General features: G+C 48.4%; 2 protein-coding genes, 1 long non-coding RNA gene and 1 pseudogene across 5 annotated transcripts; 2 read left to right on the forward strand and 2 right to left on the reverse strand.

Annotated features, from left to right (window-relative positions):
* Positions 1 to 11,471: 11,471 nt before the first annotated feature.
* On the reverse strand, positions 11,472 to 13,490 carry LOC139049281 (pre-mRNA splicing regulator USH1G-like; annotated as a pseudogene).
* Positions 12,235 to 225,277, reverse strand: LOC135911352 (uncharacterized). Its single transcript, XM_070523690.1, has 4 exons — positions 225,107 to 225,277; positions 137,466 to 137,666; positions 14,599 to 14,820; positions 12,235 to 12,374 (listed from the first exon to the last, which is right to left on the reverse strand). Exons 1-3 carry the CDS (start codon positions 225,155 to 225,157, stop codon positions 14,689 to 14,691), a joined length of 384 nt encoding a protein of 127 aa, XP_070379791.1. The 5' UTR covers positions 225,158 to 225,277; the 3' UTR covers positions 12,235 to 12,374; positions 14,599 to 14,688.
* LOC135911339 (allatostatin-A receptor-like) lies at positions 77,025 to 224,082 on the forward strand. Of its 3 annotated transcripts, none has more exons than XM_070523689.1 (2): positions 77,025 to 77,080; positions 221,592 to 224,082. In XM_070523689.1, the coding sequence occupies exon 2, from the start codon at positions 221,683 to 221,685 to the stop codon at positions 223,003 to 223,005; it is 1,323 nt and encodes a 440-aa protein (XP_070379790.1). In that variant the 5' UTR covers positions 77,025 to 77,080; positions 221,592 to 221,682; the 3' UTR covers positions 223,006 to 224,082. The 3 variants fall into 3 exon arrangements, with proteins under 3 accessions (XP_070379790.1, XP_070379788.1, XP_070379789.1); XM_070523687.1 differs by lacking the exon at positions 77,025 to 77,080 and adding an exon at positions 134,774 to 135,218; XM_070523688.1 differs by lacking the exon at positions 77,025 to 77,080 and adding an exon at positions 212,161 to 212,282.
* On the forward strand, positions 144,467 to 145,837 carry LOC139048484 (uncharacterized). The gene is made up of 2 exons (XR_011507734.1): positions 144,467 to 144,781; positions 145,565 to 145,837. It is a non-coding gene; the product is annotated as an uncharacterized lncRNA (long non-coding RNA).
* Positions 225,278 to 288,358: the final 63,081 nt, after the last annotated feature.

A 288,358-nucleotide genomic window follows, 5' to 3' on the forward strand; every position in this document is an offset into this window, starting at 1 on the left:
AAAACGATTATTTCCATGGGCTATAGGCTTTCTGTTTTTTCACTTTTCCGAGAAAAATATTATCCGCTTATTCGCTTATTTATCGCGTAAATAGGCATTAGCACGTGCGTGCGCAGTGATCCATGCAAAAAGAATGAGCACCTTAAAGGGAGTTTATTCGACCTTCTCAAAACAATTATTTCCATGGGCTAAAGGCTTACCGTTTTTTTCACTTTTCCGAGAAAAATATTATCCGCTTATTCGCTGATTTATCGCGTAAATGGGAACTAGCACGGGCGTGCGCAGTGATCCGCGCAAAGAATGAGCACCTTAAAAGGAGTTTATTCGACTTCCCCAAAACAATTATTTCCATGGGCTTACCGTTTTTTCACTTTTCCGAGAAAAATATTATCCGCTTATTCGCTGATTTATCGCGTAAATGGGCATTAGCACGCGCGTGCGAAGTGATCCACGCAAAGAAGGAACGCTTTAAAGGGAGTTTATTCGACCTCCCCAAAACAATTATTTCCATGGGCTATAGGCTTTCCGTTTTTTCACTTTTCCGAGAAAAATATTAACCGCTTGTTCGCTGATTTATCGCGTAAATGGGCACCAGTACGTGCGTGCGAAGTGATCCGCGCAAAGAACGAGCACCTTAAAGGGAGTTTATTCGACCTCCCCAAAACGATTATTTCCATGGGCTATAGGCTTTCTGTTTTTTCACTTTTCCGAGAAAAATATTATCCGCTTATTCGCTTATTTATCGCGTAAATAGGCATTAGCACGTGCGTGCGCAGTGATCCATCCAAAGAACGAGCACCTTAAAGGGAGTTAATTCGACCTCCCCAAAACGATTATTTCCATGGGCTATAGGCTTTCCGCTTTTTCACTTTTCCGAGAAAAATATTATCCGCTTATTCGCTGATTTATCGCGTAAATGGGCACTAGCACGTGCGTGCGCAGTGGTCCATGCAAAGAACGAGCACCTTAAAGGGAGTTTATTCGACCTCCCCAAAACGAATATTTCCATGGGCTATAGGCTTTCCGTTTTTTCACTTTTCCGAGAAAAATATTATCCGCTTATTCGCTCATTTATCGCGTAAATGGGCACTAGCACGTGCGTGCGCAGTGATCCGCGCAAAGAATGAGCACCTTAAAGGGAGTTTATTCGACCTCCCCAAAACGATTATTTTCATGGGCTATAGGCTTACCGTTTTTTCACTTTTCCGAGAAAAATATTATCCGCTTATTCGCTGATTTATCGCGTAAATGGGCACTAGCACGTGCGTGCGCAGTGATCCGCGCAAAGAATGAGCACCTTAAAGGGAGTTTATTCGACCTCCCCAAAACAATTATTTTCATGGGCTATAGGCTACCGTTTTTTCACTTTTCCGAGAAAACTATTATCCGCTTATTTGCTTATTTATCGCGTAAATAGGCATTAGCACGTGCGTGCGCAGTGATCCATGCAAACAACGAGCAGCCTAAAGGGAGTTTATTCGACCTCCCCAAAACAATTATTTCCATGGGCTATAGGCTTACCATTTTTTCACTTTTCCGAGAAAAATATTATCCGCTTATTCGCTTATTTATCGCGTAAATAGGCATTAGCACGTGCGTGCGAAGTGATCCGCGCAAAGAATGAGCACCTTAAAGGGAGTTTATTCGACCTCCCCAAAACAATTATTTTCATGGGCTAGGCTTACCGTTTTTTCACTTTTCCGAGAAAAATATTATCCGCTTATTCGCTTATTTATCGCGTAAATAGGCACTAGCACGTGCGTGCGCAGTGATCCGCGCAAAGAACGAGCACCTTAAAGGGAGTTTATTCGACCTTCCAAAAACAATTATTTCCATGGGCTTACCGTTTTTTCACTTTTCCGAGAAAAATATTATTCGCTTATTCGCTGATTTATCGCGTAAATAGGCATTAGCACGTGCGTGCGCAGTGATCCGCGCAAAGAATGAGCACCTTAAAGGGAGTTTATTCGACCTTCCAAAAACAATTATTTCCATGGGCTTACCGTTTTTTCACTTTTCCGAGAAAAATATTATCCGCTTATTCGCTTATTTATCGCGTAAATAGGCACTAGCACGTGCGTGCGAAGTGATCCGCGCAAAGAATGAGCACCTTAAAGGGAGTTTATTCGACCTTCCAAAAACAATTATTTCCATGGGCTATAGGCTTACCGTTTTTTCACTTTTCCGAGAAAAATATTATCTGCTTATTCGCTGATTTATCGCGTAAATAGGCACTAGCACGTGCGTGCGCAGTGATCCGCGCAAAGAATGAGCACCTTAAAGGGAGTTCATTCAACCTCCCCAAAACAATTATTTCCATGGGCTATAGGCTTACCGTTTTTTCACTTTTCCGAGAAAAATATTATCCGCTTATTCGCTGATTTATCGCGTAAATAGGCACTAGCACGTGCGTGCGCAGTGATCCGCGCAAAGAATGAGCACCTTAAAGGGCGTTTATTCCACCTCCCCAAAACAATTATTTCCATGGGCTAGGCTTACCGTTTTTTCACTTTTCCGAGAAAAATATTATCCGCTTATTCGCTGATTTATCGCGTAAATAGGCATTAGCACGTGCGTGCGAAGTGATCCGCGCAAAGAACGAGCACTTTAAAGGGAGTTTATTCCACCTCCCCAAAACAATTATTTCCATGGGCTTGGCTTACCGTTTTTTCACTTTTCCGAGAAAAATATTGTCCGCTTATTCGCTGATTTATCGCGTAAATGGGCATTAGCACGTGGGTGCGCAGTGATCCGCGCAAAGAATGAGCACCTTAAAGGGAGTTTATTCGACCTTCCAAAAACAATTATTTCCATGGGCTATAGGCTTACCGTTTTTTCACTTTTCCGAGAAAAATATTATCCGCTTATTCGCTGATTTATCGCGTAAATGGGCATTAGCACGTGTGTGCGCAGTGATCCGCGCAAAGAATGAGCACCTTAAAGGGAGTTTATTCGACCTTCCAAAAACAATTATTTCCATGGGCTATAGGCTTACCGTTTTTTCACTATTCCGAGAAAAATATTATCCGCTTATTCGCTGATTTATCGCGTAAATGGGCATTAGCACGTGTGTGCGCAGTGATCCGTGCAAAGAATGAGCACCTTAAAGGGAGTTTTTTCGACCTTCCCAAAACAATTATTTCCATGGGTTATAGGCTTACCGTTTTTTCATTATTCCGAGAAAAATATTATCCGCTTATTCGCTGATTTATCGCGTATATGGGCACTAGCACGTGTGTGCGCAGTGATCCGCGCAAAGAATGAGCACCTTAAAGGGAGTTTATTCGACCTTCCCAAAACAATTATTTCCATGGGCTATAGGCTTACCGTTTTTTCACTTTTCCGAGAAAAATATTATCCGCTTATTCGCTGATTTATCGCGTAAATGGGCATTAGCACGTGCGTGCGAAGTGATCCGCGCAAAGAATGAGCACCCTAAAGGGAGTTTATTCGACCTTCCCAAAACAATTATTTCCATGGGCTACAGGCGTACCGTTTTTTCACTTTTCCGAGAAAAATATCATCCGCTTATTCGCTGATTTATCGCGTAAATAGGCACTAGCACGTGCGCGCGCAGTGATCCGCGCAAAGAATGAGCACCTTAAAGGGCGTTTATTCGACCTCCCCAAAACAATTTTTTTCATGGGCTAGGCTTAACGTTTTTTCACTTTTCCGAGAAAAATATTATCCGCTTATTCGCTTATTTATCGCGTAAATGGGCATTAGCACGTGTGTGCGCAGTGATCCGCGCAAAGAATGAGCACCTTAAAGGGAGTTTATTCGACCTTCCAAAAACAATTATTTCCATGGGCTATAGGCTTACCGTTTTTTCACTATTCCGAGAAAAATATTGTCCGCTTATTCGCTGATTTATCGCGTAAATGGGCATTAGCACGTGTGTGCGCAGTGATCCGCGCAAAGAATGAGCACCTTAAAGGGAGTTTATTCGACCTTCCAAAAACAATTATTTCCATGGGCTATAGGCTTACCGTTTTTTCACTTTTCCGAGAAAAATATTATCCGCTTATTCGCTGATTTATCGCGTAAATGGGCATTAGCACGTGTGTGCGCAGTGATCCGCGCAAAGAATGAGCACCTTAAAGGGAGTTTATTCGACCTTCCAAAAACAATTATTTCCATGGGCTATAGGCTTACCGTTTTTTCACTATTCCGAGAAAAATATTATCCGCTTATTCGCTGATTTATCGCTTAAATGGGCATTAGCACGTGTGTGCGCAGTGATCCGCGCAAAGAATGAGCACCTTAAAGGGAGTTTTTTCGACCTTCCCAAAACAATTATTTCCATGGGCTATAGGCTTACCGTTTTTTCACTATTCCGAGAAAAATATTATCCGCTTATTCGCTGATTTATCGCGTAAATGGGCACTAGCACGTGTGTGCGCAGTGATCCGCGCAAAGAATGAGCACCTTAAAGGGAGTTTATTCGACCTCCCCAAAACAATTCCCCAAAACAATTCCCCAAAACGTGTGTGCCTATAGGCTATATATATATATATATATATATATATATATGTAATGAACGAGAAGAAAGGGGGTTTAACCGAAGGGCCTGATTTTTATTAGTCATATCATAAGCAGCCAACAAACACTGACACCAAGGACAACATAGGGGAAATTACTTGTGCTTAATAAATGAAGAAAGGATAAATTCATGGAAATAAGGTGGATGGAAAAAGAACTTGCCGCAGGTGGGAACCGAACCCACAACCTTCGCATTTCGCGTGCGATACTCAACCAATTGAGCTACTGCGGCGCTGGTTCCCCATCCACTTTCTTGGGTATTTTATATGTACCAGTAGAACCCTGTGAGTGTTAGCCAGTGCCACCATTCACAGACCTTGGCGGCGGACGTGGAACGTCCTTTTTGCCGCAGGCGTCACGAGAGCGTGATCTTTTTTTTGGTGAAGGTAACTGGCCAATAAACCCACATATGCTACCTGAAGGCATCAATGTTGCTGGATTTGACACCCTCGTTATGTAATGAACGAGAAGAAAGGGGGTTAAGTGAGGGGCCCGATTTTTATTAGTCATATCATGAAAAGCCAACAAACACTGACACCAAGGACAACATAGGGGAAATTACTTGTGCTTAATAAGTGGAATGACGAAACGATACATTGTTGGAAATAAAAGTGGATGAAAAAACAATTTTTCGCAGGTGGGAACCGAACCCACAACCTTCGCATTGCGCCTGCGGCAAAAAGGATGTTCCACGTCCGCCGCCAAGGTCTGTGAGTGGCGGCACTGGCTAACACTCCCCGGGTTCTACTAGTACACATAAAATACCCAAGAAAGTGGATGGGGAAACAGCACCGCGGTAGCTGAATTGGTAGAGCATCTCACGCGAAATGCGAAGGTTGTGGGTTCGGTTCCCACCTGCGGCAAGTTGTTTTTCATCCACTTTAATTTCCATTAATTTATCGTTTCTTCATTTCATTTATTAGGCACAACTAATTTCCCCTATGTTGTCCTTGGTGTCAGTGTTTGTTGGCTTTTCATGATATGCAAATAACCAACAATTTAAAGGGAGTTCATTGGACCTTCCCAAAACAATTATTTTCAAGGGCTTACCGTTTTTTCATTTTTCAAAGGAAATTATTCTCAGCTTATTCGCTCATTTATCACCTAAATCAGCATTCGCACATGCGCGGGGTGTGATATATCGGCTTACCTGGCTGTAACAACATTGTAATGGTGTACAGGCTTACCTGTTTTCCTGGGAAGTCGAGTTCGAGCATATCAATTTATTCATAGAGTAAATCGGTGGATACACGTTTAATACAATGGCGATCTTGCGTGCGCCGAACCTGTATTCTTTCCCAGAAAAGTGAGTCGACGTTTCTGCAACATCTTCGTAATGGGCTATAGGCTTACCTTGTTTTAGAAAAATCCAATTCGAGCATATCTATTTATCCATCGCGTAAATTGTAACTACGTGCGTTGTTGCCATGGTGATTGAAGTACGTGCCGAACCAGCATTGCTTCCCACAGAAGGGAATGGACCTGGCTGTGACATCTTTGTAACGGGCTGTACAGGCTTACCTTTTTATTCCCAGGAAGATCCGATGTGTGCATATCCATTTATTCATCGCGTGATTCGGCGTACACACACTTGCGCACTTGCACAGTACACTTACGCAGTGTACGGTGACACTGCGTAAGACTAGGAATGCCTTTGCGGGCTGCGTGACAGTGCCCACAGAAGTAGTTCGTGTGTACATGCGTGTGTGTGCTTAGGTTTTTTTTTCTTTTTTATCCTTCTTTCTCACCTATTGCATCCCCTTTCCCCTCCCCCAGTGCAGGGTAGCCAACCGGAGATATTCTCTGGTTAACCTCCCTGTCTTTCCTTTGCCTTTCTCTTTCTGTCTTTCTCTCGGCGTAAGCACGCGTATGAGCATCTATGAAAGCGCCAGGGCACACGGACGGTTCGTCGTACATGGTGTAGAATTCCCGTGATAGAGTGGTAGATTCGCAACAAGACACAGCACCAGGCCAATGACGACGAAAACATGTGACGGAGCCTTTATTTTTTAAACAGGTTTTTTTTTGTCATTTCCCCGTATAGAAAAAGACAAGCCCGCCGTCCGACTCCAGTGCATGGTTATAGAGTAACGGCGATGGCTGCGGTAAGTTATCGAACCTTTACGCACAATGCAAATATGAATATGGTCCTGATTTTCGTGATCCGTGTACAGTGGCGTAGCGACAGGGCCGGGGTTCCACAGCGGGAACGTGGCTGTGCGGGTCAGACCGGGATGGCTTGGTCAAAGTCCTCGAGGCTTGCCGCGATCGCTTCTCAAAGGCGTTTCTGTAGCGCCCACCCGATGACAGTATTAACGCACAGAGAGCTACAAACTCAAAGTTCGACGACTACACAGCACACAGACCGCGAAGTTCACACCGTATCCGTTCAGAAGCAATGTAGCGAGGCACCGCGTATCGCCACCTCTGAAAGGCGTCATGTGTGAATCGCGTACTTCAGCCGGACTCCTCCTCGCCCGTCCCTCTGGATGCGCTGCGCCACCGCAAATTTCGCGCCTGGCGCATGTCTGAACACTTTGTCTGAATATACACTCAACGCGGATTCGTTTTCAGCCAGCACGGATAAATTTTGACTTTCGTTTTTTTTTCTTGTCACTGAAGACACGCCCAGGGATCCAAGATGGCGTCCAAGGAGGTCCGTTGAAATGTGGCACGTACCAAGTAGCACACGTCCAGTCGGCCAATTTGGTGCAGAGGGTTTCATTAGATTGGTTTGGATTGTAAAACTTTATTTGTCCAACAGATGTAGGGAAGGCTTTAAGCCTTCCCACCTAGACGGCGGCCAGGAGTCCTTGGACCCTAGCGGCGGTTTCGGCCAGTCGGACGGTCTTCAGTTGAACTCCGGATCGGAGCTCTGAGGGAAGAATAAAGTCTTTAGAACAATGGGAGGCCTTATTACTCAGGTTTCATTAGAGAAAGGCAAACACCCAGTGTTACATACCTCAGCATGGCAGCCCGATACCCTACCTATTCGACCATTGACTACCTAGTGTCTCAAGGTGACGGGAAAAACGGTTAGCCATGGACAAACATACTCCAAACTGGGTGAACTTCCCAAAGTGCCAATCACACTTACAAAGTGACGGCGCGTTTCTTCCCCCGCTTTCCCCGCTTGTGCGCGTGAGATTGAACATACACTTGCAAAGGCGCTGCCGGCAATTGACCCGCCAGAACTACGCTTATCAAGTGCGGCAGTCGCCAAACAAGTGGTCTCCGAATTCTCGCCCTGCGAGCGACATCTCAGAGTCCATGCATCACTCGTGGCGAGGTCTATAGCCGCGAGAATGGAGTTCAACCGCCATTGTCCCAGCGACGTTTGAACACTGGTATTTCAATCTGCAAGCAATATGGGTCACAAGTTCGGTTCATCCGTTTATTTGGCGATTCAAGCAGACACATATAGCTATTTCCACACTTCTTTAGCTCAATGTCGTGCTCTGTGAAAAGACAAGATCGTTTGATACCTCGGAGTACTACGATATAAGCCAGTGAAATTCGTCAGGAGAGTTCATCTTGGGAGTCGTAAGGCTTCTTGGGGGGTTTCGGCTCACCGCGATTCAAAACTTACCGATGTCTGAGGGCTGCCGAGACTCCTGAAATTAGCAACCAACACTGAAATGTGTGACATTACCCGGGGAAGTTGCTGAACAATCGCCGTTTCGACGGACCAAATTAAAGGCCAACTGCTACAAGACTTCGAACTACGTAAGAGAGCCGTTTCAGATGCTAAAGATATGAAACTGCCTTCAGTGGGAAAACTCTACGGCTGAAATACGAATAGATTTGTCACGAAACGCTCGCGAAGTAGACGTTCCTAATGAAACTGAAAAATACTAATAAAGCGCTGACCAGTTACTACACGCAGGAAATGAAGCAAAACCTGGAAGCTTGCGAACAAGCGCAGCATCTGGGAACGGCCTCAAAGACCGGGAGGCACCCGCGGCGCACTGAAAATCTCGGAGGCCATGCTCTGGAATCTGTGAGCCGGTGAGTACCAGGCGCCGGCGTTGTCTGCCAAGGTGCTGTTTACTGGCTACTAAATGGTAGATTGATTTGGTTTACTACAAGAATGATGGCAGTGTATTCATTGATGGCCACTGCTAGACCTGTAGATTTTACGAGATTGCTTCCAAAGTGCAAGGTGCCACTCGTATATAACCAATTAAGTTTCGTTTCCTAGCAGTTTGCCCTATTTAAAGGGACCGACAACCAACTTTTGTGGTGCCGTATCTTGCGATGCAATAAAAGCTTACCGGTAGGTGTGTCCATTCCTGCCGTGGTAACGCGGGAAACGCCGTAAGACATTTTTTAAAAAGATGTTTTTTTTTCGATCTGCAGTCGCGATCGTGCTCACGAAGTCGCACGCCAGAAAACGTGCTGGAAACAGCGATAGGCGAGTGCGATAGCGATTGTACGTCGGCATTGGTGGGAATCGGCAGGATGTGCCAGTATACAGTGCTAGTCGTGGAGTGCTGGCAACCCTTTGCGGCACAATTAGTGGATGGAATTTCCGTATCTCACAGGAGGGAGACCGCAGAACACTTGGCTACTCACTCGCAAACTCAAGCGCGTAGAGGAACGCTCACGTGTGCTGCCATACAATGAGGGACGCGCGGATAGCCGCTCCACTCGTTGCCTCTAAGGCAGCGCCGCTTTTTTAGCGTCAACTTTCCTTAGCTCGTAATAAGCGTAGAGTAAATCGCGAACATGAGGCAATTAGAGACTGCGATTTCAAACAATAACTGCGGCGCACTAAATAACAGCCGACTTACGTGCAGTAATCCGATTGCATCCATATCGAAGTACCAAGTTTCACCGCCAGTTCGCGCCACATGCACAGCTTATGGCGACTATTCCGCGCCAGTTTAAACGCTTGAATTACTACAACCGCCGACAGCATGCATGCTTGCTCGATTCTATCATAGTGCATTGATGTCTCTTCGCTTCCAGAAACATCCCACGACACGTTCTGGGTGGTTCGTTGCCGGATTCCCCCTTAATATGAATGTGCAGCACCGTAAAACACATAAAACGACTGATACTTTTTTCTCTTTGTCCACAGCCGACGAATTCGATGGTTGACCTGACACAGCTTTCTCGGATAGATACAAACGCAGGACTGAAACTTCAGCGCACGTAAAAGTTAGCTCACGTGAAGCCCGCTGTGACCAACGACCCTGACATACAAGATACTATACAGTCACGAACACTCCTGCTCCCATTGACATTTCAAGCTCGTGCTAATTGCTCGGATTGGCGGAGCAAATTAGTGCCAACTCTTGCTGACGTCGCTGCGTTCTCTTGAGCACTAAATTCGTCAAAATGTATGAAAGGACATTAAAGGGAAATACTGAATGAATCCAAATAGCATCTGAATAGCATATGTAAATAAGTGTCCTTAATTACGCGGCCCTATTTACGCGGCACCTGTGCCGTCACGGATTTTGCAATATTTTATCGTAGAATTTATCTTTATTTACGATGTTTTATCTTTGTATGGAGGAAGCGCCCACAAAAGTTGTCAGACTGAGCTTGGTTTTTTTTATTTTAGAGCATAATGATTTTTTGTTAGTGGAATCTCGTTGATACGATTCTGCATAATACGCTTTTGGGATAATGCGTTTATATATTGCGGGCCAATGTCCCACTGGAGCAATGTATTTCCATACGGATAATACGATTTCCGGATGATACATTTTACTTCCCGGTTCCCTTGGAGGTTGCATCAACGAGACTCCATTGCACTGTATTATTTGTCCATATAACCTCGGAAGAATGCCGCCAGAATCTATGACGTCACGGAAAGCTTGAGCTGGATGACAAGCTGTCTGCTGCAGTTCGACAATCCTCTTTAGTGTCCCTTCGATTGTGCTTAAGCACGCCGTCATGTGACGTGATTTAAACAACACATGTCGAACAAATAGGTCCGTGCCTACATTAACACAGCTCTTACGCGTGCCTTCTTTGCTGACCGGAATCGTGTGAAGGACAGGTTATTAGTTTCCTAAAAGGGGGTGGGGGGGGAGGGCAGTCTCTCCGCCGATAGTTGGTGCAATAACGTCTGTGAATGGTGAAAGCTACGCGGACCCCTTCTAAAACAGCACTTTGCGGAAGAATAAGGATGCTGAAAAGCTTTCGAGTTCAACATGCTCGCAACAAATACTCTCGATTAGGTGTGCCGCTGTACCACATAAGGTTTGCAGGGAAGCACATCATCCCTGCAGTAAATTACGGCGCACCTTATATGCCTGTACATCAATTTTTTTTTCTTGAATCTACAAAACTTACGCGCGCGCATGCTTTGCGGCTCCAGGCGGTATTCTGGAATCACCTTGACTAAGATCTTTCCTCAAGTAGAAGAAAAAAGTTCCCTGAACTTAAAAACCGTCTTTTGAGGAGCACACACCTCAAACGTCTGGAATTACAAGCGTTACTGAATCCGCGCAAGAGGAAACACATTGGCCCTACGCCTTTCTCTAGGACGCGTGGCATAGCTAACACGACAAATCGAAGAGCTGACTGAGATAAAAGAGTTTTCAGTGATAACACTTAATCCTTGAGCGAAATGAGATTTCGCCCCCGTGTCGCATCTCTCACTCAAAAAACAAAAAAAAATGTCCAGCAAGGCTCGCGCACCTTGAGCGCACCTATATGCGCACCTCGCGCATATGAGCCCTGATGCACATCAGGGCTCATATTTTCAGCTTTCATTACATAAAGTCTCTCTCTCTCTCTCTCTACAACGCGGATTCCTCAAACGCCTGTCACCACCGAGACGCAGCGATGCCGAACTAGGTTCCGCAAACGGAGCAGTTCATGCCAAGCAAACACCTTCGGCAAACCTCGAAACGTTCCGCAGAAGTGGGGAACAAGTTCATTTCCGATGCACTCGATTACGAGAGAGAGAGAGAGGAAGAAAAAATTCACTCTGTTCGTTTGATACAGACCATCGATCGGTGTGGTCGCTCTCGGACTGGCACCACACGACGCCCGCAAGCACGCCCGCAAGCACGCCCACAAGCACGCCCACAAGAAACGAAAACACTCGTATGCCAAAGACGTGTGTCTCTCAACGCATCTGTCCTCCAGACTACAGCCTGGAATCGGCCACCTCTCCGGGGTCTTCGAAGGCCACCCGTCTCTGCTCCACCGCCCTGAGCAGCTTCTTCCGCGGTCCCAGGGGCACGCCCATGGCCTTGACGTCTTCCTCGCCGAGCAGCGTCAGCGCGTCCAGGTCCACCTTCTCCCCCGAGAACAGGTCCACGTACTCGGCCAGTCCGTGGGCGGAGAGGAACACCACGATCGCCGGGGTCGCGCCGCCATCCTCCTCTTCGTCTTCTTCGTCCTCCTCGTAGTAGACGTCCTCGACGTCCTCCCAGGGCAGGACGCTCTGCCGCTGCGCCAGGCTGCCCGCCGAGCCGATGGCGTCGACCACGCTGCCGCAGGGCACGTCGATGCTGCCGGCTTCCTCGTCGTCCATGCGACACGACGGCAGGGACAGCAGGGTGCCCGAGATGGAGTTGCGAAACGCCACGCTGCCGAAGCCCGGCCGCTCGAACATGCTCGAGCCCGTCATGGGCTCGTCCTCGCCCAGGCCGGAGCCCGGGCGCGTGCCCAGGTCGGGCTCGCTGATGGCCCGCGAGAGGTCGCCCGCGGGCGAGCCGGAGTCCAGGAAGTCGGGCAGGCCGGGCCGCGAGGAAGGGGGCGAGCTCCTCGGCGGAGCCCTTGGGCACGAAGACGACCTCGGCGTCGCGCTGGAGGCCCGTCAGCGAGCGGATCGACTTCTTGCCGTCGCTGTCCAGGGTCCGCACCTGCGACGGGGTTTTGAATGAGCAGCCGTCTCGAGCCACGCGATTGGTGGAATCGAGAACTGGTGCGCACAAGGAGGCGGGAACGAACGGAGTGTGGCACACAGACAGGTCCCTGACTCGGAACTAAGAAATTTCTTTGGCAGCACCCGTAACATATACATATAAGGGCATTCGTATTCTTTAAGTGCGCAGACAACAGATGCGCTAGTTGCGAGTCGGACGAAAACCGCTCGATGCTCAGCTCCTGGCACGACTATGTTATAAGCAGGGGATACGTAGTACGCGGTCCACCAAGTTCTTGCCTGTACAGAGCTTGAAAGAAAAGGCTGCGGGGCGAAGAAAGAAATCGATATCCTTGCGCATAGCTGCTTGGTTTAAAGGACTACGCCTGTGAGCAACTGTAGGGACCTAGACGCATAAGTCACAAATTGTCCAACGAGATCTCACGAACTTAAGTGTATTCCTGTGGGCAAGAGCAGTCACCTGGACACGTAAGTCACAAAGTGTCCAGTGCGATTTCACGAACCTAAGTAGCTGCTTTGGTATATATAGTACTCTCTTATTTGCGTTGCTGCAAATACTCGGAGTCCAGCGCGACGTGCGACTCGTCTGAAACATGCCTGTTACGAACTGCTGGAACCTCGTGCAACCTGTAGGAAGCGTATTGGGTCCGTATTGTTGGTACGACTTGTCTCGCATCGGATCGGACGCGGAATTGTACCGGGTGTCTCCTGCTTACCCTAGCGAGAACAATGACGTCGATGCTATGGATATCCTATGGACATCCGCTACGGGACACGGATATCCTGGGGATGTGTCGATGTGTCGGACGTCCCTCACAAGATAACTCACATGGCCGCACTCTGCGAAACTGAAAGTGGACTTTCAGCGGATGTCCCAGCTATTTGTCTCCGAAACCATGCATGGACGTTGGGACATGGTTCGGATGTCTTATGTACAAAGTGTTTTCACTGGGACCATAGCAGATGGTACGTTCGCGCGTTCGCGCTTTAGTGCTCGTCGAATGTACGTCACACGCGTTGCATATATAGACGTGCCCATCGAAGCATGCGCATTTACTGCTTACCGTCGTGTTCTACAAAACTTACGGTCCATCTTACGACTGGTAAACAAACAAGATAACCAATAAGCTTCTAACAAGGTTCCAGCAATTTACGTCGCACGTATTACGCATCGTACTTCCACCTTACGAAGTTTATTCTGTTCATGTCGTGCTTGGAAACCATGCCGCATGTCGTACGACCGGTCGCACCAACGAAAAGATTCCAGCAATGTACGTCACATGTATTACGTATCGGACGTCCACCTTACCACCTTTATTGCGGTAATGTCGCTCTTAGAAATCATGCGGTCAGTCGTACCGAAAAGACGTCAGACAAGCTTTTCAAAATGTTTCCAAACTGTGTGCGTCGCATGTAATACGTGTCGCACGCCCCCCTCCCCCCCTCCTTTCTGCGTGTATCATGCCTAAGACGTGTGCATACAAACTGTTCAATCCATCGTACGACCGGTCGTACCTGCGAAACAAGGTTTCATCGATATACGACATACGAATTACGTATCGAACGCCAACGTACACTCCTGCTTACGCATAGCATACGTAGAAACCATTCGATCTGTCGCACGAGTCGTGCCAACAACACGTCCAACACATAAACAGTTCCAAGAATCCCAACAACCGTCTTTTTCCGAAGCGTCATCCTAGTGAACGGACAGTGTTGGCGCACAAGTGCTAAAGGATAGAAAGTTGGGCGAGTTGGTACGGTAACACATTCTTGCATTGTAGCGCGAAGTGACACAGACAGAGAGAGACTAGAAGCAGGCAGGACGAGCACTGAAATAGCGCTCGTCCTGTGTCTGCTTATAGTCTCTGTCCGTGTCACTTCGCGCTACAATCCAAGCACAGGTGCTGTTTGCCACTTATTGGGTGCTCCGCTTCTTGGAATCTGATGGGACCTCTCGGATACCCGCGCCTCGTACGTCGTCGTCTTTCGATACGACTGCAGTCATGCGTGCGCCAGATCGGATGCGAAATTGTACAGTGCCGTGACCTGCTCCGCACGTGCATGTTTCCAACTTCGGAACGGCACAACGTATACGACTGTCGCTATATGATCGCCCTTCGCGGCCGTCCCGGCTCTCTCTCTCTCTCTCACTTGTGTACCACGCCGTGAACAGCGAGCTGCACAGTTTGCACACGTGCCTTGTTGAAGTCCCCGGGGTCGGTGTTCTGCTTGCACAGGTGCACCTTCTTAGAGACGGCGCCGAGTCCCTTGCGGCTCGACACCGTGGTCTAGGTTCCCGTGCTGACCATGTCCGAGAACTTGGGCGCCCGCGTGTTTTGCAGGGTGCCCCGGCCGTCGCCCACGTGAAGCGGGATCAGAGCGCTGTGCACGCCGTTGTTGGCCTCGACCAGCAGCTCCACCTGCAGAGAGGAGATCGATTGATTGGATCACTGATGATTGATTGATTGGCTGAATGGCTCATTGATTGATTGGCTGACTGACTGAGTTGAGTTGAGTTGAGTGGTTGTAGGCTGCTGGTGGGATTAATCTTGCAGTAGCTGCCGGCAATTTCTCCACCATAGCGACACTTAAAATATATAAATCATATAAATCAGACACGGACCTCACAACTACACATAGTCACTCCTAAGGTCACCATGTGGAGGCCAAATCCGTGTCCTGCAGGTAAATTAAAAGAAGGCGAGAAACCTAGCTCCTTCCTATCTAACTGGTTCCTGCGCGGGAAAACAATGTCCTGAAGAGAACTATGGGGAATTCCTGTCAGACGCCAACCCTAAGACAGCGCAGGCGTTCGCCTGCCACCACATGAGGACCCCCTCTTCAGTGAAGGTAAACTTTAACCTTTGTCTATAATCACATTCACTCTTAATCTCGAAATGAACCCTATAATACCCGTATATACTGCTGTTATACAAAACGATATTTTGACCTGTTCTACAATATGCATCCGTCGTTTCATTCCGCGGCAAACAATGCGAAATAAGCTCGCACAGTAACGCTCAACAAAAATCTATCCGTTTCCTTTGCCAAAATTACAGCCGCAGTTTCTCACCAACACAGGCTCAACATCGTTGAAAATTGAGCCATTACTTTCACGTTATCACATTCGAGGCTTAAAACTTTTATATGCAACTAACAACTCCAACTTGGGTCTTTCTGATTGTAACTATGTCACATTTACTAACGCAAGTAGTACCCGTAGCTCCATCGCCTTCAACATGACACCTATTTGCGCCGTCACTAACACATTCAATTAGAGTTTTTTTTCCACGTACAATAGGGCTTTGGAATTTGCTACTTTATAACATTCGTGCACTATCACTAAATGATTTCATAGTAGCCACTGGTAAGCACTTCGCTAACATGTAAAGCCCTTCTTTTCGATCATTCATCTTTTTGTGCTTATGTGTGTTTATAATGTGTAATGTATAGTAATGGATAATATTCCCACTCCCACTATAGCCTTATATTGGGGTGCAGTATAAATGAGTAAATTAATAAATATATCAAAAAATAAATAAATAGTGCTACATGCCTAGTGGTACATTCCCAGTGACCTATGTTGGCGTGAAAAAGGTTTGTTAAAGAGTGGTACATATCCATTCACCCACACTCTGTGAACCAAGTTGAGCTAATGGTAGCTTTCGAACGGACTTATGAATAAGTATATAAATAAATAAATTAATTAATAAATAATAAATAATAAATAGTGGCACTTGCCTTGTGGTTCTTTCCCAGAACCCGAGTTGGGCCAATGGTTAGATTCGAACTGGGTTCCCCCAGCACACCAGCCCGGTGCTCTCCCCTTTTGAGCACGGTCTGCCCACTGACTCATAGCGGGAAAACCGTCACAGACAGAGATTCTGGACAACATTCTGGAAACAACGCGAAGCATATTAAGAATCCTGATCTCATTAAAAACCCCGAGACCTGATGATGGGACGAACACTGGAGCCCCGCACAAACCCCGAATAAAGTGTGAGCCGCGAATGGCTTTCCAATTTCACCCAATCCCGTGCCAGCAATGAAAGGAAAGGAAGATCGCGTAACGCCATGAAAACACTGGCGCCGCCGCCTGTCGCCGTTCAGATAAGTTATCGGAAAGATGGGTAAGTATAATAAAGAAAATATTTAACGGGGCGCCCTATGTCATGAACTCCAGGCAAGATGTTTTGAGTTCAGACTGGTGCATGGGGCATTCAGCGCACCAAGCTTGTATTTGTAAGTTCTGACTATAGCTTGTACTTGTAAGTTCACGTTGGCGCGTAGTTAACTGGCCCTACCGCTTGCGACATTATTTTCACTGTATTTTGCTGTAGCCTGTTCGAAAAAGGAAGCGCAGATATTGTACCTTACGGGAAGGCAGACTGATACATGCATATTGTTCCGGCTTCATTGAGAGCGCCTTCATCAATGCGTTATTCAAATCGCTATACCCGGTATACCAGTTACCTATGCCATTAACCCCTGATTAACTGAGGGAATTCCGCACACGAATATCAGGGCACGATAGAGGAAAGTATGATATTTTTACAAAGGCTTGAAAACATCTCGAAAATTGACCATAATTTTTTTTTGTAAGTGCTCTTCGATATTTACAGGCCTGCTTCCATAATGATACGTACAGCATCAGGTTTGGCTGACATTTTTTTCTTGGGAACAACTTTCGCGTAAGATTTCTTTATGAATATATACCCAAATTTTGCACGGAATTGACCTAGGTACTTTATGCGCTTACATCTACATCTACGTCTGAGACCATGGCCAGCTCTCCATTCGTGTTACATGCGCTATTCCTCTTGACAGCGTTGCCAGCCGAATCCGTTCGGCCGGCCGGGACGCCGATCAGAGAGAGAGAGAGAGAGAAACTTTATTTTGATACCTTCACGGACTTAGCCTCTCGTGGTCTCGGTCGTCTTGGGCGCAGGCGACTTGGAGCCTCTTCCAGCAAGGGTGGGCCCCTATTCCAGGGCTCCACTGAGTCTAGCTACCTCACTAGCGTGCTGCACTAAGGCCCTTTCGGCCGTGAGCTCGCAGCTGGTAAGCCGACTCTCCCATTGCTCCGCACTCGGGTTATTGTGTTGGTGGAATGAGTTATTGTGTTTACATTCCCATGTGACATGGTATAGTGTGGGTCTGGCCCCGCACCATGGGCAGGTGTCTCTGTATTGTGTTGGGTACATTTTGTTTAGGATGTATAAATTTGGGAAGGAGTTTGTCTCCAATCTGCGCCAACTCGTTGCTTCCTCCTGCGTTAGGACTTTGTGCGGTGGGGGATATTTGGCTCTCGTCCCTCTGTATAAGTTTAGGATTTCTGTGTATCCTCCCTCACAAGCGTGTGGGTGATACTACGGGGCGCGCGACTGCTCTGCTCGGAACGTGGTCTCTCGAGCTAGGCTCTCTGCCCTTTCGGTGCCCTCTATGCCTGCGTGGGCTGGAATCCAAATTAACTTGTGCGTAACGTTCCTCTCGGCGAAGTTGGCTCCGCCTAGAATTCTGAGGGCGGCTTTGCTAATCCTGCCCCTCGTGTAATTTCTGCACGCTTCCTTCGAGTCTGTTAAGATGTTTAGAGGCCTGCCTGTCCTATATCCTTCTACTGCCGCCAGCGCCACGGCAATTTCTTCGGCCTCCGCTGTGTAGGCTGCCTTTGCCGTCACACATGTGATCAGATTCCCGTCGCCATCCACCACCACCGCCGTGGCCGTGCGCTTCCCTTCTCGCGGGTACGTGGCAGCATCTGTGTACACCGTGTTCTCTAGTAGCGCGAGTGTCTTTTCCACGTATTCGGCTCGCGCCTGCCTTCTGCTCTCGTGGAGGTTGGGGTCCATGTTCTTAGGTACTGGCCTAAAGCTTATTGTTTTTCTTAAGCAGTCGGGCACGTCTGCGTATCTATCTACGTGTCCACTCGTGTCCCGTCCCAGCCTAGTCAGGAGCGCTCTCCCTGCAGGGGTGCTTTTGAGTCTGGCTTTTTGCGTTTCATGCAGGGCTTCCGCCAGTTCGCTGAAAGTGTTGCTGATGCCCAGTTGGAGCAGTTTTTCGTTTGAAGTGTTTTTTGGCAGATGGAGAGGCGTCTTGTATGCTTTCCTGATTATCGTGTCCGCCTGTTCCCTCTCTCCTTTGGTCATCGCGTGGTACGGTAGCGAGTAGATGACTCGGCTGACGACCAGGCTGCCGACGAGTTTGAGTGTGTCTTCCTCTTTTATGCCGTATCTTTTTTGGGAGACCCTGTTGATCATCCGGCCCACCTGCTCCATCACTTTGCTCAGCTGGCTGATGGTGTGGCTGCATTTTCTGCTGCCCTGTAGCCACATGCCCAGGATTTTGATCATATTCTTTTCCGGGATGTTTTGACCATCAAGCGTTACTTCAAGCGTGCTTGGGTGGGGTGTCTACCTACTCTCAGTAATTCAGATTTTTCTGTGAAGCATACCAGTCCCCTTTCTCTGGTGTACTTTTCGACACAGCGCGCAGCCTCTTGTAGCTTCTCTTGTTTTTCTCCCAGTGAACCTTGCGTGACCCAAACCGTGACGTCGTCCGCGTACATCGCGTGTTGGATGCCCTGAATCTCGCCGAGTCGTTTTGCCAGGCCGATCATGGCCACATTAAATAGGACGGGCGATATCACGGAGCCTTGGGGTGTGCCTTTATATGGTGTGGAGAAGGTGTCGCTCCTCAACTCCCCCAGTCCTACCGTTGCCGTTCTGTCGGTTAGGAAGTCCTTGACGTAGTCGTGTACTTTCCTTCCGCAGTTGGTGTTGTTGAGGCCCTCCATTATGGCCGCGTGGCTGACGTTGTCAAAGGCGCCTTTGATGTCGAGCGCCATCGCAACGTTTTCACCCGCCTTGGGCATTGTGTCGAGTACCTCCTCTTTGAGTTGCAGGAGGATGTCCTGCGTCGATAGGTTGGCCCTGAAGCCATACATGCTGTCAGGGTACCACCTCCCGTTCTCCAGGTGCTGCTGGATCCTTCTGGTGACTATTCTCTCATACAGTTTTCCCAGGCACGACGTAAGCGAGATCGGCCTGAGGTTCTCGATCTGTAGTTTCTTGCCCGGCTTGGGTATCATGACCACAATGGCGTGTTTTCATTCCGCCGGTACCTTCCCCTCTTGTCAGAGCGTGTTGAGGTACGACGTCAGCTGATCGAATGCCTCGTGGATTAGGTTTTTTATGAGCGAGTTTCGAATCTTGTCCGCTCCCGCCGCTGTATTCTTGGTGGCCGCTCTCACGGCCTCGGTGACCTCCTCTCTTGGGATGGGTCGGTCCATTTTCGGGTTTTCCTCAGCGAGATAATCTCCTTTGTAACCTTCGATTTGGTCTTTCCCGTAGCATTTATCTCGGACTTCTTTCAGGAGCTGCTCTTCGGAACCTCCGTACTGGTGGGCCAGTCTTTGGATCGATTTGCCGCTTTCGGACTTGTTCTTGCTAGGGTCCATTAGGGCCTTGAGGATGCGCCACGTTTTGGCCGTACTTAGGGTCCCGTTCAGCGAGTTACTAAACTGTTGCCACCCCTGTCTGGCCAGCTGCGTCGCGTACTCCTCCGTCTGCTTAGTGATGTCCGCTATCTTCTTCTTTAGCTTCTTATTTAGCTTTTCTCTTTTCCATCTCTTGGTGAGCCCACGTCTAGCCTCCCAGAGCCTGAGGAGCCGCTTGTCTACCTCCGGTGTTTGTTCGGTTCTATGCACTTCTTGCGTGTACATTTCCTGAATTTGCTTGAGTTGCTGGCCACACTTTTCAACCGAGGTAATATTACCCTTTAGCTGTCAGAAGATGCTTGAAGCCTTCCTTGATTTCATCCAGCTTCCTCTGCGTGTTACAGAATAATAATTTTGTCTATGTTCTTAGGTTTGACCGATTAGAGAATAACAATAAAGTCGCGCGATTACGATACTCCCTAGTGCGAAATTTAAGCGCAGTTGTATGCGCGTTTTCATCTTTCGATATATCGAGGCAAGGAATTGGGGACCAATATCACTCCAGCGACTGGCACTAGGCTTTGCCGTTAGCGCTATCGACGGAGGAGGGGCAGCTTGAGAACGCTGGCATGATGATCGGCATCGGAGCAAGCTGCAGTAGAAAACGACGACGAACGCACGAGCAATCCAGGAAAAGGCGCCCAAGAGCTGCGTTTTAAAAACCATACGAATACATGGAAACGTTTGTATAGGCAGTAATTGAACGAGATCCTTTGAGCAAAGTTTATTTTGGATTGTTGGCCAGACGAGCAAATCGTAATTTCGTCATCTGTGCAAGCACTGTGTCTACTAATTTCCCGACCTTCATCAGGCTGACAAACGAAAGTGTGCAATCATTCAACCTCCGTATGTTGAGTCTGCAGTTCCACTTTAAAAACGTTTTCGTGAGGAGAGGAGTGCCGGAGGAGATTTCTCGGCACCTAAAAATCGTGGTTGTGGATCACAACTTCATCAATCAATCAATCAATCAATCAATCAATCAATCAATCAATCAATCAATCAATCAATCAATCAATCAATCAATCAATCAATCAATCAATCAATCAATCAATCAATCAATCAATCAATCAATCATTTATTTACAGTTTCGTTAAATTTAAAATTGGCAACAGTAATGAAATCATTTCTGTAGCAACAAATGTTTGTCGCCGTCTTCGATATTTCCTGCCTATCTACACTGGTCAACGACGAACGACCACCACGGACATGGCGGTGCCTTATTGTGCCTCCCTTGACGCTCGCGTTCTCTGCAGACGAGCAGCTGAAGGAGCGATGGCGTCGGCTCTTGCGTCCGCTCTTTCTCCCGCGGGTGCTCTCCGAGTCGGCGGTGGACGTCGCTCGGCGACTGCCTTTGTGCATGCGGCCACCTCGGCCGCTGCGGGACGAGTGTCGGGATCTGCCACGGCTCCTTCCCCCCGCGGCATGGTGGCTGCTGCTGCCGGAGTGGTGACTACGGGAGCAGTGGCGACGCCTGGTACCCTTGGCAGAGGCCGAGCAGCCATGGCTCTGGAGTCTTGCGGCTCAGTCGGGGGGCCTTTTGTCGGCGTCCCTTGCTGGTGGATGGGACGTTCTCATCGGCATCTGGCACCGGTTCATCGGGGCCTTTCTTGTCTTACCAGAAGCCCTGGTGGTGATGGCTTTCTGCAAGGCCGGCTTCACTGACCTGGACCTCATTGTTGGTGTAGGCGAATTCTTGGTCGCGTTCCCGCGCGGCCGCTTGACGGCGGGCGCCTCTTGAGACGGACTGCTCCCATCGTCGGCAGCGGCCGGCTTTCGCTTCGCCCAGGTCGTCTTGCGGCTGGCCGCCTCATTGTTGGCTGTGCCCTCCTCCCGCGTCATGGCGGCAGCAGCTGGGCGCACTCCTTCGGCCTCGGTCTTCCGTCGGTGCTCGCTCCCGCAGTCTCGTCACCGTCGTCGTCAGCCGGAATGCACTCGAAGGTTGGGCTTCAGGGGGAGCAGTGCTGGCAGTGGGAGGACGGCCTCCTTCAGCGCTCCAAGCGAAATCTGTTCTGGCCAGTCGAGCAGCGTTCGCGAGCCCCGTGGATTAGCGCGTGGAGTGGCGGGCTTCTTTCTCCTTCGTCTCGCCAATTTTCTCGCTGGTGTAGAGGTCGCCAGATGTGTTTGTCTGGGTATCTCTTGACCACACCGGCGTTGCTTCCTTTATTCTCGCACACGATTAAACTTCACTTGTCGTTACGACGCCAGAGCGCCTCCCTGCGTCCCCTCTCGGCATGCGGCACCGCTACCGCCTCGACATTGGGAACAAAACACTCTACGTCCAGTCAGAAGTGGCCGGTTGAAGACCTTTGTTTGCTCTCGTCTATCGAGCGCTAAGCGAGATGGCCAACGAGAAACTTGCGTCCGATTTGAAGTGGCTCGCAATCTCCGTACGGCAACTCGACGCGTTCGACTTCAACCACGTTGCGTTCTGGCCAGTGTGGAGAACACTTTATCAGGATTACGCCGCGCCCTCTGCGGTTGGCCACACCTTGCAGAAGTACAAGTGCACTAACTTCTATATGGTATAAGCACTGAAAGTCGTCCCCGTTTTGAAACCTTCTCGCTTTCCGTGGACCAGGTGCGGTGCCTGGAGATTTTCGTCAAACGTTTCGCCGAGATGTTTGTATACCAAACAAAACGAACTTTACGAATCTTCTCGGTTTCGCAAGTGCGCTAGGGAACGGGGCGCAGGCGTCGATGCTTATTTCGGCCAATTGTGGTGGCTCGTCAAGGGTGGCAACTGCCAGTCTCCTCGTGTTGAAGAGCGTCTCGGACGCGAAAGATTCGAGGATGACCTGAGATTTTATCGCAATGATTTTATCGCCATTAATCCATTGATCGGGCATTCAGCAACAGGGAAGCGGCTATTGTCGGACTGCTGCACCCACCCATCATATATATATATATATATATATATATATATATATATATATATATATATATATATATATATATATATATATATATGATGAGTTATCGGAAAGATAAGTAAGTAATAATCGCATTTTATCGCTAATAATCCACTGATCGGGCATTCAGCAAGAAACCGGGGAAGAAGGTATTGTCAGCCTGCAGCACCCACCTATATATATACATATATATATATATATATATATATATATATTACGCCTAACCTTCATATTTCGACCTTGTGTCAAAAAGCCATAGGCAAACTGTCCTTTTTAAAGAGGAGACTGCGCGCAGCACCACCACACCTCAAACTAAATGCTTACGCAACACTAATAAGATCATGCTTAGACTACGCTGATCTAATCCGGAGCCCTCATCAAAAATGCCTTATAAATAAAATACAAGGCATACAAAAATTATCAATTAGTTTTGTATATTCGGACTATAAAAGGCAGTCCAGAATCTCAGGTCTGCTGGCAAGGGCAAACATAAAATCCCTCTCGCAGGGAAGAGTAATTTCGTGACTAAAATTCTTCTACCAATTGTACCATGGTCATTTCCAGAGAGCACGTTCCCATTACCTGGAAGATCTTCCAAAACACTCAACCAGACTAAATCATTCCAAAACAATCTGTCTTCCCCCAAGTCGTGTTAATGTTCACAAGCATTCCCTTTTTCCATGAGCCATTTCCCAGTGGAACAAGTTAACTAACGATATCGTGTGTTGCAATACCATCGACTCCTTTATGAAGCGCATTCAGTGCATTGACTTGTCAGTCAGTCAGTCAAGAACTTTATTGAGGTCCTGAGGGGTCTAAGCCATTGACTTGTCATCATGATTTTTTTTATGCGAAGCATATTACTAGAGCTCAACCCAGCTCCTCAGGCGCGGCGGTGTCGCCTTCAATACCACGTGACACCGTGACGTCAGGACAGAGGAGAAACTGGGCTCCAACTCACGATGTCGCTCGCGGCGTCGCCTTCAAGGCTGACCACGTGACACCGTGACGTCACGACAGAGGAGAAACGGGGCTCCAACTCGCGCCGTCGCTTGCGGCGTCGCAGCGGTATATAAGCAGCTGCGCTTGCCTCTGCTAGACACTCACGAGGTGAGATGCCTACTGGAGACAGAGCTGCTCGTTCGAATGAGAAGCGAAGGTTGCGGTGTGCTACAGAGACTGTTTCTAGGTGGCTTTGCTACGGCGCAGAGACTACGCGCCCCGCATCGGACGCGGTGAGCGTCGAGCAATGCAGCGTTCGGCGCGACAACGAAATGTGCGCCTGAGGAAGCGCCGCATGCCTGAGCTGACGCCGACGACACCGGCTTTTCTGCGACACGGGCTCCTTAACGCTGTCGCGTTAAAATAAAGGCTAGTGTGCTTCGCATGCTGGGCTTAACCTTAGCTAAGCCACAGCCATTTTTTAGTCATTGCATGTCTGTACGACTCCAGCACGGGCGGTGAAGGGCCTGCGGTATATTCAAATAATATATATATATATATATATATATATATATATATATATATATATATATATATATATATATATATATATATATATATATATATATATATATATATATATATATATATATATATATAACGTGCACGTGTGTGAGCGTGGGTGACTGCGCAGGCGTTCGCGTTCCACCCTATGAGGGCCCCCTTTCCATTAAAGCGACACACGGTAAGCTCCGTCTATAGTCACACTCTTAAACCGGGAAAGAGTGATACGGTTTGAGATATACCCGTATTTACTGCTGTTATACAAAACGATAATTCGACCTGGTTTAGAATATGCATCCGTCGTTTCATTCCGCATCGAACAATACGAAATAAGCTCGCATAATAACGTTCAATAAAAATCTATCCGTTTCATTTGCCAAAATTACAGCCGCAGTTTCTCACCAACACAGGCTCAACATTGTTGAAAATTGAGCCATTACTTTCACGTTATCACAGTGAAGGCTTAAAACATTTATATAAAACAAATAACTCCACCTTTGGTCTTTCTGATTGTAACTATATCACATTTACTAACGCAAGTTGTACCCGTAGCTCCATCGCCTTGAACATAACACCTATTTATGCGCTAACTAACACATTTAATTAGAGTTTTTTTTTCCACGTGCCATAGGGCTTTGGAATTCGCTACTTTGTAACATTCGTCCACTATCACTAAATGATTTCATAGCTGCCACCGGTAAGCACTTCGCTAACATGTAAAGCCCTTCCTTTTGATCATTCATCGTGTTGTGCTTATGTGTGTTTTTAATGTGTACTGTACAGTAATGGATAATTTTCCCATTCCTGCTATAGCCCTATATTGTGCTTCAGTATATGTCAATAAATAAATAAATAAATAAATAAATAAATAAATAAATAAATAAATAAATAAATAAATAAAACATATAAAAAATATATAGCGGTACATGCGTAGTAGTACTTTCCCAGAACCCGAGTTGGGCCAATGGTTGGATTCCAACTAGCTTCCCCCAGCACACCAGCCCGGTGCTCTCCCCTTTAGAGCACGGTCTACCCGGTGACTCATGTTGGTGAGAAAATCGTCACAGACATAGATTGTTGGACAACATTCTGGAAACGAGGCGAAGCATGTAAGGAATGCTGATCTCATTAAAACCCCCCGAGACCTGATGTTGGGACGAACACTGGAGCCCCGGCCAAACCCTGAATAAAGTGGGAGCCGCGAATGGCTTTCCAATTTCAACCAATCCCGTGCCAGCAATGAAAGGAAAGGAGGATCACGTAACACCACGAAAACACTGGCGTCGCCATCTGTCGCCGTTCAGATAAGTTATCGGAAAGATGGCTAAGTATAATAGAGAAAATACTTAACGAGGCGCTCCATGTCATGAACTCCACGCAAGATGTTTTGAGTTCAGCAACTGGTGCATGGGGCATTCAGCGCACCAAGCATGTATTTGTAAATTCTGACTATGCGGCCTTCAGGTTGGCGGGTAGTTAACTGGATCTACCGCTTGCGGCATTATTTCCACTGTATTTTGCTGTGGCCTCTTCGAAAAAGGAAGCGCAGATATTATACCTTACGGGAAGCCAGACTGATACATGCATATTGTACCGGCTTCATTGAGTGCGCCTTCATCATTGCGTTAATCAAATCGCTCTAACCGGTATACCACCTAACTATGCCATTAGCCCCTGATTAACTGAGGGAATTCCACAGACGAATATCAGGGCACGATAGAGGAAGGTATGATTTTTTTTTACATTGGCTTGAAAACATTTCGGAAATTCACCATTTTTTTTTTGTAAGTGCTCTTCGATATATATAGGCCTGCTTCCATAATGATACGCACAGCATCAGGTTTGGCTGATATTTTTTTTCTTGGGAGCAATTTTGGCGCAAGATTTCTTTATGAATACGGGCCCAAATATTGCATAAAATTGACCCGCGTACTTTACGCGCTTACATCTACCTCTGAGGCCATGGTCAGCTCTTCACTGTTTTTACATCCACTGTCCATATTGACAGCGTTGCCAACGGTCAGCTTCTCGGTTGGCCGAGACGCCAATCAGAAGCTGCGTGAAGCCTTTCTCGATTTCCTGCCGCTTCCTGCGCATGTTTCACAATGCTAATTTCGTCTATGTCCTTAGGTTTGACCGATTACTGAATAAAAATAAAAAAGGTGCGACGATTACGATACCCCCTCACGCGAAATTTAGGCGCAGTTGTATACGCCTTTTCATTTTTCGATATATCGAGGCAAGGAATTTGGGACCAACATCACTCCAGCGACTGGCAGTAGGCTTTGCCGTTCGCGCCATCGCAGGAGGAGGGGCAGCTTGAGAACGCTGGCGTGATGATCGGCATCGGAGCAAGCTGGAGAAGAAAATGACGGCGAACGCACGAGCAAGCCAGGAAAGTGCGCCCAAGAGCTGCGTTCTAAACACCATACGAATACCTGGAAAACTATTGTGCACGCAGTAGTTGAACGAAAGTAAAGATCATTTGAGCAAAATGTATTTTGAATTGTTGCTAAGACGGGCGAACCATAATTTCTTCATTTGTCCAAGCACTGTGCCTACTAATTTCCCGATCTTCATCAAGCAGACAATATAAAATGTGCAATCATTCAACCTCCGTATGTTCAGTCTCCAGTTCCATTTTTAAAAACGTTTTCGTGAGGAGAGAAGTGCTGGAGGAAATTTCTGGGCACATTTCCTGCCCTAAAGATCGTGGTTGTGGACCACAACATCTTAGATTAATCAATCAATCAATCAATCAATCAATCAATCAATCAATCGATCAATCAATCAATCATTTATTTATTTACAGTTTCGTTAAATATAAAATTGGGAACAGTAAGGCAGTCATTTCTGCAGCAAGAAATGTTTGTCGCCGTCTTCGATATTTCCTGCCCATCTCCACTGGTCGACGACGAACGGCCACCACGGGCGTCGTGGGGGCGCCTGCTTCGGCCGCCCTCGAAGGTCGTGTTCGCTGCAAACGAACTGCTCACGGAGCGGTGGTGTCGGCTCTTGCGTCCCCTCTTCCAGCCGCAGGTGCTGTCCGAGTCGGTGGTAGACTCCCTCGGCGACTGCCTTTGTGCATGCGGCCACCTCAGCCGCTGTGGGACGAGTGTCGGTATCTGCCGCGGCTCCTTCCCCCTCGTGGCATGGTGGCTGCTGCTGCCGGAGTGGTGACTACGGGAGCAGTGGCGACGCTCGGTACCCTTGGCAGTTCCCGAGGAGGCACGGCTCTGGGACGAGCTCCGTGCTCGAGTCTTGCGGCTCACTCTGGGAGCCTTTTGTGGGCGTCCCTTGCTGGTGGACGGGACATTCTCGTCGGCGTCTGGTACCGGTTCAACGGAGGCCTTTCTTGTCTTAGCAGAAGCCCTGGTGGTGATGGCTTGCTGCGCGGCCGGCTTCACTGACCTGGACCTCATCGTTGGTGTAGGCGAATTCTGGGTCGCGTTCCCGCGCGGCCGCTTCACGACGGGCACCTTTTGAGATGGACTGCGCCCATCGTCAGCAGCAGCCGGCTTCCGCTTCGCCGAGGTCGTCGAAGCCCTGGTGGTGATGGCTTTCTTCGCTGCCGGCTTCACTGGCCTGGACCTCATCGTTGGTATAGGCGAATTCTTGGTCGCGTTCCCGCGCGGCCGCTTCACGACGGGCACCTTTTGAGATGGACTGCGCCCATCGTCAGCAGCAGCCGGCTTCCGCTTCGCCGAAGTCGTCGAAGCCCTGGTGGTGATGGCTTTCTGTGCTGCCGGCTTCACTGACCTGGATCTCATCGTTGGTGTAGACGAATTCTTGGTCGCGTTCCCGCGCGGCCTCTTAACGACGGGCGCCTCTTGAGATGGACTGCTCCCATCGTCGGCAGCAGGCGGCTTCCGCTTCGCCCGGGTCGTCTTGCGCCTGGCCGCCTCGTTCTTGGCTGTGCCCTCCTCCCGCATCATGGCGGCAGCAGCTCGGCGCACTCCTTCGGCCTCGGTCTTCCGTCGGTGCTCGCTCCCGCAGTCTCCTCACCGTCGTCGTCAGCCGGAATGTCGTCGAAGGTTGGGCTTCAGGGGGAGCAGTACCGGCAGTGGGAGGACGGCCTCCTTGATCGCTCCAAGCGAAATCTGATCTGGCCAGTCGAGCAGCGTACTCGAGCCCCGTGGAACGGCGCGTGGAGCGGCGGGCTTCTTTCTTCTTCGTCTCGCCAATTTTCTCCCTGGTGTAGAGCTCGCCACCTATGTTTGTCTGGCTATCTGGTGGCGACACCGGCGTTCCTTCCTGTATTCCCACACACAATTAAACTTAACTCGTCGTTACGACGCCAGGGCGCCTCTCTGCGTCCCCTCTCGGCATGCTGTACCGCTACCGCCTCGACATTGGGCACCCGTCACTCCACGTGGTGTAAGAAGTGGCCTGTTGAAGACCTTTGTTTGCTTTCTGCTGCCGAACGCTAAGGAAGATGGCCAACGATAAACGTGCGTCCGATTTGAAGTTCCTCGCAATATCCGTACGGCAACTCAACGCGTTCGACTTCAACCACGTTGCGTCCTCGCCCATATGTAAAACACTTTATCAAAATTACGCCGCGCTCTCTGCGGCCACACGTCTGCAGAAGTACAAGTGCACTAACTTCTATTTGATATGAGCACTGAAAACTTTCCCCATTTTGAAACCTTCTCGCTTTTCGTGGACCAGGTGCGGTGCTACGAGATTTTCATAAAACGTTTCGCCGAGATGTTTGCACACCAAACAAAACGAAGTTTACGAATCATCTCGGATTGGCAAGTGCGCTAAGGAACAGTGCGAAGGCGTCGATGCATATTTCGCCCAATTGTGGTGGCTCGACAAGGGCGGCAACTTCCAGGTTCCTCGAGTGGAAGAGCGTCTCGGACTCGACAGATTCGTGGATGGCCCAAGATTTAATCGCATTTTATCGCTATTAACCTATTGATCGGGCATTCAGCAAAAAAACAGGGAAGCAGGTATTGTCGGACCACTGCACCCACCTATAATATATATTATCACGATATCATTGAGCGATGCTCAAGAGACGAGCCGCTGCGACAACGACGAAGAAGTTGGTCGGTGCCCTTGGCACGAGCGAGTGTCAGCCTGACTCTTGGCCAATCCCAGCGAGTTGGTAAGCGCCAAACTCATCAAGGACATCATAATCATCATCATCATCGTCGTCAGCCTGGCTGCCTGGCTGCAGTGTAAATAACCTGTAAATAGCATCTTTCGTCTGTGTCTTTCCACACGTAACATTTCTGGTGGAGGTACGGGGTATTGTCGTCATACCACAATATTTTGGACTTCGACGATGGCCCTTTAGGCCAGACGTTCACGGTCAAGTTTCGCATTCTTACTGGCGATGCTGCGCCTATTCACCGACGACCGTATTGAGTTTCTGTGTCGGAACTCCGAGTAATTCAAGATGAAGTGTTCAAAATGCTCGATAAAAACATCATTGAGCCTTCATCGAGTCACATGTGGTGTTGGTCAAGAAGAAGGACGGCACGTTGCGTTTCTGTGTAGACTGCCGTCACCTGAACAGAATCACAAAAAAAAGACGTCTACCCGCTCCCACGTATAGACGACGCCCTTGACTGCCTGCATGGTTCCAGCTATTTTTCGTCTATTGATCTTCATTCGGGATATAGGCAGATTGCTGTTGACGATATGGACAGAGAAAAAACCGCCTTCATCACACCTGATGGCCTATATCAATTTAAAGTAATGCCGCTTGGAATATGCAACGCCCTGGCCACCATTGAACGTATGATGCTCTCCTTGCTCCAAGGTTTCGAATGGTCCACATGCCTCTGCTACCTCGACGACGTCATCGTCTTCTCGCCAACGTTCGACACTCACCTTGAGCGTCTCATAACTATACTTGATGTATTTCGAAAGGCGAAGCTGCAACTTAACTCGTCAAAATGTCCTTTTGGCCCCGGACAAATCACTTTTCTCGGCCATCTCGTTGACGCTTCCGGAGTTCAGCCGGATCCCGACAAAACTCGCGCTGTCTGAGAGTTTCCGGTTCCGGAGACAGCCGCAGACGTTCGAAGTTTTGTAGGGCTGTCCTTGTACTTTCGTTGTTTTGTTCCAGATTTTGGGACAATTGCTAGGCCCCTAACTAATCTTTTGAAAAAAGGCGTAAAATTTCCGTGGGGTACTGCAGAATCCACCGCCTTCTCTCGTCTCGTCACTCTTCTAACCTCACCACCCATTCTCGCCCGCTTCGACTCTGATTCTGATGCCCCTACAGAATTACGTACAGATGCCAGTGGTCATGGTGTAGGTGCCGTCTTAGCCCAGCTTCAGCGTGGCAAGAATCGCATTATTCCTTATGCGAGCCGCCTCCTAGCACCATCGGAGCGCAACTATTCCATCACCGAACGCGAATGCATTGCTGTTGTCTGGGTGGTTGCGAAGTCCAGCTTACCTTTACGGTCGCACTTTTTCCGTAGTCACTGGCCATCATGCTCTCTGCTGGTTATTATCGCTAAAAGATCCTACAGGCTGGCTTGGTCGATGGGCTTTGAGGCTAAAGGAATTTTCATATTCCGTGGTGTAAAAGTCTGGCCGCCTGCACCAAGACGCTGACAGTTTGTCGCGTTACCCTGTTGACGATTCTGACTCCTCCAATATTGCCAGTGCTTCTTGCGTATTCTCTGTATCCCAGTTGCTTCATTTCGCCGACGAGCAACGCCGCCACCCCTACATCAGAACACTCATCGACCATTTTGAACACTCTCAGGCCGATGCTGCTCCACGCCTCTTCGTCCTCCGCGACGGTACTCTGTACCGTCGTAACCTTCATCCGGACGGTTCTGAGTTCCTGCTTGTAGTACTTAAACGCCTCCGCTCTACCGTTCTATAAGAGCTTCATGACGTACCAACGGCAGGACACCTCGGCGTATCTCGATCCTATGACCATGTACGTCACAGTTTCTCTGGCCGGCCCTTGCCCGTTCCGTACGACATTCCGTCGGCGCTTGTGAACTTCGCCAACGACGCAAAAAGCCTTCCCAGCTCGCCACTGGTTACCTGCAGCCGCTCGACATCCCTGCCGAGCCGTTCCATCATGTCGGCTTGGACCTTCTCGGCCCATTTCCGGAACCTACATCAGGAAACAAGTGGGTTGCAGTCGCGGCAGACTACGCGACCCGCTACACCGTAACCCATGCTCTTCCGATCAGTTGTGCAACTGATGTTGCGGACTTCCTCCTACATAACATCATTTTGATGCATGGTGCTCCGCGTCAATTGCTTACAGACCGCGGCCGCACCTTCTTGGCCAAATCATTGACGACATCATGCGAGCCTGCTCAATACAGCATAAATTTACCACCTCCTACCACTCCCAAACGAACGGCCTCACTGAGCGTTTCAACCGCACCCTTACAGACATGCTATCCAAATACGTTTCAGATGACCACCCTGACTGGGACCTGGTTCTACCTTACATTGCCTTTGCATACAACTCTTCCCGTCTCGAAACTGCTGGCTTTTCCCCGTTTTACCTCTTGTATGGCCGCGAGCCGACGCTACCACTGGACACTGTGCTTCCGTCCGCCACAGCTTCAACTAGCGATTATGCCCGTGATGCAATCGCCCATGCTGACCATGGACGCCAACTTGCGCGCGCTCGTCTACAAGTGTCTCAAGACAAGCAGAAACAACGCTACCCCCTCCGTCACCGTGATGTCCATCTTGGGCCCGGCACCCTCGCGTTGATTTGGTCACCATCGCGTAAAGTCGGCCATTGTGAAAAACTGCTTTCCTGTTGCACAGGCCCATATCGCGTCATACGCAAAGTGACCGATGTCACCTATGAAATCGTTCTAGCCACGCCCACTACGTCCTCCGCTGTGACAACTAGTGACATTGTCCACGTTGCCTGACTCAAGCCCTACAACTCTCCATGCACCTTGGATATTTACCAGCACCGTGAAGGTGCTTTTGCCACCGGGGGGCAATATTACGATATCATTGAGCGATGCTCAAGAGACGAGCCGCCGCGAGAACGACGAAGAAGTTGGTCGGTGCCCTTGGCACGAGCGAGTTTCAGCCTGGCTGCCTGGCTCCAGCGTAAATAGCCTGTTTCTTTTGTGTCTTGCCACACGTAACAATATATATATATATATATATATATATATATATATATATATATATATATATATATATATATATATATATATATATATATATTGTTACGTGTATGGGCGTGGGTGACTGCGCAGGCGTTCGCCTTCTACTCCGTGAAGGCCCCCTCTCCAGTGAAGGGACACTTTAACTCTGTCTGTAATTACTCTTAATGCCGAAAGCAGTGTGAGGGTGTGAGTTATACCCGTATTTACTGCTGTTATACAAACCGTTAGTTCGTCCTCTTCTAGAATATGCATCCGTCGTTTCATTCCGCTGCGGACAATACGAAATAAGCTCGCACAATAACGTTCAACGAAAATCTATCCGTTTCATTTGCCAAAATTACAGCCGCAGTTTCTCAGCAGCACAATTTCAACATCGTTGAAAATTGAGCCATTACTTTCACGTTATCACATTGAAGGATTAAAACTTTTATATGCAACTAATAACTCCACCTTTGGTCTTTCTGATTGCAACTATATCAAATTTACTAACGCAAGTTGTAAGGCCCAAACAATGAAACGTTCCTTTCCTTCGAGCGCTTCCTAACCTTACGTGAGGCCTCCTTACAGCGAAGGACCGATGGAGGAAGCAAGCACAGTCTGAAAGCTCCCTTCACCCGTCCTCACGTAAGGAGCGGATGCCGCCACGCCTGGGTTCGAGATTATCTCTTAAAAGCTTTAGGCGAACACCCGAACACCACTACTCAATAAAAAAGGTTGTATCGTCGCACAATCTTTAAGTTCATGAGCTAATATAGAGAAGCGTGGACGCTTTTTTCTAATTTTGTTTACTAAACCTAAAGAAGTAGCGCATTACAGTGCAAAACTTGATGTGCTCCAGCAACGCTGGCACGCCGGCGTCGTGCAACGCCTAGCAACGCCTAGCAACGCTTCCATGCCGCTCGCGTGACTGAAACGAACGTGCCTGGCAAGACGTTCCATGCTCGCGCTTCTCCGCAGATGGGCGACAGTGCGCATGCGCGAGCGAATGCCACGTGGTTAAGCAGTCAGGTGAAGCGCTCGTTTAGGGCCAGGAGCGGCGTAAGGACGCATGAAGGTAGCTTTGGAGCTACCTTACGCTGAGGAAGCACCAAGGAAGCCTTCACCGAGGGCCCCTCAGTAAGGAAGCTTTCAGAGTGACATAAGGTAGCCTCACCGCAATGAAGGCTTCCTTAGTGAGGTAAAGGAAGATTTCATTGTTTGGCTGCTTATTCTGAGGAAGTACTAAGGAAGCCTTCCCCGAGGGCGCCTCAGTTAGGTAGCTTTCAAAGTGACATAAGGTGGCCTCACCACAATGACGGCTTCCTTACTGAGGAAAGGAGGGTTTCTTTGTTTGGCCCTAATTGTAGCTCCAACGCCTTGAACATAACACATATTTATGCCCTTACTAACACATTAAATTAGAGCTTTTTTCCACGCACAATAGGGCTTTGGAATTCGCTACTTTGTAGCATTCGTCCACTATCACTAAATGATTTCATAGTTGCCTCTGGTAAGCATTTCACTAACATGTAAAGCCCTTCTGTTTGACCATTCATCTTTTTGTGCTTAAGTGTATTTTTAATGTGTAATGTATAGTAATGGATAATATTCCCACTCCCGCTATAGACTTATATTGGGGTGCAGTATAAATGAGTAAATTAATGAATACATTAAAAAAATAAATAAATAGTGCTACATGCCTAGTGGTACTTTCCCAGTGACCTATGTTGGCGTGAAAAAGGTTTGTTAAAGAGTGGTACCTATCCATTCACCCACACTCTGCGAACCAAGTTGGGCTAATGGTAGCTTTCGAACTGAGTTATAAATAAATAAATAAATAAATAAATAATAAACAGCGGCAGATGCCTTGGGGTTCTTTCCCAGAACCCGAGCTGGGCCAACGGTGAGATTCGAACTAGGTTCCCCCAGCACACCAGCCCGGCGCTCTCCCCTTTAGAGCACGGTCTGCCCAGTGACTCATGTTAGCGGTAAAACCGCCACAGACACAGATTCTGGATAACATTCTGGAAACGACGCGAAGCATATTAAGAATGCTGATCTCTTTAAACCCCCCCCGAGACCTGATGTTGGGACGAACGCTGGAGCCCCGGCCAAACCCTGAATAAAGTGTGAACCGCGAACGGCTTTCCAATTTCAACCAATCCCGTGCCAGCAATGAAAGGAAAGGAGGATCGCGTAATGCCACGAAAACACTGGCGTCGCCGTCATTCGCCGTTGAGATAAGTTATCGGAAAGATGGGTAAGTATAATAAAGAAAATATTTAACGAGGCGCTCCATGTCATGAACTCCACGCAAGATGTTTTGTGTTCAGCAACTGGTGCATGGGGCATTCAGCGCACCAAGCATGTATTTGTAATTTCTGACTATGCGGCCTCCAGGTTGGCGGGTAGTGAACTGGCCCTACCATTTGCGTCATTATTTTCACTGCATTTTGCTGTGGCCTGTTCGAAAAAGGAAGCGCAGATATTATACCTTACGGGAAGCCAGAATGATACATGCATATTGTACCAGCTTCATTGAGGCGCCTTCATCATTGGGTTGATCAAATCGCTCTAACCAGCATACCAGTTAACTATGCCATAAACCCCTGATTAACTGAGGGAATTCCGCACAGGAATATCAGGGCACGATCGAGGAAAGTATCATTTTTTTACAAAGGCTTGAAATCATTTCGAAAACTCACCATTCTGTCTTTTTTTTTTGTAAGTGCTCTTCGATATATATAGGCCTGCTTCCATAATGATACGTACAGCATCACGTTTGGCGGACATTTTTGTTTCTTGGGGACAAATTTGGCGAGAGATTTCTTTATGAATACGGACCCAAATTTTGCATGGAATTGACCCACGTACTTTACGCGCTTAGATCTACCTCTGAGGCCATGGTCAGCTCTCCACTCTTTTTACATCCGCTGTCCATATTGACAGCGTTGCCAACGGTCAGCTACTGGGTTGGCCAAGACGCCAATCAGAAGCTGCGTGAAGCCTTTCTCGATTTCCTGCCGCTTCCTGTGCGTGTCTCACAATGCTAATTTCGTCTATGTTCTTAGGCTTGACCGATTACTGAATAAAAATAAAAAAGGTGCGATGATTACGACACTCCCTAATGGTAAATCTAAGCGCAGTTGTCTACGCGTTTTCATTTCTCGATATATCGAGGCAAGGAATTTGGGACCAATATCACTCCAGCGACTGGCAGTAGGCTTTGCCGTTAGCGCCATCGCAGGAGGAGGGGCAGCTTGAGAACGCTGGCGTGATGATCGGCATCGGAGCAAGCTGCAGAAGAAAACGAAGACGAAAGCGCGAGCAACCCAGGAAAGTGCGCCCAAGAGTTGCGTTTACTAAACTTAGCCTTTCGCTATCCTCGCCAACCATCCTTTCTTTTGGGGCGACTTCACTGGGATCCAGCCACAGGGATGCTTTTCTAGCAGTTTACAATTTCATCAGAGACACAAAAAGAGTACCTTGCTGAATTTCTAAAATTATCCATAATTTATCATATTTACTTTCTTCACGTTTACTTATTTTATTGGAATTCCTAAGAATAATCAATTAAACTTCTAATTTACAGTACTATCGTCCCACGCTCCACTATACAAATCTAGATTGTCTCTACTTCTAACCGTACGGAAAACCGCCTGCTTCTTGGCCAATCCCCCATAGTGGGTACGCGCCACTCTCGGGGCCACAAGACAAGACAAGACAAGTTGCGTTCTAACAACCATACGAATGCTTGGAAACCTTTTGTTCAGGCAGTCATTGAACGATAGTAAAGATCATTTGAGCAATATTTTTTTTAATTGTTGCTAAGGCGGGCAAACCATAATTTCTTCATTTGTCCAAGCACTGTGCCTACTGATTTCCAGATCTTCATCAGGCAGACAATATTAAATGTGCAATCATTCAACCTCCGCATATTCAGTCTGCAGTTCCATTTTTAAAAACGTTTTCGTGAAGAGAGGAGTGCTGGAGGAAATTTCTGGGCACATTTTGTAGCCTAAATATCGGGGTTGTTGATCACAACATTGTAAATCAATCAATCAATCAATCAATCAAGCAATCAATCAATCAATCAATCAATCAATCAATTAAGTATGCAAGCAAGTAATCAATGAATCAATCATTTATTTACATTTTCGTTAAATTTAAAATTGAGAACAGAAACGAAGAAATTTCTGGTAGCAACAAGCGCTTGCCACGTTCTTCAATTTCTCCTGCCGATATCCAGTGCCCGACGACGAACGACTACTACCCACGTGGGGGCACGTTCTTGTGCCGTCCTTGACGCTCGCGTTCGCTGCAGAGGGGCTGGTCACGGAGCGGTGGCATCGACTCTTGCCGATGCCACCGCTCCAGCCGCGGCTGCTCGGCGAGTCGGTGGTGGACGTCCCTCGGCCACTGCACTTGTGCTTGCGGCCACCTCAGCCGCTGCGGGACGAGTGTCGGGATCGGCCGCGGCTCCTTCCCCGCGTGGCATGGTGGCCGCTGCTGCCGGAGTGGGGACTACGCGAGCGGTGGCGACGCTTGGTACCCTTGGCCGAGGCCGAGGAGGCACGGCTCTGGGACGAGCTCCGTGCTCGAGTCTTGCGGCTCACTCTCAGGGCCTTTTGTGGGCGTCCCTTGCTGGTGGACGGGACGTACTCATCGGCGTCTGGCGCAGGTTCATCGGAGGCCTTTCTTGTCTTAGCAGAAGCCCTGGTGGTGATGGCTTTCTGCGCGGCCGGCTTCACTGACCTGGACCTCATCGTTGGTGTAGGCGAATTCTTGGTCGCGTTCCCGCGCGGCCGCTTGACGGCGGGCGCCTCTTGAGACGGACTGCTCCCATCGTCGGCAGCAGCCGGCTTCCGCTTCGCCCAGGTCGTCTTGCGCCTGGCCGCGTCGTTGTTGGCTGTACCCTCCTCCCACGTCATGGGGGCAGCAGCTCGGTGCAATCCTTCGGCCTCGGTCTTCCGTCGGCACTCGCTCCCGCAGTTTCCCACCGTCGTCGTCAGCCAGAATGTACTCGAAGGCTGGGCTTCAGGGGGAGCCGTGCCCGCAGTGGGAGGACGGCCTCCTTCAGCGCTCCAAGCGAAATCTGATCTGGCCAGTCGAGCAGCGTACGCGAGGCCCGTGGAACGGCGCGTGGAGCGGCGGGCTTCTTTCTCCTCCGTCTCGCGAATCTTCTCGCGAGTGTAGAGGTCGCCAGCTATGTTTGTCTGGCTATCTGGTGGCGACACCGGCTTTCCTTCCTGTATTCCCGCACACAAGTAAACTTCACGTGTCGTTACGACGCTAGAGCGCCTCGCTGCGTCCCCTCTCGGCATGCTCTGGCTCTACCACCTCGATATGGGGAACCCAGCACTCTACGACGTGTATGAAGTGGCTGGTTGAAGGCATTGTTTGCTTTCGTCTGCTGAACGCTAAGCAAGATGGGCAACGAAAAACGTGCGTCCGATTCGAAGCGCCTCGCAATCTCCGTGTGGCAACCCAATGCGTTCGACTTCAACCATGTTGCGTCTTGGACGGCGTGTAGAACCCTTTATCAAGATAACGCCGCGCTCTCTGCGGTTCCCCACGCGTATGCAGAAGTACTACATTAACTTCTATATGGTAAGAGCACATACCACATGGAAGAACACGAGAAGTTTGTACACAAAACAAACGAAGTTTACGAGTCTTCTCACTTTGAAAAGTGCACTTATTGTGCAATTATTGTGGAAGGTTAAAGGTGGCAAAACCCGGGCTCCTCAAGTCGAAGACCCTCTCGGATCCGACAGATGCATGGATGGCCTGACTCAATCGTAAAGGTTGTATCGCTATTAATTGACTGATCTGGAAGTCAGCAAAAGACAGGCACCCGGTATATTTGTATTGCTGTACACCTTTGTGTGAAGCGCCGCATATATATATATATATATATATATATATATATATATATATATATATATATATATATATATATATATATATATATATATATATATATATATATATATATATAACCCACGCTCACAAACGCGCATAGATATATATATTATATACATGTATATATTAGTCATATCATGAGAAGCCAACAAACACTGACACCAAGGACAACATAGGGGAAATTACTTGTGCCTAATAAATGAAATAAAGAAATTCTAAAGACTGGAAATTAAAGTGGGTGAAAAAACAACTTGCCGCAGGTGGGAACCGAACCCACCACCTTCGTATTTCGCATACGATGCTCTACCAATTGAGTTACAGCGGCGCCGTTTCCCCATCCACTTTCTTGGGTATTTATGTGCCCTAGTAGAACCCTGGGAGTGTTAGCCAGCGCCACCACTAACAAACCTTGGCAGGCGTCACGAGAACGTGATCTTTTTGGGTAAGGTAACTGGTCAATAAACCCACACATGCTACCTGAACGCATCAATGTTGCCGAATTCGAGACCCTCGTTATGTATTAAATGAGAAGAAAGGGGGTCAAGGGTGCGGGCCACTTCTATCTCTCCAATTGCAATTATTACCTTGAACTGGTATTCAACAAAAAAGAAACAAACATGAAACCAGGGTATTGTCGTACTGTTTGCTGCATGTACTTCTCCGAAGCACTGAATATATATATATATATATATATATATATATATATATATATATATATATATATATATATATATATATTCGCCTAATTCAGGTTATAAACGACTTTTCTCTATATACAGGCCGATATTTACCATGCCCCAGTCACGCAAGTTGTTAGAGCACATCATGCGCAACAACATTCGAATCGAATCGCTCATCTCTAATGATGTTCTAACAATTGCCCAGTATGGTTTCCGTCGTGGTTATGCACTGTAGCGTAATTAGTCGATGTTGTTCTTGATATCACTTCTAACGTGGGCATAGGTAATCAATTCGCAACAACTGATAAAATTAAACGCCATATTCAATAATCCCTGTCTTGTTTCTTGGATAGCCAGTTTTCTACATTATCGCTGTCAATTTGTTTCTTTTAACTCAGTGGACTCGACTCGTGTCAACGTTACGTCAGGCGTTCCTTAGGGATCCGTTTGAGGCCTTATATTATTTCTAAATTATATAAATAGTTTAACTCGTAGCACCTGAATTAAATCTGTTTTAATGCAGGTGACTGTGCATTATACGAATCTAATAACTCCACTGATGACTACCACTGTCTTGCCCGATCCCTCGTGCCTTTCTACGCTTGGTGCAAAACGTGGCAAATGAACGTCAAACGTAGTAAAACAGTCGTGAATTCATGTTCCAATATACAGGGCCCCTTCTTGTTCGATTATTCTCTTGATGGCATCCAAGTTAAAAGGGTGTCTCAGTATAAATACTGAGGTGTCATTCTAATAGAGCATCTTTTTGGTCTAAACACATCGACTATGTAAACGGGAAAATCCTAAAAAATTTAGGTTACGTGCCGCACTTTAGTCAGGACACCCCGGATTACTAAACTGCTGTTATATAAAACACTAATTCGAGCTGTTCTAAAATATGCATCTATCGTTTGGTTCCATTACAAACAATGCGAAATAAGCTCGCACAACAACGTTTAACGAATACCTATCCGTTTCATTTGCCCAAATTACAGCCGCACTTTCTCACCCACACAGGTTCAGCAATCATTGAACATTGAGCCATTAATTTCACGTTATCACATTGAAGACCTAAAATTTTATATGCAGTTAATAACTCCACCTATGGTCTTTTTGATTGTAACTATATCACATTTGTTAACGCAAGTTGTACCCTTAGCTCCCACGTCTTAAACATAACACCTATTTATGCCTTTACTAACACATTCAATTAGAGTTGTTTTCCAAGTACGGTAGAGCTTTGGAATTCTATACGTGGTAACATTGGCCCACTATCACTAATATATTTCATAGCTGCCATTGAAAAGCACTCCGCTAACATGTAATGCGCTTCTTTTTATTGATCTAAATACACGGATGTTTTCGGATTTCATCGTCATCGAAATGCGGCCGCCGTGGCCGGGATTAGATCCCGCGGCACCGTGCTCAGCAGCCCAACACCATAGCCACTGAGCAACCACGGCGGGTCCACACCTACTATAGCCCTCTATTGGGCTGCAGTATATGTAAATAAATAAATAAATAAATAAATAAATAAATAAATAAATAAATAAATAAATAAATAAATAAATGGCACCACATGCCATCTGGTACTTTCATAGTGACTTATGTTGGTGTGAAAAAGGTTTGTTGAAAAGTGGTACAAATCCATTTTCCCATACTCATTGACCCAAATTGGGCTTATGGTAGGACTTCAACTGGGTACCCTCAGCACACCAGCCCGGCGCTCCCTCCCCTTTAGAGCACGGTCTACCCAGTGACTCATGCCGGTGGGAAAAGCGTCACAGACATAGATAGGAACATACGCGAAACGGCGCGAAACATATAAAGAATGCTGATCTCATTAAAACCCCCTGAGACCAGACGTTGGGACGAACACTAGAACTCCCCTCCCCCAAAACCACAACAAAGTGTGCCGCGAACAACTTTTAAACAATTCCGTGTGAAGAATGAAAGGAAAGAAAAATCGCGGGACGGCATGAAACCACTGGCGTGGCATCCGGCCAGCATTCAGATAAGTTATCGGAAAGATATCGGTAAGTAATAAATACAATATTTAACTAGGCGCAGCATGTCATGAACACCACGCGGGATGTTTGTGTCCAGAAGCAGCTGATTGTGGCCTCTAGCGCCCCAGGTTCTGACTGACTGTGCTTGATTTGTAGGTTCTGACTTTGCCGACTACAGGGTAGTGGCTAGTTAATTGGCTCTACCGTTTGCGGCATTACTTTCACCGTATTCAGTTGCGGCCTGTTCGAACGAGAACGCGCAGGCGTTATACCTTACGGGAAGCCAGATCGATACATGCGCATTGCAACTGATTCATTGGATGCGCCTTCATCATTGCGTTAATGAAATTACTCTAACTGATATACCAGTTAACTATGTCATTAACCTCTGATTACCTGAACGAATTGCCCACGCGAATATTAGGGACGATAGAGCAAGGCTTCATTTTTCTTACAAAGACTTGAAAACATTTCAAAAATGTCATTTCATAAACATTTCAATAATGGTACGTACAGCATCAGGTTTGGCTGACATTTTTTTCTTGGCAACAACTTTGGCGTTACATTTCTTTATGAATATATACCGAAATTTTGCATGGAATTGACCGAGGTACTTTACGCTCTCACATCTACGTCTGAGCCCATGGCCTGCTCTCCATCCGTCTTTCATCCGCTGCTCCTCTTGACAGCGCTGCCAGCCGAATCCGTTCGGCCGGTCGAGACATTGATCAGAAGCTGCTTGAAGCCTGCCTTGATTTCATCCGGCTTCCTGTGCGTGTCTCACAATGCTAATTTCGTCTATGTTCTTAGGTTTGACCGATTAGAGAATAACAAAAAAAGTCGGAAGGTTACGATACACCCTAATGCGAAATTTAAGCGCAGTTTCATACGCGTTTTCATTTTTCGATATATCGAGGCAAGGAATTCGAGACTAATATCACTCCAGCGACTGGCAGTAGGCTTTGCCGTTAGCGCCATCGCAGGAGGAGGGGCAGCTTGAGAACGCTGGCATGATGATCGGCATCGGAGCAAGCTGCAGAAGAAAACGACGACGAACGCACGAGCAAGCCAGGAAAGGGCGCCCAAGAGCTGCGTTCTAAAAACCACACGAATACTTGGAAACCTTTTGTGCAGGCATTAATTGAACGATAGTAAAGCTTATTTGAGGAAAATTTATTTTGAATCGTTGCTAAGACGGGCAAACAATAATTTCTTCATTTGTCCAAGCACTGTGCCTACTAATTTCCCGATATTCCCCAGGCAGACAATATAAAGTGTGCAATCATTCAACCTCCGCATGTTCAGTCTGCAGTTCCATTTTAAAAACGTTTTCGTGAGGAGAGGAGTGCCGGAGGAAATTTCTCTACACCTAAAAATCGTGGTTGTGGATCACAATTTCTTAAATCAATCAACCAACCAATCAATCAACCATTTATTTACAGTTTCGTTAAATTTAAAATTGGGAACAGTAAGGAAATCATTTCTGTAGCAACAAATGTTTTCGCCGTCTTCGATATTTCCTGCCTATCTCGACTGGTCAACGTCGAACGACTACCACGGGCGTGGCGGTGCCTTCTTGTGCCGCCCTTGACGCTCGCGTTCTCTGCAGACGAGCAGCTCACGGATCGGTGGCGTCGGTTCTTGGTCCCCTCTTCCAGCCGCGGGTGCTGTCCGAGTGGGTGGTGGGCGTCCCTCGGCGGCTGCCTTTGTGCTTTCGGCCACCTCAGCCGCTGTGGGACGAGTATCAGGATCTGCCACGGCTCCTTCCCCCCGTGGCATGGTGGCTGCTGCTGCCGAAGTGGTGACTACGGGAGCGGTGGCGACGTTTGGTACCCTTGGCAGAGGCCGAGCAGGCATGGCTCCGGAGTCTTGCGGCTCAGTCTGGGGGCCTTTTGTGGGCGTCCCTTGCTGGTGGACGGGACGTTCTGATCGGCGTCTGGTGCCGGTTCATCGGAGGCCTTTCTTGTCTTAGCAGAAGCCCTGGTGGTGATGGCTTTCCGCGCTGCCGGCTTCACTGACCTGGACCTCATCGTTAGTGTAGGCGAATTCTTGGTCGCGTTCCCGCGCGGCCGCTTGACGACGGGTGCCTTTTGAGATGGAGTGCGCCCATCGTCCGCAGCAGCCGGCTTCCGCTTCGCCCGGGTCGTCTTGCGCCTGGCCGCCTCGTTGTTGGCTGCACCCTCCTCCCGCGTCATGGCGGCAGCAGCTCGGCGCAATCCTTCGGCCTCGGTCTTCCGTCGGCACTCGCTCCCGCAGTTTCCCCACCGTCGTCGTCAGCCGGAATGTACTCGAAGATTGGGCTTCAGGAGGAGCAGTGCCCGCAGTGGGAGGACGGCCTGCTTCAGTGGTCCAAGCGAAATCTGTTCTGGCCAGTCGAGCAGCGTTCGCGAGCTCCGTGAAACGGCGCGTGGAGCGGCGGGCTTCTTTCTCCTTCGTCTCGCCAATACTCACGCGAGTGCAGAGGTCGCCACCTAGGTTTCTCTGGCTATCTGGTGGCGACACCTGCGTTGTCTCCTGTATTCCGCCACAAGACTAAACCCCACTTGCTACTGCGATGCCAGAGTGCCTCCCTGCGCTTCCTCTCGATACGCTGTGGCGCTGCCGGCTCGATATTTGAAGCCAAACACTTCACATGGTGTCCGAAGTGGCCGGTTGAAGGCCGTTGTTTGCTTTCGTCTACCGAACGCTGAGCAAAATGGCCCACGAGAAACGTGCGCCTGATTTCAAGTGTTTCCGCATCTTCCTACGGCAACGCGACGCGTTCGACTTCAACAACGTTGCGTCCTCGCCGACAGCAAAAACCATTTACTAAGATTACGCGGTCGTCTCTGGAGTTTGCCACACCACTGAAAAAGCATAAGTACTCGAACTTCTATATTGTACGATCCTTGAAATTCGACCCCCTTTTGAAACCTTTTCGTTTTCCGTGGACGAACCGCTGTGTTGCGAGACTGTCGTATCATAAGAGGCCAACACACACTGACACCAAGGACAACATAGGGAAAATTACTAGTGCTCAATAAATGAAATAACGAAACGATGAATTAGTGGAAATGAAAGTTTATGAAAAAACAACTTGACGCGGGTGGGAAGCGTTCTCGCAACCTTCGCATTTCTCGTGCAATGTTCTAGCAATTGAGGTACCGCTGCGCCGTTTAACCATCAACATCCTTGGCTATTTATGTTCACTTTACGTGGATGTGGCCCATCCTTTCTGCCGTAGGCTTCACGAGAACAAGATCTTTTTGGTTGAAGGCAACTGGTCAATAAACCCACACATGCTACCTGAAGGCATCAATGTTGCCAATTTTGAGAACCTCGTTAGCTAATAAACGAGAACAATGGCGGTTAACCGAGGGTCCCGATTTCTATTAGTCATATCAGAAGAGGCCAGCAAACACTGACTCCAAGGACAACATTGGCGAAATTAGTTGTGCTTAATAAGTGAAATAAAGACATGATAAATAAAGGAAATCAAAGTGGATGAAAAGAACTTGCCGACTGCCGTAATATGTCTCTACTAGCAATTTGTACAATAAAGAAAGGAAGTTTACTAGTCTTCTTGATTTCACAAGAGTAATCATGAGTCAGGCTAAGACGTGGCTGCTTATTATGCCGAATTAGGCAGGCTGCTCAAGGTTTGCCACTACCAGGCTCCGCAAGTAGAAGAGCGTCTCGTGCGGGACAAATTCCTGGATGGTCTAAGAAAGGCACCGCAGAAAGCGTGAACAACGAAGGACACCGAAGACACCCTCGTTTCAGTACTCGCTGAACTCCGCAACTTCATTGCATTTGCAGCCTTTCCCAATATATGCACTCGGTCGTCGCTATGAGCTCCACGAAATAGTCTTCTATGCCCTATTGTTTGAGATTATCACACAGCAATTCCCTGTCTACGTTGTCGTAGGCTCCCTTAATTTCTAGAGGTGGTGCCCATAAAGGTCCATTCCAAGCTATTCAAATCTACACGTACTGCTAGTACAAATATATTATCCTCTATATTATATTAGCCTCTGCTTCGTTACAACCCATTCTGTAGGCCCCCGACGATATGGATATCGAGCTCGAGGGTACACTTATTACCGATCATCCAACGTAGGTGACCTCTAGGGGACCGAACCCATACTCCAAGACTGTTCGGCGACACTAAATTACTACAAGGGATGCAGAAAGCGGTATCCACCACCGCAAAACTCCCTTAGCAGAGAGGACTCTGTCGCGGGAAGGCAGCTACAAACGGGCTCGTACCCGAACCTAAACGTACTTAGCAAAATGTATCCCATACAATACAATGACAAATGCCCCTGGTGCCACGAAACACCCACGCTGTATCACATAACGTGGGCATGCCAGAAGATAGACGTGGTACCCGTTATATCAAACCCGAGTGCGGAGAAATGAGAGGGAGTGCTCTCCAGCGATCGCCGGGTTGACCAAGAAGGTCTGATTCGGCGAGCACAACTGGCAGCAGCATCCCTGGACTAAGGGCAACCAACCATTGTTCAAGAAGATGGACGAAGCCATCTGAAGACCGCAGAAGACCAGTTATTCTGGAGCTCGATAAAGTTTTTCACTCACTCACTCACTCACTCACTTACTCACTCACTCACTCTCCTCCCATTTCGACCACCCTAATTCTCTTGCTTGCATTGCCAATCTATGTATCACCGGTGTTACTATAAGTGGCTTGCATGAGTACGTCTTACCCTTATCACCTTTGCCCTTATTCATACAGATCATCCTGCTTTCACGCCACCCAAACGGAATTTTATTCGTTTGGATCACTTGTTCCGCTGCATTAGACAGCAGTACCTGGCTCTTTGGACCTAGTTGCTTGTCTAATTGTTCTGACATGTCGTCGGGTCCATGACCGCGTTATTAGGAGACATTTTCTTCTGCTTTTTTCCAGTAAAAGCTTCCTACGCTAAATTCTGACCTTTCCGGCTTCTGTGTCGCTGGATCTGTCTGAGCCTCGATTACGCTCTCTTTCTTGCCGAAGTTGTCCTTAATAAGGTCTCTGGTATATCACAGTGCGACGTCTCCTTCGAACACGTTCCCGCCCTAATCCCTCTAAAGCCGTAGGCGAATTCACTACTTTCCTTGTTGCTGCATTTCTATTCCCCCCTTTTTAAGATTATTTTGGTGTGTGCTAGATGAAGTCTTTCCTCTGTGGATGAATCAGCCGGGGCATCTGTATTGCATGACTCGCTGTTTAATTGACACCCCACATAATTACTCGTCTCTTCGTTAAAGATAATTACCGAAATGGACACGCTGCGTTATGCAGGGGCGCTGCTGTGCAGTGCAAGCCTTGTGTGCGTGGACAACACAAAAGCAACATTGAGACAACATTGTATTAATTTAACGACGTGCAGTGGCATCACTAGAGGAGGGCGGGAGAGGCAGTGCTTAAAGACAGGAGTGGCCCGGGAAGGGGACGCGAGGCCCCCACACCATCTTTTAAGGAGGGGCTCAGCCACCCCTCCCCCCCCCCTGCCCCCATCGGCAGCTCACCTTTAGCATTGCGGAACCCACTCGACAAGCATAGGAGGAGATTTCATTTCCAGTAGAGCGTTTCGCGAGGCAAATATATCTCTCCAATTTTCCAATAGTGATGCAATCCCAAATAATCCATTGATCTGGCATTCAGAAAAGCAAAAGCACACGAAAGCAGCGTATTGACGGACTGGTGGTACTGCTGCATGCACGTACTGCTCCGAAGCACTGCAAAGGACAGTCAAGACCCTGTGATTCAATGTCACACTGATATATACATATATATATATATATATATATATATATATATATATATATATATATATATATATATATATATATATATATATATGTATATCGGCCCACCCAGTGATTCATGCTAAGGGGGATATGGTCATCACAGACATATATTGAAACAGTCTGGACACGAATCGATCCGTTTTAAGAATGCGGCTCTCATTGAAACCCCCCGAGAGCTGACGTTGCGACGAACACTGGAACGCCCTCTCCCTCCAATACAAAAACAAAGTATGCCGCGAACGACTTTTAAACAATTCCTTGTCAAGAATGAAAGGAAAGGAAAATCGCGTAAAGACATGCAACCACTGGCGTGGCATCCGGCCAGCGTTGAGATAAGTTACCGGAAAAATATTGGTAAGTAATAAAGAAATTATTTAAATAGGCGCACCATGTTATGAACTCCACGCGGGTTGTTTGTGTGCTGAACCAGCTGCAAGTAGTCTCCAGCGCCCCAGGTTCTGACTCACTGTGCTTGGTTTGTAGCCCCTGACTTTGCCGACTACAGGGCTGTGGCTAGTTAATTGGCTCTACAATTTGCGGCATTATTTTCACCACATTCAGTTGCGGCCTGTTCGAAAGACAACGCGCAGGCGTTATACCTTACGGGAAGCGAGATCGATACATGAACATTGCAACTGATTCCTTGGTTGCGCCTTCATCATTGTGTTAATGAAATTACTCCAACTGATATACCAGTTGACTATGTCATTAACCTCTGATTACCGGAACGAATTGCCCACACGAATATTAGGGACGATAGAGCAAGGCTTCATTTTTCTTACAAAGGCTCGAAAACATTTCAAAAATGTCATTTCGTAAACATTTCAATAAGTGTAGGTACAGCATCAGGTTTGGCTGACATTTTTTGGGGGAACAACTTTGGCGTAACATTTCTTTATGAATATATACCCAAATTTTGCTTGGAATTGACCGAGGTACTTTACGCGCTTACATCTTCGTCTGAGGCCATGGCCAGCTCTCCATTCGTTCTACATACGCTATTCCTCTTGACAGTGTTGCCAGCCGAATCCGCTCAGCCGGCCGAGACGCCGATCAGAAGATGCTTCAAGCCTTCCTCTCTTTCATCCAGCTTCCTGTGCGTGTTACAGAATACTGATTTCGTCTATGTTGTTCTTAGGTTTGTCCGACTAGAGAATAACAAAAAAGTCGGGCAATTACAACACTCCCTAATGCGAAATTTAGGCGCAGTTGTATACACGTTTTCATTTTTCAGTATATCCTGGCAAGGAATTTGGTACAAATATCACTCCAGCGACTGGCAGTATGCCTTTGCTGTTAGCGCCATCGCAGGAGGAAGGGCAGCTTGAGAACGTTGGCATGATGATCGGCATCGGAGAAAGCTGCAGAAGAAAACGACGACGAACGCACGAGCAATCCAGGAAAGGGCGCCCAAGAGCTGCTTTCTAAAAACCATATGAATACTTCGAAACCTTTCGTGCAGACAGCAATTGAACGTTAGTAAAGATCCTTTGAGCAAAATTTATTTTGAATTGTTGCCAAGACGGGCAAACCATGATTTCTTCATTTGTCCAAGCACCGTGCCTACTAATTTCCCGATCTTCATCAGGAACATAATATAAACTTTGCAATCATTCAACCTCCGTATGTAGTCTGCAGTTCCATTTTTAAAAACGTTTTCCTGAGGAGAGAGTGCTGGAGAAAATTTCTGGGCACATTTTCTAACCTAAAAATCGCGGTTGTGGATCACAACATTTTGAATCAATCAATCAATCAATCAATCAATCAATCAATCAATCAATCAATCAATCAATCGATCGATCGATCGATGGCTCTATCAATCAAATATTTATTTACAGTTTCGTTAAATATAAAATTGGGAACTGTAAGGACGTCATTTCTGTAGCAACAAATTTTTGTCGCCATCTTCGATTTGTCCTGCCAATCTTCACTGGTCAACGACAAACGACTACCACCGCCGTGGCGGAGCCTCCTTTTGCCGCCCTTGAGGCTCGCGTTCTCCGCAGACGAGCTGCTCACGGAGTGGTGCCATCGGGTCTTGCGTCCCCTCTTCCAGCCGCGGCTGCTCGGCGAGTCGGTGGTGGACGTCCCTCGGCCACTGCACTTGTGCTTGCGGCCACCTCAGCCGCTGCGGGACGAGTGTCGGGATCGGCCACGGCTCCTTCCCCGCGTGGCATGGTGGCTTCTGCTGCCGGAGTGGGGACTACGTGAGCGGTGGGGACGCTTGGTAGCCTTGGCAGAAGCCGAGGAGGCACGGCTCTGGGACGAGCTCCGTGCTCGAGCCTTGCGGCACACTCTGGGGGCCTTTTGTGGGCGTCCCTTGCTGGTGGACGGGACGTTCTCATCGGCGTCTGGCGCCGGTTCATCGGAGGCCTTTCTTGTCTTAGCAGAAGCCCTGGTGGTGATGGCTTTCTGCGCTGCTGGCTTCACTGACCTGGAGCACATCGTTGGTGTAGACGAATTCTTGGTCGCGTTCCCGCGCGGCCGTTTGACGACGGGCGCCTCTTGAGATGGATTGGTACCATCGTCGGCAGCAGCAGGCTTCCGCTTCGCCCGGGTCGTCTTGCGCCTGGCCGCCTCGTTGTTGGCTGTGCCCTTCTCCCGCGTCATGGCGGCAGCAGCTGGGCGCAATCCTTCGGCCTCGGTCTTCCGTCGGTGCTCGCTCCCGCAGTCTCCTCACCGTCGTCGTCAGCCGGAATGTACTCGAAGGTTGGGCTTCAGGGGGAGCAGTTCCCGCAGTGGGAGGACGGCCTCCTTCAGCGCTCCAAGCGAAATCTGATCTGGTCAGTCGAGCAGCGTACGCGAGCCCCGTGGAATGGCGCGTGGAGCGGCGGGCTTCTTTCTCCTTCGTCTCGCCAATATCCTCGCTGGTGTAGAGGTCGCCAGCTATGCTTGTCTGGCTATCTGGTGGCGACACCGGCGTTTCTTCCTGTATTCCCACACACGATTAAACTTCCCTTGTGGTTACGACGCCAGAGCGCCTCCCAGAGTCCCCTCTCGGTGCACTGTACCGCTACCGCCTCGACATTGGGAACCCAACAATCTACGTGTTTTGAGAAGTGGCCGGTTGAAGACTTTTGTTTGCTTTCGTCTACCGAACGCTAAGCAAGATGGCCGACAAGAAACCGATTTGAAGTGGCTCGCAATCTCCGTGTGGTAACTCAACGCGTTCGACTTCAACAACGCTGCGTCCTGGTCGGCGTGTAGAACCCTTTATAAAGATAACGCCGCGCTCTCCGCGGTTGGTCACACGTCTGCAGAAGTAGAAGTACAGTAACTTCTACATTGTATGAGCACTGAAAGTCGTCCCCGTTTTGAAAGCTTCTCGCTTTCTGTGGACCAGGTGCGGTGCTAGGAGATTTTCATAAAACGTTTCGCCGAGATGTTTGCACACCAAACAAAACGAAGTTTACGAATCTTCTCGGTTTGGCAAGTGAGCTAGGGAACCGGGCGAAGGCGTCGATGCTTATTTCGCCCAATTGTGGTAGCTCGTCAAGGGCGGCAACTTACAGGTTCGTCGAGTCGAAGAGTTTCTCGGACGCGACAGATTCGTGGATGGCCCAAGATTTAATCGCATTTTATCGCTATTAATCTGTTGATCGGGCATTCAGCAAAAAACAGGAAAGCAGGTATTGTCGGAATACTGCACCCACCTAGAATATATATTATTACGATATCTTTGAGCGATGCTCAAGAGACGAGCCGCCGCGAGAAAGACGAAAAATTTGGTCGGTGCCCTTGGCACCGACCAAATTGGAATTGGAATTGCGCTAGCTACGCGAAACGCAAATCCTCACTGCAACAGTACCTCAAAATTCAACCCCAAAGGCCGCACGTAATACTATTACAGGAAACCCTATGCGAAACCCTCACGCTCTCAGGGTACTGCACCGTCTCAAAAAGAGAAGGGGACACCAGGAGAGGCATCGCCACGCTCGTTAGTAGAAAGCTCGCGCACATCGTTCATGACGTCCTACAAAAAAACAGTCGCATCGAGGCGATCCTAGTCGAGCTCGTCCCTAACCGATTCTTAAAACAAAGTGTTTTTGTATTAAACGTCTATAGTTCCCCCGCGCACTACAACCAATCCTTCCACGCGATCCTCACTAAAGCCACGTCATTGGCACGAAACTCACCGCTCATTATAGCAGGTGACTTCAACGCCCCCCACACGTCGTGGGGTTACCCCATAATCGAGCCTAGCGGCAACAACCTCTCGCGCGCAATAGACGACCTGTCCCTCACCCTGGTGACGGACCACAGGTTCCCCACCAGATTGGGTACGTCGACGCAGCGCGATACCACGCCCGACCTCACGTTACTCCGAAATGTTGCAAACTACACATGGACGAACACGCAAGAGAACCTGGGCAGCGATCACTTCGTCATACGCACAGAAATACCGAACACGACGGCCCCACCCCGATCTTTCACCCTCACCGACTGGGATACCTTCCGTAAGTTACGGAAGGAAGATACGAATACGTATGACTCCTTCGCGGAACTCCTCTCTGCGATAAAGGGCGACGCAACCAGAGCCACTAAAACCATACAGACGGAACTGGAAGTCCCAAGGGTTGACCCTCACCTCGCACACTTACTCGAGGCCAAGGCTTTGATACTTGCGCGATGGAGAAAGCAGCGTCTCAACAGACGCCTGCGCAAACGCATCGCGATCCTCAACCGAGACATAGACGAATACTGTACGGAGCTCACAAGACTCCAATGGCACGAACTCTGTTCGGCAGTAGACGGCCGCATGCGGACAGGAGGTAAGTGGAACCTCCTGAAACGCATGTTAGACGACAGCCAAATGAAGGATAATCAAAGTCACGCGCTAGACCGACTTCTACACTCGCATAAAGGGAAAGGGGGAACGGAAGAATCCTTCTTGGAAGAAATTGCCAAACGGTATCTTCCGCTAGGCGTCGCTCACCCCAATGATTACCCGATCATAAAGTGCGAAACCACTCCAGAACTAGACACTGCCTTCACGGAAGCAGAGGTCCGAGAGGCGCTACACAATCTAAACAGCAGGTCTGCTTCAGGACCCGATGGTGTAACCAACCGACTGCTGCGTAACTTAGACGACCAAGCCGTTACATTACTGACGAAAGACATCAACCACGTGTAGGAAACAGGAGAGGTACCAACGCAATGGCGCACTGCCACGGTGGTCCTCATACCAAAACCCGGCAAACCACTTAACCTTGACAACTTACGACCCATTTCTCTTACGTCATGCGTGGGTAAAGTAGCCGAGCACGTAATTCAAAACCGAGTGTCACGCTACATTGAGGAACACGAACTCCTCCCACACAACATGGTAGGGTTTCGACCCCACCTATCCACCCAAGACGTGATGTTACTCCTAAAGAGACAAATCTTCGACGTTAAAACAAGAGACGTTCGAGGCATCCTCGCCCTCGATCTCACGAAAGCATTCGATACCGTCTCGCACCGCTTCGTACTGGAGTCTGTGGCAGGCCTCGGCCTCGGCCAGAGATTTCAGGAGTACGTACGCTCCTTCCTAAAAGACAGAGAAGCCCAACTGCGAGTGTCGCACCTTAAGTCGGACCCCTACACGCTGGGCTCCGTCGGAACACCACAAGGCTCAGTCATCTCTCCATTATTATTTAATATAGTGATGAAGGGACTTGCAGACAAACTACGATACATCCCAAACGTAAACTGCGCACTATATGCAGATGACATTACCATCTGGAGCCCGGGAGGCTCCCTGGGAGACATGGAGCAGGCATTACAGTCTGCCCTTGATGCCACGGAAGAGTACCTTCTAAACACAGGCATGAAACTATCCTCAAAGAAATCGGAACTATTACTATATCGCAAGTCTTGCCAAGGAGTCCGCCACCTAACACCTCTAGATGAACTTCCGCTCGCACTACACACAAGAGACGGACAACAGATTCCGCGAGTCAAGCATATACGCATTCTTGGGCTCCTAATCGAATCCACCGGATGCCACGGACACACGATCAAGCACTTAACCGCCAAAACCGAAAACATGATCAGACTCATCCACAGAGTCTCGGGGCGCAGGAAAGGTCTCCGCGAAGACAACCTTCTGCGCGTATACCACGCGTTCCTTATGAGTCACATTAATTACGTCGCCTCTGCCCACAACTGGACGAAACTAGAAAGGACGAAGCTAAACACACTCATGCGCAAGAGCATCAAACAGGTCTTGGGAATTCCACAAAGAGCAAGTACAGCAAAGGTTGACCAGCTAGGTATGCACAACAACATCGACGAAGTGATCGAGGCTCAGACTATGGCGCAAATACTCCGCCTATCCTCGTCCAAAGCCGGTAGGCTAATCTTAAATGACGCCAGTGTCTCCCCGTCTCCCTATCTCGAGCACGCGGTTACCCTACCGAGCGAAATTAGAGACAAATACAAAGTCTCACCGTTTCCCAGAAACGTCCACCCACAACACAACGTGGGTAGGCGCCGGGCCCGCGCCCGCGCGCTTCTCGACCGCATCGACGAGTATCGTGAAGCCAGCGCATTTGTGGACGCGGCCCAGTACGGCAGCACATCCACTTTCGCAATAGCGGTCGTGGACGGCAACGGAACGCTACGATCATCCGCATCGGTTAAAACGAGCACCAGCGCTAAAGCGGAACAAATAGCCGTAGCCATCGCCATGGCAGACCCCACATTTACTAATGTCTTCACGGACTCGCGTGCCGCAATTCGGGCCTACGAATGCGGCAACGTATCTAAAGAAGCAGCGCGTATACTACTAGCGAGCTCAAAAGAGAGCAAACGGTGCCTCTCCTGGTTCCCCGCTCACATGGGGAAAGACATTCACCCGCGAAAAGCTAACCTCAATGAAACGGCCCACGACCGTGCGCGAGAACTTGCCCGCCGCGACGGTCCCACGGCCTACGAGGGGCTGGACATTCAGTTTACTGACCCGTTGCTCACTTACCAAGAGATCACCTCCCACTATCGGAAAGGCAGAACCAAATTCCCGCTCCCACACGCCAAACTCGAACGCGCGCAGGCGGCCGCGTTTCGAATGCTACAAACGGATTCGTATCCGTCACGAGGCCTACTAAGTCACTATAACTCAGAAATCCCGGCAAATTGCCCAGACTGCCCAGAACTTTATTGCTCACTCTCGCACATGCTATGGCAATGTACCGCGTTACCAAAGGGCCCTCTCTCCAGTGAGCCCGAATGGGAAGAAGCCCTCAAAAGCCCGGACCTCAAACTCCAACTCAAGGCCGTCCAGAGGGCCCAAGAACTGGCGGAGCGTCACCACGTTCCCGTCCCGACTTGGGTGTCGCCTACGGTTTCTGCCGGAGGAGTTCCCCGCGTGGGATCTCCAACGAATTGAAACTCCTCAGGACTTCAATAAAGTTCTTGACTGACTGACTGACTGCCCTTGGCACGAGCGCGTGGCAGCCTGGCTGCCTGGCTCCACTGTAAATCGCCTGTAAATAGCATCTTTCGTCTTTGTCTTTCCACACGTAACATTTCTGGTGGAGGTGCGGGGTATTATCGTCCTACCACGATATTTTCGACTTCGACGATCGCCCTTCAGGCCAGACGCTCGCGGTCAAGCATCTCATTCTTACTGGCGATGCTGCGCCTATTCACCGACGACCATATTGAGTTTCTGTGTCGGAACGCCGAGTAATTCAAGATTAAGCGAACAAAATGCTCTATAATAACATCATTGAGCCTTCATCGAGTCCCCGGGCGTCACCTGTAGTGTTGGTTAAGAAGAAGGACGGCACGTAGTGCTTCTGTCTAGACTACCGTCACCTGAACAGAATTACAAAAAAGGACGTCTACCCGCTCCCACGTATAGACGACGCCCTTGACTACCTGCACGGTTTCAGCTATTTCTCGTCTATTGATCTTCGTTCAGGATATTGGCACATTGCTGTTGACGATATGGACAGAGAAAAAGCTGCCTTCATCACACCTGATGGCCTATACCAATTTAAAGTAATGCCATATGGATTATGCAACGCCCCGGCCAACTTTGAGCGTATGATGGACTCCTTGCTCCAAGGTTTCAAATGGTCCACATGCCTCTGCTACCTCGATGACGTCATCGTCTTCTCGACAACGTTCGACACTCACCTTGGGCGTCTCACAACTATACTTGATGTACTTCGAAAGGCGAAGCAACTCGTCCAAATGTAGTTTTGGCCACGGACAAATTACTCTTCTGGGCCATCTCGCTGACGCTTCCGTAGTACAGCCTGATCCCGACAAAACTCGCGCTGTCCGAGAGTTTCCGGTTCCGAAGACAGCCGCAGACGTTCGAATTTTTGTAGGGTTGTACTCGTATTTTCGTCTTTTTGTTCCAGATTTTGCGACAATTGCTAGGCCCCTAACTAATCTTTTTTGAAGAAAGGCGTACAATTCTCGCGGGGTACTGCAGAAGCTGCCGCCTTCTCTCCTCTCGTCACTCTACTAACTTGACCACCCATTCTCGCCCACTTCGACCCTGATGCCCCTACAGAATTACGTACAGATGCCAGCGGTCATGGCGTAGGTGCCGTCTTAGCCCAGCGTCAGCGTGGCAAGGATCGCGTTATTGCTTATGCGAGCCGCCTCCTAGCACCATCGGAGCGCAACAATTCCATTACGGAACGCGAATGCCTTGCTGTTGCCTGGGCGGTTGCGAAGTTCCGCCCTTACCTTCACTGTCGCCCTTTTTCCGTAGTCACTGACCATCATGCTCTCTGCTGGCTCTCACCGCTAAAAGATCCTACAGGCCGACTTGGTCACTAGGCTTTGAGGCTAAAGGAATTTTCATATTCCGTGGTGCACAAGTCTGGGCGCCTGCACGAAGATGCTGACAGTTTGTCGCGTTACCCTGTTGACGACTCTGACTCCTCCAATATTGCCAGTGCTCCTCCTTGCGTATTCTGTGTATCCCAGCTGCTTCATTTCGCTGACGAGCAACGCCGTGACCCCTGCATCAGAGCACTCATCGACCGTTTTGAACACTCTCCGGCCGATGCTGCTCTACGCCACTTCGTCCTCCGCGACGGTACTCTGTGCCGTCGTAACCTTCATGCGGACGGTTCTCAGTTCCTGCTTGTAGTACCTAAACACCTCCGCTCCACCGTTCTAGAAGAGCTTCACGACGCACCAACGGCAGGACACCTCGGCGTATCTCGAACCAATGACCATGCACGTCGTCGTTTTTTCTGGCCTGGCCTTGCCCGTTCCGTACGACGTTACGTCGCCGCTTGTGAACTTTGCCAGCGACGCAAGAAGCCTTCCCAGCTCCCCGCTGGTTACCTGCAGCCGCTCGACATCCCTGTCGAGCCCTTCCATCGTGTCGGCTTGGACTTTCTCGGCTCATTTCCGGAATCTGCATCAGAGAACAAGTGGGTTGCAGTCGCGGTGGACTACGCGACCCGCTACGCCGTAACCCGTGCTCTTCCGACCAGTTGTGCAACTGATGTTGCGGACTTTCTCCTACATGATATCATTTGAAATGATATCATGTAGGAGATGTTGCGGACTTTCTCCTACATGAAAGATTGGTGCAGTTTTCAGGAGCCAAGGTTTGGAATGCTTTACCCCCAGAAATAAAACAGTCCCACGAAACAAATAAAGCATTAAGAACATACTTTTTGAGCCTTATTTGATCTATGTGACAGTCGTTCGCGGTTTGTGTTTGTTGTACAGTGTTCATTACAGATCTTTATTCATTCTCCTGTAAAATGCATATTATATATATATCATTGTATAGTGTACTTTGGTCTTTCGCCGTGATTTTGGGCTTTCTATTTTACACAAGTGTTGTGTCATTGCCATAGTGTATTTTTGTTTCTGAACCCCACACTAGCCTCTGGCTATGGGTTCAGTCAGTGTCTGATAAGTTGTATGGCAAGAATAGAAATAAAAAGAAAATGAATGAATGAATGAAATGAATTTTGATGCATGGTGCTCCGCGTCAATCGCTTGCAGACCGCGGCCGTACCTTTTTGGCCAAAGTCATTGACGACGTCATGCGTGCCCGTTCAATACAGCATAAATTTACCTCCTCCTACCACCCCCAAACGAACGGCCTCACTGAGCGTTTGAACCGCACCCTAACAGACATGCTATCCAAATACGTTTCAGACGACCACCGTGACTGGGACCTGGCTCTACCTTACATTACCTTTGCATACAACTATTACCGTTTCGAAACTGCTGGCTTTTCCCCATTTTACTTCTTGTATGGCCGCGAACCGATGCTACCACTGGACACTGTGCTTCCATCCATCACAGCTTCAACTAGCGATTATGACCGCGATGCAATCGCCCATGCTGACCATGCACGCCAACGTGCGCGCGCTCACCTACAAATGCCTCAAGACAAGCAGAAACAACGCTACCACCTCCGTCACCGTGATGTCCATCTTGTGCCCGGCGCCCTCGTGTTGCTTTGGTCACCATCGCGTAATGTCGGCCTTTGTGAAAAACTGCTTTCCTGTTACACAGGCCCCTATCGCGTGATACGCAAAGTGAGCGATGTCACCTATGAAATCGTTCTAGCCACGCCCACTACGTCCTCCACTGTGACAACCAGTGACATTCTCCACGTTGCCCGACTCAAGCCCTACAACTATCCATGCAGCTTGGATATTTAACAGCACCGTGACGGTGCTTTTGCGGCCGTGGGGCAATATTACGATATCATTGAGCGATGCTCAAGAGACGAGCCGCCGCGAGAACGACGAAGTTGGTCGGTGCCCTTGGCACGAGCGAGTGTCAGTCTGGCTGCCTGGCTCCAGCGTAAATAGCGTAAATATATATATATATATATATATATTTATATATATATACATATATATATATACATATATATATATATATATATATATATATATATATATATATATATATATATATATATATATATATATATATATGCGTTCGCCTTCTAATCAGTGAAGGCCCCCTCTCCAGTGAAGGGACACTTTAACTCTGTCTGTAATCAGACTCTTAATGCCGAAAGCAGTGTGAGGGTGCGAGTTATATCCGTATTTACCGCTGTTATATAAACCGTTAGTTCGTCCTGTTCTAGAATATGCATCCGTCGTTTCATTCCGCTGCGAACAATACGAAGTAAGCTCGCACAATAGCGTTCAATGAAAATCTATCCGTTTCATTTGCCAAAATTACAGCCGCAGTTTCTCAGCAGCACAATTTCAACATGGTTGAAAATTGAGCCATTACTTTCACGTTATCACATTGAAGGAATAAAACTGTTATATGCAAATAATAACTCCACCTTTGGTCTTTCTGATTGCAACTATATCGCATTTACTAACGCAAGTTCTAATTGTAGCTCCATCGCCTTGAACATAACACATATTTATGCCCTTACTAACACATTCAATTACAGTTTTCTTCCACGTACAATAGGGCTTTGGAATTCGCTACTTTGCAGGATTCATCCACTATCACTAAATGATTTCATAGTTGCCTCTGGTAAGCACTTCGCTAACATGTAACGCCCTTGTTTTTGATCATTCATATTTTTGTGCTTAAGTGTTTTTTCAATGTGTAATGTATAGTAATGGATAATATCCCCACTCCCACTATAGCCTTATATTGGGGTGCAGTATAAATGAGTAAATTAATAAATATATCAAAAAATAAATAAATAGTGCTACATGCCTAGTGGTACTTTCCCAGTGACCTATGTTGGCGTGAAAAAGGTTTGTTAAAGAGTGGTACATATCCATTCACCCACACTCTGTGAACCAAGTTGAGCTAATGGTAGCTTTCGAACTGACTTATGAATAAGTATATAAATAAATAAATTAATTAATAAACAATAAATAATAAATAGTGGCACTTGCCTTGTGGTTCTTTCCCAGAACCCGAGTTGGGCCAATGGTTAGATTCGAACTGGGTTCCCGCAGCGCACCAGCCCGGTGCTCTCTCCTTTTGAGCACGGTCTGCCCACTGACTCATGTTAGCGGGAAAACCGTCACAGACATAGATTCTGGATAACATTCTGGAAACGACGCGAAGCATAATAAGAATGCTGATCTCATTAAAACCCCCCGAGACCTGATGTTGGGACGAACGCTGGAGCCCCGGCCAAAGCCTGAATAAAGTGTGAGCTGCGAACGGCTTTCCAATTTCAAACAATCCCGTGCCAGCAATGAAAGGAAAGGAATATCGCGTAACGCCATGAAAACGCTGGCGCCGCCGCTTGTCACCGTTCAGATAAGTTATCGGAAAGATGGGTAAGTATAATAAAGAAAATATTTAACGAGGCGCTCCATGTCATGAACTCCACGCAAGATGCTTTGAGTTCAGCAACTGGTGCATAGGGCATTCTGCGCACCAAGCATGTATTTGTAAGTTCTGACTATGCGGCCTCCAGGTTGGCGGGTAGTTAACTGGCTCTACCGCTTGCGGCACTATTTTCACTGTATTTTGCTGTGGCCTGTTCGAAAAAGGAAGCGCGGATATTATACCTTACGGGAAGCCAGACTGATACAGGCATATTGTACCGGCTTCATTGAGTGCGCCTTCATCATTGCTTTAATCAAATCGCTCTAACCGGTATACCAGTTAACTATGCCATTAACCCCTGATTAACTGGGGGAATTCAGCACACGGGTATTTAGGGCACGATAGAGGAAGGCGTGATTTTTTTATAAAGGCTTGAAAACATTTCGAATATGCCCCCTTCTTCTTTTTTGTTTGTAAGTGCTCTTCGATATTTACAGGCCTGCTTCTATAATGATACGTACAGCATCAGGTTTGGCTGACATTTTTTTCCTTGGGAACAATTTTGGCATAAGATTTCTTTATGAATACGGGCCCAAATTTTGCACGGAATTGACCGAGGTACATTACGCGCTTACATCTACGTCTGAGGCCATGGCCAGCTCTCCATTCGTTTAACATCCGCTATTCCTCTTGACAGCATTGCCAGCCGAATCCGTTCTGCCGGCCGAGACGCCGATCAGAAGCTGCTTGAAGCCTTCCTTGATTTCATCCAGCTTCCTGTGCGTGTGTTACAGAATAGTAATTTCGTCTATGTTCTTAGGTTTGACCGATTAGAAAATAACAAAAAAGTCTGGCGATTACGATACTCCCTAATGCGAAATTGCTAGGCAACGGCTTTGCTAGGCAACGCCGTTGCCTAGCTGACGTTGCTAGCCTAGCAGCTGCCAGCTGGCGTTGCCTAGCTGGCTGCTGCCTAGCTGCCGTTGCATAGCTGGCGTTGCTAGGCAACGGCAGCTCAAGGCTGTTGGTCGGCCACGGCGTAAGGCATACGGCATACGGCTGCCTGCATACGTCTTAAGGCATGAAGAGCGGAAATGGCTCGCTGGCTGGCGTAGTAAAGCGCTAGTAAAGTCCGACGACTACGATACCCCTTAATGCGAAATTTAGGCGCAGTGGTATACGCGTTTTCATGTTTCCATATATCGAGGCAAGGAATTTGGGACCAACATCACTCCAGCGACTGGCAGTAGGCTTTGCCGTTAGCGCCATCGCAGGAGGTGGGGCAGCTTGTGAACGCTGGCATGATGATCGGCATGGGAGCCAGCTACGGAAGGAAATGACGATGAACGCGCGAGCAACCCAGGAAAGGGCGCCTAAGAGCTGTGTTCTAACAAGCATACGAATACTTGGAAACCTCTTCTGCAGACCGTAATTGAACGATAGTAAAGATCATTTGTGCAAAATTTATTTTGAATTGTTGCTAAGACGGGCAAACCACGATTTCTTCATTTGTCCAAGCACTGTGCCTACTAATTTCCCGATCTTCATCAGACAGACAATATAAAGTGTGCAATCATTCAACCTCCGTATGTTCAGTCGGCAGTTCCATCTTTAAAAACGTTTTCGTGAGGAGAGGAGTGTTGGAGAAAATTTCTGGGCACATTTTCTAACCTAAAGATCGTGGTTGTGGATCACAATATTTTAAATAAATAAATAAACCAATCAATCAACCAATAAATCGATAATCTATTTACAGTTTCGTTAAATTAAAATTGGGAAGAGTAAGGAAACCATTTCTGCAGCAACAAATATTTGTCGCCGTCTTCGAAATTTCCTGCCCATCTCCACTGGTCGATGACGAACGACTACTACGCGCATGGTGACGGCTTCATGTGTCGCCCTTGACGCTCGCGTTCGCTGCAGACGAGCTGCCCAGGGAGCGGTGGCATCGGCTCTTGCGTCAGCATCGACTCGGTGGTGGACGCCCTTCGGTGACTGCCTCTGTGCTTGCGGCCACCTCAGCCGCTGCGGGACGAGTGTCGGGATCTTCCACGGCTCCTTCCCCCCGTGGCATGGTGGCCGCTGCTGCCGGAGTGGTGACTACGCGAGCGGTGGCGACGCTTAGGTACCCTCAGCAGGAACCAAGGAGGCATGGCCCTGGGAAGACCTCCATGCTCGAGTCTTGCGGCTCACTTGAGGGACCTTTTGTTGGCGTCCCTTGTTGGTGGAGGGGACGTTCTCATCGGCGTATGGTGCCGGTTCATCGGAGGCGTTTCTTGTCTTAGCAGAAGCCCTGGTGGTGATGGCTTTCTGCGCTGCCGGCTTCACTGACCTAGACCTCATCGTTGGTGTAGGCGAATTCTTGGTCGCGTTTCCGCGCGGCCGCTTGACGACGGGCGCCTCTTGAGATGGACTGCTCACTACGTCGGCAGCAGCCGGCTTCCGCTTCGCCCAGGTCGTCTTGCGCCTGGCCGCCTCGTTGTTGGCTGTGCCCTCCTCCCGCGTCATGGCGGCAGCAGCTCGGCGCAATCCTTCGGCCTCGGTCTTCCGTCGGTGCTCGCTCCCGCAGTTTCCCCACCGTCGTCGTCAGCCGGAGTGTACTCGAAGATTGGGCTTCAGAGGGAGCAGTGCCCGCAGTGGGAGGACGGCCTCCTTCAGCGCTCCAAGCGAACTCTGATCTTGCCAGTCGAGCAGCGCACGCGAGGCCCGTGGAACAGCGCGTGGAGCGGCGGGCTTCTTTCTCCTTCGTCTCGCCAATCTTCTCGCTGGTTTAGAGGTCGCCACCTATGTTTGTCTGGCTATCTGGCGGCGACACCTCTGTTCCCTCGTGCATTTCGGCGCACGATTCAATGCCGCTTGAAATTGCGACGCCAGTCAGCCTGCCTGCGGCCCCTCTCGTTGTAGTAGTTTTCCTTAATTTCTAGAAGTGGTGTTCATAAAAGTCTATTCTAAGCTATTCAAATCTATATGCACTGCATTAGTACAAATATATTATCTTATAAACCTCTGCGTAGCTTGAAGCCATTCTGTAGTTCCCCGACCATATCGTTTCTTTCCACAGGTTTAAACGCTCTAATTCTGTGGCTTGCATTGCCATTCTATATGTCACCGATGTTACAGTAACACGCCTGCATGAGCTTATCTTGGCCTAATTACCTTTGGCGTATAAATAACGTTCATTCTGCTTGCACGTCACCCAAACGGAGTTTTCTTCGTTTTAATCACTTGCTCCGTGGCATTAGAGAGCAGTGGCTAGCTCTTTGGACCCAGCTGCTTGTTTAGTTGTACTGAAATGTCATCGGGTCTTGTATGCGCTTTATTAGCGGTCGCTTTCTTCTTTTTTTCTAGTAGAAGCTGTCTACGCTAAATTTAGACCTCTCAGGATTCTGTGTCGCTGGGTCTGTCTCTGCCTCGACCATGCTTTCTTTCTTGGCGAAGTTATGATTAGTAGCGTCTCTGATATATTGCAGTGCGACGTCTTCTTCGAACACGTTGCCGCCTTCATCCCTCTAAAGCCGTTTGTGAATTAATTAGTTTCGTGGCTGCTACATTCCGCTTCTCCTTTAACTTAAGATTATCTTAGTCTCTGCTAGAGTAAGGCTTTCCTACTTTGATATATACGCTGAAGTACCCAAATCGCTTGACTAGGGGTATGACTCGCTGTTCAATTGATACACACGTAATTAATCGTCTCTTCGTTAAAGATATTCGCCGATCTGGGCACGCTGCGCCGTCCAGCCGGGCTGCTGTCCAGTCCACGCGTGGTGTGTGTGGACAATATTCGAACAACATTGAGACTACAGTGCATGATTATCACGACGTGCAGTAGCGTCACAAGAACGGGGCGGGAGAGGCAGTGCTTAAAGTCAGGAGGGGCAAGGGAGGGGTGTGCCCGGCCTCCTCTCCATTTTCGTAAGGAGGTGCCGGCCCCCTAAGCCCCACCCCCTCTTGGCAGGTCAACTGTAGCACTGCGGTACCCGTTCGAGAAGCGTTGGAGGTGATTTTATTACCAGTAGTGCAATATACATACATATATATATATATATATATATATATATATATATATATATATATATATAGTAAAGGGAAAATCGGACATCCACCCGTCCGTAGCAATTGCTACAAAGGAAACCCATACGGGTTCCTCGAAAGAAAAGCCAGACAGTTGAACTGGTCAGGCCGAATTTTTCTTCAGCTTTGAGGCGTTTCTTTCGATGAAGCCGTATCGGTTTCCTTTTTAGCAATTGCTACGAAAAGGTGGATGTCTGATTTACCCTTTATTAATTACTTCTCTCCACCATGCGGGTTTCCGCAGTACAACGTCATATATATATATATATATATATATATATATATATATATATATATATATATATATATATATATATATATATATATATAAATATATATATATATTTGCGTAAATAAGGTGATAAACAACTTCTCTCTAAATACAGGCCAGCATCTCTCACGCCCCAGTGATGCAAGATGTTAGTGCACATTATGCGCAACCATATAATCGAATAGCTCATCTCTAATCATGTTCTAACGTCTGCCCAGAATGGTTTCCGTCGTGGTTATAGCACTGTAGCATAAGTAGTCGATTTTGTTCGTGATATCGCTTCTTCGATAGCCACTTTTCTTCGTTATCGCTCACAATTTCATTATTCTAAGTCAGTGGAGTCGAATCCTGCCGATGTTACGTCAGCCGTTTCTCAGGGATCCGTCTTAGGCCCTTCATTATTTCTAAATTATATAAATAATTTTCCTCGTAGCACCTCAACTAATATGTGACTTTATGCAGATAACTGTGTGTTATACAACTCTATTTACTCCATTGATGACCACGGCCGTCTTGCCCAATCTCTTTTGTGTTTCTGCGCTTGGTGGAAAACGTGGCAAATGATCATCAACTGTAGTAAAACAGTCCTGATGTAATCTTCCAATATACAGGGCCCATTCTCGTTCGATTATTCTCTGGATGGCATCCAATTGAAAAGGGTGTCTTAGTATAAATACTGAGGTGTCATTCTAGTAGAGCATTTATCTTGGTCTAAACACATCGTATATGTAAACGGGAAGATATTAAAAAAACATTAGGTTACGCGCCGCACTTTAGCTAAGCCACCCCGCGATACTAAACTGCTGCTATATAAAACGCTGATTCGAGCTGTTCTAGAATATGCATCTGTCGTTTCGATCGATTACAAACAATGGGAAATAACCTTGCACAATAACGTTAAACGAAAACCTATCCGTTTCATATGTCAGAATTACAGCCGCGCTTTCTCTCCCAGACAGGTTCAGCAATCTTTCAACATTGTCATTACTTTCTCATTATCGAATTGAAGCCTCAAAATTTTATATGCAGTTAATGACTCCAGCTCTGGTCTTTCTGATTGTAGCTATATCACATTTACTTACGCAAGTTGTATCCGTAGCTCCTACGCCTTGAACATAACAGCTATTTATGCCCTTACTAAGATATTCAATTAGTTTTTTTCCACGTACAATACAGCTTTGCAATTCGCTACTTTGTAACATTCGTCCACTATCACAAAAATATTTCATAGCTGCCACTGAAAAGCACTCCGCTAACCTGTGATGCGCTTCTTTTTGATGATTCATCTTTTTGTGGTTATGCGTGTTTTTGTTGTGTAATATAGAGTAATGGATAATGTTCACACACTTATTATAGCCCTATATCGGGCGGCAGTGTATGTAAACAAGCAAATAAATAAATAAATAAATAGCGCCGCATGCCCAGCGGTACTTTCCAGTGACCCATGTTGACGTGGAAAAGGTTTGTTAAAGAGTGGTACATATCCATTGTCCCATACTCAGCGACACATGTTGGGCCAATGGTAGGATTCGAACTGGGTTCCGCCAGCACACCAGACCGGTGCTCTCTCCCCTTTAGAGCACGGTCCACTCAGTGAATTATGCTGGTGGGAAAATCGTCACAGACATAGATAGAAACAGTCTGGCTCGAAGCATATTAAGAATGCTGATCTCATTGAAACCCCCCTAGACCTGACGTTGCGACGAACACTACAACCCCCCCTTCCCCCAGAACCACAATAAAGTGGACCGCGAACGACTTTTTAACAATTCCGTGTCAAGAATGAAAGGAAAGGAAAATCGCGTAACGGCATGAAACCACTCGAGTGGCATCCAGACAGCGTTCAGATAAGTTATCGCAAAGATATCGGTAAGTAATAAATAGAATATTTAACTAGGCGCACCGTGTCATTAACTCCACGCGGGATGTTTGTGTGCAGCACCAGCCGCATGTGGCCTCCAGCGCACCAGGTTCTGACTGACTGTACTTGGTTTGTAGGTGGCTAGTTAATTGGCTCTACCATTAGCGGCATTACTTTCACCGTATTCTGCTGCGGCCTGTTCGAAAGAGAACGTGCAGGCATTATACCTTGCGGGAAGCGAGATCGATACATGCACGTTGCAACTGCTTCATTGGTTTCGCCTTGATGACTGCGTTAATGAAATTACTCTAACTGATATGTTGGTTCAGTATTTCATTAGCCTCTGATTACCTCAACGAATTGCCCACAGGAATATCAGGGGACGATAGAGGAAGGCTTCATTTTTCTTAGAAAACCTTGAAAACTTTTCAAAAATGTCATTTCATAAACATTTCAATAATGGTACGTACAGCACCAGGTTTGGCTGACATTTTTTACTTGGGAACTACTGTGGCGTAAGATTTCTTGATGAATATGGACACCAAATTCTGCACGGAATGGACCGAGGTACTTTACGCGCTTACATCTACGTCTGAGGCCACGGCCAGCTCCCCATTCATTTTACATCCGCTATTCTTCTTGACAACGTTGCCAACCGAATGCGATCGGCCGGCAGAGACGCCGATCAGAAGATGTTAGAAGCCTTCCTTGATTTCATCCAGCGTCCTGTGCGTGTTACAGAATACTAATTTCGTCTATGTTCTTAGGTTTGACCGATTAGAGAATAACAAAAAAGTCTGGCGATTACGATACTCCCTAATGCGAAATTTAAGCGCAGTTGTATACGCGTTCTCATTTTTCGATTTATCGAGGCAAGGAATTTGGAACCAATATCACTCCAGCGACTGGCAGTAGGCTTTGACGATAGCGCTATTGCAGGAGGAGGGGCAGCTTGAGAATGCTGACATGATGATCGGCATCGGAGCAAGCTGCAGAAGAAAACGACGACGAATGCACGAGCAAGCCAGGAAAAGGCGCCCAAGAGCTGCTTTCTAAAAACCATTCGAATACTTCGAAACCTTTGGTGCAGGCAGCAATTGAACGTTAGTAAAGAACCTTTGAGCAAAATTTATTTTGAATTGTTGCCAAGACGGGCAAACCATAATTTCTTCATTTGTCCAAGCACCGTGCCTACTAATTTCCCGATCTTAATCAGGAAGATAATATAAACTGTGCAATCATTCAACCTCCGTATGTAGTCTGCAGTCCCATTTTTAAAAACGTTTTCGTGAGGAGAGGAGTGCTGGAGGAAATTTCTGGGCACATTTTCTAACCTGAAGATCGCGGTTGTGGATCACAACATTTGGAATCAATCAATCAATCAATCAATCAATCAATCAATCAATCAATCAATCAATCAATCAATCAATCAATCAATCAATCAATATATCAATCAATCGATCAATCAATCTATCTATCAATGAATTATTTATTTATAGTTTCGTTAAATATAAAATTGGGAACTGTAAGGAAGTCATTTCTGTAGCAACAAATGTTTGTCGCCATCTTCGATTTGTCCTGCCCATCTTCACTGGTCAACGACAAACGACTACCACCGGCGTGGCGGAGCCTCCTTCTGCCGCCCTTGAGGCTCGCGTTTGCTGCAGACGAGCTGCTCACGGAGTGGTGCCATCGGGTCTTGCTTCCCTCTTCCAGCCGCGGCTGCTCGGCGAGTCGGTGGTCGACGTCCCTCGGCCACTGCACTTGTGCTTGCGGCCACCTTAGCCGTTGCGGGACGAGTGTCGGGATCGGCCACGGCTCCTTCCCCGCGTGGCATGATGGCTGCTGCTGCCGGAGTGGTGACTACGCGAGCCGTGGCGACGCTTGGTACCCTTGGCAGAGGCCGAGGAGGCACGGCTCTGGGACGAGCTCCGTGCTCGAGCCTCGCGGCTCACTCTGGGGCCTTTTGTGGGCGTCCCTTGCTGGTGGACGGGATGTTCTTATCGGCGTCTGGCGCCGGTTCATCGGAGGCTTTTCTTGTCTTAGCAGAAGCCCTGGTGGTGATGGCTTTCTGCGCGGCCGGCTTCACTGACCTGGACCTCATCGTTGGTGTAGGCGGATTCTTGGTCGCGTTCCCGCGCGGCCGCTTGACGACGGGCGCCTCTGGAGATGGACTGCTCTCATCGTCGGCAGCGGCCGGCTTCCGCTTCGCCCAGGTCGTCTTGCGCCTGGGCGCCTCGTTGTTGGCTGCGCCCTCCTCCCGCGTCATGGCGGCAGCAGCTCGGCGCACTCCTTCGGCCTCGGTCTTCCGTCGGCACTCGCTCCCGCAGTTTCCCCACCGTCGTCGTCAGCCGGAATGTACTCGAAGGTTGGGCTTCAGGGGGAGCAGTTCCCGCAGTGGGAGGACGGCCTCCTTCAGTGGTCCAAGCGAAATCTGTTCTGGCCAGTCGAGCAGCGTTCGCGAGCTCCGTGAAACGGCGCGTGGAGCGGCGGGCTTCTTTCACCTTCGTGTCCCCAATACTCACGCGAGTGTAGAGGTCGCCACGTATGTTTCTCTGGCTATCTGGTGGCGACACCTGCGTTGTCTCCTGTATTCCGCCACAAGACTAAACCCCACTTGCTACTGCGATGCCAGAGTGCCTCGCTGCGCTCCCTCTCGACACGCTGTGGCGCTGCCGGCTCGATATTTGAAACCAAACACTTCACATGGTGTCCGAAGTGGCCGGTTGAAGGCCGTTGTTTGCTTTCGTCTACCGAACGCTGAGCAAAATGGCCCACGAGAAACGTGCGTCTGATTTCAAGTGGTTCCGCATCTTCCTACGGCAACGCGACGAGTTCGACTTTAACAATGTTGGTCCTCGCCGACAGCAAGAACGCTTTACCAAGATTACGCGGCCGTCTCTGGAGTTGGCCACACTTATGAAAAACTATAAATACTCGAGCTTCTATATTGTATGAGCCTTGAAACTCATCCCCCTTTCGAAACCTTTTCGCTTTCCGTGGACGAACTGCGCTGTTACCAGACTGTCATATCATATGAAGCCAACGAACACTGACACCAAGTATAACATAGGGGAAATTACTAGTACTCAATAAATGAAATAACGAAAGAATATACTAGTGGAAATGAAAGTTAGATGAAAAAACAACTTGGCGCAGGTGGGAAACGCTCTCACAACTTGCGCATTTCGCGTGCAATGCTCTAGCAATGTAGCTACCGCTGCGCCGTTTCCCCATTTAACTTTCTTGGCTATTTACCTTCAATAGTGAAACCCTGGGAGTGTTAGCCAGCACCCCCACTCGCAGGCCTTGGCGGTGGATGTGGACCATCTTTTCTGCCGCAGGCTCCATGAGAACAGGATCTTTTTGGTTGAAGGCAACCGGTCAATGAACCCACACATGCTACCTGAAGGCATCAATGTTGCCGGGTTTGAGAACCTCGTTAACTAATAAACGAGAAGAAAGGGGGTTCACCGAGGGACCCGATTTCTATTAGTCATATCAGAAGAAGCCAGCAAACACTGACACTAAGTACAACATTGGCAAAATTAGTTTTGCTTAATAAATGAAATAAAGACACGATAAATAAAGGAAATCAAAGTGGATGAAAAGAACTTGCCGACTGCCGTAAAGTGTTTCTAGTAGCAATTTGTACAACAAAGAAAGGAATTTTACTAGTCTTCTTGATTTCACAAGCGTAATCATGAACCAGGCTAAGACGTGGCTGATTATTATGCCTAATTAGGCAGGCTGCTCAAGGTTTGCCACTACCAGGCTCCGCAAGTCGATGACCGTCTCGTGCGCGACAGATTCCTGGATGTTCTAAGAAAGGCATCGCAGAAACCGTCAACAACGAAGGACAGCGAAGACACGCTTGCTTCAGTACTCGCTGAACTCCGCAACTACATTGAATTTGCAGCCTTTCCCAATATATGCACTCGGTTGTCGCTGTGAGTTCCACGAAATAGTCGTCTATGCCCTATTTTTTAGATTATCACAAAGCAATTCCCTGTCTACGTTGTCGTAGGCTCCCTTAATTTCTAGAGGTGGTGCCCATAAAGGTCCGTTCCAAGCTATTCAAATCTACACGTACTGCCTTAGTACACATATATTATCCTCTATATTATATTAGCATCTGCTTCATTACAACCCATTCTGTAGGCCCCCGACGATATCGATATTTAGCTCGAGGGTACACTTATTACCGATCATCCAACGTAGGTGACCTCGAGGGAACCGAACCTATATTCCAAGACTATTCGGCGATACTAAATTACTACAAGGGCTGCAGAAAGCAATATCCACCACCGCACAACTCCCTTAGCAGAGAGGACTCTGTCGCGGGGAGGCAGCTACAAACGGGCTCGTACCCGAACCTAAACGTACTCAGCAAAATTTATCCCACACAATACGATGACAAATGCCCCTGGCGCCACGGAACACCGACGCTGTATCACATAATGTGGGCATGCCAGAAGATAGACGTGGTAGCCGTTATACCAAACCCGAGTGTGGGACAATAGGATGCAGTGCTCTTCAGTGATCGCCGGGTTGACAAAGAAGGTCTGATTCGGCGAGTACAACTGGCAGCAGCATCCATCGGAGCCCTGGACTAAGGGCAACCGACCGTTGTGCAAGAAGATGGACGAATCCGTCTGAAGACCACCGAAAACCAGCGAATCTGGAGCTCAATAAATTTTTTCACTAACTCACTCTTCTCCCATTTCGACCGCACTAATTCTCTTGTTTGCGTTGCCATTCCATGTATGACCGATGTTACTGTAAGTGGCTTGCAAGAGTTTGTCTTACCCTTATCACCTTTGTCCTTATTGATAAGGATCATCCTGCTTTCACGCCACCCAAACGGAATTTTATTCGTTTGGATCACTTGTTCCGCTGCATTCGACAGCAGTACCTGGCTCTTTGGACCTAGTTGCTTGTCTAATTGTTCTGACATGTCGTCGGGTCCGTGACCGCGTTATTAGGAGACATTTTCTTCTGCTTTTTTCCAGTAAAAGCTTCCTACGCTAAATCATTTCCTTCTGGAGGTATCAAACCTGACGGTACCGGCGGGGGGTTACTTGGTCACTATGGATGTCGCATCTTTGTACACCAACATACCTCACGCCGAGGGCATAGCATCCGCAGTTTCAGCTTACGCTGACTCCAGCCAACCTAGGCAATTAGATAAAGACACAGTTGAGACTCTTTTAAATCTAGTACTGAAATATAATCACTTTGAGTTCGAGGACAAGCATTATTTGCAAATCAGTGGAACCGCCATGGGAACGAAGATGGCGCCAAATTATGCAAATATCTTTATGGCATCTTTAGAAATACCGTTCCTCGCAAACTCGGCCATAAAACCAATATTTTATAAGCGATTACTGGATGACATTTTCTTTGTGTGGGCTGACAATGAACAAAGTCTCTTAAACTTCATTTCCAATTTCAATTCTCTGCACCCGTCAATCTGCTTTACGCACAACTTCTCCCAAAATAGTATTCACTTCCTCGACGTCACTCTGTCACTGAGTGGCGGTCGCATTTCCACGTCCCTATACAAAAAGCCGACAGATCGTCAGCAATATCTGCATTTTTATAGTAGCCACCCCCATCACTGCAAAACAGGCATTCCCTACTCCCAGGCCCACAGATACAGAAGAGTCTGTTCCTAATCTGCGCAATTTGAGCGACACGCGGAGGAACTGAAATCTGCTCTCATACGCCAAAAATATCCTCCGAAAATAGTAGACGATGCCATTGAACGCGCCCGCAGCTTAGATCGAGCACAGATAATGGGAGAAAAGGTTAGCAATACTAATACACAATCAGATCCAAACTTGGTCCTCACATACACCACCGGTGCTCCGCGGGTCAATGCCATTCTCACCCGCCATTTTAATATCATGAAACAGAGCATCCGACTCGCTACTATCTTCAAGCAGCCGCCTCGGGTTGTGTATAGAAGAAACAAAAATTTAAGGGTTTTGTTAGTCAGGGCGAGGACAGAGAAGTCAAACACGCCCAAGGGCTGTCGACCGTGTGGGAAACCTCGTTGCAAGGTATGCCGTCACATGACAACAGCAGACACGGCTGAAGCATCGAACTCGTCCTTCGTATATAAAATTACCGAAAATCTTGACTGTGATTCCAGTAACGTCGTGTACAAAATTCGATGCGAGGTGTGTAAGCAGGAATATATCGGCCAAACAGAGACCCCTTTTCGCCTGCGGTTTAACAATCACCGCGCGCATGTGAAAAGTCTCCCCAATTTACCCTTCTCCAGGCACGTTCGGCTGCCAGATCACTCCTTTGAACGCGTGAGCGTTGTGCTCTTGCAATCTGGTTTCCAACACACCCGTGCACGCGAGCAGAGAGAATCTTTTTTCATCCATAAATTTGGAACGTACACTAAAGGAATTAATGAGAGTCCGGGGCGGATGACGTGCCTCCGGGATATGCCGTGAAAGCGCGTGGGAAACGCGAATACATTCTATGTACTCTAAAATTGAGACGCTGGCTATTCACTGCTTGCTCACCCCTCCGCATGCGCCTCAAGGGGGCGAGCGGAAAACCAATAAATTCAGTTCCCTGGACCCTGCCACTGAAGTGGTCATTCGGAGTGACCTATTGCCCTTCCTGAAATACGCACGTGCTGACTTGATGTCAGTTGTCTGTTAAACGTTCAAAAATTGGACCACAAGGAGGCTATTTAACTCGACTCCCTAAATCTAAGCCCATGGGGGCACTTGCTTTGCGAATCCCATGCATATATTCTTTTTTGGAACTATTCTTTTTTTCTTTCGCACCGTAGCTGGACCACAAAGCTGCCGGAACGGGCCGTGCCTTGTATATTTGTACTGTGACACTGTGTTTCTTTCTACAAGTTGCCGCTCTTCTGTCTTCCTTCTGGGCCCCTTCTCTATTGTGCCCCCCGCCACCCGCTCCCACTACAACGGCAGCCCACGCACTGGAGCTGCGGAGCGACCACTTTCTCCCTCCTTGCCTCGGGTGCACGCGAACCTAGCTGCCGCTACTTCCCGCCCCCCTCCCTCTCAGTCTTACTTACGTCTCCCTCCTCCTGAGCGCTTTTTTCTTTTTCTCTCCGTTTTCTTTCTTTCTTCCTTTTTCCTTTTTTTTTTCCTCACTTACCTCCTTGCTCTACATACATCATGTGACTCCGCCTTCCTCTTGCCCTGCATAGCTGCCAAAGGCCGCTGTAAATCTGCCAAGGCGCCGAAAATCAATCACTGTCACAACTGTTCCTCTCGGTTTGATGTATGTAAGAACGACCGGGTACCCGGTCTGGTGTCTTCCCTACCACGGCCGAACTGCCATTTTTTTGTAAACCCTGACGAAGATCGGTCCACCGATCGAAACTGTCGAAATTAAATACTTGTTCTCTTTACCTTGTAGCGCCACTCAAGTTCTATATATATATATATATATATATATATATATATATATATATATATATATATATATATATATATATATATATATATATATATATATATATATATGTGCACCTAATTCTATAGGTCAACCCAGTGACTCATGCTGGGGGGGATATCGTCAGAGACTTAGATAGAAACAGTCTGGAAACGGCTCGAACCGTTTTAAGAATGCGGCTCTCATTGAAACCCCCCGAGACCTGACGTTGCGACGAACACTGGAACACCCCCTCCCTCCAATACCACAACAAAGTGTGCGGCGAACGACTTTTAAACAATTCCGTGTTAAGAATAAAAGGAAAGGAAAATCATGTAACGGCATGAAACCACTGGGGTGGAATCCGGCCAGCGTTCTGATAAGTTACCAGAAAGATATCGGTAAGTAATAAAGAAAATATTTAAATACGCGCACCAGGTCATTAACTCCACGCGGGATGTTTGCGTGCAGCACCAGCTGATTGTGGCCTCCAGCGCACCAGGTTCAGACGGACTGTGCTTGGTTTGTAGGTTGTGACTTTGCCGACTACAGGGTTGTGGCTAGTTAATTGGCTCTACCATTTGCGCCATTATTTCCAGCGTATTCAGTTGCGGCCTGTTCGAAAGAGAACGCGCAGGCGTTATACCTTACGGGAAGCGAGATCGTTACATGCACATTGCAATTGATTCTTTGGATGCGCCTTCATCATCGCGTTAATGAAATTACTCTAACTGATATACCAGTTAGCTATGTCATTAACCTCTGATTACCTGAACGAATTGCGCACACGAATATTAGGGACGATAGAGCAAGGCTTCAATTTTTTTACAAAGGCTTGAAAACATTTGAAAAATTTCATTTCATAAGGGTTTCAATAATGGTACGCACAGCATCAAGTGTGACTGACATTTTTTTCTTGGGAACAACTTAGGCGTAACATTTGTTTATGCATATGGACGCAAATTTTCCCAGAATTGACCGAGGTACTTTACGCGCTTACAGCTACTTCTGAGGCCATGGCCAGCTCTCCATTCGTTTCACATCCGCTATTCCTCGTGACAGCGTTGCCAGCCGAATCCGTTCGGACGGCCGAGACGCCGATGAGAAGATGCTTGAAGCCTTCCTTGATTTCATCCAGCTTCCTGTGCGTGTTAGTGAATACTAATTTCGTCTATGTTCTTAGGTTTGACCGATTAGAGAATAACAAAAAAGTCGGGTGATTACTATACTCCCTAATGCGAAATTTAGGCGCAGTTGTATACGCGTTTTCATTTTTCGATGTATCGAGAAAAGGAATTTGGGACCAATATCACTCCAGCGACTGGCAGTAGGCTTTGCCGTTAGCGCCATCGCAGGAGCAAGGGCAGCTTGAGAACGCTGGCATGATGATCGGCACCGGAGCAAACTGCAGAAGAAAAGGACGACGAACGCACGAACAAGCCAGGAAAGGGCGCCCAAGAGCTGCTTTCTAAAAAGCATACGAATACTTGGAAACCTTTTGTGCAGGCAGTAATTGAACGATAGTAAAGATCATTTGAGCAAAATTTATTTTGAATTGTTGCTAAGACGGGCAAACCATAATTTCTTCTTTTGTACAAGCACTGTGCGTACTAATTTTCCGATCTTCATCAGGCAGAGAATACAAAATGTGCAATCATTCACCCTCCGTATGTTCAGTCTGCAGTTCCATTTTTATAAACGTTTTCGTGAGGAGAGGACTGCTGGAGGAAATATCTGGGCACAATTTCTAAGCTAAATGTCGTGGTTGTGTATCACAACATTTTAAATCAATGAATCACACAATCAATCCAATCAATCAATCAATCAATCAATCAATCAATCAGTCAATCAATTAACCAATCAATCGATCATTTATTTACAGTTTCGGTAAATTAAAATTGGGAAGAGTAAGGAAACCATTTCTGTAGCAACAAATATTTGTCGCCATCGTCGAAATTTCCTGCCCATCTACACTGGTCGACGACGAACGACTACTACGCGCGTGGAGGCGGCTTCTTGTGTCGGCCTTGACGCTCGCGTTCGCTGCAGACGAGCTGCCCAGGGAGCGGTGGCATCGGCTCTTGCGTCACCATGGACTCGGTGGTGGACATCCCTCGGCTACTGACTTTGTGCTTGCGGCCACCTCAGCCGCTGCGGGACGAGTGTCGGGATCTGCCACGGCTCCTTCGCCCCGTGACATGGTGGCTGCTGCTGCCGGAGGGGTGACTACGCGAGCCGTGGCGACGCTTGGTACCCTTGGCAGCGACCGAGGAGGCATGGCTCTGGGACCAGCGCCGTGCTCTAGTCTTGCGGCTCACCCTGGAGGCCTTTTGTGGGCGTCCCTTGCTGGTGGACGCGATGTTCTTATCGGCGTCTGGTGCCGGTTCATCGGAGGCCATTCTTGTCTTAGCAGAAGTCCTGGTGGTGATGGCTTTCTGCGCTGCCGGCTTCACTGCCCTGGACCTCATCGTTGGTGTTGGCGAATTCTTGATCGTGTTGCCGCGCGGCCGCTTGACGATGGGCGCCTCTTGAGATGGACTGCTCCCATCGTCGGCAGCAGCCGGTTTCCGCTTCGCCGAGGTCGTCGAAGCCCTGGTGGTGATGGCTTTCTGCGCTGCCGGCTTCACTGACCTGGACCTCATCGTTGGTGTAGACGAATTCTTGGTCGCGTTGCCGCGCGGCCGCTTGACGATGGGCGCCTCTTGAGATGCATTGGTACCATCGTCAGCAGCAGCCGGCTTCCGCTTCGCCGAGGTCGTCGAAGCCCTGGTGGTGATGGCTTTCTGCGCTGCCGGCTTCACTGACCTGGACCTCATCGTTGGTGTAGGCGAATTCTTGGTCGTGTTGCCGCGCGGCCGCTTGACGATGGGCACCTCTTGAGATGGACTGCGCCCATCGTCAGCAGGAGCCGGCTTCCGCTTCGCCGAGGTCGTCGAAGCCCTGGTGGTGATGGCTTTCTGCGCTGCAGGCTTCACTGACCTGGACCTCATCGTTGCTGTAGACGAATTCTTGGTCGCGTTGCCGCGCGGCCGCTTGACGATGGGCGCCTCTTGAGATGGATTGGTACCATCGTCAGCAGCAGCCGGCTTCCGCTTCGCCGAGGTCGTCGAAGCCCTGGTGGTGATGGCTTTCTGCGCTGTCGGCTTCACTGACCTGGACCTCATCGTTGGTGTAGACGAATTCTTGGTCGCGTTGCCGCGCGGCCGCTTGACGATGGGCGCCTCTTGAGATGGATTGGTACCATCGTCAGCAGCAGCCGGCTTCCGCTTCGCCGAGGTCGTCGAAGCCCTGGTGGTGATGGCTTTCTGCGCTGCCGGCTTCACTGACCTGGACCTCATCGTTGGTGTAGGCGAATTCTTGGTCGTGTTGCCGCGCGGCCGCTTGACGATGGGCACCTCTTGAGATGGACTGCGCCCATCGTCAGCAGGAGCCGGCTTCCGCTTCGCCGAGGTCGTCGAAGCCCTGGTGGTGATGGCTTTCTGCGCTGTCGGCTTCACTGACCTGGACCTCATCGTTGGTGTAGGCGAATTCTTGGTCGCGTTGCCGCGCGGCCGCTTGACGACGAGCGCCTCTTGAGATGGACTGCTCCCATCGTCGGCAGCAGCCGGCTTCCGCTTCGCCGAGGTCGTCGAAGCCCTGGTGGTGATGGCTTTCTGCGCTGTCGGCTTCACTGACCTGGACCTCATCGTTGGTGTAGACGAATTCTTGGTCGCGTTGCCGCGCGGCCGCTTGACGACGGGCGCCTCTTGAGATGGACTGCTCCCATCGTCGGCAGCAGCCGGCTTCCGCTTCGCCCGGGTCGTCTTGCGCCTGGCCGCCTCGTTGTTGGCTGCACCCTCCTCACGCGTCATGGCGGCAGCAGCTCGGCGCAATCCTTCGGCCTTGGTCTCCCGTCGGTGCTCGCTCCCGCAGTCTCCTCAACGTCGTCGTCAGCCGGAATGTACTCGAAGGTTGGGCTTCAAGGGGGACCAGTGCCCGCAGTGGGAGGACGGCCTCCTTCAGCGCTTCAAGCGAAATCAGATCTGGCCAGTCGAGCAGCGTACGTGAGCTCCGTGGAACGGCGCGTGGAGCGGCGGGCTTCTTTCTCCTTCGTCTCGCCAATATTCTCGCTGGTGCAGAGGTCGCCAGCTATGTTTGTCTGGCTATGTGGTGGCGACACCGGCGTTCCTTCCTGTATTCCCGCGCACGATTTAAACTTCACTTGTCCTTACGACGCCAGAGCGGCTCCCTGCGTCGCTTCTCGGCATGCTGTGCCACTACCACCTCGACATTGGGAACCCAACACTGTACCTCGTGTCAGAAGTGGCCGGTTGAAGACCTTTGTTTGCTTTCGTCTACCAAACGCTAAGCAAGATGGCCAGCGAAAAACGTGCGTCGGATTTGAAGTGGCTCGCAATCTCTGTATGGCAATATTACGCGTTCGACATGAACAATGTTTCGTCCTGGCCGGCATGTAGAACCCACTGTAATGGCCACGCCCTCTGCGGTTGGCCACACGTCTGCAGAAGTACACGTACACTAATTTCTATGTGGTATGAGCACTGAAAGTCGTCCCCGTTTTGAAACCTTCTCGTATTCCGTGGAGCAGGTGTGGTGCTACGAGATTTTCGTAAAACGTTTCGCCGAGATGCTTGCACACCAAAGAAAACAATGTATACGAATCTTCTCGATTTGGCAAGTGCGCTAGGGAACCGGGCGAAGGCGTCGATGCTTATTTCGCCCAATTGCGGTGGCTCATCAAGGGCGGCAACTTGCCGGCTCCTCGAGTGGAAGAGCGTCTCGGACGCGACAGATCCGTGGGTGGCCTAAGATTAAATCGCAATCACTTTATCCCTGGTAATCTATTGAGAGGGCATGCCGAAAAAAAAACCAGGAAAGCCGGTACGCGCTGGTGCACTCACCTGTAATATATATATATATATATATATATATATATATATATATATATATATATATATATATATATATATATATATATATATATATATATATATATATATATATATATATAAACGAGAAGAAAGGGGGTTAACCGAGGGACCCGATATTTATTAGTCATATAATGAGAAGCCAACAAACACTGACACGACGTACAACATAGAGGAAATTGCATGTGCCTAATAAATGAAATAAAGTAATGATAAATTAATGGAAATTAAAGTGGATGGGGAAACGCCGCCGCGGTAGCTCAATTGGTAGAGCATCGCACGCGACATGGCACATGCAATTTCCCCTATGTTGTACTTGGTGTCAGTGTTTGTTGGCTTCTCATTATATATATATATATATAATGCCACGACCTCGACACAGCTGACAGCCACACGGTGGAATTCGGTGCCACATGCTAGGCATGTTGGGTGGCTCGCAGAAGAAGAGAACGACGAAGGTGCCAGGACAGCGATCAATAAAGAGATCTCCAGCGTCGACCGAAGTCCTTTGTGGCTTTGTCTGTGACAAACTGGTGGAGGTGCGGGGTACGCGTCTATGTACTCTGACCCCCAGGAACTGGAAGTGGACAACCTACGCAAAAGCCGACGGCTTCAAAGACTGCCTCCGGAATACGGCCTGCAAGATCTGCCGAGGATGTCCACCACAACCGCAAGCCAGACACAGGAGACGTACGGTACGGGACAGCCTCCTGCGTCGCTGGTTCTCCACACCCCACGCTGGCCGCGGCCGTTCCATGGTGAGCCTTTTGAGGACGTGGAAGACTGGCTTGACGACTTTGATCGTGTGGCTGACGTCAATTATTGGGACGAGCAGAAAAAGCTACGGAACGTGTACTTCGCCCTAGAGGACTCTGCCCGAACATGGTTCGCTAACCACGAGCCATCCATTACCACCTGGCAAGAATTTCAGCAGCAGATACGCGATACGTACAGCAGCCCCGCAAGAAAAGAACGAGCAGAGCAAGCCCTTCAGAACAGGGTTCAAAGGCCGAACGAAAGCGTCGCCATGTTCGTCGAGGACATGTCGCGGCTTTTCAAGCGTGCTGACCCTGGCATGACAGAAGCGAAGAAAGTACGCCTGCTGATGCGTGCAGTGAAAGAACAGCTGTTTGCTGGACTGATGCGAAGGCCTCCAGGTACAGTAGCTGAGTTCGTCAGTGAGGCTACGACAATGGAGCGAGCCCTTCAGCAACGTTCCTCAGCCTACGATCGCCAAATCAGCCTGGGATCAGCGTCTTCTCTCTCGTTGCCCTATGACACCAATGCGCTTCGAGAGCTTGTGCGTAGTGTCGTGCGTGAGGAGCTCGATCGACTACAGGGAGCACGATTTCAACCGACCCTAACGTCCCTCACAGATATCGTCCGCGAAGAAGTCCGCCAGGCGGCACAGCCATTCGTGCAAACCAGACCTGAAGCCACCCCCGTACTGACTTATGCACAAGCAGTGAGGCTACCATCGCAACCCGGGAACCACCGTAACCCACCTTCTTCTGAAGAACCGCTGTGCCACTTCCAGGGCCAAGCTTCACGTACAAATATATACGGGTCCACGAGCCCCCGAATCAATACGCGAAAGTCAGACGTGTGGCGCACACCGGACTATCAGCCACTCTGCTTCCACTGTGGCGAAGCGGGCCACTTGTACCGTGCCTGCTACTACCGACGAATAGGACTCCAGGGCTATCACCCCGGCGCTCGTCGCCCACGTGAGGGAGAGCGCCCGAGAGAAATCCAGCAATATCTGGCCAGTCAACCTTCGTTGCCGTACGCGCAGTTTCCACTGGTTGAACAGTCCCTGCCAACGACCCGATCTCCGTCTCCGCAGAGGCGCCAGTCACGATCACCACCTCCTCGACGATCGGCGTCACCTAGCCGCTACACTACGTTCTCCGCTTCCGTGGGCAACCGGGCCACGAGCCCAAGTCGGGGAAACTAAGAACAGCGACCTCTGGGGGTGGGGCCGCTGTCCAACGCACTTCGAAAGATCCTCCGCTGCGACCCCCCGACGACGGCGTCGACGACGATGACGATAACGATGACGACAACGACGACTGCGTACCTTCGACACCTTCCTGCGAAAACCGTGAACCTGTTTCAGCCGACATACTTGTTTCTGTAGATAACCACCCGGTAACCGCTCTTGTCGATACTGGTGCCGATTATTCTGTCATGAGCGGACAACTGGTTACTGCACTTCGCAAGGTGACGACACCATGGCCAGGACTTAAACTCCGTACAGCCGGCGGTCATGTTCTCACGCCGATCGGCAAATGCACTGCGAGGATACGAATTCGTGAGGCCACATTTGTCGGTTCATTTATTATACTGGCAGAGTGCTCCAGGCAGGTCATACTCGGCATGGACTTTCTTCGGGAGTACGGCGCAATCATCAACCTTCGCGAGTTACTTGTCACTTTTTCCAGCGAACACGCAACTCATTCGGGCGACTACCACCCACAGTCCACGGTGTTACGCGTTTCGGTTGACCTTCGCTTCAACATCGAAGGTCAACCAAACGCCTATTGCGAAACACAGAATTATTACAAATCCCAATGACAGACCTGTGCGCCAACGTGCCTACCGTGTTTCTCGTAAAGAGCAAGACGCCATTCGAAATCAAGTCCAACAAATGCTTACCGACGATATCATACAGCCCTCCACCAGTCCATGGGCGTCACCTGTGGTTCTGGTGAAAAAGAAAGACGGCACACTGCGTTTTTGCGTTGACTATCGCAAGCTTAACAACGTTACGAAGAAGGACGTTTATCCCCTTCCCCGCATCGACGACTCTTTGGACCGCCTTCGACATGCTCGATACTTCTCATCGATGGACCTTCGCAGCGGCTACTGGCAAATAGAGGTTGATGAGCGTGACCGTGAGAAAACCGCATTTATTACGCCTGACGGACTCTACGAATTCAAGGTCCTTCCTTTCGGATTGTGCTCTGCGCCTGCTACTTTTCAGCGCATGATGGACACGGTTCTATCAGGTCTCAAGTGGCAGTCATGCCTTGTCTATTTAGATGATATCGTTGTGTTCTCAGAAACTTTTGAGCAGCACATCCAGCGTTTACAAGCAGTTCTTGCCGCAATTCGTACTGCTGGTCTGTCTTTAAAGCCTGAAAAATGCCATTTCGGGTATGACGAACTTAAATTTTTAGGCCATGTCATCAGCTACGAAGGCATTCGACCAGACCCCGACAAAACCATTGCTGTTGCTTCGTTTCCAACACCTTCGAACAAACACGAACTCCGCCGTTTTCTAGGGCTTTGCGCATATTATCGACGCTTCGTGGCTAACTTTTCACGGATAGCCGAACCTTTGCAACGGTTGACTAAGGATAATGTTCCGTTTGTCTGGGAGCAGGACCAACAAGAAGCCTTCTGTGAACTCCGGAAACGTCTGCGCACACCTCCTGTTCTAGGACACTTTGACGAAGACAGTGACACCGAGTTGCACACGGATGCCAGCAACGTTGGCCTGGGTGCCATCCTCGTCCAGTGGCAGGATGGAGCCGAACGCGTGATTGCATACGCAAGCCGCACTTTGTCTCCAGCTGAAAGGAACTATTCCACTACGGAAAAGGAATGCTTGGCTGTGGTGTGGGCAATTACTAAGTTCCGACCATATTTGTACGGCCGATCGTTTCGAGTTGTGACAGATCACCATTCATTGTGCTGGCTCGCCAATCTGAAGGATCCATCTGGCCGTCTTGCACGCTGGAGTCTTCGCTTGCAAGAATACGATATGACGATAGTATTCAAGTCCGGGCGTATACACACCGATGCCGACTGCCTGTCACGTGCTCCACTTCAACCGTCGCCAAACGACTTTGATGAAGAGGACGCATTTCTGTCCATTATCACAGCATCAGACATCAGCAAGCAACAGCGCGATGATTCAGAACTCCGGCCGCTCATCGATTACCTTGAGAACCGTCTACCAGAGCCGCCTCGTATGTTTATGCGCAAGTTATCCTCCTTCTTTCTCCGCGATGGCGTGCTCTACAAATTAGGTTTTCACTCGACCGCAACCGCCTGCCTCCTTGTAGTGCCGTCTTCACTACGTGACGACATCCTGCGGGCCTCTCACGACGAGCCATCTTCGGGCCACTTGGGCTTCGCACGGACGTTTTCACGCATACGCCAAAAGTACTTCTGGCCTAACCTTCGCCGTGACGTAAAGCAATACGTGAAGACATGCCGCGACTGCCAGAGACGCAAGACACCACCCGTGCGTCCTGCTGGACTTCTCCATCCCGTGGATCCTCCGAGGATCCCTTTTCAGCAGGTTGGCATAGATTTGCTTGGACCATTCCCCACGTCGAGGGCTGGTAACCGCTGGATTGCTGTTGCCACAGACTACCTTACACGATACATTGAAACCAGAGCTCTCCCACGAGGCACCGCTAATGATATTGCGACCTTCTTTGTACATGGTATCGTACTCCGCCACGGTGCCCCTAGAGTGGTTATAACCGACCGGGGCACAGCATTTACAGCGAAGCTCACAGAAGATATCATGCTTCTCAGTGGTACAGTTCACCGCAAAGCCACTGCTTACCATCCCCAGACGAATGGGCTCACAGAAAGGCTAAACAAAACGATCGCTGATATGATTTCTATGTATGTTGACGTCGACCACAAGAACTGGGACGACGTTCTCCCATATGTCACGTTTGCATACAATACTGCCGTTCAAGAAACTACCGGCTTCACCCCTTTTCGCTTGGTGCACGGCCGGGAAGCTGTCACAACGTTGGACGCAATGCTTTTACCCACCTACTGCTCTAATGTTGTCACTGATGCTGCCGAATTTGCTCGATGCGCCGAAGAGGCGCGCCAGCTCGCACGAATGCGTATCCGCTACCAACAACAAAATGACGCCGACCGCTACAATCTTCGTCACCGCGACGTCACTTATCAACCCGGTGACAGAGTATGGGTGTGGACACCGATCCGCCAGCGTGGTCGGTCGGAGAAGCTTTTGCGCCGCTACTTTGGACCTTACAGGATCGTTCAACGACTCGGCGACGTCACATACGAAGTGATTCCTGAAGGAGAAGGCACCACGCACCGTCCCCGACGCCCACCCCTGTCCGATGTCGTTCACGTCTCTCGACTGAAGTTATACAACAGCCGCTGAACGCAAAGCTCCGCACCTCTCTCACCATCTGCGTCTCTCTTAACAGTATCCCCGTGGCAATCTCCAGTGCATCAATGTTCCGCATCGAGACGATGCTCCTAGGGAGGGGGGTAATGCCACGACCTCGACACAGCTGACAGCCACACGGTGGAATTCGGTGCCACATGCTAGGCATGTTGGGTGGCTCGCAGAAGAAGAGAACGACGAAGGTGCCAGGACAGCGATCAATAAAGAGATCTCCAGCGTCGACCGAAGTCCTTTGTGGCTTTGTCTGTGACAATATATATATATATATATATATATATATATATATATATATATATATATATATATATATATATATATATATATATATATATATATATATATATATATATATATGTATATATATATATATAGATACATAGATATATTACAGGTGGGTGCACCAGCGCACCCACCTATATATATATATATATATATATATATATATATATATATATATATATATATATATATATATATATACAGAGTGTGGGTGACTGCGCAGGCGTTCGCCTTTCACCCCATGAAGGCCCCCCCCTCTCCAGTGAAGGGACACTTTCAGCTCTGTCTATATTCACACTCTTAAAGCCGAAAGGAGTGTGAGGGTGTGAGTTATACCCGCATTTACTGCTATTATACAAAACGATAATTCGACCTGTTCTAGAATATTCATCCGTCATTTCATTCCGCAGCCAACAATACGAAATAAGCTCGCACAATAACGTTCAACGAAAATCTAGCCGTTTCACTTGCCAAAATCACAGCCGCTGTTTCTCACCAACACAGGCTCAAAATCGTTGAAAATTTAGCCATTACTTTGACGTTATCACATTGAAGGCTGAAAACTTTTGTATGGAACTAATAACTCCACCTTTGGTCTTTCTGACAGTAACTCTATCACATTTACTAACGCAAGTTGTACCCGTAGCTCCATTGCCTTGAACAGAACACCTATTTATGCCCTTACTAACACATTTAGTTTTTTTTCCACCTACAATAGGGCTTGGGAATTCGCTACTTTGTAGCATTCGTCGACTATCAATAAATGATTTCATAGTTGCCAGAGGAGTTTCATAGTTGCCAGAGTTGCCAGAGTTGCCAGGCGTTCCTCAGGGATCCGTTTTATGCCCTTCTATATTCTAAATTATAAAAATAATTTACCTCTTAGCACTCCAACTAAAATTAGTTTTTATGCAGAGGACTGCGCAATAATATCATCATCATCATCATCATCATCATTAGCCTGGTTACGCCCTATGCACGGCAAAGGCCTCTCCCATACTTCTCCAACTACCCCGGTCATGTACTACTTGTGGCCATGTTGTGCCTGCAAACTTCTTAATCTCATCCGCCCACCTAACTTTCTGCCTCCCCGTGCTACGCTTCCCTTCCCTTGGAATCCATTCCGTAACTCTTAATGACCATCGGTTATCTTCCTTCCTCATTACGCGTCCTGCCCATGCCAATTTTTTTTCTTGATTTCAACTAAGATATCATTAACTCGCGTTTGTTTTCTCACCCAATCTGCTCTTTGCTTATCCCTTAATGTTACACCTATCATTCTTCTTTCCATAGCTCATTGCATCGTCCTCAATTTAAGTAGAACCATTTTCGTAAGCCTCCAGGTTTCTGCGCCGTACGTGAATACTGGTAAGGCACAGCTCTTATAAACTTTTCTCTTGAGGGATAATGACAACTTGCCGTTCATGATCTCAGAATGCCTGCCAAACGCACCCCAGCCCATGCTTATTCTTCTGATTATTTCAGTCTCATGGTCCGGATCCACAGTTACTATCTGTCCTAAGTTGATGTATTCCCTTACCACTTCCAGTGCCTCACTACCTATCGTAAACTGCTGTTCTCTTCCGAGACTGTTAAATATTACTTTAGTTTTCTGCAGATTAATTTTTAGACCCACCCTTCGGCTTTGCTTCTCCAGGTCAGTGACCATGCATTGCAGTTGGTCCCCTAAGTTACTAAGCAAGGCAATATCATCAGCTAATCGCAAGTTACTAAGGTATTCTTCATTAACTCTTATCCCCAATTCTTCCCAATCCAGGTCTCTGAATACCTCCTGTAAACACGCTGTGAATAGCATTGGAGAGATCGTATCGCCCTGCCGGACGCCTTTCTTTATTGGGATTTTGTTGCTTTCTTGATGGAGGACTAGGGTGGCTGTGGAGCCACTATAGATATCTTTCAGTATTTTTACGTATGGCTTGTCTACACCCTGATTCCGCATGCCCTCCATGACTTCTGAGGTTTCGACTGAATCAAATGCTTTCTCATAATCAATGAAAGCTATATATAAAGGTTGGTTATACTCCGCACATTTTTCTATCACTCATTGATAGTGTGAATATGGTCTGTTGCTAAGTAGCCTTTACGGAATCCTGCCTGATCCTTTGGTTGACGGAAGTCTAAGGTGTTCCTGATTCTATTCGCAATTACCTTAGTAAATACTTTGTAGGCAACGGACAGTAAGCTGATCGGTCTTTAATTTTTCAATTCTTTGGCGTCCCCTTTCTTATGGATTGGGATTATGTTAGCGTTTTTCCATGATGCTGGTACGCTCGAAGTCATGAGGAATTGGGTATACAGGGTGGGCACTTTCTCTAGAACAATCTGCCCACCATCCTTCAACAACTCTGCTGTTACCTGATCCTCCCCTGCTGCCTTTCCCCTTTGCGTAGCTCCCAAGGCTTTCTTTACTTCTTCAGGCGTTACCTGTGGGATTTCGAACTCCTCTAGACTATTCTCGCTTCCATTATCGTTGTGGCTCCTACTGGCACTGTATAAATCTCTATAGAACACCTCAGCCACTTGAACTATCTCATCCATATTAGTAACGATAATGCCGGCTTTGTCTCTTCACGCAAACATGTGATTCTTGCCAATTCCTAGTTTATTCTTCCCTTCTTTTAGGCATCCTCTATTCCGGAGAGCATGTTCAATTCTATCCATATTATACTTCCTTACGTCAGCTGTCTTACGCATGTTGATTACCTTGGAAAGTTCTGCCATTTCTATTCTAGCTGTAGGGCTAGAGGCTTTCATACATTGGTGTTTCTTGATCAGATCTTTCGTCTCCTGCGACAGTTTACTGGTATCCTGCCTAACGGAGTTACCACCGACTTCCATTGCACACTCCTTAATGATGGCCACAAGATTGTCGTTCATTGCTTCACAACTAAGGTCCTCTACCTGAGTTAAAGCCGAATACCTGTTCTGTAGCTTGATCTGGAATTCCTCTATTTTCCCTCTTACTGCTAACTCAGTTATCGGCTTCTTATGTATCAGTTTCTTCCGTTTCCTCCTCAGGTCTAGGATAATTGGAGTTATTACCATCGTATGGTCGCTGGAGCGCATCTTGCTGAGAACGTCCACATCCTGTATGATGCCAGGGTTAGCGCAGAGTATGAGGTCTAGTTCATATCTAGTCTCACCGTTCGGGCTCCTCCACGTCCACTTTCGGCTATCCCGCTTGCGGAAGAAGGTATTCATTATCCTCATATTATTCTGTTCCGCAAACTCTACTACTAGATCTACCCTGCTATTCCTATTGCCTATGCCATATTCCCCCACTGCCTTGTCTCCAGCCTGCTTCTTGCCTACCTTAGCATTGAAGTCGCCCATCAGTATAGTGCATTTTGCTTTGACTTTACCGATCGCCGATTCCACGTCTTCATAGAAGCTTTCGACTTCCTGGTCATCATGACTGGATCTAGGGGCGTAGACCTGTACAACTTTCATTTTGTACCTCGTATTAGGTTTCACAACAAGACCTGCCACCCTCTCGTTAATTCTATAGAATTCCTGTATGTTACCAGCTATATTCTTATTAATCAGGAATCCGACTCCTAGTTCACGTCTCTCCGCTGAGCCCCGGTAGCACAGGACGTGCCCGCTTTTTAGCACTGTATATGCTTCTTTTGGCCTCCTAACTTCACTGAGCCCTATTATATCCCATTTACTGCCCTCTAATTCCTCCAATAGCCCTGCTAGACTCACCTCACTAGATAACGTTCTAGCGTTATACGTTGCCAGGTTCATATTCCAATGGTGGCCTGTCCGGAGCCAGGTATTCTTAGCACCCTCTGCTGCGTCACAGATCTGACCACCGCCGTGGTCAGTTGCTTCGCGGCTGCTGGAGACTGAGGGCCAGGGTTTGATTGTTGTGGTCATACATGAGGTTGTGGCCTCGTACTGCACCAGGGTGGCCAATCCTGCTCTGGTGAGGGAGTGCGTTACCTGTTCTGGTCACCGGGATAAGGCCACACTCCAAGCCTGTTTATACAATTTTATCAACACGCGGATTCTTTTTTAAGTCCCGGTGGAAAATTGCGCGGCACTGGCATTCGAACCACGGACCTCTTGCACGCGAGGCGGGTGTTCTAGCTCTGCGCCACCGCTGCACCCCCTTACGACCACCACTGTCTTGCCCAATCCCTTATGTCCATCTACGCTTGGTGCAAAACGTGGCAAATGAACGTCAACTGTAGTAAAGGCGTCCTGAAGTCATCTTCCGATATACAGGGCCCCTTATCGTTCGATTATTCTCTGGATGGCATCCAACCTAAAAGCGTGTGTCAGTATAAATACTGAGGTGTCATTCTAATAGAGCATCTTTCTTGGTCTAAACACACCGAATATGTAAACGGGAAAACAAAAAAAAATTTAGATTACGCGCCGAACTTTAGGTGAGACACCCTGCGATACTAAACTGCTATTATATAAAACGTTAATTCGAGCTGTTCTAGAGTATGCATCTATCGTTTGGTTCCATTACAAACAACGCGAAATAAGCTCGCACAACGACATTCAACGAATACCTATCCAATTCACTTGTCGAAATTGCAGCCTCACTTTCTCAGCCACTCAGGTTCAGCAGTCTTTTAGCATTGAGCCATTATTTTCCCGTTATCACATTGAAGCATTAAGATTTCATATGCAGTAAATAAGTCCACCTCTGGTCTTTCTGACTGTAACTGTATCACATTTCGTAAAGCAAGTTGCACTCATAGCTTCCATGCCATGAACATAACACCTATTTGTGCCTTACTAACGCATTCAATTAGAGTTTATTTTCAAGTACGATACAGCTTTGGAATTCTCTACCTGGTAACACTGGTCCACTATCACTAAAAAATTTCATAGCTGGCACTGGAAAGCACTCCGCCAACATGTATTGCGCTTCTTTTTGATGATTCATGCTTTTGTGTTTATGTGTGTTTTTAATGTGCAATGCAGAGTAATGAATAATGATCCCACTCCTGCTATAGCCATATCTTGGGCTGCAGTATATGGAAATAAATAAATAAATAAATAAATAAATAAATAAATAAATAAATAGGGCCATATGCTTCGCGGCACTTTCCAGTGACCCATGTTGGCGTGAAAAAGGTTTGTTAAAGAGTGGTACATATCCATTGTCTCATACCCATTGACCCAAGTTGGGCCTATGTTAGGATTCGAACTGGGTTCCCCCAGCACACCAGCGCGGTGCTCTCTGCCCTTTAGAGCACGGTCCACCCAGTGACTCATGCTGGTGAGAAAATCGTCACAGACATAGATAGAAACATTCTGGTAACGGCGCGAAGCGTATTAAGAATGCTGATCTCATTGAAACCCCCCGAGACCTGACGTTGCGACGAATACTGGAAACCCCCCCCCTCCCCCCAAAACCACAATAATGTGTGCAGCGAATGACTTTTAAACAATTCCGTGTCAAGAATGAAAGGAAAGCAAAATCGCGTAACGGCATGAAACCACTGGCGTGGCATCCTGCCAGCGCTCATATAAGTTATCGCAAAGATATCGGTAAGCAATAAATACAATACTTAACTAGGCGCAGCATATCATGAACACCACGCGGGATGTTTGTGTGCAGAACCAGCTGATTGTGGCCTCCAGCGTCCTAGGTTCTGACTGACTGTGCTTGGTTTGTAGCTTCTGACTGTCCCGACTATAGGGTAGTGGCTAGTTCATTGGCTCTACCATTTGCGGCATTAATTTCACCGTATTCTGCGGCGGCTTGTTCGAAAGAGAACGCACAGACACTATACTTTACGGGAAGCGAGATCTATGCATGCACATTGCAACTGCTTCATTTGATGCGCCTTCAAGACCGTGGTAATGAAATTACTCAAACTGATATGCCACCTCACTATTTCATTAACCTCTGATTACCTGAATGAATTGGCCACGTGAATATTAGGGGATGATAGAGGAAGGTATCATTTTTCATACGAAGGCTTGAAAACATTTCAAAAATGTCATTTCACAAACACTTCAATAATGGTACGTACAACATCAGGTTTGGCTGACAGTTTTTTCTTGGGAAAAACTTTGGCGTAAGATTTCCTTATGAGTATGGACACCATATTTTGCGTAGAATTGACCGAGGTATTTTACGCGCTTACATCTACGTCTGAGCTCATGGCCTGCTCTCCATTCGTTTTACATACGATATCCCTCTGACAGCGTTACCAGCTGTCATCCACAAGGCCGGCCGAGACAACAATTACGAGCTGCTTGAAGCCTTCCTTGATTTCATCCGGCTTCCTGTGCGTGTTACAGAATACTAATTTCGTCTATGTTCTTGGGTTTGACCGATTAGAGAATAACAAAAAAGTCGGGTGATTACGATACTTCCTAATGCGAAATTTAGGCGCAGTTGTATACGCATTTTCATTATTCAATATACCGATGCAATGAATTTGGGACCGATATCACTCCAGCGACTGGCAGTAGGCTTTGCCGTTAGCGCCATCGCAGGAGAAGGCGCAGCTTGAGAATGCTGGCATGATGATCGGCATCGGAGCAAGCTGCAGAAGAAAACGACGACGAACGCACGAGGAAGCCAGGAATGGGCGCCCACGAGCTGGGTGCTAAAAACCATACGAAAACTTGGAAACCTTTTGTGCAGGCAGTAATTGAACGATAGCAAACATTATTTGAGCAAAATTTATTTTGAGTTGTTGCTAAGACGGGCAAACCATAATTTCTTCATTTGTCCAAGCACTGTGCCTACTAATTTCTCTATCTTCATCAGGAAGATAATATAAACTGTGCAATCATTCAACCTCCGTATGTAGTCTGCAGTTCCATTTTTAAAAACGTTTTCGTGAGGAGAGGAGTGCTGGAGGAAATTTCTGGGCACATTGTCTAACCTAAAGATTGCGGTTGTGGATCACAACATTTTGAATCAATCAATCAATGAATAAATAAATAAATAAATAAATATATCAATCAATCAAACAATCAATCTATCAATCTATCAATCAATTATTCATTTACAGTTTCGTTAAATATAAGATTGGGAACTGTAAGGAAGTCATTTCTGTAGCAACAAATGTTTGTCGCCATCTTCGATTTGTCCTGCCCATCTTGACGGGTCCACGACAAACGACTACCACCGGCGGGGCGGAGCCTCCTTCTGCCGCCCTTGAGGCTCACGTTTGCTGCAGACGAGCTGCTCACGAAGTGGTGCCATCGGGTCTTGCGTCCACTCTCGCAGCCGCGGCTGCTCGGCGAGTCGGTGGTGGACGTCCCTCGGCCACTGCACTTGTGCTTGCGGCCACCTTAGCCGTTGCGGGACGAGTGTCGGGATCGGCCACGGCTACTTCCCCGCGTGGCATGGTGGCCGCTGCTGCCGGAGTGGTGACTACGGGAGCGGTGGCGACGCTTGCTATCCTTGGCAGAGGCCGAGGAAGCATCGCTCTGCGACGAGCTCCGTGCTCGAGTCTTGCGGCTCGCTGCGGGGGCTTTTTGTGGACGTCCCTTGCTGGTGGACGGGACGTTCTCATCGACGTCTGGTGCCGGTTCATCGGAGGCCTTTCTTGTCTTAGCAGAAGCCCTGGTGGTGATGGCTTTCTGCGCTGCCGGCTTCACTGACCTGGACCTCATCGTTGGTGTAGGCGAATTCTTGGTCCCGTTCCCGCGCGGTCGCTTGACGATGGCAGCCTCTTGAGATGGACTGCTCCCATCGTCGGCAGCAGCCGGCTTCCGCTTCGCCCGGGTCGTCTTGCGCCTGGCCGCGTCGTTGTTGGCTATGCCCTCCTCCCGCGTCATGGCGGCAGCAGCTCGGCGAACTCCTTCGGCCTCGGTCTTCCGTCTGTGCTCGCTCCCGCAGTCTCCTCACCGTCGTCGTCAGCCGGAATGTACTAGGAGGTTGGGCTTCAGGGGGAGCAGTGCTCGCAGAGGGAGGACGACCTGCTTCAGCGCTCCAAGCGAAATCTGATCTGGCCAGTCGAGCAGCGTACGCGAGCCCCGTGGAACGGCGCGTGGAGCGGCGGGCTTCTTTCTCCTTCGTCTCGCCAATTTTCGCGCTGGTGTAGAGGTCGCCAGCTATGTTTGTTTTGCTATCTGGTGGCGACACTGGCGTTCCTTCCTGTATTCCCACACACGATTTAAACTTTACTTGTCGTTACGACGCCAGAGCGCCTCTCTGCGTCCCCTCTCGGCATGCTTTACCGCTACCGCCTCGACATTGGGAACCCAACATACTACGTGGTGTCAGAAGTGGCCGGTTGAAGGCCTTTGTTAGCTTTCGTCTACCGAACGCTAAGCAAGATAGCCAACGAGAAACGTGCGTCCGATTTGAAGTGGCTCGCAATATCCGGATGGCAACCCAGCGCGTTCAACGTCCACAACGCTCCGTCCTGGCCGGCGTGTAGAAGCTTTTATAAAGATAACGCCGCGCTCTCTTCGGTCGGCCACACGTCTGCGGAAGTAGAAGTACACTAACTTCTATACATTATGAGCACTGAAAGTCGTCCCTGTTTTTGAACCTTCCCGCTTTCCGTGGAGCAGGTGCGGTGCTACGAGATTTTCATAAAACGTTTCGCCGAGATGTTTGTACAACAAACAAAACGAAGTTTACGAATCTTCTCGGTTTGGCAAGTGCGCTAGGGAACCAGGCGAAGGCGCCAATACTTATTTCGCCCAATTGTGGTAGCTCGTTAAGGGCGGCAACTTCCAGGTTCCTCGAGTGGAACAGCGCCTCGGACGCGACAGATTTGTGGATGGCCTAAGATTTATTCGCATTTTATCGCTATTAATCTATTGATCTTGCATTTTGCAAAAAACAGGGAAGCAGGTATTGTCGGACTACTGCACCCACCTATAATATATATTATTACGATATCATTGAGCGATGCTCAAGAGACGAGCCGCTGCGAGAAAGACGAAGAAGTTGGTCGGTGCCCTTGGCACGAGCGAGTGTCGGCCTGGCTGCCTGGCTCTAGTGTAAATAACCTGTGAATAGCATCTTTCGTCGGTGTCTTTCCGCACGTAACATTTCTGGGGGAGGTACGGGGTATTGTCCTACCACAATATTTTCGACTTCGACGATCGCCCTTTAGGCCAGACGCTCGCGGTCAAGCATCTGATTCTTACTGGCGATGCTGCGCCTATGCACCGACGACCGTATCGAGTTTCTGTGTCGGAACGCCGAGTAATTCAAGATTAAGTGAACAAAATGCTCGATAATAACATCATTGAGCCTTCATCGAGTCCCTGGGCGTCACCTGTACTGTTGGCTAAGAAGAAGGACGGCCCGTGGCGCTTCTGTGTAGACTACCGTCACCTGAACAGAATTACAAAAAAGGACTTCTACCCGCTCCCACGTATAGACGACGCCCTTGACTGCCTGTACGGTTCCAGCTATTTCTCGTCTATTGATCTTCGTTTAGGATATTGGCACATTGCTGCTGACGATTTGGACAGAGGAAAAACCGCCTTCATCACACCTGATGGCCTATACCAATTTAAAGTAGTGCCATTTGGATTATGCAACGCCCCGGCCACCTTTGAGCGTATGATGGACTCCTTGCTCCAAGGTTTCAAATGGTCCACATGCCTCTGCTACCTCGACGACGTCATCGTCTTCTCGCCAACGTTCGACAGTCACCTTGAGCGTCTCACAACTATACTTGATGTACTTCGAAAGGCGAAGCTGCAACTTAACTCGTCCAAATGTAGTTTTGGCCACCGGCAATATATCTTCTGGGCCATCTCACTGACGCTTCCGGAGTACAGCCTGATCCCGACAAAATTCGCGCTGTCCGAGAGTTTCCGGTTCCGAAGACAGCCGCAGACGTTCGAATTTTCGTAGGGTTGTGGTCGTATTTTCGTCGTTTTGTTCCAGATTTCGCGACAATTGCTAGGCCCCTAACTAATCTTTTTTGAAGAAAGGCGTAGAATTCTCGTGGGGTACTGCAGAAGCCGCCGCCTTCTCTCCTCTCGTCCCTCTTCTAACTTCACCACCCATTCTTGCCCACTTCGACCCTGATGCCCCTACAGAATTATGTACAGATGCCAGCGGTCATGGCGTAGGTGCCCTCTTAGCCCAGCGTCAGCGTGGCAAGGATCGCGTTATTGCTTATGCGAGCCGCCTCCTAGCACCATCGGAGCGCAACAATTCCATTACGGAACGCGAATGCCTTGCTGTTGCCTGGGCGGTTGCGAAGTTCCGCCCTTACCTTTACGGTCGCCCTTTTTCCGTAGTCACTGACCATCATGCCCTCTGCTGGCTCTCATCGCTAAAAGATCCTACAGGCCGGCTTGGTCACTGGGCTTTGAGGCTAAAGGAATTTTCATATTCCGTGGTGCACAAGTCTGGGCGCCTGCACCCAGACGCTGACAGTTTGTCGCGTTACCCTGTTGACGACTCTGACTCCTCCAATATTGCCAGTGCTCCTTGCGTATTCTGTGTATCCCAGCTGCTTCATTTCGCTGACGAGCAACGCCGTGACCCCTACATCAGAGCACTCATCGACCGTTTTGAACACTCTACTCCGTGAAGGCCCCCTCTCCAGTGAAGGGACACTTTAACTCTGTCTGTTATCAGACTCTTAATGCTGAAAGCAGTGTGAGGGTGTGAGTTATACCCGTATTTACGACTGTTATACAAACCGTTAGTTCATCCTGTTCTAGAATATGCATCCGTCGTTTCATACCGCTGCGAACAATACGAAATAAGCTCGCACAACAGCGTTCAACAAAAATCTATCCGTTTCATTTGCCAAAATTACAGCCGCAGTTTCTCAGCAGCAGAATTTCAACATGGTTAAAATTGAGCCATTACTTTCACGTTATCATATTAAAGGATTACAACTTTTATATGCAAATAATATCTCCACCTTTGGTCTTTCTGATTGCAACTATATCACATTTACTAAAGCAAGTTCTAATTGTAGCTCCATCGCCTTGAACATAACACATATTTATGCCCTTACTAACACATTCAATTAGAGCTTTTTTTCCACGTACAATAGGGCTTTGGAATTCGCTGCTTTGTAGCATTCGTCCACTATCACTTAATGATTTCATAGTTGCCTCTGCTAAGCACTTCGCTAACATGTAAAGCCCTTCTTTTTGATCATTCGTATTTTTGTGTTTAAGTGTGTTTTTAATGTGTAATGCATAGTAATGAATAATATTCCCACTCCCGCTATAGCCTTATATTGGGGTGCAGTATAAATGAGTAAATTAATTAATATATCAAAAAATAAATAAATAGTGCTACATGCCTATAGTGGTACTTTCCCAGTGACCTATGTTGGCGTGAAAAAGGTTTGTTAAAGAGTGGTACATATCCATTCACCCACACCCTGTGAACCAAGTTGAGCTAATGGTAGCTTTCGAACTGAGTTATGAATAAGTATATAAATAAATAAATTAATTAATAAATAATAAATAATAAATAGTGGCACTTGCCTTGTGGTTCTTTCCCAGAACCCGAGTTGGGCCAATGGTTAGATTCGAGCTGGGTTTCCCCAGCACACCAGCCCGGTGCTCTCCCCTTTAGAGCACGGTCTGCCCAGTGACTCATGTTAGCGGGAAAACCGTCACAGACATAGATTCTGGATAACATTATGGAAACGACGCGAAGCATATTAAGAATGCTGATCTCATTAAAACCCCCCGAGACCTGATGTTGGGACGAACGCTGGAGCCCCGGCCAAAGCCTGAATAAAGTGTGAGCTGCGAACGGCTTTCCAATTTCAAACAATCCCGTGCCAGCAATGAAAGGAAAGGAATATCGCGTAACGCCATGAAAACGCTGGCGCCGCCGCTTGTCACCGTTCAGATAAGTTATCGGAAAGATGGGTAAGTATAATAAAGAAAATATTTAACGAGGCGCCCCATGTCATGAACTCCACGCAAGATGTTTTGAGTTCAGCAACTGGTGCATATGGCATTCTGCGCACCAAGCATGTATTTGTAAGTTCTGACTATGCGGCCTACAGGTTGGCGGGTAGTTAACTGGCTCTACCGCTTGCGGCACTATTTTCACTGTATTTTGCTGTGGCCTGTTCGAAAAAGGAAGCGCGGATATTATACCTTACGGGAAGCCAGACTGATACAGGCATATTCTACCGGCTTCATTGAGTGCGCCTTCATCATTGCGCTAATCAAATCGCTCTAACCGGTATACCAGTTAACTATGCCATTAACCCCTGATTAACTGGGGGAATTCAGCACACGGGTATTTAGGGCACGATAGAGGAAGGCGTGATTTTTTTATAAAGGCTTGAAAACATTTCGAATATGCCCCCTTCTTCTTTTTTGTTTGTAAGTGCTCTTCGATATTTACAGGCCTGCTTCTATAATGATACGTACAGCATCAGGTTTGGCTGACATTTTTTTCCTTGGGAACAATTTTGGCATAAGATTTCTTTATGAATACGGGCCCAAATTTTGCACGGAATTGACCGAGGTACATTACGCGCTTACATCTACGTCTGAGGCCATGGCCAGCTCTCCATTCGTTTAACATCCGCTATTCCTCTTGACAGCATTGCCAGCCGAATCCGTTCTGCCGGCCGAGACGCCGATCAGAAGCTGCTTGAAGCCTTCCTTGATTTCATCCAGCTTCCTGTGCGTGTGTTACAGAATAGTAATTTCGTCTATGTTCTTAGGTTTGACCGATTAGAAAATAACAAAAAAGTCTGGCGATTACGATACTCCCTAATGCGAAATTGCTAGGCAACGGCTTTGCTAGGCAACGCCGTTGCCTAGCTGGCGTTGCTAGCCTAGCAGCTGCCAGCTGGCGTTGCCTAGCTGGCAGCTGCCTAGCTGCCGTTGCATAGCTGGCGTTGCTAGGCAACGGCAGCTCAAGGTTGTTGGTCGGCCACGGCGTAAGGCATACGGCATACGGCTGCCTGCATACGTCTTAAGGCATGAAGAGCGGAAATGGCTCGCTGGCTGGCGTAGTAAAGCGCTAGTAAAGTCCGACGACTACGATACCCCTTAATGCGAAATTTAGGCGCAGTGGTATACGCGTTTTCTTGTTTCCATATATCGAGGCAAGGAATTTGGGACCAACATCACTCCAGCGACTGGCAGTAGGCTTTGCCGTTAGCGCCATCGCAGGAGGTGGGGCAGCTTGTGAACGCTGGCATGATGATCGGCATGGGAGCCAGCTACGGAAGGAAATGACGATGAACGCGCGAGCAACCCAGGAAAGGGCGCCTAAGAGCTGTGTTCTAAAAAGCATACGAATACTTGGAAACCTCTTCTGCAGGCCGTAATTGAACGATAGTAAAGATCATTTGAGCAAAATTTATTTTGAATTGTTGCTAAGACGGGCAAACCACGATTTCTTCATTTGTCCAAGCACTGTGCCTACTAATTTCCCGATCTTCATCAGACAGACAATATAAAGTGTGCAATCATTCAACCTCCGTATGTTCAGTCGGCAGTTCCATCTTTAAAAACGTTTTCGTGAGGAGAGGAGTGTTGGAGGAAATTTCTGGGCACATTTTCTAACCTAAAGATCGTGGTTGTGGATCACAATATTTTAAATAAATAAATAAATAAATAAATAAATAAATAAATAAACCAATGAATCAACCAATAAATCGATAATCTATTTACAGTTTCGTTAAATTAAAATTGGGAAGAGTAAGGAAACCATTTCTGCAGCAACAAATATTTGTCGCCGTCTTCGAAATTTCCTGCCCATCTCCACTGGTCGATGACGAACGACTACTACGCGCATGGTGACGGCTTCATGTGTCGCCCTTGACGCTCGCGTTCGCTGCAGACGAGCTGCCCAGGGAGCGGTGGCATCGGCTCTTGCGTCAGCATCGACTCGGTGGTGGACGCCCCTCGGTGACTGCCTCTGTGCTTGCGCCCACCTCAGCCGCTGCGGGACGAGTGTCGGGATCTTCCACGGCTCCTTCCCCCCGTGGCATGGTGGCCGCTGCTGCCGGGGTGGTGACTACGCGAGCGGTGGCGACGCTTAGGTACCCTCAGCAGGAACCAAGGAGGCATGGCCCTGGGACGACCTCCGTGCTCGAGTCTTGCGGCTCACTCGGGGGACCTTTTGTTGGCGTCCCTTGTTGGTGGAGGGGACGTTCTCATCGGCGTCTGGTACCGGTTCATCGGGGGCCTTTCTTGTCTTAGCAGAAGCCCTGGTGGTGATGGCTTTCTGCAAGGCCGGCTTCACTGACCTGGACCTCATCGTTGGTGTAGGCGAATTCTTGCTCGCGTTTCCGCGCGGCCGCTTGACGACGGGCGCCTCTTGAGATGGACTGCGCCCATCGTCAGCAGCAGCCGGCTTCCGCTTCGCCCAGGTCGTCTTGCGCCTGGCCGCCTCGTTGTTGGCTGCGCCCTCCTCCCGCGTCATGGCGGCAGCAGCTCGGCGCAATCCTTCGTCCTGGGTCTTCCGTCTGTGCTCGCTCCCGCAGTCTCCTCACCGTCGTCGTCAGCCGGAATGTACTCGAAGGTTAGGCTTCAGGGGGAGCAGTGCCCGCAGTGGGAGGACGGCCTCCTTGAGCGCTCCAAGCGAAATCTGATCTGGCCAGTCGAGCAGCGTACGCGAGGCCCGTGGATTTGGTTTGGTTTGGTTTGGAGCCTGTAGATGTAGCACAACCCACTACGGGGGATTGGCCATGAATCGGGCGGCAGTGGGTTGAAAAAGAATGAATACCTAAATAGGAATTTTTTTTTAATGAAAATGTGATATTAAATTAATTCTAATCGTAACGGCGCGTGGAGCGGCGGCCTTCTTTCTCCTTCGTCTCGCCAATCTTCTCGCGAGTGTAGAGGTCGCCACCTGTGTTTCGCCAGCTATCTGGTGGCGACACCTGTGTTCCCTCGTGCATTTCGGCGCACGAATAAATGCCGCTTGAAATTGCGACGCCAGTCAGCCTGCCTGCGGCCCCTCTCGTTGTAGTAGGTTTCCTTAATTTCTAGAAGTGGTGTTCATAAAAGTCTATTCCAAGCTATTCAAATCTATATGCACTGCATTAGTACAAATATATTATCTTATAAACCTCTGCCTAGCTTGAAGCCATTCTGTAGTTCACCGACCATATCGTTTCATTCCACAGGTTTCGACCACTCTAATTCTGTGGCTTGCATTGCCATTCTATATGTCACCGATGTTACAGTAACACGCCTGCATGAGCTTATCTTGGCCTAATTACCTTTGGTGTATAAATAACGTTCATTCTGCTTGCCCGTCACCCCAATGGAATTTTCTTCGTTTTAATCACTTGCTCCGTGGCATTAGACAGCAGTGGCTAGCTCTTTGGAGCCAGCTGCTTGTTTAGTTGTACTGAAATGTCATCGGGTCCTGTATGCGCTTTATTAGGGGTCGTTTTCTCCTCATTCGTCTAAATAAGGTGATAACTTCTCTCTAAATACAGGCCAGCATCTCTCACGCCCCAGTGATGCAAGATGTTAGAGCACATTATGCGCAACCATATATTCGCATAGCTCATCTCTAATCATGTTCTAACGTCTACCCAGAATGGTTTCGTCGTGGTTATAGCACTGTAGCATAAGTAGCCGATTTTGTTCGTGATATCTCTTCTAACCTGCACATAGATAATCAATTCTAAACAACTGGTAAAATTGAACGCCATATTCAATAATCCCTCTCTTGTTTCTTCGATAGCCACTTTTCTTCGTTATCGCTCACAATTTCATTCTTCTAACTCAGTGGAGTCGACTCCTGCCGATGTTACGTCAGCCGTTTCTCAGGGATCCGTCTTAGGCCCTTCATTATTTCTAAATTATATAAATAATTTACCTCGTAGCACCTCAACTAAGATGTGACTTTATGCAGATAACTGTGTGTTATACAACTCTATTTACTCCATTGATGACCACGGCCGTCTTGCCCAATCTCTTTTGTGTTTCTGCGCTTGGTGGAAAACGTGGCAAATGATCATCAACTGTAGTAAAACAGTCCTGATGTCATCTTCCAATAGACAGGGTCCATTCTCGTTCGATTATTCTCTGGGTGGCATCCAACTCAATATGGCGTCTCAGTATAAATAATGAGTTGCCATTCTAATAGAGCGTTTTCTTGGTCTAAACACATCGAATATGTAAACGGGAAGATCCTAAAAAATTTAGGTTACGCGCCGCACTTTAGCTAAGACAACCCACGGTATTAAACTGCTGCCATATAAAACGCTCATTCGAGCTGTTCTGGAATATACATCTGTCGTTTGGATCCATTACAAACAATGCGAAATAACCTGACACAATAACGTTAAACGAAAACCTATCTGTTTCATATGTCAAAATAACAGCCGCACTTTCTCCCCCACGCAGGTTTAGCAATCTTTCAACATTGAGGCATTACTTTCTCGTTATCGCATTGAAGCGTCAAAATTTTATATGCAGTTAATAAATCCACCTCTAGTCTTTCTGATCGTAACTATATCACATTTACTCACGCAAGTTGTACCCGTAGATCCCACGCCTTGAACATAACGGCTATTTATGCCTTTAGTAACATAATCAATTAGTTTTTTTTTCATGTACAATACAGCTTTGCAATTCGCTACTTTCTAACATTCGTCCACTATCACAAAAAGATTTCATACCTGCCACTAGAAAGCACTCCGCTAACATGTGATGCGCTTCTTTTTGATGATTCATCTTTTTGTGGTTATGCGTGTTTTTGTTGTGTGATGTAGAGTAATGGATAATGTTCCCACACCTAATATAGCCCTATATCGGGTGGCAGTGTATGTAAACAAGCAAATAAATAAATAGCGCCGCATGCCCAGCGGTACTTTCCAGTGACCCATGTTGACGTGAAAAAGGTTTGTTAAAGAGTGGTACATATCCATTGTCCCATACTCAGCGACACATGCTGGGCCAATGGTAGGATTCGAACTGGGTTCCGCCAGCACACCAGACCGGTGCTCTCTCCCCTTTAGAGCACGGTCCACTCAGTGATTCATGCTGGTTGGAAAATCGTCACAGACATAGATAGAAACAGTCTGGCTCGAAGCATATTAAGAATGCTGATCTCATTGAAACCCCCCGAGACCTGACGTTGCGACGAACACTGGAACCTCCACCCCCCTCCCCCCAAAACCACAATAAATTGGGCCGCGAACGACGTTTAAGCAATTCCGTGCAAAGAATGAAAGGAAAGGAAAATCGAGTAACGGCATGAAACCACTGGTGTGGCATCCGGCCAGCGTTCAGATAAGTTATCGGAAAGATATCGGGAGGTAATAAAGGCAATATTTCACGAGGCACAGCATGTCATTAACTCCACGCGGGATGTTTGCGTGTAGCACAAGCTGCATGTGGCCTCCAGAGCGCCAGTTTCTGACTGATTGTGCTTGGTTCGTAGAATCTGACTGCCCCGACTACAGGGTAGTGGCTAGTTAATTAGCTCTACCATTTGCGGCATTACTTTCACCGTATTCTGCTGCGGCGTGTTCGAAAGAGAACGCGCAGGCATTCTACCTTACGGGAAGCGAGATCGATACAGGCACATTGCAACTGATTCATTGGATTCGCCTTCATCACTGCGTTTATGAAATTACTGTAACTGATATACCAGTTCACTATGTCATTAACCTCTGATTACATGAACGAATTCCTCACACGAATATCAGGGGACGATAGAGGATGGCTTCATTTCTCTTACAAAGGCTTGAAAATAGGTAAAAATTTCTTTTCATAAACATTTCAATAATGGTACATACAGCATTAGGTTTGGCGGACAATTCTTTCTTTGGAACTACTTTGGCGTAAGATTTCTTTATGAATATGGACACCAAATTTTGCGTGGAATTGACCGAGGTACTTTGCGCACTTACATCTACGTCTCAGCTCATATGGCCTGCTCTCCTTTCGTTTTACATCTGATATCCCTCTTGACAGCGTTTTTCCGCAGTCATCCACTAGGCCGGCCGAGACAACGATTACGAGCTGCTTGAAGGCTTCCTTGATCTCCTCCGGCTTCCTGTGCGTGTTACCGAATACTAATTTCGTCTATGTTCTTAGGTTTGACCGATTAGATAATAACAAAATAGGCCGACGAATACGATACCACCTCATGCGACATTTAAGCGCAGTTCTATACGCATTTTCGTTTTTCGATGTATGGAGGCAAGGAATTTGGGACCAATATCACTCCAGTGACTGGCAGTATGCCTTTGCCGTTAGCGCCATCGCAGGAAGACACACTCCCCCCAGACACCTCTCCCGAAGCTGCAGAGGAAGCCGCCATTACCCTAGCTATCATCAACACAGAAGCACGGTATGTTTTATCAGACTCCAAAACTGCAATCCTAAATTTCGCACGAGGCCGAGTCCACGTCCCTGCTTTTTGCATACTGGACTCGCCCGTTCCACCCCCGCCCCGTCATGTAGAGCTGATTTGGGTGCGCGCGCACTGCGGGAATCCTGGTAATGAGGCCGCCAACCCCCTAGCCCGAGGTTCTTTAAAACCGGGCTCTTGCGGCCTGCGATCCGGGATTCACGAAGGAGCGCGCGCACACTTTCAACGAGCTGACGAATGCCTCCAAGGCGGCGCGTCAGCTGTACCCCGCACCGCACAAATCCCTTAGCAATCGACAAGCAACCCTTTGGCGCCGATTACAAACTCACACTCTCCCATCTCCTCTGACTCTTTCTCACTATCACCCACTTTTCCTCACATCAACCTGTAATCTCTGTCCCGAACCTCGCGCTTCTGCTCTCCACCTCCTCTCTCATCGCCCGGCGGATCCTCCCCCGCGGGGCCTCGAGCACCTGAAGACCTGGGAGAACTCGGAGACCCTGCTGCGATCTGGAGACCCGGGTGTGCAGACCATGGCTACTGATCGGGCTGCCAGCGTTATGGAGCGAAGCAACATATACGCTTGAGTGCAGTGGGGTCGGGCGGGGGCCCAGGAGCCTGCGTGTCCGAAACTCCTCAGTCTTACAATAAAGTTTTTATGATGATGATGATCGTGGGAGGAGGGGCAGCTTGAGAACGCTGGCATGATGATCGGCTTCGGAGCAAGCTGCAGAAGAAGACGACGACGAATGCACGAGCAAGCCAGGAAAGGGCGCCCAAGAGCTGCGTTCTAAAATCCATACGCATACTTGGAAACCTTTTGTGCAGGAAGTAATTGAACGATAGTAAAGATCATTCAAGCAAAAGTTATCTTGAATTGTTGCTAAGACGGGCAAACCGTGATTTCTTCACTTGTCCAACCACTTTGCCTATTAATTTCCCGATCTTCATCAGGCAGACAATATAAAGTGTGCAATCATTGAACCTCCACATGTTCAGTCTGCAGTTCCTTTTTTAAAAACGTTTTCGTCAGGAGAGGAGTGCTGGACGAAATTTCTGTGCAGATTCTCTAACCTAAAGATCGTGGCTGTGGATAACAACATTTTAAATCAATCAATCAATCAAGAAATCAATCAATCAATGAATCGATCAATTATTTATTTACAGTTTCATTAAATTTAATATTTGGAACACAAAAGGAAGTCATTTTTGTAGCAACAAATGCTTGTCGCCTCGTTCTATTTTTCCTGCCCATCTCCACCGCTCGACGACGAACCACTACAACGGCGGGGCGGCGACTTTTTATGCCGCCCTTGCGTCCCCTCTTCCAGCCGTGGTCGCTGTCCGAGACGGTGCTAGACGTCCCTCGCCTACCGCCTTTGTGCTTGCGGCCACCTCAGCCCCTGCGGGAGGAGTGTCGGGATCGGCCACGGCTCCTTCCCCCCGTGGCATGGTTGCTGCTGCTGCCGGAGTGGTAACTACGCGAGCGGAGGCGACGCCTGGAAGCCTTGACGACGTCTAGACCTCCGTGCTCGAGTCTTGCGGCTCACTTTGGGGGCCTTTTGTGGGCGTCCCTTGTTGGTGGAGGGGACGTTCCCATCGGCGCCTGGTGCCGCTTCATCGGAGGCCTTTCTTGTCTTAGCAGAAGCCCTGGTGGTGATGGCTTTCTGCGCTGCCGGCTTCACTGACCTGGACCACATCACTGGTGTAGGCGAATTCTCGGTCGCGTTCCCGCGCGACCGCTTGACGACGGGCGCCTCTTGAGATGGATTGCTCCCATCGTCGGCAGCAGCCGGCTTCCGCTTCGCCCGGGTCGTCGAAGCTCTGGTGGTAATGGCTTTCTGCGCTGCCGGCTTCACTGACCTGGACCTCATCGTTGGTGTAGGCGAATTCTCGGTCGCGTTCCCGCGAGGCCGCTTGACGACTGGCGCCTCTTGAGATGGACGGCTCCCATCGTCGGCAGCAGCCGGCTTCCGCTTCGCCCAGGTCGTCTTGCACGTGGCCGCCGCGTTGTTGGCTGTGCCCTCCTCCCGCGTCATGGCGGCAGCAGCTTGGCGCAATCCTTCGGCCTCGGTCTTCCGTCGGTGCTCGCTCCCGCAGTCTCCTCACCGTCGTCGTCAGCCGGAATGTACTCGAAGGTTCGGCTTCAGGGGGAGCAGTGCCCGCAGTGGGAGGACGGCCTCCTTCTGTGCTCTGAGTGAAATCTGATCTCGCCAGTCGAGCAGCGTACGCGAACCCCGTGGAACGGCGCGTGGAGCGGCGGGCTTCTTTCTCCTTCGTCTCGCCAATTTTCTCGCTGGTGTAGAGGTCGCCAGCTATGTTTGTCTGACTCACTCACTCACTGTCTGGCTATCTGGTGGTGACACCGGCATTCCTACCTGTATTCCCGCGCACGATTTAAACTTTACTTGTCGTTACGACGCCAGAGCGCCTCTCTGCGTCCCCTCTCGACATGCTGTACCGCTACCGCCGCGACATTGGGAACCCAACACTACGAGGTGTCAGAAGTGGCCGGTTGAAGACCTTTGTTTGCTTTCGTCTACCGAACGCTAAGTAAGGTGGCCAACGAGAAACGTGCGTCCGATTTGAAGTGCCTCGCCATATCCGTATGGCAGCTCGACACGTTCGACTTCAACCATGTTGCATCATCGCCGGCGTGTAGAACCCCTTATCAAGATAACGCCGCGTCCTCTGCGGCTGGCCACACCTCTGCAGAAGTACAAGTGCACAAACTTCTATATGGTATGAGCACTGAAAGTCGTCCCCGTTTGAAACCTCACTTTCCGTGGACCAGGTGCGGTGCTACGAGGTTTTCGTAAAACGTTTCGCCGAGATGTTTGTACACCAAACAAAACAATGTTTACGAGCCTTCTCGGTTTGGCAAGTGCGCTAGGGAACTGTGCGAAGTCGATGCTTATTTCGCCCAATTGTGGTGGCTCATCAAGGGCGGCAACTTCCAGGTTCCTCGAGTGGAACAGCGTCTCGGACTCGACAGATTCGTGGATGGCGTAAGATTTAATCTCATTTATACGCTATTAAGCTATCGATTGGACATTCAGTAAAAAACAGGGAAGCAGGTATTGTCGGAATACTGCAGCCACCTATAATATATATTATTACGATATCATTGAGCAATGCTCAAAAGACGAGCCGCCGCGAGAACGACGAAGTTGGTCGGTGCCCTTGGCACGAGCAAGTGTCAGCCTGGCTGCCTGGCTCCAGTGTTAATAGCCTGTATATAGCATATTTCGTCTGTGTCTTTCCAAACATAAGATTTCTGGTGGAGGTGCGAGGTATTATTGTCCTACCGAGATATTTTCGACTTCGAAGATCGCCCTTTAGGCCAGACGTTCGCGGTCAAGCATCGCATCCTTACTGGCGATGTTGCGCCTATTGACCAACGACCATATCGAGTTTCTGCGTCGGAACGCCGAGTAATTCAAGATGAAGTGAACAAAATTCTCCATAAAAACATCATTGAGCCTTCATCAAGTCACATGTGGTGTTGGTTAAGAAGAAAGACGGCACCTGGCGCTTTTCTGTAGACTACCGTCACCTGAACAGAATTACAAAAAAGGGCGTCCACCCGCTGCCACGTATAGACGGCGCCCTTGAATGCCTGCATGGCTCCAGCTATTTATCGTCTATTCATCTTCGTTCGGGATATTGACAGATTGCTGTTGACGATATGGACAAAGAAAAAACCGCCTTCGTCACACCTGATGGCCTATATCACTTTAAAGTAATGCCGATTGGATTATGCAACGCCCTGGCCACCTTTGAACGTATGATTTTCTCCTTGCTCCAAAGTTTCAAATGGTCCACATGACTCTGCTACCTCGACGACGTCATCGTCTTCTCGCCAACGTTGGACACTCACCTTGAGCGTCTCACAACTTTACTTGATGTATTTCGAAAGGCGAAGCTGGCGCTTAACTCGTCAAACTGTGCTTTTGGCCACGGACAAATTACTCTTCTCGGCCATCTCGTTGACGCTTCCGGAGTACAGCCGGATCCCGACAAAACTCGCGCTGTCCGAGAGTTTCCGGTTCCGGAGACAGCCGCAGAGGTTCGAAGTTTTGTAGGGCTGTGCTCGTACTTTCGTCGTTTTGTTCCAGATATTGCGACCATTGCTAGGCCCCTAACTAATCTTTTAAAGAAAAGCGTGCAATGCTCGTGGGGTACTGCAGAAGCCGCCACCTTCTTTCGTCTCGTCACTCTTCTGACCCAACCACCCATTCTCGCCCACTTTGACCCCCATGCTACTACAGAATTACGTACAGGTGCCAGCCGTCATGGCATAGGTGCCGTCTTAGCCCAGCGTCAGCGTGGGGAAGGGTCGCGTTATTGTTTATGCGAGCCGCCTCTTAGCACCATCGGTGCGCAACAATTCCATTACGGAACGCGAATGCATTGCTGTTGTCTGGGCGGTTGCGAAGTTCCGCCCTTACCTTTACGGTCGCCATTTTTCCGTAGTCATTGACCATCATGCTCTCTGCTGGCTCTCATTGCTAAAAGATCCTACAGGCCGGCTTGGTCGATGGGCTTTGAGGCTAAAGGAATTTTCATATTCCGTGGTGTACAAGTCTGGACGCCTGCACCAAGACGCTGACAGTTTGTCGCGTTACCCTGTTGACGAATCTGACTCCTCCATTATTGCCAGTGCTTCTTGCGTATTCTCTGTATCCCAGCTGCTTCATTTCGTCGACGAGCAATGCCGTGACCCCTACAACAGAGCACTCATCGACCGTTTTGAGCATTCTCCGGCCGATGCTGCTCTACGCCTCTTCGTCCTCCACGACGGTACTTTGTACCGTCGTAACTTTCATCCGGACGGTTCTGAGTTCATGCTTGTAGTACCTAAACACACCCACTCCACCGTTCTAGAATAGCTTCACGACGCACCAACGGCAGGACACCTTGGCGTATCTCGAACCTATGATCGTGTTCGTCGCCGTTTTTTCTGGCCGGGTCTTGCCCGTTCCGTACGATGTTATGTCGCCGCTTGTGAACTTTGCCAACGACGCAAGAAGCCTTGCCAGCTTTCCGCTGGTTACCTGCAGCCGCTCGGCATCCCTGCCGAGCCCTTCTATCGTGTCGACTTGGACCTTCTCGGCTCATTTCCAAAATCTACATCAGGAAACAAGTGGGTTGCAGTCGCGGCGGACTACGCGACCCGCTACGCCGTAACTCGTGCTCTTCCGACCAGTTGTGCAACTGATGTTGCGGACTTCCTCCTACATGATATCATTTGGATGCATGGCGCTCCGCGTGAATTGCTTACTGACCGCGGCCGCACCTTTTTGGCTAAAGTCATTGACGACATCATGCGTGCCTGCATAATACAGCATAAATTTACCACCTCCCACCACCCACAAACGAACGCCCTCACTGAGCGTTTGAATCGCACCCTTACAGACATACTATACAAATACGTTTCAGACGACCACCTTGACTGGGACATGGCCCCACCTAACATTACCTTTGCATACAACGCTTCCCGTCTCGAAACTGCTGGCTTTTCCCCGTTTTACTTCCTGTATGGCCGCGAACCGATGCTATCACTGGACACTGTGCTTTCGTGCGCCACAGCTTCAACTAGCGATTATGCCCGTGATGCAATCCCCCATGCTGACCATGCTCGCCAACTTGCGCGCGCTCGTCTACAAGTGTCTCAAGACAAGCAGACACAACGCTACGCCCCCGTCACCGTGATGTCCACTTTGTGCCCGGCGCCCTCGCGTTGCTTTGGTAACCATCGCGTAAAGTCGGCTTTGTGAAAAACTGCTTTCTTTTTACACAGGCCCATATCGCGTGATACGCAAAGTGACCGATGTCACCTACGAAATCGTTCTAGCCACGCCCACTACGTCCTCCGCTGTGACAACCAGTGACATTGTCCACGTTGACCGACTGAAGCCCTACAACTCTCCATGCACCTTGGATATTTAACAGCACCGTGACGGTGCTTTTGCCACCGGGGCGCAATATTACGATATCATTGAGCGATGCTCAAGAGACGAGGCGCCGCGAGAACGACGAAGCAGTTGGTCGGTGATCTTGGCACTAGCGAGTGTCAGCCTGGCTGCCTGGCTCCAGTGTAAATATCCTGTAAATAGCATCTTTCGTCTGTGTCTTTCCACACGTAACAATATATATATATATATATATATATATATATATATATATATATTTATGCGCGTGTATGAGCATGGGCGACTGCGCAGGCGTTCGCCTTCTACCCCATGAAGGCCCCCTCTCCAGGGAAGGGACAATTTAACTCTGTCTATAATCACACTCTTAATGACAAAAGTAGTGTGAGGGTGTGAGTTATACCCGTATTTACTGCTGTTATGAAAAACGATAGTTCGTTCTGTTCTAGAGTATGCATCCGTCGTTTCATTCCGCTGCGAACAGTACGAAATAAGCTCGCACAATAACGTTCACCGAAAATCTATACGTCTAATTTGCCAGAATTACAGCCGCAGTTTCTCACTAACACAGCCTCCACATCGTTGAAAATTGAGCCATCACTTTCACGTTATCACATTGAAGGCTTAAAATTTTTACATGCAATTAATAACTCCACCTTTCGTCTTTCTGAGTGTAACTATATCACATTTACTTACGCAAGTTGAACCCGTAGCACCTACACCTTACACAAACAGCTATTTATGCCCTTACTAACACATTCAGTTACTTCTTTTTCCATGTACAATACAGCTTTGCGATTCGCTACTTTGTAACATTCGTCCACTATCACAAAAATATTTCATAGCTGCCACTGGAAAGCACTCCGCTAACATGTGATGAGCTTCTTTTTGATTATTCATCTATTTGTGTTTATGTGTGTTTTTGATGTGTAATGTAGAGTAGTGGATAATGTTCCCACACCTACTATAGCCCTATATTGGGCTGCTGTATATGTTGTGAAATAAATAAATAAATAATTAAATAAATAATAAAATAAATATATAAATAAATAAATAGCGCCACATGCCTAGCGGTACTTTCCAGTGACCCATGTTGGCGTAAAAAAGGTTTGGTAAAGAGTGGTACATATCCATTGTCCCATACTCAGTGACACAAGTTGGGCCTATGGTAGTATACGAACTCGGTTCCCCTTTAGAGATCGGTCCACCCAATGACTCATGCCGGTGGGAAAATCGTCGCAGACATAGATAGAAACTGCCTGGAAACGGCGCGAAGCATATTAAGAATGCTGATCTCACTGAAACCTCCCTAGACCGGACGTTAAGACGAACACTGGAACCCCCCCCCCCCCCCTCCCCCCAAAACAACTATAAAGTGTGCCGCGAACGACTTTTAAACAATTCCGTGTCAAGAATGAAAGGAAAGGAAAATCGCGTAATGGCATGAAACCACTGGCGTGGCATCCGGCCAGCGTTCAGATAAGTTATCGCAAAGATATCGGTAATTAATAAAGTAAATATTCAACTACGCGCCCCATGTCATGAGCACCACGCGGGATGTTTGTGTGCAGAACCAGCTGATTGTGGCCTCCAGCGCGCTAAGGTTCTGGCTGACTGTGCTTGCTTTGCAGGTTGTGACTTTGCCGACTACAGGGTAGTGGCTAGTTATTGACTCTACCATTTGTGGCATTACTTTCACCGTATTCAGTTGCGGCCTGTTCGAAAGAGAACGCGTATGCGTTATACCTTACGGGAAGCGAGATCGATGCATTCACATAGCTACTGCTTCATTCGATGCGCCTTCATCACTGCGTTAATGAAATTACTCTAGCTGATGTACCCGTTCACTATGTCGTTAACCACTGATTACCTGAACGAATTGCCCACATGAATATCAGGGGACGATAGAGCAAGGCTTCATTTTTCTTACAAAGGCTTGAAAACATTTATTTCATAAACACTTCAATAATGGTACGTACAGCATTAGGCTTGGCTGGCAGTTTTTTCTTGGGACCTACTTTGGCGTAAGGTTTTTTTATAAATATGGACACCAAATTCTGCGTGGAATTGACCGAGGTACTTTACGCGCTAGCATCTACGTCTGGACCATAGCCAGTTCTCCATTCATTCTATAGTCGGATACAACTTTAGAAAAGAGGGGGCGTTTACTCCTCCGAGGCGGGTGCACACGAGCATCCACCAATGGGCGCGCACTCTGGACCGACGTCATGCGCCGGACGGCCGGTGACTTCGCCGCTTCGGTCATCTGGGCGGGGCCTCCCCTTTTTTCTAAAGTTGTATCCGACTATACATCCGCTATTCCTCTTGACAGCGTTGCCAGCCGAATCCCTTCGGCCGGCCGAGACGCCGATCAGAAGATGCTAGAAGCCTTCCTTGATTTCATCCAGCTTCCTGTCCGTGTTTCACAATGCTAATTTCGTCTATGTTTTTAGGTTTGACCGATTAGAGAATAACAAAATAGGCCGGCGATTACGATACCCCCTCACGCGAAATTTAAGCGCAGTTGTATACGCGTTTTCATTTTTCGATATATCGAGCCAAGGAATTTGGGACCAATATCACTCCAGCGACTGGCAGTAGGCTTTGCCGTTAGCGCCTATCGGCATCGTTAGCGTGTTATCGGCATCGGAGCAAGCTGCAGAAGAAAACGACGAAGAACGCGCGAGCAACCCAGGAAAGGGCGCCCAAAAGCTGCGTCCTAAAAACCATACGAATACTTGGAAACATTTTGTGCAGGTGAACGATAGTAAAGATTTTTTGAGCAAAATTTATTTTGAATTGTTGCCAAGACGGGCAAACCATAATTTCTTCATTTATCCAAGCACGCTGCCTACTAATTTAACGATCTCCATCAGGCAGACAATGTAAAGTGCGCAATCATTCAACCTCCGTATGTTCAGTCTGCAGTTCCATCTTTAAAAACATTTTCGTGACGACAGGAGTGCTGGAGGAAATTTCTGGCCACATTTTCAAACCTAAAGATCGTGGTTGTTTCTGGGCAAATTTCCGGGCGCAGATTCAATCAATCAATCAATCAATCAATCAATCAATCAATCAATCAATCAATCAATCAATCAATCAATCATTCAATCAATCAATCGATCATTTATTTACAGTTTCGTTAAATAAAAATTGTGAAGAGTAAGGAAACCATTTCTGTAGCAACAAATATTTGTCGCCGTCTTCGAAATTTCCTCCCCATCTCCACTGGTCGACGACGAACGACTACTACGCGCGTGTAGGCGGCTTCTTGTGTCGCCCTTGACGCTCGCGTTCGCTACAGACGAGCTGCCCAGGGAGCGGTGGCATCGGCTCTTGCGTCACCATCGACTCGGTGGTGGACATCCCTCGGCTACTGACTTTGTGCTTGCGGCCACCTCAGCCGCTGCGGGACGAGTGTCGGGATCTGCCACGGCTCCTTCCCCCCGTGGCACGGTGGCTGCTGTTGCCGGAGTGGTGACTACGGGAGCGGTGGCGACGTTTGGTACCCTTGGCATAGGCCGAGGAGGCACGGCTCTGGGACGAGTTCAGTGCTCGAGTCTTGAGGCTCACTCTGGGGGCCTTTTGTGGGCGTCCCTTGCTGGTGGACGGGACGTTGTCATCGGCGTCTGGTGCAAGTTCATCGGAGGCCTTTCTTGTCTTAGCAGAAGCCCTGGTGGTGATGGCTTTCTGCGCGGCCGGCTTCACTGACCTGGACCTCATCGTTGGTGTAGACGAATTCTTGGACGCGTTCCCGCGCGGCTGCTTGACGATGGGCGCAGCTTGAGATGGATTGCTCCCATTGTCGGCAGCAGCCGGCTTCCGCTTCGCCCAGGTCGTCGAAGCCCTGGTGGTGATGGCTTTCTGCGCTGCCGGCTTCACTGACCTGGACCTCATCGTTGGTGTAGATGAATTCTCGGTCGCGTTCCCGCGCGGCTGCTTGACGATGGGCGCCGCTTGAGATGGATTGCTCCCATCGTCAGCAGCAGCCGGCTTCCGCTTCGCCCAGGTCGTCGAAGCCCTGGTGGTGATGGCTTTCTGCGCTGCCGGCTTCACTGACCTGGACCTCATCGTTGGTGTAGATGAATTCTCGGTCGCGTTCCCGCGCGGCTGCTTGACGATGGGCGCCGCTTGAGATGGATTGCTCCCATCGTCGGCAGCAGCCGGCTTCCGCTTCGCCCAGGTCGTCGAAGCCCTGGTGGTGATGGCTTTCTGCGCTGCCGGCTTCACTGACCTGGACCTCATCGTTGGTGTATGCGAATTCTTAGTCGCGTTCCCGCGCGGCCGCTTGACGACGGGAGCCTGTTGAGATGGACTGCTCCCATCGTCGGCAGCAGCCGGCTTCCGCTTCGCCCAGGTCGTCGAAGCCCTGGTGGTGATGGCTTTCTGCGCTGTCGACTTCACTGACCTGGACCTCATCGTTGGTGTATGCGAATTCTTAGTCGCGTTCCCGCGCGGCCGCTTGACGACGGGAGCCTGTTGAGATGGACTGCTCCCATCGTCGGCAGCAGCCGGCTTCCGCTTTGCCCGGGTCGTCTCGCGCCTGGCCGCGTCGTTGTTGGCTGCGCCCTCCTCCCGCGTCATGGCGGCAGCAGCTCGGCGCAATCCTTCGGCCTCGGTCTTCCGTCTGTGCTCGCTCCCGCAGTCTCCTCACCGTCGTCGTCAGCCGGAATGTACTCGAAGATTGGGCTTCAGGGGGAGCAGTGCCCGCAGTGGGAGGACGGCCTCCTTCAGCGCTTCAAGCGAAATCAGATCTGGCCAGTCGAGCAGCGTACGTGAGCCCCGTGGAACGGCGCGTGGAGCGGCGGGCTTCTTTCTCCTTCGTCTCGCCAATATTCTCGCTGGTGCAGAGGTCGCCAGCTATGTTTGTCTGGCTATGTGGTGGCGACACCGGCGTTCCTTCCTGTATTCCCGCGCACGATTTAAACTTCACTTGTCCTTACGACGCCAGAGCGCCTCTCTGCGTCCCCTCTCGACATGCTGTACCGCTACCGCCGCGACATTGGGAACCCAACACTCTACGTGGTGTCAGAAGTGACCTGTTGAAGACCTGTTTGCTTTCGCCTACCGAACGCTAAGCAACATGACCAACGAGAAACGTGCGTCCGATATGAAGTGGCTCGCAATCTCCGTATGGCAACTCAACGCGTTCGGCTTCAACCACGTTGCGTCCTGGCCGGTGTTTAGAACACTTTATCAAGATTACGCCGCGCTCCCTGTGGTTGGCCACGCGTCTGCAGAAGTACAAGTACACTAACGTCTATATGGTATGAGCCGGGCTTTCTGTGCAGTCCATGCATGGTGTGTGTGGACAACATTCAAACAACATTGCGACTACATTGCATGATTATAACGATGTGCTAGAGCGTGCTAGTGACGTTTGTTATTAGAACAGGGCGGGAGAGGCAGTGCTTAAAGTCAGGAGGGGTACGGTAGGAGTGTGCTGGGCCTCCTCTGCATTCTTTAAGGAGGTGCCGGCCCCCTACCTCCCTCCCTCTTGGCAGGTCAACTGCATCCCTGCAGTACCCGTTCGAAAAGCATCGGAGGTGATTACCAGGAGTGCCTTGTGCGTGGCCATTCTATCTCTCCAATCGCAATTATTACATTGGTCTGGCATCCGTCAAAAAAACAAGAAAACACACGAAAGCTGGGTATTGCCATACTGCTGCATGTACTTCTCCGAAGCACTGAATATATATATAAAAATATATATATATATATATATATATATATATATATATATATATATATATATATATATATATATTCACATAACTCAGACGATAAACCCATTCTCTCTAAATACAGCCCGATTTCGCTCACGCCCCAGTCATGCAAGATATTCGAGCACATTATTCGCATATATATAATCGATTCCCTTATTTCTATGGATGTTCTAGCATCTGCCGGTGCGGTTGTGTACTTAATCCGCCTCTTTCATGTTCCTGTGCTGCCGTCTGACGCACGCCGCTTGAAACGTCTTGGAAGGGTGTCGGGGATTTCACCGGCTAATTTGTGTACCTGCGCCCATGTTGAGTGTTCGTCGGTTGTTAGGTTCGTGGATCGCGATTAATTATTAATGGTTAATTAAGCGGAAGTGTCACCCCTGCGAGGTGACACTTGGTCTTCATGTGGAGCGAGCGGCAACGGCGCCGACGGCGGCGCCATTTGATGGAGCGCGGTTGCGGCGCTGCTAGGCAACGCCGCTCAAGGTCGTTCGTCGGCCACGCCGCATGGCATACGGCGTACAGCTGCCTGCATACGGCATACGGCGCGACGAGACGAAATGACTCGCTGGCTGGCGTAGTGGTTACCTTAAAGCAAAAGCTTTAAAGTAAAGTCGGACGATTATGATACACGCTAATGTGAAATTTAGGCTCAGCTGTGTACGCGTTTTCATTTCGCGATATATAGAGGCAAGGAGTTTGGGGCCAATATCACTCCAGCGACTGGCAGTGGGCTTTTACTGACAACGCAATCGCAGGGGTAGGCGGAGTTTCAGAACCCTGGCATGATGATCGGCATCGGAGCCAGCTGCGGCAGAAAGCGACGACAAATGAGCGAGCAGTGGCACAAGCGCGTTGGGTCGCTTAGTTGAAAGACGCCGCCGCTTAACCAATGAACGGGCGCCTAAGAGGTACGTTCTAAAAACCATACGAATACTTGGAAAACTATGTACAGGCAATAATTGAACGATAGTAAAGATCCTATGATGAAAATTTATTTTGAATTGTTGTCCAGACGGGCAAACCATGATTTCTTCATTTGTCCAAGCACTGTGCCTACTAAGTTCACGATTATCTGGCAGACAATGTAAAGGGTGCAATCGTTCGACCTACGTAGGTTCAGTCTGCAGTTCCATTTTAAAACACATTTTGGAGAGGATAGGAGTGCTGGAGGAAATTTCTGGGCACATTTTCTAACATAAAGATCGTGGTTGTGGATCACAACATTTTAACTCAATCAATCAATCAATCAATCAATCAATCAATCAATCAATCAATCAATCAATCAATCAATCAATCACTCACTCAATCAATCAATCAATCAATCAATTATTTATTATCCATTCACAGTTTCATTATATTTAATATTGGGAACACAAAAGGAAGGCACTTCTGTAGCAACACATGCTTGTCGCCGTGTTTGATTTGTCGTGCCCATCTCCACCGCTCGACAACGAATTCCCACGACTACGGGCATGGCGGCGCCTTTTTGTGCCGCCCTTGACGCTCGCGTTCTCCGCAGACGAGGTGCTCACCGAGCGGTGGCGTCGGCTCTTGCTGCGTCCCCTCTTTCTGCCGCGGCTGATCTCCGAGTCGGTGGTTGACGTCCGTCAGCGACTGCCGTTGCGCTAGCAGCCACCTCGGCAGCTGCGGGACGAGTGCCTGGAGATCAGCCGCGGCTCATTCCCCTCTTGACGCGATGACTGCTGTACGACGCCGGAGCGACTACGCGAGCGGTGTCGACGCCCGGATGCCTTGGCAGCGGAAGAGGTGGCGTCGCTCGTAGAGTAACTCCGTGACCGCGTCTTGCGGCTGACGTTCTGCACCTTCCGTGAACGTCCGTGGATGGTGGACGGGACGTTCACATCGGCGTCCGGTGCCGGTTTGTCTGACGCCTTTCGCACCTCGCGCGAAGCCGTGGTAGCGATGGCTTTCGACGCTGCCGGCTTCACTGACCTGGACCTCGTCGTTTGTGTAGATGGGTCCTTAGTGGCAGGTCTTGCACGCGGTGGCTTGACGGTGGTGGCGTCGTGAGAAGGACTGTCGGCACCGTCGGCAGCAGCCCGCTTCCGCTTCGCCGGGGTCGTCTTGGGCGACGCGACTGCGTTGTTGGCTGTCCCCTCCTCCTGCGTCATGGCGGAAGCAGCTCGGCGCACTCCTGCGGCCTCGGTCTTCCGTCGGTACTCGCTCCCGCAGTGTTCCCACCGTCGTCGTCACTCTTCGGGCTGACGGGGAATGTGGTCGAAGGCTGGGCTTCAGGAGGAGCAGCGCTCGCAGTGAGAGGATGGCCTTCTTCAGTGGTCCAAGCGCAATCTGTTCTGGCCAGTCGAGCAGCGTTCGCGAGCCCCGTGGAACGGCGCGTGGAGCGGCGGGCTTCTTTCTCCTCCGTCTCGCCAATCTTCTCGCGAGTGTAGAGGTCGCCACCTATGTTTGTGTGGCTATCTGGTGGCGACACCTGCGTTCTGTCCTCTATTCCCGCACACGATTAAACTTCACTTGTCGTTACGACGCCAGAGTGCCTCCCTGCGGCCCCTCTCGAGAAGCTGCGGCCTTGGCGCCTCGATATTTGAAACCAAACACTCCACATGGTGTCCGAAGTGGCCGGTTGAAGGCCGTTGTTTGCTTTCGTCTACCACACGCCAAGCAAGATGGCCAACGAGCAACCTGCGTCTTATTGGAAGGGGTCAGCATCTCACTACGGCAACCCAACGCGTTTGACTTCAACCATGTTGCGTCATGGCCGGCGTGTAGAACCCTTTATACAGATAACGCCCCACATTCTGCGGTTGGCCACACGTCTGCAGAAGTACAAGTAGACTCACTTCTATATTGTATTAGCCCTGAGAGTCGTCCCCTTTTTGAAACCTTCGCGCTTTCCGTGCACGAACTACGGTGCTACGAGACTGTCGTATGACGTTTCCCGGAGAAGTATGTGTGCCAAGCAAACGAAGTTTACGAATCCTCTCGGTTTGACAAGTGCACTAGGAAAGCGAGCGAGGGCGTCGACCCTCATTTCGCCCTATTATAGTGGATGACCAAGGGTGGCAGCTTCCAGGCTCCTCAAGTCGAAGAGCGTCTCGGACGCGACAGATTCGTGCACGGCCTAAAAGCTAATCGTAATTGTTTTATCAGTATTATTGGGTTGATCTGGCCTTAACCTAAAAACCGGAAAGCAGGTATTGCCATAATGCTGCACCCACTTATGTGAAGCGCTGTATATATATATATATATATATATAAATATATATATATATATATATATATATATATATATATATATATATATATATGCACGTGTGTGAGCGTGGGTAACTGCGCAGGCTATACTGCCTTGCACTCTGTGAGGGCCCCCTCTCCACTGAAGGGCGACTTTAAGGACTATCTATAAGTTACACTCTTAGTCTCGAAAACAGTGTGAGGGCAGCAGTTGTACCGGTATTTACACCCGTAGCAGCATTTAGGTCCTAATTTTTTGTTACTGCTAGAGCCACCACTGTCGCAAAACAAGACCAGTTGACAGCTTGATGAGCGACTTTGGCGAGACGCTTGCTATTTGTTTCAGGATAAGCCTGCGTGTCCCTTACGATCAAAATACAATTAAGCAGGTGAAAAAGACAAAACACGTTCTACTACGGGAAATCGCTGGAGCATCTGCACCCCCTCTGTTGCCCACAAAGCGGACAGGGAAATATCCACAGCAGCATCGTCATCGTCATCATCATCATCAGCATCGGTTTCCTTCGTGGTTATGGCACTGTAGCATAATTAGTCGATTTTGTTCATGATATCGCTTCTAACCTGGACATAGATAATCAATTCTAAATAACTGGTAAAATAAACGCCATATTCAATAATTCCTTCTCGTGTTTCTTCGATAGTCAGTTTTCTTCATTATCGCTCACAATTTGTTTCTTTTAACTGAGTGGACTCGACTCCTGCCGATGTTACGTCAGTCGTTCCTCAGGGATCCGTCTTAGGCCCTTCATTATTTCTAAATTATATAAGTGATTTACCTCGTAGCACCTCAACTAATATGTGACTTTATGCAGATGGCCGTGTATCATACAAATCTATTTACTCCATTGATGACCACCACCGTCTTGCCCAATCTCTTTTGTGATTCTGCGCTTGATGGAAAACGTGGCAAATGATCACAAACTGTAGTACAGCAGTCCTGATGTCATCTTTCTATATACAGGGCCCATTCTCGTTCGATTATTCTCTGGATGGGATCCAACTCAAGAGGGTGCCTCAGTATATAAATACGGAGATGTCATTCTAATTGAGCATCTTTCTTTGTCTAAACACATCGTATATGTAAACGGGAAAATCCTAAAAAATTTAAGTAAACGCGCCGCACATTAGCTAAGACACCCGCGATACTAAACTGCTGCTTTCTAAAACGCTGATTCGAGCCTTTATAGAATATGAATATGTCGCTTGGATCGATTACAAACAATGCGAAATAAGCTCGCACAACGTTCTACAAATACCTATCCGTTTCATTTGTCAAAATTACAGCCGCACTTGCTCACCCACACAGGTTCAGCAATCTTTCAACATTGAGTCATTACTTTCTCGTTATCGCGTTGAAGCCTCAAAATTTTATATGCAGATAGTAACTCCAGCTCTGGTCTTTCTGATTGTAACTGTATCACATTTACTTACGCAAGTTGTACCCGTAGCTCCTACGCCTTGAACATAACAGCTATTTATACCCTTACTAACACATTCAATTAGTTTTTTTCCACGTAAAATACAGCTTTGCAATTCGCTACTTTGTAACATTCGTCCACTATCACAAAAATATTTCATAGCTGCCACTGAAAAGCACTCCGCTAATATGTGATGAGCTTCTTTTTGATGATTCATCTTTTTGTGTTTATGTGCGTTTTTGATGTGTAATGTAGAGTAATAGACAATGTTCCCACACCTACTATAGCCCTATATTGGGCTGCTGTATATGTAAATAAATAAATAAATAGCGCCGCATCCGTAGCGGTACTTTCCAGTGACCCATGTTGGCGTGAAAAAGGTTTGTTAAAGAGTGGTACATATGCATTGTCCCATACTCAATGACTCAAGTTGGGCCTATGGTAGGATACGAAATGGGTTCCCCCGGCAAACCAGCCCGGTGCTCTGTCCCCTTTAGAGCACGGTCTACCCAGTGACTCATGCTGGTAGGGAAATCGTCACAGACATAGATAGAAACATTCTGGTAACGGCGCGAAGCATATTAAGAATGCTGATCTCATTGAAACCCCCCGAGACCTGACGTTGCGACGAACACTGGAACCTCCACCCCCCTCCACCCAAAACCACAATAAATTGGGCCGCGAACGACGTTTAAGCAATTCTGTGCAAAGAATGAAAGGAAAGGAAAATCGAGTAACGGCATGAAACCACTGGCGTGGCATCAGCGTTCAGATAAGTTATCGGAAAGATATCGGGAGGTAATAAAGACAATATTTAACGAGGCGCAGCATGTCATTAACTCCACGCGGGATGTTTGCGTGCAGCACAAGCTGCACGTGGCCTCCAGAGCGCCAGTTTCTGACTGATTGTGCTTGGTTCGTAGAATCTGACTGCCCCGACTACAGGGTAGTGGCTAGTTAATTAGCTCTACCATTTGCGGCATTACTTTCACCGTATTCTGCTGCGGCGTGTTCGAAAGAGAACGCGCAGGCATTCTACCTTACGGGAAGCGAGATCGATACAGGCACATTGCAACTGATTCATTGGATTCGCCTTCATCACTGCGTTTATGAAATTACTGTAACTGATATACCAGTTCACTATGTCATTAACCTCTGATTACATGAACGAATTCCTCACACGAATATCAGGGGACGATAGAGGATGGCTTCATTTCTCTTACAAAGGCTTGAAAATAGGTAAAAATTTCTTTTCATAAACATTTCAATAAAGGTACATACAGCATTAGGTTTGGCGGACAATTCTTTCTTTGGAACTACTTTGGCGTAAGATTTCTTTATGAATATGGACACCAAATTTTGCGTGGAATTGACCGAGGTACTTTACGCACTTACATCTACGTCTCAGCTCATATGGCCTGCTCTCCTTTCGTTTTACATCTGATATCCCTCTTGACAGCGTTTTTCAGCAGTCATCCACTAGGCCGGCCGAGACAACGATTACGAGCTGCTTGAAGGCTTCCTTGATCTCCTCCGGCTTCCTGTGCGTGTTACCGAATACTAATTTCGTCTATGTTCTTAGGTTTGACCGATTAGATAATAACAAAATAGGCCGACCAATACGATACCCCCTCATGCGACATTTAAGCGCAGTTCTATACGTGCTTTCATTTTTCGATGTATGGAGGCAAGGAATTTGGGACCAATAGAGAGTTTTAGTTTAGAGTACGCAACCATAGCGTACGCTACACGCTATAAAATAGCGTACGCTAAGCGGCGCACGCTTTCTACAATTTTAATTGGCCGACGATATCTTCGGATCTCTGAGGCCATATTCCGTCGTTGCGACTATTTCGCGCCTGTAGCGATAGGTGGCGCTGACATCTCAAACGTTTCTTTCGTTAGGCTTCGGCTCGTTCGAAACGAGAAGCGATCTCGAAAACACCACGAAGTTATCCATAATACTCTGTCGTCGAAGCGGCCTGAGACTAAGCGAAAGGCGTTTACACATTCATTTGCTACGAACGAAGTGCATTTTACAAAAGCAACGCCAAATTCAATTCGAAGCGGGCAGCCGGGATCGCCGCCATGTTTCCCGCAAACTCCGCAAACCCCGCAAAAACGCTAACGCTAACTCGTTTGCGTTGCGTACGCCCGCTATACCCGCTATTTCGTTTAGCGTTCAGCGCATGCGCAGTGGCGACCCGCTATTTTTTAGCTTACGCAATGGAATATTGCACGCTATACTAAAACTGTCTATTATCACTCCAGTGACTGGCAGTATGCCTTTGCCGTTAGCGCCATCGCAGGAGGACACACTCGCCCCAGACACCTCTCCCGAAGCTGCAGAGGAAGCCGCCATTACCCTAGCTATCATCAACACAGAAGCACGGTATGTTTTATCAGGCTCCAAAACTGCAATCCTAAATTTCGCACGAGGCCGAGTCCACGTCCCTGCTTTTTGCATACTGGACTCGCCCGTTGCATCCCCGCCCCATCATGTGGAGCTGATTTCGGTGCCCACGCACTGCGGGAATCCAGGTACCGAGGCCGCCAACCTCTCAGCCCGAGGTTCTTTAAAACCGGGCTCTTGCGGCCTCCGATCCGGGATTCACGAAGGAGCGCGCGCACACTTTCAACGAGCTGACGAATGCCTCCAAGGCAGCGCGTCAGCTGTACCCCGCAGCGCACAAATCCCTTAGCAATCGACAAGCAACCCTTTGGCACCGATTACAAACTCGCACTCTCCCATCTCCTCTGACTCTTTCTCACTATCACCCACTTTTCCTCACATCAGCCTGTAATCTCTGTCCCGAACCTCGCGCTTCTGCACTCCACCTCCTTTCTCATTACCCGGCGCATCCTCCCCCGCGGGGCCTCGAGCACCTGAAGACCTGGGAGGACTGGGAGACCCTGCTGCGCTCTGGAGACACGGTCGTGCAGACCATGGCTACTGATCGGGCTGCCAGCGTTATGGAGCGAAGCAACATAAACGCTTGAGTGCAGTGGGGTCGTGCGGGGGCCCAGGAGCCTGCGTGCTCCAATCTCCCCAGTCTTAGAATAAAGTTTTGATGATGATGATGCTTGAGAACGCTGACATGATGATCGGCTTCGGGGCAAGCTGCAGAAGAAAATGACGACGAACGCACGAGCAAGCCAGGAAAGGGCGCCCAAGAGCTACGTTCTAAAAACCATACGCATACTTGGAAACCTTTTGTGCAGGCAGTAATTGAGCGATAGTAAACATCATTTGAGCAAAAGTTATCTTGAGTTGTTGCTAAGACGGGCAAACCGTGATTTCTTCATTTGTCCAACCACTTTGCCTATTAATTTCCCGATCTTCATCAGGCAGACAATATAAAGTGTGCAATCATTGAACCTCCGTATGTTCAGTCTGCAGTTCCTTTTTTAAAAACGTTTTCGTCAGGAGACGAGTGCTGGAGGAAATTTCTGTGCAGATTTTCTAACGTAAAGATCGTGGCTGTGGATCACAACATTTTAAATCATTCAATCAATCAAGGAATCAATCAATCGATGAATCGACCAATTATTTATTTACAGTTTCATTAAATTTAATATTTGGAACACAAAAGGAAGTCATTTTTGAAGCAACAAATGCTTGTCGCCTCGTTCAATTTTTCCTGCCCATCTCCACCGCTCGACGACGAACCACTACAACGGGCGGGGCGGCGACGTTTTGTGCCGCCCTTGCATCCCCTCTTCCAGCCGTGGTCGCTGTCCGAGACGGTGTTAGACGTCCCTCGCCTACCGCCTTTGTGCTTGCGGCCACCTCAGCCGCTGCGGGACGAGTGTCGGGATCGGCCACGGCTCCTTCCCCCCGTGGCATGGTGGCTGCTGCTGCCGGAGTGGGGACTACGGGAGCGGAGGCGACGCCTGGAAGCCTTGGCAGAGGCCGAGGAGGCATGGCTCTGGGACGACCTCCGTGCTCGAGTCTTGCGGCTCACTTTGGGGGCCTTTTGTGGGCGTCCCTTGTTGGTGGAGGGGACGTTCCCATCGGCGCCTGGTGCCGGTTCATCGGAGGCCTTTCTTGTCTTAGCAGAAGCCCTGGTGGTGATGGCTTTCTGCGCTGCCGGCTTCACTGACCTGGACTTTATCGTTGGTGTAGGCGAATTCTTGGTCGCGTTCCCGTGCGGCCGCTTGACGACGGGCGCCTCTTGAGATGGACGGCTCCCATCGTCGGCAGCAGCCGGCTTCCAGTTCGCCCGGGTCGTCGAAGCCCTGGTGGTAATGGCTTTCTGCGCTGCCGGCTTCACTGACCTGGACCTCATCGTTGGTGTAGGCGAATTCTCGGTCGCGTTCCCGCAAGGCCGCTTGACGACTGGCGCCTCTTGAGATGGACGGCTGCCATCGTCGGCAGCAGCCGGCTTCCAGTTCGCCCGGGTCGTCTTGCACCTGGCCGCCTCTTTGTTGGCTGTGCCCACCTCCCGCGTCATGGCGGCAGCAGCTGGGCGCAATCCTTCGGCCTGGGTCTTCCGTCGGTGCTCGCTCCCGCAGTCTACTCACCGTCGTCGTCAGCCGGAATGTACTAGAAGCTTCAGGGGGAGCAGTGCCCGCAGTGGGAGGACGGCCTCCTTCAGCGCTCCAAGCGAAATCTGATCTGGCCAGTCGAGCAGCGTACGCGAGCCCCGTGGAACGGCGCGTGGAGCGGCGGGCTTCTTTCTCCTTCGTCTCGCCAATTTTCTCCCTGGTGTAGAGGTCGCCAGCTGTGTTTGTCTGGCTATCTGGTGGCGACACCAGCTTTCCTTCCGGTATTCCCACGCACGATTTAAACTTCACTTGTCGTTACGACGCCAGAGCGCCTCTCTGCGTCCCCTCTCGACATGCTGTACCGCTACCGCCGCAACATTCGGAACCCAACACTCTACGTGGTGTCAGAAGTGACCGGCTGAAGACCTGTTTGCTTTCCCCTACCGAACGCTAAGCAAAATGACCACCGAGAAACGTGCGTCCGATTTGAAGTGGCTCGCAAGCTCCGTATGGCAACTCAATGCGTTCGAATTCAACCACGTGGCGTCCTGGCCGGTGTGTAGAACACTTTATCAAGATTACGCAGCGCTCCCTGCGGTTGGCCACACGACTGCAGAAGTACAAGTACACTAAGTTCTATATTGTCTGAGCCGGGCTTTCTATGCAGTCCATGCATGGTGTGTGTGGACAACATTCGAACAACATTGCGACTACATTGCATGAATATAACGACGTGCTAGAGCGTGCTAGTGACGTGTGTCACTAGAACAGTGCGGGACAGGCAGTGCTTAAAGTCAGGAGGTGTACGGTAGGAGTGTGCTCGGCCTCCTCTGCATTCTTTAAGGAGGTGCCGGCCCCCTACCTTCCTACCTCTTGGCAGGTCAACTGTAGCCATGCAGTACCCGTTCGAAAAGCATTGGAGCTGATTACCAGTAGTGCCTTGTGCGGGGCCATTCTATCTCTCCAATCGCAATTATTACGTTGATCTGGCATCCGTCAAAAAACAAGAAAAAACACGAAAGCAGGGTATTGCCGTACTGCTGCATGTACTTCTCCGAAGCTCTGAATATATATATATATATATATATATATATATATATATATATATATATATATATATATATATATATATATATATATATATATTTGTATATATTGTCACGTGGTAGTGACGTTAAAGCACACAGTAGCAGTACTGTGAAAGACAAAACTAGCTTTTATTGGGCGAACCTGTGCCCACAAAACAGGCTACACGTAAAGCGCAACGATGGCGGCGAACACGCTCGGCGATCGTCGAAAATCTGATCAGCGGGTCAAGCGCGTCGGCTTTTATAGAGCAGTCATCGAATGTTGCAGACTAATCGTTCGGACCCGCATGCCTTCCACAAAGTTCTACACCATTCGCGTCAAGTGATGCAATCAGATAACATAACGTTCAGCGACAACAGACAGCAGATAGAAGCATCGATAACGTTCCAGAAACTTCGGTACATACAGGCGCGTCCCACGCTGTGCGATTACTTTTGTTAGGCTGCGAAACGTGGTTGCCCGATAAAGATAAGTATACGTGTCAATACCCCCCTCTTAAAAAGCATCGACCCGATGCTGCAAGGAAACGAAGGTAATGAACAAAAGCACTCGTAGCAAAGAAAAGAACAAAAATGGCGAAGTTTGTCAGCGTCCGTAAAAGGGTTTAAGGCGCACCACGTGGACCACTTCAGATCGTGCGCGGCGCCGCTGTGAATGCGAAATGCCGTCTGGCACGACCTCATAGTCCAGAGCGCCAATGCGTCGGATGACCTTGTAGGGTCCGAAATAGCGTCGGAGTAGTTTCTCACTGAGTCCTCGTCGGCGTATCGGGGTCCATACCCAAACACGGTCGCCGGGCTGGTACTCGACGAAGCGTCGTCGGAGGTTGTAGTATCGGCTGTCGGTCCTCTGTTGGTCCTTGATCCGCAGGCGGGCGAGCTGTCGGGCTTCTTCGGCGCGCTGGAGATAGCTAGCGACGTCAACATTCTCTTCGTCAACGACGTGGGGCAGCATGGCGTCGAGCGTCGTCGTCGGGTTCCTGCCGTAAACCAGCTTAAACGGCGTGATCTGTGTTGTTTCTTGCACCGCCGTGTTGTAAGCGAAGGTTACATACGGCAGGACCGCGTCCCACGTCTTGCGCTCAACGTCGACGTACATCGCTAGCATGTCGGCGAGGGTCTTATTCAGGCGCTCCGTAAGACCATTCGTTTGCGGATGGTAGGCAGTTGTCCTCCTGTGGCTTGTCTGGCTATATTGCAGAATGGCCTGGGTGAGCTCTGCTGTAAAAGCCGTTCCTCTGTCGGTAATGAGGACTTTTGGGGCGCCATGTCGCAGCAGGATGTTCTCGACGAAAAATTTCGCCACCTCGGCTGCGCTGCCTTTCGGTAGAGCTTTTGTTTCAGCGAAGCGGGTGAGATAGTCCGTCGCCACGACGATCCACTTATTCCCGGATGTTGACGTCGGAAACGGCCCCAACAAATCCATCCCAATCTGCTCGAATGGTCGACGAGGAGGTTCGATCGGTTGTAGTAACCCTGCTGGCCTTGTCGGTGGTGTCTTGCGTCGTTGACAGTCTCGGCATGTCTTAACGTAACGGGCGACGTCGGCGGTCAGACGCGGCCAGTAATACCTTTCCTGTATTCTCGACAGCGTCCGGGAGAATCCGAGGTGCCCAGCGGTTGGATCGTCGTGTAAGGCGTGCAGTACTTCTGGATGCAGCGCCGACGGAACAACAAGAAGGTAGTTGGCGCGGACTGGTGAAAAGTTTTTCTTCACGAGTAGGTTGTTTTGGAGCGTGAACGAAGATATTCCACGCTTAAATGCCCTAGGGACAACGTCGGTGTGCCCTTCCAAATACTCGACAAGGGCTTTTAGCTCCGGGTCCCCTCGTTGTTCATCAGCGAAGTCTTCCGCGCTTATTATTCCAAGGAAGGCGTCGTCATCCTCGTTATCTTGCGGCGGCGGGTCAATGGGGGCGCGTGATAGGCAATCGGCATCTGAGTGTTTTCGTCTGGACTTGTATGTTACAGTAATGTCGTATTCTTGTAGTCTGAGGCTCCACCGTGCCAGCCATCCTGAAGGGTCCTTTAAGTTAGCTAGCCAACACAACGCGTGATGGTCGCTGACCACTCTGAATGGCCTGCCATATAGGTAGGGGCGAAATTTCGCTGTAGCCCAAACGATGGCGAGACATTCCTTTTCCGTTGTGGAATAATTACCTTCCGCTTTTGACAACGACCGGCTAGCGTAAGCTATCACGTGTTCATGTCCATCTTTTCGCTGGACTAGGACGGCACCGAGGCCTAGGCTACTGGCGTCAGTGTGAATTTCGGTATCGGCGTGCTCGTCGAAGTGCGCAAGTACGGGCGGAGTCTGCATGCGTCGTTTGAGTTCTTCAAATGCGTCGGCCTGCGGCGTTTCCCACTTGAACTCAATGTCACATTTAGTTAGCTGTGTCAGCGGCTCAGCGATGCGTGAAAAGTCCTTGACAAATCGCCTGTAGTAAGCACACATGCCAAGAAATCTACGCACTGCCTTCTTGTCGGTGGGCTGCGGGAACTTTGCGATGGCAGCTGTCTTCTGCGGGTCGGGGCGGACTCCAGACTTGCTGATTACGTGGCCTGGGAACAGAAGCTCATCGTAGGCGAAGCGGCACTTTTCTGGCTTCAGAGTGAGCCCTGATGACTTGATGGCATCGAGTACTGTTGCAAGCCGCCTAAGGTGATCGTTGAAATTTTCGGCGAAGACAACGACGTCATCCAAGTAAACGAGACAGGTCTGCCACTTCAATCCTGCTAAAACCGTGTCCATGACGCGCTGGAACGTTGCAGGTGCCGAGCACAGTCCAAATGGCATAACCTTGAACTCGTAGAGGCCGTCTGGGGTGATGAAGGCGGTCTTTTCGCGATCTCTTTCGTCGACTTCTATTTGCCAATAGCCAGACTTGAGGTCCATCGACGAGAAGTATTTAGCGTTGCAGAGCCGATCCAATGCGTCGTCTATCCGTGGGAGGGGGTATACATCCTTCTTCGTGATCTTGTTCAGTCGACGATAATCGACACAGAAACGTAGGCTTCCGTCCTTTTTCTTTACCAGGACAACAGGGGATGCCCACGGGCTTTTCGACGGCTGGATGATGTCGTCGCGCAGCATTTCGTCGACTTGTTTTCTTATAGCTTCACGTTCCCGCGTCGAAACTCGGTAAGGGCTCTGGCGTAGTGGTCGAGCGCATTCTTCGGTTATTATGCGATGCTTTGCGACTGGTGTTTGTCGAATCCTCGATGACGTCGAAAAGCAGCTTTTGTATCGTCGAAGCAGACTTCTGAGCTGTTGCTGCTTAATCACGGGGAGACTTGGACTTATGTCGAAGTCTGGCTCGGGTACTACAGTCGTCGGAGTAGATGCGACAGAATCCGAGAGGACAAAGGCATCGCTGGTTTCCACAATTTCCTCGATGTATGCGATGGTCGTGCCCTTGTTGATGTGCTTGAACTCCTTGCTGAAGTTTGTCAGCAACACTTTCGTGTTTCCTCTGTGCAGTCGAGCGATCCCTCTTGCGACGCAAATTTCACGGTCAAGCAGAAGACGTTGGTCGCCTTCGATGACGCCTTCTACGTCAGCGGGTGATTCGGTGCCGACCAAAATAACAATGCTGGAGTGAGGCGGGATGCTCACTTGATCTTCGAGCACACTCAAGGCATGGTGACTACGAGGGCTCTCCGGCGGTATCGCTTTATCTTCCGACAGCGTTATTGACTGTGACTTCAGGTCGATGATTGCGCCGTGTTGGTTCAGGAAGTCCATACCGAGAATGACGTCTCGTGAACACTGTTGGAGGATAACGAAAGTGGCAGGGTAAGTTCGGTCATGAATGGTTATTCTTGCCGTGCAGATTCCAGTCGGCGTGATGAGGTGTCCTCCTGCGGTGCGAATTTGAGGGCCTTCCCATGCAGTCTTAACCTTCTTCAGCTGGGCGGCGATGTGTCCACTCATGACGGAGTAATCAGCCCCTGTGTCCACTAAGGCGGTAACCGCGTGTCCGTCGAGAAGCACGTCGAGGTCGGTGGTTCTTTGTCTGGCGTTGCAGTTGGGTCTTGGCGTCGGATCACGGCTGCGTCGTGTTAAACTGAAGCTTGAACGTCGCGTCGTCAAGTCGTCTTTCGTCGGTGTAGTTTTGGCTTCCTGACTTCGTCGGGACGGCGGCGTGTCGTCATTAGGTCGTCGAGATGGTTGCTTCGTCGTCTTCGTCGGCGGCGGAGGATCTTCGTCAGTTCGACGAACAGCAACCGCACCTCCATCGGTTGCTGCTTTTAGTTTTCCGGGTATGGGCTCGCTGACCGGCCCCGGGCTGGGCCAGTGTATGGTCGGCGCTGCGGCGGCAGGTAGCGGCCAGGTGACGGCGAGGTAGTCGGCGATATCGCGAGGTCGTTCGCCAATCTGTGGCCGCGGCGCGTTAACGGCGAAACCTCGCAGTCCCATCTCCCGGTATGGGCATCGGCGGTACACATGGCCGGCTTCCCCGCAGTGGTAGCAGAGCGGGCGGTGGTCAGGAGCGCGCCAAACGTCTGTCTTCCTCGGGTAGGTGCGCTGGGCGACGGGTGGTCGTGCTGGCGGCGGCGGCGGACGACGAAACTGCGGCGTGACAGGGCCCTGGCGCGGTCGCGGAGGGGGGCCTCGACGGCGTGCGACGGCGGCGTAGGTCATTGCTTGCGGCTCGGGCTGCGGCGATTCAGGGGCTACTCCAAGTTGTTGTTGGAGTTCCTCACGCACGACATCGGCAATCGAAGCTACCTGAGGCTGTGATGATGGGAACAGCTTTTGTAGCTCCTCCCGCACGACAGCTCGGATAGTCTCGCGCAGGTCGTCGGTGGCCAGTGACTGAAGTCCGGCGTAGTTTGTCGCGTTCGTGCGGCGGTCGAATTGCCGGTTTCGCATCTCGAGTGTCTTCTCGATGCTGGTTGCCTCGCGAAGGAACTCTTCTACGGTCTGCGGTGGGATTCGTACCATTGCGCCGAAAAGTTCTTCCTTCACACCACGCATGAGAAGGCGGACTTTCTTCTCCTCGGGCATATCCGGGTCGGCGTGGCGGAAGAGACGCTTCATTTCCTCCGTGAAGATGGCAACGTTCTCGTTCGGTAGTTGCACTCGGGCGTCCAGCATGGCTTCGGCCCTTTCCTTGCGCACGACGCTTGTAAAGGTGCGCATGAAGCCTGTACGGAACAGGTCCCATGTTGTCAATGTCGACTCCCTGTTCTCGAACCACGTTCTGGCGGCGTCTTCTAGGGCGAAGTATACGTGCCGCAACTTGTCCTCGGAGTCCCAGTTGTTGAAAGTCGCGATTCGCTCGTACGTCTCCAGCCAGTATTCCGGGTCCTCAGTTGCTGCTCCATGGAAAGTTGGTGGGTCCCGAGGTTGCTGTAGGATAACGGGGGACACTGGGGCAGCCATTTGGGTTGTCTTGATCACTATCTTCTTTGTCGTTTCAGGCAGAAGTCCGTGCTCTGGGGGCAGTCTTTGCAGTCTGCGGCTAGCACGCTGGTCTTCGGCGATGTTAGTTTTGTCCTCGGGCTTTGGGCTTGGATCGCGACTTTGCGGGGGCGTTCGGTACATGAACGCACTAGCACCTCCACCAGATGTCACGTGGTAGTGACGTTAAAGAACACAGTAGCAGTACTGTGAAAGACAAAACTAGCTTTTATTGGGCGAACCTGTGCCCACAAAACAGGCTACACGTAAAGCGCAATGATGGCGGCGAACACGCTCGGCGATCGTCGAAAATCTGATCAGCGGGTCAAGCGCGTCGGCTTTTATAGAGCAGTCATCGAATGTTCCAGACTAATCGTTCGGACCCGCATGCCTTCCACAAAGTTCTACACCATTCGCGTCAAGTGATGCAATCAGATAACATAACGTTCAGCGACAACAGACAGCAGATAGAAGCATCGATAACGTTCCAGAAACTTCGGTACATACAGGCGCGTCCCACGCTGTGCGATTACTTTTGTTAGGCTGCGAAACGTGTTTGCCCGATAAAGATAAGCATACGTGTCAATATATATATATATATATATATATATATATATATATATATATATATATATATATATCTATATAACTCAGGCGATAAACAATTTCTCTCTAAATACAGCCTGATATCGCTCACGCCCCAGTCATGCAAGATATTCGAGCACATTATTCGCAAATATATAATCGAGTCCCTTATGTCTATGGATGTTCTAGCATCTGCCGGTGCGGTTGTGGGCTTAATCCACCTCTTTCATATTCCTGTGCTGCCGTCTGACGCACGCCGCTTGAAACGTTTTGGAAGGGTGTCGGGGATTTCGTCGGTTAATTTGTGTACCTGCGCCCATGCTGAGTGTGCGTCGGTTGTTCGGTTGGTGGATGGCGATTAATTATTATTGGTTAATTAAGAGGAAGTGTCACCCCTGCGAGGTGACACTTCCTCTCTAGGTGGAGCGAGCGGCAACGGCGCCGACGGCGGCGCCATTTTGTTGGAGCGCGGTGGTGGCGCTGCTATAGGCAACGCGGCTCAAGGTCGTTCGTCGGCCACGGCGTATGGCATACGGCATACAGCTGCCTGCATACGGCATACGGCGCGACGAGCCGAAATGACTCGCTGGCTGGCGTAGTAAAGCTTTTGCTTTAAAGTCGGACGATTACGATACCCCCGAATGCGATATTTAAGCTCAGCTTTGTACGCGTTTTCATTTCGCGATATATAGAGGCAAGAAATTTGGGACCAATATCACTCCAGCGACTGGCAGTGGGCTTTTACCGCCAGCGCCATCGCAGTGGTAGGCGGAGTTTCAGAACCCTGGCATGATGATCGGGATTGGAGCCAGCTGCGGCAGAAAGCGACGACAAAAGCACGAGCAGTGGCACGAGCGCGTTGGGGCGCTTAGCTGAAACACGCCGACGCTTGACCAAGGAACGGGCGCCTAAGAGGTGCGTTCTAAAAACCATATGAATACTTGGAAACCTTTTGCACAGGCGATAATTGAATGATAGTAAAGACCCTATGATGAAAATTTATTTTCAATTGTTGTCCAGACCCGAGTGCGGAACAGTGGGAGAGTATGCTTTCCAGCGTAAGCTTGAACGGCCAAAAGCGCCTAGTAGAGCGAGCTCGCGGGTTGGCCATACTCAGTGGAGCCTTGGACTAGGGCACAAACCCTGTGATTGCAGACAGAAGAATCCATCAGAAGATGGAAGACGCCGTCTGAAGCCGCGAAGATCTTTTCTAGAGCCCAATAAATGTTTTCCGATCCGATCCTACTAATTTCACGATTATCTGGCAGACAATGTGAAGTGTGCAATCGTTCGACCTACGTAGGTTCGGTCTGCAGTTCCATTTTTAAACACATTTTGGAGAGGATAGGAGTGCTGGAGGAAATTTCTGGGCACATTTTCTAACAAAGATCGTGGTTGTGGATCACAACATTTTAAATCAATCAATCAATCGCTCAATCAATCAATCAATTATTTATTTATTTATTATTCATTCACAGTTTCATTATATTTATAATTGGGAACACAAAAGGAAGGCAGTTCTGTAGCAACACATGCTTGTCGCCGTGTTTGATTTGTCGTGCCCATCTTCACCGCTCGACAACGAATTCCCACGACTACGGGCATGGCGGCGCCTTCTTGTGGCGCCCTTGACGGTCGCGTTCTCCGCAGACGAGCTGCTCACCGAGCGGTGGCGTCGGCTCTTGCTGCGTCCCCTCTTTCTGCCGCGGCTGATCTCCGAGTCGGTGGTTGACGTCCGTCAGCGACTGCCGTTGCGCTAGCAGCCACCTCGGCAGCTGCGGGACGAGTGCCTGGAGATCAGCCGCGGCTCATTCCCCTCTTGACGCGATGACTGCTGCCGACGTGGGAGCGACTACGCGAGCAGTGTCGATGCCGGGCAGCGGAAGAGGCGGCGTCTCTCGTAGAGTAACTCCGTGATCGCGTCTTGCGGCTGACGTACTGCGCCTTCCGTGAACGTCCGTAGATGGTGGACAGGACGTTCACATCGGCGTCCGGTGCCGGTTCGTCTGACGCCTTTCGCACCTCACGCGAAGCCGTGGTAGCGATGGCTTTCGACGCTGCCGGCTTCACTGACCTGGACCTCGTCGTTGGTGTAGGTCGGTCCTTAGTGGCAGGTCTTGCACGCGGTGGCTTGACGGTGGTGGCGTCGTGAGAAGGACTGTCGGCACCGTCGGCAGCAGCCCGCTTCCGCTTCGCCGGGGTCGTCTTGCGCGTGGCCGCCTCGTTGTTGGCTGTGCCCTCCTCCCGCGTCATGGCGGCAGCAGCTCGGCGCAATCCTTCGGCCTCGGTCTTCCGTCGGTGCTCGCTCCCGCAGTGTTCCCACCGTCGTCGTCGCTCTTCGGGCTGACGGGGAATGTGGTCGAAGGCTGGGCTTCAGGAGGAGCAGTGCCCGCAGTGGGAGGACGGCCTGCTTCAGTGGTCCAAGCGCAATCTGTTCTGGCCAGTCGAGCAGCGTTCGCGAGCCCCGTGGAACGGCGGGTGGAGTGATGGGCTTCTTTCTCCTCCGTCTCGCCAATCTTCTCGCGAGTGTAGAGGTCGCCACCTATGTTTGTCTGGCTATCTGGTGGCGACACCTGCGTTCTCTCCTGTATTCCCGCACACGGTTAAACTTCACTTGTCGTTACGACGCCAGAGTGCCTCCCTGCGGCCCCTTTCGAGAAGCTGCGGCCTTGGCGCCTCGATATTTGAAACCAAACACTCCACATGGTGTCCGAAGTGGCCGGTTGAAGGCCGTTGTTTGCTTTCGTCTACCACACGCCAAGCAAGATGGCCAACGAGCAACCTGCGTCTTATTGGAAGAGGCTCAGCATCTCTCAACGGCAACCCAACGCGTTTGACTTCAACCATGTTGCGTCCTGGCCGGCGTGTAGAACCCTTTATACAGATAACGCCCCGCATTCTGCGGTTGGCCACACGTCTGCAGAAGTACAAGTAGACTCACTTCTATATTGTATGAGCCCTGAGAATCATCCCCTTTTTGAAACCTTCGCGCTTTCCGTGCACGAACTACGGTGCTACGAGACTGTCGTATGACGTTTCCCGGAGAAGTATGTGTGCCAAGCAAACGAAGTTTACGAATCCTCTCGGTTTGACAAGTGCACTAGGAAAGCGAGCGAGGGCGTCGACCCTCATTTCGCCCTATTATAGTGGATGACCAAGGGTGGCAGCTTCCAGGCTCCTCAAGTCGAAGAGCGTCTCGGACGCGACAGATTCGTGGACGGCCTAAAAGCTAATCGTAATTGTTTTATCGGTATTATTGGATTGATCTGGCCTTAGATGGATCTGGATCTGAGCTAAAAACAGGAAAGCAGGTATTGTCATAATGCTGCACCCACTTGTGTGAAGCGCTGTATATATATATATATATATATATATATATATATATATATATATATATATATATATATATATATATATATATATATATATATATATATATATATATATATATATATATATGTATGCGCGGGTGTGAGCGTGGGTGACTGCGCAGGCTATACTGCCTTCCACTCTTTGAGGGCCCCCTCTCCACTGATGGGAGACTTTAAGCACTATCGATAACTTGCACTCTTAGTCTCGAAAACAATGTGAGGGCAGGAGTTGTACCGGTATTTACACCCATACCAACATTAAGGGTCCATTTTTTTTTTTTTACAACTGGCATCACCACTGTCGCAAAACAAGACCAGGTGACAGCTTGATGAGCGACTATGGCGAGACGCATGCTATTTGTTTCAGGATAAGCCTGATTGTCCCTTACGATCAAAAGACAAGCAGGTGAAAGAAGACAAAACACGTTCTACTGCGGGAAATCGCTGGAGCATCTGCCCCCTCTCTGTTTCCCACAAAACGAACAGGGAAAAATCCACAGCAGCATCGTCATCGAGATTCCCCCCTCTATTTCCTTGAACACAAGTACCGCGGGAAAGCGGCAAAGACTGCGCTCACCGAGGCGCTCCCAGGGCCCTTGCGCGTTCGCTCACAAAGTAGGGATATTGGTTTATCGTGTGCCAACGACGTGGTCCAGCGGCTAACCAGACAGTCCCGAAGCGGGCCTCACAGTCGCCTCAATGCTTTAGATAGCGTTGTCTTCTTTTCTCTTGTGCAGAAAGGAGTTGCGCCTGGTCATTCCCCTCTCTCCTTCGGTAAAGAGAAATCGGCGCTCAAAGCGATGGAGGTGGAGACAGAGATGGTCTTGTGCAAAAGGCAGTTGCGACTGGTCATTCCCCCCTTTTCCCTCTCCTTCGGTAAAGAGAAACGGCGTTCAAAGCAATGGAGGTGGAGACAGAGATGGATAAATGAGAGGCAGAAAGGTTAACCCGGAGGCATATCTGAGCACTATAGTAGTCAGGGAAAAAAGAGGAAAGTTTAAGAGAGCTGATGTTGAAGAGGCTGAGAGTCGAGAGCTGATGCCCACTATACTTGGTAATGTTCATTGCGTCGGTGAGAAAGCTCTGGAGGGCTTCTCGCTGTCGCGTTCTTGTTTGCAGAAATGTATTTTCATTTCCATTGTTTTGTTTCCGGAAGTCCCCAAGGCACATTTCCATACTTTTGTTTCTGCCTTTGCCTTTTCATACTCTTTTTTATTTAATTTTGCCTCGTGATCTCGTGAAACTTCTTTCCATCTGTAGTGTCTTGTTGTTTTGTTTTCTCTTTCTTCAGTTGAGAGTTTTCTTGCAAACTTTTAGAATGTCCTACCTTTTTTGGACCAAAGGCTTTCCATCTTTGGCCACCAGTTAAGAAGAAGAAAACATGAGACCGGAGGCAACGGCTGTGCACGTAGTCAATGAAGAACTGCTAAATGTAGTAAAATGTACGCAGTCAGGATGGTTTAAGCCAAATCATGTCGAACTAGGGGCTATACGACAGCCAATGTGCTCAAAGTCTGAGACATATCTCCGTAGTACATCAGGGGGTCATATTGGTCATATGAAGGTGATACAGAAAATGCAGAAGACACTTGGTGAGGCCTGCGCCACTCGGCTTTTGTGTCCAAGATAACATAGATGATATCGCGGACTCGCTTCTTCTAGGCGAGCAACAGAAAAGTTAATGATTGCTTCCCGAGCCCGATAACATCGCCTTGTCATGCTCTCTTAATATACTAAACTCATATGCGCATTACTGCCTGCACGTTAGTTGCTGATGTAATCGATACATACAGCCTTGGCCCTCACCCGCTACATGACTTTTTTCAGTGCTCAACTTGAGCACTTATCTTCAAACCTTGAAAGTGCAGCGACATAATTAAGTGTCGTGTGCGCCTAAGAACACAGTGTGAGGCGCACGCGTGGTTCAAACGAGCGCGCGGTCTAGCGTCGGCGAACTTCTGCAGCGGCTGCCGCAGGATGGCGTTGCAGCCGCTCCTTCTCCGGAGCGCCCCATTGGTCCATAATCCTACAATAGCTTCTCTCTCGCTTTATTTCCCTCTCCGCCGCCAATCTAGCGCTCTTGGCTCAAACACTTCCCGAAGCATCAAGTAGATCGCGTCTGGCAATGTAGGCGCGTGAAAGCGCCAGGGAGCGCGAGCGGTAACTTTGTAGGGCGACGCGCTCGCATCGACGTCTGCTCCTCGGCGTCTTCCCATCACTGAGCTTTGATAGCGGAAGTCGCCGAAACTCATCCGCGCATAGGACGGAAGCTTCCAATATCATTTCCGCTGACATTCGTCGTGGATGTAAGGAGAAAAAAAAGTTCGACGAAAGGACTTCCGACGGGAAAGTGTGTTGTGGCAATACGAGAAGGAGCAGAAGTTCTTCGATAACGAATAGCAGACGGCTTTCAAGTGGCCCGGAACTGGAGCTTTCCGGCAAATAAAGGACGCAAACTTGTTACGTCACGCTCTCTACTTTTCTGACGACTCGGGTCAAGCATATTGCAAGAAGAGAGTTTGGGACTGTGAATCACGAACTGGTGCCTCTCGGTTGCTCGATGTGTTCGTCACCTTGACGAGGTAAGCGCATTCTCGTTGAATTTCGCATCCGAATTTCCGTAATTGCCTCGACGCCCTCGTGGTTGCGATGCGATCTTTCTCGACAGGATCTTTACGTAAATGTAATTCACTAAGAATGACTGTTGAGGGTATTGGCACGAATCAGTGCGAAAATTTGGCAGACGACATGTGGGGTACATTCTGATGATTAGCGTCTACTGCTGCATAAGCAGCTGTGCCTTGCATGTTTTTATGCCCTGGCGTTTCTTCAATCATGCGTGCTCCAATTTTTGCGCTGTTGCTGCCATATTGAACGTAGATGTAAATTTCAAGGGCCGAGAGCGGACATTTCAGCGCGACATGAATGTCGGTAACTTAGGGTACGCGCGCAATAGCGAAAATATTTAATGTTTGAATCTTTCGTCTGATAAATGCAAGCCGGTTTTATTTTACCTCTCAATCTCGTGCGCAACGTCCCACTTACTTTCAATATGGTTAGCTATGAGCTACTGTTGTGCAAGTTTTTTGTGTATTTAGTAATCGGTGATAGTTCAATTACTAAACTTTCTGAAGCTGACAAATGCAACAAACCTACGCTTACAATAGACGCAAAGGGAGACGCGCATTGCTCAAAGCTCTAGCAGTGTTCATAAACTTTGTTGATGTTATAGTTGCCGGGGGGGGGGGGGACACATGAAACAGAGTTGAAAGGAAAATATTAGCGCTGAATTGAAGGCCCAAATCTGAATGGGCGAGCTGAAGTTGACGGTGTGAAATTCCACATTTCTTGCTCAGGCACTTTTTTTTTAATCTGCGATATATGATCAACTCCTCAGGTAGGATAATCCAGGTTCAAGGTGTGCCCGGACAGATGTGAGATGTTACGAACGGCAGCTTTGCGTGTTAACTCTCCATGTTGCTGTTGGAGAAAAGATTTATGGAAGAACTTGTCAGAGCGAAGACGTAACACGCTGTCGATGACTACAAATCCTCACCATCTCTCAAATACATATTTTCGCACATACGCCCCCGAAACGAATTACCGAGGCTTGCGCCACCGTAACTTTTCCTTTCTGGAAGGTTGTATCATATATATTCAAGGGTATTTGAAACATTACTTATCACGTAGAATGCGGCATCTGACATTGCCCAATACACGAAAATTTGAATGCCTTTGAACTTTAACTATGATTGGCTCTCGAAGTCAGGAAACATTTCTGCGAGAAGTTGTGAAAGTATGAAATCCAGGCAAAAACACCGGAACCATCGTTTTACATTATCGTTTAAAAAACACGAATGCTTACCCAGTTACATTTATTCTTCATTGGCAATGCATGATTTCCGGGTTTCAGCAAAAAAAAAGTAGTATTGGCAGTCGTCTTAATAGGCCCAAATAGCTCGCGTTCTTTAAAAGAACTGCCACCAAGGCCATACATATGGCTCGTATATTGTACTTCCCCATTCACTGGAACAACATCTATTGAATGTCACATGAAAAGCCTCCGCAGAAACCTAAAAACCCCTGACACGCGCTGAATACGTCTAAACGACGTCTGCCAAATGACCAAATGGTCGGTCGTTGAGCAGACGTCTTTTAGACGTTTTTAGGTAACATTTTTAGACATCCAGGGGGTTTCCAATGTGTGGCCGCGGAAGACAGGCGGCGTCGCACGGACATGTCGGAGTGCTTTGCAGGGTGCTAAGAGGAGAGAGCACGGAATCGTTGAAACACTGGCACAGCAGTGCTCGTACGTGTTCGAATAAGGCCGGGAAGAGAACTTTGCTTCGGGGGGCGAACTCGAATCGCTCCTGTTCAAATGAGTGTCAGATGCCGAAATACTCCCCAGTACACCACCTCCGAGCCGATAGTAATAAAATTTGCCGAATTCGAAAGGACATGAAGGAGAAGCATTAAATCAGTTTGCACTGATAATATATTTTCTGAAAACCTTATGTTAGCTTTCTTTTTTTTCGCGGCAACAGGCCGATTGTGCCAGAGAAAATGAAGGTCAAAGCAAATATTTTTTTTTAAGATTTCGCGCCAAATCTCCAGGGCCGGTAAGTCAGTGTGAGTTCAAGGAGTTCAAAGTATTGTCGCGTTGGAGTGACGGTGAGAACCACATAGCACCAAAACTGTGAGTCACGAATTGGTTGGATGAATGTGTGACTGAGAAAAAAAAATAAAAAGGCACTCGCAGCAACAAGCATAGCGGCGAGTGAAGTCGCCTGTCGTCAAAACGTACTCTAGGCTACTTATATATGACTTGCCTGACGTGCCAGTGTAGTTGTTGGTGCTCGCGTTGGTGCTGGAGTGTGCGCTACCATTTGCGTCACGCGCGCCGTCTGATTGGACCATATGCTCTCGCCATGGAATCGGTGACGACATTCGGGAAGGTTGCGATCCATGAAGGCGGCGTGTTGCGCCCCCGGCGAAATCATTGTAGTTGCGGTGAGCCGATGAGAACAACGCTGACCAGAAAGAAAAGAAAAAAAGATAAACAGTGCGCGCGTGTCAGTATCCTTATTTCTTAGTTATTTTAACTTATTTATTTATCTGTGTGGGCCGCTGGGGCTCAAGTGTAAATTCCCTGCTACGTGTCATGTTCAATCTGTGGCTCCTTCAGAACGCAGTGCATCCTACTTTTACCCTTAAGCGTTTACCTAGAACTTGGCACACACCGTCGAAGTCCATGACGTCAAGGCTTCTTGGTGCGGGAATTTCTAGACGGCGTCGGCTTGGAAAATTCGCGTTTTATTTTTCTTTAATAAAAGCCCGACTTGCTTTTCCGATCCTCTTCCGTCATACCAAAGCCTACTCTTACGATAAGTGCAGCGTTTTTTGGTATTGTAGAAGGTCAAGTTTACTAATACGGGTGGAATAACTTTTCCCCTTACTGTCTCCTAAGAAGCGCAACTTATATTCTAACGATAGTATACCGCCCCAATTTTCGTTTAGGGTGCAAATTTCATTTTACAAATATTGAGAGAAATCGGTATGTAAGAAGAAAAAGACTGAAGTATACAGTTTTAAACTTCTGGCTCTGTACCAAAAAAAAAAAACCTGACATAGCAGTTCTCTAAGCAGCATTGGTTAAAGAGAGATAGAGATAAATAGTAATTTTGTTAATGCGGGCTGTAGATGTTTGCCTGCATCTGTTAGAGCATCTAAACCGGAAAAAAATGTGATATAAATGTTACCAGTTTGTTTCAATTTCTTACAACGCTGCGAAGGTTTTACAAGGGTCCTACTCACAATTTAGTAGCAGTGTATTTTGGAATACTGCAAAAAAGCACGAACTTCTTCCCCTTAAAGATGTATCAGTAATTCCAGCTTATAGATATTTTAGACCACAACCCTTAGGCACCTGTTGCTGCGCTGAGCGTCGACGTCCGTCGGCGTAACCGAGCTAACGAGCACAGCGGAGGATGAAAGAGGGAACGCGGAGCACAGCGGCAGACGAAAGATGGCGAGAGGGAACAGAGCGCGAGAAGCAAAGCGGTGGAGGAAGGCGCAGTGGAAGCATGACGAGGGAGGCGGAGGAGGACAGTATGGCGAGAGGGTGAGGAGGAAACCGGAGTGTCGCACGAGGCGTGCTCTGTAGCGGCGACCAGGCATACGGCGAGCGCGTCCACCGATACCACAGCGTGAGATGGGAAGCACCATACCGCGCAAGACGGGCTGTGCGGCGATGATGGCTGCGATATCGCGCCAGAGTAGCCTGCGTCCGCTCTGTGGAAACAAAGCGCTGCATGAGCGGAGGTCTGTCTGCGACGGGGCCGCTGTGAATCGCACCCACGCGCTGCCTCTCGTAATCGCCCGATTAGCGAAGCATACGCGCCACCCTTCGCTCCGTTTGGAACGTGCTGCACGAGAAAGATTGTCCGCGCCAGCCATAATATCGCGAAATGAAAACACGCGCAGAGCGCTGCTCTAACTTCCCAAAAGGAAGCATCGTAATCGTCTGTAAATTTATTTTCTGCCCTCCTTGTCATAGGACTTTTCCTAAGATTTAGAAAATGTTTGCTATGCAGGACCTAGAATCCCTAGACCTAGCGAAATATGCAAGACCTAGAATCCCTAGACCGAGCGAAATTTCCCTAGCGTTGGCAGCACTGCTTGGAAAGTATATGCACTCTAGGGTGGCTATTATTAAACAGGTCAACTGGAAAGACACCGCTTAGGATTATTTTAACACCGAACGACAGGGAGCGCTAGTGTGCCATGTCTTTTTAGAGGTCCCTCAACATAGTGCTGGTAGCATGCTAAACTAATTAAAGTTCCCGAAGTCAATGCTACAGAAAACGCGCAAAATAAGGTGCACAAAAGAATTGTAAACGTAATATCCGTTAAGCTATTATTTGATCGTATCAGAAAACCCACTTTGTTTCGTAGGATAGTGATATGATGATCGCCTTCAGGACGACGACTACTCGTGTTTGGGCTGAAAGGGCGGACATCCACGGGACGTTCCTTGCACACCATTTGAATCTCGAGCTACAAAAAATTGGCGGATCCCACGCACCGTGGAAATCTATGTAAGCGAAGCTTTCTGTGCTGTTTGCTTTGATTGACGTGGCAGAAACGTTAAACTTTAATTGAACTGAATTTAATTGGGGCTGTACCCATAATTCCAATAATTATTATAATTGCGTGTATAAATTGCATGCATGCATTCGCGGTCTGCACTACGTTTCGCTGCGTAGAGAAGGCACTTCGGTTCCGCGCGACGCTTCTTTCGGGCCTGCCTGTCCTCGACGCTGAGTGCACGCTTTGGAGCCATTTTTCTGGCACACGCTTACGCGCTCCTCTGCACACGTGACATGTACGCTCTTGAGACGCCAGCTCCAAGCACTCCCTACAGGCTATGGACGATTGTAATGTTTACACTATCACAGGCCAGCACGCGAACTCCACAGCCCAGCACCTGCATTTTTGTCGCATAGGAAAGCAAGCACATCACGTGCCATGCGCACGAACTGTGAAACGCTGCCGCGCCGGCGCAGGCCATAGCGCACGGTGGCGAGCGCCATCTGGTGGAGTTGCAAGAAACCCAGCGGTGCGCGCGGGCAGGACTACAGCAGCAGCACGCGACATTTGCAGCGCAATACACCGAAGCCATGATAGGTGTAACGTTAAGGGATAAGAAAAGAGCAGATTGGGTGAGGGAACAAACGCGAGTTAATGACATCTTAGTTGAAATCAAGAAAAAGAAATGGGCATGGGCAGGACATATAATGAGGAAGGAAGATAACCGATGGTCATTAAGGGTTACGGACTGGATCCCAAGGGAAGGGAAGCGTAGCAGGGGGCGGCAGAAAGTTAGGTGGGCGGATGAGATTAAGAAGTTTGCAGGCACGGCATGGCCACAATTAGTACATGACCGGGGTTGTTGGAGAAGTATGGGAGAGGCCTTTGCCCTGCAGTGGGCGTAACCAGGCTGCTGATGATGATGATGACACCGAAGCCATTATGCCCCCATGATGGGCATTCTCTACGGAATTGCACAGGGAACCAAAACCTTAGCTGAATGTCCTCGCTGACACAAATCTGAAACATCGAGCGCGTAACTACGTTGTTTAAATGACAATTTTCTCTGCCAACTTCCCGAGGGTTTGGCGCCTTTGTTCAGTCCGTTGTTTTTCGAGTAAAGTGGGCCGATCCTGGAGATAATGCAATGGCAAAGAAGACAGACTCTGCAGAGTAAAGTCATCTCTCTCTCTCCATCCATATATATATATATATATATATAGATATATATATATATATATATATATATAGAGAGAGAGAGAGAGAGAGAGGGAGAGAGAGAGAGAGAGAGGGTGTCCCAGTTAACTTGGAGGACCACGATTTTAAAAATACCCTCGAGCTCTAGAGAAATCGTACCGACGGCATAGGAGCCGCAGTCGCATGTACTTATGGCAAGCATTTTTTTCATCATGAACTGTTATTTAATTAATTACTTTTAATTAGTGAACATTTTAATTATTGCTTGAATCGCAAACATATAAATTACAAAGTTGTAGGGCACCTCAAATAACCTCCTAATGAAGGATTTGTTTAGTGCTCAGCTTTGCCTCGTTGGTTTTTCCGAGAAAAAAAAACAAAAGCGCGCGAAACATCCAAAATACGAAATAGATACGCGCTCGCGCGCCGCTACTCAAGCGTTCCCAAGCGAATAGCCACGGATACACGGCTTCACTAGCGGCGGCATCTCGACACAGGGCTTAACGCTATGTGATGGTCGCGGCATCAAGAGAACACGCCGCCGACGCATTGATAAGCGTAGCGGAGCCTTGTACGATGCGGCGATAAGAGAATGCAGCCGTAAATTCTTTCAATCGTTACTTGTAGGCGCTTGAGTAGCGGCGTGCGAGTGCGCATCTATTTTATATTTCGCGTATTTCGCGGGCTTTTGTATTTTCTTGGAAAAAACAACCAGGATCACTTAAGCGCGAAATAAATGCTTGATTTGATGCTTGATTGCATGATTGCATGATTTGTTAAATGCTTGATGCTTGATGGTTGATTTAAGGTGCCCTACAACATTGTAATTCATATGTTTGCGGTTCAAGCAATAGTTAAAAAGCTTACTAATTATAAGCAATTTAGTAATTAATACTTCCCGATGAAAAAAAAAATACTGGCTGTAAGTACATACGACTGCCGCTACTATGCTGTCGGCACGCACGATTTCTCTAGACACCTTGGGTTTTTTTAAATATCTTGGTCCAAGTTAACTGGGACACTCTGTATACATATATATATATATACATATCCTTGTGCTTGCATCCATCAAACGACGTTGCGTTTGGAAAGTGACTGGAACGCCAATGCATTTCACCGCATAGTTCGGGAATCAATATCTCGAAACTGGTATGCTCCTGCGAATATGTTTCAAGCGGATCTTCGTTGCTAACTTCACGGCTAGAATTTGTAAATGGCAACATGGGCCGCAAGGTAATTAGTTAGACATTTATATAGTGATTTTTGTTAATTAGTTAATTATGCATTTCAATTTTCTTGCAAGTTGTGTTCGCCCTTCGAGCAGAACACCTCATGAAGTAGCATTGTGCTTTCTGCCGCTGGCAACATTTAAGAATTTTCGAAAGTGTTCGCTGAAACGCCTTGTGTTCTAATGTGTGCGTTTTATTTTATTGCTTTTTTTACCGTCTACGCAGATGTTGCGCGGGCATTCTGGCGTACGCCATCTACATATTCAAAGGACGAAAGATTTTAATTTTATGCGGGACTCATTGAGGACGCACAGCTCCGTTGCAACGATCCATGTAATGTAGGGTTTGACGAAAACTTCGAAGAATCAGGTAGTATCTTCGGAAAAACAACAATGGCTTCTGGTCACTGGCCAACTAGGAATTGACGCTTCGGAACCAGCGCAGGTTTCTTCTTCACAATGCCATCTACAAAAGGTCACTGACAATGTCGCAAGACAATCGCCGCTTCCGAGCCCTTACGGGTTTCTCGTCCGCAATGAATGGCATTGTGAACACTGAAGCCATGCACCTCGAAGCGCCAGTTAACTCCTTTCTCACTGGCATCTGTGGAGCCCATACGGGTTCCTCGTTCGCAATATAGCACTGTGAACAATGAAGCAGTGTGGTTTTGAAGCGTCAGTTAATTCCTCTGTCACTGAGTTCTGTGTCTCCTTCGGAAAATCGAGCAGTTTCGCCCGAAGGGCCTTGCACTGAAAGCGGTGGCAATGTCTAGCGTCGCGCTGAAGCCCCTTAGACGGTATTCCAAGAATAACGGGGCGACGACGTCTTGGCAATACACAGCGCGCGCAACGTAACTGGGATGGTATTCAACAGGAGTTCACATAGTGGACTTCACATAGTGTTCACATAGTGTTCATTTCGGCCGCAGCTGATTGGATGCAACTGTACGAGCGAGAAGAAGACGAGCGGCCCCAGCCAATCAGAAGCGACACGGGGCGACGACGTATTGCCACGACACAGCGCGCGGAACGCAGCTGGGGTGGTTGTCTTGTAGGAGTCCACCTAGTGGGCTGTACATTTCGGTCGCTTCTGATTGGCTGGGGCCGCTCGTATTTTTCTCGCTCGTACAGCTGCATCCAATCAGCAGCGGCCGAAATGGACACTCCACTAGGTGGACTCTTACAGAATAACCTCCCCTTCCCTTCGCCCCCCCCCCCCCCCTACTGCGGCGTGGGAGAGACAGTGGCGTGGCGTCTCATAACTTGGCGTCTGTAAACGCTGCCGTGAAGAGGGGCGCCACCAGTGGCGTTGTGGGCGTCGCACTTCATGGGTGCACGAGATAAGACGCAAAGAACAACAACAAAATATGCGAACCCTTCCTCTACTGGTAAATGTGGGTAAGCGAAGCTTGTCCTGCGTGTACCTGGCATTCGTCACGGTTAGGTAACCCAAAGCCAATGGCACCCATATAGTTTCTTGCTATAACAATTAGAGGGAAATCTGGTGCCACTGTCTAAGGGAGTTTCCTAACGGGCGCTCTGCTGTCATGGGAATGAAGGTATACGCGTCTGCGAGGCTTGTGTTGACTGGTGTGGTAAAAGGCTTCGTCTAAAACGTGGATATGGATACAAAATCTCCATATAAGATTTTCCTTGACCCGAGTTACATGTTCCAGTGACGATTATTCACCTACAATGCATAACCAAGCGAAGAAAACCAAGAGCAGACGACAAACTGCTCCAAATCGAGCGCGAATATTGTCGTCTGTCCTCGAACTTTAGCGGCCCGCGGATACATTTTTACGTTTCATATAATTGTGCATGCAATAACAACCTCTCATAGTTACTCAAAACATGTTTTTGTGTTATAATAAAGCTAAAACGGCTTGTCACGTGCTGTTTTAGTAGAAACTGAATCATTGTGACAGACGGAAGGGTCTTGATAGGCGCGCCTTCAAGGTGTCCTGGCTCTTCGAGAAGGCTGCCAATCCGAAGTCACAATATGCCGGCATTCCCATGCATACCACAGCACATGAGAGCCACATTTCCCTCTAGGTAATATAGTGAGAGACTTTGACGGTGCCGGATTGCTTCGGCCTCCCTCCCCCCAGCACGGGATGTTCTTCTCGTTGCTGTCAGATTGTCGAGGCTAGGGCGGCTCTAAAGGCGCATTAGCAGTCCGACGTTATCGGCGTGCGGGCGAGCGCCATTAGACATCGGGGGCGTCATAGTGCATTGGCCGCATCCGGTTACGTTTGCGGCCAACGCCAACGCAACTATCAACGGAACCATCTGCTCGAACTATAGACGAGGCAACCTAAAGTTTGCCCGCGCGGCACCAGCGCCGAATGCTCCCCTAGCGGACCGATGGAAGTTTGGAGGGTCGTCGCTGCGCTAGCGCGCGCCTGTGTTCTGTACGGCGGGAGCGCTCGTGCGCGTGGTTTTTGCGACGCCGAGTGCGACCTCATCAGCCAGGAAAGGTGGCACGCAATACTGATGTGTTGTTGATTGCCACATCAGCCTCTAAAACACGAAAGGTCCTACGCCGCCCGTGAAGTTCTACAGATTTCCTGGGAAGTGGTACGAGAAGGACAGACGACAAGCATAGATAACTGCAGTGCGCCGAGTCAAGTAAGTCTCATACTTTCGCATTCGCGTGTAATATCTTGAAAGCGGAATAGTCATATGCCTGTTTTTAGTGCACGGCCGTTTGTTTAGTCGTGTCGCGTTGTTGAATTGTGGTGGCATCCGCCGTTTGTTAGCGGTAAATGCAGGCGTGTTGCGCCGCTAAGCTCTACGACGCGTGCTCGATTCCCAGCCACGGCGGCCGCATTTCGATAGGGGCAAAATGCAAGAACACCCTTGTTACCGTGTGCTTTGATTTTTTTGCACGTTAAAGAACCCCCAGAGCTTAAAATTATTCCTGAGACTCCCCATTACAGCAGGCTTCATATTGATTTCGTGGTTTTGGCACGGTTTTTGGCACTTGGAACCTCCGAATTTATTTGATTGCACTGTGCCTTCCCTCGCGATTGGCATGGACGAGCTCAAGAGAATTATTTCCTTTTTCCAAACGCTGCAACTTAAATTACTAGTTGTGCAGGTAACGAAAGGGGCCGCGCGCTACTTGTGTGTGGTATCAGACCGTATTTAATGCAAGCCGCGGTCGTCGCGTGCGTCGGGAAGCGGCAGATCGGAAAGCAGCCGCTCGAGACGTGCGCGTTATGTTTGTTGTTTTCCCATGTTTTCTAAGTATCTAAGTGTGCAAGTATCGTAACTTGCAGTGGTAGCACTCTTGTAGAATAATATATGCACACAATCACAGGAACGTTACCTTTGCAAACATATTATTGGGAGTAATTTAATCCCCACAACAAATAGGCACACATACTGTTTCATTCATATGCGATGCAGATGGAAGCGGCGCCAAACAGACCAATGGCAATCACAACAGTCTTCTCAGCAGTCAGCACCACCGGGACATGTGCTTTCCTACTGCAGCGACGCAGCTCTTGAGCAGCGGCAAGACACGTGTGAAACAGACTCCAGAACAAGCCTTTGTGAAGTGACGGAACCGTCAAGAAGCAGCCCAATGGATCTGCAGTCATCGAGTAGTATGACAACAGAAGTTCCTGCTGCCAGTGTGACTTATGTTGTAATTGAAATAAATGTGGCTAAATTTCTGAACATAGTGCGTACCTCTAACTCGACGTCGTCTACGATCTTGTCGGACACCTGTGACACGCACTTGGCTTTCACTATCACATCACCGTCCACAATTAGTTCAACGCCGTACACGTTCGGAAGCAGACGCTCCCCTATCGTGAGGTTGCCGCCACGAAAAAAAGCTGTCGGCGTCAGCAGCCTTCTTGAAACCGCACGGCAATCTTTGCATGGCTGTTGCGCAAGCAGGCGATCTGCCGCCGTCGAAAACGGAGCGCCGTGAGCACGAGCAGCGAAGAAAAGCGCGGACAACACAATGTAAACAAAGCGGAGACTGCGCCACGGCGCGACCGCCCGGCTTGACGCTTCCACATTGGGGGCGCTGTCAAGAGGCGCAGTAGCGCCGCCTGGCCATGGTTTTCTTGTCTATAGACGATGTTGCTCTCAGAAACATGACGTAACGTGTGGGCGCGTTCACGCTGCGTCGGACTATATTTAGGCCTTAACGAGTGGATCGGCGTGCCGACGGCGAGCCCTTTCACGGGAGAGTTCTTGCTGCCGCTCGTCGAACGCTGCCAGTTCCTCGGGTCAAAGCACAACGCGTGGCCTTCCCATCCGCTTTACGAAAACGAAGCCGGCGCAGCGCGCGTGAGACCCCTTCGTGCTCTTTCCCTCCCCGACGGAAACGAAACGCCTCTGATTGGTTGCGCGTGTGGCGTGAGCGCGCGCCTATGCAGCTGCAATCCTTGCTAATGACTCATGCTCCGGCGCCGGCGCAGCTGTCAACTCATCCAACCGCCCTTTCCCGCTGCTCCTCTGCCCTGGTAGCAAGTTTTTTTTCTTTTGCTTGACCACGAAAACGCCACTTGTGGGCCAGTACAAGGTTTACTTGGAAAAACAGAAACCTGTCAGTGTTTGTAGATTGAGATGCAGGGTCCGTTCTACTTAGAAGCCCCACGCTGTGCAACTTGCAGATGTATTTGCAAACTAGGAACACTAGTGTTTGAACGCACTACCATCGTCCCTGCAGCGGAAGTCATAACGATGCCATGGTTCCTCTGCAGAGCCTATTGAGCGGGGTGGCTGGGTGCGCCCGCTCTCTCTAGCGGAAACGACCTTAAGCGCGACGCATCATTTGTTAAAGGACTTGGAGATTTGAGCAAGGCGACATAGCGTTATTATTGCACAAGAATTTTAAGATTACTTCCTTCGGAAATCGGTCCATCTGTCCGCCTGTCTGTAACGCGTTACATGATGCGTTGCTTAGGTCTACACGGGGACCTGTACGGGGGCATATGTCATACGACCAGACGCGTTCGGATACGTCAGAGACGTACATCTGCAAGATCAGCGACCGGAAAGAATTCTTACGCCCTGTCTAACAAGTCTCACTAAGGAGTTTCTACAGTAATCTTAAGTTAGGCAAATTAAAATTGAATTCCGGAGTTTCGCGTGCAGAGAAAGAAGTCACAAGGGAATGGCAGGGAGGTTAACCAGGCTGAGCCCAGTAGGCTACCTTGCACTGGCGTAGCGGTAAAGGGGATTGAAAGAGGAGAAGGAAGGAAGAAGTTCACAGCTTGCACTGCTACACAAACAAGCGTTCATCGCTGAGTCACTCACAGGTGGCCATACAGTCTGATGAATTCAAAAAATGATTCCGCGTGCAGAAATCACGATACGATTATGAGGCACGCCGTAGTAGGGGGGGTCTCCGGAATATTTTAGGCGTCTTTTAACGCCCACCCAGTTCATGACGCTCGAGCATTTTCGCACTTCGCCGCCGTCGACATACGGCCTCCGCGACGGGGATCGAACTGCGACCTCGAGCTGCAGCAGGGCGACAGTGTACCCACTGGACTATCGCGGTGGGTGTGAAGTAAGTAAACAGAACCACTGCTCCTATCTCTTCCCACGTATGGTGTTCGCCTCCCCCCCCCCCAGCCCACTGTACTGTCATCCTGCTCCAACTGGCCCAGCAAACCTTGCTACACAATTCAGCCGTTCAAGATGTAGGGATGCAAAACCCAAGTGTACTAGCTCTAGTACAGTGGGCGCTAATGGGTAATAAAATGACTTTCCAACAATTCAGACAACAGTGAGTGCTACGCATGAGCGAGCAGACTTGTGCACTTTAGTTTGTCATACACAGCTATAAACCAACGTGAGAAATAAATGCAGCGACCCGTTTCGCAGGGACAATTATAGACACCGTACAACTTCCACACGACAACGGAGGACCGGTGTGCCTACAAGGACGAGTGTTTCCGAATCGGAAACATTTTTGCAGGACTCGAGTGCTTCGCGCCCGCCTTTTCGGCAATTAGCAGCCGGGCCACGGATGGCGAGGGTCTTTTATTCGGCGGCCAAGCGAACAAGGCGTCAGCATAACGACCCGCGCATTTGCGTACCGTCGCGTGGCGGAGTAGTTTTCCAGCTTTTGGGTGTAGGACGCCGAAAGCCGTTGCTCTTGAAATGTCGACGCGGGAGCACGAGTTGCCGTAATTAAAACTTTTCCTTATTGATCCCTAAGTTCGCTCACGCTCGAAAAGAGAGCTTGCGGTAACATTGCCTCGCTGGAACGTGAACGCATCGATCGGGAAAGTCATTAATTTTCTTCATGGCATGGAAAAGTCGAGGAAATGTCAGGGCTGTACAACCAAAACAGGGAAAAAAAAATGAACTACAGAATGGAGCTGAACAATTCCGTGAGACACGCTTCCGCCATATATTCCCTTCGTTTTGCAGCACTAAGTACGTGTTAAATATGGTCCAGCGCACAGCCTGTTAATTACAAACCGAATAGGGCTTGCGGTAGAAGCTCCCAACATAACGTACCACCATACCACTCACGCCCTGCTAGTTGCGTAAGCGTGATCTATGGTTCTTCATTTAGGGAACTGTCCCGTAATACGTCTCGCGCGCTTGCGAACCGAATGAAATATCGCACAATGGAAGGCGATGCTGTGCTGTGAATTACGCAAGTTTGCAGCGTTGCTGAAGAACTCAAAGGTTCGCACCAACCCGTGGCCTCGGCCCACTGCGAGAAGCTGGCCTGATGAACGTGATGTTGCTGCCTGGAACGCCGAGCACGATTACATCTAAAAAAAAAAATTGGCTGAGGCTTAGCTTGGTTAAGCCCAGTCAGATGCGAAGCATATTGGTGGCTAAACTTGGTAAGTAACTTGTCGCCGAGCCGCATACTGAGCACGCTGCTTGGCCAGACGTTCTTCCCGCTCTTCATCAGTCTCTGTAGCACGTCGCAACCTTCGCTTCTCATTCCAACGAGCAGCTCTGTCTCCAGGAGGCATCTCAGCTCGTGAGTGTCTAGCAGAGGCAAGCGCAGCTGCTTATATACCGCCGCGACGCCGCGAGCGACGGCTCGAGTTGGAGCCCCGTTTCTCCTCTGTCGTGACGTCATGGTGTCACGTGGTATTGAAGGCGACACCGCCGCGCCTGAGGAGCTGGGTTGAGCTCTAGTAATATGCTTCGCATAAAAAGAAAGAGAGTTTGTGTGCTCTTATTCGGGTATAGTTCATAGTATTAGACCCTTTCTGGCAATAATCCTGCCTATATTTAAAGTGAAAACATTACTGGCCGCGGACGTGCGATTTCGCCGTGGCGGTGCTCCGAGGAGGCAGATGACGTCACAACGCGCGCCTCGCCGCGTATATTTCTCTCGCTCTCTCTCGGTCCCTAGTCACTACTGCGCATGAGCCACTAGTAGCACCGAGCCACAGGTGCTCCGCCGCTGCGCAGCGCCGTCGCCGTTTGGCATGACGTCACACCACGTTCCTCGTCGTTGCGCTCGCATCCGCTCGCTTCGCCGGCTGCGTCGCATGCCTGATAACATGTCGGAGGATTGAAAAGGAGAGCTCGCGTGCGACGCAACCACAGTTGAGACGGCAGTATGGACGGCGACAATTCTGTTAAGCAGGAGGAGACCTGGCATCGACATCGGAACGAGATGAATAGGAAACGAATCGCCCAGGAAGCAGACGAACAGCGCGCCGAACGACTGGCTAAACGCCGCAACGTAGCCAGCCAGACTAACCTGGACTTGCAATCAAGATTAACCAAGGCGCCTGTGCCTCAGCTTTCGCTACGTATATCCTGGCTTAGCATAGCTAGGCCACTGCCAATTTTTTTACGAATCCTCTATAGCTACCGTGTTAATGCGAGGCGTTCAACTGCAAAATAGTTAATAGAGATTCTTATCTACTCCGCATTTTCGCTAGCGATACGGGGATACGGTAATACTCTATTACAGATGTTGACAGTGATCTGCGTGCGACATAGCAGCGCTCGGGGCGACACCTTCTGGCGCATCTGTCAATCAACCAAGCGTTGTTCTGAATGTTAGCGCGTCTTGGTATACTGGTCCTGTTGTAATGGAAAGAAGACCCTGCATGTCTGTTACTACGTAGCCGGCGACGCTTCGCGCGCGCGAGAGAGAAACCTTTATTGACAAACGATTGACGTGCAGTGGTCGGAGACCCTTTAGTCCAAGGCCCCGCTGGCTTCGTCCGCCCGCTTGACCTGTCTTATGAAGGACTATTGTCCCGCCAGGTCTGAACTGGTTAGATGTGCCTCCCATTGCTCCATTGTGTGGTGTGTTTTATCGAATGGCTGTGATTCACAATCCCAAGTAATGGGTTGTAGTGTTGGTATGCCTCCGCACCACGGGCAGTCGGGCCTGTAGCAAGTGGGCAACATGACATTTTGTAATTTAAGGTGGGGGAATACCCCAGTCTGAATTTTGCGCCAGCTGGCGACTTCCTCTCCACTGAGTTGTGGGTGAGGGGGAGGGTACTTTTTATGCGAAGCATACTAGCCGCACAACCACGCTCTTCCTTGCTGCGCCGCGCGCGGCCGCGTAGCTACCATATGACGTCATAACAGCTGCAAAAGCGGAGGCTCAACTCGTGCGCTCGCTTGCGGCCGCGTAGCTACATAGCCGGGTCTCAGCTCGTGCGCTCGCCTGCGGTCGCACAGATGGTACTGCGGCCTAACTCCCGCTCCTCCCGCTAGGGCACTGACGTCACAACAGCTGCAAGCCGGGCTCAACGCTTGCGCTCGCATGCGGTCGCACAGCCGGTGCTGCGGCCTAACTCCCGTTCCTCCCGCTAGGGCACTGGCGTCATAACAGCTGTATAAAAGAGCGGCGCGCTCTCGTCGTGCTAAGGTTAAGCCCAGTATGCTTCGCATCCTGGGCTTACCCTTAGCTAAGCCACAGCCATTTTTTCTGGTTGCACGCTGATGAGCGAAAATCTCCCGGGCATTCGCGCGAACGTTGTAGTCAAATGTGGTTAGTGACCGCAACTACGACTCCGTGCGACATCTGCGATTAAACTGTTGTCGATTTCCGTTATCGGCGCATTAAAAACGGCGACACGGGCAGGAGGCACACGGAGGAGACGCAGGTACAACAATCGCCTCGTGTCTACTTTCTATCGTGATGGTAATGTGATGCGAGAATGTCACTACCACCTAGCTCATTTATTAGCCCTTCTCTTGCTTCGTCTACGACGTCATGATATGCGTTTGAGGACAATTAATGCGTTATATTTAAAAATAAGATTATGGGGTTTTACGTGCTAAAACCACTTTCTCATCATGAGGCATGCCGTAGTGGGGCGACTCCGGAAATTTCGACCACCTGTGGTTCTTTAAGGTGCCCCCAAATCTAAGTAAACGGTTGTGTTCGTGTTTCGCCCCCATCGAAATGCGGCGGCCGCGACCGGGATTCGATCCCGCGACCTCGTGCTCAGCAGCCCAAAACCATAGCCACTGAGCAACCACGGCGGGTTTTTAATACGTTATATTAACAACCTTTTTTTTTGGCCATACACGGAAAAATTAGGCACATGGTCAGACGCTCTTTCATACGGTGATGCACCGTGGCTGAATCTGCATTACGAGCATGTCATGACTGGTGGCTAACACGGTTGCAGAAGTACGACGTTAACGCGATAGATGCAGATAGGAAAAAAAAAGAAAGAAAATCTACGCGACGAAATTATGGATGTATACCGTACTGTCTCAACACTTGCGAAGCCGCAAAACCTGCCTCAACCGTAGTGCGACCCGAATTGCATCCATGAGAGCTCACGTTTGGGCGAGTTTGTAAACAACCGTGGTGGGAAAAAATAAAAGTAGAAGTCTATCCCGAAAGGTGGAGCATCGCTTGCGATAGCGAATTATGAGACAGCTATACGAACAAACCATAACAGTTTTACCGGACGTATAAGCTGGTCAACATTACGGCACTTAATAACAGGCTATAGTAGAGTAGACAGATATGGGCCCGTATTCACAAAAAAGTTCTTACGCCAAGAGAGAGAGAGCGGAAAGGGGAAAGGCAGGGAGGTTAACCAGAGAAAAAGGCACACAGCTTGTTGGCACGAACGCCAAGAGCGTTCGTGCCAGTGAATAGTGATGTTGGACATATTATTAGCGTAGGGGATCAACCAATGAAAACAAGCAATTACGAACGAAAAGCTTTGTGGATTCGACCCATGGTCTCTGGAGCGCGCTGAACCTGTCGACGATTATTCTGCAATAAAAAGATGTAAACTGAACTGTAAGCGGCAGATAATGTTTAAGGGGCTTGTTACTAAGCGATACGAGCTTTATGCTGACTACTCTAGACACGTTCACTGTCTCTCCTTCCGTTACCATGCCGAATAAGAATAATATTTTTGCTCGGGCAGTGCCGACAACTTGAGCTGCTTTTCCTTATCAATTGCGCGAAGTCTAAACCGCACAGGCACCTCAAGTCTCCTTACTGACCGCATATATCCGCATACTCTTCTTGTACAAAAAACTGTGACGTTAGAATTACTGGCAAAAAAGAACGAAGGAAACACCAAAAAATGACAAGTGACAAACAAATGCGTCGACCGACCAACAAGGAAGCTCCCGGCGAACGGCGTTTACGGTAGCGTGGACGTTCCGTGAAGGCCTCAAGACGACAGGAGGTTTTTACGAGGCCTAACTTCGCTGTTCAGTTCGCTATGACTGCCGTTTCTTTTATACTGGAGGCCACTTCTTTTTTCTTTTGCAAGCTCAGACTTTCGCGTGTGTAGAAGAAAGAACAACGCCATCAGCGCAGCGAACACCCATTTTCTCGGTTGTCGGTGTACGGGGAGAGGCGGAAGGGGCGCGGTCGGTCGGAACTGCCGGGATGACTTGGTTTTCTTTGCTCCCTTCATTTCTCAACGCTTCTTCCCCGCACACCAAGAAAGCCACGCGGGGAAAGACACCTCCCGAGAGCGGCGCGGGAAGAAGACAGGCGCGAAGCACATAACGGGCCATCGTACGCGGCAATTCCACGCCGTCTGTCTGGATCGCGGAGAGGATTGCCCCGTAGGAGGAAAGGAATTCCAGCAACAGTCGGCGGGGAGCCGAGAAAGTGTTCATTCGCTTTGGCGATGCCCTTTACGGCACCGAGGAAGTGACCTTTTGCAATTCGCGCCTCTTTCTCTTTAACCTGGCAACCTTCTGTCCACACGGCTCTATCGTTCATTTTCTTTTGTTTCCCACGTTTTCTTTTTTCCTCTGCGCTGAGCACCACGCACTGAGGCTAGCGATTCCATCGGCCGGCGAGAGCTTTCCTGCGGCTTTTCGGTGCGCAGGAAATTCATTCGCGTAAAACAACAGTCGGATGAGCGAAAGCCTCTGGATTGGAGAAATTAAAATCGAATTCCGCGGCATTACGCGCCAAGACCAGGATCACTACGTGATCGACGCCGTAGTTGGGGGACACTGGGGTTTAGCTTTGAGCAAGTTGTGTTCACAACACGGACCTGAATCCTAGTACACTGGCATTTCTTGCGTTCCGGCCTCATCGCAATACGGCCGCGATGACCGTGTTCGAAAACTGAACGCAACAGTCACTAAGCTGTTCAATGACAGCTGCGACGACGTTCAGGTTTATTCGCGCACGCGACTTTAGGAGCAAAAGAAAAAGAGAGAGAGAAAAAAAGAAGAAAAAGAAACAAGCGCTAGTGACATAGTTATTGTCAGCGATGCGCAGAAACAATCTTCCTTTTTCTTTTTTCGAAAGGTTGCCCGCACGAATGATGCAATTTGCGACAGAACTGCACAAAGAGCGCAAAACGCACACTTCAATTAAGTTTGGTTCGTACGTTAGGTCGAGCACGAACCGCTGAAAACACCCGTGTAACCAATGTTCCAAGTCAAGATGGCGGCCAGCACTCGAGCAATATGTTCTCATCAGTCCCCCACCTTGAACAGCGTACTACGCAGGCATTGCGCCACCGGGCCGGCGTCTCCAGGATTCATCAAACGGGCCGCCTCTCGGTTACCCGCTCCATTCCACTCTTTAGCGACGTTCTTTAGGTCGCCTTACCCCCTGTGCAGCGCGGTTGAGGTGTCCTCTGCTGAGAGACGGTTACTGCGCTGCACTTTACCCCAACCTTTCCTTCCCATCTTCAAGAATCTCCTTCTCTCTTAGGTCGCCTTCTCGCGAACGTGCTTTGTTCCCCCTCAAGAAAGCGTTATTGGTTGTTCTTCAGGAACGCCCGGAATGCCGAAGGAACGTTAGAGATCCGACTACAACTTCGCCGCCGTCCCGGGACGAAGAGAAGCGAGTGCTTTCCCCCCATGCACGATCGCGTGTGTGGGAAGAGAAGGAGATTCTTGACGATAAGAAGGAAAGGTTGGGGTAAAGTGCAGCGCAGTAACTGTCTCTCAGCAGAGGACACCTCAACCGCGCTGCACAGCGGGTAGGGAATGAAAGTAGGGGGAGAGAAAGAGCACCAGAAACGTGTGTGGGAAGACAATATAACGCGTTTCTTCGGTGCTTCGAGTGCATGGCGCCGTGGGTACGCGACACGTGGCCCGTGTTCTGAGAGCGCGCGACGTAGCCAGGGTCGTCGCATCGGCAGAACGAGTTTACCGATGGACGCAACAGCCGAGCCTATGACCTTCTTAATCCGCGATGTGGCAACAGTGCGTTCAAGACCCCAGAGAACTTCCGGTCAGCCATTTTCGAGAGTACATGTTAGCCACGAAAAAAGAAGTATTTTGCCGCATAGTATACCGTAGGCACATACTCGTGATATTTTCAGATATAAAGAACGTGCGCCATGCGTCGAACTCATGTGTGAACTCTTCTTTGTCGCACTTAACAATACAATTCATGTTCAAACACTCGAAATCCCAAACAAAGCTGGTGCCAGCTGGATGGTCCTGTAAGTTCATAGGCTATTGTAAGTTGCGTTGTTGTTGAGGGTTTAACTGAAAGTCCTCTACGAAGTCGGTTTGTAAGCTTGAAAATGGTCTATCAGGGACGGAAACTGCGACAGCGGTATAGCGCAATGTAAGGCGGGCTGACCTGTAATGAGTTATCTGACACCCGCTGCGCCGACATTGCCTCGACTTACATAAACGCAGAAAGGGAGGGGGGGGGGGAGGTATTCATTAACGGGATCAGTGCGACGTGACACTGTTCTTTCTTTCTGTTTTTTTTATTTTTGGTTGCGTACGATGCAACATTTGTCGGCGGTAAGTGCGACATGATACCGATGCTTCTCTCACGTGCTGACGTCACTGTGACCTTTAGCCTCAAGCTCTCTCGGACCAGTCAGGGTGCGCTTTCTCTCGGCTTACCGCAGAATATCGAGATGGTTCCAAATCAGCGAAAAAGAAAAAAAAAGAACAAAAGAAGTAAAGAGAAAGCAAGAACAAAACGATGGGTCGGGAAAGAAATGTTCTTCGCCGTCTTCGTCCTTTAAGAAAGGGCCAACAATGTTTCCTGGTGTAGCAATGGCCCCCTTTTGCACATCTTTCGAGCTTCACCAAGTTTAGAGAAACGACGACCCCTGGGTCCTCGCTGTTCACTCTCGCTCGACGCGATGACGTGCATTTTGAAAGTGCCTTCACTGAAATGCTCAGCTATACGGAAATGCGCAGCCGAGAAATCGGGCCTTGTTTCTCGTCAGACGCGCGAACAAACATGTACGCTCGTAAGTTCTTGAAGTTGGTTGGGTAGACGCAAAATGTTCAGGAATACGAGGGCCTACCCTTGAAATAAACTTAACCCGCGTTTCGGCACAAATATTAGTAGAACGTAATGCAACATCAATCCGCAAGTGCATTCGGAATGATGCAAAGCTAATAACTTCCTACGGGTGCCGAATCACATACTATTGAACGCACGAAGTTCCTGTCCTTGTCGCAATTTTTCTCGAGTTTGTTTTCTAAAACCCTGTAGGCCGTATGCCCACAATTGCGTGAAATAAATTGCAGTTCGTTCCGCGGACCCGACACTACGCCCGTTCACTATAGGATGCAAGTGTTCTTCTTTCTTTTGTGTGTGTGCGCGCGCGCGTGTGTGTTTGTATTGCATATTTCTAGTGAAACCTCAATAGAAGAAAGAAAACAAATAAAGAATCACCATAGGCACCCTTGCTTTCATTTGTCAGCATAGACAACGTCATCGACGGTTAGAACGGAGTTCCTCCGCCGGAGGAACCACGGGGAGTCCCGTCGAAGTGCCGCAGCTAAGTGAATCGGCGAAAGGAAACTTCGTACGCGAGCTTCCACGACGGAACAAAGCACCTGTGTAATGGTCACCGAAGCCTGCCACAGTTGACCTAAGGACGCCAACACGAGTAACTTCCCGCAAAGGGGGCCAGTTTCCAATTAGAGCGGGCGACGCCCTGCTCTCATCGGCACGGAGCATGTCCGTCGCGCTCCCACAGGTTCCATCGCAAGAGACAACAGCGCCCCCACAGCCTACGGCGGTGCTCCATCAGCGCCGACACTAAAGGGTGGCTGATCACCTGTTCATTAAGCCTTGTCCGCGTGACGGGCATGGCTAACGGCCGTCGCGCCTAGCGCGGTGCGTCCGCCCGTGGGACGCGACTGTTGTGTAGGCGTCTTAACGAACTGGCGATAGAGGGCGGTGCGCCCTGTTGGGTGGGTCACGTGCACGCAAATCACCGCGAGTGAGTAGCTCGCGCGATCCGTGCGCTGGTGCGGGGACGTTTCCGCGAAACTGGTCGCCCATGGACCCGGCGGCAGACGTTGGACGGGCTGCAATGTTTCCGTGCGCTCGTTAATTAAAAGACTTGGAAAACAGTTTCCCCGGCGGCTCTGCGACTGGTAGCAAATAATGGGCCGAGTTGGGAGAGAGAGAGAGAGAGAGAGAGAGAGAGAGAGAGAGAGAGAGAGAGAGAGAGAGAGGTCATAAGGGAAAGACAGGGAGATTAGCCAGGCTTAGCCGGGTAGCCTGCCCTGCACTGGGCAAGACGGAAGGGAGATTGAAGGAGGAGAAGGAAGAAAGAAGTACGCTGTTTGCACTGCCGCGCTTGGGTGGTGACGCGGGACCCACGATGAATTTAGGGACTGAAACCCGGTGCAGAGGGATAGGAGACAGTGATACTGTGGCCGTTTTTTTTCGGGACGCCTCAATCGTTATAGTCCCGCCTGTATATTAGGGCTTCTCCGAAGAGAAGGCGTATTTCCCACATACCACTGACAGAAGACAGGGGTTCACGAATGTGCGAAACTTTTGAATAACGCACAGAATATGTGATCTGCGAATCAAGCGGCCAATATTCGTGAACACAAGTATATAATATACCCAACTCTAAGCGGTCAAACATACACTTGGAGCAAGAAAAGAAAGGGGAAGAGTGTTCAATTTCACACAGATGGCAATAAATCACGCAAGACTACGTAAGAGGAGCAAGCCGTCGCTAAGGGGGTGAGACTTTTCCGGCGAAGCCGCTGTCAATATTTCAACTCAGCCCAGAGTGCGCTAAGAAACTTATTTCCTCCTATTGTAACATATGTACTTTTTATAAACAAAGTTTGACAACGTGTGCTGTGATGACAGAAATGTGCTGACGCTACGGAATAATAAATTAATTGTTGTAGTAACGAAAACTGCTGTTCAATACTTGAAAACTGTTCGAAAAGTATTCATCGTTTGAGTCCAATTCGCTTCTGGTTCGTATCGGATTCGGTCTCGAAAACTACGGTTCGCGCACCCATAACCATACAGCGCCAGATGACTGCGTAGGCGGCGAAGCGCGTGTAGCACGAAGGGAGCGTTAACATTGTCAAGGTGTCAAGGCGCCTTGGCGCAAAGGGGAAGGAAAAATGCAGACCGGTTCCGTCGCAGCCGTGGTCACGTGCTGCTCTGTACATTCTGCCGCAGCGTTTGTGATTATGCCGCCGTAGCTTTGACACGTCGCAATAGTTGGTGTAAGTCCGGGGATACAATGAGACACGACGCGGCATCGGATTTCCCCACCAGCGGACGCCGCCTCGGTTCCTCCGGCGATGAACAACGACGCTTGCTCCGTCCTCGTCGACTCGGGTTTCGCAACCAGTGGTTCTGTCGCATCCTCGTGACCAACGACAGTCACAGATTGGCTAATTTGTACATGACATATGTCTGAGCTTTGTTTTTTTTTTTTTTTTGCTACACTGAAGGCTTCCAAGTCTACAAGGCAGGATGTATCGCGCCTCTTCCTTCCCTTTCTAGAAGACTCTGGACTGGCAGAGCAGTGACAGTGCAACGCAGAAAGGGATTTCATTCTGGCCTTACGCGTCCGGCGACCATAATCGGCGGAACGCTTTGCTCCTTCTCGCCAACGTAATCTTTCATCCTCAAGGCACTGCTCACGTGTCGCATGAAGGGCACTAACACCAACCTGACGAACTGGGCTCTTGGCAAAGAGAAATACAATGCGGCTCATTTGGAAAAGCTGCGAGACATCAGCTCGTAGTTAAAAAGAGATTGTGATGCGAGCCCAGACGACAACGGAATCTCACGTTTCGTTCATCTAGGACGTGTCGACTCTTCGCAGAAAAGCAGACAAAGACATGCGGGAAGTTAAGGTGGTTGCCTGCGATGCGTTGAATTTGCTGTTGCGGAGTGAGTGAGCGAAAAACTTTATTAGCTCTAGTCTCGTCGGTCTTCTGCGGTCTTCAGATGGCTTCGTCCATCTTCTAGCACAACGGTCGGTTGCCCTTATTCCAGGGCTCCGCTGGATGCTGCTGCCAGTTGTGCTCGCCGAATCAGACCTTCTTGGTCGACCTTGGCGATCGCTGGAGAGCACTCCCTCCCATTGCTCCGCACTCGGGTTTGGTATAACGGGTAGCACGTCTATCTTCTGGCATGCCCACGTTGTGTGGTACAGCGTGGGTGTTTCGTGGCACCAGGGGCATTTGTCATCGTATCGTGTGGGATAAATTTTGCTGAGTACGTTTAGGTTCGGGTACGAGCCCGTTTGTAGCTGCCTCCACGCGACAGAAGAGTCCTCTCTGCTAAGGGAGTTGTGCGGGTGGTGGATACCGCTTTCTGCAGCCCTTGTAGTAATTTACTATCGCCCAATAGTCTTGGAGTACAGGTTCGGCACTGCGCGGCGACAGTTGAGTCCGTCCTTTCGCAGAGCCGTCGCTTTAGGTAAGCAAAACAAATTCCATTCAGCGCTTCGATCGCCTGCTGAAGACTGCTGCTATGCACTTACTGCTTCGACGACCCGCGCTCGTTCCTTGAGCGCGGGTCGTCACAGTACACAGTACACAGCACGTGACGCGGATAGCACGTCATAAACTGGAGGCCTTGGCTTCGGCCATCCGCTATCCTCACACGCTCGAAAACGGCTTGATTGCTGCATTGCTCATTCAGTAGGTCGTACGACGGGAGGTGTATAATATGAGCGCGATATGAGCGGGATTGATATGAGCGGGATCGAACCCACATCCTCGAACTCAGCACGCTGGGATGCCGTGTCAGATAAGCGCTGCTGGCCATTCTACGTCTCGGTTGCATCATCATCATCATCATCACCATCACAATAATAATAATAATAATAATAATAATAATAATAATAATAATAATAATAATAATAATAATCACTTTCCATACCCGCAGCCACCAACAGTCCATTCCCGAGAAACAAAAAAAAAATATTGCCTGGAAACTGTACACGTTGTATACACGTACGTTTACCTTTTCAAATAAATTTAAAATAATGAATATACTATTATATATAATTGGACCACATGAGGTCTGCAGTATTATGTAAACATACATTATATATATAGATTAAAGCTTACTCTGGGGTGGAGTGAACTGAAGATATTACTACGCAGCGCATGCTAGCGCAGTTTTGACAGTGACTCGTTGACGTAGTTAAAGAAGTTTCGGCGAAAACCCCAAAAAATTTGCCCCTGTCACTCCCGCAACGAGTCATTAGAGCTCGCTTCTTGAACAGGGCGGTTGCATCGTGATTTTGTGTTTATTTGTGCTCGGACGTAGTAATTTCACGAAGCACGTTTTGTTTTTACTAAGGCAAATTAGCGGAGTTGCGTATCTCTGCGAAGCTCGGAGTTGAAAACATCGGTTTTGAACGAACGCTAACCGCCGTGGAGTTTTGGTTTACGAAGAGTTAAGTAGGATATCGGCGCATGAGCTCCTAACCACTCCAGGTTCGCACACAAGTGGGGACTTTGTAAAACAAAACAAAAAAAAACGAAAACAAAAAAGCGTTTACGCGTATGCGTGTTTGCGTGTGCTCGGGTGTTCATATCCGTTGGCTTGAGAAGAATTTAAGGCGGCGCAGTGTCAACACGCTCAAAAGTTTTGAAAGAAAACAAGCCAGGATCCCAACTAAATCAACTGCCGTCGTATAAACCAACTGTTTCCGCAGTTCTTGGTCAGCTGAGGGAATGAGTGAGTGAAAACTTTATTGAGCTCTAGTAATTGTGTTCTTCTGCGGCTGGGGCGGATTCTTCAGGGGAGTCTTCCTCCTTGTGTGTTCTCCGGAGGTCTTCACCCGCTGCTTCGTCCATCCTCTCTCGCAATGCTCGGTTGTCTTCAGTGCAGGGCTCCGCTGGCTATTGCTGTCCATCGTGCGCGCAACACTTGCTGGTCTTCGCAGCAGTAGCTGGACAGCGGTTATTCCCGTTGCTCCGCACTTGGGTGTGGTATGAGTGGGACTACGTCAGACCGTTGACATGCCCATGTTATGTGGTACAATGTGGGTTTCTCATTACACAACGGACATTTGTCCTCATATGGTGTAGGTTGCATTTTACTTAGCCCAATAATATTAGGGTACGACTCTGTTTGTAGTTGTCTCCATGCGACCGCTTTTTCCCTGTTAAGGGACTTACGCGGCGGGGGGTACGGCTTCCTGCTGCCTCTGTAACTGCCTAAAATGGCCGAGTACTCTCGGGGTACAGGCGTGGGTTCCTCAAGGCTGTCAAGGTTGGACGTCCGGTAATTAGTGTGCTCTCGAGCTGTCCTGTCCGCCTCTTGGTTACCTGCCACCCCCGTGTGTCCCGGCACCCATACGGTCTTGTGTGTGATCGCTTCGCGTGGTTCTGTGCCTGCTTGTTGTTGTGTATCACAGTCTACTGAGCAGGGTATGCGGAGTGCTCGGTGACTGATTCTGCCACGCAAGTAGGCGCAGCAGGCTGTTTGCGAGTGCGGGAGTATTGTTAGCGACTGACCGATCCGATAGCTCTCTGTTGCCGCTTGGGCAACGACCCCTTCTTCAGCCTCGACTAGCATGCGGTCTTGTAGCGAAACGCTGGTTCTCTCTCGTAGCACCGAGTCGACCATCGTTGCTTACTTCAGACTTGCTTCCCTTCTGTCTGACATATATGGCTGCGTCCACATACACGGTTGCCTTTTGGGGAGCATAAGTTTTCTGGAGGTATTCGGCACTTGCCTCCCCGCGACCTTTATGGAGGTTGGCGTCCATGTACCTTGGGATTGGTGCTGTTTTAAGCGTCCTGCAGTACTCGTCGGGGATAGCTTCGGTCCTCGAAATTTCCCCTACCTGCTCAACGTAGCCGAGTATCTGGAGGAGAGCTCGGCCTGCGGCTGTCTGCTGTAGTTTGCACATTGGGGCCGGGAGTTGTGCTTCTTTTAGTTCTGCGAACGTGTTCTGCAGTCCCAGGGTTAGGAGTTTTTCGGTTGAGGTGTTTTGGGGTAGTCGGAGTGCACTTTTGTACGCCTTGTGTATTATCGGATCCGCCTGTTAGATTTCGCTCTTGATGTGGCTTCGCTACGGGAGGCTGTACGCCATTCGGCTTACCACCAGACTTTAAACTAGATTGAGTGTGTCTTCGTCTCGTAAGCCATGGCGTCCGTTCGAGACTCGCGTGATCATGCGTGCGACTTGGAGTGTTGATGCCTTTAGTAGCGTGAAGGTCTGAAAACAGCGCTGGTTTGAGTGTAGCCACATCCATAGGATTCGCATGATTGCATTTTCGGGTATCGGTGTTCCTTCCAGGTAGACTCTAAGCCGCAGCTTTTCACTGGTAGAGAGGGTTCGGTTTTGTTTTCCTCTCCATATTCGTAGGAGCTCCGACTTTTTGCTCGAGCACGCTAGTCCTCTTTCTTTCACGTGGGTTCTTGTGCAGGTGACCGCTCTCTGTAGCTTCTCTTCTTTTTCGCTGAGCGAGCCCGTGTTGGTCTAAATGGTGGTGTCGTCGGCATAAGTTGCGTGTTGTATGCCGCCACTTTCCCCTAGTCTTCGTACCGGTCCGCTTATTGCCACTTTCAATGGCGTGGGCGAGAAGACCAACCCTTGCTGTGTTCCTTTGTTAGGTCCTTGTTAGGGCCTAGCAACTTCACGAACAACGTTTTTTTTTGTTATTACTAAAACAAATTAGCGGATTTGTGAATGCCTGCGAAGCTCGGAGTTGAAAACGTTGGTTTTGAAAGAACGCTAATTGCAGTCCGGTTCTGGTTTACGAATAGTTAAGTAGACTACTGACGCATGAGCTCCTAACCACTCCAGGTTTGCGCACGAGTCGGGACTTTGTATCTGTAAAAAAAATGGTTTACGCTTGTGTATGTTTATGTGTGTACGTGTATTCAAATTCGTTCGCTTGAGAAGATGTTTAAGGTGCCACAGTGTCAACACATTCAAAAGTTTTGAAAGAAAACACGCGAGGATGACGACTAAATGAAAAAAAGAACTGCCGTCGTATAAGCCAGCCGTTTTCCGCTGTTGTTGGTCAGCTGCTTCTCTCGCCTACCTACAGAGCAGCCCAACTTTTCTAACCGAGAAATGGTGCCGCCAGCAAATGTCATGCCGCTTGCTGATGTACCACGTGTGGCGCTGCAAAACGTGTTTTTTTTTTTTTTCGGCGTCCAATTTGTCCGGGCAGGAAGGCTGTCACTGCATCCGCCGGGGCTGTAGGATATACGACCCACATACAATATGGGGTGCCATCTAAAAAAAATATATGGCCGTATAAAGGAACGGCCGTACATAAATATGGCCATTCTTGCTTTGTGGGTTGTGAAGGTCACGAAAGAATAAGAAAAAAATGGCGTGTGAAAGCTCTAACAAGTTCTTCTTTCGTATTTTTTGTCATATTTGAGCGTTTGAGCGAGAAGTTAAGGAAAACAAGGCTGCAGTATGTTTTGTTTACGGACGACATGCTTTACAAACATATTTTTTTCTACTTATAGTATCTTTCTTGTGTCCCGAAGCAATTCAGTTATATAAATGACATTGGTATGGTTCGTCCATGTTATTAAATGCGACCCAACGGAATTCCCCTGGCATGCAGCCACAGAATGCAATTTAAGGTTGACCGGCTTATGCCCAAATTATTATTGGTGTCTTTCATTGCCTGATTTTCTTCCCCCTTGGGATAAGATATTTATCACGTAAAAAAAAAGAGAAAAAGAAAGCAGATCGTGCAGTAATGGCACCCTTAGAAATGACCTGACGATTGCGTCTTTGGCTGATCAGTAATGCTTTGAGCTTGTGCACTTGTTTTTCGCATTGTGCTCGACGCAAAACGACAGCATATTATGTCTCCCATTTCACATAAGTGGCACGGCCACCTGACGGGCAGGAATGGCTTTATATCGGAATGTTGATGTTGTAAGAGCGGTACGACATTCCATGAGTGCCGCACGCTTTTGTGCGTACACAGTGTGTCCCAGCTAATATCACCCAAGCAATTACGCATAATGCAAAGAATATACGAGGACGCAGCCAATGGTATTCTGTCAGTAGTGACGTACGTACCGCACCTGCAGGGGGAATCCTTCTTAACAATTGAACTATCGGTAATTAGGTGAGGATAACTTTAAGAACTTTTCAATTACTCAATTGCGGGCGCGACTTTCGACAGGAAAGCAATAACAGCGTTTTAAAAGCACCCGATGCCGTTGTTCTGTGTGCTGTGTTTCGCGTATTTACTTTTTTACTTTTTCCGCGTTACACACACACACACACACACACGCACGCATATTATATATATATATATATATATATATATATATATATATATATATATATATATATATATATATATATATATATATATATATATATATATATATATAATGCTCGACATACGAAAAATATACGAATCCGCGAGCTATGACGCCAGCGGTGGCAGGTGTCACTTGGAATAATTAACTCGGCTCAATGCGTTTGTCCTACTACTCATTGCATGCATTGCACTGCAATGCACTGCAATGTAGCCAATGCAGCTAATGTAGCAATATAGCCAATGCACTTCAATGCACTGCATTGGCATCGCACTTCACGCGGAAAGGCAACTCGCAGTCCGCGCGGTGACTACTGCCAATACCGATGCATCGCCGATTTAGGACGGCCGCCGAGCGAGGCGTTGAGCAGAGCTAATTCCTCCGGGTATACGCCTGGGACTGCTGGTGTCGGAGCCTGTGGACTAGCAATCGTGCGGCGATTTTTCGTGTTTCGCGTCTTTTCTTTAAAACGCGCACACACAAAAAAAGAAAACAATTACGCGAGACGTTGCACACTGAGAACAAGTGCATCGGGTGTTTTCAAAACACGCAATTAAACTTTTCTATGAAACTTTTCTATAACATTTGTATGAAAAAATTCGCGCGCTCAATTAAGTCGTTAAAAACGTTCGTTATTTATCACGACGTAATTGTCGATAGCTCGATTGTGGGAAGGAAATGTCCTCCCAGTGCGGTATACGTCACTGCTGACAGAATACCGTTGGTTGCTTCCTCACATGATCTGTATTTAACTTTAAGAGCTTGGCTAACATGAGCTGGGACGCCTTGCATGTTACATAGTGGAAGCGCGCCTACGTTGAAAAAAACAATTGGGGCAGATCATACCGCATTCTACGCTACTCGTGAGCTTCGCAGCACTACCACGTCTTTAGTAGACGAACGGTTATCTCCTGCAGTGGGAACTTGGAGAGACTTCCGTGGCCACATGTCACAGGTCTGGCACGCAGAGAGAGAGAGAGAGAGAAAGAGAGAGAGAGAGAGAGAGAGATGCAAATGACAGAAAGGCAGGGAAGTTATCTAGAGTTAAAGCCTCCGGTTTGCTAACCTGCACTAGAGGAAGGGAAAGCGGAAGTAAAGACGAAAAGAAGAGCGGGGACAAAAGGAAAGGCGTGACGGAAAAAAAAAGAGGGACGGGATTATTACAGTCGTTGTAATAGGCCACTGTCACGTAAAAAGGTCAACAAAGCCCCGACCGACTTTCGGTGCGACGACAGTTCGTGTCGGCATTCCAAGGCTGTCTCTTCTGAAAGTGGCCTGTCGTCAAGGCGTGCCAACGCTGTCGCTAGTGACAGCCGGTGCGCGCTGCATCGAGGACAGTGACGCAGTACGCGTTCTACAGCCTCTTCGACGCCGCAGTGACTGTTTGCCGCGCTCTCGTCCACAGCGACGAATGTCGTGTCAAGTGACACGTACATACACACGCAAGACATCATACAGGTATGCGTACACATCATTATACACAAATACTGTTAAAGAATACCCGTATGCCCCGTATCGAAAGCTCTTATGTTTGCATCGGTTTATATCATGTGGGTTTTACAGCACGAAGCTTTTTTTCTTTGCCTCGTCATCATGTGCATGGCGTTCGCGGTCCACTCCTTGCCAGATGTATTTAGTGGATATGCGTGGACAATATGAACCACTGCGTATGTATGACAATATGAACCACTGCACACAAGACGGGTATATAAGTGTGTGGTGTGCCTCCGAATAAAAGCAGTTGTAAGTGGCGCTCTGTCCCGTCTCCTTCCTTGTGTCGTGTGTGTTTTCGCGCCTAGCATCCAAGATGAATTGTGACCAATTCGCCCAACAAGACGTACTTTTAAGCGTATGTCTTTGCTGCTGTCTGGCCTAGTAGACAATCTCGAGGGAAAAATAACGTAGAGTGCAGAAGTATCGAGAGGCGAAGAATTAAGACGACACACAATACAAATGAGCCCTCGATTCACAACCGATTTTTTACTGCTCGCGGGGAAAAAAGAAAATATGCGGAGATGTCACGTATCTCAATATTCCTGCAAACCAAACAGACATCACAGGCATGATCAGTGAAGTTGAATACTCTATGGCGAAGCAAGAAGGATTGATTGCTTGTGCATATATGAAAGGCACTCTTTGCGATATCGGATACACGCCTGCGCGGTTTGTCGCGTGGTCCGGTCAGGGTGACCGAACAAAATGACTGTGTTTTCGAGCGAGGCATATAACACATTGGCATGATTGGCCGATGCAACGCAAGATGGTACAAGAGATAAGATGAGCGCTTGTATTTTGTGCGACTCCTTGGTTTATCGTCTTTCCTTGCTGTAGTGTCTTTTTTTCTGTTTCTTCTTGTTTTCGTGAGAAGGGCAATACCCCGGCTAGCCAAACTATCCACCCTATATTGATTACATAGCAGACAGCTTGAGTCCCCTGATATAGGATGCCGCCGGATGTGCGACCGAACAGAGAAATTCGGCACTCGATATGCACCCCTGGGCTTTGCGCCAGTCGTGGCAACTCTCCCCCCCCCCCCCTAAAAGAAATGAAGGTGCCAAAGTCCCATTGGGCGTGCGAAGCTTAAATGTATTGAGATGTGTCGTTTCAAAGTTGTCGCAAAATGCACGCAAGATTGGAATTTTGCGCCATTCTTGCGTTGAAGTGTTGCCAACGAACAAAAAAAAAAGACAGCGTGATAGCTGACAGTTCAGATTAATTAAAGTTGGAGAGCTACACGAAGGAACAGCGCGTTTTAATTCTTACGCAATATTGTGAAAATAACGAACGGACGGCAGCTATAGTTCTTAATTTTCGTACAAAATATGGTCGTAATAGTGATTTAACTTCATCAACTATGAGGAGATTGGGATTTTTTTTTATGTCTAAGCTTTAAGCCAACAAGCCTACGACCACCCACGTTTTCATGCACGAAATGAAGCGCTGTATCAAGGAAGTTCAGCCGCCCTTACGCAAATGGGTCTAGGAAAAATTCAACGAAAGAGTGCGCACGTGTCAGCAAAGCCATGCACTCCGTTTTTGATCCCGTATGTTATTCCATACACAACCCTATGCAGTGCACTATACGAATAAACGAAAAATTTGCAATTTTTAATTACGAGCCTGTGTTTTCTATCCAGATTACTTCATGCATGAATTTCGGGACCCCCTATACTTCTTTCTGCATGGGCCTATCATCAGTGGTCTTCCCCGGAGGAAAATGCGGGTGGGCCGGCCGAGTATAATATTGCTCGTCCAGTATCGAGGACCGACGATATTTCGTGCATCACACCCTCGGGACCGCCCCGGTCAGAGCTTTGATTTATCCATTGTCCGTTGTCCCTGGGGACCCAGTGCCGGCCGCCGGATTTATTATAATATCCGGTCTTCTCCCGAGGCCTCAATTCGCCGGAATCTCTTGCACTTTCACGTGCTAAACGATCTCATATGATCGAATCACACAGTAAACGCACATTCCTTCCCACACAAGAGCGAAAAAGGAAAAGGAATGCTCATCTAGCGCTTCGTGGTCGTCGCCTTCCTTTTTGATGCTAAAGCATGCAATGTCTTATTGAGTGAAAAGAGAAAGAAAGCCGGCGTCCGGCGTCTGTTGCAGCGCAACGGCGCCTAAATTCCCATTGGCTGCGACGTCACGTCACGTGTGCGCCTCGACGGAGCTCCCATTGGCTGCGGCACGACTTAGCACGAGCGGGCCAAAAGGAGCAGCTGCTGCAGGAGTAGCACGCCAGGCGTTGCGTGAGGGGGAGGGAGCATCGCCGCGACGCCACGTCACCCTCGCTCTCGGAATCCTGCGTTATATCCGCGCGTTTCTTGTCCGCGCAAGCTTTCACCTGCGTTCTAACGGCGCCTCGGTAAGGTCAAATCGAAACGCGCCAAGCGTCCGAGTGCGCTCGCTTGCCGGCGAAGTGTTGATGACTCGAATGACCGCTCAGCGGCGTTCAAGTGGACAATACTACTTTCGCATTCACAGCTCATAAGAAGTGCTTAGGCGTGCTTGGAATGTTTTTACAGTGCCTAATAAACAATAATAAAAGTTACAATAATAGCAGTACACCAATACTTTTGACACTTATTAGAGGACAAAGGTTTGTGCACCTTGAGCTCCAGATGAAAAAATATATATATACAAAGAGGCTGACCTATGTGTCTTGTCAAGACCGCATGGCGGGGAGTCAACCGGATCGTGGCGCTAGTGGGACATGCGAATACGCAAGTGACAATCACACTCTTCAAGCTCAGCTTAGAGGCCATCAGGAGACACGCATTAGCTGTTGCATGGTTAAGCTAACTCGCAAAGTCTCGCACCCCACACTACGTGAGACGGCCGACAAACGAATGGGGCCGACGCCGGTTGCCCTCTCGTAGGGGAGAGACTCTGCCTTTGCAGAAGCCTGTCCGTGACGGCTAACGCCTGCGCGGTGGATTCTACGGCCAGCCTTGACCAGAACCATACGTCTGGCCGGCTCCCGACCGTGTACCGGGTCGCAATTAGGCCGCAAATAGCCCCGGCCAACTCCCTTTGTCCCGGAGCTCGTCAGCGCAAGAGTGGGGGCCTCTTGTTCCTCGTCTTGTACAGCCGGGGAGTTACGCGAACTAAACAAATGGCCGGCCATCCACTCGGCCCAAATTAGGCAGCCGCGCCAATCTACGCAAGCGTTCTCGTCCCAACTTCCATCGCTGCCCCGTTCGCCTGCCGGGTCCCACGTCTACGCAACCGGGCAGGGCGAACGCGGCTTGGGGTGCGCGCCCAACCGCGGACTAGTTGGGCGTAATTTTCCGCTCCGGCCGGCGCCGTTGTGTCGGTGAGCCTAACTATCTTAACCGCAAGCTCGTTGTTTCCGCGTGCTCTAACTTAACGATGATGCACGCGAGTGAAATGAAAAATAATAATTTCTGATTGCTACACTTTACCATGAATAAAGGGAAAATGAGACATCCACCTGTTTGTAGCAATTGCTACAAAGGAAACCCATACGGGTTCCTCGAAAGGAAAGCCTCATAGTTGAAGAAAAATTCGTCCTGGTCCGGGACTCGAACCCGGGACCACCGCCTATCCGGGGCAGCCGCTCTACCATCTGAGCTAACCAGGCGGCTAGCAGATGGCAGGGCGAAGTCGAATTTGTCGACAACACGAAGCAAAGGCAAGAGTTTGACGTAGTAGTTCTGCGGAAACCCGCAAGGTGGAGAGAAGAACCCATACGGGTTCCTCTTTCGAGGAACCCGTATGGGTTTCCTTTGTAGCAATTGCTACAAACAGGTGGATGTCTCATTTTCCCTTTATTCAATACTTCTCTCCACCTTGCGGGTTTCCGCAGAACTACTACGTCATACACTTTACCATGCTGCCTTGGCCGTGCTCGCAAGGGTTCCTGCACCTCGTGCATATGAATGCATGAATGAATAGAATTTATCGATAGGAAAGACAGAGAGGTCGACCTGAGCTAGTGCGCTCTAGTCTGCTACTCTGCCCTGGGGAAGAGGGAAGGGGAGTGAAAGTATTGGGATGGATGATGATGATAAGAGAAATGGTGAGTGCTTATGTACATGAGACAGTTGCCTCGCTAGAGCCGCTCGTCGAGCTTGGTGTGCTGCAGGTACTTCAACAATACTTTTGTTGAAAAGGAGAGACGGTTAGCACTCGTGCATATATTAAGTGGAGTGTAAACGGCGTTGCACGCTTGGCGACGGCGGTTGGCGCGTGTGCTCACAAATTCGAGCAACTGAAAAGCAGCCCCTTCATGTATCGCGGGCAGCTTTCGCCTGCCTACGGAACCACCAGCATGAGCAGGAAACCTTACTCCGGCCCAGCGGCGACCATGGCGGTCCTGATTTTACTGCGCAATTTATCGCGGTAAAATTTTACACGCCCAACTTGGGCTCCCTTGCATTAGGCATGCCTCCGATCTTGATAAATAAAATCACGTATAATCCGCGCCCGTAGGCAGCCCGCAACCCACGAAATTTCAACCTTTAAACTTGTACAGTGCGCGGACTACAGTCCGGCAGGTACGGCTCGTTATTTTATCAGAGTCGGCGGGTGACAAAGCTCTTGATGGGCAAAGCATTATGTAGCGTCTTTGTCTCCTAAATATTAAACATTCTTGAGGCAATCTTCTTCAATTCATAATTAGGCACGCATAAACTTCGACGAGGAAAGAGAGAAAGATGGAAAGCCTGGGAGATTTGTTAATACACTGTCCAATTTTCTACATCGCACGCGGGGAAGGGGTTAGGTGTGGGAGGGAATAGAAAGACATGAGCCTAGATCACTCTCAGACACTGAGCAAGGTGCAACGTAGATCTACGGCCAGGCACTCAAGTCCGTCGCGTTCAGGTACTGTAGAAACGCTGCTGTTGGGCTTTACGGACTGCGCTGGTGTCGGAGGCCGATTGTTCAGCCTGTTCAAGCAGTGGCTTACGTAACGAACTAGATGTAATTAATTACTCTTAACCAGCTACACGTTTTCTATAGTTTTGTAATTGATCGATTACTTTTCTTGCTCTGTAACGTGCAACGTAATTCAATCACTTTTTGTTTCAATAAAAAATTACGCGTAACCAGTTACCAGTTATCCACGAGGCGAACTGTTGCAGGTGACGCAGTTTCGAGCTCTTGAGTTTGTCGGGAGCTGCGCGTTATAGAAGTGCCTGCAGTTGGTGCCTGCAGGGAAGCCGCCTCACGGCTGCTCATTTTCAGCCGGACCAACACGGGTGCTAAGTACTTGTTTACTCTTGACGCTCCACCAGATGTTGGCCGGCCATTCGAACAAGAGCACTGCTACGAATCGATAGCGATCGTTCGATCGGAAGTAGATGAACGAGAACCAACTGCGGCCAATGTTTTTTCAGCGTTTCACCGGACCTATACCGCAAGCGCCTTTTCCAAGGCCTCAGCAACAAGGGTGCGACGAGCTTCCTGGAGGGCCCGGACGCGAGCATCGCTCCGTTGAATAACCGCAATCTTGCACTCAAGGTGTGCGTACGTTGCAGCACTGCCTTCGCCCCCCCCCCCCCCCCCCGCGCACATCTAGCGACTTTTCCGTCTCGTTGCCCGGATGTCATCGCAAGAAAGCGGGAGGAAATGACCAATTAAATGTTCGAAAAGGAACTGCCAGTAAAGGTAAACGAGGTGTGAAGAACTGAAGAGCACGCACTGAGAGTGCCAGGCCAGCTGGCAACAGTTAATGTATTTGTTGAACGTTCGCTAACAAACGTCGGGACGAAAGTAACGTGAAAGTAATCGATTACGCTTGAGCAAAATGCTTAATTACTTTCCTGGGACAGAGTGACTGGTAACTCTCGTTAATTGCGTTTTTGGATGAAGTAATTGCATTGGTAACTGGTTACTTTTTTGTTTCTGTACGTTGTGGAAGTGGGTACTCAAGGCATCCTTGGCGTCAAAGTCTGGCGTTCTCTGGAGACGGTCGATAGCGCACATGTGCACTTGACGTACATGGGTGAGTTTATAGGTGCATGAGCACGATAGCATCATGAGTTAGCGAATGCTACTCCGACCCACAGCCGCCACTTGCATCATCTCGTGAAACGTTTGTTGCAAACTGCGTTATGGCTTATAGCCGCAGTTGTAATGATCGATCGCGCCTTAATAAACGACGATTGGAGTTCCACGGAGAACTTCGATGACTCGGCGTGGTATAACACGCCAGATGACGAAGCCTTGATTGCTACGCCACATTTAGGAATGCGCAGTTATGACTGCTTCACAACGTGACTGACTTAATAGACGTTGATAACGGCTTAAGTAGTGACTTAATAGTAGTGACGTAGTTGAGCCTACGTCACAACTAGGTCACTACTAATGTTGCCACCGAATACTAAACACGGACGAATTCTTCGGCGAGTAGCAGCCCTCCTGTGAGGGGGAAATGCGAAGTCCTTCAACTGCGCTTCCCCAAACCTAATGTAGCCCCTACACAAAATGGCGGACGCCGCCCTATAAATGGCAACAAAGCGAGAGTGCACGAGCTGGTACGGCTAGCTTAGCCGCGATATCTCTTGCTTGCTATATGTCCTCGCAATTTCCAGGCTTACGCTCGGCACAATTGTGGCGTGAGCGGGAGCTCGGTCGTCTTGCACAGGGCAACCTGCTAGTGTAAAAAGAAGCATATTTCAAGTATTTCGCCTATCCCGTTCCCTTCCTGCGTCATCACCAACTGTAATCGCTACGCCGCAATTACAACAACCATGACGGAATCGCTACTTACTACTCCACAGTTTCCTCGCCCCTAACATCATCAACAACCATGACTCAATTTTCCTGTAACTACCCAGGCAGCACTAGTGCTTCTGTTTCCCGGGGCACCGTACATCGTAAACGAAAGAAAAAAGTGCCCGACCCTGAACGCTTTCGACCCAATTGAACCGTTATCTCTCCCCCTTCCCCCCTCTCCACCATTCCCGTCCCTCTTTCCCCTCACCGCGACTTCTTACGCCGGAACCTCTTCCCGTGATGTTCCCTTGTTTCCCAGGCGTACCCGCGGAGATTCGGGATTTATGGAAGCGGTTAAAGGCGAAACCCGGGTCGCAACGCTCCAGCGGCGCCAAACTCACGCCTCGCGTCAGCTGCATCGCTTGAATGCCTCCCGCGCGGGGCAGATGCCTTACTTGCGCCTTATTCGCTGCGGAGCTTCCCTCCCCGGCTATTTTCGTTCCCGCCAAATGTCTTCGCTTGGGCTGCTGTATACCGGCTTCGATCGAGGATCCGACAGCGACTGTTCTGCGCGACGTCTCTCTTTCCTCCGGAGTACTTCCGTATTTCGTATTCCGTATTCCGTATTTCTTTTTTCCTTTGTTTCTTGCTTTAAACGAGCGAGAGATTGCTGCTTCCTTCCATGCCTGCCCCATAAACAAAAGGCAGCGGTTGGTCGCGTCAAGTTTGGCGAGGAATGAGAACTGCAGCTGCCGAGGCCTGAAGGGACCGGAAACGCAGAAATCTCGCCGAGCTTAACAACCCGCCCTTAGGATGCCGGAGCGTCGCAGTAACACGAACCAGATTGGGAATGACGCAGCGATTTATTTAAGGCTAACGCAACCTCCTTGCGCGCGCAGGACGCACACAAAAGGAGGCGAGGGATGAATTTCCGTGCGATCTGAGGTGTCGGCTGGGAGCGCGGTGAAACCAGATGCGATCGAAAACAGAGAGCCGATCGTTGTAGCATACCCGGTTAAACTCGAGCGCGAACATGGCTTCCAGCTTCTCGCCGGCGATGCGATTAATCAAGTTAGAACCTGGCCCGCTTCCCAGACTTCCCGGAGTTTTCTGCGGACGGTCGTTTGCGATTTGGTAAAGCTTTAACGTTTATGTTTCTTTAGCCTCGTAATATAGCTTCGTACGTACCATAGGTATCCGCAGTACATCGTTTTTATTCATAGGAATATTATTTTAAAATCTGGAATTATTCGCACAAATATTGATTTATGATCGGGAAACTTAATCTATAACCCATCGTAACGGTTATGATACGTGCAGGGAGTTTACAGTTGCAGCGAGTTTAGGGAATGAAGCCCCGATCAATCATTGAGTTATTTACTACACACACAAGAAAAGGTTATAATTCGAGTAGCATTTCATTGTTTTTGCTCAAATGTACTCAGCTTGGTCAGAAATAAACGCGAATACGTATTTTCTCATCTGCGTGATGTGGAACCGTTTTTGGGCGTTACAGCGTAAATAGAAATTAATGCTGAGGTAAGTGCGGACCTATGCTTTCGCAATACGATATGATTTTCAATTAGGGAGCCGTTTCAGGTTATTGATATCGATGTTTCGCTGTTTGGAGTACTGCTCGACCATGATGCGTTTCAGAGCGCATACGCTTGTTTCAACGGATGCTTTGTGCATTACGTTAAAGAAAAAAGAGAGGGAGAAATGGTGCAGCATAGAAAAGAGGTTCATTTTATTTTTTTAGGGACGCCACACAAGATTTGCAGCAGTGGGTCCCAGCACACACGCGGTAACCTTCATTAATTGGCCTTTGACCAGGGCCCACCTTTTGCACTGGAACTTAGAAGGCGACGTCGAGGGAGCGTTCGACGGCAAGAATCTCAAAGGTTGACTAATTATTAGACGAGCTATAAGGTGAAATGCCGCGTGGCTGTCCTGGCAGGAGGCGAGCTTTACTGCTAACACGGACGCTCTCTCCCTTTGCCTCGACGAATGTCTGCAAGAAACTTTCCTGACTTCTCCCATGCCAGTAACCCCGGACAGGAGGCCAGAATGAAATAAATCTCTCTCTCTCTCTTTCTTTCTTTCTCTGCTTACCGCTAACACGGACGCTCTCTCCCTTTGCCTCGACTAATGTCTGCAAGAGACTTTCCTGATTTCTCCCATGGCAGTAGCCCCGGACAGGGTGTCGGAATGAAATAAATCTCTCTCTCTTTCTTTCTTTCTCTCCATACCGCTAACACGGACGCTCTCTCCCTTTGCCTCGACTAATGTCTGCAAGAGACTTTCCTGACTTCTCCCATGCCAGTTGCCCCGGACAGGGGGCCGGAATGAAATCTCTCTCTCTCTCTCTCCCATGCCAGATCGCGTTTACGACCGCCTAGCTATCGGCCTGCGTCACGAGCCCCATCACCTTTTAATGCGAAAAGTATTCTGGGCATACTCAGATCCCTTTTCGTTCCGTCTATGTAGGCACCTCGCTGTCTCGCCAAAAGTACGGGCCGATGCCGGAGGTAATGCAGCCTCCAAATGTGGACCGTTCACGCGCGTACACGCCCCTGGGTAACGCGGGTCGCTCTTCGATGAACGTTTCCTCTGAAGCCAACTATGGGCCGCCGTGCCAGCGGGTGTGCGCGGAGTTCACCGCGGCACCAGCAGAGGGCGCAGTTGTGTCTCAAGAGACACAACATTTAACTTAGGTAGGACATTAGGCAGTATAATAGCAAGAGCTTGGTAGCGCAACCCACCGCCCCGTTCCAAAGAAGACGCTCATAACATACATACATACATACATACATACATACATACATACATACATACATACATACATACATACATACATACATACATACATACATACATACATACATACATACATACATACATACATACATACATACATACATACATACATACATACATACACACACACGTCCGTCCGTCCATCCGTCCATTCATCCATCCATCCATCCATCCATCCATCCATCCATCCATCCATCCATCCATCCATCCATCCATCCATCCATCCATCCATCCATCCATCCATCCATCCATCCATCCATCCATCCATCCATTCAGAAACGCGCTAGAGGAGCCCCGCTGCAGTAAACGCCTGATGCATGAAGCGCTCCGGCTGTGCGCGTACTTGGATAGTCCTTAAGAGGAAGCTTTAGCTCGGGCCCAACTCCGACGCGTCCGATTCAAATGTATGTAAAACGCACAAATGCTTTCCTGAGATAACCGCTGGACCATTTTTAATGATAATTTGTTGCATTTGAGAGAAAAAGTAAACTTCCAGTGACTGCTGGAAGCGGAACTTCGATTTCGGGCATGAATTTCATTGAAAGAATTTTTAAAATTTCGAAAGCTCGAAAAAAATTGAAGCATGCCGTTTACAAATTAATAGCTCCTTGTCAAGAATAGATATCGCGGTTCTGTAAACGGCACGCATTAGATCATTCAAAACGGACAAATTCAATATGCCAATTTATATCTTACGTGAAGTGGTTACGGTGTGCACAAGGGTTCTATCAAAAGCTGTATTTACAGATTTCTAATGTTTTTTTTTTAGATTCATGTGTAACGAATCAATTTTTTCCGCTTTAGATGTACTATGATATGCAATTCACATAATTGTCATGTCATTTTAGTTGCTGAGTTACGGAGTTCTAAACTTCATAGTTTCGTTTTCTGAAAATTTGTGATTTTGCCAATTTTTAGTAAAGAATTGACAAGCTAAATCAAGAACTGGAAACCAACAGTCACTAGATCTTACGTTTTTCTTTTAAATGCAACAAACGTCGTCACATGTCGCGCAGTGGTTGCTGAGAAAAACGAATTCTCCTTTTACATGTATTCAGATAGGAGCACCGGAGCTAGAGCTTCCTTAATTCCTTCATTTCTGTTTTTTTTTAATTTTTGCAGCGTGACGCATTCCCGTGATGCATTCCCCGTGATGTGGTGAAGCTTTCGTCGTTCGACGATCTACACTAGCCACGTGCCATAATCGGTGACGTCTCAGGATGCATGCGTCTCGTGTAAAAGTATCGGGGTGAGCCTCGCTGGTCTGGCGTGAAGCGGGGTTCCCTCTAGAGGAAGCAAGGGCCTGCGTCGAGATGGAGCCAAAACGTGTCTTTCGCTCATGCGCTTCACTTAGTGAGGCACTTGCGGATTCGGCGTTGGATTAGCTCGACACTCCGTATGGATCCGGCTTGCCGGTACGTGGGTCGTACGCTAACGCTAACGCAAGCGCTTTTCGCTGTTGCGTGTTGAGTTCTTGACGCACGCTCGTGGACACCTTGAACGGGCACAATTCTAGCGTTATACACCATATTCCCCAGTACTACTAGCGAATGTAATTACCGAACCATAAATGATCAAAGAGCTCTTTGGAGATTATCGCAGACCTGCTGAGGTCACGAGCCAGTAATAACAAGTTATTGGAAAATAATATTGCAAAATAAATAAAATAATAATAAATAATATTGCACCTCCACCAGAATTGTAACGAACAATTAAGGGCGTCCAGACACAACTATTTATTGTGGGCTTACTTGTGCCCTGGGGGTAAATAAAAAGGATTGCCGCGTTCTGAACAGGAGATCAAGAATGCCTTCTCTCTCGAGCGTCGCTTCACCTCTTCTTCTTCTTGTAGACGCTGACAACGGGCATCTACGATGCAAGTGCGTGCGCAGCGAAAACACGTGCCATCATTTCGCCGTCTTTTTCTCCAATACGCCGTTGTCCTCCAGAGGGGGCGCATGAACCTGCGCGCGTTGTTTAAATATGTTTCTGCCTTGTATCAATATCACCGACATTACAGCATTGTTCGCGCCTACGTTTCTTAAAGAAAGAAGGGTTCACTCTATGTGGCCACGAAAAGCACCCTGTATTGAATGCGGCAGAGCATTTTTGCCACTATCGGACGTGCCAGAAATTACTAATCGAACATCTGTTTCTACATATAGAAGGTACATTCGCAACGCACACAGTAATTTTTCGTCACCACGTGCCAGGGCCTTCGAATACCCTGCGAATGTGCCCCACATTCGCAGAGTATTCAAGATACAAGATACAAGATACAGATGCAAGATACAGCCGAGTATGACATCCCAAGCCTGGTGTTCCCGCCTGTGATCTACAGGCCAACGCATAGCTTCTACAACAGTAAATTTAGAAGGATTAAGATTCGATAATCAGGTGTGGACGCAAAGCATAGGCCATGCGCATGGAAAGGCGTCGCTTCGGTACTAGATACATCACTCTATGGCGCCATATGCCGAAGAGTAGCACGTATGAGTACAACGCAGAAAAAGCAAAGAACGCCATACACAGCGTTGTGTTTCCCACGTTTTGTTTTTTTTTTCCTGGTAAAAAAAAAGAGAAAGAAAACGACGAGGGCTGCTTGGTAACAGAGATAAGAAAGAAAAAAAAAAACGGTCGTTTCGAGCATAACAGACCAAACTGTTTATTTTTTCACTTTCTGAAATCGACGATAAAATCCGAGTGGTGGGACGTGGTTCTGACAGCTGTGGAAACACGATGGTGCAGCTGGTTTATACGAAAACCCGGATTTGGGCTTACATCGATCCCGTCACTTGTTTACGCTTTTTCTTTTTTCGTTCCCTTCATCTTGATCGCTTTCTCTCCCATTTTCACTTTCCTACAGCATTTGAAAACAGACCCGTCTTTCATAAATCGGCTTGTAAAAGCTTTTATTACCAGTTTAACGAGGCTGTTGTAATTAAGGGACAGGCGATAGGGGTGGGTGACCTTTTGATTTCTTGCGTCTTAAACTTATTAATCCCCCAGAGCTGTCGAGAGGTCTCAGAGAAATCATTAAGCCATAAACAAATCGCGCAGATCCAAAGCCAACCGTGGAACCTACGTGAAGCGGAGCTTTAGTAGTTACAAAATGTTGCAGCTACAAATGCTACAAAATTGCCCATTTCCTTCCTGCGTCTTCGGCAAAAAGTAAACTAATGCGCATGTGCTCTCAAGCACCCGTATAATGCCATGCGACACACACGTAGCAAGGTGTCTCAAAAAAATAGTTGGCGTTGGCCCGATAGAAGTATAAGGGTTATTGCGGCCTATACAAAAAAAGGAACCAAAGAAAAAAAAATCGGTAGATCCCAAACACTGCGCGAATCGATGTAAGCGAAGCATTGTGTGCTGTTTGCTTTGATGGACGATCATTAACGGGGATGTTGGCGGCGAATGCTCCATTTCTTCGGCGTTTATAGTCCAGTACGAGTGTGTTGAGTTGACGTTGCACGTTAACTTGCTTGTACCGCTGTTGTTTGTCTGCGTAGTCCACAGAAGACGCAGGGAGACGTGTTTGCTTGAGGCGTTGTTGTTTGTACGTCATTGTTCATAATGTCTGTGTAGACGGCGAAGCGAACGGCTAAGCTAATAGCGGCCATCTTGAGTCTCCTTGCATTTTTTTGAAGAAGCCCTCAAAGAAGAAAGCTCCAGGAAGACAGCATCGAAGTCAGAAATTATGGGAACTGCGTAGCTGTCCAAACAAGGTAGAGGATGAGCAGCATGCTTGCAAACTAGACGGGAGCGTCGTCTGCGGAGAATAAAACGTAATGACGCTTCACCTATGCGGTTAATGTAAGTTACATTGTGATTATCATAGGTTCGCATGGGCGAACAGTTAAATGGCAGAGACAATGCCAGCTCTTTTTTTAGCTTCTTTCTAGTCCACAGGAGGGGGCGTCACAGCGCAGTGACATGTTCCTGATGGTTTCAGGCACGTTCGATTACTAGGCTTAAAGGTGTCTTACTAGCCCAGGTGGAATGTCTCCCACGCTGGTAAGAAGTGGAACAGACCCACAATAGTCCTGTGCGACAATCTCAAGTTATATAGAAAAGCCACACAATTTTGTGTGGTGAGACATTACTGTCAGCCACGAAAGCTGTGAATATGTGGGGCTTCTAAATGGGAGAATGGGAGACGAGTGTCAAATGAAGAAAGCAATGCACTGAATTCGCGGAGTAAGGAGCTCTGCAATGAAAAAAAAAAGAACAGATGGCGGTGTAAGCGAGGATGCGAGGGAAGTGGGGAGGTTGTCCCCAGAAGGAAAGAGCTGACAGGCGGCAATTTGAAAGGGCAAGGAAAAGGAACCAGGGGCGTATCAGGGAAAGGCAGAATGCACAGAAGAGGTGGCAGCGCGTGTCACATTTTTGTTGTATCTGTTCTTGCCCGTAAAGGAGGTTGATAGATGGGCCAATTACGCGGCGGGGAACAACAGCCTTACTTCATCCTCTGCGGGAAAGTGAAATCCCGCACCGGCGGCAAGCGGTACTCGCGCGGTCTCCTGTTGACGGACAATGTCGTCGAGGACGCAGCTCTGTAGCTGCAGCATTGCTATTGGCTTCATTCCCGAGCTTCGAGTGAAGGGTCACCTCAGGCACCTCACTATATATTAGTTTTCGTTCGCGAAGCATACTTATTCACGGCTGACTGGAACCTCGCAAAAAGGGAGCGCAATCTACGATTGACTTCTCTTTTTTGTTTATCTGCCAAGTTTCGCAGTGCCCCCCCCCCCCCCCCCTCTGACCCTCTTTCACAGAAAGCGGCAAGCGTACGTTTTGCGGAGACGCAATCCCTATCCCGGTTTTTCGCTCTTTCCCCACTTTATTTCCCGTTGGCTTTTGGGAAAAGCACCGAATGGCGAGGGGTTTGTCTCAACCCTTGGATTCCCTTTTGTCAGATGCCCCCGTGGTGGCAGCCTTCTCGACTTTTCTGTAGCGGGGACTCGGCGACGTCGTAAATGATGAAGTTTCCGAGCCCCGCCTGCCGTGGGCAGTGTAACGCGGCACTCAAAACTCATTTCAACGGTATGGAGATGGCATGTAACGGGCCCTCTCCTTGAAGTCGGAAAGCTACTACCACCCCTCTCTTGAAACACCCCGCGCCAGCGCTCGCCAAGTTGAATGCGCGGACGTTAATGGGGGCGAGCTTTTCTCCGAGACAGGGTCATATCTTGGGCAAATAAATGCCCGAACATTGTATGGGTCGCAAGTCCACGCAGCCTTTCGACCTCGCTTTCAAGGCAGACACTAGCGAAATCTCATTTCGCAAAGGGGTTTTCAGTTGTCAACGTCAGGCGTTGACAACTGAAAATCTCCAAGCCTCTTTCAAAACAAGTTCCTGCTTTGGGCCCTGTGCTTGCATTATGTGTTTTACAGATGAAAAGGTCTCCCAGCACAACAGGCTAAAGAAAACAAAAGTAATATTAATGTTCTTTGAGCTGGTGACCCGTCTTCTTTTCAAGATTAGGTAGGACATTAGTTGTCACCTAACTACCATGCTGGAACTTGCTTATTTATAGGTATCGTTCTAGAATGTTTTTTTTTTTGACAAATCTCTCGAATCCATTCCTTCGTCTGTACTACATAAATGAGTCGTCATTAGCGTCGCGACAAATATAAGATCCTAGAATGTCCGAAATAATTAAATGCATTGCAAAGTTGTAAATCGTTCGTAACTTGCCAAGTTTGAATGAAAATTGCCTTTCCCATGATATATGTCCAACAACATTTCCTACCAGGATGCATCTCGCAGTCTCGCTCTCAGTAGCATCTCGTCGTTTCACCGACAGGCGGTACGGTTGAGAGCGTCGCTTATTATGACTGAAATGCCACTACTTGGAACTCAGCGGAGACGATCGATTTGCAGGTCCCAAAAGAAAGGTTCGGGCTGTGAGAAGTCATTATGGGGGACAGTTCTTGGTTAAGATTCGACCTCTTTAGGTTCGTTAGCATGCATATATATCTACGTACATCAGCATTTTTTTTTGTGTGTGTGTTTTCCGCCATGACCGATACACGGCCGCCTTGGCCTTGTAGGGAACCGGTGACCTCATCATCAGCATCAAAACACCGCAGGTACCACCGTTATACCAACCGGGCGTGGTGGTTTCTCGTCTTGCGAGTGGAAGTAGTGAAGAGCTTGCAGGAAACTAGATCCGCCTAGAATTATTTAGCGTTCTCAAAACCATTACTTCCATTTCATTCGCAGAACGCTACTGTTATCACAGAAGATAGTGGCTAAGCGTGCTTCATTTCTGAATTTCAATCCGCGCAAAAATGCACTTCTCGTGAAGTCAATGTGACGTCCTGTATTGTGTAAAGCTTTTGAGTAATTTGACTTCCCTCTTTTGAGATGCGAAAAAAATAAATATTTTGACGTTGAGATATTTCTTGCAAATTCAATGTGATCTGTGTCTAATGATGGATTAGTGACTATCTACAGTGACATTCTCGAAATGCTGGACGTCACATTGCGCCACAATGACAAGGAGGCACTGCTACATGCACTTCATTTATATTGATTAGGACTTCAGTGTGAGCTACTCGAAATAGCTTTATTTGGACACAGCGCGGCAGAGGTTTCCTGGGCAACGAGGACAGGTTAGTGTTGGCGTACCTCTCGTGTGTCTGGTAAACGTTTGTAGCGTTGTATCCTAATAACTTCATTTGTGTGTCCCTAACCCCACATGGCCTTCTGTTGACTGCAACAATACAGCACACAAAATTGCCGAATTTCTTAGTAAAAACATAGCTGCAGTTCATGCGTGCCATTATTGTCACGTTAAATTCTCCGTAAATGGGATAAGCCGGTTGCATTGGGCCTGGTGGAAAACAATACTTACGAGATCAGAGACTTTTAGAGCTTTTTGCAGTCTACCGAGTTACTGGAGAGATTTACAGGAAAAAAAACTATGGCAGTAACATATTGTGTCACTCTGTGTAACCACAATGCCCGAAGCATGTTCTCGTGTTGCATGAGTGTTCCCCTCGAAAAAAAGAAAAGTGTGCGCTCATGATTTGGCCACCGCGGGCAAATCTACACCATCAGCAAAATAGAATGCACTTGGTTAATTCAATAACAGCCCTGTGTTTGTTGGTTTCGGCTACGAGGTGGCGCCACTAACCCGGTCGCTCGCGTCTACCTCATCGGTAACCCTGTCGACCGAAAAAAAAAAGCAAGCAGTTCGCGTGCAAACTGAAACTCTCAAGTAAAAAAATAATTTGCTTCGAATGCAGCGCGAACGCGACGTAATTTTATACTTTGACACTACGAACTCATTTCCGATTGAAACAATGGGGTTGATATTAGTGGCGCTAATAACAGCAGTACTATGCTGAGAAAAAAAAAACAGTTCCGGGAGTTGGTTAGTTTTGTCACATAGATCGAGCGACATTCACGCGTATAGCGGGGTCTCTCATGCGCCGTTACTACAGTTACCTCGCACCTATTCGGAGGGTCCCGCCCGTTTGCTTTCGCTGTGACCACAAAGCAGGAACGGGCGACGACAATGAGGCCTTCGCTGATGGGGGTCCCCAAGTTCCCGACCACACCTATCCCAGGTGCGTTGAGAAAAGTAGCTGCAAAGCCGACGGCATTCCGGGCTTGGCTTCGCGTACACGTGGCAGCCAAATCGACAAACAAGTGGCAACTTGGGAGCACTTCGCAGAGGCTCGGTGAGGGCGACGCTGTGGGAAAGCGATTCGTACGAAAATAATAAAAAAAACACCGTGGGGAGTGGTGAATGCATTAGGACCAGAGGCAAGCGAGTGCGTTTGGCCCGCAGAGAATTTGCACGCGCGACTTCATTTAGTTGAGTGGAGGCGCCTTGTACACAATGTTACGCCCCAAGAGAGTCTGCGGCCATGACGTCATGGTGGCTTTTGTGCGAGGAAAAAAAGTAGCATGAAGATATGTTTATACAGGTGTACGTAGTCAGATGTTGGGGTCCGGAAATGGAAGGTAGCAGAGGAGGTTCAGTTGGCTGACGAAGGGTTACGGCTAAGAGTACAGTAAAGAGATGTGTCCGCGTAAGCAAAAGTAATTTGCTTAGAAGTGAATTAGCGATATGGAAAAAAAAAGATGTGATAAATGTGTGTGGCTCCGAAAAATAAAAAAAAATGAATAAGTCCGTAGTTTAAACACATATTTTCCCCCAATTTCTTCGAGATTACTTGAACTGGGAGAGTTACTGCTTTAGCTTATTGGAGGGAATACGAAACCGAGACGGTTAGGTTGTACCGCCTGCCATGTTTAAACTGCAAAAGCAGCTTAAAGCTTGAAACACGGTTTGTTCTTGCCCTCAAACAGTAGGTTCAATTGCTTAATTGGCAAATACATCTCCTCCGGGTGATGGCAAGGAACTGGAAAACAGAACCTCATTGAAATGTAGAGTAGCTTGAAATTGGCCTTTAAAAGCGTGCAGACGAGGAAATTTGTAACTTTTTATAACTTGAATCCCTATATAAGTTCAATGATAGGGACTGAACATGCAGCAAGAACGTGTTAGGCATTTCACAGCATATGATACATTACTTACACATTAAAAAAGCCTAATTCGTCTCACGTAATAGTAAAAAATGCATTGATGCTGACGTGGTTTTTTAAAAAAAGAAGAGTAGGAAGAAAACAGAAACAAAAATGTTTTTGCCTGCCCCCTCCCCCACAGCACACTTTTCAACGTGACATATAAACACACTCCTGGTCCTTCCGCGGCCAGAAAGCCAACGATGGGTCACCAACACGCCTGAAACCACACGGGGCGCGCGAAATATGACAAGTGTCTTAAAGATTTTGAACAGAAGGTTAGATGCAACCTGAAGGTGCTTATTTTTTGCGTTCAACGGCGATTTCTTATCGTGTCTGCATGCTGTTCAAGGCACCGCACTGGACAACTGCATTGAATATTGCGACCCACAGCCGAAGACGATGGAAACCAGCCACCGACTTCGTCACGTCCTTCCCAACGCGTACGCTTCCCCGGCTCCGATTGGCCGTCGGAGACCATGTATTCACCGGACGTGACTTTCCCGAGGCACCCGTTCGCCACCCTGCAGCAACGGACGTCTGCCCGCGTTTAGCGAAACTTTCTCAAGATGTCTCCGCATGCACCTCCAGCCATTTCCCGCTCCATCCGAACTCGTCTTTGCGAGCGGCTTTGTTCGTGCACCCTAACTCCACGCGCGGGCATTTCTCCATCTTTCGCAGCAAACTCGACATCCGCCAACTCTGTTGTACTCTTCCTGATCCTTCGGTTTTATGTAGACCAGCCACGTCCGGCAACGCTTCCAGGATACGCTGTAGTGACAAGAAAAACAAAACGGAGCAGAAGTTTGTCTTTGCCTCGAGGAACGTCGTCTGCTAACCCCGGCAACAGAAGCAGCGGCAGCAAATTGCTGATCCGAAACCACGCGCCGCGGTTACCGGCGTTTCGAGACACAGTTCGATTGAGAACGTTTCCTTCTGCTCGCTTCTCTTCCCGAAGCAGACGGCCTGGAGAGACGAGACGTAGGAAACAAGAAGAATGGTCTACATTGGAGTCGCAGTGAGCTCAAAGTTTTGCGGTTTGGTGGCCCAAGCTGTTGCGAAAAGGAAGCTCACGGAGCTGTGACAGACGCGACGGACCGAGCCTCGGTCGTCTGCCTAGCTCCGGACTCCGGAGCAGAAGACACTTCCGTCGTGTTATAGCGGAGGTGATCTAGAAAGCTCAGGCGACCGGGAGACAGACTTCCTTCTTTTTTTTTGGCGTTGAAGAGAAGTTTTGTTCGCGCAAGCTGCCACCAAAAACTGATGAGGACTGGGCTGGTCCGATTTTCTCTTCGATGCGTTTTTCGCGGAGAAAACGTTGTTGTTTAAGCGTGACAAAAAGCTTTTCCTCTTAGTTTTCTTAAAGAGCGGCTGAAGGATGAGGAAATGGCAGTTGAGAGATTGTCCGCTAATAAGCACACTTATAAATCAAAATCTAGAAACATACCTATTGCGAAAAAAGAAATACTTACAGGGGACTGACGTTTTGCTGCAAAGTTTGCCGGATGTTTAGACGTCAGGCACGACTTTTCATGAAGTTCCGTTCTCGTTGTCGTTTACGTTCCTTTCTTCTTTTAAATCCATCCAGGCGCAGCTAACACCGGAGGCAACGAGAACATCTCATCGCGAAACCGACTAATAATAATAAGAAAGAAAAAGGTCCACGTTGTCATTTCTTGTGTTGGTGCGAAAAAGATGTCAGCTCCATTTTTTCCATCTTGCCTCCAGGTAGCACGCTGGCACCGGTCTGTGCGTGGCGGTTCTGGCACATGGGACGATGGAGTGTAGCCGCTGTTTACAGTGGTACAGCTTCGCGACAGAGGCGTCGTTACGTCCATGCCAGTTACGTTAACGAGTGCAACAAATGATCGGCGCGTAGTGCAAGACGATGCAACGCCCACTGAATATGTTCCTTATTCTTGTTATCGCGTCGTTAGATAGCTTTAGTATAACGGTCGCGAAATAGCGGGATTAAGGTAACTAACCTTACCGTTACACAAATAATAGCTACAAGAATCGGATACGGCGTGATAACGTACTTTCCGTGTGGGACGCTATTCAACTACGCTTTAAATTTCGCACACAAACTGCAGATAAGTGGTTTTATGTGTTCGCCAAGCCACGACCACGCGTCCGAAAAGTGCATCGCAATGACTACCGGGAGCGCGTTATATCTGTAGTTTCCACGTCTGCCGATCCGCGGTGAAAATCAGCACCAGCCTGTCGTCCACAGCCTCCTAGATATCCCAGTCTCAGAGGCCATACGCCGTCGCGCCTATTTCTATGCTTCGGCAACAGGTGGCGCAGTCATCCCAGAAGTTTTTTTTATCGTTAGGCCTCGATGCGTTGGAAACAACAAGCGATCTGGAAAAATCTGCAATGTTATTCATAATACCCAGTCGTCGAAGTGACCTGAGACTAAGCAAAAGCCGTTTGCACAGTCATTTCCTACGAATGAAGTAAATTGTACAAACGAAAAGCCATATGCAGGTCCAAGTGGGTGGTCGGGACCATCACCATGTTTTTACGTGAACGACGTCAGCCACGCGAAGACGGTAACGTTAAATCTGAGAAATAGCGCGCGTACGCTAAACGATATGGGTAGTTTAGCGTTGTGCGCATGCGCATTCCTATCCCGCTATTCCGCTAAGCCTGCTATTACATTAAGCTAAGCTAGAACTGTATGTCATTGTTGACCACTGTGGCAATGTGCGCTACAGGAAAACATCGAACGTTGCTAAAAGCTTCACGTCCTTCACACCTTGAATTTTGGGGAAGTTGATGTGGTTAATCTGCGCTAAAAAAAAAAAAAAAGATACGGGGCACACCGCCACCAATTTGTTCGTTAGCTTTCTTTTTTTTTTGCAAGAATTTCCAGCAGTTTCTAAGTCGAAAAAACTTATTAAAGATTTTTTTACAAATCCGTAACTCTGCACGAAACAAATTTTGTAGCTCTCTCAAGAGCCTCTATTGGAGAATCTTAAGCGGATAAACATGATGCATACTTAACAGCTTACGTGAAAAGTTTCTAGTGTTGACGAAGGTCTTCTCAATGTCCCATATACTCGCAAATTAGTGGAATATTGCGGAGCGCTCTGAAAAAAACAACTTTTCTTCTGTGCTTGAGATGTGTCAATAGGTGAAGTTTACTGACTTGTGATATCACATCTTATTGCCGATTGAGAAAGTTGTAAAGTTGATGTCTCTGTTCTTGCTAATGTTGTGATTGGATTGGATATTGGATTGGATTAAAAGTCCTGCAGGACGCATGTCAGCGCGCAGCAGGCGTCTCCCAAGCAGGGACATTTAGCGCTGCCATTTAAACGCTGCACGCTTCATAAATATGTGTGCATTAGAGGACAAGCAAAACGATTTGTCAGTTTCTGCGTAATCAGACGATAGGTCCTGAGGTAAATTAGGCGTCTCCTTTTTCGCAGCAATGATTCGATTGACAACACTGCCCCAGGTTTCAGAGAAGTAATCCACGATCGACAAAATCCAAAGTGAACATAATCGTAGCTTGAAGAACTGTAGCGTCCCCAAGGGACACCTGGTTGATGGGGGAGACACATGTGGTAGAATCGAGGACTTACTTTGGGCAGCTGCAGGCTTCCGCAGCCATTTCCCAAATTGATATACTCGCGTGTTCTGGCGTGTGTAGCGTGCACCCGTTCAAAATGTAATCACGGCAGCCGTGAATTCAACTCGATCCCAAGTACACGGGGAGTGGAACACAACATTCAATGAGACTCTGCGGCAGACCCAATGTACGTTCAGTGACGCCTCCGAAGAAGAGCCAACACAAAATGCAAATTATTTCACACATCCCGGGTACGCGCGTACTGCGAAGAAAAATATTTAAAAAAAGACTTCTCGCTGTTGCCGCAGGGCGATAGAAAGCCAGCACCGGTGTCCCGACTTGGCTGTGAGCCAGACGCTCTAACCACTGCGATATCTTCCAATTTGGCCGCTTCGCAGCAGGGCCTAGAGAGCGAGAGAGAGAGATTGGCTTAGAGAAAAGTTCGGCTGACCGCACCGCAAACGTATGTCGAGCGGTCGACACTTGAGCCCTAATATGCAAAGCTTTTTGTTAGTAAATGTTGTTTGCCACTGACAGGCTCCCATCAATTATACGATGTCCCACGTCGTCCTATCGCATCCCTTTGCCCCTCCTCCAGTACAGGCGGGTAGCCAACCGGAGATAATCTCTGTTTAACCTCCCTGTCATTCCTTTGCCTTTCTCTATCGCTCTTTCCCACGTCGTGATTGGATGACATCTGTTCTGTGGAATATAGTTCTAGTGTAAGCAGTAAGTTTTTTTTTTAATGAGTTTCTTTTTTTGTGTGTGTGTGAATACGGCGCTGAACTCTGGCCGGCGGTATGGGGAATACATAACAAAGGGAGAATGACTACTATAGTCGGATACAACTTTAGAAAAAAGGGGGCGTTTACTCCTCCGACGCGGATGTACACGAACAGCCACCAATGGGCGCGCACTCTGGACTGACGTCATGCGCCAGACGGCCGGTGACCCCGCCGTCGGAGAAGATGGCCGCCCGGGCTTCGAACTGGGCGAAGTCGCGTCAGCTGTGCGCGTCGACGCCTCGTCACAGTGAATTCCCAAACTGTTTGTGATTGTCTATCATGCCGGAAATATTACTGCGAGTTTACGACGCCTCATTTGTGCCGCGTGCGTTTATTCCAAGCCATGATCCGGCGAAGAAACATTGAAGCGAGCATCGCTGACGCTGCACTACGCCTTGCCTGAAAACAGGATCCCACGGCGACCGCTGCAAACACATATCCTGCTTGTTTGTTCCATGTCTGTTTTTTTTTTCCGCTCCCGAGAGAAGTTACGACGAGAAAAGTTTGCCAAAGTCTGGTGCCTACTGTCAGCGGTGGGTGTGTTCCTGTACTGTGCCGCTGCGTTTCTCGTCGGACGGGGTGAAGTGATGGAGCAAAACCATGCTCAGGAGAAATGAGAAAAGCGTGCGCGCATGAAACAAACCTACGAGCGTCTCAACAGAAAATATTTGCAAAAGAAGCCTCCAACGCAAATATTTGTCGCCGTCAACTTAGCGTGAACGATCGTTTTCAGTAGTGAGATGGCCGAGCATCTAATGGCCGTGCTCGTGCGTTGTGTGGCACCGTCGATTGATTGCTTTCCACCAGTGCTCACCGTGCGCGCAAGCTGCAGAATGCGTGGTGTGGCACAGTCATGCATAAGTTGTGTTGCCAGCGCTCGACATGGTTTCCCATAACATAGCTTCGCGCTGTTTTTCAATTATTGTGTTATGTTGCAATTAAAAATTCCCAAGACAGTGTTAAGAGAACGGTTGAAAAAAAAAAAAAAACATACGAGAAGGTAGGCACAGCAGCTTGTGAACCCGCTCCTATAATACCTCTACCCAGGTCTGTTTGTAAATGTGTGTATGTTTTCTTGCGTTTGTGATTTTTTTTTATTTCGCACATTTCTTTATATTTGAGTTTTTCTTAGTTTTCGCGTTTGTGTGCCTGATTCCATGCATGTTTGCGCATACTCTTATTTCTGTCCTTTTATTTTATATTAGCATTTGTTTTTGCTAGTTTTCTTTCAGCAACGTCTTTACACATTTTCATTAACGAATCTCATTCAAAGCACTAACTCCTGTACACTGCAGGGCTGGCCTCTTCCATCTCATTAAAACCTTTCTCACTGGTCTACCTCGTCTTCTCAATCAGCCTACTTGCTGTGTTTTCTGTCCTTCCTTCTTGTGTTGTTGCTTCAATGTAATTAACCAACTTGCTCAAAACAAATTTTGATCGCCTATGAAAACAGAAAGCTTTAGAGATACATTTTCGTAAAAGCGTCATGTGGGTTGCACAGCAACTTTGCCTCTTACCTTTGTTCATGTTTATGCATCAGTACATGTGGCAGCTCGCCAGAAGTGCACATGAAAGGCTGCATATTGCAAAGCAACATCGTTCTATGCTGTTGCATTTTCATGCATTCAGTCTTAGTAAACAGACGGTTTCGCTGCCCATCACATATGATGGTAAAAGTTTTCAACACGAATAACATTGTGCAGTGGGGAATCATTTCCTGTGTGACGCTTTCGTCGTTGCAAAGGCATTTTTCTGTGAATGGAGCCCAGCGAAGCAGTGCACTGAGAGCTTTTGCAACTATCACCATTCATTACTTCACAAATGTCATTGTCTGAACCTGGCTGTCCATCAGTATGCCGATGGCTTGTGAATTAAATAATTGCCTCAATAAAACACATTCAACTTCACTCAGCATATTTCAGTACTAACAATGCTAGCAGAGCTATTCAGGGTGAATAATTGTGCTTACATTGGTGTTACTTGCCCGGTCAGATAAACAAATACAACAATGGCTGTGGCATGACTGTGATTTGATGTGCAGACTGCAAACAGTGCCATTCAAGTGTGCCCTCGACTACTGCTATTAATAGTTACCCGAATGAGTATGTTGGGCCTCACTAAGCTAATGATGCTTGGTAATTGTTGTCTTATTCGCATTACTTGCCTGGGTCAGATAACCAGGTTAAACAATGCCACCACATGAACGGGCTTTTTCATGCAAGCTGCCAACAGTGGCTGTCATTTTCGTATTGATTGCTGCCACTTCACCAACAGTGGCGACGACATGACTGCGCTTTGACGTGCAGACTGCTAATGGTGCCTTCCAAGTGTGCCCTCGACTACTGCTATTAATAGTTACCCGAATGAGTATGTTGGGCCTCACTAAGCTAATGATGCTTGGTAATTGTTGTCTTATTCGCATTACTTGCCTGGGTCAGATAACCAGGTTAAACAATGCCACCACATGAACGTGCTTTTTCATGCAAGCTACCAACAGTGGCTGTCATTTTCGTATCGATTGCTGCCACTTCACCAACAGTGGCGACGACATGACTGCGCTTTGACGTGCAGACTGCTAATGGTGCCTTCCAAGTGTGCCCTCGACTACTGCTATTAATAGTTACCCGAATGAGCATGTTGGGCCTCACTAAGCTAATGATGCTTGGTAATTGTTGTCTTATTCGCATTACTTGCCTGGGTCAGATAACCAGGTTAAACAATGCCACCACATGAACGTGCTTTTTCATGCAAGCTACCAACAGTGGCTGTCATTTTCGTATCGATTGCTGCCACTTCACCAACAGTGGCGACGACATGACTGCGCTTTGACGTGCAGACTGCTAATGGTGCCTTCCAAGTGTGCCCTCGACTACTGCTATTAATAGTTACCCGAATGAGCATGTTGGGCCTCACTAAGCTAATGATGCTTGGTAATTGTTGTCTTATTCGCATTACTTGCCTGGGTCAGATAACCAGGTTAAACAATGCCACCACATGAACGTGCTTTTTCATGCAAGCTGCCAACAGTGGCTGTCATTTTCGCGTTGATTGCTGCCGCTTCACCAACAGTGGTGACAGCATGACTGCGCTTTGACGTGCAGACTGCTAATGGTGCGTTTCAAGTGTGCCCTCGACTACACTCTAAGAAAAGCTTACACCCTTTGGAGTGCCCCTTCTGCCACACAACAATAATCGTCATCTGCTTTAATGCGTTTCCTTTCTTTAACGCTGCGAGCCCGGTACTTTCCAGTAACGAACGGCATGCGCGTTATCAGCATGATAGCATTCCTGACAGGAAAGTAGCGGGCGCGGCATTTTCAAGAAAGGAAACGCATCAAGGCAGATAACAATTATCATTGTGTGGCAGAAGGGGCACTCCGAAGGGTGTAAACTTTTCTTAGAGTGTACTACTATGAATGTCTACCTGAATGAGTATTTGGGGCCGCACTAAGCTAATGATGCTTGATAATTGTTGTCTTCGCATTACTTGCCTGGGCCAGATAACTAAAATAAACAATGCAAACACATGAATGTGCTTTCGAGTGCAGGCTGCTAAGAGTGGCTGTCAATTTCACGATGACTACTGCTTTTTCCTGTGAAGCTGGATAATGGCTGCCCGAACGAGCATTTTGGGCCCCACATATTTATTCAGGGTTAATAATTGTATTTGCATTCAGATTTTCCAGCATTTCAGCACGATCTGTGCAGCACATTGCTTTTTCAGAATTGAGCTTCTGTTAAAAGGAATGTGTCACCAAATGAACTGCTTATTTATTTGAGAGGTTACGGGAGAACGCTTGGCTGCTGCGAACCCACCGGCGAAATTTGGGTAGCCCTAATAAGGGCTGTTCTTTCATTAATAAGAAGCTGTTATTCTTCACTGAGTGGCTCAATGCCGGACAGCTCGCAGTCGGAGTCGCTTTCTTCACTGTCATCTTCACCCAGCTGGATGATGATGGGTTGAATATGGTCACTCCCAGATGTATCAAGCCTGAACTTTGCCTCCAGATCCATCACGTGGTGAATGTTCTTCTTCCAGTCTTCCGCCGTTACACGCTTTATTTTTTCCCTCAAGACGTCTTCGACCGTAGACAGCTTGAAATCTCTGTTGTCCGCAGCGATGCCATTTTTCACCTTTGCCCACACAAGCTCAATGGGATTAAATTCGCAGTGGTATGGTGGGAGCCTGAGTACAATGCAACCGGCCTTTGCAGCTGCATTGTCTACGATGTAGCTCAGAAAGCGTGGCTTTACAGATGCTACCAACTCAAGCAGCTGCTTTTTAACCATCCTTTCGCTGTAGGTGATGTTTTTGCTTTTGAGCCACTCCTGTATTTTTTCCTTCTTCCAAGCTGTCGTCGGTAATTTCTCTTCTCGCCGGGAATGATAAGGTGCATTGTCCAAAACAATGACGCTACCAGCAGGCAACTTCTGCAGAACGTTGTTGAACCATCCCTCGAAGCGATTGCCGTCCATTTCTTCGTGGTAGTCGCCCGTTTTTTGGCCTCGGAATATATTTAAGCAACCGTCGACGAAGCCATCCTCGCTGCCGATGTGCGTCACAATCAGGCGCTGGCCTTTCCCAGAAGGTTGTTTCAAACCCGTCGACAGACCATTTGCTCGCGCATATAGGCGTCCGCGCTTCTGCACCACGGTGTCTGTCCACACGATCGACCGAGTGTGTCCCGCCGTCACCCATGTCTCGTCCAGGAAAAAGATCTTTCGGCCTTCCGCCCGGTAGCGTTCCACGTCACGAAGGTAGCGATTCCGCCATTCAGCTATGTCATCGCGGTCGATAAGCAGCGAATTGCGGCTCCTCTTCTCGTGCTTGAATCCGATCTCGACAAGCAGACGACGCACAGTACACCACTTCAGTGATGAGAGATTCATACGCTTCGCGAACTCGTTCTTTATCTTCTCGACTGTCGGTATCTCGTTGCGGCGAAAGAAATCGTGCACACATGACCTCAGCGCGCACAACGTGAAGCTGTCGTACTTCGTGCTGCGTCTTCTTTGCTCCGCATTTCGTGGGCGCTTTCGCGAGGGCGTCGACAGTTTGCCACCCGAAATATGCGATGCTTTGTCCTCCCTCCTCACCTTGTACACGGTGCTTTCGCTGACACCGAGCATCTCGGCGACAAACTTGGTCGTGGCCTCCACGCTGTCTTCAGGCTCCCTGTTACGCCAATACGTGTAGCAATGGAGGATCATATTGCGTGAATCGCTGTTCAGAATGTGGCCACTCTTGTTCTTGTCGAGGTTCTTTGGTGGTGTGGACATCGAGGCTACACAAGGCTCGTTTGGCAACAAAGAATCGCATTCCGATGTCACCTCGTTGGGCTCCATGTCGGAAAGTTCGCACGGAATGCCTTGCGCGAACTGGCGAGATTTCAGGCTCGCAAAAAAAAAGAGAAAAAAAAAACAAGGTAAAAAATTTGTGAAACACAAAAACAAAAAAATATAAATTTTATGCTATTTAACACCATTAGTGTTTATTTATTACGATAAATGAAGCATTTTCGTACCTTTCCTGCCTCGAGTATTCACGCCCCAGGTTTGTAATGGTTGCGATAAATGCATTGTTTTATATAAGTACTTGTCCAATAGCAACTGATTCACTTTAAGCTAGGAAAAAGAGTAGTAAATGTGCCGTGTACATGTAAACAAACGCAAAATCCATGCAGAGCTGTTCTTTCTACTTTTGTCACTTGCAATGAAGCGAAAGAGCAGACGACAGGAAGCATTGTGGAAGGCACGGGGTTATTTTTTTGTCGTGATCCGGCATGTGCTGTAGCACATGAGAGCTCTACTAAACCAGTCATCAAAATACTAAAGTCTTTGTTTATACCGAGCATTGCGCGTTTCAGAAGCACGATTTCTTTAGCGGGACTATTTTAGTCGCGGAGGCAATCGGCTGTCGCGCTTCGGTCGTCTGGGCGGGGCCTCCCCTTTTTTCTTAAGTTGTATCCGACTATAGACTACTACTGAATAGAGAGAGAGAGAGAGTGAAGAATACGAGGGGAGAGAGAACAAGACGCAGGAAAGGCTAAAGGCAGCGAGGGGGTAACCAGAACAGGAAGGCCGGCTTGCTACCCTACGATATGAAGGAGAAGTGAGCGCCGAGTTGAATCGGAATGGCCATTTTGGGCGAGGCGGCCGCATCTCGCGGCGTCCATTTTTTTTGCCCTGTATGTATCTGGCAAATCTGCTCGCTGAAGCTGTTGCGGTTTCTGGTACGTGTGTCTGCAGGGGGCGGACAACGAAAGCCTCTGAGATTGGCGCTCTCGTGCACGTATTAAAGCGACGCACAACGTTAATTATTTTTTTAAAAGCTGTGTCCACACTGCAAATAAATTTACACCCTTAATTGCAGGAAAGGGTGTAAGTGTGTCTATAACTCCCACCCTTAGGGTGCCAGTTATATAAATCACACCCAGAAGGTGTTAGTTATGGATACATTTACACCCCTTTTCACTAGAATGGTTGTAAAATATTTTCCACTGCGCAGTCAAGCGTTTAGCACGAATGCGAATTCCGATGCGTCTCGAGTTCAGCTTCACTGCACGGCTGCTGAAGGCGCAAGGCGAACCGGTTCGGCCATACGCTCGCATCGCAGCCGACGGTGTCGCAGAATATCAGCGTGTTTTTCCTTTTGTTCACGTTATTCCGAGGAGAGGGTAAAGCGAGAACAACGGTAACAACAACAACATCAACAAAAAGTTGGACTTGGGAGCGTCGGCAGATCGTTCTGAAGCGCCGTCAGCTACACAGATGCGAAGCGTACCGGAAAAGGCCTAGCGACAATACCGGCAGCGAGCGATCAGAGGTCCACGTTGAGGCAGCCGTCGACGCCAGAACATAGCCGCAACCACGCATTCTTCTGCCACTGAATAGCCACGTTGCTGTGCCACAGGGAGACGCCGCGAAACGCAAACATCGTGCGGGAAGTTGCCATGCTTCTAACGTGGACGCACCTTTAATTCCGGTATACCACGGCCACCATAAATTGGCTCCAAAGTAATCAGCGTCACTCTGCTTACGAAGGAACGGTCTCCATTTGCGTCTGAATTGTGTAGAAATCGAAGAGGCGATCACTTGAATTCTGACGGCGTTTCTGTGTGGCTTCTACACGCACTCGAGAATCGCATTTCGTGGAAACCTCCGAACCGCCTTAGTAAGTATTGCTTTCTCACCGTGGAGAACAATTTGCTACATGCAGTCTTTCGCCGTCTCGAGGTGGATCGCACGAAAAAACTCTTACAGTGAGTCGATTCTTTTCGTACCGTGGCAAAGCGCGATCGCAAGTCTGAGCTCGTGGGTAAATGGAGGCTCCCAGTTTTCTGCTCAATACAATTCTATCGGGTGTTTTTCACAAGTTAAATTCGTCCTGGATGATCGCAGATTACCATTCTAAAGATTCAAACTGACAGAAAATAAAAAGAAAAAAAACAAGGTACTTAGTTCCAGTTTCGTAAAACGTAAAAAAAAAAAAAAACTTTCTCCCTTCGGTACCGCGTTTGTTTTAAGCTCTAAACTTTGCGACGATTTCTCGCTCACGGCACTACAGCTGTTTTTCACGAGCTGTTTTTAAAATGTTTGTGCTGAACGAAGGTGCCGATTCACGAAGGCACTGGACGAATTACGGGCCGCCAGACGCACGGCAAAAGAAGATCCAGCGCCGATTAGACAAGCTCTAATCGCAATGTGGGACTGCCTTCTGCGAACCGCTAGATCCACGCAAGCCTCTATCGCAACTGTGGAGAACTGTGCGAGGTCTCCGCACACCCCATGTTCTGCGGTTCCCATTCAAGGCTCTAGCCTTCTCTCAAAAAAGACCGGGGACTGACGTGGAAGAGGAGTTGTGCGCCAGATTAACGGGCCAACTCACAGCTCCCAACATTCCACCGCCTTCGAGTAGTTGTCCGCCCCCACGTGATCACCGCTTGGATCTAGCATTGTCAATCCACGAACCTAAGATAGCATTAGCTTTGTGCGACCGTACATCAGCGCCAGGAACTGATGGAATTTCCTGCCGAGCTCAGTGTCACCTGGGTGAGCGAGCGAGAGTTGTTCTCCTTGAGCTGTACAATGAATCTTGGAGAGATGGCACGCTACCCATAAGCTGGAAGACAAGTTGCCTTGTTCCACTGCCAAAGCCTGGCAAGTCGTCGTTGGAACTCTCATCATATCGCCCGATCGCTTTGGCAAATTCTGTGGGCAAAGTAATGGAGAGGATGGTCATAGGACGTCTGGAGTGCTACTTGGAGTGCCACAACTCCTACACGGATGACAAGGGGGGCTTTCGAACGTGGTAGATCATCGATCGACAACGTCGTCGACATGGTCACCTACGTTGAGCGTGAGAAATGCCGTAAGCGTATCTGCGCTTCTTTGTTCCTCGACGTCAAAGGTGCGTATGACAACCTTACGCATGAAGCCATCCTCTCTGCTCTCGAAGTGCTAGGAATGGGTGGTCGGATGTTCCAATGGATACGCAGCTATTTTTCCATACGATACTCTTTTGTAAGTACCGAGGAAGGCCATATTTCTCTACATTAGAGCTACCGTGGAGTCCCACAGGGCGGTGTACTTAGCCCTGCGTTATTTATTCTAACCCTAATTGCTCTCCTTCAGCACGTACCAAGCACAGTCAGGCTATCAACGTACGCGGATGACATCTGCACATGGAAGTCTGCAGTAACACGCCTACAGTTGCGAGCGTGAATTCAGAGAGCCGCCACTCAAACTGTTATCTACCTCGGTAATCAAGGCCTGGAAGTTTCCTCCGAGAAATGCGCACTATTGGTATTTATGCGAAAACCCATCACCAACTACAGCGTAAAGATAAGTGGTGAAAGAATACGATATGTTTAATCTTACAAGTTTCTCGGTGTCATAATGCACACGGACTTGTCATGGAGCCCTCAAGTATCCTGGGCGAAAAATATAATTGACAGGCATTCGCCCCCTGTTCCTGTTTTTCAGTGGCAATACTTGGGGAATGTCGACAAGTGCTATGCTACAACTAAACAGGTTGCTTTTTCTCCGCTTTCTGCGGTTAAGCTTGCCAGCGATAACCAACACAGGCAAAACGAATCTACGCAAAATACCAAGAGTTCAGGATCAAGCGCTCCGGATCTGTCTAGCCCTGCCCCACCGTGCATCAACAGTGGTGACTACAGCAATCGCTAGAGATCACCTTGTCAAGACCCACATTGAAACTGAAGCGCTGAGGAACGAATATAAGGCATCTTGCCAGGACTCCTCGCCACCACATAGCCTCTGTACCAGCGGACAGACCACGCACTTCTTTCAGCTAAACGATGACCGTACATGGTTAATCACTGCCAGCTTGTTCTACTCCTGCTGCGAGACATTCGGTGCCTCGGTGTGCCAAAAATCAACCTGACAATACCTGGCATCACGAAAAAAGGTGATCTGTCACCACCTGCCCTTATAGAGCTCCCGTTACTACTTTTGTACGAGAACTACCGTGACTCTACGCATATCTACACTGATGGATATGTCCTGCCAAAAAGCTCCGCTGCGGCAATCGTGATACCAGCGAAAGTTACAACCATGAAATTTAAGAAGACTCACGCGACATCATCAATGGCTGCAGAGTTCGCAGCGCTGCTTAGTGCCCTTCATTACATCGGTGATGAACCGCCACACAAGCGGACGAACTTCAGCGATTCAAAAGCGGCGTTGTAGTCTATACTATCACCTTTACGGCGCGGACCACACGAACAGCTAGTATTTCAGATTACAGTGACAATGCACCATATGAGTGATGCAGGCCATGAAACAACTTTCCATTGGCGTCCAAGTCACTGCGGGATTATCGGCAATGAAAGGGCCGATCAAGCTGCCTGTTCGGCCCATACAGAGGTCCACCACGTACCAATACCACTTTCTAGAACTGACGCAGCACGGAAGCTCCACCTGCTTGCTGGCCAGTGCACAACGTCGCAGTGGAAGGAGCCACATTACAGGAATTCCCGACTATACTCCCTTGATCCCTCATTAAGCCTTCGAGTCCCATGAAAGCTTCGCTGTGGAGACGCGACGCTTTTGTATCGACTGTGGTTGGGCGTTGCTTTTACCAAAGCCTATACGTTCCGCATAGGGATTGCCGACAACCTGTGACCACTGCGGACATGAAGAATTGATTGGTCATTGTTCGTGCGACAGCCCGCAGTACAGTCTACAGAGGGAATCCCTTCGTCACGAACTGAAGTACGAGCTAGGCGACAGACCACTATGGGAAGAAGGAATTCTACACCATCGGCAGGAGCTAACGTCACAGAAGAAGACCGTGCAAGCACTACTGCGCTTCTTGCGATCTACCGGCCTTTGCGAACTTCTGTAAATGGAATGGCCTTCGTTTGTGTGTCTCTGTGTGTGCAATTTTGTGAACCCTTCCCTCTCTGTCTTCTTTCTAACCCCTATCTGCCAACCCCAGTGTAGGGTAGCAAACCGGAGACTACTATCTGGTTAACTTCCGTGCCTTTTCTCTTCATCTCTTTCGCTCTCTCTCTCTCTTAAACCGTTTGCGGCAACTAACATTTAGAAATTACGGCTTATGAGTGTGTTGTCGTTTGTACACAATTCAATGTTTTTAATTGATTTGTTTTATTGAATGCCACGCAGTTTAGTGGCTGCCACAGATTATATATATATTGTCACGTGGTAGTGACGGCGAAGAAAGAAGCAGTACGGTGGAATACAAAACTAGCTTTTATTGGGCGAACCTGTGCCCACAAAACAGGCTGCACTTATAGCACAACGATAGCGGCGAACACGCTCGGCGATCGTCGAAAGTCTGATCAGTGGGTCAAGCGCTTCGGCTTTTATACAGCAGTCGTCGAATGTTCCAGACTAATCGTTGGGACCCGCATGCCTTCTACAATGTTCTACACCATTCGCGTCAAGCGATGAAATCAGATAACACAAGGTTCGGCGACAACAGACAGCGGATGGAAGCATCGATAACTTTCCAGAAAGTTCGGATACATGCAAGAGCGTCCCGCGCTCTGCGATAACATTTGTTAGGCGGCTAAACGTGGTCGCCCGATAAAGATAAGTACACGTGTCATTATATATATATTATATCGAACTGGTCAGCTGCGCTTTTGATGAATTCATAGGGTACGGATTTCGAGCTATCGATGTATCGTTATACCTTACGAGAAGTTGACTAACAGCTTGAAACTAGTTAAATTGGGCGTTCTTTGCTTCTGTTTATGTCCCTGTGTTGCATTGTTTGATTTTTATGACCTGTGTTTTTATTATCTACCTTGAATACGCTCCCCACTTATCTAATACCCCGACAGGGGCCTTTAATGGACAATAAATGATGATGATGATGATAAATGTAGCACAAACGTGCTGACTGCTTAACGAGAACAGTTTCGCGCTTATCCCTAATTTAGGGAATGCTAAGCCGTTTAGTGTCTGCCTTCCTCCCCTTGAAATTCTTGCCTTCTTCTCCATGAAATCGACCACACAGAGGCAGCTTAGATCAGTAGGTTAGAAAATGTGCGGAGAAAAGCGCAAACCAACTTCAAGCGCACGCGTTACCTCAAACATGAAATTGCAAAGCGAGTCGCAAAAGTAAGTTTTTCGGGATCGACGAAGGCAGCGATGGATTCCACTAAAGAAATCCTGCCGCCTGGCATTCAGTTTGTGTCGTTACAACTAGTATAGATCTGTCGTCTCATGCACGATTCTCCCCTTTCTGATTTTGAGACAAGAGAAGAATGACGAGCGTGAATTTGTGTAGGCACATGCTGTAGCAACAGCACGCTTTGTATTATAGTGTTTTTGCTCAGGTGCACTTAGCTTTCACATACTGGTGTTCTTGCAGAAGGATTTCCGCGCACTATACATGCAATCCATAGTTTACGGAGTGGAAATTCGCGGGGCTGTTCGTACAATTATGCAGTCTCCACGAAACAAATAGAAGGCTCAGCACCTAGCTGTGCCTCTAACAATAATAAAAAAAATGTATACGGCGTCTGTACCGCTAATAAATACGTGAGTCTTGAGTGAATAAGAAGACTTAGCGGATGCTTTGTCATGCAGAATGCGACGGTTCCATGAGAAACGATAGTCGCAGGAAAACAACGATGCCTGCATCGATAATTAGGTGCATAATTTGAGCGTCCAAACAACTTTCACACGCTGTTATTGGTCAGCTGGTAAAAAAATAACGTGACAAAAGGACCAATGCTAACCTGACTTACAACACAAGCCGTAGTTGCGTTACTGTTCTGTTTAAGTGCGTAAGTTCACATATGCAGCAGGGAAATAACCAGGCGACTGGCATAGCCGTCTGTTTATCGTCTGCTCGCACGGATGCCGTACTTGTACTTGTGTTTTAATAGGCGGCGTCATGGACGTTACGTTAACAGGATAGAGATTCAATACCAAACTTCAGTGAAAGCTTGCACCGAGGTATGCACTTTGTGCTTGTGTTTGCGATTCTGCCCCGTCATAAGTCATCGAACGAAACCCGCGTGCATAGTCAAGTCGGCACCATGTTAGCCGGAACCACTGTTAATCAGGAACACTTGAATCGTGCCTCGAAGACTGTTGTCCTCTCCACCATACGAAGTCAATGTTTTCTCGATAATACTTCTCGCAACTTTCAGTCACCGTCCCAAACTCCTCGATGGACGTACATATCGATCAAGTAAGGAGTCGATGCGCTTGGTTAGTCGTCCGTTGCCCGTCGCAGACGTACGCCATAACTAAAGTCCGGCACACTGATATCTGGGCTCTGTCATGCCCCTCAAGCGGATGCTTCGCCGAATCGAACAGTATGCAGATTCGCATCACAGTCGGACTGGTGTGAGTCGATGCCCGCGTCTCAAGTGCTGGCGCGGCGTGTTCAATATTTACTGCCCGGTGATGACAGATTTGCCGAGCATCGACACGAACGCCCACGATGTTTGCAGCGACGATAGTTGAACATGCTTCAAACAGATTTCGTCATCTCTATCTCAAGTATCGTCACATTTGCGGTTATCGCATTTCCGTTGCAAAAGAAGGTCGTCAGAAATAAGCAAAGTTGCGCAGAAACCATCGATAACGGTAGCCGATGTAAGCGAATCGTCTGAACGAGAGAACGAGTGATCGAGTGAACGCCAGAGATAGAAAGCGAGAGGGAAAGAGATAGATAGATAGATAGATAGATAGATAGATAGATAGATAGATAGATAGATAGATAGATAGATAGATAGATAGATAGATAGATAGATAGATAGATAGATAGATAGATAGATAGATAGATAGATAGATAGATAGATCGGTTGAACGGGCGAATGAGGGAGAGAGGGCCATAGAGAGCGGGTGTTTTGCTTGCGAGTTCGACCACTGACCATCGACCGGCCATGGACCACTGACCAACCACAAGAACAGCCGAAAGAACCAAAGAAAGCTGTTCGCTTTTAATAGTATAAGGGTTATGCATTGAGGGTAATCGAGGCCGCCATACTTTTGCGCAGCCAGCACGCCGAAAAGCTACTCGTCGTCTGAATTCGTTTAGCTCCAGCATCACAGTGGAACCTGTGAACGGGGCAACAATATGGCGTTATGTTTGGTCACGCGAATCCTCACTATACCTGTTTCGATTCGCGATTATATACTGGGTGTTCCGCGACACATATGCCATCATGTTATCGTCACTGTCATCGTGTAGTTGTTGTCATTGCAGCCGTTGCCACCGCCGTCGCGTCTTTGTCATCAGCGTTATTGTGTCGGGTTGGATCGTGAAACCGCTGTCGGTGGGAGGGTGGAGGGCTGGACACACAACCGGCTCTGTGTCAATTTTCCGTGCGTGTCTGTGCCTAAATGCCATGAACGTGAAGCTATCCTTCGAATGGGCCAACAAAGATTTCTTTGTTAAATTATGGGGTTTTACGTGCCAAAACCATTTTTTGATTATGAGGCACGCATTAGTGGGAGAATTTTCGATTAGTGGGAGAAAATTTCGACCACCTGGGGTTCTTTAACGTGCACCTAAATCTAAGTACACGGGTGTTTTCGCATTTAGCTCCCATCGAAATGCGGCCGCCGTGGCCGGGATTCGATCCCGCGACCTCGTGCTCAGCAGTCTAACACCCTAGCCACTGAGCAACCACGGCGAGTTAAAGATTTCTTTGTTATTTTTGATGCATTGAGAGGCCTACTTGGCTTTACGGGGGGCAGCGAAGCACGCTCGCATCCTCCACATGAAACTGTGTTGTTTTTCGCTGCAAAGTGAAAACGTTCTGACGTGTTGATCGTAATCGTCATTATCTATGTTTAGGCCACAGAAGTTACGGAGCGCAGGCAAAATGAATTCGGGTAGCCTGCCGTTTAATCCGTGAATTCCAAGCAGTGAAGAAGCAAGTAAATGAATAGGGAAAATAAGAAAGCAAATAAATCAGATGTAACCATTCTTTCAGTCATAATTCCACCGGTGCCCGCGAGTTGTCTCGTGATGCTGAGAAATCACTGTAGGGTTCGCTCGACTCCCCGATATTAGGGGATGCCGATTTTAATATAATGGATCACGATAAGAACAATGCTATTCTCAATTCAGGATGTTATGCGATGTTTATTCACAGCCCATCGTGTCCATCTGTAACCGAGCCCCGAAATTCCACGCCTGAGCTTAGGTCACGCTAAGTGTGATAGCCCTCGTAAGAGAAAGCTTCAGCGCGAGCCGAACTCCGATGCTGCCGATTCAAATGCATGTAAAATGCAGAAACGCATTCTTTTTTTTCTCAGATATCTACGAGGTCGATTCTAATGAAATTCGTTGCGTTTGAGAGAGAAAGTTAAATTTCCAGAGAGTATTGAAATCGGAATTTCGATTTAGGGCCTGAATTTGTTTATGAATATTTTCAAAAATTGGTAAGTTTGAATAAAAAGAAATAGAAGCGCGAAGTTTACGAATTTTTAGCTCTGCATCAACAAGAGATATCGGAGTTCTGTAAATTGCATCTCCTAGAGCTTCCAAACGGGACAAACTTAGCGTGTCAATTTATATCTTATGCGTGTTTCTTACAATGTTTACGAGCGTTATGCAAAAGTTGTACTCACATATTAGTGGTTTACTTGAGGGCCATGTATATTACACTAACTTTGTCCGCTTTTAATGTACTACCAGGTGCAATTTACAGATTTGTGACATACTTTTTTTCGTTGCTGAGTTACAGGGTTGTAAACATGATAGTCTCGTTCCCTGGCAATGTGCGATTTTCGCCAATTTTTCATTAAAAGATTTCGGCTTTAACAGTGGAACGCGATAGCATTCAAATATCCCTGACTACTTCTCCTGCTTCCCGGCAACAGCAGCGTATGTAACCGTAACGTTTACCGGGAAACGCTCATGGCAAACGCTTTGCACGAAGGTGGGCTTTGTGGTCGAAACGCGGCTTCTTGCGTGGGCCGTGATATGCGGCGTAGGCGAACGCCATCTGGAAGTCTCTCAAGGAAGCGGGCGCGCAGCTACATGGACTCGGAGATATTTACGCGCCGGCGTGCACATATGGCGGACACGGTCTACGGTCTGCGCATTGTAGAAACGCTAGAAAGGTGGTTTGTTTGAGTTCTCGCGTAAGAGCTGTATGTTTTCTCGTACATTCGAATTACAATAAGAGAGCTATCAGGTCTGTTACTTGTATGTTAGTCGTATAGTTTACGATTTTTTCGCGTATTTTAGCTTTAGAAATTCAATTAGTCCAGTGAATTTATTGCGCCACATGAACGGCCTGGGCATTTGTGGTTCAAAAATGTTTTCGCCGTAAAGCTGGCCCACGCCTGATTTTGTGGGGCACGGGCTCCCTAACGCTGTCGCGTTGTAATTCGACGACGCAAAGGAAGAGTTCACCGCGAGCAGCCGCTGCATTTAATTTTTTCTAATAAATGCAGCAACCACGAGTCAAGCTTGGTGCAGTGGTTGCCGAGAGAAATACCGTTTCTCGTATCCTACGCATTACGACAGGAGTCTCCCGTGCTAAAGGTTTCCCTTAAGAATCCATATAAACGCGATGCAGCAAGCTGCTGCATTACATAAAGCACGTCGGCGTGTCAGAGAGCGCCAGCTGCGGGAGGCAGAAAAATGTGCAGCCTTCTGCTCGCTAACCCTAAACATGTCGCCTCATCAACGGCCCCACGCTGTTAAATCGGGTGCGCACACTACCCGTCAGCACGTCTGCTTTGCGAGCCGAGATAAGAACAGACGTCTTGCAAAGCAGCAGCACCATCGTCGACAAGGAGGTCTGAAAACCCCTCGACGACGCTACCATAGACAAGAAATCCAGATAGAAGCTCTCCGCGGAAACCAGCTAGATAGCCCCGTGTGAGACTGCTGCGTTAAGGCATCAAACCTGGAGCGAAAAAAAGAAAGGACAAGGGACCCCGAAGAGGCGAACGCAACGTCAACTCGTATTACGGCCTCTTTCCTCCTTCTCCTTCTGATACGGCGCACGTGACCCACCGTCAAGCAGAAGGACGCCACTTGGTACGGTATACAGAGCCGGGACAAATGGCCCTGTCACTTTGATGGCGCACTTAGGCGGGCAACACCGGCACGGCGGCGTTACCATTCGCCCTGCCAGACATCCGACGCGGCGCCGTTATTCCTGGCGGTGCCGCGGTTTGGGGGCGTGCGAACGAAGACAACCTGTTCCTTCGGGAGCGCGTGTCCGTGCTCCGAATTCTGACTAATTCACGCGGCGACGGCTGTCAGCGGGCCGGTCTTGACGTGACTCAGCTACGCAGCCGTGAAAAGCGTGGGCCACCCTTCCTTGTGGGCGTAATTCCTTGGAGCAGGTTAGCAGCCCGCCTACAGTTGATAATTCATTCCGGGAACGTCGAGCGGGCATCTCGGTCGCGCGCGCCATGATCTATGAACGAAATGACGACTATACCGAGGAAGCGCCTCAGGAACCACGGCAGAACGTGCCATTCTTTTGTCTCTTTCTGCTCTCGAAATGCTGAGGGGAATTCTTGTTTCTTCGCAAATATCGTTGCTTCGCTTCATAATTATGAAGGTACAGGAGCTATATTTGTTCGTGCCGGCTATCGTTCTATTCTAAGCCTACTTTATAAGGAAAAGGTGTCCGCCCTCTTCTCTGAACAACAAAAGCAACGACGACGAAGGTGACGCAATGACAGTTAACGTCATCATCATAATCAACGACAGGAGCATCGTCATCATCAACCAAAAACAATGACGACGACTACGACGAAGAACGAAAAACGACCTGGCCGGAAGCTGTGCCCGCACGCAGGAAGCGGAGGAAGCGCCTCTAGCGACAGTGAACTGGAACAGGGGCGTCCTCTGTGGAAAAGCACCACTTATTGCAAATATCCATAACCGCAGCGATCGAAGCACTGCAATATACTCGACAAAGTAGATATCATGTGCCCTGGCACACGTCGAGCACATGCAGTGTAATGCAGTTCGTCTTTTAAATGTAAATCTATTCGGCCACAGGATCGAGCTCGTCATGTAGGAACTATGGCGCCTATTGACGTCATCGAACCTTTTGCGTGGGCGAAAACGATGTGCGAACAAAGCACTGAATTATTTCGAACATAGGAAGAGACAATGCGCATTTCATTTCTCGACAAAAACGAAAAAAAAAACGAATTTCACATTTCTGCCAGCAGCTGCTTCGATGGTGTAATCGCCCCACGTTCACCCGAGCCCATCTTCACCAAAGGGTGGAGAGCAACATGGAACGCATTTCAGACTATGTGCGCCGGCGCGTCAATGAAAACCAACGCACAGACTTCAAGAACACCACTGTATCCACATTTCCGTTACCCTTCCCACCTTCTTCATTGCAGTGCAGCTAACTGGACGTCCATCTTCCGTTTAATCACCCTGCTTATCTCGTGTCTCTCTCTTATTGAGCTATTTGCCCAAGTGTGCAACATGGGTCTACTTATTCGTGCCGAACCGCGCGGAAAGTATTTAGTCCGAGAGTACGGGGTAGTCATCTCGCAAGCGGAATGCGCGCACCGGAGACTCTGATCTTCGTCCCTGTGGCTTCACTTCTTCACCGCACGCTCTGCCTAACTTTCTGGTGTCTGAATTTGCGAAGCAGTCCAATTTTTGCAAACGCATCAAAGGAATTCGAGAGTAGCGCCTTGTCCTGTCGTCTTTCTTGTGTCTGCTGCGCTAAACAAAGTATTCATCAATTCGACTCTGCTCGCGCGCATAAACGGTGAAACGTGTTGCACTTACGACGCAAGATAGTTCGTTTAAAAGTGGCGCCCGTTCGAAGCCAGATGGACGAATTATATAGGCCAATGAATGTGTTAATAATGATTGTTTCGATGGATCGCGCGCCCGTAGACAACGGCGTCCGAGTTCCCTCTGATAATCTTTTGTGGGAATTCTCTGAGGGAAACATGGACGCCTGGGTGGCAGCTCGTTGAGGATACACGTGAAATGCGTTTCGTGCGGTTTCCTTTACTCGATTGCAAAAGGAGGAACGCATTCCTGTTTGCTGCACAGTAGAGTAAAAAGACGCTTACTGCATAATGCGGAAAACACACACACACACACACACACACACACACACACACACACACACACACACACACACACACACACACACACACACACACACACACACACACAACACACAACACACACACACACACACACACTTATATAAATATATAAATATATATATATATATATATATATATATATATATATATATATATATATATATACATCATTGCTCTAATATGATGTAGTGCAATTGGCCCGAGTAGTGTTGCAGAGGCTGAAAACTTTGTCGAAAACTTGTTCACAATCTTCTCGTTTTTTTATTTTAAACGGCATGAGTGAAACAAGTGTCGGAAAAGCACACGTGCTGCGTAGGAGATGTTAGTTCAGAAGTGCACCGGACTTTGAAGCAGTGGGAATAAGGCGAGCGATTGATGTTTGAACGGTCAAACAAGACTGCTCTTGAAGTCTTCGGTGCAATTATAGATATTTTTGGTTCATATGCGTCATAAATAATGTCAGCGTACTGTGTTCAAAGACCCGCGGCGGCATGACCTGTCCATTAGTTAAAAGAACAAAACAAAACATGACAAAAAAGGACTTCGCTTTTGCCTTTGATGTTACTGATTTCTATCGACTAGCAAAGGAAAAAGGAATCACCGTGTTTTTTTTTTTTTTCAGACGCGTACATCAAAGTTCCATTTCAGGGCGATCGAATAAATTTTATCATTTGGGGCATTAGGTATTCACGTACTTTTATTCGAGCAACCATTGCGAATCTTATAGCTACAGCTAGCACTCAAATAAAAGTTTGGCTGCAGTTTGCAGTGTTAATATTTTGCGTTTCTGCGCAGAACGAAAGATTTCGTAGCCCCAAGTCTCTCGCCCGAGAGGGAATATTTATGCGCTGTCACGCCAGAGCTTTGACAAATCGCTTCACATCTGCATAACATCATCGCGATCAAAGTTGCCGCTGTCAGGAATGTGAATTTCCCCCGTTTTTCTATGCGCGCCGCATCGAGCGTTTAGTTTTTCTTCAGCGCAACAAGAAAGTGTTTCCAAATTTGGCGATTCGTCGAGCAAGCGATGTCCTTAATATGTCGCGTATGGTATCACTTAGCTTGGTGGCACTGCAGCTCTTTTCGTGTTTTACGGCATAGATGCGTGCACCGGTGCTTACGTGGTCAATTTAAGAGAACGATCAAGCAACCTGTTGCAGAGCATTTGATAGTGACATACGTCCTTTTAAAAAAAAAGGAGATAGGTACACTGAACCTGAGACGCAGCTGCAGTGGACGAGTTGCAACGCCTTGTGCATTATGCTGCGGCCGCGTGGGCACAATGGTGCAGGATTTACGTAACCAAATGCACACGTGGCATTTATTCACGCGTTACAGTCCTTGCATGCCTAACTTACGATACAGCCAGTGGGGGTCTTACACTCAGATCCTGCATTCGTGGTCGGTCCCTGCTCGTAGTGGGGCCTCCCGTGCTCGAAGGAGGTGGAGCGCAGATTGGCATCCATTTTTTTGGTTGCCCGAGTTTCTTTACGCCATTTCTGTGCCCACATGCGTTTCGAGTGTCATCACCGAGAAACCGTCAGTATAGCAGCAAATTGGCACACTTCACTTGTAACCCTTATGTCGGTGGATGAGCGCTGATTCGAGATTGAAGGATCGTACCTATACTCTATACCTATACTAGTTAGGTGTAACGTTAAGGGATAAGAAAAGAGCAGATTGGGTGAGGGAACAAACGCGAGTTAATGACATCTTAGTTGAAATCAAGAAAACGAAATGGGCATGGGCAGGACATGTAATAAGGAGGGAAAATAACCGATGGTCATTAAGGGTTACGGACTGAATTGCAAGAGAAGGGAAGCGTAGCAGGGGGCGGCAGAAAGTTAGGTGGGCGGATGAGATTAAGAAGTTTGAAGGGACGACATGGCCACAATTAGTACATGACCGGGGTTGTTGGAGAAATATGGGAGAGGCCTTTGCCCTGCAGTGGGCGTAACCAGGCTGATGATGATGATGATGACCTATACTCTGGCCCCCCTGAGCCCTCTGACACGCGCCCACTTCCTGTCTGATCGACAAGCGTACCACCGGGCTGCAACTCCATGAACCCCGATTGGGAGGCTAAATTTAGCTCCGATTACGTCATGCATGACGCAACAGCGGCGGGATCTGCGCACGCGATGCATGTATTATCAAACAATGGCTTCTTATATACAACGATGCCAAAGTAATGCGCGTGGGTAGCACGTTTGCAAAGATGTACGCGATATTAGTATTACGCGTTTTTCGTTACGTTTGCTTGCATACATGTGTTAACGCTACGTGCGCTTTTAGGAAGCGGTCGCTCATGCTTGACCGAAATGAAAGACGTCCCAATTAAAATCCAATGTGCCAGGGGATGCCATGGTAAATCATCGTCGTCACCAACAGCATCGTATTGTGCCACGGGTCAAGAGAGAGGGACAGAGGAAAGGGGAAATGCAGGGAGGTTAACCAGAGGGGATGATCCGGTTTGCTACCCTACGCTGGGGAAAGAGGGGAGGGGGAGGTAAAGTGATAACAAAGTAGAGGTAAAGAAAGAAAGAAGCACAGGCATACAATCACAGTCGGTCACTGTCGCCGCATACTGTCACGGCACAGCACGGTAGCACTTGCAACACTATGAACATCTCTGTTCATGCAACAGCCGCTTACCCAATTCTGTTGCCCTTAAGAACTGTAACAGTGCCCTCGTCGCCCTCTGCTGCGACGGCTCCCTTGTGATGGCGGCATTTTAACATAAGTTCCTCTGTGCCACGGGTCACGGGATGTGATATGCGTGCCACGCAGTCTGGACACCTGTGTTTGCTCTTCGCTACACGTTACGGCGCCTCCTCGCAAGGCACGAACGGCTGTCGAAGACGCAAATTGTTCAGAGCTACGCGCGCGGCCTCAACCAGGCAACGTCGGGCACAGCAGACCGCTGTGCAGAGAGCAGTACAAGCCGCTGCTCGCCGTCGACGCCGGGCGGACAGTTCAGATCGTTCTCGTGAAAACGACGCGAAGAGACTTCGCCGCGAAGACACTGTAGTGCGCATGGTGGCGAAAAATCGAGCTGCCATGGAGCCGCTCCTCCAGCTTACGCTATGACTGAGGTTGCGCGGGCCGCGCAGGCCTGCGATTGTTTTTGGCCATCATCAAAAGTTTTGTTAATCTCAATCTCTTAATCTTAAGATTAAGAAGTTTGCAGGGGCGGCATGGCCACAATTAGTACATGACCGGGGTTGTTGGAGGAGTATGGGAGAGGCCTTTGCCCTGCAGTGGGCGTAACCAGGCTGATGATGATGCTGATAAGTTTTGTTAATTGAACACCAGATTTTGCAAATGTTTCGGTCACTATTGCCACAATACTGATTTGTTCAACGTCCCACATTTGTGACTAATGTTGATTTACTAAATCTCAGTGTTGTAGCAGCCATTCTTTATTTTCATTGAGAAGAAAAAAACAGACAAAAGGAAAGGGGACGGCTTTCACGCTGCCGTAGAAAGTTGCGAAGGAAGCCTTACCGATCGATTCACTTCTACGTCTCCGACCCTTAATTCATCAGCTGAATAAACAATACGATCGATAATACTTGGCTCGAGATGAAGAATGTGACATTCAATACTCTGTATGAGGTGGAACAATAAATGCACACGCATATAAAGGGTGGACAAGGACATAGTCGATAGATACGAATACCGAGGCGATATAGTCGCATCGGCATTTCTAATTAATAATGAGCTGTCAATTTTCCTGCCGCTGTGTGAGAGTCGCGCTAACTTTGGCAAACGCTCTCCGCCAGTGCAATTTGTTTCTGGTGGTTAACTATCGATTCTCTTTGCACTAAGTCGATTGTTCTGAGGCAGCGACCATTGAAATCGATATCCAACGCTCTTTCTCAAGCACTGTATGCTGTGACACATGCAGTGCTTGCAATCACGAATTACGATCAAAACTTTAGTCTGGGCTGCATGGTTGGGTAATTGCAGTACTGGGTAGGTGAGCACGACGAAGAAAGGCGAGGATGAGATTGAAGGCACACATAAAGAAGCACACACGGATGCTAAATTATGGGGTTTTACGTGCCGAAACCACTTTCTGATTATGAGGCACGCCGTAATGGAGGACTCCGGAAATTTTGACCACTTGGGGTTCTTTAACGTGCACCTAAATCTAAGTACACGGATGTTTTTTTCATTCCACCCCCATCGAAAAGCGACCGCCGTGACCGGGATTCGATCCCGCGACCTCGTGCTCAGCAGCCCAACACCATAGCCACTGAGCAACCACGGCGGGTATACGGATGCTAAGCGCCAACTGTCTGCTTGTTTCTTCAAGAATTTGCAAAGGCGGCATGGCGAATAGTGTTGGTAGGAACACAACTGCTTGTTGGCCTAGTTGGTGCTTACTAAAAGACATTTTTTTCTGTCGCAAGTTGGCACACGCAAAAGGAAGACACATAAAGAGAACATGGGTGGCCACCCGTGTTGTCTTTACGTGTCTTTCTTTTGTGTGTGTTAACTTGAGGCAAAAACATTTGTGTTAGTGTTTGTAGGTAGACGAATTGGCACAGATGCATTGATACAAACTTAGCGACAAGCCGGTACACAAGGAAAATAGGGGAGGGATGAGCATGGACTCAGAGCTGAATTTATTGTTGTTTCGATGACAACTATACAGGCACTCAAAACGAACTGTTGCCGTCGTCGATGCCATGGTGCTACGAATATATTTAGGTATATGCATGCTATATGCCTAACCGTGGCCTTATGTGCGGGTTTTATCGCTACACTACAACCGAAGTTGCTCAAACCAGACATTACGCTCTTGACTAAATTATTCCTCTGAATTTTCAGAATGGCAACCCAGGAACAAATTCCATGAAAGATAGCTCTCGCGGCGCATGTGTCTTTATCTTAAATCTTCTCAGACTATCAAATATTAAAAGCTCAAAACGACATCAGTGCTCAAACCTGAAAAGTGGTGTAATTTTACAGGCGCGCCTCATTATACGGGCAGCGTAGTAGCGCCTGTGCGATGTCATCGCAGGGGCGCGATACAGGGGCGTGTTAAAAGATTTGAAGTGTGCCACAATTTTCGGTGAACTCAACCTTCGTCTCGGCCGCGTTAGTCGGACCCGCGTATAATTATAACATTGTCCGATAAGTTCATGTGCAACGCTGAACCTTGCTATCGTAGTCAGTGCTTCGCCCTTCGAGTGAAACTGCCAATTTTATTTAAAAAAAAGAAAAAAAAAAACACTTATACGATTTTGGCACCAACGGCGCGCCAAGTGCAAGCCAAACGCAGTCGTCAGCGAAACGCACTGCGCTGAGCAGCAGAGTCGTCGCGGCACCACGCGGCGGGCGCGGTATCTACGCATTGTAGCACATTGCCTCTGAGATTACCTAACGCGCGTTTCGCGTGGGGCCAATCTTGGAGGCCATGCGTAGCAGACGGCGGCAGCAAGCAACTGTAGTGCGTTTGCGCAGTGTTTACTTTGTACACGCCAGGGGCTCGAGTGCGTTGCTCGCGCTCACGTGCTCCAAAGTCTGGCCGTTCTACGCGGTGCGGTCCGGCTTACACCGCACTTGACTGAGGGATAGTAGCCACAACAAACTTTCGCATTTCGAAGCGCTATCAAATAGCTCAATACGAAGCGCAAAGTCTGCCAGGCGTCTAACAAGGAGTGCCCAGGTAAGAGCGCGTGCTGGAAAGCATGCCTGTGGTCTGCCCTTAAACTTCGCGTGGTTCGAGGCTACAGTTTAGTGCTCCAAACTAGTCAGAAATTAGCGAGACCCGACGGTACGACACCGATGAGCAGACGGCCAAAGTTTAATTCCTACGCGTGGGGCCAAGGCCGAGCGTGAGCAGACGATAGTCGTCGTCTGCCGGAAGTGCGTAATTGTTATCGAAATCCGAAAGCACGCTTTCTCCTACGTTTGCCTGTTTATTAATCTTCGTCAACGACTGTGCACCACTAGTAACCGTAGAAAGAAGCGAACTGATCCAAACACCCTCCTTGATTGATGTCAACTATCGCCAATAGCAGCTGCGTATGGTAATGTGCTATATGACGAAATAGAGCGTCCACAAAAAGAAGTGAGAAAAAGGCTTCTATTGAAAAGAAAGTGTTCCAGACAAAATTGACTTAGCGCTCCACTTGCGAGCTCCAAAACTTGGCCGAGATCTTCACAGCAATGCATGTTATCCACGGACTACGTTTTTCCCCAAGCACTAGGGGTGGTTCAGAACCTCTTCACGTGACCGTATAGGAAGGGCAGGAACCTAATTATTGAATAATACGGTAATGGGGTACGCGGCGGCAGAGGTAGGAACCGAAATAGATATGGCTCTAGATAGCATAATAGAGAGGAAGCCAGCTGTGGAAGAATGCCAAATAGCAGAACGGAAAGTCAAGGCGGAAGAAAACTCTAATATGTTGAAAAGCACTGCGCTACTCTTATACATCAGATCAGGGCGTCTTGAGAAAGCTTATGTATAGGTTCAGATGAAGTCTAATCGCATGAAGTTGAAAACGGTGCAAAAGTAATTGCGCATATTGTGTTAAAGAGTATTTATGCAACTATAAGCAAGGAAGCGCTAAGCCTGCCCGAGGCCCTAGGTTTTAAAGGACAGTAGGAAAAAGACAAATTAAACTACTGTGGATACTGCAAGAGAAATAAAGAAGAAAGGACGACTGGTAGATTGATGCTGCAGGAAATGAACTAACGCACGATAGAGTGAACTTCCTATTGACAGCGGACAATGCGGCTTACTTTGCAGTAGAGTATGGAAAATATCAACTTTTTCATTTACGAATCGAATATCGAATATTCAGTAGCAGTCGTATATATTTAAAGCAGGGGCACATACTTCGGTATCATTAGGTACCACGCGCAGGCTTCTACGGACAAGTGAAAAGAAAATATACGGCTCAGGATGAGGCATGGTCAGGATCAGTTTTAGATATAAAATTTACTATTTCTCATTAATATGCTGAGCGTATAGCCGCGGAACGTCTTCGGAGCTGGAGAACAAGCAAGCCTTCAAAGGATATGTAGCTATACTACTGCACAAATGGGGGCCGGTAAATAAATATTTACTTAAAGAATAACAGAAGGTGCGGGGAAAAAAATATGAGCGGCCGAAGGACTAGCATGACGCTATAAAATGTATATGGGCTCGTTGTAAGGAAAATGTCAGTGGTCATAGCATACAAAATGGCACTAGCACGTGATTAGCCTTCCAAATACGCTAAATAAGCGAATACAAGCAAAAGTCGGAGGTTGTCACGTGCACCGGCTTCCACCGTGAAACAAAAAAAAATGAAAAAAGAAAAGTCTAATTACTTAATTTGTCACTGCATTATTTCGAAAAGTCGTGCCATTGTTCCACTTCTGATAATTTTGCGATGCATTGTTTAGCAGACAGAAAACAGCAAGCAGGATTTAACAGTCGGTTGTTGCGAAATATCTCGTTAGTTTCCATATTCAAAAAATACCCAATAGTTCATTTTCGAATACAAATAACAAGTGTGAGTGCATGATATTCGTTTCGTGTGCCAAACTTCCGATACACGCCCAGCCCTAATTTAAATATTTAAATGCGCAAAAGGATTCGAAGGGCGAGCTTGGTGAAATCGGTCACCACTCAGTTCTGTAGAGAATCATCATCACAATCTTCATCAGGTCTCGGAGGCTGTGGCCAGACATTGCATGCACAAGTTCCTTCCTTCAGTCATCACTGGCCTACTTAGAACGACAGAAAGCTGAGCTAGTTGGTAAGGATTCATTATGCAAAATAGAAGTGAGGCGTGCAGACAGGACACAAGAGTAGAGAAGTAGACAACACGAACGCCAACTATCAACTGAAGGGAGCACTGAGGCGAAAAAGAAAGAAGACACAAAACTCATCTGCGCATGCTCAGGAATGGTATCACCACGTGTCAGTCGGGTAGAAGGGCCGGTCTACGTGAGAGATAACTGTTAAGGCACTTAATCTCTTCCTTATGTAGAGTAATCGAAGGCTGACTCACGCACGCACTTCCACCGTTATAGATATGTGGCCCACTTTCGTGCGCATAGCGCAGCACGTAACCTTCTTTCTTTGAGCACTACACGTGCTGACAAACCAGCGGCATCTTTCTCGAACCACACGTCTTGTAATAATAATAATAATATTTGGGGTTTTTACGTGCCAAAACCACTTTCTGATTATGAGGCACGCCGTAGTGGAGGACTCCGGAAATTTTGACCACCTGGGGTTCTTTAACGTGCACCTAAATCTAAGCACACGGGTGTTTTCGCATTTCGCCCCCATCGAAATGCGGCCGCCGTGGCCGGGATTCGATCCCGCGACCTCGTGCTCAGCAGCCCAACACCATAGCCACTGAGCAACCACGGCGGGTCACGTCTTGTAATAATAATAATACTTGGGAAAACCACTTTCTGATTATGAGGCACGCCCTACTGGAGGACTCCGGAAATTTTGACCACCTGGGGTTCTTTAACGGGCACCTAAATCTAAGCACATGGGTGTTTTCGCATTTCGCCCCCATCGAAATGCGGCCGCCGTGGCCGGGATTCGATCGCGCGACCTCGTGCTCAGCAGCCCAACACCATAGCCACTGAGCAACCACGGCGGGTCACACGTCTTGTAGCTTGCGTGGAAAACACAAAGAAGAAGATAAGAGAGAAAATGAAAAAAAAAATAAAAAGCCGCCGTAAGTTGTACTTATCGTGCCGTAAACCCAGATGTCACGTAACTCTGGCTATACCCACTAACTTGAATAGGCAAAAACACATGATATACGCCTGTGTGCAAGAGCCCAGCACACTCCCCCCCCCCTCCCCCCCACACACACCGAGCTACAAGTAAATAAATATAAATAAAGGACTTTCTTCGGGGCAGGGTAACGCATAAATTTTTCTCCCGCGATCTTACGGCTCCCAACGGGAAAACTCTGAAGCGTCTTCGCTGCTCAAACGGATGTTGGCCTTGCGGCAGTGAGCCTGGTGAGCCTGGGTTGGGCTTCGGGCGCGTCGAACCACGGGCTAAGCTTTCTTTTTTTTTGTTTTTTCTGGAACGTGTTGGCCTGTTCTGAGCTCAGCTAGTGTGCAAAAACTCAATTTCTTATGCCGCCCAGCTCCCTGTCCGATGCTCCGACACAACTTTACCATATTACCTTTCTTCTTTAGCAATTTTTGTTTCTTTTTTATCTTTTGTCACCGCTGTGGACCTCGGAAAAATTGTGAGCATTTATTTCGATTACCGCTGTTTGTATTACTCTACCGAAAGAAAGCAGCGAACTTGATCAAGAAGATAAGGTCACAGTTATTTATCTACACCTAACATTTTTTCGCTAGTATCATAGAATTTATAAGTGCCATTCAATAAAATATTGCTTAAGACGTTTCATTTTATTAGCGCCTATATAAATATATGCTTGCATATAATCATGATGCAACCGCTGTCTTCTTGCCCATTCTGCCTTAGTGGGCGATCGCAATTGCTTGAGAAGCAAGCGAGCAAGTGAGAAACAAGATGGTGCTCGTTGTTGCGAGAAAATGTTGCTGTCACTGTAAAAGAGGTAAGACAGCGCAGAATCGATAAAGTCTGCTGACATTTTGTTTCTTGTCTTGCATAATATGCGAGAGAACAGCTGCCTCTGGACTTAGACGCTTTTTTATGCGTGTTGTGGCTATAACCAACTTATTTAATTCGTCTTCACCTACCATGAATCAGCGCGACCACAAGAAGAAAAATTGACGGAGATCGTAAACTGCGGCGTTAGGAATCGTGAAATACTATGCCGAAGGCGAGCAGTGAGAAAATATGTAAGGCGCAGTATTTCAGAGCGAAGAAGAAAGACGCACTTCATTTGTCGCGATGACAGCCATGTGGCGCGCACGAAATTACTTCCGTGTACCCGTTCTAATATCTATCTTGATCTTCTGTCGCGTTCCGCAAACATTATAGAAGTTATGAACGCACACGTACACTCATAAACACACACAAACACATGCGCACACAAACACATGCACACACAAACACATGCGCACACACACACACCAACACACAAACACACACACGCAAACACATGCACACATAAACACACACACACAAGCACATGCACACACAAACACATGCACGCACACACACACACCAACACACAGACACACACGCAAGCACATGCACACGCAAACACACACACAAACACATGCACGCACACACACACCAACACACAAACACACACATGCAAGCACATGCACACACAAACACACACACGTGAACACATGCACACATAAACACACACACAAACACAGACACACAGACACACACATACCTGCCTGCAGAGCGCGGACATGCGACCTGAGTTCGGGCAACGGTGCCCGTAACCATAACGATAAATAATGCAGAACATACAACGCAGCACTTCATGTGCTCTCTCTGCGTGAAGACAAAGAAGCTGAAGACGGCACTCTCGCGCAATAACACGTGCCGTGCTCGGCGATATACCGTTTGTAGCCGCCGACGGGAATGGGCCACTCGCCTCCGTTTGGCTTTATTGCGCATTAATCCTCTTATTTTCGTTGCCTGCCTTTCAGGAGCGCCCCAGCTTCTTTTCTCTAGGGGGGTCGCAGTAGCTTCCAACGAGTTGTCGCACTTGGTCGCAGTGATCTTCCTGGAATCGTTCTTCGTTCTCCTGGCATTATTGTTTGTCTGGCTATTTTTGTTGTTTACGTTCGCAGTGCCCTTGCTCTCGGTCGTACCACGAGAATGACTATTCATTGCTCACGCCGGCCCCCTTTGTCTTTGCTTTTTGGAGTGAGTGACTCACGTCTGTTTGCGTTCCGAGGGGAACCTAAATTAGCGTTACCCTCAGCAATAAGAGTTTCGTCTAAGGGAACCAAAAAAAAAAAGAAGGAATGTCCGTATTGTTGTGATACCCGACCTTTCCTTCGGCATGGCTGTCTCGAGGCGCACTGACACCCAATCCTACGCGCAATTTCCTCCCCAGTCCCTTCTCCTCCACACAAAGAAACGACAACAAAAAAGAAACAAGCGACAGATCATTATTATCATCTTCAACATCAACAACCACAACAGCAATCAGAAGCACAACTAGAAACACGACAACGGGTGCGGACAAAATTAAGAACGCGCTCATCCGCAATCTCAGTGACGAGCTAGTCGCAGAACTAACAGACTTCCTTAATAAGCACTGGGCAGCGGAGACCGTCCCCGAGGATTGGAAACATGCAGAGGTAGTTATGATACCAAAACCGGGCAAAAAGCTACAAATCGAAAACCTAAGACCCATCTCCCTCACATCATGTCTTGGCAAGTTGTACGAGAGAGTGGTCACGATAAGGCTATAACAATACATGGAGGATCACGAATTATACCCCCACAGCATGTTCGGGTTCAGGGCGAAGCTGTTGACCCAAGACGTACTATTACAGATCAAGGAAGAAGTCTTAAGCAACGTTCCCAGGAACGGAGAGAACGTGATAATGGCATTAGACATCAAAGGAGCATTTGACAACGTGAGCCACGAAGCCATCCTAGCGGGCCTGGACGACCTAAACTGCGGCAGGAGGGTTTTCGGCTACGTCAAAGCTTTCCTCTCCAACAGAACAGCTACGATAGGGCTAGGAGAACTCCGCTCGGAGAAGTTCCATACCCCCAACAAAGGAATCCCCCAGGGATCGGTCATTTCACCAACGCTATTTAACATAGCAATGATAGGCCTTGCGAAACAACTCAAAGAGATCGAGGGCATACACCATGCCATGTATGCCGACGACATAACCATTTGGACCAACACGGTATCACCTAAAGAAAAAGAAGAAAGACTACAAGAGGCTGCGACCTGCGTAGAGAACTACGTGAGGGCAAGAGGGCTAGCCTGCTCCACCGAGAAATCTGAGCTGCTCAGAGTCTGGAGAGGGAAACAGAATCGCACGGTCCCGACTAGCGACGAGCTCAAGCTTGGCGTCTACCTCGAGAAAAAACTAATACCGGAGAAAACGCTCATAAGAATTTTGGGCATGTGGATACAGTCGAACCAACGCTGCTCACACATTCTCGCTCTACTCAAGACATCAACTCTACAAGTCGCTCGCATGATAACGCGCATCTCCCACAGACGCTCAGGCATGCGAGAGGAAGACACGCTAAAGCTGGTTAGGAGTCTGGTGATCAGCCGGGTTACCTACAGTCTCCCGTACTACAACCCAATCATGAGCGAAGTTCAGCAGATAGACGTGATCATACGCAAGGCATACAAAACCGCGCTCCACCTATCACAATGCACATCCACGGTGAAGCTCTTGGCACTAGGACTTCATAACACTTTCTAAGAACTCAGAGAGGCACAACATGTTGCTCAGGTGCGCAGACTACAACAGACTCCGTCTGGCAGGGAGCTTCTGCAGAAGTTGGGATGCAGCGAACAGATGCAAGAAACCCAAAGAACCGCGATTATCCCGGACAAAATACGAAACACAATCAAGGTGGCTCCCATTCCCAAGAACATGGACCCCAACCTACACGAAGAACGCAGGAAGGCGAGAGCCGAATACATCCAAAAGTCACTAGCTTCCCAGACAACGACGGTATACGTGGACGCAGCCACATACACCAGAAGGGTGAGACAGACCAACCCCAACGCAGTAGCGGTGGTGATAAACTCAGATATGCGAGAAATCGTCAGCGCATCTCTACGGGACTGCACGGTAGTCGAGGCTGAAGAAGCGGCCGTCGGTCTAGCGGCAGCGGAGGGCTATCGGACTAGGCGGTCCTTAACAATCCTAACCGACTCCCAAACAGCATGCCGAAGCTACATGTTCGGTAGAATAGGTCGCAGAGCGCTCCGCATACTCCGCTCTGAAGATCCCCACACACAAAACCCAGAAAAAGAACAACCAATTAGACACACGATAATGTGGACGCCAGGGTCACACGGACGTGGAAGGCAACCATGAGGTCGACAGGGTAGCTCGAGGATACACTGCATACCGAGCACCCTCCGCCAATGACATCGAGGAAACCGAGCCAGTCCCCAGAGAATACTCGGCTATCCTAAACCACTATAAGGGCAGCAGGAAGCGGTACCCCCCGCCGCATAGCTTTCTCACTAGAGAGGACTCCGTAGCTTGGAGGCTGCTACAGACGGGTGCATATCCGAACTTAAACACCCTCAGGAAAATACAACCCACACAGTACACTGACAAATGCCCATGGTGCCAGGACACACCCACGCTCTACCATATAACGTGGGGTGCCAGAAAACAAATGCGGCACCAATAATACCAAACCCGAGTGCGGAGCAATGGGAAGGAATGCTCTCCAGCGACCGTCAGGACGTCCAAGTAGGGCTGATCCGACAGGCCCAGCTGGCAGCGGCATCCAGCGGAGCCCTGGACTAGGGGCAGACGGCCATTGCCAAGAATATGGAAGACACCATCTGACTCCGGGAAATTCATAAAGCTTTCTAGAGCTCAATAAACGTTTTTCCTCCTCCTCCTCCTCGGCCAATTTCTTGTGCATACGATGTGAGACACTTAAGGAACACTTATACGTGCAAATACAATCCTTATACAAATAAGGAACACTTATACGTGCATATTTTACACCCTCGTACAAACTTACACAAAAACCATGTTAGATCGACGCTTTGCTAAACGGTCATCAATTATACAATACAAAAAAATAATCATAGAACGTACGCAATATGAGATAACTGAAGCGCACTCGAAAGCCAGAAAGAAATACAACAACGATGCACAAGCAGAAATGCTACGCGTGCTTGCAATCAACAAATCAACACAAGTCATCACAACAACACAACAAATCAAACAAAAACAAGTCGGAAATCAACAAAGCAACAACGTAGGGGGATGCCTGTTACATAGATGGACTGTTTTGTGTGACAATGTAAAACACACAGTAGTGCAACAGATTACCTAGAAAAAATAATGACATGACACTATTTCTAATTTGAATCTTCTTTCATTCCTCTTTTGGACATGTTAAAAACAGTAATGTTTTCATTTCATGGAAACTATTCATGAATTAAGCAAGCAGGAGTGTAGTGCTCAAGTGTGTTTAACCCATAGTCAGATCGTGAGTTAGGCAAAAACTAGGAAGGCCTCTGCCTAATATTTTACCACGATTATATATTTTTTCATATGGTTGCATAATTTCAGAAAGCAATCACTGTTGGAAAACAAGCTTTGCTTATATTTTATAATGATAATTTATAATTATAATGATATTTATAATTATAATGATATTTTATAATTTTATAATAATGACAGGTGTAACTTTAAGGGATAAGAAAAGAGCAGATTGGGTGAGGGAACAAACGCGAGTTAATGACATCTTAGTTAAAATCAAGAAAAAGAAATGGGCATGAGCAGGACATGTAATGAGGGGGGAAGATAACCGATGGTCATTAAAGGTTACGGACTGGGTCCCAAGGGAAGGGAAGCGTAGCAGGGGGCGGTAAAAAGTTAGGTGGGCGGATGAGATTAAGAAGTTTGCAGGCACGGCATGGCCACAATTAGGACATGACCGGGGTTGTTGGAGAAGTATGGGAGAGGCCTTTGCCCTGCAGTGGGCGTAACCAGGCTGATGATGATGATGATGACGTCTCGCAAGCACACCGGCTACAGTTCGGAAATTGAAATTTGTGTCGTGAAATAATTAATTAAACACCAAATGAATTATTTTTGTGAAGGAATTGAATATGTGTTTGGATTTCTCATCATTATAATACCGGCTTTTCAAATAACCCAGCTCAAGGACAAGAATTATGCTATCTCCCACATGGTCACGTTTGAAAATTCTATCGAACTTAAAAAAGACCACCCTGTTAGTTGCGTAGAAGGTTACTGTGCTGAAGGTCGACGCCAGCGCTACCTCATTGTGAACATTACTCAAATTCATCTTCTGACTGACTCTATGTTTCGCTTTTTCTTTTTTGTCTTTTACTAGGTGCCGCATGGAAGCTGGCCACAAAAGCGACAAGAGCTAACGGAGGGACAAAAAGAAAAGCGAAAACAAATCAGCTGGACATTTAACGATCATGGAGGAAGCCGTGACAGTTCTGCGGTCAACGACCTCGCCCTACGCGCCGAACGGTAGCGGCAACGCCCTTCTGATCCCTTCCGCTGCCAAACTGCCAGCTAATCCACTGGCGGCACTGACCTCCTTTCTTACCCTACTGGCGCAAAACACGTTACTGGGCATCCTCACAGCAGCGCCTTGCAATGGCACTGCCGGACCATGTCAGGCAGGAGTGAGCGAAAACTTATCCAGCTCCACGCTCCTGAACCGCCAGGAACACGCCGAGTACGACAGTGACGGAGACACCAAGACGGTGGAAGAGGTGCTCGCCATCGCAGTGCCCATACTGTTCGGCGCCATCGCCGTGATCGGGTTCTTCGGCAACGCTCTCGTGGTTCTCGTCGTTCTCTGCGACCCGCAAATGCGCTCGACCACGAACAACCTCATCATCAACCTCGCCATGGCCGACCTGCTCTTCATCGTCTTCTGCGTCCCCTTCACCGGTTGGGACTACACCCTCAACTACTGGCCGTTCGGCGACGCCTGGTGTCGGATCGTCCAGTACCTCGTCATCGTGTGCGCCTACGCAAGCATCTACACGCTGGTCCTGATGTCCCTGGACAGGTTCCTCGCCGTCGTCCATCCCATCACGTCCATGTCCATAAGGACCGAGAGGAACGCCAACCTGGCCATACTCTTCACCTGGGTCGTCATCCTGGCCGCCTGCGTGCCGGCGCTCTTCGCTCACGGGGTCGTGCTTATCGAGGACACCTACTCGGCCTGCACCTTCCGCACCGACATGGGGTACAACATAGTCGCCTTCCAGATATCCTTCTTCATGTCTTCGTTCGTCGTCCCCTTGGCCATCGTGTTCGTGCTGTACCTCCTGATGCTGAAGCGGCTGTGGCTCGCCGCCGCTCCCGGAGGCCGCATCAGCGCCGAGAGCATGCGCTCCAAGAAGCGCGTCACCCGTCTTGTCGTGGTCGTCGTGGTGGTGTTCGCGCTGTGCTGGTGTCCGGTGCAGGTGGTGCTGGTGCTCAAGAGCGTCGACCTGTACGGCCGGACGATGAACGCGCCGCGCATCGTGGTCCAGATCGCGTCGCAGATCCTCGCCTACACCAACTCGTGCGTGAACCCGTTCCTGTACGCGTTCCTCTCGGACAACTTCCGCAAGAGCTTCCGCAAGGTGATCTGCTGCGGTCGCAAGGCGACCCACGTCGGCGGGTCGTCCTCTTGCAAGGGCCGGTCGCGCGCCATCGCCGACGAAGCCGAGAGGACGAGGAAGGAGAGCTCGGCTGCCTGCGTCGCGAAACTGTCCAAGGTGTCGAACGACATACTGTGAACGTTGTGAGGAGTGATCCTGATTGACAGGACCGTCATGTATAGGGACCCGTCGCTGGCAAAGAGTCTGGCGCGCTGTACTGCACATTTTAGCCACGCGGAAAAAAAAGCGGACACTACAAAGAGAATTCTCCAAGCGCAAGCGCTAGAAGGGCTTCTGGCGCTCAATCTTGTGTGTGTGTCGTGATCTCTACGTGGTGTTTGTTTTTGGTCGGTTGCAGGGAATGTTGAGGACCGTCACACGTGCAAACAATCATGCAGAAAACAGAGAAGACAATAGGACTCTCATTACAGCTCACCGAATGTAATTAGTTTTCTGCAGTAGTCGCTTGGCATGTAAGGGTTCATTAAGGAAGCCTTCTTTCTCGTGGATGTGTGGGGGTGTTTTGAGCACATTTCGTGCTTGATAAAGTTGCTAAAGTGGACCACGACACGCACTGAAAGCGAAGGTGGCCATTGAGATGTGTCATTCAATTCCGTAAAGCGTCCCTTAGTATGTCGTGCTTTCGAGAATGAAGGAATAGCGATCAGTGTAACAGTCAGTAAGCAACTTTAAATTTAATAATCGCCAATTTCTTGCGACAGTTAGGAGAACCTCACTTCTGGACATAGTCATTCAATTAGTGTCTGTTGCCTTCAAGAAAAGCAATTCTTAATGACCGACAGCAATTGCGGAATGCCAGACCAACCGCGTACACTTGTCGAATTAAGAATTTACCCAAAACGATTTGTCGAAGAAGTGAGCCTTTAAACGTAACGCGCGTCATCCTGGCTTCGCTGTTTACTAGAGTGCTGCTCTACACTTCGTCAAGCATGCATTAAAGGAAAGCAAGTATTGTAATGTGGTTTTTGCTAGTATGCTCCGACGTTTCCGGGCATTCGAAAGTCAACTCAAGCCACTTGTCACAGTTGTGATCAGAATGTGCAACCTTCTCTTTTTGTTTTCACCACAGGAGATGTTAAAAAGATACGAGAAATACTATTCATTCACGGCAGGCTACAGCGCTGAGAACAAAGCGTAAAAAGAAGGCATGCACACGTGGTACTTCTCTCGCGGGGGTTACTTTTTCTGTTTGGATCATAGCACGCGTCATCTGAATGCAAACCGTAAATCGAAATAAACTCTGCTGATAAATAGCGCGAATTCTATTCCAAACCTAGGGCTACGCGTATTCTGAAACACAAACGAAACTGCGAATACATCGATAAAGCTAGAGATTATCTGAAATTGTATTCAAGCCTGCTAAATATTTGCGTTGTTCCAAGAGTAACAGGTTATCTTCTTTTTGTTGCAATAGTAACTGTGAAAGACAAAATAGAAAGGAAAACCTGATACAGCCACGGTGAGATTTAGGTACTTGACACTAGGCTGGTTCAAATGTTATTTTTTGTCATGTTTTGATCAATATGGTGTAAAACACTTGAAACCAGAAGAACAAGCGACGAAACAGGAATTTTTCGTCCTGTCGTTTCCCATCCATTAGAAATTCTTATCAGGGATTCTAGCTAGGTTGTTTTTTGCAGCGAAGCTGTTCACCTGACAAATCTGTAAGAATGAGCCGTATGCGTGGTTTCGTAAGGGGACTACCTGGGCTGGCAAACGTCCGTAAAGTGAACAAAAAAGATGGCGGCGCTGCGTGGTCTCGTAAGAGGTGGGTGGAGGTTATCTGGGCTGGCTAACGTAAGGCCCCTTAAACTTCGTAAAGTTGCGACACTCTCTTTCTACGCCTTCACTCCTCCTCGTTTCTCGTCTCTTTCACGCTCCTTCCTCGACCGTGGTGCCGCCTACACTGCTCGAGCGTAGCAACGGCGCCAACATGCGCTGTTCGCCTCTCCGTAGACGCTTTTCGAGCAAAAGTGGCGCTGATGGGCGGCACGAGGGCCCACGTGATGCTATTAGGCCAATAGCGATGCGGTGTCGGCCTCGGCCAGAGCGCGCGAGGAGGAGACGGCATTCTTCAAAGCGTGGCACTACTTTACGAAGTTTAAGGGGCTTTAGGCTAACGTGCGTAACGTGAACAAAAAACATGGTGGCGTGAGCGCCGAATACGCAGAACGAACGATAGCACGGCGGGAAAGAAGGAGAGCACACGTGATCTCACCGCGTGCGCCGCAGCTGAGGAGTCGGGGAGTGCACCCGCAACGGCCGCCATTGCTACCGGCTGCGTCGCTGTCGTCTGCCATGAATGCAACGGCGTGGCAGTCGTGGCGGGAAGACACGTGGATGTGCGCCGCGGTAGTCGCCGCGGTGTACACGAACCGTATTTGTATTGTAGAGGTAGGCCATTGCGACAGTCGCAACTCCGACAGAACTGGGAAAAGTGGGAAGACCACGCATTGTGCGCACGGCCGAAGAAAAAGCCGATCAGAAGGAGATGCACCGACAGCAGAGTCGGTGCTATAATGAACGACAACTTGCCCGTGCGAGAGCGAGGAGGAGGAGGAGTAGATTTTAATGAAGAGAAAGGAGGAGAGGTCGGCCTGGAGAGCGTGTCTCTAGCCTGCTACTCCTCACTGGGGAATGGGGAAGTGGGAAATACAGGGAAAGGTAGGTGGCGGATGATTATAATATGGTACAATGAGATACTATATACACGTTGTCCAATATGCGTATGCGCACTGGAGACGCAATACACTAAGAGTAATCTTGTTCATACAAAAAGTAAGAACGTCAGCGAGAGCAGGTGCGAGAGCCTAATCGTCGACGTCGAGCGCAAGCTTCCGATGAAGATCGCGCACTGGAGGCCCGTCGTGAACGTCTAGCTACGTTGTTCTAGTATGCGTCCAAGTGGCAGAAGCGCGAGTTGCCAACCTCGTCGTAGTTTCACCGAGGCGAATTTCAAATTCAGGGGAAATGTTTCTGTACGCGGAGTTTGGCCATAGTTGCTCGGTCTGTGATCGACAGCTTCGCTGGCTAATCCATCACCATATGAATGGTTCAGCCCGAATTTGTTTTTATATGATGTCGTATTTTTTCAACCATAAGAAGCCACTGCAACGCATTACCCGAGCCGAAAGTTGCACACCAAGTAAAATAAAAGAACGCCATTTTTCTTTTAAATAGTGCCCTCGGCGTTGATGGGTTAAGAAACTGAGTTAGGGTGATCATAACTTAGGAAGCAAGATTAAAAAAAGAAAGCGCTCTTTCCCCAGAACAAGGCATCGAAGACAGGGCAATCTCATTAGACAGCTGCTTTTTTTTTTAAGAATCTTTCTTAAAAAGAACATGAGCGGCCTGGGCCCCATTTCACCCTTGCCGCCAGCGCATCGAAGGAGACACAATGGAGCCGATAAGGCCGAAAATGCTTGCGGCGCCATACAGCCCGTTGTTATGTTCGATCCTTAAGGAAAAGAAACGCGCCTCTGTGAAAACAACACGGACACCACATTTCCCTGTTGATAGCGTGATTAGATTATATAGGGCATAAGAAATATAGCCTTTGTGCGAAACAAGCCGAAAAGATCCAAGAGAGAAGCGGCTATTGTGTAAGGAGCGCTGCATACAAAGGACCACAACACGCTGTTAGCATACAAGGAAGAAGCTTGCGCACTGGTGGTTACCGCATCAACTGGAAACTGCAGTGAACACCCTCGAGGGTGTAATTTTGCTCAAGCAGACGACAGCCGTCATCATTCATGTTTGCGGTTAGTTTATTGCGGCGCAGAAGGTATTTGCTCATCACGAACGCCATCTATGTCTAAGAGCTCATGACGATGCAGATATTGAGGAACACACCGTTAAAGAAAGGAACATCGCACAGGATTGATGATGATCGCCGTTTCGGGATGAAATTACACCCTAGATGGTGTGCGTAGAGGTTTATGTCCCGCCAGTAGCGTAGATAACCGACACCAGGGGGATTTGTGTTTCAGGAGAACGGCGTGGACTCGCATCAGCCGCTTAGACGCCAACCACATCGCCACAAAGTCCAGTGATAAGTTGTTTGAATTTTCACTCCTCGAAAGTCGCTCGAACTGGCGCGCAGAAAAATGGTTCGGTAAAGAAGAAAAAGGCCCGTTCGAGACTTCACCGTGAAGTATGGAGCACATTCTTATTATTTGGTTAAAGCTTTTCTTCGTAAGTTGTTGTAAGTCACGAAAGAGAAAGTTCTCTGTGAAAAACACAGTGATTTTCGAGGGTACATGCATGCATTATGCTCTATCGCAGGTGGCAGGAGGGAAAAGACCAGTTCAACGCAGCAAGCAATGAGGTAAAAGAAAGAATACGGACACTAGATAACCGATATTGATTGCATTGCTGGCGCCGGAGACTGTGTTTCCCTAGACCTATCCATCCTTGGCTTCACTGAAAAGGTGAATTAGACCTTTTTAATGCCACATACAATTTCATTGTACCACGTTATGAAGACGTTGTCTACAATCATGTGGAAGAAAGACTGATCGCATGAACATGGGGACCGGTAAGGTCCTGAGGTAAGGTTCTGAAGCAGACCTTGCGTTCCGCCTCAGAACTGGTGACGCATCCGTGAAATCTCCAAAAGGGCTCCGCTTCGTGGAGACCGACGTTGTGTTGTGATAGTCGCGTACTAAACGCGCACGCAATGAGTGCGCCAAGTGAATGTGTTCGACAAAATGTGCATTCATCTCCGAATACGCACACACGCCATTTGAGAGCCCACTGTCGCGCACAACGTGACCTGCATTTCAATCTACTCGTGTCACCGCGTTCACTTTTCTTCTTCATCTTCTCCAGATGTGATGCCTCCCGGAAGGAGAGGCGATGTGTAACTCAAATCCCGGAGCGGTATTCTCGGTGGGCAACTTTTCGGTATATCACTCTCAGGGCACGCTGATTGGTCAAACCAGCGGCGGGCGCAACGCCTTTCGCTCCAGCGTGACGTCATCTCGCTCTTCACGTCGCATCACGCGATAGCTGGTATGCGGTGCCATGATCGAGGACACCATACCGTTGTGCAGCCATCGCCTTGAAAAGCTGTGCTTTATTTTTATTGGCTTATCTGCAGAAGCAACGTGGACGCTGCGATTAGAACAACCAAATTCTGTGCGTGGTGACGTCATGTGAATGCTCCCTGTGGGAAAGAGTATCCCGGAAAGTTCCTGAACGAGAATACTGCCCAATTTGCTTGTCGTTTGCTGCACCTTCTCGATTACCCATCAGCGTCCGCACCGTTGGAACACATTGCATGTGACGCAACAGAAACTATCGATAAAGTATAGACTTTCCCATTCCTGTCGCCTGAATTTGGCGCTGCTTTATCACGTTCAGCAGTGGATGTTGATGATGACAAAGTGTGTGATAATCAATACACCTGTATCGTATAGTCATTCAAAGGATTACGTGTACGTTAATGTTGACGCAATAAATATATATTTCGTGCTTAGCCTCATTGCTGGATGTGGAAGATCAACGAACGTTTTCCGCAGGATCCGTGTCCACAACCAATGTTCTTGCGCGCCATGCGCTCGTAAGAACAGTTGTAAACCGATTGCGATGTCGTGCGTAATACTCGCAGAACTTCGCCGGCCAATGGCAATCAACACTTACTAAAGAAAAGGTATAAGAATATCTGCCGCTAATTCTTATTGGTCCTCGCGTCATATAACAACGAGTATACGACAAAGGTAGACGGGACTTTCACACGATGCCGGCTTACACGTGCTTTCCCGCTTATGTGTGAAGCGAGTTCACCTCTCCATGCCATTGCATAGGTTCACCTATGCAATGGCATGGAGAGCTGAACTCACTTCACAGAAGAACTAGAGTGCAAGCAGTTCGTCACACCCTGGTTCACACACCAGAGTTCACTACCGAACGTGCAATTGTCGTCACACCCGAGTCAGAGAAAGTGCCCGTGTTGCACGATGTCATCATTCGCATGTGACGAAGATCCAATGGCGTCCTTCGTGTGTAGGCTTAGAGGGCGATAAGGCGGCTGGCACTTTCGGCCGTTGCGCGTTCGAACTCAGAACCAGCAAAGAAAGCTTCTCGAGACCTCCACCAAACAAACTGTCGTTAGCCATCTTCAATATACAAAAAAAAATCGACATCAGCAACGGATACAGCGATCACCAAGACAACAACCACCATGACGACGATGACGACCATGGCATCAACGGCGCCATTATGACGCGATTTATTCATTCGAGAATTTCAACAAAGCCCGCAGCACGAAAACTTTTTAAATGCAGCATTTACGGGCTGCAACCTACTCCCGTAAAGGGCTGTTCCTATGATGGCTTCTGTATATAGCCACATGGATCGAGCGGCGTTTCTCGAGCAGTCCGCTCGAATTGACGGCAAGCGCTTGTATCCTTTATAAGTCATCTGCGTGTACTTTCGCGTTCTCATGGGCGTGAATACACGCTAACTAGCTCATTTCGAAACTCCTTGACTATCTTTTGCAAGCAGAATTCAATTCAGTTATTGAACTTATCGTTTGCCATGCTCACCCCTGCGGCTGCACCCTGCATCACTGGTACTTCGGCAGCCCGCCTCCAGCGCAGCCCGAGTGCTTCGATTCCCACGCCGCCTTCTTGCTTTTCAGCCAGCGCGGACGTTTTCACTTATGTGCAACGCGTTTGTGTGCCAGCTCCTTTTTCCCCCTAGAGAACGTTTCTTCAAACTGCTTATGTGCGTGCGGCAAAGCACCCTTTACAGAACCGGAAAAGGCGCCCGGTTGGGACTGCGAAGGTGATAAAGGCATCGAAGAACGGGTAACAAGATTTCGTAAGTTTTGAAAACCCAACAACTAGATTATCCCTTTCACACGATCCCGCTTAACTATATTTTATTTTTTTTTATGTTTCGGTTGTTTCGTGGCTTTCTTTGGGCCTTAGGCGATTGGCGCCTGTCAGCACAGGCATTTACTCACCGTTCCGAAGTCCAGGATATTCTCTCTTATCTGTATTTATCCGCGGTATCTTATTATTCGCGCCCTTACGCAGTAACAGCACGCTTCTTTGCTTTATGTGCGTCGCTTCTCTGGATAGCGCTGGCTCGATTATACCTCCCCGTCTCTCTTATTTTTTATTGCATCCATCTTATCTGTATATCTTGTGCCTCACCTTTTGCTTCTTGTTTGCATTCGACCCGTGCGAGCGACCTTATATCTTGCACGAAAAAAAAAACAACGAATGCTTGTGAAAAGATATAGCGTTAGCACAGAATGATTGCGTCAGGCGGGGCGGTAGAATAACCAGGAGTGCTAGTTAGGAACGCGAGGAAAGCTTGAGCCATCGATCTCGAGACCTCGTTAACTGGGAAAGCTGTGCGCGCAGAGCGGCAGCTGAATAAGCGGCTTTCTGCTTTAACAAGGAATCTCGAAGACGGTTGCGCGCGCCTTTTATTCATTCTTCTGTTCACAAAACGTTCTAGGCAGATAAGCCCTTGTTTGCAACAGCAGGAGGCGAGCTGAAGCCGACGAGCGCGTCTGGGAGTAAGGTTGTTATGCCATGGAAAGCTCCCCTTAACAGTAAAAGCCAGGAGACTCAAGTTCTTTTGTAGTAACACCGTTAAGAAGGTTTTACGTTCTAAAATTCAATGTGTCGCGCAATCAAAGAGATTTATCACGCACGACACTTCCTTAGCTTAAAATAAATTTGGAGGACCTTTATCTTGCCTCATTTATCGGCACGCATATGCAGCCTAGAACGCACAATGGTAGCACGCAACAAAGCCCACACGTTGCCATTACTGCTCACTGCCTGGCAGATAATTTAGTCAAATTCGTGTCATGTTTGCACGTTTGATTTTTACGTCGTCTCTAGGTTATAAAACGGCAACCCTGGTAGCTAGGATCACCAAATTCCGGTATACATGTCACTACTTCTATTTGTATTGTTTGACTTTAGGCCTGCATGGTTGCGTGCTGTCAGCCAAAATCTGCCCGTCAATCCTACTGTCACTTTACAGGCACTTCGTACTGCATGATCGTGGTGTAATAAAGTGTATTTTTAAAATTTTATGTGGGCTGTGACGCTGACGCAAGTATACAAGACGCTACAGGAAAGGAGCATTCCCCAGTTTTTTCTCCCTCTTCAATAGTTACCAAGTTATCAACGCATAATGTTGCCGCCACGCCATGGTCTGTTTAAGGCCTCCATCACCAAGTAAGTAGTGGAGCAACATTGACGTAGGTCAAAAGACATGGCATTGCTCGATGACACGCAGACTGCAAAGTAGATTTGTAACTTGCTCGCAGCTAGAAAACACGGCAGTTACAGTGTTGACTTACTTTAGTTTCGACAGATGCGGGTGCCTGTAGGCGGGACTGTCTATTTTGCTCAATAATTTGACAATTCAACAAAGGAAAGCGAAATAAGTTTCTATAAATTTCCATAGTTTCGGTTTTCCTTGCTGCAGAGTAGCCGATGCGCTACGCCAAACGGCGCAAGTCATGGCCTTCCCTCCAGGCAAAACTCGACAGTAAGCGCAGTCTGGCGCAGCCGGGCCAGAGATACGCGCCCGCTTTAATAAGTCATTCCCAGCAAAACAACCTACGGGAACGGAATGCGTGCAAACGTCTATTAGCCAAAACAAATCACACACGCTTGATATTTGCACCCGAGCAAATGAAGCACGAAATGTAATCTATCCTGGCGTACTCACTCGCATGTTGACAAAACAGTCTGGATTAGCGGCTAGCATTTGGCAAGAAATGTACCCAGATATGTGCTTTTATACGTCGTATAAGATTTAAACCCAATAAGAATCAGATGCGGCACAATTTTTAGAAGACAAGAGCTTGGGTGCGAAAGATTACACGTTGGAAGAGGAAGTGGACATGCCTAATCCAGAGAGAGAGAGAGAGAGCAAATGATAAATGAAAGGCAGGGGTTTAACCAGGACTGAGCCCGGTTGGCTACCATACACTGGGGAAAGCGAAAAGGGGACGGAAAGATTAAATGAAGAAGAGAAAGTTCACTGGGGATATCATTCGGTCGCTCAGTCCGGATCACAGACGCTGACTCAATCCTGTATCTTTCAAATATCGCAGCAGCGCTTTTGTGGCCTTTTGCAGCTGCGATATGCGAGACCATGGTCCCAAGTTCTTGTTCAAGTAGAACGGCTTTCTATCTAACTGAGTGAGAACTGTGCAGAGGTCATGTCTCTCATTTTCAAAAGTTGGGCAGTAGCACAGTAGATGTTGTATAGTTTCCTCGACACCGCAGGCATTGCACTCGGCGCTATCACCATTCCAATCAAAAACGTATATGCATTGGTGAATGCGACGCACAAGCGTAAGCGGCACAGAATTGTTTCCTCATTACGCGGAAGCCCTGGTAATAGCCGCAGTTGCATAGATGTATCGAGGGAATGCAATCGAAGGTGAGTCAATTCCAGAATTCCTAGGGAAGTAGTAGGCCAGCGGGCGTACGCCCGACACACCCGCTTGGATATGTCTCTGAGCAGACTCCATGTTTCAATGGCACAAAACAATGCTTAATGTCTTGCCAAAAAAAGGACATCCCAACATTTTCTACACAGTTCCATTTTTTTGTGACACAAAGTAACAGGAAAACATTTTTATTGCGATAGGCATTTATATGGACATTCAAGATTATTTTCTAGCCGTCGCGGTGGTATTTCATATATTTGTGTATATTGTTGCGACTTCGGGATGGAGGTCGAGAGACGGACTCTTGGAGCAGACAAAGAGGAACTGAAAAGTTGTATGCAGTGTGTACAAATATAGCGGGAAATATCGTACGCGTAGCGGCAAGAGCGCACCCTGGTGGCGACTCTCTCTTCTAACAACGGGGGGGGGGGGGGGGGGTTCTGCCTTAAATGGCCCTGGCGACCCTTCGCCGGAAGGAACGAGGGGGAGCGGGTGCAGATGTCACCCACCTCGGGTTCGTTCTCGTCGCGGGGAGACGTTTTGAAAGTTCAAGGTGGTCTTTCATGCTGCTCGGTCCTGAGAAGGCTCACTGGCACGAACACGACTCAACAACGTCAAACCACTCCGGCCGAAGCAAGCGCCTTGCGAATGTCTCTCCAAGCGGCCAGACCGAAATGAATGAACAAGGCCTCTTGAAAGATCTGGGTAGCTGAACAAAACATGAAATAAAGGATTTCTGGACAACGCGAGACGCGTACCCGAGAGGAAATTCGAGATGCGGATCTTTCCTCAATTGTCAAACCGTGACAGTGCCAATCGAATCGGAATTGCTTCGCCAAGCGATTCTCAACTGTAATGCCGGCGGGTTGGAAAAGACGAAGGTTGCCGAAGATGACTTACCACTGTATTCAGAAACGCATCTTAACTTGGAGCCCGCGCTTGACTTGATTTAAATGGCGCCTGTCGTGAACGCACCAAAGGAAACGCAATGAGCATCTTGGGCGCGTTGACACTAGGCGTAATTTATATCAAGCCAAACATGGGCTTCAAGTTAAGATGCATTTCTGTATACGGGGGTTAGTTCAGCTCCCTAAAGCCATAGACGCAAAGGCCGAGTGCTTATGAACTGTGCGCTCATGAGCCACTTCGCAAGTGTCGTAACAAATGAAGAAACGAATACCGAGACTCACGCCACCAGAAAAAGAAAGGTGACCGAAATTCTGCACTGATGCGTACAACTAACGCGTACGGTACATAAAACAAGTCACAATAAAGCATTTCGGTTCTTCCTAGCCAATATATACGTAAGAGCAACAAACAAACAGAAACACTGATGTTTTCTCTACTCGAGCGTTCCGCAATAAGGTTTCAGTAGGGAATGAATAACCAAATTTAAAATAAAATTCGGTGTCTCGTGAACCGAAAAGACCTACAGCTTCACACTATGCACTCTTCTTTACATCTCAACCATCTGAGACGCTCAATACGCGACTCAAGTTTATCGCACAGAAGACCAAAAGAAACGAATACAAAAATGTCAAATAACAGAATGCGCTTTCAAAGTACCATGTTCTTAATCGCTTGGTGTTCGCAAACACAACCTTCTGAGCGCGCTCGAAGGGATATCCTATTCCAGGGCGTAGGCTTTGTCCAATAACGACTCAAGAAGAAAACTGATTTGCCTGAAGCACCTATAGCAGCTGTGTCTGTCGGTTCGCGGCCTCCAAACACTGGGAGAGCGGAGCATCTAAGGAACAGCGTGCCAGCTGTCTCTTTGTGCGCTTGAAAGCCGTCTTTCTCTGCCCCCAGGAAAGGAAGGGAATATTGAAGCAGCTTTTCGAGCGCAACCGATGATTCGTCGTGTTTCCTTGCTTACAATTCCCCGATAACGCAGAGAAGAGGCGGCATTTGTGGCGCCTGAATTTCTGCGTTTTCTTCCCCGACACGGTACATGCCTATTCTATATTTTAGCAACCCCGTAAGCTTCACATTTAGTGTACCTCCGGTGTTCTTAGATTTCCGGCTGAGCGTTGATCATCGGGCACTTACTGCTGACGTCTCGACAACTTGCGCGCTTGACCCTGCTCGCATTGCCGACCGAGTCGGACTTTCTCGGCTTGCGCCTTCGTCCTTTGGCCTCGGCGCAGCTCGCAAAGCTAGTGGTCTCGGCACGAGTTCCTTGCAGATACGCTGCCTTCTCGTCGTAGCGATATCGCACCTAGGGGCGAAACCAGCCTGTGCTCGTCACTAAATGTCCGTAAGTTTTACGGAGCATTACTGCCTTCGACGCCATCTGAGTTAGTAGGCTCGCCAAGATGTCTCTCCTCAACTGGCCTGACTATATCACTGCCATCAAAAGGGATTGGAATTCCGGTCTGGCTTTCGTATTCTGCCTGACCTAAAGCATCAAAACCCCTCAACAGAGCGTTCTTAGCACCATGGTAGTCCCAATCCCCCTCATCAAGCAGGCGTTCCAAAACCTCTCGGACCAGAGTCGCCGGTTGGCTCCTTCTTCGCAAAATTTTTCAAAGTCAGCAAGAAAAGTATCCACTACCTCGTATGCCTTGGTAATGTAGAGACGGTATCGTGCTCTGCATATCCATACTTTAATTTGTTGATCGAGCTTTCGCGTTGGCTTTTTCACATACCTCTCGCCTTCCCTTGCTTCCAACTTTCGCTCACCAATCGTCTCCCAAGCCTCGTACGTTTCCTCGACTGTCACGTCCTATTGCTGCGTCACGTCACTTGGGAGCATCCCAATTAGGTTTTATGGCAGTCGGGCCAGGTAACATGACGTCATGGATCGGAGTGAAAAGGCCTCGTGCTATCTAGGGGGCGTTGGATGAGCTACACCGGTAGCGACGTCGTTGCTCTCCGTCGCAGCCGAGCGCGCGGGCACCAGTTCCTTTCCGGCTCTGAAATGGGTAAGCCACGCGTCATAGGTGTTCCTGAGGAACAGGCAGCTCTCGACCAGCGACGCCGTGAACAGAACGGGGAACGAGTTCGTCTACGCCGTGACGATGCTGTCGCCCGAGCGGAAGAACAGGCTCGCGCAGCCAAGTGCAAGCAGCAACTGCGTACTGACGATCCGGCAGCCTACCAAGCCGTCATTTAATTAACCATCCGTTAATGAAACGGTAATGAACTATCACCGGTGCCACACGTTTCAGCTTCGCTGGTTAACCATCTGTACGGAGTGCTTGGGTAGTGACTTTTTTTCCGTTTTACTGTTGACATCTTGTGGGTTTGTTTATGGCTATCAAGTCGGGTATCACAAAATAAATATTCTCGTTTCAATAAAGAAATACACTTGATAGCCAGTGCCGTCCCGTCTTGTCCTTGTTTACGTGCATTCCTTTTGCGCTGTTTCGAGAGCGAACCTACGCCAACTCCCCCCAAGTTTCAATACCAAAGCTCATGTTGACGTTTTTCCGCATGCTATAACTGTAACTAATTTTATTTATAACTATAACATGATAACTGATAACTTTAAATTTATGACTCTAACTGTAAACAATTTTTACTGTAACTAACAACGTGCAAGTAATTTCGCGTCAAAGGGCTGTTTTCTACACGGGCCTGTGCAGCCTACTTTGAATGCACAAGCAATAAGTCCTGTCTAATCGAGGGCCCGGTGTGATCAGGCTAAAGGATGTTTTCTCTGCCTAGGACTTGGGCAGGAGCTCACGGCGTAACGTGCAAAAAAAAAAAACACATTCTGTCCCCTCTGAAAGTGGAAACCTGTCAAGCTTGCGAGGAACCTGACAGTGACAAAAGGAGCAGTAATTAGCTTACTGTCTAGCAGAAACGTCGCGACGAAAGGCAAGTGTGTCGGGTGAAGGGGGAGGGGGCTTCGTTCTTTGGCTCTAGCTAATCTCGTCGCTACTCTAGCCGTACTATTTGCACACGTCGTGAGAGTGGTTACCGCGCATTTGAGGGGCAAAAAAAGAAGAGCAAAGTGAATTTGTAGTGTTTGCAGTGGAACTCATTTAGTCTCCGTTGCCGGCGACACCCCTCACCTTGTGGCGGGAGAAATTGGCTCTGTTTACATCGAAAACGTTTACTTAAGGATTGGAGAGGTGGCGGTTGTATCGCCGCAAAAAAAAAACAGGAAAGAAAAGAACAGAATGTATGGAAGAGCAAAGCTCAGTTATACCCTGTCAGGCGTAGGCTATGCAAATGAAAGGCGACGACTATGTTACGCGAGCAGCAACAACCGCGTGGTGAAGTGTACGGAAATAGAGGAAAGGAAGATAGAAGCAGTCACGGAAACGGGGGAACGGTTCGTTCGAGAAATGTACATAAGAGTGGCTTTGCGAGTTTACGTTTCAGCTGTGGACAAACATGGGTCTTACGGAAGGTAAGTTTAGAGATGGGAATTCGGTGGTGTTTTCATTTTTAATGGTAAGCCGCCACTGTGCTAAAGAAGAAGACCCGCACGCGAGAAAAAAGCGTCTGAGGAGCGCAGTTGTTGAGTTGTATTTTTTAGTTAGCTGCACATCCCACTTCCGAGGGATAACTGAGTCTTTTACGAAGAAGTGTACTCAGTCACAGTTAGATTCGTCCCGTGTGCTAAAGTGCGTTAATACATTTAGCGGCTATTGCGATAGTTATCAACAGCGGCTGAGCAAGGAAAGAGAGAGAGAACGAAAGACAGGGAAGGACGGGGGGCTTAGCCTGTGTAAATACCGGCTGGCTACCCTGTGATGGGGAAACGGGTAAAGGGAATAAAAGGAAATATAAGGAATGAAGAAACACAAGGGAAGCTTCAGCCTAGGGGCCAACGTTTCGAAAAGTGGCAGTACATTTTGGCAGGCTGTTATGGCGGGTTCACTTTTTTGAACCATGACTTGCAGACTGAGACCTCGTGCTGCAGTCTCAGCCTTGGTTGCCACAGTGGCCGAATCAACGATATGGGTCGAAGCCTGCTGGAAAAACAAATGAATGCTTTATTCGGCGGATATTATATTTTGCAGCAACCAGCCAAACTGAAAAAGAAAAAGCGAAATTTTACAACCTGACTGCATGAAATTATACGCGTGGGTTGATAACATAATCAAGTTTGCAGCGCCGTCCTTCATTGGTCCCCGACATGTTGATCACTTGAAGTGGCCGGCTTCATCCGCAGTTTTATTTTTTATAGCAGTAGATTCGCAGTAAACGGAAATCTTCAAACGGAATTGCAGATTAAACGGAACAACAGCCTTACAGTTGCTTGGTAATGCATTATGGTATTGGGCAAACGAAAAATTTCTTTATCGAAACCAGCCTTTTTTACACTTCGCTAAAAGGAACTAAAGATATTACCGAAAACAGAACTGTGTGGCCAATCTCAGCGGCATCATATCAGGCATCGCTGTTTGCGCCTTTCATTTCCGGGTTTTCGCGCCAGTTATCCACTTTCCCGCGCAGATGGATTTTGCTAGGTTTTGCTGAAGCTGTGTATAGTTTCGCTATACTGTGGTCGTGACTTGCATAAGTTTCTTTGTGTTAGCAATGTCGGTTACCTCTCCTAAACGATTTCTCCTTTCCCAGCTACTTAAGATAGGAGTCCGTGAGCTAGAGGAAGCTTAAGCATGTGGACTCCTATATGCAAATACACAGAAAAGGACAAATTGTTTTTCTCGGCAACCACCGCATCGAACTTGATGAGGTTTGTTGCATTTGAAAGGAAAAGTTGAAATCTTCTCACTTCTCTAAGTGGGTTTTTTTATTTATATTGCAGATGATCTAAATAAAGATTGTTGTTAAAAGCAAATTTTCAGAAAACGGAAACTATCATGTTTACAACTATCTAACTCAGCAATGCAAAGTCATATCACAATTATGGCAACTTCATCGAATACTACATTTAACGTGGACACAAGTGATGTATTATACCTGACCCTTAATTACACCAATAAGATGTCAGTATGACAACCCATATAAAGAAATATAAAGAATTCATGCCCTAAATGGAAATTCTACTTTCAACAGTCACTATAATTGAACTTTTCCTGTCAAATGCCACACATATTAATAAACTCCGCGAAGGGGTACGGGTTATCTTCGAAGACCATTTTTGCATTTAACATTTAGTTGACACAGGTATCATATGAGTCGCCGCCGAGCTATTCGTTCAAGTACAGTCGTGTGGTTGTATTTCAGTCTCTTAGTAATGTGCCTACTGTGATCGTTAATCGAACCAGTGACCTCATGCTCGGAACCAGAGCGTCATAGCTACAGAGCCACTCCGGCAGGTACGTGGATGAAATTGCCGTTTATATGTATCACAAATATCCCTTCCTTGCGAGGCACAAAGTGCTTCTAGGGTAATCACACTGAGAATATTTGCCGATCCCGGTGGTATCTTTGCCACTAAAAAAAAAAAGAAAAGAACTACTGCGGTTCTGCCCGACGGGCGAACTATGCACGGCGATACTGACTCTCTTATGCTCACCTTTATCGTTGCTCTCCCACCTCCGTGCCCACGTGACCGTGGAGCACCCCATCACGTGACCCACGTGATCCATGCGACCGCGGATTATAGTATTCAGGGTTGGCGAAGTTTTCATTACAGCATCTCCGGGATCGGCCCGGTTGTGAGATCAACCCACTCCGCCGAAGGAGGAACCGACCAGGCAAATAAACTGAAACACAGGGAGGAAGGTAAAAAGAAAAGAGAATCGTTGCAGAAGTCATCGAGGATGATTGTGAAATGAAGCGCACAGCGTGTGCGAAGCACAGAACTAAAGTAGACGCACCAATGGTACTTCCGAAGCACAGTGCCGACATAGATAACAGTGTTTCATTTTGGCAGCGCACGTTAACAAGGACATGTTTTTGTAGGCGGCGTGACAGCGTGACGACAGCGCGTTGACGGTTGCCTGGCAAGGTCCGCTCAACGTCGCTTTCTAATTTCTCCGCCCGTTTACTCGACAGAGGCGAGGTACCACTGCCACCGCCCACTTTTAATTTCGTGCAAATTCCACACTCTGCGACATTGGTCTAAACCGTAGCTGTAAGCCTCCACCCCCACTAACCACGAAAGCGGACGAAAGAGGCGGAGGAAGGTGTTTCCTCATGACTGAAAAAAGAAAAAGAAAACTTCACTGCAGTAATCGAATTATGCGCTTAAAGGCGGATGCTTGTTGTGGCGAGAATATTAGGTACTATTTCTCGTTTGATTGCATAATTACGTAGACAACAAAGTCCATCCGTGGCACATCTGTAGGCTATTCCCTGATGGCACATAAGCTGAATCATAGGCCACCGTGACCGTTACGTCTCCGGCTCATTAATAAATACTCACTCACGCCAAAACCCACCACTCATCACCCGCACCCCCACCACATGTCTCGGCGTATTCGTTGCCTTTAGGTTATAATTGCTATTACAAAATTAACGACCAATTGGAAGGTGGCCGCAGTGGCATAGACAAGCTATCGCTTAAAATGCACGAAAGGAGGCTTAACTCTGACCTTTCTCTCGTCTGTCAGTAAGAAAGGTCCGTCTGCTCAAAGTAGGCGAGCCTAATGCGAGGGTCCGCGTGATCGTTCAGGCGAAGGCCTAGTTAGCGAGCGCGTTCTCGGAAATAGTTAAGCCGGCTTGGTCCCTGATTGTCCTCGCCGCAGACGGACTATACATAAGCTCCAGAGAAACGCCGACGCAGCAGCGACAGCGTGGCGTCGTTGTTCCTTGTAGCGCGCACGAAAGACGGTTTCGTTAGAGACCGTCTTCTAACCGCAAATGCCCGCTCGTTAAGCTAAGCGATAAAGATGGGCCTACCCCCTCACAACCTCCCCCCCCCCCCCCACCCACCCTCGCTTAATTCCTTAAAGAAACGAGATTAATAGAGAGCCTCTTGCAGCCGCTCTGGTCGAGCCCTGTTGTAAAGCTGCGTTGTAAGAATGGCTCGCGACTGTGTAGACGGAAGCGCTGTACCGAGTTGATGTATGTTTCTTTTTGTGTCTTGGCGGGTATAAGGGCCCATCTTGGGGAAATTTGCAATTTAAATGCGTGTTACGACACGCTCATTAGGCGTCACGCTTAAAGTCTCTTTCTCTGGGAGGGGGGGGGTGGGAAGGGGGTAACTAGACAGTCACTCAGCATTTTCTGGAAACGAGGGCAGCTTTGAAGCCATGTTTGCGGAGACAGCTATAGATATTTCACTGCATGCGTTGTTCCAGAAGTTTAAAGAAAGAAAGAAAGAAATAAAGAAAGAAAGAAAGAAAGTAAGAAAGAAAGGGGGCAGAACGAAATCAATTTATCATGCGCTGGTCTTGCTTTCTTGTTTGTTTGGTTGAAGCATCGAATTCAGCCAACCCACTAAGGAATGGTTCAATAAATTCTGATTACATAGCTTGTTGTTCATAGTGGGCTTATTATGTCCCATTTAGTATACAGCGTGTCCCAACTATCATGCTCCCAGATTCAAACATATGCAAACGAGGTGATGTTGTTTACGGTCGTACGGGGACAATCAGATTAACTTTTGCATCCTTCCTAATTAAATATTTAGTCATAATTATTTATGAACTTCTCAAGCATGATAATTGGATTAGAAGTTGTAATGAGAAAATTGTAGAGCGACGTGAAAACCTTCCGGTACAGCTTTCTGTTGCTCAGTATGTTTTGGAGCGTGAAAGACTAACGCAAAAACACGGAAAATTGCCGCGCGACTGGAGGTTCGGGGCACTCCGCGGGTATTCGCGGTCTAAAACATTTTTATGTAGCACGTATTGAGCAACAGAAAGCTATACCCGGAGTTTTTCACGTTGCTCTACAATTTTCTCATTGACACTTTTCATCTAACCATAATATTTGGGAAGCCACATAATTAAGAATAGCTATGTAATGAGGCGGAATGCCAAAAATAATCTGAGTATCTCCAAGCGACGGCAAACAGCATTAGCTTAGCTCTGTACAGCTATGTGGCATTTGCATATTTTAAGATTTCTGTGCATGATAGTTGGGACACTCTGTAAATCGGACGTAGTGCACAAATACACACACGCACATACACACGCACATGCGCGGGCGCGCACGTAAATTATACCGAGCCTTTTGTTAAACAGAGTCGCTGACTATACCAGAGAGTACGACGGACGCCTGCAACGGATCATGGTTTCAGAGATAGCTAGGGCATATCTTTGTAGCACTATTCGAATCCATTCTAACCTCAAGGAGCGTTCACTGCCTCATTACCGTGCAGCCGCGGATGCACGAAGGCGAGCTTTCTGGTTCCTTTTTTTTTTCTTTCTGTCCCCCTCATGGCCGGTGCCACCGCGGTTGCGGAGGGCCGAACGCCATGTAGTGGCGGTGCAAGGAGTACGCACCACGTGATGCAACGAGGAATAGGCCAACCAATGACAGTGGAGTACGGCTCGAGCAACCGTTCTCCTTGTCGAATGTGCCAACCAATCACCGCGGAGTACGCGCGCCTCGCGCATACTCCGCTGTGATTGGTTGGCACATTCGACAAGGAGAACGGTCGCTCTAGCCGCCACTCGCGCGGTCATGAAACCCGGCGGGATTCGCCGAGAAAAGCTTCGCCTTTGAGAATACGAGCTCGCGCAAATGGTTTCGTAAAGCAAGGAGGTTTAATAAAACCTCCTTGGCCTGAACCTACGTTGGAAGCGCGCGCGAGCAATTCCTTTTGTCGCCTTAGAGAAAGAGAGAGAGAGAGACAGAGAGAGAAACGAAGAAGGAAAGATAGGGAGGTTGACCAAGGCCGTGCCTGGTTAGCTACCCTACACTGGGAGAGGGGAAAATGGAAGGTCAGATAAAGAGAGAAAAGAAAATTAATAGTCAGTCATCCATAGCCAGTCGCAGAAGAACCTCTACTGTCACCTGTAAAGATACAGTACGGAATAGCAGCTCCGTCAGGAAAACGCCCTTCAGCAATCGCATTTCGCGAAGCTTCGCACTGCTAGTAGGATGCAGCGCATAGAAACAGGTAGAACTGCTTATCATACACTCATACCTTCCCCGACATCATATGTGCTAACTAGAAAGCTTCAAGAACAAGAGGGAGGAGTACGCGCCGCGGCGTTGTTCCGACGGAAGTGCGTTCTAGCGAGGCCCGCGGAGGGCTCGCTATTCTAACGAAACACGCGTTTTGACGCGGCATTAGGAATTAAATACATCATGGGACAAGATGTTAGAACATGATGTACATAACGCGCACAGGAATCGTCCATCGAGACGCCGGAATGAACAAAAATAATGTGACAGAGTAACAGTTTTTGAGGCTGTGGGTAATATGGCAGACGGAAAATGTATCAGGAAAGCTTCGGTGATGGCGTTGACGTAATGTGTGCGCCAGCCGCACCGTGGTCGCAGTTTTCGGTTCGGCCGCACAACGTGCTTTGCTTTCCTCGGCTTATTTTTAACAATTTTTTTTTCTTTTCTCTTTCTACTTCTTTTTTTTTTCACGAAGGTCTTTGCTGGTGCGAAAATATTTTTCGCCCCTTCCATCCGAGAATGGCAAATTACAGCGAGGCACACGACCCCCTATAAAGAAAGGGGTCAGACAAGCAGACACAATCTCTCCAATGTTATTCACTGCGTGCTTGGAAGAAATATTCAAGGTATTAAACTCGGAAGGCTTAGGAGTAAGGATCGACGGCGAATACCTCGGCAACTTTCGGTTTGCCGATGACATTGTTCTATTCAGCAACACTGCGGACGAGTTTCAACAAATGAATTAAGGACCTTAACAGGGAGAGTGTAAGAGTGGTGTTGAAGATTAATATGCAGAACACAAAGATAATGATAAATAACTGGGCAAGGGAACAAGAGTTCAAGATCTAATGTCAGCCTCTAGAGTCTGTGGAGGAGTACGTTTACCTTGGTCAGCTAATTACAGGGAACGCTGACCATGAGAAGGAAATTGAGAGAAGAATAAAAATCGGTTGGATCGCATACGGCAGACATTGTGAGCTCCTGACTGAGAGCTTACCGTTATCATTGAAAAGGAAGGTATACAATCAGTGCATTTTACCGGTGCTGACATTTGGGTTAGAGACTTGGAGACTGACAAAGGAGCTTGAGAACAAGTTAAGAACCACACAAAGAGCGATGGAACGAAGAATGCTAGGCATAATTTTAAGAGACAGAAAGAGAGCAGTTTGGATCAGAGAGCACATGGGTGTAGACAATATTCTAATAGACATTAAGAGAAAAAAATGGCGCTGGGCAGGTCATGTAATACGCAGATTAGATAACCGTTGCACCATTAGGGTGACAGAATGGATACCAAGCGAAGGGAAGCGCATCAGAGGACGGCAGAAGACTAGGTGGTCGACGAAATTAGGAAATTTGCGGGTGCTAATTGAAATCGATTTGCGCAGGACAGGGGTAATTAAAAATCGCGGGGAGAGGCATTCGTCCTGCAGTGGACATAAAATAGGCTTATCATGATGAGGATGATGATGATGACGATGACACGTCCTCGTGACCACTTGACAGCTTGATTGAAGGCAACGTGGATACGCACACATAAGTACCTTTATCCCGGCGTTCTTTTTACATACGCTCTGTAACGTATCTAGGAAAGCCGCAATTAAGGAGCTTACTTAAACGCTTAACCTGACGGTCCGATGTGCGTGGCAGTGGGGCAGCAGTGACGAAGCACTGTTTCGCATCGTCTTGCCTTATCAGATGTTAGTGGCCGCAAAGATTTCGCCACGTCATGCAAAAGTAACCATCGAGCAAAAAAAAAAAAAAGACGAAACGTTGAGTGAGTTATAATCCAAGCCAGGTATCCAGCGTAGCAAACGGTGATTTAATCGCAACGCTAACAAAACGACCGACTCACGAAGGAGTTTCTGTACTTGTAATAATAACTACCGATTGAAAACAGTTCGGATTGCTGCCACGTAATTTTCGCTGATTTCTGGCGATCCTAAAGAAAGAACAATTATTGCGCGCTTTACATATGCTATCTATACCGTGTTGAACCCAAATAGTCACTGCAGGTTTCGTTAGAAAAGTGAGCCCTCAGGCGCATTGGCGCCGATTTCTCAACAAATCTGCTTACTCTACGTGTATTCTCGATATTTTTGCTGTGTGTGTTCTTTCCTTAAAGTTAAATCGGGTTTATCTAAAGTATAAGGAGAAAGAGAACTCTTGGCCTGTACAGGAATATTACTAGCACATACCTACAGTCACTAGAAATCTCAGTGCCCGTAAGGGGACTACAAGAGATTCACGTATTTACTCTAATATCACTAACTTTGGGACGCGTGTTGAAATTTTGAAACTGAAGTCCAGCAGTGGTGAGCAGAAATCTCAACGATAGCACCGCTTCTGAGATATCCGCCCCCCAAAAAAACCTGCTAAGTAAGGCAAAGGCATTGCAGTTTTGCCATCCCCAAGGGATACTTTCTGGGTAACTGTTGACGGGAACGCCTGTGCATTTCGCATAGCCCAGTTTATGGGCGGATATCTGGAAAGGGGTGCAATTTGTAGGATTTCTGCAAATCAGACATTAACTCACTGCTGTTCTACTTCAATTGCGTAATTTAAGATGTACTTGTACGACAAAGTGAATGACTGAGTTATCAGATAGCGAATATTTGTTTTTGTTTTGTTTCGGCTACGTAAAGCTGGTGTTTTTTTTTCTGGAAGCCACCAGAAACAACCAGAAACCTAACTGACGGGGTCAAATCGCTATTCTCTTCTCGCTGGCGATATTTAATAAAAAAGTTTCATATCAATAACGACAACCCCCAAAAAACGACAAAAGACAACAACAAAACAACAAAATAATGACGAAATAAACAAATAAACTGTAGGTGTTCGTCTATATGTATGCCGTATACATTTGTGTGTACGGATGCACGTGGCTAGTCTTTAGGAAATGCTTATTGTTTCAGTTTCTGCAGGCAGCACGCCCAATATATTTAATTTTATTCACCACGATGAATATAGTTGAGAACGTTACAACGTTATCTTAAGAGAAAACTCTAGCTCGGGAAGTCAATAAATAAAAATAAAAAATAATGAATAATGAACATAATAAATAATGGGTACAGAGAAATTGTCTTTGTCAGCAAGCCTGCACAAATTTCGACAACGTTTGCTGTATTTGAGTGTAGTGAGTGTTAGTCTAGTGAGTGTAAGTCTAGTGAGTGTAGCAAGCAGATATTTTTATTTATGCTATTAACTACAAAAAGACTCCTGAAAATTGTAAAATTAAAATAAAACTTGGCTATTAGGTTAACAGCTGCGTAACACAGCAATGAAAATCGATAGAACAATCCTGCAAATCGAACCTAATAATGCATTTAAAGCGAACGAATTTGGTGTTTTTTGCACCACTCTGAATGATACCACTAATTAGTGTTTAGGACTATTGCAAATCCACCGCAAGGATTGCGCCAATTTCATGGATTCTGTAAATTCGTCACTTAGGATTTGTCTGATTTAAACGCTCTAATATAATCAATGTGCATAACTGCGATATGTGTTTTTGATGCAGAGCTACACATCTATTATTCTTCTGCTGCACAGTTACAAAATCTCTTTTTTTCAACTTATCGATACTAATAAACTTTCGTGAAACATTCTAAGTCCCAAATCAAAATTTCGCCTCGAACTGTCGCCTCGAACTGTCGAGCTCTCTCAAATGCGAATATTTTATTTGAAATAAGTTAAGCCGTTGTTTCATAAAACGATGTCTTCCTTTTACGCGTAGTCGAAAGCACGGAATCGGAGTCAACTTCGAGTTGAGTCTCCCGCTTAATGCCCTTCCCCATAGCGACAGCTTAGCCGACAACGACAAAGGAAGTGCGCTACGGAAGACAGACACACACGCTGCAAAAGAAAGACAGATAAAGAGAACATAAAAAAGAAGAACTCGAGTCTTCAGTGACGTGCCGAAGCAACGACAGCCGATAATGCATGGTGAAACGTGGACTGCTTTCGAAAAATAGTATTACATTTTATCGTAACCCCTCCCCCCCCGAAAAAAAAAGAGAAAGACGACGGCGAGAGATTAGTTGGGTTACGTGGCCGGCAGTCTATGACAAATCACTCTGATCGCCGTAAGCGCCGGTTATATCCCGTTTTTTTGGGGGGATACCTACGAGAGGTCGTAAATTATTCTCGCTTGACGTTCGTTGTTTCGTTACAGACGGAGAAAGTTCCCATTTTTCTCCATTTGCTGAAACAAAAGATGTAAGTAAAAGAAATGAAAGACCGGAGGAGCTAGACCCGTGCGGAGGGGTCGGCGAACTCAGCACAGCTGCTCCGTCCACGCATAACCCGCCCTATACTTCTTTGCTTCTCTGACAGCATAATAATGAAGGCGTTCGTAATAAATCAATGACGCACGCGGAAAGGCTAGTCCGGAGAGTGGCAAATAAGTCGCTTTCGCGAAAAAAGAAACGGAAACAATGACCACAGCTACAACAGGATGACACAATTATAAATATAAAATTTTCGGTGTTCGAGAAGAAAACATGCGACAAAAATGTAATCAGCAGAGGAAATAAACGATGTAGACTGGCAAGGACTACGATACATATTGTAAACAGCAATGAGCCGGCTGCATAAGGAGACGTTACTAATTTCACCGACTTACAAATATTACTTATGGAGCTTTCACTACATCCAGCGACTGCGCATATTAATAACCAGTTTAGTCGAGTCCGCGCATTATGAAGCCGTACATTCCCGCAGACCATTTTAGGAGATAGGCTGAAGCTTTTAATTTGTGGCTCTGCCAATCACTGTTTGCACGGATTAGATTGTCGGTTCTTTCGGCGAGTTCTGCCTCCGCGTCAAAGTGATCAGTTTTGAACGACGGGCATTTCCGCTTTTCCCGCGATGCATTTATGGAACGATGATCACTTTTCTAAAAGTATTTTTACCATTAACAATATTTGTGGAGGAGAGGTTGACATCGTGCGTGAAGTTGGCTATACACCTACTTGCGTGTATGTTTTTTTTCATATTTAATTCTGTTTTTCTCTCTCTCACCTATCGCATACCTTCGCCCCCTTCCCTGGATAATCACTGCGTCAACCTCCCTGTCTTTTCCTTGGCCTCTCTTTCTCTCCTACTCGCTTGTAGCCAAGAAAGTACAGAGGTAGCTCAGTAGATGTCTCTCTCTCTCTCTCTTTCTCTCTCTCTCTCTCTCAGACACACACGCGTGTACGCGTGGTACACGCGTGGTACACACACGTGTACCATGTATCCGGTGTGCGTAAAGAACCATAGGTGGTCAAAATTATTCCGGAGGTCCCCACCACATGGCGTGCCCCATAATCATATCGTTGTACTAACCGTTAACAACGGTGAAATTTTTGTCAATACATCTTCAAGAGGTTTCGGAACCTGTATATTTGTCTGCAGCAGTATGAGGGAGCTCGCGTTTGAACGCAAATAGAGAAATAACCAGAAAAAGCGCGGCGGAAGCGTATGTCGGCTGCAGGTTTAGTTGTAGGTTAGGTTACGTGCTGCGAACACATCGCCCGAGGCACGGACAAGCGTGCAGCCACCTCAAGCGCTTGTTTTCTCGACTCGAAAGTAAACTGTTTGCTTGGAGCTGAGGTTACGTGAAATACTGGAAACAGTGCCTCCGCCGCTGCCAAGAGCGGAGCTGACACAAGCGGCCGCGTCGTCTTTTTACTACGCAGCGTCTCTTTGTGTCGTTTCCAAGTCTGTAAGTGTGGCCGGCACCGCGGCAGAGTACGGCGCAAGGAAGCTATCCGCCTCTGCGCCTTACTTTCTGTTTAGCGAAGCGACGAACGGGGCTAGTTTTCTGCTTATTGCAGCCGGCGAGCGTGCAATAAGGAAGCCATAATTTTTGCTCCAGGACAGAACCTGCCGTCGCAACGTGGTGTCGTGCGTGCGAGTTAATGAGAGCTTTGTTTTCGTATCTGCAACAAAAACAATTTTTTTTTATAGAGATCATTGTTTAGGCATATGTACCCGTATGCAATATCGCAGCGACGCAAAATCCGTTTCCGTGAAGCAGTGCCTGAAGACGTATAGAATGGAAGACTACCCGCGAACATATTGCCTAAGTGGCCCTCCTTTCGAACACTAAATTTCACAATGCACGTGTAAAATCGCAAATATGTTTTGTTGCTATTCCTTGAGAGCGAAATCTCGGTATGTACGTCTTCGTGTGGCTAACTGCGGTGCGAATATGACGTTAACATCCATTGGCCGGCCACATCGATACTGCGCAAGTATTTGTAAGGAGGAGGAGGCGGCCTTGCTGCTTACTCCGGCAGACAGGAAATGAGGACGGCACAACCATAACGCCCGTGAAGATGACCACCGAGCGTGAGACAGAAATGCAACACAAGAGTGTCAACAGACGAAGCCTTTCGACAAAAGCAACGGGAAAGGAAAACACAGCCGCAATAATCTACAGGAGCCGGGAAGCCGTGGAGTTACTCACACACCACGCAACAAACTTCGCTCGAACACAGCAAGGCGCGAACACGGGGTCTTAATAAAAAGAAAAAAAGAAAGAGAGAAAAAGGAATCAGGAAAAGAAAGAAAGCAGAGAGTTGGGGACGTGGCTTCAGAGACAGTGGTAAAAACAAAAACAAAAAGTGATGATGTCGGGAGACGCGAGTGAAGAGCTGCCGGGGACTCGGTGAAAACTATAACGATACGCCCGAGGCCAAATCGTGACACGAACGCTTTTTGCGACGAGAAATGGGCGGGCAGGACTGGCAGGCGGTGAAGCTATTTCCTCGGTGTGTCGTATTACGTCGTCCCAGTGGCCCACGTCCAGCTCAGTTCTTCGACTGTTTCTTTGCTTTATTATTTTGTCTTCTTGCGCTACAAAGCCCTGGATTCAGTGAAACAATATTGTCTTGCTCGCCTCCTTAACTTTATCCTGCTATATAAAAGTGCAATTGCGCCGACCTTCAGTGCATGCAATAAATTGTAGGGGAAACAAGAAAAATATGGGGTACTAGTACAGAGACGGCAGAAAGCTTGTTTTCAGTCATGGTCATTGCGAAGGCTGAGAACACAACTAACACAATAAGGTATACCCTTGTTTAAAACTGCGGCGATGTTTAATGACGTGCCCTCGAAAGTGCTTATTAAGGGTAGCAAAAGTATTGTCTAGTGTAAACCTGACGAAAAAAAAACGTTCAAAATAAAGGGGCTAAAACGCGTCGAACTCAACGTTGGAACCAGAATGACGGGAAGCTAGTTTGAGTTAGTGAGGTATAGCAGCAGTAGTTGATGGACGCGAGCTTATCGGCTGTAGTCGACAGCTGCGTGTTATAAGGACGAAGGCGATGAATGATGCTTATCGAGGAAGGATAGCTGGCGAGTTCCACTTAAGGTCGAGTGTTGAACGTATAGTTGTACAACTGGGAATACCGACCGTTTTCCGCAAATGCTTTTTTTTTCTTTTTCCTTTTTTTTGGTTACAACAGTTCGCGAACTTCGGAAAGGACGCGTGTACTTTTTCGCGAGACCCAAAGAGGACTGTTGAAACCGGACGTCTCACAGAAAAGCGTGCAATTGGAGTTTCATAGAAAGGCGTCGTTAGCCTTAGACCTTCTTTGCATGCGAGAAACCGTCCATCGCGCGCAGAAGTTCCATACGAGCACCGTATAGTTTGCTCGCCGTTTCAGCATAGATTACCATGCATTGCGCCCCCTACTTGAGAAAACGTTGCGTAATCATTTGAAAAGCGCAATTTTTCGAGGGTGAGGCTGTAATTTCGGCTGCCTGCGTTATGTTTGATTCCAATATCGCACTACGCACGTTTCCACGATCATTGTGAAATACTGGCCACCACGGTTAACGGCCCCCCAAATTATCGTTAAAATATTCCACCGTCTCCTCTCCTTCCTCGTACACCGAAATTACCAAGCCCTTTTACTTGGCTCGGAGGATCTACCCCTTCCCACATTGCAAACTCAATAGACCTCAGGCTTTGACACTAAGGCTTCTACAGACGGGGGCATACCCAAACACTCTACTTCTTCACAATATGTACCCCGAAATTCAGACGACAAATACATGTGCACTATGCAATGACTTAGCGAACTTACCTCACATGCTCTGGCGATGCCCCGCGTTACGCGGCGATGAAAGCAACACTTCTTCACGCTGGGATGCTGTCCTACACAGCCCCAACCTCAAAGAAGAGTTATGGGCTGTCCAACTGGCCCGCGACGCAGCGGAGAGGCTCGGCCTCTCTGTCCCGACGTGGGAGCGGCCCGCTGCGCGCTAGGGCGCGCCCTCAAGGACCATAATAAAGTTTTTCATCCATCCATCCATCCTCTTTCGTTATATATAAGAAGCTTGGTGCGCAAATGTACCTCGCAGCCTAAGTATACTGCTTGTTGTTTAAATTGGGAATCGTTCCTAAACCTTGTAATAACTATTATTGGAATATCAATTATAAGGATGTTCCAATCGGCATCACCGTGAGGTTCGCCTTGAAGTGCACGCGCGATAGAAATGTCACCGAGTGCCATACGCTGTATGTGAGAGTGAAAGCTTGCGAGGGGGCTAGGGCGGTGAGCTGGCGATCGTGGGTCAATCTCGCGCACGCTACGGCAGAAAGCGGGAAGGAAGCGCGCCGCCTTCCGTCACGCCCGGGACTTCGGGAGGGGGGGGGGGGGGGCGAGGGAGACGGGGTGCGTTCGACTCCGGGCAGCGGACATTTTTCAAAGCAGTGGAAGCCACGTGACCCACTTTGCTATGTAGTGCCACGCCCCGTTGTACCTACTAGCAATTGTAAATAAGCCTCCGGGTAGCCCAGGCAGCCACGCGGGCCCACCGGGCCACTGTATGTCGAAAGCCATCTGCAACGAGCACAGAGTCCGCGCAGCGCTGTGCTTCCAAAGCGTGGTTCGCGTTGGTGCGAGCTTTTCTTCACTGCAGCGTTCTGACAGCGATTTTCAGCGGTCATCGAGTGATTTTCACTCATCGAGTGAAAGAGAGAAAGAAACATTTGTTATTCGAAACAGTGTCCCAAGCGAGGCCAGGTACCACCCTAAGGTGGGGAGGCTCCTTAGTCCAGGAACCCTCTGGCTTCGATGGCCCTCCTGGCCCTGGCGACGAGTTGTCGTTGGTCTTCCAGGTCCCAGAGGGCGAGCACGGCCTCCCACATTTCGAATAGGTGGTCTTCGTTCGCTTGTTGTGCGCGTTGCGCATCCTTTTCGGCTTTCGCTGCCTTCCTGCCACGGGAATTCCAGGAGCAATTGTGCCAGGGTGTCGGGTATGTTCCACAGTGGTCAGAGGTAGCCGTGGAGCGTCGGGTAAAGGCGGTGCATAATCGTTCCGCGTGTGCACGTGTTATCGAGTGAGATGTGCTTTCTATATATATATATATATTTAGAATGCACATCTCACTACATATATATATATATATATATATATATATGTGTATATGTAGAAAATGTTGGGAACTTACGAATTAGGCCCCTCTTGAATGCCGAAGTCTAAAGACAACAAATGCAAATGCTATAGGTACACGAAGGCACAAAGAACAAGTAAATAAGGGTGCCTCTTAATACTATGCGAGCAATAACTGCCACATTAGTACTTTCGTGAATTTTTTGATTTTTCCAAAATTGTACTAAGGCACGCGCAGGGATGTTTTGATGTTTTTCTGTTGGCCTTGGACCTATACTTTTTCCTAAGGATAGTGGCCATCTATTTCAGTTTTTCCGTAAGGTTCTTGCAGGTACCATCATGAGTTTTACAGTGTAGAAGAAAGTGTTCCATGTATTCTTCAGCTTCTTCACATGAGCATGTAGCACTGTTAGTCTTGCTTCTTCTATAGAGGATGCTTTTAGTATAGGCAGTGCTAGCCGCCGCCTATGAACTGTTGTTTCAACAGATAGACCAACTTTAAACGGAAAATTGAATTCTATTCCAGGACCTACATTATATAATTGAGAATTCAGTGCGTCATTTATGATCAATAGACATCGCGCGTCAGTCACCGCTAGAGGAAGTACTCATCACTCGTTCTCTTACTGTGCTGCACGCACCATGTGATCAGCTGTTACATGTCCTATGATTTCACAGTGGCTTGCAATCCGCTGGAAAGTTATGTCTTGTTGTAGACCTTTCGCTATGGCGTGTCTTCTGTATATCGTTGGTCAACGTGCTATTTGCTGTTTTTAAGCTGGTTTCATTTAAGCTCATCAATGAGGCTTGGGAGTCACTCAGAATTACCCAGCGAAGAGGTTCGGCCCATATCAACGCCTGTGCCAAACTGCACCTGTTCGCGCCCCCTCCCCCCCTCCCAATTTATATTATCTCCCCTTGCTAAATGTCCTATTATGGATTTGCAAGGTACGATACAGCAATGATTATTTAAATAACTAACCAAAGAACCAAGTAAACAAATAAATAAATAAATAAATAAATAAATAAATAAATAAATAAATAAATATGCATTTGCACTACCATTCCACAATATCAAGGAAAATCATTTTTCTCTTCCCAAACCTCTACATGCTACCGATTGCCAATGGAGTCCTCATATCAATCCCGTTAAAACAAGAAAAAAAGAAGTCGCAGCCTTCCGTCATCCAGCGTGGCTGGGGTGACTGCTGCGATCGCCGTTCCACGGATGAAGTCTTCGCGAGAGCAATCTCGTTAAGTCACGCGGTGCACAGATCCGCGAGTTCATATTTCAGCTATAATTGAGTCTTTGAAAACGACATATATGAGGCGGAGACTCTCGCCCATTCGACAGTTATTAGACGGTGCCAAAAAAAAAAAAAAATGAAAGGAGGGGCGGCCTTAGACGATCGATCGATAAACCAACGTCAAACACGAGCACGGGCCCCCCTGGCTGGCCGACATAATATCGCTTTACGTGGCAAATGGCTCGACCCGCTCCGTCATTCGTTTCAGCATGCCGAACACGGTAATTACAACTTACTCAACGTCGTTTCGCGCTTTCTTTTTTTTAAGTATTTTGTAGATATTTTTCAGTGACGGTTGATGGACCGGGCGGTGATTAGCGAGCAGTCGGTATAACGCGTTGCGGTAGATGTAGTTAACGGATCATTTATCCAGACCCGTGTTCTTATGACCCCTTACGCAACACAGAGCCGCTGGGTCAGTTCAACACAGCACTATGTTATGGCTGACGTTCGAGCCAAGGGTAGGTTGGGGTTAAATGAGGTCTAACCGGAGAGGTCACAAGGCGCACTGCTCCGCCTACTGAATTTACTTACGGGCGGAAAAAGAAATAAAAGAACTTGCTTACACATTGAATATATCATGTTTAGACTCATGCATGTAGGTAAGTCTAAGCAACCTTACACTCGTTACAATCGGGAAGCATCGCGTTCTTTACTTTGCGATCGTCGGGGTCTGCGCAGAAATTCTCGCTTGAGATAAACCCAAATCAGGAATCATGCTATCGTTGCCACTCGATTATTTATCGAGGCATCGTTTTCGTAAATGAGAAAACGGAAGCTGATGTCCGCGCTTCTGAAACAGTGCCACCTCTTCACTGTCATTCCACTAATGTGTAGAAGCAGCGCGGTTCCGACTGCATTGAGGAAGCAAATGTCAGATACCTTCGGGAAGATTTATGCGGCTAAACTTCTCGGATTTCTAGCAGTCGTTCTTCCTTGTACGCAGCACAGTTGATCAGACGTTTGTCATTAAACGGCATCTTTCCTTTGCACACGAATACAAAAGATGACTGCCCGCCCGCATTGAAATGATGACTGCGCACCCGAATTATTGAAAACATTTGCATTTACGTTATACGGGTTATACCTGTGGCCGTTATATGCGCGGTGTTATGGCACTGTGCTTGGTTTAGCGTATCTACGTGCACTTTTTTTTTTCGCTCTGGAAATTTTTGCAGGTGTACAGAATATCATCTACCAACCAGCCCGGCCTCTGCCAGCGTTAAGCTTCAAGGCAGCCTTATTGGTAATCAAAATATTATTCGTAATGGAAGATTCCATCGTTATGGTTTGTTCCTTTACTTGTGAAGTTTTGACGGTAGTTGTTGTCCCACGCAAAGCGTAATTTTTGACTTGTCCACTATCTTCTTACATAACAGAAGCACCGGAGGTTGTTCATAGATGGATGGATGGATGGATGGATGGATGGATACAACTTTCTTGTACGTCCGGCAAGGTTTAACGCGACCCGGGCTCAGGTCTCCCACGGGGGAACGTCAAGGCCCTGCCTCAACACCGCCTCACGAGCTTGCTGGACTGCCCACATCTGGATTCCGAGGTTTGAGCTGCGCAGAGCGGCGGCCCACCTCGACGACAGGGTCTCCGCAGTAACTGCCATCCCTCCTATAACTGCATTGCACTCCCACAGCATGTGTTTGAGTGTTGCTGGTCCTTCCTGGCACAATTTGCACATGTCGTCCTGATGCTTATGGATTAGGGAAGGATTGGATTAGGGAAGGTGTTCATCTGGAGCTGTCTTTTTTTTTATACCTGGCGGTCTTGGTGGTTGTTCATTCTTTTTCCGAGCAGTATGGGACGCTAGCGTCCTGTTTCCTCCCTCCTGCATATGGATTGATCTTATCACCAGGACCTTGTCAAAGTGAGTGGCATTTCTTTGGATTTTTCGCCCTGTTTTAGTTGTCGGTTGACGGGGTTTTCCAGTTGACACGAAGAGCGTGCGCGCTTGACCAATTGAGTTAAAGAGAGGATTACGAAAAGAATGCTTAGTTGTGGAGCGTGCTCGTTCCGAAACGCAAGCTGTTCTCGCCGTTTGAGACGCACTAGCTGTGCCCGTATTCTGTCGCTACAGACGTGCTAGTCGACGGCTCTGTTCTCTACGTAATTACCCAATGAAATAACGAAGGCCACCTAACTATCCTAACTACGACAAACATGCGTCACTCAAGGTCGTCATTGCTTGAAAAAAAATACAGGCGAATAGCTGTTTAGATTTTTCAGGCGCAGTGGTGGCATTGTTGTAGCAGAGGAGCGAAATTAGGTTATGAGGCTTTACCTGCCAAAACCACTTTCGGATGATGAGGCACGCCGTAAGTGGGAAACCCCGGAAATTTGTTCCACCTGGGCTTCTTTAACGTGCACCTAAATCTAAGTACCACGGGTGTTTTCGCATTTCGCCCTCACTGAAATGCAGCCGCCATGGCCGGTTATCAGAGAAGCAACGCAGCGAACAAGTGCTTGCACCTCTCGGAGGCGTACTGCGTGCCAACACTTCACTTGTTTAAACTCCGAATCACTTGAAATGCTATTTGTCTTCAGGAATAACGGGTTCAGCTTGCGAGGCAGGCCAGAAGTTCACACGTACACCGCGGCTGTTTCCGCGGTTTCGTCGCTGATATGCTTGAGACCGATCGATATGAGGCAAACACCAGCAAAAGGACCAATCGACTTCAACGAAATACCTCGATTCTACGCCAAAAAACAAACAAGAAACTTGAGCATAGCGCACACAGCATAAACGGAAGGACTGCCGTGAGCCTGGATGTCGTGGTGATCTTTGTTTATTTGGACAGTATTGCCGGCACCTGCAACTTGTTCAGGAGTCGCCAGCGATTTCTCCGAGCGACTGTGCACTCTACTATGGTTAAACGGTATCTCATGAGACCAGGGAAATAAGTTGCCTTTATTGTGGGTAACATTTACCCGGACATCGAGATAAAAGGTACAGAAGATGCTCTTTCGAAAGCGGCAGATACTTCCTTGCCAGCAGCTGATACCGATCATACTACAGAGCTTCTTACTTACAAAGGTTCTACTTGCACGCCACCGCCGATTAGAGCTAGCAGCCCGAAACATCAGTAGATAATCAAATTCACCGACGATTATGATACTCTCTGATGCGAAATTTGAGCATTAGAGAGTACGTGCTTTCGTTTCGCGATATATTGGGGCATCGCACCGATCCCCGCGCTGACTGAGAAAGTAGCGCTATATATAGACCGGCAAGGCAGTTGCTACTTCCCTGCAACTACAGCGTATGCAACCGTAATCATTACCGGCAAACGCTTGTGGCGAACATTGTGCGCCAAGGCGTGTTTTATGCGAAGCATACTAGCCGCACAACCACGCTCTTCCTTGCTGCCCCCGAGTGCGGCCGCGTAGCTACCATTGAGGGTATGAGCCATTGTTCATTGCTGCGCGTCTCATATGTGGATCTATTCTCTTTTAAGTTTGCTACCTTTGTTATTACGTTGCTTCTATTTTTATGCGTTGCATAATGCAATCACTCAGTTCAGCCCTTGGGCGCGGCCGGGCAGCCATCGTTGACCTTTAGCGCAACCACGTGACGTGACGTCACGACAGCCGGAGGAAAAGCTGGGCCCCAACTCGCGCCATATGCAACGCATTCTTGGCTTAACCAAGCTAAGCCTGGCCATTTCTTTATGCGAAGCATACTAGCCGCACAACCTCGCTTTTCCTTGCTGCGCCGTGCGCGGCCGCGTAGCTACCATAAGACGTCATAACAGCTGCAAAAGCGGAGGCTCAACTCGTGCGCTCGCTTGCGGCCGCGTAGCTACATAGCCGGGTCTCAGCTCGTGCGCTCGCCTGCATGAGTTGTTTCTTCGTCTAGCCGAACCAAATATAGCCAAGTAACAGCAGTTCCCCAGGCTAAACAGTGGTTCGACAACTAAAATAAAGGCTAGTATGCTTCGCATCCTGGGCTTAACCTTAGCTAAGTGAGTGAGTGAGTGAGTGAATAAACTTTTATTTGGTCCAGCAAAGCGCGATAAAACGCGCACCTGGCTAATCCCACGACGGGACTGACAGATCTAGTCTGCCGGCCCGATCGCGGGCGCGCTGGACGGCCAGGATTTGATCCTCAAAATCGTACGTACCATTCTTAACCTTAGCTAAGCCACAGCCATTTTTCTCGTTCTTCTTTTTTTCGCCAGGTTCGCCGTCACCGCCGCGCATGCGCGGATGTGAGTGCCATCTGGTGGTGTTTCAAGGTGGCTACCTCCGCTTTCCTCCTCGGGCTCTCTTCGCTATGGCGGTCTTCTGCTTTCGGATCTCTCATTACCTTTTTATGAGATCGTTCTTTGTCTGTACCGGTGATGGTAAAACCGCACTACACTACACGTACCGAGGTGTACCTCAAGGCGGTGTACTAAGCCCTACCCTATTCAACCTCACACTCATTGGTCTCGTTGATCATCTGCCAGCAGCGATCAAGATAGCAATGTACGCCGACGACATATGTATATGGACCTCAGGTGTGACACGTCCTCAGATACGTGCAAGACTTCAAAAAGCTGCTACTCTAACAGCTCTATACCTCCGCACCCAAGGTCTTGAAATCTCGTCAGACAAATGTGCACTGATGGCGTTCACTCGCAAACCAATGACACCCTACGCCATATCAATAAATGGCCAGATAATTTCTTATGAGAAGACTCACAAATTTCTTGGCATAATCATTGATAGAGATCTCTCATGGAGCCCGCACGTTACCTACTTGAAAAAGCGTCTGACAGCAATCTCCCAACTTTTCAAGTTTCTGGGAGGAAAGACTTGGGGAATGTCAGTGCATGTTAGAATTGTACAGGGCTCTTTTTCTGGGCTTCTTGAGGTACAGTTTGCCCGTACTGACCAACACCTGTCAGACAAATCTTCGTGCTATACAGGCTATTCAAGCTCGGGCTCTCAGGGTTTGTCTTGGTTTGCCAAAATGCACATCGACAGCAGCGACTATTGCGATTGCTCAGGACCAACCTATACAAACACACATTGCGGTAGAAGTGTTGAGAGTGCACATTAGGCACGTTGCCCGTGCCTGTTCCCACCATATGGCAACACTACCATCAGAAAGGCCGCAGGCAGCTTTTTGTACTACGATTTCGGAGTATTACACCTGCCTCCCATCAGGCTACACCCCCGCAACTAAGCCATCGATTCCTCCATGGTGTTTGGCTCGACCCACAGTGCACCTCACCGTACCAGGAATCAGGATAAAATCTGAGCTGTCATCACCAGCTCTTAAACAACTAACTCTGCTTCTTTTGCACGAGAGGTACGCCGAACACGTACATATTTATACTGATGGATCGGCAACTCTCCAGTGTTCCTCTGGAGCCGTGGTCTTCCCAGCGAAAGCCACCACCATCAGTTTCAAGACATGTCACCCAACGACACCGATGGCCGCGGAACTTGCAGCCCTTCGCGCTGCACTTCGTCTCGTCAACCAAGAACAACCTCGACGGTGGTCAATATTCAGTGATTCCAAGGCTGCACTGCAATCTTTGCTATCGGCCCTGCGGCGCTGACCACACGAACAACTGGTATTTGAGATTAGAGAACTCATTCATACCTTAACTGAGAAAGGACACCACGTGACATTTCAGTGGCTTCCAACTCACTGCGGAGTCATAGGGAACGAACACGCTGATAACGCTGCTCGGTCGGCTCTTCAAGGGGAAGAAGAGGAGCCGATACCGTTATCAAGGACAGATGCCGCTCGAAAACTTCGAATGATCAGCTGTCACATCACGTTATCCTTGTGGAACACTGGAAGTTTTCACAACTACCGACTCCACCATCTTGACTCCTCCCTACGCCTTTGTATTCCAGCTGGGCTCTGTCGTCGCGAAGTTACCCTGCTTTGTCGCCTATGGCTAGGGGTGGCTTTCACCAAGTCTTTCGCTTACCGTATTGGATGGGCCGACGACGCCTCGTGTGAGGACTGTGGTAACGAGGAGACTTTTCAACGCCTTCTTTGTGACTGTCCTCGATATACTTTACAGATACAATCACTTGCAACCGCGATAGCGCGCTTTGACCAAAGACCTCTCACAGAGGAACTCATTTTCAGATACCGCCATCATAAGCCATCGCAGCAGAGGGCGACGAGGGCACTGTTGTGGTTCTTGAGGGCGACAGAACTGGACAGGCGACTGTAGCCTGAACAGATGTTGATAGAGCACCAAGTGTCAGTGTGCTGTGCGATGACAGTGTTCGGTGACAGTGACCGATTGTGATTGTGTGTCTATGCTCCTTCCTTTCCTTTCCTTATCTCTACTTTGTTTCCACTTTACCTCCCCCTCCCCTCTCTCCCCAGCGTAGAGTAGCCAACCGGATTTTTTTTTCTCTGGTTAACCTCCCTGCGTTCCCCTTTCCTCTCTCTCTCTCTTCTCCTCACCCTTTCACCATACTTTCTTTTGTTTTCCGCCTCATGCTTTGACTGTAGCCCTCGCCTCCGCTTTCTTCATCGCGCTCCCTTCGCTATGGCGGTCTTATGCGTTTCTCCTCACCCTTTCACCATACTCTCCTCTTTCGCTTCCCGCATGATGACGTCACTTTAGTCCCCTCCTCCGCTTCCCTTCTCGCGCTCTCTTCGCTATGGCGGCCTTCTGCTTTTCTCCTCACCCTTTCACCATACTCTCCTCTTCCGTTTCCGCCTCATGCTTTCACTGTAGCCCTCTCCTCCACTTTCGTCATCGCACTCTCCTCACTATGGTGGTCTTCTGCTTTTCTCCTCACCCTTTCACCATACTCTCCTCTTCCCCTTTTCACCTCATGCTTTCACTGAAGCCCCCTCCTCCGCTTCCCTCCTCGCGCTCTTTTCGCTATGGCGTTGTTCTGGTTTTCTCCTCACGCTTTCACCATACTCTCCTCTTCCGCTTTCTGCCTCATGCTTTCACTGTATTCCGCTCCTCCGCTTTCCTCCTCACTCTCTCTTCACTATCGCCTCCTTTCATTACCCGCTGCGCTCCACGTTCGCTCGGTTACGCCGTAGAGGCATGCCAACGCTCAGCGCAGGAACAGGCGCCTAAGAGCTGCGCTCCAAAAGTAGTTTAGTCAATAAAGATTACTGTTTTGGCGAAGCAACCCCTCTCTAAGTCACCCATAACATTGATCTTCGTCTCCAGCATGAGCGCATTGTGTGAGCATTTCCGTGCCGCCATCGAAAGCGCTAAGCAAACTCACAGCTCACCTACACTGACAAGACAAAGAAACCACAGCCAGCCAGCGCCACGGTAGAGCTACACTAATCACTAAACTAACAAAAGTCAGTAAAAGCTCCCTTTGCCAAAACTTGGCGAACGGGGGAGAAAACTCGAAGTGGAGAGGCGCGAACACTGATGCCGAATATCACGCCACTGAGATTTGGCACACAGTTTCGTTTTGGGTAATATGTTTAGTTCCATTTCTTCGAAGTTTTTTTAAAGAAAGCTGGTTTTAATAACGAACTTTTGTTTGCCTGCTGCCGTAGTGCAAAAGCAGCGAACTATAAGACGATTTCTCCGTTTAGGCTGCAATTCCGTTTGAGCGATTTCCGTTCACTGTATTCCATTGGGTTTAGATAGGAACTCCTGAGGCAAAGTGCCCTGTTAAGCGCGGTACTTGCGCTTAACTCCAGATGTGGCTAAAAAATTGTCGCTTGTGTGGATTCTTTAGCGAAATCATAAAAAGGAGATAATGGCGCACGAATATTGCTCATGTGGTTCTTTGTCTGATGAAGGGATAGCTTATTACAAATATGCTCGCATACTCGTTGATCACATAAGTTCGATTCACTTGTTTGTGCAACATCTCCATACAGTAAACCGCACTGTTTGCTTCGCTGTTAACGGACGCACATCAATGTAGAATACGCGCATATTGTGTCCTTCACAAATGTTTGATTGCGTTAGTTGTGTAGCAGGTGACTCTGCCAGTTGGAGGGTACTTGCACATGTCATCACACCTGCGCAGTGCACTTACATTAGACTGTGCAAATAACAATAGCAGCACATTAGACAGTGCAAACAATATACGCTTATAAAGTTATGTACTTATTCTATAACAAAAATACCACAAAGACTCGTCAAAGGGCTGCACCCGTGTAAGAGCCGCACCCCCAACTTGGCAGCCAAAAATTTTGGGAAAATATTTCCACTGGAGAAGAAATAACGGTTGGTGCCCCGATTATGCACGGGCGCGTCGGCGAATTTTCGCGCACTGCGTGCTTCCGCGCTCCGCTGCTAGATGGCGACAGCTGCGCGTTGACCTCTGATGCAACGGTGCGTCCGGGTATCCAGGGTGTGCAGAAGTCGCCGGCTGCGGCAGCACTATTTCGGCCGAAAGGTTCGGTCCCGTGTAAGGGCCGCACCTCGACAGAAACGAAGAAAAAAAGCGTGGTCCTTACGTAAGTCTATACGGTATATACTGCATACGCACACAACGTGCACTCTTACGCGTAGCAGTCTGATCAACACGACATTGAAAAGAGACCTTCACGAAAGTTGTGCGAACACAACAGCGCTACCACTTCTCATACGCAGCGCCGGACAAATGAAATATTCATGCGAACTAGACCTTCTGGAGATGCTTCTTCGCTCACGCGATGGTCCTCTGCAACAAATTGGGAGCGAGCGCGAGACATCCAGAACAAAACGAACAAATCTGCCAGAACAGGACTCTCACAATGAATGTCGTCGGTAATGGGTTTATGATTCAATCCCTGTAGCGAGACAACGTATTGACACCATATGATACGTATGCGGCTATGAATGAGGCGTGCACTGCAGCGGGACTCCTCATTCGCGCACCCCGAACAAACGTCGGAGACATCTAGCGGCACTGCCGCGAAGCCTTCGCATAGCCTCCGAAATGCATGGCGCGCCGGCACTTGCGAACACCGAGAGGCGCGTTATACGGCCGCCGGGCTCATCTCTCGTGCTTCTTTTCTGGACACGCCGTGCCATTTATTGGCGCCGCCGAGAAGTCCGCGTATGGCCTCCGAGACGAGAAGCGTGGCACGCCGGTGCGTGCTCACGCTGTGAATTGTTCCCTCGCTTTCCGCACACCCAGTGGCACATAGAGAGTGATACAACTTGGGCAGAGGTTCATTGAGGAGTGGCACACACCTAGGTGCATTCATGGCGCAGCTCGCTGAAGCGTTGGTGTGAAAGACGTTCCTTGAAAAGTGGCCCACATACCGGCCACATTTGTGGCGCAGGTTGCCAAAGCGCCGAGCTACTGTCATTGAGGACCCTGTCAACGGGGATTCGATTGGGCTCAGCATGGGAGAAATTTAAGGGATCATTCACCGAGTACCCCGACTGTGAGCGGTGCTATGTGCATGAGATCATAGGAAATGTGCTGTGGGACAGTCGTCAGTACTCGGAAGAACGACAGAATTCGGGTAATTATCGTGAGCGCCTCCACAGCCCACCGGTGTCGGAGGACGTTACTGTAGGCCGTCGGAAAGGTGTTAGATAGAGTTTACAGACCATCCAGGCCTTACACTCTAAAAAAAAAGTTTACACTGATTGGAGAGTATATCTGCCACGCAACAATAATCGTCAAGTGCCTTGCTTGCGTTTCCTTTCTTGAAAATGCCGCGCCCGCTGCTTTCCTGTTGGCAATGCTATGTCATGCTGATAACGCGCACGCCGTTCGTTACTGGGAAGTACCAGGCACGCAGCGTTAAAGAAAGGAAATGCGGAAAAGACAGATGACCTTTATTGTTATGTGGCAAGATACGACTCAAAGGGTGTAAACGTTTCTCAGACTGCTTGAAAATTACGCAAAATGGTACCTGTAACAATTTCTGTATTCGACGGTGTTCATGTGAGGCACCGAAGCATTCTATGGGGCATCACATTTGTTCTTTCTACCCCAAAAGTTGCTCACACTTTGTCTTTCAGGCTTTACAAATTTATTTCGCGAAATTTTGAGAATGATAGGACAAAAACAAATGTCATTAAACAAAACACCAGCAGCGCATGCGTTTTATGTTAAATCTTCGCAGACTGAAATATTAAAAGTGCGAAAGAATAACAAAAAATTGGAGGACGCTGAAGCTTCGCCTTCAAGAGTGGAACGCGACAGAGTTCCCGTCGACCCGCTAAGGGGTGTAAGACAATGGGCTACGGCGCAGCGACTACGCGCCCCGCATCGGACGCGGTGAGCGTCGAGCAACGCAGCGTTCGGCGCGGCAACGAAATGTGCGCCTGAGCAAGCGACGCACGCCTGAGCCTTAGAAACAGCTCGTTTCTAAGGCAACACCGCATTCACTAGAGGCGCTTTTGTACCGCTTTGAAACATCGAACTTGTGGCTGAGTGTTGGAAATAAAGAAATAACTTGTGGCTGAGTGGCAGTGCCTCCGTCTCACACTCCGGAGACCCTGGTTCGATTCCCACCCAGCCCACCTTGCAAGTTGTTTTTTATTCTTGAAGTGCCTGCTGGGATTTATCGCTCACGGCCAACGCCGCCGACGCCGAAGACACCGGCTTTTCTGCGACACAAGCTCCTTAACGCTATCGTGTTAAAAGGTCGGCGCACGCAAGCGGCCGTGCTTCTACGAGAAAGCTCGCCTTCGTGCATAGCGTTTTGCTCAGACGCCGCGATAATCACAGTGCATGTTAGCGGCGTCTCTTTGCACGTATAGCCATGGTGCATTCCCTGTGGCTCAACGAAGGAGGTTAACAGAAAAAAAAAGAATTGGCTGGGGCTTAGCTAAGGTTAAGCCTGGATATATCGAAGCGAAAAAGTTCGGTGATGCTTATGGTTTAGCTTATGGTTATGATTTATAATTTAGCCTATAGTCATGCTTACGGTTTAGCTTATGGTTATGCTTTATGATTTAGCCTATGGATATGCTTACGGTTTAACTTATGGATATGCTCATGCTTTAAGTTATGGACATGCTTACGGTTTAGCTTATGGTTATGCTTTATGATTTAGCCTATGGTTATGCTTACGGTTTCACTTATAGATATGCTTTGTTTAGCTTATCGTTACGCTATACGCGTGCCTTGTGTGGTTATGCAAATTGCTCAACAACGATATATACCATAAATTATGCAGGATCATTAAACTTCTTTATTCATCATTGTTGGGCGCACTGTCTTGCGATTTCTGTCCAGCCATAAACAGAGCTCTCTGTATCGGTAGTATCACCCTCTTCTCCTTCCGTGTTGAATGCGCACGCCTGTTATCTGGCAAGCGGTTATATACAGTCGGCCTCCGCGATAAACACGCGCTTGCGGCGAACGTCAAACGATGACGCATAGCGCGCGGCAGTGGCCACCTGCGCCGACTTCGAGCACGCTTACGGAGCCAATTCAGACTTCGAACACGCTTACGGAGCCAATTCCGACTTCGAACACGCTTACGGAGCCAATTCCGACTCCGAACACGCTTACGGAGCCAATTCCTACATACGCCGGCTCGCGCGAAGCGCGGTGTTGACTAGCGTAGTGAAGCTTTTCGCTTAAAAAAAAAAAAAAAAAGCTGGAGTGGCTGCCCCCACAGTTTCTTGCCAGCACAGGTGAAGCTAGCTCAGATAGCTGAATGACGCAACCTTCTTTTGCAAGGACGTGTGGCCTATGGCTCGGAACCGCCATTCTGCGACCGTTTATTTCGCAGTAGTTTGCTACTTGCATTTAACTATTTCGAGATCAAGGACGACCGCTTCATCACTGCCACGTTGCAACTAATAGCAAATGAGGAGTAAAACATCCTTCGTCGAGACGAGCAATGGTGGTTGGCATAATGCAAGCAAAAAAAAAAAAGGAGAGCGGCTAATAAAAGAAAAGAACAAATTTCGAGCAAAGAAGCAGAAGCATGAGCAAAGAACAATGACGGCTAGAAGATTGTCTTTTTTGTTGTCTTTTAGTCTGAGACTATGCGAAAAATATCGATTTACATTTTTGTGCCATTTGTAGAGAACTGCGTAATGGTTGTAATGATTTATCTCTACTATCATCATCATTGATATGTAAAAAAAAACGTGTAGGTTATATCGAAGCCGGCAACGTACTGTACTCATTGCAGTCGCACCCGCCGTGCACGGTTGCCCAGTGGCTATGGTGTTAGGCTGCTGAGCACAAGGTCGCGGGAACGAATCCTGGCCACGGCGGCCACATTTTATTTATTTATTTATTCTAGACTGCTGCAGGCCATTCCTTGGCCCAAGCAGGAATGAATTTACATTGTTACATAACCAAGAGAACAAAATTTATACAATATTAGCAGCACACGGATACAAAACATACATATTATCAGGTAAGTAGGCGATGTAACGCATCAGAAAAAATTTGTGAGGAAAAAACAGATGCCGGTAACGAATTCCAATCTTGCACTGTTCTAGGGAAAAAACAGTATTTAAAACTGTTAGTTTTGGGGAAAAGGGGAGCAAGTGAATGCTCATGAACGCTCCGAGTCCTTCTCAATAGAGGACGCCTAATGCACTCTGGAAGCTTGAGTTTATTTTTTTCCTTTACACTATTAAACAAGAATCTATTATCTTTCTGCGGGTCTCTAGTGTATCAATGTTATTTGAGATCATGAACTGCGGGGGAGAGTGTTCCCTTTTGTATTTTCCGTATATAAACCTAACAGCTTTTCTATTGACTTTTTCAAGGATCATCATATTTTTTTTCGTGTATATCATTTCGATGGGGGCAAAATGCGAAAACACCCGTGTACTTAGATTTAGTTGCACGGTAAAGAACTCCACGTGGTCGAAACTTCCGGAGTCCTCCACTACGGCGTGCGTCATAATCAGAAAGGGGTTTTGGCACGTAAAACCCCATAATTTAATTTTTTTTTCTTCCAGTCATTTCTAAACAAAAATAAATTTTAATGAACAAGAAATACGTAAAACTAATTTAGACGCTACTATATGACACCTGGAGACTGAATAAATTAAGGTAGCGCGAACAAAACAGGGGCAAGACAAGGAACAGCTCAAGCGCTCCTGTGCCTTAACTCACGCCGAAATCAACATTAACAAAGTCAGCGCATCAAGTATGACGGGTTCGGCCTTGCGGGCGCGGTGTGTGGCCTTGGAATGTATTGACGTGAAGACGATCCTCCTCTCCCTCTAAATGAAGAAGGGCTAATTCCTGCCAGACGCTAACAAGAACTATGACGTCACGGAAGATGAGATGGGGTAGTTTCATATTGGCCATGCCTCCTCCCGGCTCTAGGTTTTTACAGAGTCTCGTGCTTAAGCTACAAAAGGGAACTCTGGTACTATTGCTTTCGCGGGAGGTGGAAGCATGGCGGTTCATGATTATATTGCGCTTAGTATTACACTGACTAAGTGCAATGTGATTATGAACGTCCACCAACCAGCCCCCTTCATTGCTTTACTAGACGGCGGTTCCGTCAGAATGACAGTGATGGGGTGTACATGGATTTCTCTAAAGTTCGCCCCCTCTTTTTTTTTTAAATTCAAACATAATTTGTGCGTGCACTATTCTCAACAAGTAATCGCCTTCCAAATGCTAAATTTTTTCAACTGTCCTGCACATGTGCCCAATCATATTGCCTTGCCAAGTTTCGAAAATTATTGATTGCTTGCAAATTTATAAAGACTGTAAATAAAATTATGGGGTCTTATGTGCGAAGACCACTTTCTGATTATGAGGCACTCCGTAGTGGAAGGCTCCGGAAATTTTGACCACCTGGGGTTCTTTAACGTGCACCTAAATGTAAGTGCACGGGTATTTTCGCAGTTCGTCTCCATCGAAATGCGGCCGCCGTGGCCGGGTTTCGATCCCACGCCCTCGTGCTCAGCAGCCCAACACCATAGCCACTGAGCAACCGGGGCTGGTGTATAAAGACCGTACCGTAACAAAGTGTTGTAGGAACAATTGAAGGTAATTGTCAAAGTTAAGAAACACAAAGAGAGATAAATTGGGTGGGGAAGCCAGGGAGGTTAACCTGAACATATTAGTGATTAGCCTGTGCGTACGCAAAAAGAATCAAATCGACGCTCGCAATATTAGTAGCTCAACCGAGTACTGCTGACCTCCATGCGGTGTCTGACGATGGCATATGCTGTGGGCCACATCGTTTTCGTAGACCACACGACAGCACGACGGCGACGACTGAACGATGACGGCGCGACGTCGAGACTGCCACGTGACGAAGACGGAACGACGACCAAGGAATGACGTCAGAGTGCAGACGATGAGCGACACGACGACACAACGAATGACGACACCATGAAGATGCTGGCACGATAATGGCTGTGGGCCTGCCCCTTCTTCGGCAACAGCTCGTGCTCGAGTTTGCACTCGATACGCTCGAGGGAGGAGGAGGAGGAGGACGAGGAGAAGGGGGAGGAGGAGGGGGAAAGAGAGAGAGAGTATACAGTTGGACGACCCGGTGGTGTAGTGGCTTTGGCGTTGCGTTTCTATGCCCGAGGACGGGAAATCAAATCCCGGTTACGGCGGCTGTAATTCGATGGGGGCGAGTTGCAAAAAAAAAACAACAAAGAAAGGAAACCACTCGTCTATCATGCATTTGATGCACGCGAATGAACACCACGTGGTAAAAAATAACCGGGAGTCGTCCACTACGATGGATCTCATAATCATATCTTCGTTTCTGGCCCGTAAAAACCCGAGACCTAAATTATTCAAACTTAAGTTGTCACTACGCGCTATTCCCGTAAACTAGTGGTGAATTGCTTAATTACAATACCAAATATAGAGACGCAACGATTATGGCACTGCTTCTTTTTTTACGAAAGTACACTTTACGGCTAAAAAAAATTACAGAATTTGTTTTAATTTTTTTGGCGTCGAATGCTGTCTGGACTTATGGTCTTAACGACCATGTTCAGCGTCCATTCGAGGGTATTTCATTCCTCCTCCGGAGCAGTAAATCAGGAAGTAATTTAGCTCGGTGGGCAGAGCTCCAATTTCGCAACCGCGCTAGAGACAGTTTGCACACACTCACTGTATAGTATATATATAGGTTCGGCAGTGCCGCTTAGCGCTGTTGGGTAATGTGATCTGGCACTGCCACGAGTCGCCGCTGGACAGACGTCCGGGCGCGAACGTGGGTTGAACTTATTGGCTCAGCGCCGACCAGCTGGCGCCTCGGCTAACTAACCATTCGGAGTCGCGCTAAAACCGTTCAGCATTCTGGAAGCTGAACGCGTCCCGAGATGCCCGCGTGGTGTCAATTCCTGGAAGACTCATTTGCGAGAAAGAAAAAAAAAACATTTCTGATTGACTCTTTTTGTTGTTGTTGTTCTTTAAAAGATTGCCGATCTCAATCGCGATGCGGCCATAACTTGAAGAGTGTGTTCGATGGTTCGCAAAAGAGCAGGAACTCCCTTCTACCTACGAAGCATAGACCAGGAGTGGTCCGTCCAGCGGGCCAGGGCCGTTGCCGGGGATCTCGAAAGATTTTCCTCGGTTGATGGACCCCTGGCAGCCTAGGCCCGGGCACCAACATCAACAACCGTTGGACAAATAAAGTTTATTCCTATCCTATCCTATCCTGCCTACGAGAGTTCTCGAATTCTGAAAACTTCTAGAAAGCCGCTACATTTCGCTGACCAAGCGACGTGGTGGGTCGTTACCCAAAGTTCCAACCGCGCTTGATTGCATTACGCTCGCGACCAACTGATTGTGCTAAACGTTACCGTTGAAATGAAGATAGAGCGCCAACTGCTGGCGATATGCAAACGGTATCTCGTAGGTGGTGGTGGTTGTGGTGGTGTTGCAGTAGGAGAGGTTAACCTGGCATGCATATTTGGCCATTGTTCCGCCTTATACCTCCTATGAGTGTCAATATGTGGGTGTCACCAGGTGTGGAAGAGCCCCGTGTCTCGCGTGAAGGGAATCAGTAGTCGTTGCACTCTCTTCCCGATTGCCACGTCACAAATTCAAGGATCCGCCACCGCTCTTTGCAGAACGCCTGGCTCGATAATTTTATACGTGGAAAACGCTGGCGCAGTAACGCGTTGCACACGCAGCATGCATCTCAACTATATACGTGCAGCGTAGCACAAATATCATATTATTGACGCTGTGTCATAGTTTGTGCGCGCGTTACAAGTTTGGCAGGTATAGCGTGAACGTTATTGTGAGGTACACGACTCTACCCAACTACACACGTATAAACAAAAGTGAAGTCAATTCACAACCACTTACTCTAGTGACGTACAAAAATGTTAAACGCAAAGGGATGCATCCGGGAGAGTGTCCCAACCAATTGCACCGAGACTCCCAACAACAATTACACTAAAAACTAAACAAGCAGCACTAATAACAATATACAGTTGAAATATAATAAACTTAATGTAAAATACAAGATTAAACCGTAGAACATTGCACAATGGCGATGGGTAGAAGAAAATGGAAATCAATACATGAAAATGAAAGAACGAAAACTAGTACACGACGCTAGCAAATTAGGATCGATCTAAATGGAAAGTTATGGGCTTCTTGACTGAATAAACGTAAGCAAGTAGAGGTATGCGTTTCGCATGAAATCATGCGACTGCTGTCACTCATTCTCTAAACGACCATTCGTGCTTCTTCAGTCGCCGCGACGGCGTTTGCAGAGGCCGCAGTTTCCGAGACGCTGCACACTTTTCGTGCAGACAGAGCGCTTGATTTCGCTGACTAGCGAGGGATTCGTGCCGGAGACGAGAAGATTCAGTTTGGTTACGGGCCGCGCAAGGCTTCTAATTTCCCCTCGCAACCAAAATACCCCTTCTGCTCGCATCTAACCATGTTTGGCTACGGCTGCTGGCCTGATGCTGGCTTGATTGTCGTTGTTAACGTTCCCGACACGTTTGCGCTAAGCCTTTTCGAACATACTTATCGCGGTCATTTCGTGCGGCTTGTTTTTATGCAGTGTCTCTCTCTCTTTTTCATACGCTGATATTCATCTTGGCTAATGCACCCCTGTCAGCGATATCTCGCATTTTGTTTGGCTTGTTATCTATACCTAGAGGTTAACTTGATTGCCACTTAGAGCTTTTTCCGCGACCTCGCTAGCGCGTCATGAGTGTCTGCGCTAGAGTGAGATTATAGTTTACTCGGTGATTCGTCCGTCCTTTCGTACTCGCTGCTGGTACACTTAATTCGCCGCATAAACGACTGATTGCATTCTCTCGGCTTCGAACAGGAAGCTGCGTCGGTTCCGGTTCCTGTTCAAGATTGTTTGACGCACGCTCACTGTCTCCAAAAACAGCTTGCGTATATAAGGCTGAGCTAGGTTAGAGCAGCTCCGTATGCGTCCTATTGGCCGAGTCAAATGACACGTCACGATTACGTCAGGGCTACACAATCAGCGCCACTTCTTCCCCTGGTGGTGGACAGCGTAAAAGCAAGTCACAGATAGAACAAAAGCGGTGGTCACGTCACGGTGTTCTTCTATTCACCCTCCACCCTTCTTGCTCTTGAAGGTTCGACTGATCCGAAGTCGTCTGCTTCAGCAGTTGATTGACAGCCCGCAAATTCGAATGATTCCGAAAGGTTGCTATGGCGGTTTTTCCATTTGAAGCTGAATTTGTCGCCAAGGGCAAGCAAAATGAGCGCAAGGCATAACAATGCGAACATGCATGGGCTGTTGAGACAGCTGAGCCTGAACAGCCATCAGCTGTCTCGCAGCTTCACGAGAAACCGGTGCACTTTCAACCTGAGGAGAACGAAAGGGAGAGCGCATGTGTTCATTTCCGCAATAAAAGTTATTTTATGTAATTATAATACTACTCATAAAACATCGCACTGCAATTGATACCATTTAGTCCTTTACATTTTGTTCAAACAGCCGTCCGCCGTCAGGACGGCCCGGCACAATTCGAAAAGGAAAGTAACGGCCGCTTTTCGGGAGTTGGTTGCATTCTGCGCCAGCTACGACACAGCATTCAAATGTAAATGAAAAGTCAGAAAACAGACGCACTCATGGTGTTATAGCAAAGGCCATAACCCAGGGTTTCTCGTTTCGCCCTTACACAAGCACCGAAAGGTTCAACAATACACGCGCGTACTATAGCTTAGTCAAGTCCACCTAGACAGCACAAGGCCTGGTTCACCCGATCCGTGACGTCCTGCTACCTGACCCGGAATTTACATTATCAAGGCTGGCGTGACGAAGCGGTGACGTCAAGATCACCACGGCTCACTCGGGAGCATGCCCATCAGATTCTATGGCAATCGGGTCAGGTAGCATGACGTCATAGATGGGAGCGAACATACCTTGTGCTAACTTGGCGGTGTTGACTTAGTTGGAAGGGTTGCGCAAAGCCGTGTTTATCGGAAGCGTTCATCGAAAGAGTATACTCGGGCACGCTTTTTTTTTTGCATTCTCGCAAGCACCTTCCATAAATATGCGCCTGCCTGCCGCAGAAGCTTGCACTGCGAAACTTAAGGAATGCAAGCTAGACGCCTTCGTTGAAGTCGCCGCCGTTGATGCTTGTCAGGGACGCGAAGTTTTCGACGGAAGGACGGGGGTGGCGCCGCGCCTGGCGGTGCGCCAGCGCGCCGTGCATCCCAAGGCCTGCATTGCTCGTGGCGTTCCGCGTGCAGTGCTTGAGTATACAGGATGATGCAGAGATTGTTTGCGTGCAAAGCGCATGACTCGCATGCGACTGCTGAACGCAACTCTTGCTTGTATAGTAGCTTACAACTCTTCAGCGCAAAAAGCGCGCAATGCCATCCGCATGGAAGGCGTGCCCCTCCCTAGTGCTCGCGCGTTGGGTGGTTTGTGTGCGTACGCGAATATAGGTGCGGGGTGAGAGTCAGGGCTGGGAAGGGGAGAGGGGGGCAAGGGAATGATTTGATTTTGTCCACATACTTGCCCTTCGTATGCCAGAGTTCTGATAAAATAATGTTTTGGCATATTGCATTTAATGTATTTCGAGGGAACTGGGTCTTTCCTATTAAAGGAAAACGAAAAAAAAAAGAAACGCCGGGAATTCCTCACTAGTAAGACGAATGCAAGATGGAAGTTTCGTCGTGGTAAGGTAGTCGTCTCTTTGCGTAACAAAATCGTCCTTGACATAAAACGTCTGAAGAAACGCTGGAAATTCTCGTTTCGGTTAGCTCCACCACGCGGAGCAGTTTTTCTTTCTATTGCTAGAAAGATGAGGCTCTTTTCAAGCGGCGGAGGTCGCTACGGTGGCCTAATCAGTGAAGTAGATATTTGTGTTTACCCAGTTGGCAAATTTGAACAGCACTCGTGACAGTCGGTCTTCACCTATGGTGTCCTGCAAATGAGAACGATAGAGAGAGAGAGAGAGAGAGCGAGAAATAAAAGAGAAAGAACAGTGAGGTTAACCAAGTTGCACCCGGTTTTCTACCCTACACTGAGAGAGGATGAAGCGAGAACAAGGTGAAAAAAAGGGATAATAAGTGAGGAGCGCTTGCTATAATAACACTGTTCTCTGCAAACTCAAACGACCATGGCGTTTTGCTGCTTACTACGACAACGCGGCGTACACTTCCTGAAGGAAGCAGAGGGCACACAAAAAAGAATTGCAGCCTGTGGTTTACGTTTATGGCAAATAAAGCGAAGTGACCAGCTATTCTCAAATATCATGGCGGCGCCCCCCAAAAATTCCCTCGGAAATCTTCACGTGACTTGAACGTTCTCCGGAGTAAAGTGATGCCTGAGGAATTAAGAGATGACGCATGTCGCATACCTTCGGAGAAATAGTTTGCTATTGCGCAATAGGGTAGACAAGACATAAAAGTACCTAACAAAATATATTCTACAGAGATAATGCACAGTAATATAAGTGAACCGCCAAATATTTCTAGAAAGCTAACCGCTTTACTGAAGGATCGGTGCGCTCAGAAGTGCATCTTTGTTGCATTGAGAATATTGATGAAGCATTGGTCGTTTCAGTGCGTAATTCCGTAAGCAACAGAACCGTTAGCGAGCACAGTGCTAGCGGTAGTGCATAGGTGGCTATAGATACAAGCCAAGTCGTGATTTGGGCGTTCTTGCAAGCGGCGTGGCACCGGTGGGGAAGGCGACTGCTGTCCTCCTCTCCCGCCCCCAGAACCCTCTTCCGCAACCGCTATAGCGGGAGAGGGTTGCGGGAGAAGAGAAGGTTGCCCTTCCCGACCGTTCCAACACTGCATGCCATCAGATGCGCCACTATTCCAGCGAGACAACACGAGTGTCTCAAGAACTCATATACAGCGTGTTTCAGCGAACGCTTTCAATTGTTTGAAAGCATTGCCTGTGGCAGCTGGTGCAATTCTAGTCCACGAGCTGGCGAAATTTCCTCCCGGATATACCGAGAGGAAAGGTGCAGACTGCCAGAACCGCACCCCAAACTCACCAGGCAACAACAGACGATCCTGCGTCGAGCGCAGGCGGGATCGCTTGCGCACCCCCTACTCATGAACCGCATGTGCCCTGCGGAATATGATATGCTCTGTCCTTTTTGCAGAAGAGAAAAGGGCACCCTGCCGCACGTCTTGGCAGAGTGCACAGAGCTCAAGACCGCCCCCCCCCCCTCCTCCCCTTCCCACCAACACCCCCAAACCCCAACCCCTTGAGCGATGGGAGACCTTGTTATCCAGCCCCGCCCTACCGATTCAGCTCGCACTGACGGACAGGGGCCAGAAGCTGCTGGAAACATATGGGTCCCGTAACTAGGGAACCACCCCGTCTGGTGCCTGCGTGCACCACCGATTTATTTCGGGCCCAGCAAATGTTGCTTCATCATCATCATCCACGAGCTGGTCTACTCGACGAAACCGGCATACTCATAATGGCAAAGCCTTTAGCGCAATTCAAAAAGACAGGGACCTGACAGAGACACGTTCCGTCACGTCACAGAGACATGTCTCTTTCAAGTCCCTGTCTTTTTTTTTTTAATTGCGGTAAAAGCTTTGCCATTATGAGTAAACCGTACCAACTAGCCAAAGAATCAGCCTTGTTAAACCGGCATTACTTTCCCAACCAACTGAAATGCATAATTGACTAATTAAAAATATTTCACTAATTACTTTTTAAACAAATTACCCTGTGGTCCACATTGCAATTCGCAAAGTCTAGCGGGCGAGATTGCAAGGCGGATACGCTTCAAAAGAATTGTGTGGATTACACGTTAACGATACGCGTCGTCAAACTTGCGGTAAAAATGCACGTTCGTTCCACTTCCTCAACGAAAGTTCGTTTCATGCACTCAAGCACAAAAGTAACTGGAACGCCAATGCATTTCTCCGCAAAGCTCGGGAACTATTATCTCGAAGCCTGTGTCATCCTGAGAATTCGTTCCCAGCATGTCCACCTTGCGGTCTCACCCAGTAGAACTTGTAAGCTGAAAACTTAATTAGGGAATTTTCGTCAATTAGTGGATTGCGCATTTCAAATCTTGTGCATGTGCGCCACGTCGAGTTGACCAGCTCGTGGACTACAATTGTACTATCTGCCACAGGCAATTTACTGTTTATTTTGATCATCATCATCATCATCATCATCATCATCATCATCACCATTATTAATATTATCATCATCATCATCAAAATCCTGGCTACGCCCACTGCAAGGCAAAGACCTCTTCCATACTTCTCCAACTATCCCGGTCCTGTACTAATTGTGGCCATGCTGTCCCTGCAAACTTCTTAATCTCATCCGCCCTCTTAACTTTCTGCCGCCCCCTGCTACGCTTCCCTTCTCTTGGAATCCAGTCCGTAACCCTTAATGACCATCGGCTATCTTCCCTTCTAATTACATGTCCTGCCCATGCCCATTTATTTTTCTTGATTTCAACTAAGATGTCATTTCAACGAAGATGTTTAATTTCATAGTGTTCGCTGAAACACCCGGTATAAGAGTTGTCAGTCGGCGACGAACGCAACTTGGTTGTGCAAGAACACCTGACCTTCGAATCGGTTCGCGTTCGGATCAGCGGCGACAGCCTGACCGCTAGCTACCTACCTGGAGAACCACACACACAAAAAAAAAACAGGCGGAAGCACAAAAAAAGAAAAAGAGAAATGAGAAAACGCAAGGCATTCCGTTTTAAAATTCAAAGAACCACGCATTCGGAAAACCGGCATGATGTCAGACGTGTTTTCCGACAAATAATAACTCTGGCGAAGCAAGAGAGAGAGAGAGATAGGAAAGAGAGGAAAGGCAGGGAGGTCAACCAGACGAGCGTCCGGTTTGCTACCCTACACTAGGGGAAGGGAAAGGGGGAACAGAAAGAGGAAAGCGGGATAGAGGGGAAAGCTGGTCTGTGCACGCAGCAAAGTGCTTGGAAATCAGTCAAGTCAAAGCAAGTGCTCCGTCGATACGTTAGGCTGCCGTCAATCTTGGTGGTTCATAGCTGGTGATGCACGTTGAAGTTACCAGGGCAGACCAAGGATCCGGTGGGCGTCAGCGGTACGTTGCAGTGCGTGGCAGTATATTTTTAAGCTAAACCCCAGCCGTTGTGACTTCAGTGCGAGTATAATGACACGGGTGAGCCATGATGCTTACTCAAGAGTTGCAAGTACTGAATTGAGAGCATCCAGCAAGTGCGAATATGATGATGCAGGTGAGCCGTGATGCTTACTCAAGAGCTGCAAGTACTGAATTGAGAGCATCCAGCAAGTGGGAATGTTATGATGCGGGTGAGCCATGATGCTTGCTCAATAGTTGCAAGTACTGAATTGAGAGCATCCAGCAAGTGCGAATGTAATGATCCGTGTGAGCCATGATGCTTACTCAAGAGTTGCAAGTTCTGAATTGAGAGCACCCAGCAAGTGCGAATGCTATGATGTGGGTGAGCCATGATGCTTACTCAAGAGTTGCAAGTACTGAATTGAGAGCATCCAGCAAGTGCGAATGCTATGATGCGGGTGAGCCATGATGCTTACTCAAGAGTTGCAATACTGAATTGAGAGCATCCAGCAAGTGCGAATGTAATGATGCGGGTGAGCCATGATGCTTACTCACGAGTTGCAAGTACCGAATTGAGAGCATCCAGCAAGTGGGAATGTTATGATGAGGGTGAGCCATGATGCTTGCTCAATAGTTGCAAGTACTGAATTGAGAGCATCCAGCAAGATAGCGTTATTAGTAGCAGAAGCGCACAATTCGCGGCGGGCCTCACCGTGGAATTAAGATCGAAATTGCCCGTGCTCGGACGTTTTTACGTGGGTCCACAATATCGCAAGACAAAACTGTCAGACAGTCAGACAGACGCTCGTCGTCCCATGACCAAGAATGATCCCCTTTTAATGTACCGTCATGAAATATATACAGACAGAATGGTCACATGACTTGTGTGAGAACTGGTTCAAAGAAATGAAAGCATAGCGCTTATCTTAGCGCGTGTCTGTGGCTCAGGCACACACACAGTGCGTATCAGGATGACGTCACATCTTCCCCGTTTTACCAGCACTGTGTGCCTACCAAGAAAAGAAAGCACTTTGCAAATCAGTCATCAATGCCGAGTCTTTTCGGCGCTCGTACGACGCGACCGTATCGCGTAGTTCTTTGCTCGGGTCTCGAAGTTTCGTTCGGTGGAAGGGTTCCCTGGGTGTCGCACGATTGCTTAGCCACGATGTCCGCGTTGTCAGTCGTGTCCGTTGGCAGGCTGCTTTGTTGAGGCTGTTCGGCCGGGACTGGACTGGTTTCTCCTCCGCTTGGGAGCAGGAACAGATGGCGTCCGTTTCTGCGTACGGTGCCCCCTGCAGTCTGGACCCAGTAGGATCTTGGTGTTGAGGAAGGACGAAGGACTGTGCCCTCGGCGCATCTGTCTCTCAGCCATACTTGGTTGCCTGCGGATAAACTGGGAAGAGGTCTCGCAGCATGACGTCTGTCAAAATATATCTTTTGTTTCTGTCTGCATTTTTCGTCCTGCTTTTTCCAAGAAACGGTTACCACTCGCGGTTTTAAAGCAGATGGCATGCATGGCACTCGTGAGCGTAAGCGGCGGCTCATTAGCAGTTGCGCTGGGCTATAGCTGGTTGGGCCCGGTGTGTTTCTATAATTCAGCAAGGCAATGTATGGGTCCTGCGCTTTCTTCAGTAGTCTTTTGAGAGTCCCTACCATGCGCTCAGCTTCCCCGTTAGCTTGTGGGAAACGAGGGCTCGTTGTGACATGCTTGAAGCCGTATTTTCTTGCAAAATCAATGAAAGCGGATGAGACGAACTGTGGTCCGTTGTCCGATATTACCGTTTTCGGTATCGCATGCCTAGCGAAGATGCTTTTCAGGTGCTGAATGACCACCTGTGACGATGTTCCTTGATCCAGTAGGGCCAGCTCAGGATACCTGGAATGGTAGTCAACAACAACAAGATAGACAGCTCCTTTCATTTCAAACAAATCAATTCCGACTTTCTCCCATGGAAGCTCCGTTGTTTCAGATGGGATCATCGGTTCGGAAAATTGGGTGCGCTCTGCAGCACAAATTTGGCAGTTGGCTACCGTTGTTGCAATTTCCTGGCTAATTCCCGGCCACCAGACTGATTCCTTGGCGTTTGCGCGGCAGCGGGCAATACCTTGATGCGCTTCGTGGATTCTCTGAGGCATTTATTTCCGCATAGATCTTGGGATTACTAGTCTGGCGTCCTTTAGAAGCAACTGCTTGCAAAACGTGATGTTGCCACGATGCGCCCAGAATGGTTTGAGAACTTGCGGTAGCCGATCCTTTGCGGGCCAACCTTGCATGCAAGCTTCGAGCAACGATGCGCACTCGGGATCCGTTGCCTGCTCTGAGCGTATGCAATCGAGCATGTCATCTGAGAGCGCATATAGTACGACTCCATCCACGTGAGCCGAGACGTCAGCTTCAGACAATTCCCCGATAGACAGTCTCGTGTTCATCCCTCTGGCTCGAGAAAGAGTGTCCGCTGTAGCGATGGTTTTACCAGGGACGTGTGTGAGCGTGAACGAGTACCGCATAAGACGCATTCTGAACCTTTGGATTCTTGGTGGAAGAGAATCGAGAGGGTCGCGTCCCAGTATCGGAAGGAGGGGCTTGTGGTCTCAAATAAAAACGTGAGGCCTCTCAGAAATTCGTCGAAGCGTTCTGCTGCGCAGGTCAAAGCCAACGCTTCCTTCTCTATTTGTGAATACCTCTGCTCTGTTTTTGTGAGCGATCTGGAGGCATATGCTATTGGACGTCTTTCGCCAGATGGCTGATCCTGGAGCAGTACAGCGCCAAGTCCTTGCGAAGACGCGTCCGCCGAAACGATTGTTGAATACAAGGGGTTGTACCTTGCCAGGCATCTGTTAGAGCTGAGAGTAGTCTTGATCTTCTCAAAAGCTTCCTCTTGTTGAGTTCCCCAACACCAGTCGCTGTCTTTGTTGAGGAGGCTGCGTAAAGGCGCAGATATAGACGCAGCATCAGGAAGAAACCTTGCGAGGTGGTTCATCATGCCTAATAAGGAACGAACCTCAGCGACGTTTTGGGGTCGAGGCAACTCCTTGATTGCTCTGATCTTCTCAGGATCTGGGCGCACACCATTGGCGTCAAAGATCATGCCCAGAAATGCTACTTGGTCAACAGCGAAACATTTTTCCTTGTTAAGGGTTACTCCTGTTTGTTCCAGTCGGTCGAGCACGTTACGAAGGCGACTGTCATGTTCCATTTTGTTCTTGCCGTACACCAGAATGTCGTCCATGTAGTTCAGTACGCCGTCTAGGCCTTCGATGACCTGCGAGAACTTTCTTTGAAAAATTTCTGGTGCGGATGTGATCCCGAACGGCAACCTGCGGTAGCAGTACCGCCCATACGGCGTTATAAAAGTAGTGAGCTTTTGACACTCCTCGGAAAGTTTTATCTGGTAGAATCCAGAATTCGCGTCCAGTTTAGAAAAGACCTTCGCTTCCTGGAAGCTTCCCATAACTTGCTCTACCGTTGGTAGCTGATGACGCTCGCGTCTGACAAATTGGTTCAATTGAGTTAAGTCGACGCATATCCTTACTGCTCCAGACGGCTTCATTACGGGTACAATAGGAGCGCACCATTCTGTCGGTTCCTCGACCTTTTGTATCATTCCTTCTCTCTCTAGCCTGTCCAGTTCTTGCTTGACTTTTTCCTTCATGGGAATAGGAATCCGTCTGGGTGTAGACAGAGCGTACGGTGTTGCATTCGGAACGAGACGTATGGTATGTTCTCCAGATATGGAACCCGTGCCTTGGAATACCTTAGGATACCTGCTTACGATGTCGTCAGCAGTTGCTAAGTCGTCTAGGAAGCGAACGATTCCAAGGGCTTTGATAGCTGGTAGTCCCAACAAGGGTGTGCGCAAGTTATGCACAACGTAGATGGTCTGCCTCGAACGGTTGTCTTTCCAAGCTACTTCAGCGTCAAACTTTCCTATCGTACGAATGCTTGCACTGTTCGGTCCTTTAAGATCACCTGCTTTGTCCAGAGAACGCGGAAGTAAAGGAAAATTTTGCCCGACGACTGTCACTTCGGCTCCCGTATCTACTTTCATGCGGAGCTTATGATCGTTTATCAGTACCGTGACGAAGTGCTCAGATGGTGTGTTCGCAGATCGCTCGACCGTGCCAAGAAATTTATCAGCTTCGGCAATGTCGTCAAGATTCCCGTCTGCTCGTCTCTTTTTTCGGCACGCCTTTTCGAAGTGGCCCAACGTTCGGCAAAACCTGCATCTTTCTTGTTTCGCTGGACAACTGTTTCTCGGATGAAATGGTCCGGCGCAGAAACTGCAGGACTTTTCACGATAAGCTGGCTTGTGACCGCGTGTAAACTTTTTGCTCTTTCCAGGGGTTTTCTCTGGCTTTACTGCGGCGACGCAAGCTTCTGGGATAGTGCCCTCGTGCTCTTTTAGCTCGGCTTGCTGTTTCTTCACCGTTTCGCTTGTACGCGCTTTTGCCAAAGCGGTGCTCAGCGTGAGATTAGGATCCATCTGTAGCTCTTCCGAAAGAAGGTGGTCTCGTAGTCCTACTACGAAGCGGTCTCTTATTAGGCGTTCCTTCATTTCTTTGAAGTCGCATCTGTCTGCTAGCCTGTTAAGCTCGGTTGCAAACTGGTCTACTGTTTCCCCCAGCTGTTGGCGGCGTAGATTGAAGCGAGCACTCTCGTAGACTGTGTTCTTGGTATGGACGAAATAGCCTTTAAATTTTGACTTTACGAGGTCGAAATCCTCCATTTCTTCGTCTTTGACGTTTAGCGACCGAAGAATCTCCCGTGACTTTCTGCCCATTGTATAGAGAAGAGTCCTTACTTGTACTTCGTCTGGTTTCTCATGTAGTCCGGATGCGAATCTGTAGTCGTCGAATTCGTCCATCCAGGCGGGCCAGTCCGCAGCGTTCTGGAAGTCGAAAGGCCTAGGAGGCTTGATTCCTGCCATGCTGAAGCGTTGCTTGACGACTGTCACCGGGAGGACTTGCTCTTGTGGAAGCAGGCGTTCGTTCGCTTCTTGACGGGCTGCTGCAGCGCTACATCGTAGCCAGCTTTGAGATAGCCACTTCTGACACCATGTCAGACAGTCAGACAGACGCTCGTCGTCCCATGACCAAGAATGATCCCCTTTTAATGTACCGTCATGAAATATATACAGACAGAATGGTCACATGACTTGTGTGAGAACTGGTTCAAAGAAATGAAAGCATAGCGCTTATCTTAGCGCGTGTCTGTGGCTCAGGCACACACACAGTGCGTATCAGGATGACGTCACAAAAACAATTTTACGAGAAATCCTGTGTTTAGAAATTTCTCCCTCCCTGATGGAGGGACGAATGCTAAGTCGCTGGTCTGCTTGCATTTGGGTGCACCTAATACAAGAATTCATTGTTGTCGAATTTGAGCCAGGGTGTCCGAAATGGCTTCCCTTCTAATTTGTGTATTGTTTCGGGGTGACAAATCACTTCATTTGACTTTGACTTCTGAATAATGCATGGTGTCACTACCCTTCTTTTAAGATTCCTTATTATTGTCGATGCATACATTTTCAGTTCCCGGAAGAAAAGAATGCACAGACACGAATCTCCAATCCCATATGCGTAAATCCTTTGAGCCAGCTGCCTGGGACAAGAATATTGTTTCGCACTTTGGTTTGGAGTAAAAAATCGGGTACAAATAAAAGCTACTCTGTGCTGATCATTAAAGGAGGCTCTCTTCCCATCAACGTGCCGGAAAAGAAAGATCTCCGAGTCCCATACATTTTACAGCATATTGATTGAAGCAGCGCGATGTCTACCGAACACTCAAAATCAGATGTCTAGCCACATTTTTAGTTTAGCCTTTTCTTTTCCCGGCTTCATCTTACCGGCACGTTCCTGCTTTCCTTGACTGAAGTTATTGAGGCGCGCAGTTGTTTTTCCTCCTTGTAGGTATCGAAACTAGAATTTTCTGCGCATTAACAGAAAAAAAATATCAAAGGAAAAATGAAATGAGTAGAAAGGTGCATTAAATTTGACTAAGGACTACCTGATTAGTCTGTATTCACTCACTTTCGCCGAACTCAGCGCCGAGCATGTCTTCCTTTTACGTTCACTGCTAGCTTAATCCAATCTAAGCGGCACGTGGGTTCTTTCTTTTGTCTAAAAAGCTGTCTCCGCGCGCGAAAATTGCTGCGTGGTGATGTTATCCTTCGGTCTCCTTCGTCTCGACGGTGGGGAAGGCGCAAAAAGTGAGCAGTGAGTGGCGACAACCTCCAACACCTCAAAGTGAAAAATTTGATTACATCTCTCTCTCTCTCTCTCTCTCTCTCTCTCTCTCTCTCTCAATCTCTCTCTCTCATCTATCTCTCCCTCTCTTGTTTTGCTCACCGTGCTGCTTTTGGAGCGGGAATACGTTTCTTGGCTTGTTCTTGAACTTCAGGGCTATATACACGGTGGACAGGTTTGCACGGTGATCCGCATAGTTAGCGTGATAACCTCTAACGAAGGATTTCGCGTTTGATGACCTGGAGCATTCGATTTGACGAGTGCGCTTGGACAGCGTATCTCGGAGGTCGGAGAAGCGATACACGCATTGCTTGCGCGTATCGGTCTGTAGTTCAGCACACCGTGTTGGAGGAGGGAAAGGGAAAAGCAGAAGGCAGGGAGGTTAACCAGAATAACGACCGGTTGGCTACCCTACACCGGGGAAATGGGAAAGGGGAATACAAACCGTAGTGAGTGACTGTTTATGTTACGTGCATCTCGGCAACAAGCGACGGCCTTCGATGTTTTCTCTCCTTTCTTTCTTTCTTTTCATTCGTTGACGTCCTTTGTCCAGCGCAGGTTGTTAAATCGGACGTGCGAGTGGTTGACGTCTGCCTTGTTTACCTCCCAGTTTCTTCCTCTCTTCGCGCTTAGCGATGTTTCGTTTTTAATAAAACTTTGCAGGAACACTGAACTTTTTTTACGCGAGGACAAGTTAAGCTTTTGGCCTCTTTGCTCGTGTGGTTCACGCCCACTAATAAAAAAAAAAGAAATAAATAAACATTTATTGTGGTACGAGTACCTGTCCATCCGACAGGTCGGAATTTTGTCAGTGACAGTCAGTGGAATTTCATTTCCCTTGTCTTCTAAACTCAGTTTAATGTCGTGTTAAATCATTTGCTTAAATGACTCCGCTCTGCCATGTATTGAACATTTCATCACACTTAAAGGCTATTAACGTTCACCGCTTAACTACATATTCTCCTCCGCAGTGCCAACACTGTATATTGCACTCGGTCTGTTGGACCAACGTCTATTTTCCATCTCTTTGGTGAAATTACTAAACGCTACGTGCTGTTTATATTTGCAGGTCTGCGTGTTCCAGACAGGCTTATGATTCCGACTCTATGTTACGCAATTATGATATCATCATTTGTTTCTTGAATAAGCAGACACAGACACACGCCCACTAGATGCGTTAAACAAATGAATTTATTGGCCGGTGGTAGACGAGTATTCCTTTTACTCTCTCTATCTTAACGAATCCTCCTAGGCATTACTGCAAGTGGCTGCTGGATGTTGCTGTGCTCCCGAGCAGGTCGCATACGGAAAATAACTACATTACGCGTCCAATTGGACAATCTTGATGGGAGGATATTGCCTTTGGAGCGGGCAACCATGCATTCCGTGACCTAGACGTGTTGAGCAATTGAATACAAGCAAATAAAAGCAATAACCCAGATATACCGCATGTCACATAGCGTACATGTGCCTAAATATATACGGGACCTCACGGGCTCGCCAACGGCAAAAATTCGCTCGGATTGTCCGTGTAATTCCTATCGCGATAGTAGAAAATGGGTTTGTCCTACCAGAACTCCTAGTTGAGCACACTACCGTCGCTGTAGTCACTTCAGGGTGGCTTTCCACCCCATCTGTAGGCGGAGCTCTGTTGTCGTCATGGCAGTGACATCGTACCGACCGTTCAGAATGTCAAGCGTCATCTATCGATCGACTTGCAACCAAGCGCCATCCACCATCTTGCCGAGGGCACGGCAAAGCGAAACTCTTTGATTTGAATGCAGCAGCTACACGCGTAGCTGCTGCATTCACGCTTGTTCGCGTATAGCAACGAACAACAGAGAAGAAGAGGTCACCACAGAACAAGCGTGGATGCAGCAGTTACACGCACAGCTGCTGCATTCACGATTGTTCTGCGGTGACTCCTCCTTCTCTGCTCTTCGTTGCTGCATGCGAAGCAATAGGTTTCGTGGCAACACCGGCAACAAGCTACAGGCTTATTTTTCTCGTCAATGCACCAAAATAAAATTGACAAATATAACGTAATCCGCATGCTAAACACCGCCCAACGATGACGACGTTTTCCATCTCGTTCAATCGCGCTAGTTTCCTGTGCCGTCTAAAGTCCCCCCATCCCACCTCCTTCCTTCCGCCCTTAATTTTTTGACGCCGTAAACTTCGTTTATATTAGCGCTCATGCTGTACGAACGCTTGGCTCTGCGCGGGGGATTGTTTGCGAACGCGAACGCCTCTTGAGCTTATCGGAGAGCAACTGTTTTTTGTTTCGCTTTTATGTGGAGGCACTGATGTTCTATATAGAACAAACTTAGGGATCTTTTAAGTATTTTAATCATTTTCGGCGCTAAAACATAATTTCGCGAACTTAATGAGAATTTGTCCAAACATTTTCGAGACAAAAGTAAGATAGAAGGAAACTTTAATGAAGGCGGCGTGCGTTGTTTTCGAATATTTTACTGCGATTCGCACAGAAAAGAAAGAATAAGAAAAAGAGTGCTTTGACACGTTATCATATATATCTGCAAATGGAACACTTATTTAGGCAATTTATCATTCCAAAAGTCAAGACATATCCGCAACTTGCATGGGTTTTGCTATGTGTTTTGGGAACCCTGTAAGGCAGTCATTTCAAAATAATAGGTTGATTATCATATGAATGAGAAAACGAAGGTCGAAGTAGCAGTATTTGAATTACGCGTCGAAACCCCGACGCCGGTACGTCAGTGAGACGTCAGGGATACCAAAATATGTTTTCGCATTTGGGCCGCGTTGGCTGAGCGAAGGTTCCGAAAACTTGGCACGTTTATTATTTGGTTCCTTTAGAACACAATGTAGTCAATCTGTGCCGCTACATAATTAAGTAGGCCCTAGAAAATGCCATCAAAATTCATGACGTCACATCGACCAGGTGAGGGAATTTCAACGAGGCGTCGCCACCCGTCTTTGGTTCTTGCGCTTCTTCTGGTTCACCAAGCGTCTTATCGTTGTAAGAATGGTGTTTTTGGTGTCGTAGAAAGGTTATTTACTGATGCAGAAGAAATCATTTTTCACTTTAATGTCCCTTTAAGCTGCACGCCGCCGCTTCACCAAGCGGGATTAGCCGCGTGCGCGTTTTATCGCGTATTGCTGGACCCAATAGATGTTCACTCACTCACTCACTCACTCACTCACTCACTCACTCACTCACTCACTCACTCACTCACTCACTCACTCACTCACTCACTCACTCACTCACTCACTCACTCACTCACTCACTCACTCACTCACTCACTCACTCACTCACTCACTCACTCACTCACTCACTCACTCACTCACTCACTCACTCACTCACTCACTCACTCACTCACTCACTCACTCACTCACTCACTTGAATCACGTGGGGCTTCGTTTTCCGCACTTCCGTTTCGAATTTAATTCAAGCGTGTTTCTTTGTTGTTTTCTGAGGTATCAAGGCGCCGCGGTACACAGTGGTCCTATGGCAGAGCATTTTTATTTTTTTTATTTAGTGATAGTGCAATCCCAGGAACGTATTTTCGCAGGATGGGCGTACAGAAACAAGCACCGATAAAATATTTACAAAAGAAGTCAGAAAAAACAAAGGCCGCAGATGATTAGTAAACAAGCAAAAAGGATCAGCATTTCAGAGAACAAAGTTCAATGATGGCAGAACAACATAGGAGCAGACGTAGCAGCACAGTAAGGTTTATGACATATCCTAAATATTCAGGAACAAATAAAATATTTAGTAATACAGTAATACAAATATAAGGGGCCTAAAGTTGATAACAATAAGAAATTAGTAACTATATGGGCAGCAGGGAGTGAATACAACAGAAAATAGATGTTAATGGGCACTGATGCTTCAGGTGAATGACGTCAGAGATTGCTGTAGTACTTGATCGTTAGTAAGCCGATTCTATTACATTACTGTTCTTGGAAAAAATGAATATTTAAAGCAGTTATTACGCTGAAGAAAAGGGGTGATCGTGAGATTATGACGTTGTCTTGTAGCGTAACCTGAAGAGAAGCATATTAGTCTGTCAATATTAATCTTAAGGTGACCTATCATCAATTGGTATAAGAACTTGAGAGGGGAAACGCGATTTCTTCCGGATACAGATATGAAGCCAGCCCTATATAACAGATCAGTTACTGATGTGCGTCTTTAGCTATTGTAAACAAAACGACCTGCTTCCTTTTGTACTTTTCAAATTTTAGTAATGTTCGTTTTAGTAAATGGGTACCAAATTATCGCCGCATAATCTGATATTTTTAGCTGGGTTGCTCAAGTAATCGCGACGCGCTCGAAGAACGCAGCATCGTTAAACAGCGAAAGTCTTGCGTGTTTACATGGACCGCCGCAGCACAAAAGCGGTGCGAGAATTAGGCAGTGTTCTGAACGCGCGCCACGTCACAAAGTGCGAAAAATCTTGTCGCTAGCGGCGGTGAACGGCAAGAAGACAGCAGCACGGAATGAGTTAACACTCGTGCCTCCGCTTTCCGATCGCGTTTGACCTCCGCTCTCGCGAGACGTCCGACCCAAGTCGCGGGATTTCAGTTCACACACGCTCGGAGCGAGAGTCGAACGCGAACGGAGCAACGTCGAACGGAGCAACGTCGAACGGAGCAACGTCAGTGTGCATTAGGTAAACATGCGTGGATTTTTTTTTCTCAGCTTCGATGAACGAGCACCACGCTCTCACTCAAGTTCTGGCTAACATCCTGCACGCGACTCGTACTTCTTCATTTTTTTAGCAGAAACAGACCCGTATAAGCGGCCCTGAAAGGTGACGTTAGCCGTGATCGACCCGTAAGTGGCCCACTTGCGTGGGCCGTGCGCAACAAGCTCGTGGCTGCCCAAAACCGCGCTATGCGCAGCGATGTCTGAGATGGTGTCAACAACGCTCGCCACATCGTCAGCTTCACCGCCACTGCCGTCGCCGCCATCACCTCCCTCCCTCTTTCCTCTAGTCGCATTCACAGCCACTGTCCCTTGGCCCGTTGCGTCGCGACTGGCGACGCTACCATCTCCCCCCCCTTTTCTTTCCGCGAGAGGGAAATGTGAGAGAGTTAGAACACGACGTGAGAGAGAGAAAGAAAGAACTTGGGCAGAGAAAGCGGAAGTGGAGGGTGTGAAGCAAGAGACCGTGGTCAGTTTCCGATTTGTATTAAATTATCGGGTATTTTACGTACCAAGGTCACGATTTCATTACGAGGTGTCCTGTAGTGGGAGACTCCGGATTAACTTCAACCACCAGGGGATAGTGAACGCACCTCCAATGCAAGGGACGCGAACGTTTTTTTTTCGCATTTCGGCTCCCAACGAAATGCAGCCACCGGGGCCGGGATTCGATCCCGCCACTTCGTGCTTCGAATCGCAACACCATAGTTGCTAAGCCAACGCGGTGGGTCAACCGCGTTCAGATGTAGTCCACGCTGCAGCGCTTCGTTAAAGCGAGAGCTGTAAGTACCCCGCTGCGCTGTGAGCATGGCGTAAGCGGCGTTGAGCGGGAGTTGACGGTGAGCGAAACGTGTCGACCAATCACAGCACGCGCCGCGTGCTTTCTACCAATCATAGCGCGGCGCGCCGCGTTTCGACCATCTGCGGCGGCGCCGTTCGACTGGGGGAAAGAAAAAAGAACAACCAGAAAGCTCGCCTTCATGCATAGTGTGCGCCGCGAGCATTTCCCGGTAAGGATTACGGTGGCATAAGCTGAAGTTTTTGTTTTTCTTGTGACGCATTTCACTTCGAGAAATTCAATTATTTCAGTGACGTCTGCGCGCTACACGAATGGCCAGTGTGGCTCGGCATGCGTGGTCCGGAATCACTTGTGGCTCACGACACGGTCTACGCCGGACACCGGTGCCAGATTTTCTGCGACACAGGGCCTTGACGCTTTCGACCTAATGTAATGCGACGTTCTCTTTGGAAACCGGTGGGCTCTGCATACATCTATGAGTGACCATTAAATGCCTGTAGGTTTTATGCAGGAGCTTATTTTCTTTATTGCGCTGAACACAGACGAACATATTCGTCCTACACCATCTGTCAGCACACACGGGAAATCGAAGCCCGTTTGCCGGCACTAGTGTTTATCGCACATATCTTCCTGAATATATCCGCAAATATATCTTCGAGATACCGACCGACCTAGTGGCAGCCAACCACGACGTAACATAAATAAACAAAATAAATCAATAAAAAGAAAGAAAGAAAGAAAGATTAAGCTCGCTCCCGTCAGTTCATCATTTGTCAAGTGTGATGAGTGTGCGTGCTTTAATTGACAGGCGCCGATGCATTCTGAATTTGGATCAACAGCAACAGTATCTACGTGACTTCGCATATGCAGGAGCAGTTAACGTAAACAAAGGCAAGTACGCGTACCCGTCGTGGTTGTGTACAGCGGCTATGACGTTGAGCTGCTGTGCCCGAGGGGGCGGGTTCAAATCCCGGTCACGACTTCCGCGTTTCGATGGAGGTTAAATCCGAAAACACCCGTTTACATGTGAACTGGGTGCACGTTAAAAAAAAAGCCAATCGGTCAAAATTAATCCGGACTCTCTGACTACGGCGTGTTTTATAATCAGATCGTTGTTTTGACACATAAAACCCACTGTATATTTGACAGAGTGTTTCTACAAAAACTTCGTTACTCTGCCTGTTGGGTTCAATTAATAATGGCGAACCGCCGGATCTGTAGACAAATAGCACGTTTGAGCGTACCTGCGAAAATAGTGAGCCAG

This window comes from Dermacentor albipictus, chromosome 8 (assembly GCF_038994185.2).
Source record: "Dermacentor albipictus isolate Rhodes 1998 colony chromosome 8, USDA_Dalb.pri_finalv2, whole genome shotgun sequence".
Classification (NCBI taxonomy): domain Eukaryota; kingdom Metazoa; phylum Arthropoda; class Arachnida; order Ixodida; family Ixodidae; genus Dermacentor; species Dermacentor albipictus.

What these genes read in the sequence shown, in the direction of transcription:
- LOC135911339 (XM_070523689.1), top strand. Translation starts at nt 221,683, where the DNA reads ATGGAGGAAGCCGTGACAGTTCTGCGGTCAACGACCTCGCCCTACGCG.
- LOC135911352 (XM_070523690.1), bottom strand. Translation starts at nt 225,157, where the DNA reads ATGGCGGCCGTTGCGGGTGCACTCCCCGACTCCTCAGCTGCGGCGCAC. An exon ending in CCTCAGCTGCGGCGCACGCG is followed by an intron (nt 137,667 to 225,106) that starts GTGAGATCACGT and finishes CTTTCTGGTCAG; the next exon opens with CGTTGTTCTCATCGGCTCAC. An exon ending in CAACTACACTGGCACGTCAG is followed by an intron (nt 14,821 to 137,465) that starts GCAAGTCATATA and finishes TCCTCTCTGCAG; the next exon opens with GTGGAGCTGCTGGTCGAGGC.